Source organism: Gobius niger (genome assembly GCF_951799975.1).
Source record: "Gobius niger genome assembly, chromosome: 1".
Taxonomy (NCBI): domain Eukaryota; kingdom Metazoa; phylum Chordata; class Actinopteri; order Gobiiformes; family Gobiidae; genus Gobius; species Gobius niger.
The window spans coordinates 35,770,323-36,058,680 of NC_136852.1; the positions used below are offsets into that span (position 1 = coordinate 35,770,323).

The 288,358-nt window shown below is 43.5% G+C and overlaps 1 protein-coding gene and 2 long non-coding RNA genes across 3 annotated transcripts; 1 reads left to right on the forward strand and 2 right to left on the reverse strand.

Annotated features, from left to right (window-relative positions):
- The first annotated feature begins 5,981 nt into the window (after positions 1-5,981).
- LOC306967784 lies at positions 5,982-7,261 on the forward strand. The gene is made up of 4 exons (XR_013793208.1): positions 5,982-6,054; positions 6,583-6,802; positions 7,093-7,134; positions 7,231-7,261. It is a non-coding gene; the product is annotated as an uncharacterized lncRNA (long non-coding RNA).
- An 8,934-nt stretch (positions 7,262-16,195) lies between these two features.
- c5 (complement component 5) lies at positions 16,196-215,869 on the reverse strand. The gene is made up of 41 exons (XM_079563481.1): positions 215,730-215,869; positions 214,504-214,693; positions 213,347-213,500; positions 209,530-209,600; positions 209,339-209,436; positions 209,160-209,242; positions 207,327-207,417; positions 175,031-175,139; positions 164,377-164,509; positions 155,520-155,635; positions 153,331-153,522; positions 148,139-148,336; positions 146,291-146,503; positions 137,338-137,487; positions 133,854-133,980; positions 133,719-133,784; positions 130,741-130,935; positions 126,019-126,103; positions 119,621-119,703; positions 119,405-119,544; positions 110,443-110,706; positions 109,410-109,470; positions 109,159-109,248; positions 105,494-105,706; positions 44,638-44,713; positions 44,411-44,570; positions 41,453-41,557; positions 39,810-39,981; positions 38,003-38,127; positions 37,778-37,858; positions 35,177-35,332; positions 33,796-33,858; positions 33,534-33,621; positions 30,251-30,290; positions 28,618-28,795; positions 28,224-28,329; positions 22,474-22,557; positions 22,310-22,402; positions 20,458-20,547; positions 18,700-18,838; positions 16,196-16,438 (listed from the first exon to the last, which is right to left on the reverse strand). Exons 1-41 carry the CDS (start codon positions 215,807-215,809, stop codon positions 16,324-16,326), a joined length of 5,073 nt encoding a protein of 1,690 aa, XP_079419607.1. The 5' UTR covers positions 215,810-215,869; the 3' UTR covers positions 16,196-16,323.
- Positions 215,870-229,943: 14,074 nt separating this feature from the next.
- Positions 229,944-230,498, reverse strand: LOC306974332. Its single transcript, XR_013793625.1, has 3 exons — positions 230,420-230,498; positions 230,176-230,312; positions 229,944-230,131 (listed from the first exon to the last, which is right to left on the reverse strand). It is a non-coding gene; the product is annotated as an uncharacterized lncRNA (long non-coding RNA).
- Positions 230,499-288,358: the final 57,860 nt, after the last annotated feature.

Below are 288,358 nucleotides of genomic sequence, written 5' to 3' on the forward strand. Positions count from 1 at the left end.
AATAGTCCTGAGCGGTGGCTGCTTTATGTGCGCTGATATTTTCACATCCACGATCTACCGCACACCTGAAGTAGATGGAGAAGTAAACAAAAGCAGGCGGTGGAGCGCAGAGCCGGACGTCTGTGGCGTCTCTCGCTGCTACACTCACTTCTATGGGCAGCGGCATCAGCTGCATGGGCCAAAATCGCGTGTCTGTGCGATTTTCGAAAATCGCAAATGCGATTAATCGTTCAGCCCTAAGCAGAGTCCAATAGTGCTGGTGACATTTTCATAGCTGCTGTAGCTTAAGAAATATTGTGGAGGAAAGTCTCTACAATTGCTGCCAAAAGTGAGGACATTTTTTTAAAATGTCACCATCAATATCATAATATATAAGTATTCTTTCTAATTGTGGGATAATGTGAGATATATGTGTATTTTGACCCACAGCTTTTTGAATGAAATTAGAAAAGCTGTCCGCGCCGTCAGAGCTCGAGCTCTAAACTCAGGCGAGTCCACGGTGTAGCTAGCGTTAGCTCTCCCCTCCACGCTAACGGCCCGACTGTGGTCCAGTTCTGTGGCGGTGAACTTTATGGCCCTGGCACATGCATTGGCATGGCGGGAACCAGCGGGGTCCGCAGGGTGCCCACAAACAGACACACTGGGAGGTTTTGAAGAGAGCTTTTCTTGTATATCATGTGCCGCTGCTCCGTGGTGCGCACTCATTTGCCCCAATGCGGAGTTGTTGAACTACAAATTAGCTCTAATACTATCTTATTCAAATGATGTATTGGTTTTGTATAGCGCTTTTCTGGACACTCAAAGACGCTTTGATTGATTGAGCTGTTTATTTGAGCTGTTTACATTCATATTTTTTAAAGTTATTTAAACATTTCATCACAATTGGGCTCAAAAGGAGTAGGCTGAAGCAGAGTTATGAGTGCCCACCCCTCATTCACCATTAATAATCACCCTCGTGCTGTACATATTCAGTGTGACTTTTTATAATTTGTGTATTTTGTTTTGTTTCCACACGCAAGTAGACACATAATAACACGTGTGCACTAGTCTATGAATTACATTCAGTTCATTCTTTCAGTGTTATTACAAGATCATAATCACAGACATCATTTACATTTTACCGTACATTGTATATTACATAATGGAACGCATTGTACAGGTTATCAGTGAGCATCAATCTGGAGCCAATTATCTGTGTGGTGACATGGAGTATTTCCTTACACTGTATAATACCATTCATTACTGGTGAACCACTAGGCTAGATGAATGAGTTATTATAAATATTATTATTTAGAAAGTTATCTATTTCTATGATGGAAATGAACAGAAGGTTCTATTATTATCATTACTAGCTAGTCTCCACACAGATTATGAGTTATTCCAAAGAAATGTCCAGTATAGTCCCTATAACCTGTCACTCAGTACAGCTGTAGACCCGCAGTAAGTAGACCAGTGGTTCCCAATCCCGACGCATTCCAAAAACTATGGCCACTACAAATGTTTAAAATAATGAATGCTAAAAATAATTTCAAACAAACTGCAATTGGAGTGTTTGATGCACCCTTACTCCTTTCTTATATACTACAACGACAATATGTTCGCTAAACTCTGGGAATAGAATTGAAGAAACAGTGGAATATTTATGGATAAATATTAGGGGTTCAGCTCTCACGGTTCGGTTCACGGTGCAGGACCGTGGTTTGGTGCATCACGGTGCAAGTGCAATCTAAAAAATAAATTGTTTTTTATTAGACAGTATTTATATCCTTCATTCATCAGAGCTGGGGAGGGGGAGTCTGTAAATCCTCCATGACTTCCCCCACGACCGTGGTCATTATGGTGGAGGAGTGAGCAGAAGACGTCCAGTATTTTTTACAGTCTATGGTCGTGTATAATAGTGTTATAACTCAAACGGATTCTACTTGAAAACGAACACTGACTTCAGTGCTCACAAGCTATTTACGACATATGTCACTTTATATGACTAGGGCTGTCACAGTATGAAAATTTTACCTCACAGTTATTGTGACCAAAATTATCACAGTTTTCGGTATTATCGCGGTATTTTTTTAAATGTGTGTTAATATGTTCAGAAAGCACTGATAGTCCTACACAAACTGAAATAGTTTCAAAAAGGTTTAACAGTGCTTGTTACATAAAAAAATACAGACAAAGCCTTTTCACATCAAAGTAAAGGAACTATAACGATGTGTTGTTGATCGTTTCGAGGGTTTTACATGAACTATTTATAGCGTCAGAAACGAAGATAAACCGTCTATATCAGGAAAACTGTTGTTGTCCTTCCAGAGAGCTTTCGCTTTGCAGATTTGGGAAAATGCCATCATTATTAAATTCATAAAACTGCAGCGAGAGTGAATCTATTGCAATCTGCCACCGGGAGCCCCGTAACGCATTGTGCCATCGTGCGGAGGTATCCGGACACGGCTTATGTACTGGCGGTGGCGCTGCAGCCGCACTATGGGGCGACTCGTTACATTCTCCTTCAACCCAAAGTCCCACATCAGCATTTCAGCTAAAGCGCTAACGTTAGCTTACTGCTATAGAGCTGTGGGAGACGGTCACGCTAACGTTAGCTTCCTGCTATAGAGCTGTGACGGTCACGCTAACGTTAGCTTACTGCTATAGAGCTGTGACGGTCACGCAGGAGAGTCAATGGTTCGAAGTCTTGCTGCATTTGCTGACACTTTTTCCTGCACGCTCCGCAAACTGAACTCTGAGGCTGATAAATCCTGCGCTGTCGTGTCGGACATGATTCCAGCTTCGAGAAAGTTTTGTTTGGGCAAACAACAAAGTGCGCATGCGCGGAAACTGCAGCAGATGAGACGGTGGCTGGTGAGGCTCACCGTGCCTACACCGCGGGTGCGGTTATTCACCAAGATAATAATAAAAACACAAAACAAGACGGTCATTTTCACCGTCAACATTTTTACCGGGGTTTACCGCTACACCGGTTACCGTGACATCCCTATATATGACTGTTACACATAGTAAATGTTTCAGTTCAAATGCAGCCACACTAATCCCTCTGAGGGGCCAGTCTCACACTTTCGAAAGGATTTTTAAAGCAGACTTGTTCTCACTGCCGCACTTTAGCTGAGATACATTAAAGGGACTATAAAGAGTTTAAAAATGTTAAAATTCAGTATTTTCCTCCCCCTATATGTTACAGCCATGTCCTCAGACCTGTTCACTACAACTGCCTCTAAAATCCTACACTGTCACTCAAAAAGGTGTTACTTTTGGGTCTGAAGTATCGTCATGCATGAGCTTATAGAAGCTGCAGTTACACGTATGACCTGGGGTGGCAGTAGTGAGTATAAAAAGGCTAACTTGCATCATTTATCATCATTTAAGGAGTGACTTTGTCCATAGTTTTATTCTATTCTCTCCTTATTTACTGTCTGATAGGGGCAGACATGATAAGTTTTTACTTCTTTCTGCTCCTTTTCATTCATGTTAAATGATGTTGTTGCATTTGTTTTTAAATGAATTAAATAAATAATAAAATGTAAAAAAGGAAAAATGTCAACTTACTCACATATGAACACAGGAGACAAACAACAAACAATGACTCACAAAGCACATGCTGAAACTGAGACATGTTTCTGGGGCAAAAAGAGCTTTTTTACATTGCTACTTTAATGTAAAAACTAGCAGAGCCACAAATAAATCAAAATTACAATTATGAATGGCTACAATTAATCACATTGTGTTGAATCAGAGCATTTGAAGATTATGTGAGTTACCAGATTAACAACAAATACTTTCACTTTCACAAATGTTTGACAAAAGGGGACATCCGGATTTGAACCGGAGACCTCTTGATCTGCAGTCAAATGCTCTACCACTGAGCTATACCCCCAACAGCTGATGCTAAAGGAAACTCAGCACAGTCGGTGTGAGGCTGAGCGGCTCAGCTGTTAGAGTGTGCCTCAGGGCTTAAAAACAATTGCCTCCCCGTCGGGGAATTGAACCCCGGTCTCCCGCGCGGCGGCCGTGGATTCTTTCGCTAAACAGCCCTAAACAGGCCCCATTCATTTTCAATGGTAGTGCTAAACCACTGCCCTCCCTGCAGTACCACCTTTGGCCTGCGGCGTCGCTGTTTCGGCGGCTCCGTTTTCCTGGTAATTTTCCATTTTCTGGCATTGATGTCCCGTTCTTCGGAGTGACAACAAGGTAAACAACTTTTCTCCCCAGAATTGTTAATCTTTTCAATGTTTTAGGCATTTAAGTTAACAAATCACTCTGATAGATTGGCTTTTAGGACTGACGTTTGAGTAGTTGAGTGGTTAAGTTACTGTCATGCTGTATCAACCTAGCTTTTTTTTGCGTTTTTGTTCGATGCTTTTATTCAGTGTAGCGTGCATTTCTTATCAGTACTATTTCATCATTACTCCTCTGTACTTCTTGAAACGTAAGTTGTGTGTGTTTAATTGTTTACAATTAACGCGGTTGTGATGCATTGATTGCCTCAGACCAGTCACACGTAGTAATTATACGCTAAAGCTAGCACTTTTTACTGGATGATGATTTTGTTTTTTATCTCAAATCAATAAATACGTGCGTAAACAATGTTAGAGTTGTCCCAAAGTCGGAGTTTCATTCATTGTTGTTCACTCGACTGCAACTTGGATAAAAAGTTTTAGTGCTACGTTTATATATTGGTTTATTGCCGTCTTATGTACTGTAAAGTTATGAGTGTGAGCAATAGAATATAAAGCTACTCACAAATCACGTTGATGTGATTGTTTTGATGTGTAATGTTGAAATTGAGGCATATTTTTTGTATATGGTATAATACTTGTAATATTTGGTTGAGTGGTAACATGATTAACAACTGATCTAATGGAATTCTTGTTGATAGCATTATTGGTCCCCAAATATATTACTTGCACTTCCACAGTTAACATAACTATCTTATAATTATGTCATTATCCACATTATATAGTAGTTTGATTGGTGAATTATTTCACACTAGGTTCTTTCAGTAGTTATTTATGTTTTTCCATGGTTTCTGATTACAATTTATTGTGTCATTTCAGAGAATATGAAGAAGACTGTTTTTTATCCTGGCCGAGTCAGTGTGGTCTTCCGCAAGGGCCCACTGGGATTCCTGAGGCAAGACCCTTCTGATGAGGCCAGAAGAATCAAGGACGACCCGTCCATGAGGGACCGGAGTGCCCCTGTGAAGGAGGAGACTGTGAGGCAGAACGCTCTCACTGTGGTGCGAGTGAGAGGAGGAGATGTCACTGACCCCAAAGAGCTGCTGGGAGAGTACATCTTACAGTTCGGGAAGTTTAAGGGGAAGTCGTTTCGGTGGCTCCTTGAGAACGACGTGGGCTACACATTGTACCTCATTCAGAGCCACCAGAGAGAGGAGGCTGCTGGCACTGTGGCGTCTGAGGGGCACAGCAAAGACAGCCTGATGTCTTTCATCCGCTATGCCCTCAGCTTCCAGGAGATCAACTCTCTCCTTCAACATGAGGCACAGAAAAGACCTGTACCCACTCCAGCAGCAGAGGACGACCAGCAGGTGGGGTTCGGTGCCCGGGCCAGCAGCACCTGGAGGGAGGTCTGGGAGAGCAGGGCCGACGGCTATGCGGCCTTCATCCTTAAAAAGAAGTGCGCTCCGGGGACCAAGATGCACAAGCTGCAGCAGTACCTCCAGAAGAGACAGGAGCTCTCCTCCTCCTCTGTCTCCTCCTCACCTGTCCCCTCCACTCCTGCCCTTCCCTCCTCTTCCTCTTCTGCTGAACCCATGGGTGAGTAGCTGCTTCAAATTGCTGAAATGCATTTTGCCTATTCATTGAAATAATTACTGTAGTCAATAAATAGCCTGAAACAGTCCCACTATACATATGTGATAATACTTGCTAGATTTCAAAGTGGCATTAATTTCCAAACTGATGTCACCACAATTTCCCCTAGGGTAGTAATAAGACATGTATTAATTTTTCGCAGAAATGGAAGATGATGAGGAGCTTGAGAGGGCAATGCTCAGCATCTCCACAGCCACAGAGCCTACGGATATTCGTAAGTACTAAGTGTGAGGCCTTAGAGTAGACTTTGGTGTAGGGCTGCAACTAACGATTATTTTGGTAATCGATTAATCGACCGATTATTTTTACGATTAATCGATTAATCGCTTGGCTGTGAAAGGTGCATGGAAATTTTATTTTTTCCATTTTTTGATCACATAGAGCTAAAGTGACGCCACTTGAGGACATGTTGATGGAGTAAACTTAAAGTAAACGTTTGTGGGAGGCTCTTTGTGCTAATTCTGCTTTCTGATTGGACGAGACAAAGACAGATATTTATGAAATTTACAATGTACAAAACACTGCAGAGCCTCACTTTAAAAACAAAGTAGGTTTTCATCCAAAATACACAATTTTCATGTCTTTTTTGCTCTACTTTAGCCTGTGTTTACTAGAAAACGATTAATCGATTACTGAAATAGTTGACAACTATTTTAGTAATCGATTAGTTGTCGATTAATCGATTAGTTGTTTCAGCCCTACTTTGGTGTGTTATGTAACATATTTGTGATTTGTTTTTCAGCTTTGTCTACACCAGCACCAGTTCCAGAGTTGCAGAAGCCCTCAGGTTTAGAGAGATGTTCGCTGGTGTCATGCCCTAGAAGATCGTTTTTGGACACGTTCTGGTCCTTTGCATGAGTTCAATTGTTCTTGACCACGTTCCGGTCACTTTCTGCTTTGTTCCTTTCGTGTGTTCTGCCAAAAGTCCAAGTGACTATGAATTGATACCATCTGCGATGAGGGTAAGTGACATTTTTATTATGCATGGCTGTGAATATGTGTGAAGTGGTGAGTGATGTTTTGTATTTTAACATTTGACGTGAGTGCTTCCCCTGCTCAAATTATTGTTATTCTGGATAATGTGAACTAACACTTGCCTGACACGTTAAATAATCTCATAACATAACATAACAAGTCAGCAAACGAGCAGGAGAAGTAACAGTTGAATGCTGTTTGTTCATTTTACTAACATCTGGTTAAACTGTAAATGATTTAACAAAAATACAAACTAATTGCAGTTTCTTCTCTACAGCTGCTCAGTCCGTGCCCACTGTCCTGGAGGAATCAGGAGATGGTACACCCAAAGCACTTTACAATAACTCAGTGTACTCTATAGAATTAGAACTCAGCCTTTACAGTGGATACTTCAACACCTCTCTCCTCTCTCCAGCTGTTCCCGCAGCCGTGCCTCTGAAGTCCCCTTTGCCTCTTCCACAAGAGCTTAAGTTTCTGCTTCCTGAGGCCAGAAACCCTTCAGCTCCAGGTCTGTTTTTGTAATACATTTATTCTTACATACCACTATGCACCTTATTTATTTTTTGGTTTGTTTTTATTCTCAGAAACTCCTGGTACTCCTCCTGCAGCGCTCATTCAGCCTGACTCAGAGCCTTCAAGTGAGGAGAGACCCCAAAGTGAGTAATGCACCATCCATCCACCCACCCACCCATCCATCCGATCTTATTTCTTAAGTGCTTCACAGCCAAAGCTGTGCTGTGCACAAAGTATCATTGATATAATACAATTAAAAGAACAGTGCATTATCACATTAACAACAACGTGTTTGCTGCCCTAATTAACAAGTTAGTCAGTATAACCTTATCATACAATAATGAGTTATTGACACATTTAATAACAAACCCAAGTTAAACATGAGGTAGAGTGTTGCAGGAGACACATTGCCTTCTGCTGGTGTTCATGTGTGGCCTTTATCCATAAGGTGGAGGTGTGAGAAAATGTTAGACGTTTTCAGACAAGTATAACTTGAATAAAGCTTTTTTTTTTCATCATTTAGCCCATCCAGCCATCCAGCCTCTAGTCCAGCCCACAGCTGCAGTCAATAGGCCACCTCCTCCGCCCCTTCCCACTGACCAGGAGCTCAGCCAGTGGAACTGCTCCCATCAGCAGAAGATGTGGATGAAGGTGGAGCTGGAGTCCATGGGTCTGTGGCCAGGTTCCCGTCCTGTCACCAACCTGATGAAGACCTTCTCCTTGTGGCGCCTACCTCCCCAGCCTGAGCTCATTGACAGTGTCCACGTTTTGCCATCCCCAAAATATTTTCAGCTGCACCCCTTTTTCATTTGGAAGCCGGAGAGCGACTACTTGATGGCGCGGTTGAAAAATAACTACTCCCTGCCCTGCTCTGGAGACTGCGCGCAGCCCAGTGTTGTGTCTGCTGGTGTGGGGAGACCGAGAGTGATAGTGGGCCTCACTGGGCAGTACTACCTGCTGTCCTCCAGGCTGTGCTGTCAGAGGTGCCGGAGGAGGTGGTACGCCGACAACCCTCTCTGGTTGGAAAAACTTCCTCAAAGATTCACCAACCTGTTGCCAGCTGTACTGACTTACAAGAAGGCCATTTGTAAGTCAGTCCTGGATGAACTGAGGAGGACTGGGAAATCTCCCAATGACATGGCCAACCAAATAACAGAGATGCTGAACCTCAAATATGAGCGCGCCAACCTGGCATATCTCCTAAGCTGCCAGAACGTGATGGATGGTGAGGCAGGAGCTTATGGGCAGAAGACCATCACCCAGTTCTTGAGGCAGGAGACCACGCCAGTGCCGGAACCATTTGGGGGCTACAGTGACTCTGACGGCTGGAGGGGGGTGTCTGTGTCCTCTCATTACCTCACGGACTGCCTGCTGCACGAGTTCAAGCACCAGAAGGACATCATCCAGAGGCTGCTGCAGGGGACATTTGGACAGGCTCTGCGCTCAGACCACACCCGCAAAGTGGCCAGGAAAGTCACCTTCTCCTCCGGCGCTATGTCATCCTACGCCGTGATGAATGAGAACTGGATGATCCTGTCCTGGGCCATGGTGCAGTCTGAGACGGACAAAAGCCTGACACCGATGTACCAGGGCCTAGCGAACCGCTACAGCAGGGCTGGCATTGATAAGGCCCAGTATCAGTGGGTGGACAGGTGAGATACCAGTATTGTATTTATTATCTTATGTGCCCAAGTACATGCTGCTCAGTGTTGCATACATTTTAATATGTGCACAATGTATTTATAATGTTGATACAGTATTTCTTCATCTTAGTTGCACAGGAAGGTGTGAACCTGCGTCGTATCTGCATATCTGCACCTATTACATACTGTATACATGTAATGATGGTGTTTTTTACTTTGCCTTTAGGGATTGCTGTGCGGCGTTCAGGGTGGCGGAGTCTGTGGCTGGGGAACATTTGACCTGGGCCGCGTGGGGGACAACAGATGCCATTGTTGCTGAGGCCACTTCAGGGAACCTGTTGAATACATGTGGATCAAGAACACACTACAACAGCGGCATTACCATCAAGCTGGACTTGTTCCACTGCATGAGACGGTTCCTCCGTGAGTGTGTCTCTGAACATCACCCTCTGTACAGCTCCTTCGCCCAGTTCCTGTCCGCTGCCTTCTCTGTGGTTGACCAGGATGACCTGCAGAGGCTCAAAGATGCTTATGCCTTCTGTGGCATCCAGCCTGCAAATCCAACCAAGCAGCACATCCGCGAGCACTGCAGAGTGAAGATTCCTCAGCCCGGGGAGCTGGTCCAGAGAGTGGAGGGGGTGTTCAAGCACTTCCACACGGCCACAGACCCAAATGGTGTCGCTCTCTTCAAGCCCTCGATGCTGAAGACATGGAGGATCCAGCGGGTCCACATCCTCCGCGGGTGCCTCAGTGATCCAGAGGTGGAGGGGGGCACCCTGTACCGCCATGGGGGAACTATTCAGCTCAACCATATGGCGGGTGAGCCTGCTAAAGTCCCTGTCTGGATCCCCATCAGAGGCACCTCTCAGCAGGAGGGATACCACTTCCACCAGGCTCAGTGGGTGACAGGAACACAGGTGTCCCCAGAGTTGTTCCAGGCGCAGGGCCTTACCGGAGTGTGCCGCTGGAACTATCAGCGCCTGGTGGACATGAAGCAGCCCGGTGTATGTCTCCCACCTGTGTTTGATCCCGCTCTGATTCACTCCTTAAACGCAGTGTCCAAACGCGTTGTAGGAGTGGAGAAGTACCCAGCGCTGCATCTCTCTGCTGAAGACACAGGGGAGAGGTTTGGCCTGGAGTACACGGAGCCAGACTGTCGCCCTGTTCCGTTAGACTGGGACAAACACAAGAGCAGGAAGGATGCGGGCCTTACCACAACAACGCCCTCTACCTCTGCTGCAGCATCAGAGCCTGGCCCGTCATCCTCCTCTGCTCCCTCCAGGCTCTTCAGTTTATCATCGCTCAATCCTGTGCCCCGTAGTACTGTGACAGCAACCTCCACCACTGCTGCAGTTACTGCTACTCCTGCTACTGCTCCCACCAGGCTCTTCAGCTTCTCTTCTCTGATTCCTGTGCCATCTACCACTACTGCAACAGCTACCGCAGCCGCTGCTGCTCTGGCTTCCACAGCCAAGTCAGGTAAGTCAGTAGCTATGTTATTACAATGTAGAGCAATAGTTTAATCAAATATAAAATAGATGACACTTGTATTCTATTTTTCTTTCTGCTTAGAGCCCAATCCTCTGCTGCTCCCGCTGCCCATCAAGCCTTCTCCATCCGCAGCCCGTACCGGACCAGTGAAGACAGGAGGGAGGGTCTTTGTGTTGGACCACAAGCGCTGGCCTGCTCCCATGAAGGCAGTTATTGATGGTCTTCTCAATAAACACCACGGACAGAAGGACATGCTGAGACTTGTGGATCAGGAGTATGCCACACTTGTCCACAACTCCAGCTCCGATCCCAACAGCCTGCTGCACCCAACCACCAGACTACATATTTCACAGTACATCAAACACACCTGCAAACAACTAAACACATCCTCGTCACTGAACACCAGTCCTGAAAAACTGGAGGAAACACAAGCACTGTGGCAGTCTCTCACAGCGGGTAGCATGACCACAACTGTGCCTGTAGTCACCATGCCACCTGCCACTGTGAATCCCCCCCCTCCTGCTCTCTCAGTCGCCTCATCTCTCACTCACCACGCCATTGAGACGATTGTTCTGGGCATCATGGAGAAGCAGCAGCAGCAGCAGCAGAAGCAGCAGCAGCCAGCCCCTGAGCTAAAGAAGCCCCACACCAAAAAATGTCTGTCCTGTGGCCAGCCCAAATCAAAATACGAGGGCGATGGGAGCTCCATCCACGAGTTCTACCAAAAAGGTCCTGTGAGGTATTTCTACTGCTCCAAAAAAGTATTTGATGCTTACGGAGCAGAGGGCCTGACAGACCCCAGGATGCCTTTTAGGAACTTTGTGGACACGGAGTTCTTCCAGAGGGAGCTGGAGGCCACAAGGCAGAGAGTGGAGGAAAAGCAGCAGCAGAAGAGGAAGAGAGAGGAGGACCAACAGAAGAGGAAGAGGGAGGAGTCACCTGCACCAGGAAGAAAATGTCGGTTCTGCAAACATGAACTAAAACAAGGTCCAAACAGCCCCCACATCCACACAGGCTTCCCCGGGGTGCCAGGGAAATATGTTTACTGCCCTGCCAAAGTATTCTCCCTCTACCGAGAGCAGGGAATGGAGAGAGAGATGAGCTGGGAGGAGTTTAAGCTGTGTCCTTTCTTTGAGAGGGAGAAGCAAAGATGGATCACAAAATAAAAATTGTTATTGTTTTATATATTTGTATATATATATTTGTTTCTATTATTACACATACCTTTTATTATTATAGTCTTATATAGCCTGAAATGGGTGCTATACTATATTATATATACCTACTTAGAAAAGGTTGTATAATAATTATAACCTTTTATACATACCTCTCTATAATATGTTTCAAAACAAGTCTATTATAACAAATATGTTCATAATATTGTCTGAAATGACACATTATTATTATTGTTCCATATTTTTTCATATGTATATGTGTATATATTAATGTAAATACCTTGTATATAATATCTGTGACAAAATAAAGATCCTTGCATTGATTTCTTATTCTTTTTTTTTTTAACTATCTCAGTTGTGCAACAATATCACTTAATAATATACTAAAACATGTTAATGACAATCGATTGTCAAACAGCATATGTTTTATAGATTAGAGAAAACACCTTTTTGTCAAATCTGTCCAATTCATCCCACTAATAACAGTAGTGTGAAAGGCTGTCCACTGTCAGCTACTGCTGTATTCGAACGCACTCACGAGCTGCATCACGTTATGAATGAGCATTCATCCTTGCTTTCTGATTGGCTGGAGCTCCGTGCCTCCACGTGTGGCTGAGAGGCTCTTTGTGATTGGCTGACGCTCTATGCCAACAATGCGCGACTGGCCCCCGCGTGACAGGCGGGGATACTCACCACTATACTAACGAGGAAGGTGCCTGACCACTCTGCACAATCACTACACAAACAAAGAACAAACCACTTTACAACAACTACAATCCGGATTGACTTTTGAACCGGAGAAGTCGCCAAACCAGTTCTGTTTCCGTAATGTCACAAAAACAGCAGCCATGCGTCCTGGTCATTCACATGCTTTACACTGAGTTATTATAGTCACGCTAAATGATTCGCTTTTAGGTACCGTGATATTACCCAGCTAATACTGAGCTGTAAAGTAGACGTGTGTACAAAACAACTCAAATCAATGAACACGTCTGAGGTATGATTTAATCTGGACTAAACATATCATATGCCCTGGAGCATCTACGGAGGACACCATCTCCCCCAAACCAAACCAAAACATGACCCTAAATCTACTTATCAGGACTAATGGTAAGAACACAACTGCATGTACTCAAATATTTATGACCTTTAATTTTATTTTATTTGAATTTGCATGTCATTTCATCTTTTAAACAAAATGAAACTATTATTTGACACCATCTTGACTTAAACTACAACAACACTTTAATCAAATGGAGTAGTTTTAAAAGTTGTAGATGTTGATAAAGTGTCACGTGTCCTGCGCTCCTGAACACGTGCAGTTCATTAGGAGTGCAACAGTGCCCTCTACTGGCATTAGTCAGTCAGTGCGCCCTGAGTAAACTTCTTTATGTTGTTTCTTTTGTTGTCTTATACTTGCAGTGGTGGTAGAGTGGCTGACTTATTTACTCAAGTAAGAGCAGCTTAACTTACAAAGACCCTAAGGTCAAAGGTCAAAACGCGTCTGCATAAAAACAAACTCTATCCAGTTGTGCCACAGAAACTAGCTTTACTTTGAAACAATTTTACTCAAACATCCCACAAACAGCATATTTAAATTTGCAGACGATACTACGGTCACAGGTTTGATTTCTGACAACAATGAGCTGCACTACACAGAGTGAGCGCCCTGATCACATGGTGCAAACACAACAGACCTCACACGCCTGTCATTTCAGAACAGCCAGCCCCGTGTTGCCAGAACAGCCAGCCCCGTGTTGCCAGAACAGCCAGCCCCGTGTTGCCAGAACAGCCAGCCCCGTGTTGCCAGAACAGCCAGCCCCGTGTTGCCAGAACAGCCAGCCCCGTGTTGACAGAACAGCCAGCCCCGTGTTGCCAGAACAGCCAGCCCCGTGTTGCCAGAACAGCCAGCCCTGTGTTGCCAGAACAGCCAGCCCCGTGTTGCCAGAACAGCCAGCCCTGTGTTGCCAGAACAGCCAGCCCCGTGTTGCCAGAACAGCCAGCCCTGTGTTGCCAGAACAGCCAGCCCCGTGTTGCCAGACACACTAGATGATTTTCACAGATTATCCAGGACTATGTCAAATCAGAAAAAGATTCTGAAAGAATAGACTTTTGTTCTTCCGTCATCACCAGTGGAATATAAGGAAGTTTAACTGTTCAACACCCGCTAAACAAGGACTAAACTAAGACTAAACAAGGACTAAACCCGGACAAAATTAAGAAAAACAAGGACTAAATTAAGACTAAACAAGGACTAAACCCGGACTAAATTAAGACTAAACCTGGACTAAATTAAGAAAAACCTGGACTAAATTAAGACTAAACCTGGACTAAATTAAGTAAAACAAGGACTAAACTAAGACTAAACAAGGACTAAACCTGGACTAAATTAAGACTAAACAAGGACTAAACCTGGACTAAATTAAGACTAAACAAGGACTAAACCTGGACTAAATTAAGACTAAACAAGGACTAAACCTGGACTAAAGTAAGACTAAACCTGGACTAAACCTGGACTAAACAAGGACTAAATTGAGACTAAACCTGGACTAAACCTGGACTAAACAAGGATTAAATTGAGACTAAACCTGGACTAAATTAGAGGACAGGTAAACAGAACCATGACACAGTGAAACCGTAAGAAACTAAGTTAGGTTTTATTGGCTCGTTAACCTCTTAACCCCCACCTTAACTGAGTGCATTTTCTCCAGTTCAGCCTTACCCAAATCTGTAAGGTCACAGCCTATGTGTAACGTCGTCAAGTTTTTGTTGCTCTTGTTGTGTTTTGGTCACACATTTTTATCCCTTTTTCATTACTGTCTTTTTTTTCTCTTGTCACTATTGTGACGCTTTTAGATTTGGGTAAAGCCAAACCGGAGAAAATGTGCTCGGTTCAGGTTGGGGTTAAGAGGTTAATGTCAATGTTAACCATTTAACCAGCTCCACCAGGGGGCGCTCGGGTAAAACATGGTCGAAAAAGATCGAATTTCTCTAAAACAAACCCCTCAAATGCAGTTCAAAACAGCCACATACACACGTTCACACGTGGACAATGTCCCGTATGTGAAACCAGGGACAAACCGCTAGCTCACTCACCGCTAGCTTGTTCTTGTTAGCCGCTCCGGGCTCGTCTCTCCGCCGCCATTTAACAGATCCTTTCCGCGATGATTGAGCAAAGAAGCGTCAAAAACATTCACAATTTGATCCATTTCGTCTTCGGGTGATGAAAAATGACGAATTCCATCGTGAAGGATCTGCCATTATCCAAAAGAACAGGGAAAAGTCGAAGGAAACGCGCTGCTGTGCGGTCACTATCCTGTCCGCCCGCCAGCACCTCGTGGTGGAGTTTTTTTTTTTTTTTGCCCCGCTCGTTGAGGTTTCCAAAGGACCCCTCAAGGTCCTAAAAGCACCTGATTAAATATATACTTTTATATTATTCTTATTTATTATTCATTCATTTATTTTATCCCTACATAACTGGAATATTTACAGAGGCGGGTAGTACTCAGTTACATTTAAGTACCGGAGTAACTTTTTGAAGAAATTGTGTTTCTTAGAGTATTTTATTATTATTTTTTATACGGTAGCCTACTTACCGGTATACATTTTCCGAGTAAATATTTAACCTCTTAACCCCCACTTGAACCGAGCACACTTTCCCCAGTTTGGCTTCACCCAAATCTTAACGCATCAAATTAGCGACAAAAACACGACCAAAAAGCAACAATAAAGTGACAAAAGAGCAACAAAAAAGTGACAAAAAGCAAATATTTTCACTACTCTACCCACCTCTGATTATTTATTAGTTTATTGTGTCACAGCAGTATTACATTGATGTTGTTACTTAACAGTAGATAACCAGTAACGCCTACGTAAAAAAGCACAACTGAAGACTACATCTGCATCAAAATAGATCATTCATAATGCTTTTAGTATTGCATTTTGCTGTATATATTCATATATATATATATATATACATATATATATATATATATATATATATATATATACATATATATATATATATATATATATATATATATATATATATATATATATATATATATATATATACAGTACAATAAGGCTACATACTTGTACTTGAGTAACGTTTTGAAGAAATGAATGAGTAGTTTTTCATGTGGTAGCCTACTTTTTACTTATGAGCACACATTCCCCGGTTTGGCTTTACCCAAATCTAAAATCTAAATAGAGACGAAAACGAGGATGAAAATACAACTAAAATATTACCATACACGACAAAAAAGTGACAAAACACAACAAAAAAGTGACAAAAGAACGACAAAAAAGTGACAAAACACAACAAAAAAGTGACAAAAGAACGACAAAAAAGTGACAAAACACAACAAAAAAGTGACAAAACACAACAAAAAAGTGACAAAAGAATGACAAAAAAGTGACAAAACACGACAAAACCAGTAACAAAAACAGGACAAAAAAATGACAAAAGAGCAACAAAAAAGTGACATAAAAAGAGACAAAAACATGTCAAAAACAGTTCAGAAATGTGACAAAACCACGTTAGCAACACATCAAAAAAGTGTATTTATTTTTCTCTGTTGGAGGTTACATTAACGGGACCATGGTTAATGATCAGGTTAAACATTGGTGGATTTTCCTTTTGGCTCGTTGCAGATTGGGACGAGGACCGAGGCACGGCGGATTTCAGCATTTCTGCAGTTGTGCCAAGAAACTGAAGCTGACCAGCCCGCTGCATTCGGCTCCGCAGTCTGTGGGCCAGACCTGGACCACAGCCTCAGAGTCCAGTGGGAACCGGAACCTGCACACACAACACAATCAGCGATGTCAGTAACTAAGTACATTTACATAAGTACTGTGCTTAAGTCGTTTCTGAGGATCCGTACTTCACTCCAGTAGTATTTTTGTTGAGAAGTTCTTACTCTGACTTACATAGTCCCTGTTGTCGGTGAATTTGGCAGCAAGGTTTATGTTTCTGAAGCCACAAAGTTACTCCTCTCAAAACTTGAAAAGTTAATAACAATAATGTAATTTTCTCTTTGCAAGCATTATAATATTTACAGTAATCGAAACATGACTTGCCATGTAAAGAAATACTTGATCTATAGATCAAGTAAAATTTGATCTATAGATCAATTATAATTATAATTATTAATTGGATATTGTGGCCATTTTCCCAAAAGTTGCTTCCTTTTTTTCTTTTCAGCAAAAACAATTAGATTTTTTACATAGTTTGCATTCAACATCGATTTTAACCAAAGAGAGAAAGGAGAGTTGTTTTAAATAGTTGAATCATCATTATGAGTCACACAGCTGTGATAAAGCACAGCCCAGAACAAGGCTCTGAGGAACAGACCAAATGACGCTTGGTTTATTTCAGCTTCAGTCTGAATGACCTAAACCCACTTCCTCCGCTCAAATATAATAAGGACACTGGATTGACCTGATCAGAAATTGTTGCCAGGTTCGATACCTGGACTGTGGAGTTTGCATGTTCTCCTCGTGTCTGTGTAGGTGTCCCCTACCACTAAAACACGTACAATAGCCCAGGTTGTTTAAGAGAGCGAGTGGGGGATGACGGATGGAAATTAGTCTTCATTAACCTGCACAGTCAAGACAGTGCAATGCACAGTGCAGACCTGCGGAATAATATCTATTAGTAGTTTGTAGGTACATAACTCTAACCCTAACCTTAAGGGTCTTGTGTCCTATTACATTTTGTACTTACAAAATACTAGTTATTCCATTGTGTACGTACTACATAGGTACAGGTTATTACACATTGTTACAGAGCACATTACATTGTACTAAATTTAGTTGAAAAACGGCTAAAATACGAAGACACAAGGCTGATCGTTGGACGGACTGGCAGATTTAACCAAACCAAAGCACAAGGACACTCGTGCGTCGTGTTTTCGGACATTTTCACATGGAGGAGCAGGACTCTTCACAGTCCTTGGCAGGTGGACGTGTTTCCTTTCTTCATCAGTACAAAGGGCCTGACCAGTAAATTAGGTCGGGTAAGGTAAGGAGCTTTAGTTTTGGATGTGCTTACAAAGCGGGTGATGAAGCTGATGTAGCGTGAGTTTGGGGAAACTGCACCGGTCAACACACGTGTTAAACCTGACTGTCTGGACTCTAGCTCAGCCAAATAATATGGAATCTACTGATTTTTGTCTTTCAAATAAGCTTTGAATAAAGTACCTACTAAACATGAATATACAGCGCCCCCTGCTGTCAGAGTTCAACAATAACACCTTTAGAAGCTTCATACACAGACAAGAAAATAATACATATCAGTATCGGCCAATCAAAATCCCCGATAAATGGCATAGTCCTTAGAAAAAACATTGACCTCTAATAGATATATTTCTCGACACGTTTGTTAAGTGGTGACGTCACAGCTCACACATGTTCGAGAAACTACAAAAAACTCTTTAATACCACAATCAATATTCCTGAAACTCAACAGTCACTGAACATACCTAGTTATCAGACCCATTAGCCAAAAAGGCTGTACCTACTGCTATAAAAGTCAAATTGACCAAAATCGGTACATCCGGGTTAGGGGAGATAAATGCTAACGGCACAGCAGCTATGCTAACCCCGGAAGTAGTGACTTTAGTAAATATTACTTTTTTAGCAGTAGGTGTGGCATGTTTGGCTAATGAGTCTGAGAAATAAGTAGGTTGAGTAATTTTTTCCGTTGAGTTTCAGAAATATTGATGGTTGTTTTTAAGAGCTATGTTTTTTTCTCGCATATTTGCCTGTCTGCTCATACCTGGAAGTGGAAGTCGTGACGTCACACTAAACAAACTATATCAATAATTACTATATCAATAAATGTTAAGCTATAGGCTATGTGAGAGATTTAAAAAAAATCAAATTAAATTACTTAAAATATCGGCCTAAATCAACCCCCTTCATATCGGTATCAGTATCAGACCCCAAAAATCCCTACCGGTCAGGCCCCACTGGTCATTATTGGGCATTTAAAATGAACTTAACACAAATGGACTCTTCACTTGGAGTGAAGCTCTGTGCTGAAGTAACGGTCCTCACCTGTAGTCCTCGCCGTGGACCACCTCCAGCCCGGTGGACCCAGAGATGAGGTACTGCTGGTCCTTCTGGACGTCCACAGAGTTACAGGTGGTTTTCTTGATGAAGTCCACCTCGGTGCTTATGTTCACCGCATCGTAGTCTGCACAAGGCCACGCAGAATGTTACCAACGAGGAGAGAATAAACCAACAAAGACAAAACATCATGCTCAGACACAGTTTATGACAGTGAGGAAATCCTGCAGGGTTCAGTCTAAAGAGCCTAAAGCGAAAGCAACATCAAGGCGTTTTGGGCGAGTCCCTATGGAAGAAACCTATTTCATTGAATGGCAGTATCTCTGATATTTCTTGTTCTGGGCATTAAATATTCCAATCCCATGATGGGGTCGACAGGAAAATGTCAAGTCTCACTCACAAACACACCTTTTCACTGGAAATAGACAATCAGAATGTATTTCAAAGGTAAATGAGCGAAAGCTGTTCGATGCTCTCAATGTCAAGGCTCATCAACAGCTCCACCTGGTGGCTGTGTATCATGTCTGCTGGTAATTAGTCAATATATTCAGACTTATTAAACATGCTCAGCATTAGGCTTAACTATCGATTCTCTCAGAGTTAAAACGCACATTAACATTAGCCAAAGCAGCTGTAGGTCAGCTAGTGTAGAATGAACATGGGAGTTGCACCTGGGTTGGCATTATTCTCTCACAATCTAAACAGACACTGTTTAGTTCTTTTTGCTTGATGAAGGTCACTGAACTATCAGTCTTTAAAGGGAGTCGATTTTTATACTCACTACTGCCACCTCAGGTCTTATGCGTAACTGCAGTTTCTATATTAAGCTCGTGCATGACGGCACTTCAGACCTGAATTAACACCTTTCTGAGTGACAGTGCAGGATTTTAGAGGCAGTTGTGGTGAATAAGTCTAGGCTCATTCTACACATGAGGACATCACTGGAGCATATAGGGGGAGGAAAATACATAGTTTTAACATTTTTAAACTCTGTATTCACCTTATTCCGGAGGCTCGCGTGGGCGCCGCCATGAATTGTGCCCGCCCCTTTTCTCCTATGTGTTAACATGGGGCTGGAGAAGTCCACATAAAATCAGTCACTACACGAAAACAAAGCCGTTTTTCGGCCGCGCAGAAAAACGCTGCAGTGTCGACATGTTGGTTCAAATGAACATGTGCATATTTTACACAAATCAATCGAGTAAACATCAGGTTTGAGCAGAGAATATTTTCCCTCGTTCTCCGTTAAAATGAACGGGATTCGTGCTCGACCGGAAGTGTCTGGACAACGGAAGTGCCGAGACAACGCAAAAAGTGGCAATAGTGGGCGGGGCGGAATAAGGTGAATAGTCCCTTTAAATCACGGCTGATTAGACTGGTCTTTTGATAAACTGTTTTCATCAAGCACTTTGTGCTCCATGGTTGTTGAAAGGTACTATACAAATAAATGTTGATTGATTGTTCTACGTTCGGTGTACCTTCTCTTATGCAACAGTTCCAAACAAGAGATGTGCAAAGTAAACCCTTTGTAATTTAATAACTATATAAAACAGAACAGAATCAAATCTAAAGCTGTAATGACATTATAAGTTACATGTATAGGTTACATGAGCAAATGTGGCTGATGTAAATGTGGTGGGAAATACCGCGTAACTTCAGCTTGCTGGTGAGGTACGCTGAGCAGTCTATAACTGTCTAAATTCTGTTTTTATGAAGAGGAGACACTGAACATGAAACGCCACTGACCTGAGCTTCTCTTTATGATGTCAACGATGACGGCAGTGAGCGTGGTGAAGTCTCCCTCCGACGCTGTGCTCTTCACCTTCACTTTAAAGGCTGTGGACACAGCGAGAGGGTCACACACACGTCCAACAACTACTCATCTACATACTTAAATTAAATACATTTGTTTATTTGGGGTCAAAAGATTCAGAAAAAATAACTTAATTAAAAAAACTACTACTACTATTCCACTGGCCCACTCTACACCGTGGCTTTTTAACACACTGCACAACGTAGGTTTTGCAGGTTTTACCAATGAGGCCGCTGCTAATTGTATGATTGATAAAGTATTAACAATAGCATAAAGCTAAATCATAAACAGGTATGTTGTATGTATGTGTGCATGTTGTTTTCCTATGTTCCTTGTAGTGTGTACTTTGTAATATGTAACTTTGTACTATTGTAATATGAACATGTTTAATGTATTGATTTTGGGGGTAGGCCCTCATAAGCTTTTGCTTCAGCCCACTCCTTCTGAGCAGAATGTTAAGTGCTCAAACAAACTAAACTAAACTAAACTAAACTAAACTAAACTAAACTAAACTAAACTAAACTAAACTAAACTAAACTAAACTAAACTAAACTAAACTAAACTAAACTAAACTAAACTAAACTAAACAAATACCATGGAGAGAATTTAATTCACTGAAACTAAATTTGACATTTTCTGTTCCTGAAGAACAGATCTGCGATTTAATGTATGTTATAAAACTTAACATTCAGTTCACATTATAAAGCACATATGGCGTTCATGAGAGAAAACGATATATACTTTACTTTATTTGTTTATTTGAAGAGGACTGTGCACATTAATGAACACTCAGTACAGTAACTTTGTGTAAATGTGCCAGATTTAGCCATAGGCTACTTTCAATATATATTAACTTCTAAACTAAACTAAACTTAACTAAACTTGCAGAGGTAACCCAGGGTACAAAAACATTGAGAAGAACAACAGCCTGCAAACAAACCAGAAGCCTCACAATAAAAATGAACTGATAATGTAGTTAACACTAGGCAAAAACATTTAGAATCTGGTTTGTTTTCCTCAATTGACAGATACTGCATTTCCTCTCGCCGTTAGCATTAGCCTCAGGCATCAATAATTATCAACGATCCAGCTGTTTTCAGCTGCTGTCCACACAAAGGTTAGAAATGAATAAGGAATGTACAGGCCTTTGGAGACTTTACTTACTTAATAATCTGCATATACAAGTGTCCTCTGAGCTAAATGCTGAATTAGGGATTCTTCGAAAGGCAATAGCTTTTTAATGCCATTTTAATGCCTAAAGCAGGGGTCACCAATCTTTTTCAGCCGAGGACTACTTCAAGAGCATCAAGTTGCTCAAGAGCTACCCGTTAAAAACAAATCCTAAAGACTTAAACGTACGCTGTTTTCTTATAGGATATTATATCAAAACAGCTTTATTTTAAACTCGTACTGAGTCACAAGAACAGAAATAACTATGTTAAAGAATCAGATTCAAGAAAATTAAGTGTTTTACACCTCGTCTCAAGGGCTACTGGGCATGCCCCAAATGACACCTGGGTGCCCGTGGGGGCACCACATTGGTGACCCATGGCCTAAAGTCTACATTTTTAATGCCACAAATGCAAAACATCTTGGCACGTTTCATTTTGGAAAATTTGTAAACATTAAATCAAATGCCAGTTTGCTTTTAATCAATGAATTACTTTGGACATAATTCATTGAATGGCTTTTAATGTATATCAGATGTAACATTTGTATGAACAGGCTCAGAGCTAACGGTGTGTTTGTGACTTCATGGTGTGCAGTGTTGTGAAGATGAATGACCGTATTTGACTTCTGGGCGGCAGATCTCCTGCTTGAGTTTCTCCTTAGTGACCTTGGCAGGGTCAACAGTTCCTCTGAAGAGCGAGCACACGGCTGAAAGACAGAGACTTTATATTGAACCAATCACACTGTCTGAGTGTGGCTCTTTGTTCCAGGACACTCACCGGTGATGCACTGGCACTGCTCGTACTGGCACAGCCTGTGGATCTTCTGCTCCTGGTCAGAAACCAGCTTCGAGCATTTAGAACCTTCACAGAAACAGGTTTGGAGCTGGTTAGAAACTGCAGTCATTCATATATATATATATACACACTGCATTCCAAATTACTACTGACATTAATCTCAGAGACCTGTGATGATTCGTTTTCAGGTCAAGCCCAGTTAAGGGAAAAACTACTGAGCGTTCCACATTGTTAAGCAGACCACCATTTTCAAGCAATATAGGAAAGAAAAAGGATCTCTCTGCTGATGAAAAGCGTGACATAGTTGAATGCCTTGGTCTAGGTATGAAAACCTTCGATATTTCGTGAAAGATTAAGCTTAATCTTCTGCACCGCCACAGAGTGAACCATTTCAGACAGTACCGGACTGTCACGTTCACTTCACTTCGGAGCGCTTCCCCCCTTTAGTCAGACAGAAGCTGGTCACTTCCCCGGAGCAGGGCCTGAGCTCAGGGTCTTGCTGAGAGCTTGGTGCGTAAAAGCAGCGATGCGCTAATGCCTCCAGCCATGTGTTTTTTGTTTTTTTCACAGAAACGAACGCTAAGTCGCTCAACTAGACAGGCCCATTTTAATTTTGCACCAGCTTTATTTGTTTTAACGCGCTGATTTATCCGAGTCCGACCTGAGCCCAAAAATAAGTTCTAACTATTTGTCCAAGCCTGACCGTTCGGACGGTCCCGTCGGACTTCGGCCAAGTTGCACCACTCTAGTCCAGTCCGCACCACTGTCCGCAATCAATGTCTGTGGCCCGTGAAACACTCGCTCACCAGCCTCTCCCCAGCCGCTCACCATTCGCTTTCTTCCTTACACCGCTCGCATTTGCATCCAGTCGCAGCCCATACTCTATTGTGACCGTGACTGCGATTTTTTTAAAGCCCACTTTGCGATCTTTGCGGCTGAGGGCAATTTAAATTTTGATGGGGACAAAAATCGCGGCGGTCAATGCGCCAATTGTGACAGGCCCTCAAACCGTCTATCTGGCCTTCCCTTAACTGTTCATTGAATGCTCATGAACAGAAACAGCTGCAGAAATACATAAAGACTCATTTTCAAACAGTCTTGTTCACTGATGAGACCGTGTAACCCTGGATGGTCAGATGGATGGAGTAGTGGATGGTTGGTCAATGGCCACAATGTCCCAACAAGGCTGTGACATCAGTAAGGAGGGGGCGGAGTCATGTTTTGGGCCAGAATCATAGGGAGAGAGCTGGTCAGCCCCTTTTGACTCCCTTAAAGTGTGAAATGACCTCTGAAAAATATGTGGAGTTTCTGACTGACCACTTTCTTCTATGGTACAAAAGGAAGAGCCGTGTTTTCCCGAACAAGATCATCTTCATCATGACAACGCACCATGTCCTGCTGTAAAGAAAACCTGTGCATCACTGGCTGCGATGGGCAGAAAAGGAGAGAAACTCATGATGTGGACCCCCTCCTCCCCTGACCTCAACCCTATTGAGAACCTTTGGAGCCTCAAGCAAAACGTCTCGAAGGGTGGGAGGCAGTTTTCATCCAAACAGCAGCTCTGGGAGGCTATTCTAACATCCTGCAAAGAAATCCAAGCAGAAACTGTCCAAAACACAAGTTTAATGGATTTAAAGGAATAGTTCACCGTTTTTCCATACTGAGATATGTTCTTACCTGAGCTTAGACGAGTTGATGCGTACCTGTCTGGTCTTTGTGCGTGCGCTCAGTCACGCAAAAAGACGAAAGATGTTGTTTGCATTTGGCCTCTCCCAATGTATTCCTATAGCTACAAACGGGGTGAAGTTGGAAGCGACCAAGCTCTTCCACGGGCACGCACAAAGACCAGACAGGTACACATCAACTCGTCTAAGCTCAGGTAAAAACATATCACAGTATGGAAGAACTGTGTGCCCTCAGTCACGCAAAAAGACTAATGATGTTTTTAGCACTGGCCTCTCCCAATGTATTCCTATAGCTCCAAATGGGGTGAAGTTGGAAGCTACCACGCTCTTCTACGGGCACACACAAAGACCAGACAGGTACGTATCAACTCGTCTAAGCTCAGGTAAGAACATATCTCAGTATGGAAAAACGGTGAGCTATTACTTTAAGAATTTTGCAACTGCTATCACACAAGGGCTCCTATGTTAAAATATAACTTGACCTGTTGCATAATAATTTAAATAAACGTGGTGTATTTAATATCCATGACATCATGTCAAAATTACTGTTTGGAAGAAATGGAAATTTACAAAATCGAGTTTCTCTCCTATGTCAAGAAATATGACAAAAAATAGAAAGGAATGAGGAAAAATATATATGGGGGAAAAAAAAAAATATAAAACAAAAAAATAAATAATAATAAAAGATGGTTTGTGTACTTTTGCGTTCAGTATATTTTTGATTTTCAAAGGAAAATGCAAAATTGAGAATTGCGATTTTACATATTCGGCACTGTTGCGATATAGAAAAAACATTTCCCTGTGTCAGACAAGTACTTCATAATCGAGTATGCAAACGAGTGAAACTTGCTTGTTGAGGAAAACAGCACAAATAAAAGTTGATTACATCTAAGTCTTTAAGTTGTGAGATAAACCCCTGACAGGCTGTGGCTCAGGGACCAAACACACTAAGCCAGGGGTCGGCAACCTTTAACACCGAAAGAGCCATTTGATCCGGTTTCCACGGAAAAGAAAACACTGGGAGACGCAACTTTTTGACATCTAATGCTGGGTTTACACATAACGACGACAAGTCACGAATGCCATGAATCCACATTTGTGGCCGAGGATCACGTGAGTGATTCGGGGCAGAGGTTTCACGCGCCACGAACTGTTGCGACCTGTTACTGCGTGTTACGATTAATGCACGAATTATTACGCATGGTCACGAATATGCTCCCGCGCTGCTGCGAGCTGCTGCGAGTTATTGGGAATTGTCGCGTTCTGTCAAAAATCTGTCAAGAATTGGGCGAATGTGGACAAGATTGCCTGTCGCGCACACCGGGTTGGAGGCGGAGCAGGGACGTCTCGCTCCGCCGTGCTCTCCTCTGACTCGTTGGGCTCTCCCCAAATCGGGTTAAACAAAAAGCAAATAGACCAGCTCAGGCCTGTCCATATACTGAAGAATAGCAATAGTTTTTCAGTCTATGGGACATTCACACCAGTTCAACCCCGCTCCTGTCAACGTGTAACACGGGCAAACACAGACTGAATCTATCAAGACACATCAACAAACGCACGCGCTTCATGTCAGATAAGTCAGTGCAACAGCCGCACAATTTGGGCTGACTTTACTCCACAGAATAAACATAAAAACACTACACTCACTGTGCACTCGATCTTCTGAGGATCCATCTTAGAACTTGCTGTGATTGCAATGATTCTCACTCGTCTGGTCAGTCCTCAGCTCCATTTGGAAAACTTTATAATCCACAAACACAGGCCTGTCTTCACCTGCCCCGCGCCCATCGCCACTTGCTTTACATGTCTAAGTTTGTAAATAAGCCTTAACTTATCTGTGGTGTAGCTGCTGGAACCACGCGCTGTTGTTTTGGTGCGAGGCAGCGTGGGAGATGCATTCAGGGACCGCGGGAAAGGCGCACTTCTTACTGTCCTTTTTTTTCCCACTAACGCGGGGACAATTTGGACAAATATATAACAGTGGGGTTCTCCAGCGGGGGGGCAATAGGGGTGGCAGGGACTGGCTCCCAAACATCAGGAGGAACGACCGCAGGAGGAGGAAAAGCTGGCGTTTATTTGACGAAAAATAAAATATATTTATTCTAATATGTCAAGATCACAATAATCTTGCAATTTAGAACTAAAATATTAAAGAACTAACACAAATAAAACACACTTCAATTAAATACTAGTTGTTGTTTTTTTAGTGATTTGTTTTCCCAAGCCACTCAGAGCCGCAGTATAAGGATGAAAGAGCCGCATGCGGCTCTGGAGCCGCGGGTTGCCGACCCCTGCACTAAGCCCTCTGCTAAGGGCTGTCCGTTCCCTGTATGAGCAGCAGGAGCTTGGTTCGCATTGCCGGTAGTAAGTCAGACCTGTTCCCGGTGCGTGTTGGTCTCCGCCAGGGCTGCCCTTTGTCACCGGTTCTGTTCATCACTTTTATGGACAGAATTTCTAGGCGCAGCCAGGGGCCGGAGGGTGTCCCGTTTGGGAGCCTCAGGATCTCGTCTCTGCTGTTTGCGGATGATGTTGTTCTGATGGCTTCAACGAACCAGGACCTTCAGCTGCTCTGGGGCGGTTTGCAGTCGAGTGTGTAGCGGCCGGGATGAGGATCAGCACCTCCAAATCCGAAGCCATGGTTCTCCTTCCCCTCTACAGGTCGGTGGGGAGTCCTTACCTCAAGTGGAGGAGTTCAAGTATCTCGGGGTCTTGTTCACGAGTGAGGGACGGATGGAGCGTGAGATCGACAGACGGATCGGGGCGGCGTCAGCAGTGATGCGGTCGCTGTATCGGTCTGTCGTGGTGAAGAGGGAGCTGAGTCGGGGCAAAGCTCTCGATTTGGTCATGGTCATGAGATTTGGGTAATGACTGAAAGGACAAGATCGCGAATACAAGCGGCCGAAATGAGTTTCCTTCGCAGGGTGACTGGGCGCACCCTTCGAGATCGGGTGAGGAGCTCAGTTACCCGGGAGGAGCTCGGAGTAGAGTCACTGCTCCTTCACGTCGAAAGGAGCAGCTGAGGTGGCTCGGGCATCTGTTCCGGATGCCTCCTGGTCGCCTCCCGCGGGAGGTGTTCCAGGCATGTCCTTGTGGGACAAGGCCTCGTGGAAGACCCAGGACACGCTGGTGGGACTATGTCTCTGAGCTGGCCTGGTGTCGCCTCGGGGTCCCCCCAGAACAGCTTGAGGCATCTCTGCTGAGACTGCTGCCCCCGCGACCCGGCCCCGGATAAAGCGGAAGAAAATGGATGGATGGATGGATGGATGGATGGATGGATGGATGCCCTTTTGTAGTCGGTTCAGGAGAATTATCTTTTTGAGCAACAAACTGGTGTAAATGTCAATGTTTGCTGCACTTTTTACATATTTCTGATGTTTGCAAAAATGTCACTTTATCGACAAATATTGAGATATTTGTTTTTGGCAGTTTTCATGAACAGCCACTTGAACATCTTCAGCCAGATTCAATAAATCTGACTGCATTGTCTGCACTGCATTGAATATGAAAGTAAATGTAGTGAGTGAGTGGTTGGTGGTGGTCAGAGGGGCGCTGGCGCAGACTAGTTGCCGTCAGTCTACCCCAGGACAGCTGTGGCTACAACAGTTGCTTACCACCACTGAGTATGGAGTGAATGAATAATGACTACAGTGTAGCGCTTTGAGAAACTTGATAAAACAGGCTTGTGTGTGAACCATCATTATAATTATTCTCTGAATCACAAGCTGCAATCCGCCTCATATTTATTTCACAAACTGGCAGTAAAGATGTTTCATTTAGACACAGCGGCTTAAGTACGGCGGCGATGAGCTTGACCCGCCCCAACCCATCCCGCGATCAAATGAGAATTTCGGGACCCGACACCGCAGGTTGTCCGTGGAGAAACACACAAGACACTAGTTCTTCCATGAGCTGAAAAGAAGATTTTCCTGCGCAGTTGCCATAGTGTGTGAGAAGAGCTGAATGTGGGCCGAGCTAAAACCTCCCGGACACCGAGATTAAAAGGGTGCCCAGACAAAAATGTAGTTATCAAAGCGTTTTGGATCCGACCTTGGTCCTGTTCCTCGTACACAGTAAAGATGGTGTCGCTGGTTCCTCCCACGACAAACGATGTCCTGATCCTGAAGCCCACACACACGAACCGGTCCGAGGGCACCTGCCGCACAACAGAAAGCTCTGCTCAACTACTTTCATAGAAATGCTCCAAAGTGAAAACCTGCTGCCGCCTTCACAGTATTCTAGAACATCATGTGATAATGTGAGTCGGAGAGGGAGCCGATACAACTAAACTGGAGACACAGTTCTGTAAAGAAACGTCCAAATGTTTTCCCTGATCATTTTTGTTTGCGGTTTACAACAGTAGAAATATTTGACTGTAAGTAATGAGATCAAGCACTTTCTTGCAGGTCTTTTAGATACATAAATATGTCCTCTGTCGACTCACGGCGTAGATGTTTATGAGCACAGTTCTCCCGTTTAGCCTGTAGGAGGCGATGATGGGGAAGTCTCCATCCCTCAGAGGTTGTAGGTCGTCCAGGAAGGGCTCTACACCAGTGGGCAGCTGGATCTCCATCACGGTGAGCAGAGACTCCACCATCGCCTCGTTTGGAGGTGACTTGTACCTGACACAGAGGAACCCACAGTCAGAGCCACTAGGAGCTAGTGTGAAAATAACAAGTGCCACGAGGAGCGAGGGGGAAAGAAACGAAAGCCGCGAGGGGGAAAGAAACGAGAGTCGCGAGGGGAAAAGAAACGAGCGCCGCGAGGGGGAAAGAAACGAGAGCCGCGAGGGGGAAAGAAACAAGTGCCACGAGGACCGAGGGGGAAGGAAACGAGAGCCGCGAGGGGGAAAGAAACGAGAGCCGCGAGGGGGGAAGAAACGAGAGCCGCGAGGGGGAAAGAAACGAGAGCCGCGAGGGGGAAAGAAACGAGAGCCGCGAGGGGGAAAGAAACGAGAGCCGCGAGTGGGAAAGAAACGAGAGCCGCGAGGGGGAAAGAAACGAGAGCCGCGAGGGGGAAAGAAACGAGAGCCGCGAGGGGGAAAGAAACGAGAGTCGTGAGGGGAAAAGAAATGAGAGCCGCGAGGGGGGGAAAGAAACGAGAGCCGCGAGGAGCGAGGGGGAAAGAAACGAGAGCCGCGAGGGGGAAAGAAACGAGAGCCGCGAGGAACACGGGGAAAATGTTTAGTCGCACAGTAACATTTTTAAACACATGTGTGACCAAAATGGTGCACTTTGATCCCTACATGTACCATAGTGGTAGGTTTACACGGAGCATGAATGGGGATGGAATATGATGATTCGGGGGAGAGGCTGCACGCGATGTCACAAACTGTTGCGAACTTTTTCCATGTGTTACAATTAATGGCACGAATTATTACGCACAGCCACGAATATTGCCCTGCTCTGTTACAGGCCGTTGGGAACTGTCGTGTCCTGTCAGGAATCTGTTAAGAATGTCAAGAATCGGGTGAATGCGATATCTATAAGTATAAAAAAATATACATCTAAATAAATCGCTCCCATTCTCGTTTGCAGTATATTGTTGGATGTGGACTTGCAATTTTAGTATTTAAACATTAAGAAACTGTTACTGTTGCATGCCTTTGCTTCTGTTTTGTCCTGTTTAACCTGTGGCAAAAACATCCTCCACCCTAAGAACCGATTAAGATGCATTAAGTAATGTTACGAATGTCACAAATGACAAAAAGTGCCATTTGTAATGACTCGTGCCAGCGAGAACACTCATTTACCTAGTCTAGACCTGTTTTTTAAAATCTTATTTAAGTTCATAATTACTTTATTCAATCAGTTTTATTATATAGGTGGATAATTATTGACTTATCCTTAAGTATATTACAGTTAAAAATAATAAAAAAAATGGCTCACTATTTGCATCTGTACATTTATTTGTGTTTTATATACAAATATGTATATTTATGTATATTTATGTATAATGTATGTATACTAAAGTACTTTTCAAACAAAGCTTTACTGTCACGTTTAAGCTTTAGAGTAAGTTTAATGGCATTAAAAGGTCTTCAATAATATTGTTTATCTGGGCATGGGGGGACTCACTGTGCACAGGCGACGAGGTGAGGGTCGCTCAGGGAGGCGTCTGAAAAACACAACATGAAGAGTCAACAAGAACTGAAGCCTGTCGATGTGGATCCGACCAATCATAGCTTAGTTTTTAGAAGAGGCCGGGTCTATCGTATTGTATGTAACCCTCAGTATCTACAAATGTGACAATTGTTTAATGTTTTTGCAGCTAAAAGTAATGATTGAAAACATAAAACTACAAACTCAAATCCAATGTTATTTCATGATCAGACTGGGAAAAATAGTTGTCCTAACGACAAAAAAAAAAGATAATTCATGCTTCACTCTGGACTGTTTAAAAGATTTTAATTTTTACCATTAAACAGCAGTGAACTAAAAATAACAGATAGACCGACCAAAGAAAAATAATCACTATAATGTAAAGCCACAATACAATGAACCATGTTTTTCAAACACATACATGCAGTAATATATATATATGGTAACTATTTATCAAAACATTTCTTCCATTCTGCAGCATATTTAAAAAAAAAAAAAAAGCCAGTTTCTCCATGTTGTATATTTCGTTTGTAATTTCTATCCACTGCAAAGAAGCCATTGACGTGTAATAGCCTTCTTGCTTGATGCTTGTAAAATTTGGAGCAGGTATCTGTCCTCCTTTCTTATTCCTCTTGGTATATTGCCAAGATAAAACACCAAAAAAGTGTCATCTAATTGTAATCTAATTGTAATTGTATAATTTTAATGTATCCAATAACCTCTGTCCAGTAGGGGGCGATTTTAGAACACTCCCAGAAGATGTGGAAATGTCCTGCAGATTTGTGCAGTTCCTCCAGCAACTACCATGTTCAGAATTTTTCGTCGGTTGTTCTTTGATCTTTGGAGTAATGAAGTACCGTAATGTATTTTTCCATGTAAATTCTCTCCATAAGTCAGAGCTGGAAGTAGTAGTGATAGTTTCACATATATTTAGCCAATCGTCTTCAGATATATTTGTTCCGATCTCCTTTTCCCATCTTTGTTTATTATACAGAGTAGAAAGCCTTTTCCTAGACTGCAAGAGAGAATATACAGTGGAGACGTGTTTTCTGGTGAGTTTCCCTTTACATACATTTATAAAAAGCACAACTACGGAGCTGGTTTCCATGTGTTTGGACCTGATATCTGCATTAAAATGATATCTTTGCGTTAAATGTTGAAAGGTGTGTAGGCCATTCTCTGTAATTATTTTCCAATATGCAGTAATACCTTTACTACACCAGTTTTTGAATCTTGCATCGTTTTTTGCAGGTGTGAAATCCCTGTCAGATGCTGGCCAACGTAAAATGTTTGCACCGCTTTCAACTTTTTTGTATACTTTGGGTAAAAGTGATTGTAGTAGTTGTTTGTTCCCTAAAATGGAGGTGAGAGGAGTTTGGATTTCAGCCTGATCCATTTCTTTCCACTTGCCATCACTTGACGGGATGGCCCTACCACCTTCCTTTTTGGCTAATTGCAATGTCTCACATTTTTTTCTAGGCCTATGTTTACACCAAATAAAATTCTAAATTATTTTGTTCCAATCATTAAATTGCTTAGAGGGCACCTCATTTGGTAATGCTAAAAACAGATAGTTGTCTCGGTAGTATAATCATTTTGACCAGTTCTATTCTATTACACATGCACACTGGGAGTATTAGCCAACGATCCATGTCGTGTTTTATACTACATGTTAAGGGGACATAATTGTGTTTGTATATTTCTGTCAGTTCTCTAGGAATATGGACCCCTAAATATTTAATTATTATTATTCCAGTTACATTTGAACTGTTTTTGTATCTGTCTGTGTGGGTTAAAATTAAATGTTAAAATTTGAGTTCTATGGAGGTTTAATTTATATCCCGAATAAGAACCAAATGTTTTAAGTAGGGATATTAATGTTGTCAAGCTGAGAGTCAACAAAATATCGTCTGCATACAAACAAATGTTATATTCTGTATTGTGATGTTTTCTGATTCTCTGATGCTTGTGCCAATGGTTCAATAAACAATACAAAAAGCGTTGCGCTCATCGCACATGCTTGTCTGCAGCCTCGTCTTAGGGAAACACTATCTGATAAATCTCCATTCATTTTGATTCTTGCTGTAAGTGAATTATATAGGGATCTTAAAGGGGCTAGATGCAAGTTAGTCATTTTCTACTCCCTACTGCCACCTCAGGTCTTTTGTGTAACTGCAGCCTCTATATTAAGCTCGTGCATGACGGCACTTCAGACCCGAATTAACACCTTCCTGAGTGACGGTGCAGGATTTTAGAGGCAGTTGTGGTGAACAGGTCTGAGCTCATTCTACACATTAGGACATGGAGGAACATGTAGGGGAAGGAAAATACTTAATTTTAACATTTTTAACTCCGTATAGTCCCTTTAAGCAATTGATAACCTTGCAATTAAACCCAAATTGTTTTAGGGACAAAAATAAAAGTTCCCATCTCACAGAATCAAATGCCTTTTCTACATCAAGGCTGAGGACCACAGATTCAGTGTGCTTCATATGATTTATGGCTTTAAATGCTCTTTGTATGTTGTCATGCGTTTGTCTATTCTTAACAAATCCTGTCTGATCTGTATCTATCAAATCCTGTCTGATATGTTTTCAAATCGTTTGGCCAGTATTGTGGTAAATATTCTATGTTCTATGTTCTATGTTCAATACTGATACGGGTCTGTAAGAGCTACATTCAGTTGCATCCCTCCCTGGTTTGAGTATTACAGAGATAACTTTTCATAATTGGTATTATCATTTGCTTGAAACATTTGTGCCACTTCGATGGAAACCCATCAGGACCTGGCACTTTATTCTCCTTTAAATTTGATATTGCTTTTCCTCTTTCTTCATCTGTTATTTGCTGTGTAAGTTTTTTATTCTGCAATTTGTGGGCCATTAAACAACACAACACACATGATAAGCGTACATGTGTAATTTGCTGTTCACCACTGTATCCCAGCGCTCAGAACAGCACTGTGTGGGCTGAAAAGGCGTCAGGAGGAGCAGAACTGCAGTCGCTCTTTCAAAAGTGCACAATAATATTTGCTGACTTGACTGTCCAGAGCCAGTGGAGCAGTATCTGACTTGATCACATCAGTCTAACCTCAGCTCATCGATCAAATCTAATGAATGACTACTGAACCCCCTAGTCTCCCCTTATGGCACTGGCCCTGGTTTGATGCCTTCAAAAAGAAACCCACCCAGACACAGGTAGAACACATAAGTTCCTCACTGGGAGCTTCTTCGTAAGACACATGAAAGCTCTGCCTCACCGCTGGAGCCGGACTTCCGCAGCTCCAGATTGATGTCAAAGTTGCAGTTCTTCTGAGAAGGAACCGTCTGGTAGTACACTGTCTTTAGCTGTGGACGCAAACACAGGGGCATCGTGGGAAATGCAGTTCAGTACAATGTTTATATTTGCCATTAATCTGCTGTCTTTTGGCACAGTGACCTTGAGAGTTTTTTTATTTTTATTTTTTTAATAAATGAGGGTTGAAATAATAATGAAATGTTGGGTAATGTCATTTGAATCACCTTCATGTGAGAGACTCCTTTACCAAAGGCTGTGCGCGCCGTCACTGCACTGTTCTTCAAGATCTGAACAAAACACGTGTTACACAATAAAAATGAGAACGTTTAAGTACACAGTAGTGCTTGAAAGTTTACATACCCAGGCACATGCCAACATCTCTGTTGACACGTCTACAATACATAAAACACTGAACAAGAATGGGGTTCATGGGAGAACGCCACTGCTGTCCAAAAAAACAAAGCTGCACGTTTGAAGTTTGTAAAAGAGCACTTGGATGCTCCACAGCACTACTGGTGAAATATTCTGTGGACTGATGAAACCAAAGTTGAATTGTTTGGGTGGAACACACAACGTCATGTGTGGAGGAAAAACAGAACAGCACCAACATCAAACCCCTCCTCACTGCTACGGTAAATCTGGAGCAGGAGACCATGGTGTGGGGCTGTTTTGTTGCTTCAGGGCCTGAACAACGTGATATCATCAATAGCAAAATGAACTCCCAAGTTTATCAAGATATTTTGCAGAAAGACCTGAGACATTCACAACAGTGTGGAATAAGTCAGTGAACCCCTGTATGAAATAGCTGACTGACCCTTCTTTGGCAGCAATAACTGCTTTTCTGCAGTTACAGATTACCGAGATTCCTGGGTTCACTTACTTTTTCCTCCCTGTTCTGTGAATGTTTACATGTTATGGCCATTCAAAAATAGGATAACACAAAAGTGTTTGGGCAGTATTAGTTTAAACAAACACTGTTTATTCATTCTTATGATTTTAATAATAAAGTTCAGACCACATTTTCTAAGCAATTTAGGCAGAAATGTGAGAAATGCCAAAACATTAGCTTACATTAGCTCCCACTGTACTTTAAAAAGTATGTTTGATGAAAATGCCTTGTAGTCGCCCTGTAGATTGATATGCGGTTTTGGTATCAGCATATACTCAAATCAAAGTACTCACACTCATGTCGGCTTTAGAAAATGTGGTATCAGAGCATTACTAGTCAGAAAGAACTTGTTTCAGAAAGACTTTAGCCCTTTATCGCTCTGTTTACTCGTCCCTGTAAAAGCCCTATATTTCAGAGATACACGGACTTGTCGTCCCGGAGCCTCCAGGGAAACTTTAGCTGCGTCTGCTCCACAGCACTTCCTCCATGTGCTTTTGCCATTGCTGTGCTCAGATCACTGTCCTGGTCATCTGTTAGTTATGAACCGCGGCTCTATCTAATGATCCGCAGCTTGAAAGATAAGACAGATTGAAGGATCTTATAATAATAATATTAATAATAAAATGGATACATCTCCTGAAATTGCCGTGATGACATGTTTTGAAAGACTAAATGAAATGAAAGAGACTCTTATCCCCGGTGCTGGCGTACTGTACCTGTACGGGTGAGGCCACGGGCGCCCTCTTACTCAGATGGACTTGTCGGTTGAGGTCAGACTCGCGGCTGAATTTGATCAGGATGTTCTGATCCAGATCTGCCGTTGGCACTCTCTGGCTGTACAGAGTCACTGCCTCCAAGGCCATCAGGGTGTCCTACAAAACAAAGCAAGTTGACTACTTGTTTCTTCCCAATTTTTAATCTATATTTCAACACAGTTGTTCTTAAAGGTTACATACACTGGCAGAATTTTTTACTTTTCTTTTACTTACTTTTACTTGTTTCGGTTATTTTATGTTGTGTGAAGCTATTTATGGTGAAACAACAGCGTTTTCTCTTTTTAAATCATAAGGAAAAAACAACTTCCAAAATGACCCTGATAAAAAGTTTCCATACCCTGGTGATCTTGGCCTGATAAAATGCACACGTCGACACAAAGGGATGTGAATGTTTGTTAAAGGTAAGCATCCTCACCTGAATGATTGTGTGTATATAAAAGGTCAGTGAGTTTTGGAGCTCTGACAGACCCTTGCATCTGTCATCCAGAGCTGCACTGACGTTTCTGGTTTCTGAGTCATGGGGAAAGTAAAAGAATTGTCAGAGGATCTGTGAGGAAAGGTAGTTGAACTGTATAAAACAGGAAAGGGATATAAAATAGATATCCAAGGTACTGATAGTATCAATCAACAGTGAAAACAACTGGCAGGAAAATTGTGGTTAAAAAGACAAACAAAGAGGTAACTTCATCTGAAATACAACACTCTCTGAAAAAAGTTGTGTTCCTGTTTCAAAATGCACAATAAGGAGGCACTTGAGCATGGCCAAGTCGCCAGAAGAAAGACATTACTTTGCAATTGCCACTACGTATCTGCTTACAATATGCCAAACAGCACAGAGAAAAGCCTCAACAATTCTGAAACAATGTCATTTGGAATGACGAAACCAGAATGGAACTTTCTGGCCAAAACATTTGGAGGATCAACAAGGCCTGTGATGAACGGTGCACCTCTCCTACAGTGAAACACGGAGGTGGATCACTGATGTTTTGGGGATGTGTGAGCTTCAGGGAACTTGGTCTAAACTGATTTCAGGATGAATGCAACATGTTATTAAAGAATACTGGAGGCAAAGTGTCACTCATCAGCCTGGAAGGTGCTCATGGGACGCACTTGGACATTCCAACATGACAACGATCCAAAGCACAAGGCCATGTGGACCTCTCATTGGCTACAGCAGAATAATGGAGATGGATAACTGTGTATCATCAGCATAACTGTTAAAGTTGACTCCATGTCTCTTGGTGACATCACCAGGAGAATATACAGGTTAAAAAGCACTGGGCCTAAAATTGAACCCTGGGGCACACCACATGTAATTCCATGGACCTTAGAGGAGCAAGTATCCACACTCACCATGAACGTCCTGACTGTGAGGGAGGAAGTAAACCATTTGTGTTCAGCACCGGAGAGGCCGATGTGTTTTAAACGTGTTAAAAGAATAGTGTGGTCGACTGAATCAAAGGCAACGCTCAGATCCAGAAGAACCAACACTGTGACCTTCTGTGAGTCGTAATTTAATAATTTAAGAGGGCGGTCTCGGTGCTGTGGTTTACCCTAAAGCCAGACTGGAATTTCTCAAGGACATTATGTGCAGTAATAAAATCATTAAATTGGATAAAGACAAGTTTTTCTAAGATTTTGCTTAAAAATGGTAAGTTGGATACTGGTCTGAAATTGCTAAAATCATTACAGTCCAAATTGCTCTGACTGAGGATGCATTAGAGTTTGAAAAGGCTGCAACCAGAGCTTTATACATGACGATGCTACGAGAACTGAGACTGAGGGTGCATTTCAAATTGAGGTTGCAATGCACCTTTTTGCATCCCTGTAGATCCGGACCTGGCTGGTTGTAAACATTTCAGCCTCTTCAAGAATTACCAGACATCAAAAAAAGAATAATAATATATAGCAATGTATAGATATTCAAGCATTCGTGTGGCGCTCTAACATGAGTGGAAGAACTCTAACGTGAGAAAGACACAAACATTAAGTTGTGGAAATGATGGAGAGTTGCAGGTGTCACTCAGATGTACCCCACTCACCTGTACAAAAACTCAGACAGGAGGCAAACCTCTTCGTTGTCCCAGTGTTATAATAATATATTGTTAGAACAACAACAACAATATATTGTTATAACAACACCTTTATTTAATGACGATAACGTAACACTGACAAGCTAAAAATAGCTCTTTGGGGACTAAACGCATAGACATATTATTAAACCATGACAAGACGTTTATGAGTTTACGTTAATGAGACGAGATGAAAATGGGACAAAGTGAGTTGTCAGACCGTTCACAAACAGAGCTTGTGAGCGGAGTGAGAGAACACACCGGGTAAACGTGACACAGAACGGCGCTGTCAGCTCATGTGGACCCACATGCCGCTGAGCCCCTCTCTGCCTCTCCCCTCTCTCCCACTGCACCGCTACAATCAGCGTACGTCCTCCATGGAGCGCGTCTCACAGCGATGTTACAGGGACTTTATCTTTTCTCAAGACAGCTCATGGAAACCCTGATCAGACCTGTGTCCTGGAGTTACCTGCAGACTGAAGTATCCTCCTCCATAGTGCTGGTCCTGGGTCAGCCACGTCACGATGGGGTTAACGTACTGAAATCGTCCCTAGATCACACAGACACACACACACACACACACACACACACACACACACATATCAATGTCTTTGGTCATTGTGAACGCGTGTATCGGGGAGTTCCTGTTATCTGTGATTGTTTAGTAGATTTGAGCATGACGTTTCAGAAAGACCTTGAGCAGGAAGCTGAGGAGCGCATAGGCCGTGGTCTCCACCGTCTGAGCGCTGGTCTCGTCTGGTTTGAGCCACTCCATCTGCAGCTCGGGCTCCTGCCAGTACCTCACATCCGGAGGGTTGCCTGAAACATATATATAATATATAATATGTGAGCAGTTAGAATCCAAAACAGCCCAAATTCAGTTGTCCAGCATTTCATGTCAGGGTTTAAATAGGCAGAAGCAAGTCAAAGTGAAAGTTTTTAAATGCCATTTCAATGACCTGATGAATTTAATACAAACACAGAACAAACCTCATATTTAATTTCTTAAGATTTGCAAACATTTTATGAAACAGAGGAAAGAGAATTGGACAAAACTATATAGTAAAAATAAAAAAAATGTTGTTTCATTTCAGCCAAAACTTTAGTTGAATACCCAAAAGTGGGTCGCGGAGACATTTTGAGGGTACATTTCTTTCAATGTTGATTTTCTTTTAAAGTATAGAAACATCTTCATCTGTAAAATTGACCGTTGTTTTGGTCAGAATTTTACTTTTTATAGGTTTATGTAATGTACTTTCTTGTACCGTGCGGCGTGTCCTGTACCGTGCGCCGTGTCCTGTGTGTCCTGTACTGTGCGGCGTGTCCTGTACCGTGCGCCGTGTCCTGTGTGTCCTGTACTGTGCGGCGTGTCCTGTACCGTGTGCCGTGTCCTGTGTGTCCTGTACCGTGCGCCGTGTCCTGTGTGTCCTGTACCGTGCGCCGTGTCCTGTGTGTCTTGTACCGTGCGCCGTGTCCTGTGTGTCTTGTACCGTGCGCCGTGTCCTGTACCGTGTGCCGTGTCCTGTGTGTCCTGTACCGTGTGCCGTGTCCTGTGTGTCTTGTACCGTGCGCCGTGTCCTGTGTGTCCTGTACCGTGCGTCGTGTCCTGTGTGTCCTGTACCGTGCGGCGTGTCCTGTGTGTCTTGTACCGTGCGCCGTGTCCTGTGTGTCCTGTACCGTGTGCCGTGTCCTGTGTGTCTTGTACCGTGTGCCGTGTCCTGTGTGTCTTGTACCGTGCGCCGTGTCCTGTGTGTCCTGTACCGTGCGCCGTGTCCTGTGTGTCTTGTACCGTGCGCCGTGTCCTGTGTGTCTTGTACCGTGCGCCGTGTCCTGTACCGTGTGCCGTGTCCTGTGTGTCCTGTACCGTGCGCCGTGTCCTGTGTGTCCTGTACCGTGTGCCGTGTCCTGTACCGTGTGCCGTGTCCTGTGTGTCCTGTACCGTGCGCCGTGTCCTGTGTGTCCTGTACCGTGTGCCGTGTCCTGTACCGTGTGCCGTGTCCTGTGTGTCCTGTACCGTGCGCCGTGTCCTGTGTGTCCTGTACCGTGTGCCGTGTCCTGTACCGTGTGCCGTGTCCTGTGTGTCCTGTACCGTGCGCCGTGTCCTGTGTGTCCTGTACCGTGTGCCGTGTCCTGTACCGTGTGCCGTGTCCTGTGTGTCCTGTACCGTGTGCCGTGTCCTGTGTGTCCTGTACCGTGCGCCGTGTCCTGTGTGTCCTGTACCGTGTGCCGTGTCCTGTGTGTCCTGTACCGTGTGCCGTGTCCTGTGTGTCCTGTACCGTGCGCCGTGTCCTGTGTTTCTTGTACCGTGTCTTGTACCGTGTGCCGTGTCCTGTGTGTCTTGTACCGTGCGCCGTGTCCTGTGTGTCTTGTACCGTGTGCCGTGTCCTGTGTGTCCTGTACCGTGTGCCGTGTCCTGTGTGTCCTGTACCGTGCGCCGTGTCGTGTGTCGTGTGTCGTGAGTCGTGTGCTGTGTGCTGGGTGCTGTGTGCCATGTGTCGCACCCCTCTGCCGGGAGAGCCGCTCCAGCCGGTCCAGCAGCTGGCTCGTGGGGAGGCCGTCGGAGTCGTGGAGTGTCAAGGCGTAGGCAGCGACCGAGAGCACGTACACCTTCTTCACAGCGGCCGCGTTTCTGGCCACGAACAGCATGGCGGCGTCGATGCTGTCCCACTGACTCTGGACAGGAGAGGGGCGTGGTCAGAGTCCACATAACATTGCTTTAGTTTAGTCTACTTACGTGGAAGGTGAAGTTGACTAAATTAATTTGACATTTAGTCAACAGAAGAATATTCATCGACTGTAGCGGGGCTCTGTTCAAAAACAGGCAGAAAAAGGATCCAAGGGCTCAAATGTGTGGTATTTATTGAGCTTTCTTTCCAAAGTGCAAACCGCGAGTGCAGAATATATACGTTACAAATATTTCCAGTTTCACATGTCCAGTCCAAACTGAGTTCCGCAATAACTCCAGCAATCGTAAGTTTGCGTAGCTCACAACCTCCGAACATTCTCCAGGACCATGTTACCTCTGTAACCCCTGGAACATTGACTACCCAGCCTGAAGCTGCTCCCCCTTATACCCCACAAGCCCCTCCCACTGGGCATTTCTCCGTATTGGGGCAAACAAGGGTACAGAAAACATGCATAATACTGAAACAATACACACAGCTCAAACAACAAATAATGTTCATATTTTAATGGTACAAAAAGTGGCTACATAATGCGCATCACATGATCAGCACCACGGCGCGAACAGGTCCTATGTGACGCACCATCCAACTCGAGAGGCAGGACGAGTGGACAGGTATGTGTTAGCATGTATGATTGAGAGTAAGCTAACGCGCTCAAGTGTGCACCCTTGGGCGAATTAGGACAGAATGAACGAGGGAAAACAGTGTATGTCAAACTTTAGGCATGAAACAGCGGGGATGGGGAAAATGCGCAAATGGAATGAATGAAGTGGCGTGTGTAGGTGGGCCCGCGGCTACATTACTGAGGAAACAGCGTGGGCCCGATCTTGTGCATCAAAACGGAGACGATAGCGTGACATTTTGCCTCAGTAGGAGCACTTTGTGATCTCACTCCAGACTTAGCGCATTTAAGTGGGTGGAGACACACATTTTCCTCCAACCAGATGGACTCCGCGTCCAGGAGAGTGGTTGTGTGGGAGTGGGGGGTAAACATCTGCTTTTGTTTTGCTTCGTGTTCACGCTAACGCGGGCCGATCCGCGCCACAGCGGACGCTGTAGCTCTTTTTCTCTGGAGACGTGAACATGGTTTAGCTCACGATGGGGTAAATAAAGTTTTTAGTTTGACCTGTGAGAGCCTAAGGCTTAAGAAAGAACGCAAGACAGCGCAATGTAAACCAGGAAGTGAATGTCAGCCGTGTTTCCATCAGTGCAGTCGCCTCCTCTTGTGACGCCCCCTCACAGGTGGCGGAGGCCAATGGCACTTATAGCGCCGCCACTCGGAAAATAATTCGCCAAGAGCCTGCGCCGCCACAAGATCTGGCCCATTCTGTTTTACTCAAAGTATTTAGAGACGGATTGGCTCCGTCACATCAACTAAAACTCAGGAGAACTCTGGACTAACTAAATGACAACTGAGTGAAAACTAAAAGTAAATAAAAACAGAATGAACACTGACTGACCTTCAGCTGCAGGTCTGGCGTCTGGATCTGTGTGGCTTTGTGAAGAGCGATGATCACAAACGACGTTAGGTAAACGGACTTCTCCACATTGCCGTTGGGCAGCATCTAAAGACACAACCATGGAGAAAAAGTTTTATGTATGTTTTTGTCGCGTCCGCCTCCAGGCAATTTGATCTTCTGGAAAGTTTCTATAAAATAAGGGCTGGACAATTGATTGAAATGAAATCTAAATCACAATCTCTACTTTGGTCGATGTCAGTAATCGTGATGGGAATCAGTAGGTTCACAGCCGTTTCTGTGGCAGAAACTGCTCCTAGTTTTGTAGACAATGGAAGATTTTTGTGTGTAAAGGGGAGTTGCTGCAGGTTAATAGGGAAAAAAAATATTTGATCAAAGTGAAACCTTGCTGAGCATTACTGATATAAATATGAGAAAAGAGTTTCACAAGCTGTGAGCCATAATAATCACAATGATAACAAATAAAGGCTACATATCTCACTTTACATGTAATGAGCCTATATCATATATTAGTTTCTCAGTTTAAGTTGAAAAACAGAAGTTAATGCACTTTTTCATGATATTCCAATTATATGACGAGCACCTGTATATTGTTACGCCCAAGCCTGGAAAGTTCAGAGTCTGTAGGAGCAACTCAAGTGGATATGTTGTTGCATGAGTGGAACAAAAGCCTTATTTTCAGAAAATAAGTTTTGTAACAATATTTCTCAACTACCGTGTTTCTCTCAGAAAGAAAAATCCCATATTTGGATTATAGTGTAATCTCAGGGACCCTACGTAGGACACGTGGATATAAAACATTTCAATATTTGTGAATAAATAAGCGTGGGAACCCGGCTTTTTGCGGCGCAATGAAAACTAATGTTAAGGGAGAAAACTATTAAAAAAAACCTCTGTGTAAAAATTAATACTGTCGCCTGCTGTGTCTCACCTTAAATGAAACCGGGAGGAAACATTTGTTTTTGTTTGTATAAAAGATATGTTCTTGAATCAGCTACATGTATTTATTTGTATTATGAAAAAAGTATTATGAAAATAATTTCCCCCCATATCGTCCAGCCCTATATGAAATTATAAACGACAATAAGTTGCAACATGCAAAATATTGTTTCAAAAAAAATAATAATAATATGAAATAAAGTTCGGGGACAGTGCCCCTGGATTGGCAGACCGGGGTGGTGGTCCCTCTCTTTAAAAAGGGGGATCGGAGGGTGTGTTCCAATTACAGAGGAATCACCCTCCTCAGCCTCCCCGGTAAGGTCTACTCCAGGGTGCTGGAGAGGAGGATCCGGCCGATAGTTGAACCTCGGATCCAGGAGGAACAATGCGGTTTTCGTCCTGGTCGTGCACACTGGACCAGCTCTACACCCTTCATCGGGTGCTTGAGGGTTCGTGGGAGTTCGCCCAACCAGTCCACATGTGTTTTGTGGATCTGGAGAAAGCGTTTGACCGCGTCCCTCGTGGTGCCCTGTGGGGGGTGCTCCGGGAGTATGGGGTCCGGGGCCCTCTGTTAAGGGCTGTCCGTTCCCTGTATGACCGCAGCAGGAGCTTGGTTCATTGCCGGCAGTAAGTCAGACCTGTTCCCGGTGCGTGTTGGTCTCCTCAGGGCTGCCCTTTGTCACCGGTTCTGTTCATTACTTTTATGGACAGAATTTCTAGGCGCAGCCAGGGGCCGGAGGGTGTCCGGTTTGGGAGCCTCAGGATCTCATCTCTGCTGTTTGCGGATGATGTTGTTCTGATGGCTTCAACGAACCAGGACCTTCAGCTGCTCTGGGGCGGTTTGCAGCCGAGTGTGTAGCGGCCGGGATGGGGATCAGCACCTCCAAATCTGAGGCCATGGTTCTCCACCGGAAAAAGGTGGCTTCCCCTCTACAGGTCGGTGGGGAGTCCTTACCTCAAGTGGAGGAGTTCAAGTATCTTGTTCACGAGTGAGGGGCGGATGGAGCGTGAGATCGACAGACGGATCGGTGCGGCGTCAGCAGTGATGCGGTCGCTGTATCGGTCTGTCGTGGTGAAGAGGGAGCTGAGTCGGGGCAAAGCTCTCGATTTACCGATCGATCTACGTTCCCACCCTCACCTATGGTCATGAGATTTGGGTAATGACCGAAAGGACAAGATCGCGAATACAAGCGGCCGAAATGAGTTTCCTTCGCAGGGTGGCTGGGCGCACCCTCCGAGATCGGGTGAGGAGCTCAGTTACCCGGGAGGAGCTCGGAGTAGAGTCGCTGCTCCTTCACGTCGAAAGGAGCAGCTGAGGTGGCTCGGGCATCTGTTCCGGATGCCTCCTGGTCGCCTCCCGCGGGAGGTGTTCCAGGCATGTCCTAGTGGGACAAGGCCTCGTGGGAGGCCCAGGACACGGTGGTGGGACTATGTCTCCGAGCTGGCCTGGTGTCGCCTCGGGGTCAGAACAGCTGGAGGAGGTGTGTGTGGATCGGGAAGTTTGGGCATCTCTGCTGAGACTGCTGCCCCCGCGACCCGGCCCCGGATAAAGCGGAAGAAAATGGATGGATGGAATGGATGAAATAAAGTTAAAATAAAGGAAGGAAGTACTGTTGACCAAAGCGCTTTACGTGAGACTATTTCCATTGGCTCCATCTCACTCTCACATACACACCAGCAGCCTGTTGTACCATCATTTCCACACTTTGAACCTTGCAGCGTATACAACGTTGCGCCTATTTATAAATGTTTATGCGGCTCCACACTCCCGAGGAGTCACTGTAGTTTCTTTTATAAATTATGTTGGTGCAGCTTATATTCAGGTGCGCTCATTAATCCGGAAATTACAGTACATGTTTTTAGCGACGGGGTGAACATGCTAACTCCACAGGACCTTCTAGTTGTGAGGAACGCGCGCTAACCCCTGTGCCACGATTTACATGAATAAATAAATAAAATGCTTTTGAATCCCCGCCCTGTCGCCGTGTGTCCGTCACAGACCATGATCTTATTGGGTTTGTAGAGAGACTCGTCTCCAAACGAGCCGTCCATCTTCTGAGCGTTGCGGATCAGCCAGTTCACTGATTTGGCCAGAGAGTCCAGATCCACCGGCATGATCCTGTGCACCATGGCTAAGGTCTGCACGGCCAGCGCAGTCACCCTGAGGAGAGAGGTCGGTCAGCACAGAGGAGCGAGGTCCAAGAGAGTGTGTAGAGGAGGTTTCTCACCAGGTGCTGGACTCTTTGTTCATGAACATGCTGTAGCCGAAGTCCTTCCTTTTGAACATACTCACTCCGGTCACACCTGAGGCACGAGAGGGAACCAGAACAGTGATGAATTTAACGAACATTTCAACTGGTTTGATTCTCCCCCCACTCCATCTGCCCCCCTCCCTGCTCGCACCTCCTCACACGTCTCCAGCCCAGTGGACATTGCCCCCCTCCCCTGACCACCTTCACCTTCACCTGCCTCCAGCCCCCCTGCACCCACGTCTCCAGCCCCCACCATACGGACTTCCTCCAGCACCTGCTCCAACCCGGCCGTCCACCCCAGTCCGCCCTCACTCCCCCCTCTCCATCACACCGGACCAGGTGAGGAGGGAGCTGAGGCGACTGAAGCGGGGAAAGCTGCAGGACCAGATGGCATCAGTTCCAGGCTGCTGAGGACCTGCGCAGACCAGCTCTCCGAGGTCCTCTGCCGCATCTACAACCTGAGCCTCAGCCTGGAGAAGGTCCCCGTCCTGTGGAAGACCTCCTGCCTGATCCCGGTTCCTAAAACAGCGCACGCCAGGGAACCGGCCCACTACAGACCAGTCGCCCTGACCTCCCACCTGATGAAGACGATGGAGCGGCTCATCCTCACCCACCTCCGCTCTGTGGTGAGCCCCACCCTCGACCCGCTGCAGTTTGCCTACAGACCCAACATCGGAGTGGAGGACGCTGTCATCTACCTGTGGGAGCGGGCGCTCACGCACCTGGAGCACGCCGGGAACGCTGTGAGGGTCATGTTCTTTGACTTCTCCAGTGCCTTCAACACCATCAGGCCGGCGCTGCTGCGGGGGAAGCTGGAGGACGCGGGAGTGGATGAACATCTCACCGCATGGACCATCGACTACCTCACGGACCGACCACAGTATGTGCGGCTGCGCAGCTGTGAGTCTGAGGTGGTCGTCTGCAGCACCGGGGCCCCTCAGGGCACCGTCCTCTCACCGTTTCTCTTCACCATCTACACATCGGACTTCACATACAACACGGACAGCTGTCGTCTCCAGAAGTTCTCCGACGACTCCGCCATCGTGGGCTGTGTGTCTAAGGGGAACGACCTGGAGAACCGGTCAGTCATCATAGACTTTGTGGACTGGTGTGAGCGCAACCACCTGTGCTTGAACATCAGTAAGACGAAGGAGATGGTGATCGACTTCACGAGGAAGCCACTACCGCACACACCGCTGAACATCCAGGGGGAGGACATTGAGGAGGTGGACAGTTTCAAGTACCTGGGTGTTCACCTCAACAATAAACTGGACTGGTCCCACAACACCAACTCCCTGTACAAGAAGGGCCAAAGTCGCCTCCACCTTCTGAGGAGACTGAGGTCCTTCGGAGTGAGCAGGCCTCTGCTCAGGACTTTTTATGACTCTGTGGTGGCCTCTGCTCTCCACTACGCTGCCGTGTGCTGGGCCCCGGGCCGCACAGAGCGGGACAAGAACAGACTGAACAAGCTGGTCAGGAGGGCCAGCTCCGTCCTGGGCTGCCCCCTGGACTCTGTGGAGGAGGTGAGGGACAGGAGGGTGTTAGCCAAGCTCACCTCCATCATGGACAACACCTCCCACCCACTGCACGGGACTGTAGAGGAGCTGAGCAGCTCTCTCAGTGGCAGACTGAGACACCCTCAGTGCAGGACGGAGTGCTACCGCAAAACCTTCATCCCCACTGCTGTCAGACTGTATAACAAGACTGTAAAGTAACATGTGCAATAACCTCTGTATTTAAATCACTGACCTGCGTCACTTTATGAACCACTTGCACTATGACGTAAACCTGCTCTGCTGTAACATTCTTGTTTATAGTCTGTTACTTTATTATTTGCAGTTCATACTTTTGTCCCCACAAAGTCCTTGGTAGTCATTGTACATAAGATACCACTATTTTACTATTTAATCATTTTTTGTTTGTTTTCTCACGTTTTCTGCCTATTTGCACACCCTGGGCCAGGTCTTGTGGCGGTGCACGGAGGGACACAGGCTCTTGGCGAATTATTTTCCAAATCACTTGTGAGGGGGCATCACAAGAGGAGGTGACATTCACTTCCTGGTTTACATTGCGCTGCCTTGCGTTCTTTCTTAAGCCTTAGGCTCTCACAGGTCAAACTAAAAACTTTATTTACCCCATCATGAGCTAAACAATGTTGATATCTCCAGAGAGAAAGAGCTACAGCGTCCGCTGTGGCGCGGATCGGCCCGCACTTGGCGTGAACGCAAAACAAAACAAACGCACATGTTCACCCCCCACTCCCCCACAGCCCCTCTCCTTGCCGCGGAGACGATTTGTTTGGAGGAAAATGTGTGTCTCCACCCACTTAAATGCACCAAGTCTGGAGGGACAAGATCACAAAATGTCAAGCTATCGTCTGCGTTTTGAGACACAAGATCCTGCCCCCTGAGTGTTTCTATGAGCTGAATGTGACAAGTAAATTTCTCCATTGTGAGATCAATAAAGGCTATCTTATCTTGTCTTATCTTATCTTATCTTATCTTATCTTATCTTATCTTATGTGGAGTTAAGTTTTATGCACAAGGACACGACACAGACTGATGCTCAGCTCTGTAATAGTGTTCTTCCTCCTGTAATTTAGCACACACTGCACAAGCATTTATCAAGTCTGAAACATTATCGTTCTTCATCATTTCACCATCGAAAAGTTGTCACACCAGCGAGTCAAAAATGATTCTGTTTTTAGAGTGAAATATTGCATAGAAATGCAGAAAGAAAATTGGGGCATTTACTATTCACAAACATTCCCTCGAACTGACAAATTAAAATTCAATATTAAAAAACAATTACATTCACAGGAATTTCAGAGCAAAAAACGTTTCAGGCAAATATTTGCATATTATGACGTTTGCATTAAAAAATAGCAAATAATGTAAATAGAAGAAATTTAGATAAATCGCAATCTCAGAAATTTATGCTTTTAAAAGTGTGAAAGCTCAAAAGTGTTTTCCCTCTTGACTCTTTCTAATGAAAACAGCAAATCCCGAGTCCAAGTCATTCTCACGTGGATGTTCCGGGTCGTTATGAGGATGTTTGGAGTCGTGTGGATATAGGGGAGTCGTGTGGATATAGGGGAGTCGTGTGGATATAGGGGAGTCATGTGGATATAGAGGAGTCATGTGGATATAGGGGAGTCGTGTGGATATAGGGGAGTCGTGTGGATATAGGGGAGTCATGTGGTTATAGGGGAGTCGTGTGGATATAGAGGAGTCATGTGGATATAGGGGAGTCATGTGGATATAGAGGAGTCATGTGCATATAGGGGAGTCATGTGGATATAGGGGAGTCATGTGGATATAGAGGAGTCATGTGGATATAGGGGAGTCGTGTGGATATAGAGGAGTCGTGTGGATACAGGGGAGTCATGTGGATATAGGGGAGTGATGTGGATATAGAGGAGTCATGTGGATATAGGGGAGTCATGTGGATATAGAGGAGTCATGTGCATATAGGGGAGTCATGTGGATATAGGGGAGTCATGTGGAAATAGAGGAGTCATGTGGATATAGGGGAGTCATGTGGATATAGAGGAGTCATGTGCATATAGGGGAGTCATGTGGATATAGGGGAGTAAGGTGGATATAGAGGAGTCATGTGGATATAGGGGAGTCATGTGGATATAGGGGAGTCATGTGGATATAGGGGAGTCAGGTGGATATAGGGGAGTCGTGTGGATATAGGGGAGTCATGTGGATATAGGGGAGTCATGTGGATATAGGGGAGTCATGTGGATATAGAGGAGTCAGGTGGATATAGGGGAGTCAGGTGGATATAGAGGAGTCATGTGGATATAGGGGAGTCGTGTGGATATAGGGGAGTCATGTGGATATAGCGGGGTCATGTGGATATAGGGGAGTCAGGTGGATATAGGGGAGTCATGTGGATATAGGGGAGTCGTGTGGATATAGGGGAGTCATGTGGATATAGGGGAGTCGTGTGGATATAGGGGAGTCATGTGGATATAGGGGAGTCATGTGGATATAGGGGAGTCAGGTGGATATAGGGGAGTCATGTGGATATAGGGGAGTCGTGTGGATATAGGGGAGTCGTGTGGATATAGGGGAGTCGTGTGGATATAGGGGAGTCGTGTGGATATAGGGGAGTCATGTGGATATAGAGGAGTCATGTGGATTTAGGGGAGTCAGGTGGATATAGGGGAGTCATGTGGATATAGGGGAGTCATGTGGATATAGGGGAGTCATGTGGATATAGGGGAGTCATGTGGATATAGGGGAGTCATGTGGATATAGGGGAGTCATGTGGATATAGTGGAGTCATGTGGATATAGGGGAGTCATGTGGATATAGGGGAGTCATGTGGATATAGGGGAGTCATGTGGATATAGGGGAGTCAGGTGGATATAGGGGAGTCATGTGGATATAGGGGAGTCATATGGATATAGGGGAGTCATGTGGATATAGGGGAGTCGTGTGGATATAGGGGAGTCGTGTGGATATAGGGGAGTCAGGTGGATATAGGGGAGTCGTGTGGATATAGGGGAGTCATGTGGATATAGGGGAGTCATGGGGATAGAGGGGAGTCATGTGGATATAGGGGAGTCATGTGGATATAGGGGAGTCATGTGGATATAGGGGAGTCGTGTGGATATAGGGGAGTCATGTGGATATAGGGGAGTCATGTGGATATGTGAGAGTCATGTGGATATAAGGGAGTCATGTGGATATAGGGGAGTCGTGTGGATATAGGGGAGTCATGTGGATATAGGGGAGTCGTGTGGATATAGGGGAGTCATGTGGATATAGGGGAGTCAAGTGGATATGTGAGAGTCATGTGGATATAGGGGAGTCATGTGGATATAGGGGAGTCATGTGGATATAGGGGAGTCAGGTGGATATAGGGGAGTCAGGTGGCTATAGGGGAGTCATGTGGATATAGGGGAGTCATGTGGATATAGGGGAGTCATGTGGATATAGGGGAGTCATGTGGATATAGTGGAGTCATGTGGATATAGGGGAGTCATGTGGATATAGGGGAGTCATGTGGATATAGGGGAGTCATGTGGATATAGGGGAGTCATGTGGATATAGGGGAGTCGTGTGGATATAGGGGAGTCGTGTGGATATAGGGGAGTCATGTGGATATAGGGGAGTCATGTGGATATGTGAGAGTCATGTGGATATAAGGGAGTCATGTGGATATAGGGGAGTCGTGTGGATATAGGGGAGTCAAGTGGATATAGGGGAGTCGTGTGGATATAGGGGAGTCATGTGGATATAGGGGAGTCATGTGGATATGTGAGAGTCATGTGGATATAGGGGAGTCATGTGGATATGTGAGAGTCATGTGGATATAGAGGAGTCATGTGGATATAGGGGAGTCATGTGGATATAGGGGAGTCATGTGGATATGTGAGAGTCATGTGGATATAGGGGAGTCATGTGGATATAGGGGAGTCATGTGGATATAGGGGAGTCGTGTGGATATAGGGGAGTCATGTGGATATAGGGGAGACATGTGGATATAGGGGAGTCAGGTGGATATAGGGGAGTCATGTGGATATAGGGGAGTCGTGTGGATATAGGGGAGTCGTGTGGATATCGGGATATAGGGGAGTCATGTGGATATAGGGGAGTCAGGTGGATATCGGGATATAGGGGAGTCATGTGGATATAGGGGAGTCATGTGGATATAAGGGAGTCAGGTGGATATTGGGATATAGGGGAGTCATGTGGATATAGGGGAGTCATGTGGATATAGAGGAGTCAGGTGGATATAGGGGATTCAGGTGGATATAGGGGAGTCATGTGGATATAGGGGAGTCATGTGGATATAGGGGAGTCATGTGGATATAGGGGAGTCATGTGGATATAGGGGAGTCATGTGGATATAGGGGAGTCGTGTGGATATAGGGGAGTCAGGTGGATATAGGGGAGTCGTGTGGATATAGGGGAGTCAGGTGGATATCGGGATATAGGGGAGTCATGTGGATATAGGGGAGTCAGGTGGATATCGGGATATAGGGGTGTCATGTGGATATAGGGGAGTCATGTGGATATAGGGGAGTCATGTGGATATAGGGGAGTCAAGTGGATATTGGGATATAGGGGAGTCATGTGGATATAGGGGAGTCATGTGGATATAGGGGAGTCAGGTAGATATGTGGAAGTCGTGTGGATGTTTAGAGTCATGTGGATATAGGGGAGTCGTGTGAATATGTGAGAGTCGTGTGGATATGTGAGAGTCGTGTGGATATAGAGGAGTCATGTGGATATGTGAGAGTCGTGTGGATATGTGAGAGTCATGTGGATATGTGAGAGTCGTGTGGATATGTGAGAGTCGTGTGGATATAGAGGAGTCATGTGGATATGTGAGAGTCGTGTGGATATGTGAGAGTCATGTGGATATAGGGGAGTCATGTGGATATGTGAGAGTCGTGTGGATATGTGAGAGTCATGTGGATATAGGGGAGTCATGTGGATATGTGGGAGTCGTGTGGATATGTGAGAGTCGTGTGGATATGTGAGAGTCGTGTGGATATGTGAGAGTCGTGTGGATATAGAGGAGTCATGTGGATATGTGAGAGTCGTGTGGATATGTGAGAGTCATGTGGATATAGGGGAGTCATGTGGATATGTGAGAGTCGTGTGGATATGTGAGAGTCATGTGGATATAGGGGAGTCATGTGGATATAGGGGAGTCATGTGGATATAGGGGAGTCAGGTGGATATAGGGGAGTCATGTGGATATAGGGGAGTCATATGGATATAGGGGAGTCATGTGGATATAGGGGAGTCGTGTGGATATAGGGGAGTCGTGTGGATATAGGGGAGTCAGGTGGATATAGGGGAGTCGTGTGGATATAGGGGAGTCATGTGGATATAGGGGAGTCATGGGGATAGAGGGGAGTCATGTGGATATAGGGGAGTCATGTGGATATAGGGTAGTCGTGTGGATATAGGGGAGTCATGTGGATATAGGGGAGTCATGTGGATATGTGAGAGTCATGTGGATATAAGGGAGTCATGTGGATATAGGGGAGTCGTGTGGATATAGGGGAGTCATGTGGATATAGGGGAGTCGTGTGGATATAGGGGAGTCATGTGGATATAGGGGAGTCAAGTGGATATGTGAGAGTCATGTGGATATAGGGGAGTCATGTGGATATAGGGGAGTCAGGTGGATATAGGGGAGTCAGGTGGCTATAGGGGAGTCATGTGGATATAGGGGAGTCATGTGGATATAGGGGAGTCATGTGGATATAGGGGAGTCATGTGGATATAGTGGAGTCATGTGGATATAGGGGAGTCATGTGGATATAGGGGAGTCATGTGGATATAGGGGAGTCATGTGGATATAGAGGAGTCAGGTGGATATAGGGGATTCAGGTGGATATAGGGGAGTCATGTGGATATAGGGGAGTCATGTGGATATAGGGGAGTCATGTGGATATAGGGGAGTCATGTGGATATAGGGGAGTCATGTGGATATAGGGGAGTCGTGTGGATATAGGGGAGTCAGGTGGATATCGGGATATAGGGGAGTCATGTGGATATAGGGGAGTCAGGTGGATATCGGGATATAGGGGTGTCATGTGGATATAGGGGAGTCATGTGGATATAGGGGAGTCATGTGGATATAGGGGAGTCAAGTGGATATTGGGATATAGGGGAGTCATGTGGATATAGGGGAGTCATGTGGATATAGGGGAGTCAGGTAGATATGTGGAAGTCGTGTGGATGTTTAGAGTCATGTGGATATAGGGGAGTCGTGTGAATATGTGAGAGTCGTGTGGATATGTGAGAGTCGTGTGGATATAGAGGAGTCATGTGGATATGTGAGAGTCGTGTGGATATGTGAGAGTCATGTGGATATGTGAGAGTCGTGTGGATATGTGAGAGTCGTGTGGATATAGAGGAGTCATGTGGATATGTGAGAGTCGTGTGGATATGTGAGAGTCATGTGGATATAGGGGAGTCATGTGGATATGTGAGAGTCGTGTGGATATGTGAGAGTCATGTGGATATAGGGGAGTCATGTGGATATGTGGGAGTCGTGTGGATATGTGAGAGTCGTGTGGATATGTGAGAGTCGTGTGGATATGTGAGAGTCGTGTGGATATAGAGGAGTCATGTGGATATGTGAGAGTCGTGTGGATATGTGAGAGTCATGTGGATATAGGGGAGTCATGTGGATATGTGAGAGTCGTGTGGATATGTGAGAGTCATGTGGATATAGGGGAGTCATGTGGATATAGGGGAGTCATGTGGATATAGGGGAGTCAGGTGGATATAGGGGAGTCATGTGGATATAGGGGAGTCATATGGATATAGGGGAGTCATGTGGATATAGGGGAGTCGTGTGGATATAGGGGAGTCGTGTGGATATAGGGGAGTCAGGTGGATATAGGGGAGTCGTGTGGATATAGGGGAGTCATGTGGATATAGGGGAGTCATGGGGATAGAGGGGAGTCATGTGGATATAGGGGAGTCATGTGGATATAGGGGAGTCGTGTGGATATAGGGGAGTCATGTGGATATAGGGGAGTCATGTGGATATGTGAGAGTCATGTGGATATAAGGGAGTCATGTGGATATAGGGGAGTCGTGTGGATATAGGGGAGTCATGTGGATATAGGGGAGTCGTGTGGATATAGGGGAGTCATGTGGATATAGGGGAGTCAAGTGGATATGTGAGAGTCATGTGGATATAGGGGAGTCATGTGGATATAGGGGAGTCAGGTGGATATAGGGGAGTCAGGTGGCTATAGGGGAGTCATGTGGATATAGGGGAGTCATGTGGATATAGGGGAGTCATGTGGATATAGGGGAGTCATGTGGATATAGTGGAGTCATGTGGATATAGGGGAGTCATGTGGATATAGGGGAGTCATGTGGATATAGGGGAGTCATGTGGATATAGGGGAGTCATGTGGATATAGGGGAGTCATGTGGATATAGGGGAGTCATGTGGATATAGGGGAGTCGTGTGGATATAGGGGAGTCATGTGGATATAGGGGAGTCATGTGGATATGTGAGAGTCATGTGGATATAAGGGAGTCATGTGGATATAGGGGAGTCGTGTGGATATAGGGGAGTCATGTGGATATAGGGGAGTCGTGTGGATATAGGGGAGTCATGTGGATATAGGGGAGTCATGTGGATATGTGAGAGTCATGTGGATATAGGGGAGTCATGTGGATATGTGAGAGTCATGTGGATATAGAGGAGTCATGTGGATATAGGGGAGTCATGTGGATATAGGGGAGTCAAGTGGATATTGGGATATAGGGGAGTCATGTGGATATAGGGGAGTCATGTGGATATAGGGGAGTCAGGTAGATATGTGGAAGTCGTGTGGATGTTTAGAGTCATGTGGATATAGGGGAGTCGTGTGAATATGTGAGAGTCGTGTGGATATGTGAGAGTCGTGTGGATATAGAGGAGTCATGTGGATATGTGAGAGTCGTGTGGATATGTGAGAGTCATGTGGATATGTGAGAGTCGTGTGGATATGTGAGAGTCGTGTGGATATAGAGGAGTCATGTGGATATGTGAGAGTCGTGTGGATATGTGAGAGTCATGTGGATATAGGGGAGTCATGTGGATATGTGAGAGTCGTGTGGATATGTGAGAGTCATGTGGATATAGGGGAGTCATGTGGATATGTGGGAGTCGTGTGGATATGTGAGAGTCGTGTGGATATGTGAGAGTCGTGTGGATATGTGAGAGTCGTGTGGATATAGAGGAGTCATGTGGATATGTGAGAGTCGTGTGGATATGTGAGAGTCATGTGGATATAGGGGAGTCATGTGGATATGTGAGAGTCGTGTGGATATGTGAGAGTCATGTGGATATAGGGGAGTCATGTGGATATAGGGGAGTCATGTGGATATAGGGGAGTCAGGTGGATATAGGGGAGTCATGTGGATATAGGGGAGTCATATGGATATAGGGGAGTCATGTGGATATAGGGGAGTCGTGTGGATATAGGGGAGTCGTGTGGATATAGGGGAGTCAGGTGGATATAGGGGAGTCGTGTGGATATAGGGGAGTCATGTGGATATAGGGGAGTCATGGGGATAGAGGGGAGTCATGTGGATATAGGGGAGTCATGTGGATATAGGGGAGTCATGTGGATATAGGGGAGTCGTGTGGATATAGGGGAGTCATGTGGATATAGGGGAGTCATGTGGATATGTGAGAGTCATGTGGATATAAGGGAGTCATGTGGATATAGGGGAGTCGTGTGGATATAGGGGAGTCATGTGGATATAGGGGAGTCGTGTGGATATAGGGGAGTCATGTGGATATAGGGGAGTCAAGTGGATATGTGAGAGTCATGTGGATATAGGGGAGTCATGTGGATATAGGGGAGTCAGGTGGATATAGGGGAGTCAGGTGGCTATAGGGGAGTCATGTGGATATAGGGGAGTCATGTGGATATAGGGGAGTCATGTGGATATAGGGGAGTCATGTGGATATAGTGGAGTCATGTGGATATAGGGGAGTCATGTGGATATAGGGGAGTCATGTGGATATAGGGGAGTCATGTGGATATAGGGGAGTCAGGTGGATATAGGGGAGTCGTGTGGATATAGGGGAGTCATGTGGATATAGGGGAGTCATGGGGATAGAGGGGAGTCATGTGGATATAGGGGAGTCATGTGGATATAGGGTAGTCGTGTGGATATAGGGGAGTCATGTGGATATAGGGGAGTCATGTGGATATGTGAGAGTCATGTGGATATAAGGGAGTCATGTGGATATAGGGGAGTCGTGTGGATATAGGGGAGTCATGTGGATATAGGGGAGTCGTGTGGATATAGGGGAGTCATGTGGATATAGGGGAGTCAAGTGGATATGTGAGAGTCATGTGGATATAGGGGAGTCATGTGGATATAGGGGAGTCAGGTGGATATAGGGGAGTCAGGTGGCTATAGGGGAGTCATGTGGATATAGGGGAGTCATGTGGATATAGGGGAGTCATGTGGATATAGGGGAGTCATGTGGATATAGTGGAGTCATGTGGATATAGGGGAGTCATGTGGATATAGGGGAGTCATGTGGATATAGGGGAGTCATGTGGATATAGAGGAGTCAGGTGGATATAGGGGATTCAGGTGGATATAGGGGAGTCATGTGGATATAGGGGAGTCATGTGGATATAGGGGAGTCATGTGGATATAGGGGAGTCATGTGGATATAGGGGAGTCATGTGGATATAGGGGAGTCGTGTGGATATAGGGGAGTCAGGTGGATATCGGGATATAGGGGAGTCATGTGGATATAGGGGAGTCAGGTGGATATCGGGATATAGGGGTGTCATGTGGATATAGGGGAGTCATGTGGATATAGGGGAGTCATGTGGATATAGGGGAGTCAAGTGGATATTGGGATATAGGGGAGTCATGTGGATATAGGGGAGTCATGTGGATATAGGGGAGTCAGGTAGATATGTGGAAGTCGTGTGGATGTTTAGAGTCATGTGGATATAGGGGAGTCGTGTGAATATGTGAGAGTCGTGTGGATATGTGAGAGTCGTGTGGATATAGAGGAGTCATGTGGATATGTGAGAGTCGTGTGGATATGTGAGAGTCATGTGGATATGTGAGAGTCGTGTGGATATGTGAGAGTCGTGTGGATATAGAGGAGTCATGTGGATATGTGAGAGTCGTGTGGATATGTGAGAGTCATGTGGATATAGGGGAGTCATGTGGATATGTGAGAGTCGTGTGGATATGTGAGAGTCATGTGGATATAGGGGAGTCATGTGGATATGTGGGAGTCGTGTGGATATGTGAGAGTCGTGTGGATATGTGAGAGTCGTGTGGATATGTGAGAGTCGTGTGGATATAGAGGAGTCATGTGGATATGTGAGAGTCGTGTGGATATGTGAGAGTCATGTGGATATAGGGGAGTCATGTGGATATGTGAGAGTCGTGTGGATATGTGAGAGTCATGTGGATATAGGGGAGTCATGTGGATATAGGGGAGTCATGTGGATATAGGGGAGTCAGGTGGATATAGGGGAGTCATGTGGATATAGGGGAGTCATATGGATATAGGGGAGTCATGTGGATATAGGGGAGTCGTGTGGATATAGGGGAGTCGTGTGGATATAGGGGAGTCAGGTGGATATAGGGGAGTCGTGTGGATATAGGGGAGTCATGTGGATATAGGGGAGTCATGGGGATAGAGGGGAGTCATGTGGATATAGGGGAGTCATGTGGATATAGGGGAGTCGTGTGGATATAGGGGAGTCATGTGGATATAGGGGAGTCATGTGGATATGTGAGAGTCATGTGGATATAAGGGAGTCATGTGGATATAGGGGAGTCGTGTGGATATAGGGGAGTCATGTGGATATAGGGGAGTCGTGTGGATATAGGGGAGTCATGTGGATATAGGGGAGTCAAGTGGATATGTGAGAGTCATGTGGATATAGGGGAGTCATGTGGATATAGGGGAGTCAGGTGGATATAGGGGAGTCAGGTGGCTATAGGGGAGTCATGTGGATATAGGGGAGTCATGTGGATATAGGGGAGTCATGTGGATATAGGGGAGTCATGTGGATATAGTGGAGTCATGTGGATATAGGGGAGTCATGTGGATATAGGGGAGTCATGTGGATATAGGGGAGTCATGTGGATATAGGGGAGTCATGTGGATATAGGGGAGTCATGTGGATATAGGGGAGTCATGTGGATATAGGGGAGTCGTGTGGATATAGGGGAGTCATGTGGATATAGGGGAGTCATGTGGATATGTGAGAGTCATGTGGATATAAGGGAGTCATGTGGATATAGGGGAGTCGTGTGGATATAGGGGAGTCATGTGGATATAGGGGAGTCGTGTGGATATAGGGGAGTCATGTGGATATAGGGGAGTCATGTGGATATGTGAGAGTCATGTGGATATAGGGGAGTCATGTGGATATGTGAGAGTCATGTGGATATAGAGGAGTCATGTGGATATAGGGGAGTCATGTGGATATAGGGGAGTCAAGTGGATATTGGGATATAGGGGAGTCATGTGGATATAGGGGAGTCATGTGGATATAGGGGAGTCAGGTAGATATGTGGAAGTCGTGTGGATGTTTAGAGTCATGTGGATATAGGGGAGTCGTGTGAATATGTGAGAGTCGTGTGGATATGTGAGAGTCGTGTGGATATAGAGGAGTCATGTGGATATGTGAGAGTCGTGTGGATATGTGAGAGTCATGTGGATATGTGAGAGTCGTGTGGATATGTGAGAGTCGTGTGGATATAGAGGAGTCATGTGGATATGTGAGAGTCGTGTGGATATGTGAGAGTCATGTGGATATAGGGGAGTCATGTGGATATGTGAGAGTCGTGTGGATATGTGAGAGTCATGTGGATATAGGGGAGTCATGTGGATATGTGGGAGTCGTGTGGATATGTGAGAGTCGTGTGGATATGTGAGAGTCGTGTGGATATGTGAGAGTCGTGTGGATATAGAGGAGTCATGTGGATATGTGAGAGTCGTGTGGATATGTGAGAGTCATGTGGATATAGGGGAGTCATGTGGATATGTGAGAGTCGTGTGGATATGTGAGAGTCATGTGGATATAGGGGAGTCATGTGGATATAGGGGAGTCATGTGGATATAGGGGAGTCAGGTGGATATAGGGGAGTCATGTGGATATAGGGGAGTCATATGGATATAGGGGAGTCATGTGGATATAGGGGAGTCGTGTGGATATAGGGGAGTCGTGTGGATATAGGGGAGTCAGGTGGATATAGGGGAGTCGTGTGGATATAGGGGAGTCATGTGGATATAGGGGAGTCATGGGGATAGAGGGGAGTCATGTGGATATAGGGGAGTCATGTGGATATAGGGGAGTCATGTGGATATAGGGGAGTCGTGTGGATATAGGGGAGTCATGTGGATATAGGGGAGTCATGTGGATATGTGAGAGTCATGTGGATATAAGGGAGTCATGTGGATATAGGGGAGTCGTGTGGATATAGGGGAGTCATGTGGATATAGGGGAGTCGTGTGGATATAGGGGAGTCATGTGGATATAGGGGAGTCAAGTGGATATGTGAGAGTCATGTGGATATAGGGGAGTCATGTGGATATAGGGGAGTCAGGTGGATATAGGGGAGTCAGGTGGCTATAGGGGAGTCATGTGGATATAGGGGAGTCATGTGGATATAGGGGAGTCATGTGGATATAGGGGAGTCATGTGGATATAGTGGAGTCATGTGGATATAGGGGAGTCATGTGGATATAGGGGAGTCATGTGGATATAGGGGAGTCATGTGGATATAGGGGAGTCATGTGGATATAGGGTAGTCATGTGGATATAGGGGAGTCATGTGGATATAGGGGAGTCGTGTGGATATAGGGGAGTCATGTGGATATAGGGGAGTCATGTGGATATGTGAGAGTCATGTGGATATAAGGGAGTCATGTGGATATAGGGGAGTCGTGTGGATATAGGGGAGTCATGTGGATATAGGGGAGTCGTGTGGATATAGGGGAGTCATGTGGATATAGGGGAGTCATGTGGATATGTGAGAGTCATGTGGATATAGGGGAGTCATGTGGATATGTGAGAGTCATGTGGATATAGAGGAGTCATGTGGATATAGGGGAGTCATGTGGATATAGGGGAGTCATGTGGATATGTGAGAGTCATGTGGATATAGGGGAGTCATGTGGATATAGGGGAGTCATGTGGATATAGGGGAGTCGTGTGGATATAGGGGAGTCATGTGGATATAGGGGAGACATGTGGATATAGGGGAGTCAGGTGGATATAGGGGAGTCATGTGGATATAGGGGAGTCGTGTGGATATAGGGGAGTCGTGTGGATATCGGGATATAGGGGAGTCATGTGGATATAGGGGAGTCAGGTGGATATCGGGATATAGGGGAGTCATGTGGATATAGGGGAGTCATGTGGATATAAGGGAGTCAGGTGGATATTGGGATATAGGGGAGTCATGTGGATATAGGGGAGTCATGTGGATATAGAGGAGTCAGGTGGATATAGGGGATTCAGGTGGATATAGGGGAGTCATGTGGATATAGGGGAGTCATGTGGATATAGGGGAGTCATGTGGATATAGGGGAGTCATGTGGATATAGGGGAGTCATGTGGATATAGGGGAGTCGTGTGGATATAGGGGAGTCAGGTGGATATAGGGGAGTCGTGTGGATATAGGGGAGTCAGGTGGATATCGGGATATAGGGGAGTCATGTGGATATAGGGGAGTCAGGTGGATATCGGGATATAGGGGTGTCATGTGGATATAGGGGAGTCATGTGGATATAGGGGAGTCATGTGGAAATAGGGGAGTCAAGTGGATATTGGGATATAGGGGAGTCATGTGGATATAGGGGAGTCATGTGGATATAGGGGAGTCAGGTAGATATGTGGAAGTCGTGTGGATGTTTAGAGTCATGTGGATATAGGGGAGTCGTGTGAATATGTGAGAGTCGTGTGGATATGTGAGAGTCGTGTGGATATAGAGGAGTCATGTGGATATGTGAGAGTCGTGTGGATATGTGAGAGTCATGTGGATATGTGAGAGTCGTGTGGATATGTTAGAGTCGTGTGGATATAGAGGAGTCATGTGGATATGTGAGAGTCGTGTGGATATGTGAGAGTCATGTGGATATAGGGGAGTCATGTGGATATGTGAGAGTCGTGTGGATATGTGAGAGTCATGTGGATATAGGGGAGTCATGTGGATATGTGGGAGTCGTGTGGATATGTGAGAGTCGTGTGGATATGTGAGAGTCGTGTGGATATGTGAGAGTCGTGTGGATATGTGAGAGTCGTGTGGATATAGAGGAGTCATGTGGATATGTGAGAGTCGTGTGGATATGTGAGAGTCATGTGGATATAGGGGAGTCATGTGGATATGTGAGAGTCGTGTGGATATGTGAGAGTCATGTGGATATAGGGGAGTCATGTGGATATAGGGGAGTCATGTGGATATAGGGGAGTCAGGTGGATATAGGGGAGTCATGTGGATATAGGGGAGTCATATGGATATAGGGGAGTCATGTGGATATAGGGGAGTCGTGTGGATATAGGGGAGTCGTGTGGATATAGGGGAGTCAGGTGGATATAGGGGAGTCGTGTGGATATAGGGGAGTCATGTGGATATAGGGGAGTCATGGGGATAGAGGGGAGTCATGTGGATATAGGGGAGTCATGTGGATATAGGGGAGTCATGTGGATATAGGGGAGTCGTGTGGATATAGGGGAGTCATGTGGATATAGGGGAGTCATGTGGATATGTGAGAGTCATGTGGATATAAGGGAGTCATGTGGATATAGGGGAGTCGTGTGGATATAGGGGAGTCATGTGGATATAGGGGAGTCGTGTGGATATAGGGGAGTCATGTGGATATAGGGGAGTCAAGTGGATATGTGAGAGTCATGTGGATATAGGGGAGTCATGTGGATATAGGGGAGTCAGGTGGATATAGGGGAGTCAGGTGGCTATAGGGGAGTCATGTGGATATAGGGGAGTCATGTGGATATAGGGGAGTCATGTGGATATAGGGGAGTCATGTGGATATAGTGGAGTCATGTGGATATAGGGGAGTCATGTGGATATAGGGGAGTCATGTGGATATAGGGGAGTCATGTGGATATAGGGGAGTCATGTGGATATAGGGGAGTCATGTGGATATAGGGGAGTCATGTGGATATAGGGGAGTCGTGTGGATATAGGGGAGTCATGTGGATATAGGGGAGTCATGTGGATATGTGAGAGTCATGTGGATATAAGGGAGTCGTGTGGATATAGGGGAGTCGTGTGGATATAGGGGAGTCATGTGGATATAGGGGAGTCGTGTGGATATAGGGGAGTCATGTGGATATAGGGGAGTCATGTGGATATGTGAGAGTCATGTGGATATAGGGGAGTCATGTGGATATGTGAGAGTCATGTGGATATAGAGGAGTCATGTGGATATAGGGGAGTCATGTGGATATAGGGGAGTCATGTGGATATGTGAGAGTCATGTGGATATAGGGGAGTCATGTGGATATAGGGGAGTCATGTGGATATAGGGGAGTCGTGTGGATATAGGGGAGTCATGTGGATATAGGGGAGACATGTGGATATAGGGGAGTCAGGTGGATATAGGGGAGTCATGTGGATATAGGGGAGTCGTGTGGATATAGGGGAGTCGTGTGGATATCGGGATATAGGGGAGTCATGTGGATATAGGGGAGTCAGGTGGATATCGGGATATAGGGGAGTCATGTGGATATAGGGGAGTCATGTGGATATAAGGGAGTCAGGTGGATATTGGGATATAGGGGAGTCATGTGGATATAGGGGAGTCATGTGGATATAGAGGAGTCAGGTGGATATAGGGGATTCAGGTGGATATAGGGGAGTCATGTGGATATAGGGGAGTCATGTGGATATAGGGGAGTCATGTGGATATAGGGGAGTCATGTGGATATAGGGGAGTCATGTGGATATAGGGGAGTCAGGTGGATATAGGGGAGTCGTGTGGATATAGGGGAGTCAGGTGGATATCGGGATATAGGGGAGTCATGTGGATATAGGGGAGTCAGGTGGATATAGGGGAGTCATGTGGATATGTGAGAGTCATGTGGATATAAGGGAGTCATGTGGATATAGGGGAGTCGTGTGGATATAGGGGAGTCATGTGGATATAGGGGAGTCGTGTGGATATAGGGGAGTCATGTGGATATAGGGGAGTCATGTGGATATGTGAGAGTCATGTGGATATAGGGGAGTCATGTGGATATGTGAGAGTCATGTGGATATAGAGGAGTCATGTGGATATAGGGGAGTCATGTGGATATAGGGGAGTCATGTGGATATGTGAGAGTCATGTGGATATAGGGGAGTCATGTGGATATAGGGGAGTCATGTGGATATAGGGGAGTCGTGTGGATATAGGGGAGTCATGTGGATATAGGGGAGACATGTGGATATAGGGGAGTCAGGTGGATATAGGGGAGTCATGTGGATATAGGGGAGTCGTGTGGATATAGGGGAGTCGTGTGGATATCGGGATATAGGGGAGTCATGTGGATATAGGGGAGTCAGGTGGATATCGGGATATAGGGGAGTCATGTGGATATAGGGGAGTCATGTGGATATAAGGGAGTCAGGTGGATATTGGGATATAGGGGAGTCATGTGGATATAGGGGAGTCATGTGGATATAGAGGAGTCAGGTGGATATAGGGGATTCAGGTGGATATAGGGGAGTCATGTGGATATAGGGGAGTCATGTGGATATAGGGGAGTCATGTGGATATAGGGGAGTCATGTGGATATAGGGGAGTCATGTGGATATAGGGGAGTCGTGTGGATATAGGGGAGTCAGGTGGATATAGGGGAGTCGTGTGGATATAGGGGAGTCAGGTGGATATCGGGATATAGGGGAGTCATGTGGATAAAGGGGAGTCAGGTGGATATCGGGATATAGGGGTGTCATGTGGATATAGGGGAGTCATGTGGATATAGGGGAGTCATGTGGATATAGGGGAGTCATGTGGATATGTGAGAGTCATGTGGATATAAGGGAGTCATGTGGATATAGGGGAGTCGTGTGGATATAGGGGAGTCATGTGGATATAGGGGAGTCGTGTGGATATAGGGGAGTCATGTGGATATAGGGGAGTCAAGTGGATATGTGAGAGTCATGTGGATATAGGGGAGTCATGTGGATATAGGGGAGTCAGGTGGATATAGGGGAGTCAGGTGGCTATAGGGGAGTCATGTGGATATAGGGGAGTCATGTGGATATAGGGGAGTCATGTGGATATAGGGGAGTCATGTGGATATAGTGGAGTCATGTGGATATAGGGGAGTCATGTGGATATAGGGGAGTCATGTGGATATAGGGGAGTCATGTGGATATAGAGGAGTCAGGTGGATATAGGGGATTCAGGTGGATATAGGGGAGTCATGTGGATATAGGGGAGTCATGTGGATATAGGGGAGTCATGTGGATATAGGGGAGTCATGTGGATATAGGGGAGTCATGTGGATATAGGGGAGTCGTGTGGATATAGGGGAGTCAGGTGGATATCGGGATATAGGGGAGTCATGTGGATATAGGGGAGTCAGGTGGATATCGGGATATAGGGGTGTCATGTGGATATAGGGGAGTCATGTGGATATAGGGGAGTCATGTGGATATAGGGGAGTCAAGTGGATATTGGGATATAGGGGAGTCATGTGGATATAGGGGAGTCATGTGGATATAGGGGAGTCAGGTAGATATGTGGAAGTCGTGTGGATGTTTAGAGTCATGTGGATATAGGGGAGTCGTGTGAATATGTGAGAGTCGTGTGGATATGTGAGAGTCGTGTGGATATAGAGGAGTCATGTGGATATGTGAGAGTCGTGTGGATATGTGAGAGTCATGTGGATATGTGAGAGTCGTGTGGATATGTGAGAGTCGTGTGGATATAGAGGAGTCATGTGGATATGTGAGAGTCGTGTGGATATGTGAGAGTCATGTGGATATAGGGGAGTCATGTGGATATGTGAGAGTCGTGTGGATATGTGAGAGTCATGTGGATATAGGGGAGTCATGTGGATATGTGGGAGTCGTGTGGATATGTGAGAGTCGTGTGGATATGTGAGAGTCGTGTGGATATGTGAGAGTCGTGTGGATATAGAGGAGTCATGTGGATATGTGAGAGTCGTGTGGATATGTGAGAGTCATGTGGATATAGGGGAGTCATGTGGATATGTGAGAGTCGTGTGGATATGTGAGAGTCATGTGGATATAGGGGAGTCATGTGGATATAGGGGAGTCATGTGGATATAGGGGAGTCAGGTGGATATAGGGGAGTCATGTGGATATAGGGGAGTCATATGGATATAGGGGAGTCATGTGGATATAGGGGAGTCGTGTGGATATAGGGGAGTCGTGTGGATATAGGGGAGTCAGGTGGATATAGGGGAGTCGTGTGGATATAGGGGAGTCATGTGGATATAGGGGAGTCATGGGGATAGAGGGGAGTCATGTGGATATAGGGGAGTCATGTGGATATAGGGGAGTCGTGTGGATATAGGGGAGTCATGTGGATATAGGGGAGTCATGTGGATATGTGAGAGTCATGTGGATATAAGGGAGTCATGTGGATATAGGGGAGTCGTGTGGATATAGGGGAGTCATGTGGATATAGGGGAGTCGTGTGGATATAGGGGAGTCATGTGGATATAGGGGAGTCAAGTGGATATGTGAGAGTCATGTGGATATAGGGGAGTCATGTGGATATAGGGGAGTCAGGTGGATATAGGGGAGTCAGGTGGCTATAGGGGAGTCATGTGGATATAGGGGAGTCATGTGGATATAGGGGAGTCATGTGGATATAGGGGAGTCATGTGGATATAGTGGAGTCATGTGGATATAGGGGAGTCATGTGGATATAGGGGAGTCATGTGGATATAGGGGAGTCATGTGGATATAGGGGAGTCATGTGGATATAGGGGAGTCATGTGGATATAGGGGAGTCATGTGGATATAGGGGAGTCGTGTGGATATAGGGGAGTCATGTGGATATAGGGGAGTCATGTGGATATGTGAGAGTCATGTGGATATAAGGGAGTCATGTGGATATAGGGGAGTCGTGTGGATATAGGGGAGTCATGTGGATATAGGGGAGTCGTGTGGATATAGGGGAGTCATGTGGATATAGGGGAGTCATGTGGATATGTGAGAGTCATGTGGATATAGGGGAGTCATGTGGATATGTGAGAGTCATGTGGATATAGAGGAGTCATGTGGATATAGGGGAGTCATGTGGATATAGGGGAGTCAAGTGGATATTGGGATATAGGGGAGTCATGTGGATATAGGGGAGTCATGTGGATATAGGGGAGTCAGGTAGATATGTGGAAGTCGTGTGGATGTTTAGAGTCATGTGGATATAGGGGAGTCGTGTGAATATGTGAGAGTCGTGTGGATATGTGAGAGTCGTGTGGATATAGAGGAGTCATGTGGATATGTGAGAGTCGTGTGGATATGTGAGAGTCATGTGGATATGTGAGAGTCGTGTGGATATGTGAGAGTCGTGTGGATATAGAGGAGTCATGTGGATATGTGAGAGTCGTGTGGATATGTGAGAGTCATGTGGATATAGGGGAGTCATGTGGATATGTGAGAGTCGTGTGGATATGTGAGAGTCATGTGGATATAGGGGAGTCATGTGGATATGTGGGAGTCGTGTGGATATGTGAGAGTCGTGTGGATATGTGAGAGTCGTGTGGATATGTGAGAGTCGTGTGGATATAGAGGAGTCATGTGGATATGTGAGAGTCGTGTGGATATGTGAGAGTCATGTGGATATAGGGGAGTCATGTGGATATGTGAGAGTCGTGTGGATATGTGAGAGTCATGTGGATATAGGGGAGTCATGTGGATATAGGGGAGTCATGTGGATATAGGGGAGTCAGGTGGATATAGGGGAGTCATGTGGATATAGGGGAGTCATATGGATATAGGGGAGTCATGTGGATATAGGGGAGTCGTGTGGATATAGGGGAGTCGTGTGGATATAGGGGAGTCAGGTGGATATAGGGGAGTCGTGTGGATATAGGGGAGTCATGTGGATATAGGGGAGTCATGGGGATAGAGGGGAGTCATGTGGATATAGGGGAGTCATGTGGATATAGGGGAGTCATGTGGATATAGGGGAGTCGTGTGGATATAGGGGAGTCATGTGGATATAGGGGAGTCATGTGGATATGTGAGAGTCATGTGGATATAAGGGAGTCATGTGGATATAGGGGAGTCGTGTGGATATAGGGGAGTCATGTGGATATAGGGGAGTCGTGTGGATATAGGGGAGTCATGTGGATATAGGGGAGTCAAGTGGATATGTGAGAGTCATGTGGATATAGGGGAGTCATGTGGATATAGGGGAGTCAGGTGGATATAGGGGAGTCAGGTGGCTATAGGGGAGTCATGTGGATATAGGGGAGTCATGTGGATATAGGGGAGTCATGTGGATATAGGGGAGTCATGTGGATATAGTGGAGTCATGTGGATATAGGGGAGTCATGTGGATATAGGGGAGTCATGTGGATATAGGGGAGTCATGTGGATATAGGGGAGTCAGGTGGATATAGGGGAGTCGTGTGGATATAGGGGAGTCATGTGGATATAGGGGAGTCATGGGGATAGAGGGGAGTCATGTGGATATAGGGGAGTCATGTGGATATAGGGTAGTCGTGTGGATATAGGGGAGTCATGTGGATATAGGGGAGTCATGTGGATATGTGAGAGTCATGTGGATATAAGGGAGTCATGTGGATATAGGGGAGTCGTGTGGATATAGGGGAGTCATGTGGATATAGGGGAGTCGTGTGGATATAGGGGAGTCATGTGGATATAGGGGAGTCAAGTGGATATGTGAGAGTCATGTGGATATAGGGGAGTCATGTGGATATAGGGGAGTCAGGTGGATATAGGGGAGTCAGGTGGCTATAGGGGAGTCATGTGGATATAGGGGAGTCATGTGGATATAGGGGAGTCATGTGGATATAGGGGAGTCATGTGGATATAGTGGAGTCATGTGGATATAGGGGAGTCATGTGGATATAGGGGAGTCATGTGGATATAGGGGAGTCATGTGGATATAGAGGAGTCAGGTGGATATAGGGGATTCAGGTGGATATAGGGGAGTCATGTGGATATAGGGGAGTCATGTGGATATAGGGGAGTCATGTGGATATAGGGGAGTCATGTGGATATAGGGGAGTCATGTGGATATAGGGGAGTCGTGTGGATATAGGGGAGTCAGGTGGATATCGGGATATAGGGGAGTCATGTGGATATAGGGGAGTCAGGTGGATATCGGGATATAGGGGTGTCATGTGGATATAGGGGAGTCATGTGGATATAGGGGAGTCATGTGGATATAGGGGAGTCAAGTGGATATTGGGATATAGGGGAGTCATGTGGATATAGGGGAGTCATGTGGATATAGGGGAGTCAGGTAGATATGTGGAAGTCGTGTGGATGTTTAGAGTCATGTGGATATAGGGGAGTCGTGTGAATATGTGAGAGTCGTGTGGATATGTGAGAGTCGTGTGGATATAGAGGAGTCATGTGGATATGTGAGAGTCGTGTGGATATGTGAGAGTCATGTGGATATGTGAGAGTCGTGTGGATATGTGAGAGTCGTGTGGATATAGAGGAGTCATGTGGATATGTGAGAGTCGTGTGGATATGTGAGAGTCATGTGGATATAGGGGAGTCATGTGGATATGTGAGAGTCGTGTGGATATGTGAGAGTCATGTGGATATAGGGGAGTCATGTGGATATGTGGGAGTCGTGTGGATATGTGAGAGTCGTGTGGATATGTGAGAGTCGTGTGGATATGTGAGAGTCGTGTGGATATAGAGGAGTCATGTGGATATGTGAGAGTCGTGTGGATATGTGAGAGTCATGTGGATATAGGGGAGTCATGTGGATATGTGAGAGTCGTGTGGATATGTGAGAGTCATGTGGATATAGGGGAGTCATGTGGATATAGGGGAGTCATGTGGATATAGGGGAGTCAGGTGGATATAGGGGAGTCATGTGGATATAGGGGAGTCATATGGATATAGGGGAGTCATGTGGATATAGGGGAGTCGTGTGGATATAGGGGAGTCGTGTGGATATAGGGGAGTCAGGTGGATATAGGGGAGTCGTGTGGATATAGGGGAGTCATGTGGATATAGGGGAGTCATGGGGATAGAGGGGAGTCATGTGGATATAGGGGAGTCATGTGGATATAGGGGAGTCGTGTGGATATAGGGGAGTCATGTGGATATAGGGGAGTCATGTGGATATGTGAGAGTCATGTGGATATAAGGGAGTCATGTGGATATAGGGGAGTCGTGTGGATATAGGGGAGTCATGTGGATATAGGGGAGTCGTGTGGATATAGGGGAGTCATGTGGATATAGGGGAGTCAAGTGGATATGTGAGAGTCATGTGGATATAGGGGAGTCATGTGGATATAGGGGAGTCAGGTGGATATAGGGGAGTCAGGTGGCTATAGGGGAGTCATGTGGATATAGGGGAGTCATGTGGATATAGGGGAGTCATGTGGATATAGGGGAGTCATGTGGATATAGTGGAGTCATGTGGATATAGGGGAGTCATGTGGATATAGGGGAGTCATGTGGATATAGGGGAGTCATGTGGATATAGGGGAGTCATGTGGATATAGGGGAGTCATGTGGATATAGGGGAGTCATGTGGATATAGGGGAGTCGTGTGGATATAGGGGAGTCATGTGGATATAGGGGAGTCATGTGGATATGTGAGAGTCATGTGGATATAAGGGAGTCATGTGGATATAGGGGAGTCGTGTGGATATAGGGGAGTCATGTGGATATAGGGGAGTCGTGTGGATATAGGGGAGTCATGTGGATATAGGGGAGTCATGTGGATATGTGAGAGTCATGTGGATATAGGGGAGTCATGTGGATATGTGAGAGTCATGTGGATATAGAGGAGTCATGTGGATATAGGGGAGTCATGTGGATATAGGGGAGTCAAGTGGATATTGGGATATAGGGGAGTCATGTGGATATAGGGGAGTCATGTGGATATAGGGGAGTCAGGTAGATATGTGGAAGTCGTGTGGATGTTTAGAGTCATGTGGATATAGGGGAGTCGTGTGAATATGTGAGAGTCGTGTGGATATGTGAGAGTCGTGTGGATATAGAGGAGTCATGTGGATATGTGAGAGTCGTGTGGATATGTGAGAGTCATGTGGATATGTGAGAGTCGTGTGGATATGTGAGAGTCGTGTGGATATAGAGGAGTCATGTGGATATGTGAGAGTCGTGTGGATATGTGAGAGTCATGTGGATATAGGGGAGTCATGTGGATATGTGAGAGTCGTGTGGATATGTGAGAGTCATGTGGATATAGGGGAGTCATGTGGATATGTGGGAGTCGTGTGGATATGTGAGAGTCGTGTGGATATGTGAGAGTCGTGTGGATATGTGAGAGTCGTGTGGATATAGAGGAGTCATGTGGATATGTGAGAGTCGTGTGGATATGTGAGAGTCATGTGGATATAGGGGAGTCATGTGGATATGTGAGAGTCGTGTGGATATGTGAGAGTCATGTGGATATAGGGGAGTCATGTGGATATAGGGGAGTCATGTGGATATAGGGGAGTCAGGTGGATATAGGGGAGTCATGTGGATATAGGGGAGTCATATGGATATAGGGGAGTCATGTGGATATAGGGGAGTCGTGTGGATATAGGGGAGTCGTGTGGATATAGGGGAGTCAGGTGGATATAGGGGAGTCGTGTGGATATAGGGGAGTCATGTGGATATAGGGGAGTCATGGGGATAGAGGGGAGTCATGTGGATATAGGGGAGTCATGTGGATATAGGGGAGTCATGTGGATATAGGGGAGTCGTGTGGATATAGGGGAGTCATGTGGATATAGGGGAGTCATGTGGATATGTGAGAGTCATGTGGATATAAGGGAGTCATGTGGATATAGGGGAGTCGTGTGGATATAGGGGAGTCATGTGGATATAGGGGAGTCGTGTGGATATAGGGGAGTCATGTGGATATAGGGGAGTCAAGTGGATATGTGAGAGTCATGTGGATATAGGGGAGTCATGTGGATATAGGGGAGTCAGGTGGATATAGGGGAGTCAGGTGGCTATAGGGGAGTCATGTGGATATAGGGGAGTCATGTGGATATAGGGGAGTCATGTGGATATAGGGGAGTCATGTGGATATAGTGGAGTCATGTGGATATAGGGGAGTCATGTGGATATAGGGGAGTCATGTGGATATAGGGGAGTCATGTGGATATAGGGGAGTCATGTGGATATAGGGTAGTCATGTGGATATAGGGGAGTCATGTGGATATAGGGGAGTCGTGTGGATATAGGGGAGTCATGTGGATATAGGGGAGTCATGTGGATATGTGAGAGTCATGTGGATATAAGGGAGTCATGTGGATATAGGGGAGTCGTGTGGATATAGGGGAGTCATGTGGATATAGGGGAGTCGTGTGGATATAGGGGAGTCATGTGGATATAGGGGAGTCATGTGGATATGTGAGAGTCATGTGGATATAGGGGAGTCATGTGGATATGTGAGAGTCATGTGGATATAGAGGAGTCATGTGGATATAGGGGAGTCATGTGGATATAGGGGAGTCATGTGGATATGTGAGAGTCATGTGGATATAGGGGAGTCATGTGGATATAGGGGAGTCATGTGGATATAGGGGAGTCGTGTGGATATAGGGGAGTCATGTGGATATAGGGGAGACATGTGGATATAGGGGAGTCAGGTGGATATAGGGGAGTCATGTGGATATAGGGGAGTCGTGTGGATATAGGGGAGTCGTGTGGATATCGGGATATAGGGGAGTCATGTGGATATAGGGGAGTCAGGTGGATATCGGGATATAGGGGAGTCATGTGGATATAGGGGAGTCATGTGGATATAAGGGAGTCAGGTGGATATTGGGATATAGGGGAGTCATGTGGATATAGGGGAGTCATGTGGATATAGAGGAGTCAGGTGGATATAGGGGATTCAGGTGGATATAGGGGAGTCATGTGGATATAGGGGAGTCATGTGGATATAGGGGAGTCATGTGGATATAGGGGAGTCATGTGGATATAGGGGAGTCATGTGGATATAGGGGAGTCGTGTGGATATAGGGGAGTCAGGTGGATATAGGGGAGTCGTGTGGATATAGGGGAGTCAGGTGGATATCGGGATATAGGGGAGTCATGTGGATATAGGGGAGTCAGGTGGATATCGGGATATAGGGGTGTCATGTGGATATAGGGGAGTCATGTGGATATAGGGGAGTCATGTGGAAATAGGGGAGTCAAGTGGATATTGGGATATAGGGGAGTCATGTGGATATAGGGGAGTCATGTGGATATAGGGGAGTCAGGTAGATATGTGGAAGTCGTGTGGATGTTTAGAGTCATGTGGATATAGGGGAGTCGTGTGAATATGTGAGAGTCGTGTGGATATGTGAGAGTCGTGTGGATATAGAGGAGTCATGTGGATATGTGAGAGTCGTGTGGATATGTGAGAGTCATGTGGATATGTGAGAGTCGTGTGGATATGTTAGAGTCGTGTGGATATAGAGGAGTCATGTGGATATGTGAGAGTCGTGTGGATATGTGAGAGTCATGTGGATATAGGGGAGTCATGTGGATATGTGAGAGTCGTGTGGATATGTGAGAGTCATGTGGATATAGGGGAGTCATGTGGATATGTGGGAGTCGTGTGGATATGTGAGAGTCGTGTGGATATGTGAGAGTCGTGTGGATATGTGAGAGTCGTGTGGATATGTGAGAGTCGTGTGGATATAGAGGAGTCATGTGGATATGTGAGAGTCGTGTGGATATGTGAGAGTCATGTGGATATAGGGGAGTCATGTGGATATGTGAGAGTCGTGTGGATATGTGAGAGTCATGTGGATATAGGGGAGTCATGTGGATATAGGGGAGTCATGTGGATATAGGGGAGTCAGGTGGATATAGGGGAGTCATGTGGATATAGGGGAGTCATATGGATATAGGGGAGTCATGTGGATATAGGGGAGTCGTGTGGATATAGGGGAGTCGTGTGGATATAGGGGAGTCAGGTGGATATAGGGGAGTCGTGTGGATATAGGGGAGTCATGTGGATATAGGGGAGTCATGGGGATAGAGGGGAGTCATGTGGATATAGGGGAGTCATGTGGATATAGGGGAGTCATGTGGATATAGGGGAGTCGTGTGGATATAGGGGAGTCATGTGGATATAGGGGAGTCATGTGGATATGTGAGAGTCATGTGGATATAAGGGAGTCATGTGGATATAGGGGAGTCGTGTGGATATAGGGGAGTCATGTGGATATAGGGGAGTCGTGTGGATATAGGGGAGTCATGTGGATATAGGGGAGTCAAGTGGATATGTGAGAGTCATGTGGATATAGGGGAGTCATGTGGATATAGGGGAGTCAGGTGGATATAGGGGAGTCAGGTGGCTATAGGGGAGTCATGTGGATATAGGGGAGTCATGTGGATATAGGGGAGTCATGTGGATATAGGGGAGTCATGTGGATATAGTGGAGTCATGTGGATATAGGGGAGTCATGTGGATATAGGGGAGTCATGTGGATATAGGGGAGTCATGTGGATATAGGGGAGTCATGTGGATATAGGGGAGTCATGTGGATATAGGGGAGTCATGTGGATATAGGGGAGTCGTGTGGATATAGGGGAGTCATGTGGATATAGGGGAGTCATGTGGATATGTGAGAGTCATGTGGATATAAGGGAGTCGTGTGGATATAGGGGAGTCGTGTGGATATAGGGGAGTCATGTGGATATAGGGGAGTCGTGTGGATATAGGGGAGTCATGTGGATATAGGGGAGTCATGTGGATATGTGAGAGTCATGTGGATATAGGGGAGTCATGTGGATATGTGAGAGTCATGTGGATATAGAGGAGTCATGTGGATATAGGGGAGTCATGTGGATATAGGGGAGTCATGTGGATATGTGAGAGTCATGTGGATATAGGGGAGTCATGTGGATATAGGGGAGTCATGTGGATATAGGGGAGTCGTGTGGATATAGGGGAGTCATGTGGATATAGGGGAGACATGTGGATATAGGGGAGTCAGGTGGATATAGGGGAGTCATGTGGATATAGGGGAGTCGTGTGGATATAGGGGAGTCGTGTGGATATCGGGATATAGGGGAGTCATGTGGATATAGGGGAGTCAGGTGGATATCGGGATATAGGGGAGTCATGTGGATATAGGGGAGTCATGTGGATATAAGGGAGTCAGGTGGATATTGGGATATAGGGGAGTCATGTGGATATAGGGGAGTCATGTGGATATAGAGGAGTCAGGTGGATATAGGGGATTCAGGTGGATATAGGGGAGTCATGTGGATATAGGGGAGTCATGTGGATATAGGGGAGTCATGTGGATATAGGGGAGTCATGTGGATATAGGGGAGTCATGTGGATATAGGGGAGTCAGGTGGATATAGGGGAGTCGTGTGGATATAGGGGAGTCAGGTGGATATCGGGATATAGGGGAGTCATGTGGATATAGGGGAGTCAGGTGGATATAGGGGAGTCATGTGGATATGTGAGAGTCATGTGGATATAAGGGAGTCATGTGGATATAGGGGAGTCGTGTGGATATAGGGGAGTCATGTGGATATAGGGGAGTCGTGTGGATATAGGGGAGTCATGTGGATATAGGGGAGTCATGTGGATATGTGAGAGTCATGTGGATATAGGGGAGTCATGTGGATATGTGAGAGTCATGTGGATATAGAGGAGTCATGTGGATATAGGGGAGTCATGTGGATATAGGGGAGTCATGTGGATATGTGAGAGTCATGTGGATATAGGGGAGTCATGTGGATATAGGGGAGTCATGTGGATATAGGGGAGTCGTGTGGATATAGGGGAGTCATGTGGATATAGGGGAGACATGTGGATATAGGGGAGTCAGGTGGATATAGGGGAGTCATGTGGATATAGGGGAGTCGTGTGGATATAGGGGAGTCGTGTGGATATCGGGATATAGGGGAGTCATGTGGATATAGGGGAGTCAGGTGGATATCGGGATATAGGGGAGTCATGTGGATATAGGGGAGTCATGTGGATATAAGGGAGTCAGGTGGATATTGGGATATAGGGGAGTCATGTGGATATAGGGGAGTCATGTGGATATAGAGGAGTCAGGTGGATATAGGGGATTCAGGTGGATATAGGGGAGTCATGTGGATATAGGGGAGTCATGTGGATATAGGGGAGTCATGTGGATATAGGGGAGTCATGTGGATATAGGGGAGTCATGTGGATATAGGGGAGTCGTGTGGATATAGGGGAGTCAGGTGGATATAGGGGAGTCGTGTGGATATAGGGGAGTCAGGTGGATATCGGGATATAGGGGAGTCATGTGGATAAAGGGGAGTCAGGTGGATATCGGGATATAGGGGTGTCATGTGGATATAGGGGAGTCATGTGGATATAGGGGAGTCATGTGGATATAGGGGAGTCAAGTGGATATTGGGATATAGGGGAGTCATGTGGATATAGGGGAGTCATGTGGATATAGGGGAGTCAGGTAGATATGTGGAAGTCGTGTGGATGTTTAGAGTCATGTGGATATAGGGGAGTCGTGTGAATATGTGAGAGTCGTGTGGATATGTGAGAGTCGTGTGGATATAGAGGAGTCATGTGGATATGTGAGAGTCGTGTGGATATGTGAGAGTCATGTGGATATGTGAGAGTCGTGTGGATATGTGAGAGTCGTGTGGATATAGAGGAGTCATGTGGATATGTGAGAGTCGTGTGGATATGTGAGAGTCATGTGGATATAGGGGAGTCATGTGGATATGTGAGAGTCGTGTGGATATGTGAGAGTCATGTGGATATAGGGGAGTCATGTGGATATGTGGGAGTCGTGTGGATATGTGAGAGTCGTGTGGATATGTGAGAGTCGTGTGGATATGTGAGAGTCGTGTGGATATAGAGGAGTCATGTGGATATGTGAGAGTCGTGTGGATATGTGAGAGTCATGTGGATATAGGGGAGTCATGTGGATATGTGAGAGTCGTGTGGATATGTGAGAGTCATGTGGATATAGGGGAGTCATGTGGATATAGGGGAGTCATGTGGATATAGGGGAGTCAGGTGGATATAGGGGAGTCATGTGGATATAGGGGAGTCATATGGATATAGGGGAGTCATGTGGATATAGGGGAGTCGTGTGGATATAGGGGAGTCGTGTGGATATAGGGGAGTCAGGTGGATATAGGGGAGTCGTGTGGATATAGGGGAGTCATGTGGATATAGGGGAGTCATGGGGATAGAGGGGAGTCATGTGGATATAGGGGAGTCATGTGGATATAGGGGAGTCATGTGGATATAGGGGAGTCGTGTGGATATAGGGGAGTCATGTGGATATAGGGGAGTCATGTGGATATGTGAGAGTCATGTGGATATAAGGGAGTCATGTGGATATAGGGGAGTCGTGTGGATATAGGGGAGTCATGTGGATATATGGGAGTCGTGTGGATATAGGGGAGTCATGTGGATATAGGGGAGTCAAGTGGATATGTGAGAGTCATGTGGATATAGGGGAGTCATGTGGATATAGGGGAGTCAGGTGGATATAGGGGAGTCAGGTGGCTATAGGGGAGTCATGTGGATATAGGGGAGTCATGTGGATATAGGGGAGTCATGTGGATATAGGGGAGTCATGTGGATATAGTGGAGTCATGTGGATATAGGGGAGTCATGTGGATATAGGGGAGTCATGTGGATATAGGGGAGTCATGTGGATATAGGGGAGTCATGTGGATATAGGGGAGTCATGTGGATATAGGGGAGTCATGTGGATATAGGGGAGTCGTGTGGATATAGGGGAGTCATGTGGATATAGGGGAGTCATGTGGATATGTGAGAGTCATGTGGATATAAGGGAGTCATGTGGATATAGGGGAGTCGTGTGGATATAGGGGAGTCATGTGGATATAGGGGAGTCGTGTGGATATAGGGGAGTCATGTGGATATAGGGGAGTCATGTGGATATGTGAGAGTCATGTGGATATAGGGGAGTCATGTGGATATGTGAGAGTCATGTGGATATAGAGGAGTCATGTGGATATAGGGGAGTCATGTGGATATAGGGGAGTCAAGTGGATATTGGGATATAGGGGAGTCATGTGGATATAGGGGAGTCATGTGGATATAGGGGAGTCAGGTAGATATGTGGAAGTCGTGTGGATGTTTAGAGTCATGTGGATATAGGGGAGTCGTGTGAATATGTGAGAGTCGTGTGGATATGTGAGAGTCGTGTGGATATAGAGGAGTCATGTGGATATGTGAGAGTCGTGTGGATATGTGAGAGTCATGTGGATATGTGAGAGTCGTGTGGATATGTGAGAGTCGTGTGGATATAGAGGAGTCATGTGGATATGTGAGAGTCGTGTGGATATGTGAGAGTCATGTGGATATAGGGGAGTCATGTGGATATGTGAGAGTCGTGTGGATATGTGAGAGTCATGTGGATATAGGGGAGTCATGTGGATATGTGGGAGTCGTGTGGATATGTGAGAGTCGTGTGGATATGTGAGAGTCGTGTGGATATGTGAGAGTCGTGTGGATATAGAGGAGTCATGTGGATATGTGAGAGTCGTGTGGATATGTGAGAGTCATGTGGATATAGGGGAGTCATGTGGATATGTGAGAGTCGTGTGGATATGTGAGAGTCATGTGGATATAGGGGAGTCATGTGGATATAGGGGAGTCATGTGGATATAGGGGAGTCAGGTGGATATAGGGGAGTCATGTGGATATAGGGGAGTCATATGGATATAGGGGAGTCATGTGGATATAGGGGAGTCGTGTGGATATAGGGGAGTCGTGTGGATATAGGGGAGTCAGGTGGATATAGGGGAGTCGTGTGGATATAGGGGAGTCATGTGGATATAGGGGAGTCATGGGGATAGAGGGGAGTCATGTGGATATAGGGGAGTCATGTGGATATAGGGGAGTCATGTGGATATAGGGGAGTCGTGTGGATATAGGGGAGTCATGTGGATATAGGGGAGTCGTGTGGATATAGGGGAGTCATGTGGATATAGGGGAGTCGTGTGGATATAGGGGAGTCATGTGGATATAGGGGAGTCAAGTGGATATGTGAGAGTCATGTGGATATAGGGGAGTCATGTGGATATAGGGGAGTCAGGTGGATATAGGGGAGTCAGGTGGCTATAGGGGAGTCATGTGGATATAGGGGAGTCATGTGGATATAGGGGAGTCATGTGGATATAGGGGAGTCATGTGGATATAGTGGAGTCATGTGGATATAGGGGAGTCATGTGGATATAGGGGAGTCATGTGGATATAGGGGAGTCATGTGGATATAGGGGAGTCATGTGGATATAGGGGAGTCATGTGGATATAGGGGAGTCATGTGGATATAGGGGAGTCGTGTGGATATAGGGGAGTCATGTGGATATAGGGGAGTCATGTGGATATGTGAGAGTCATGTGGATATAAGGGAGTCATGTGGATATAGGGGAGTCGTGTGGATATAGGGGAGTCATGTGGATATAGGGGAGTCGTGTGGATATAGGGGAGTCATGTGGATATAGGGGAGTCATGTGGATATGTGAGAGTCATGTGGATATAGGGGAGTCATGTGGATATGTGAGAGTCATGTGGATATAGAGGAGTCATGTGGATATAGGGGAGTCATGTGGATATAGGGGAGTCATGTGGATATGTGAGAGTCATGTGGATATAGGGGAGTCATGTGGATATAGGGGAGTCATGTGGATATAGGGGAGTCGTGTGGATATAGGGGAGTCATGTGGATATAGGGGAGACATGTGGATATAGGGGAGTCAGGTGGATATAGGGGAGTCATGTGGATATAGGGGAGTCGTGTGGATATAGGGGAGTCGTGTGGATATCGGGATATAGGGGAGTCATGTGGATATAGGGGAGTCAGGTGGATATCGGGATATAGGGGAGTCATGTGGATATAGGGGAGTCATGTGGATATAAGGGAGTCAGGTGGATATTGGGATATAGGGGAGTCATGTGGATATAGGGGAGTCATGTGGATATAGAGGAGTCAGGTGGATATAGGGGATTCAGGTGGATATAGGGGAGTCATGTGGATATAGGGGAGTCATGTGGATATAGGGGAGTCATGTGGATATAGGGGAGTCATGTGGATATAGGGGAGTCATGTGGATATAGGGGAGTCGTGTGGATATAGGGGAGTCAGGTGGATATAGGGGAGTCGTGTGGATATAGGGGAGTCAGGTGGATATCGGGATATAGGGGAGTCATGTGGATATAGGGGAGTCAGGTGGATATCGGGATATAGGGGTGTCATGTGGATATAGGGGAGTCATGTGGATATAGGGGAGTCATGTGGATATAGGGGAGTCAAGTGGATATTGGGATATAGGGGAGTCATGTGGATATAGGGGAGTCATGTGGATATAGGGGAGTCAGGTAGATATGTGGAAGTCGTGTGGATGTTTAGAGTCATGTGGATATAGGGGAGTCGTGTGAATATGTGAGAGTCGTGTGGATATGTGAGAGTCGTGTGGATATAGAGGAGTCATGTGGATATGTGAGAGTCGTGTGGATATGTGAGAGTCATGTGGATATGTGAGAGTCGTGTGGATATGTGAGAGTCGTGTGGATATAGAGGAGTCATGTGGATATGTGAGAGTCGTGTGGATATGTGAGAGTCATGTGGATATAGGGGAGTCATGTGGATATGTGAGAGTCGTGTGGATATGTGAGAGTCATGTGGATATAGGGGAGTCATGTGGATATGTGGGAGTCGTGTGGATATGTGAGAGTCGTGTGGATATGTGAGAGTCGTGTGGATATGTGAGAGTCGTGTGGATATGTGAGAGTCGTGTGGATATAGAGGAGTCATGTGGATATGTGAGAGTCGTGTGGATATGTGAGAGTCATGTGGATATAGGGGAGTCATGTGGATATGTGAGAGTCGTGTGGATATGTGAGAGTCATGTGGATATAGGGGAGTCATGTGGATATAGGGGAGTCATGTGGATATAGGGGAGTCAGGTGGATATAGGGGAGTCATGTGGATATAGGGGAGTCATATGGATATAGGGGAGTCATGTGGATATAGGGGAGTCGTGTGGATATAGGGGAGTCGTGTGGATATAGGGGAGTCAGGTGGATATAGGGGAGTCGTGTGGATATAGGGGAGTCATGTGGATATAGGGGAGTCATGGGGATAGAGGGGAGTCATGTGGATATAGGGGAGTCATGTGGATATAGGGGAGTCATGTGGATATAGGGGAGTCGTGTGGATATAGGGGAGTCATGTGGATATAGGGGAGTCATGTGGATATGTGAGAGTCATGTGGATATAAGGGAGTCATGTGGATATAGGGGAGTCGTGTGGATATAGGGGAGTCATGTGGATATAGGGGAGTCGTGTGGATATAGGGGAGTCATGTGGATATAGGGGAGTCAAGTGGATATGTGAGAGTCATGTGGATATAGGGGAGTCATGTGGATATAGGGGAGTCAGGTGGATATAGGGGAGTCAGGTGGCTATAGGGGAGTCATGTGGATATAGGGGAGTCATGTGGATATAGGGGAGTCATGTGGATATAGGGGAGTCATGTGGATATAGTGGAGTCATGTGGATATAGGGGAGTCATGTGGATATAGGGGAGTCATGTGGATATAGGGGAGTCATGTGGATATAGGGGAGTCATGTGGATATAGGGGAGTCATGTGGATATAGGGGAGTCGTGTGGATATAGGGGAGTCGTGTGGATATAGGGGAGTCATGTGGATATAGGGGAGTCATGTGGATATGTGAGAGTCATGTGGATATAAGGGAGTCATGTGGATATAGGGGAGTCGTGTGGATATAGGGGAGTCATGTGGATATAGGGGAGTCGTGTGGATATAGGGGAGTCATGTGGATATAGGGGAGTCATGTGGATATGTGAGAGTCATGTGGATATAGGGGAGTCATGTGGATATGTGAGAGTCATGTGGATATAGAGGAGTCATGTGGATATAGGGGAGTCATGTGGATATAGGGGAGTCATGTGGATATGTGAGAGTCATGTGGATATAGGGGAGTCATGTGGATATAGGGGAGTCATGTGGATATAGGGGAGTCGTGTGGATATAGGGGAGTCATGTGGATATAGGGGAGACATGTGGATATAGGGGAGTCAGGTGGATATAGGGGAGTCATGTGGATATAGGGGAGTCGTGTGGATATAGGGGAGTCGTGTGGATATCGGGATATAGGGGAGTCATGTGGATATAGGGGAGTCAGGTGGATATCGGGATATAGGGGAGTCATGTGGATATAGGGGAGTCATGTGGATATAAGGGAGTCAGGTGGATATTGGGATATAGGGGAGTCATGTGGATATAGGGGAGTCATGTGGATATAGAGGAGTCAGGTGGATATAGGGGATTCAGGTGGATATAGGGGAGTCATGTGGATATAGGGGAGTCATGTGGATATAGGGGAGTCATGTGGATATAGGGGAGTCATGTGGATATAGGGGAGTCATGTGGATATAGGGGAGTCGTGTGGATATAGGGGAGTCAGGTGGATATAGGGGAGTCGTGTGGATATAGGGGAGTCAGGTGGATATCGGGATATAGGGGAGTCATGTGGATATAGGGGAGTCAGGTGGATATCGGGATATAGGGGTGTCATGTGGATATAGGGGAGTCATGTGGATATAGGGGAGTCATGTGGATATAGGGGAGTCAAGTGGATATTGGGATATAGGGGAGTCATGTGGATATAGGGGAGTCATGTGGATATAGGGGAGTCAGGTAGATATGTGGAAGTCGTGTGGATGTTTAGAGTCATGTGGATATAGGGGAGTCGTGTGAATATGTGAGAGTCGTGTGGATATGTGAGAGTCGTGTGGATATAGAGGAGTCATGTGGATATGTGAGAGTCGTGTGGATATGTGAGAGTCATGTGGATATGTGAGAGTCGTGTGGATATGTGAGAGTCGTGTGGATATAGAGGAGTCATGTGGATATGTGAGAGTCGTGTGGATATGTGAGAGTCATGTGGATATAGGGGAGTCATGTGGATATGTGAGAGTCGTGTGGATATGTGAGAGTCATGTGGATATAGGGGAGTCATGTGGATATGTGGGAGTCGTGTGGATATGTGAGAGTCGTGTGGATATGTGAGAGTCGTGTGGATATGTGAGAGTCGTGTGGATATGTGAGAGTCGTGTGGATATAGAGGAGTCATGTGGATATGTGAGAGTCGTGTGGATATGTGAGAGTCATGTGGATATAGGGGAGTCATGTGGATATGTGAGAGTCGTGTGGATATGTGAGAGTCATGTGGATATAGGGGAGTCATGTGGATATAGGGGAGTCATGTGGATATAGGGGAGTCATGTGGATATAGGGGAGTCATGTGGATATAGGGGAGTCAGGTGGATATGTGGAAGTCGTGTGGATGTTTAGAGTCATGTGGATATAGAGGAGTCATGTGGATATAGGGGAGTCATGTGGATATAGGGGAGTCATGTGGATATAGGGGAGTCAGGTGGATATAGGGGAGTCATGTGGATATAGGGGAGTCATGTGGATATAGGGTAGTCATGTGGATATAGGGGAGTCAGGTGGATATAGGGGAGTCATGTGGATATAGGGGAGTCATATGGATATAGGGGAGTCATGTGGATATAGGGGAGTCGTGTGGATATAGGGGAGTCGTGTGGATATAGGGGAGTCAGGTGGATATAGGGGAGTCGTGTGGATATAGGGGAGTCATGTGGATATAGGGGAGTCATGGGGATAGAGGGGAGTCATGTGCATATAGGGGAGTCATGTGGATATAGGGGAGTCATGTGGATATAGGGGAGTCGTGTGGATATAGGGGAGTCATGTGGATATAGGGGAGTCATGTGGATATGTGAGAGTCATGTGGATATAAGGGAGTCATGTGGATATAGGGGAGTCGTGTGGATATAGGAGAGTCATGTGGATATAGGGGAGTCGTGTGGATATAGGGGAGTCATGTGGATATAGGGGAGTCAAGTGGATATGTGAGAGTCATGTGGATATAGGGGAGTCATGTGGATATAGGGGAGTCAGGTGGATATAGGGGAGTCAGGTGGCTATAGGGGAGTCATGTGGATATAGGGGAGTCATGTGGATATAGGGGAGTCATGTGGATATAGGGGAGTCATGTGGATATAGTGGAGTCATGTGGATATAGGGGAGTCATGTGGATATAGGGGAGTCATGTGGATATAGGGGAGTCATGTGGATATAGGGGAGTCATGTGGATATAGGGGAGTCGTGTGGATATAGGGGAGTCATGTGGATATAGGGGAGTCATGTGGATATGTGAGTCATGTGGATATAAGGGAGTCATGTGGATATAGGGGAGTCGTGTGGATATAGGGGAGTCATGTGGATATAGGGGAGTCGTGTGGATATAGGGGAGTCATGTGGATATAGGGGAGTCATGTGGATATGTGAGAGTCATGTGGATATAGGGGAGTCATGTGGATATGTGAGAGTCATGTGGATATAGAGGAGTCATGTGGATATAGGGGAGTCATGTGGATATAGGGGAGTCATGTGGATATGTGAGAGTCATGTGGATATAGGGGAGTCATGTGGATATAGGGGAGTCATGTGGATATAGGGGAGTCGTGTGGATATAGGGGAGTCATGTGGATATAGGGGAGACATGTGGATATAGGGGAGTCAGGTGGATATAGGGGAGTCATGTGGATATAGGGGAGTCGTGTGGATATAGGGGAGTCGTGTGGATATCGGGATATAGGGGAGTCATGTGGATATAGGGGAGTCAGGTGGATATCGGGATATAGGGGAGTCATGTGGATATAGGGGAGTCATGTGGATATAAGGGAGTCAGGTGGATATTGGGATATAGGGGAGTCATGTGGATATAGGGGAGTCAGGTGGATATAGGGGAGTCAGGTGGATATAGGGGATTCAGGTGGATATAGGGGAGTCATGTGGATATAGGGGAGTCATGTGGATATAGGGGAGTCATGTGGATATAGGGGAGTCATGTGGATATAGAGGAGTCAGGTGGATATAGGGGATTCAGGTGGATATAGGGGAGTCATGTGGATATAGGGGAGTCATGTGGATATAGGGGAGTCATGTGGATATAGGGGAGTCATGTGGATATAGGGGAGTCATGTGGATATAGGGGAGTCGTGTGGATATAGGGGAGTCAGGTGGATATAGGGGAGTCATGTGGATATAGGGGAGTCGTGTGGATATAGGGGAGTCAGGTGGATATCGGGATATAGGGGTGTCATGTGGATATAGGGGAGTCATGTGGATATAGGGGAGTCATGTGGATATAGGGGAGTCAAGTGGATATTGGGATATAGGGGAGTCATGTGGATATAGGGGAGTCATGTGGATATAGGGGAGTCAGGTAGATATGTGGAAGTCGTGTGGATGTTTAGAGTCATGTGGATATAGGGGAGTCGTGTGAATATGTGAGAGTCGTGTGGATATGTGAGAGTCGTGTGGATATAGAGGAGTCATGTGGATATGTGAGAGTCGTGTGGATATGTGAGAGTCATGTGGATATGTGAGAGTCGTGTGGATATGTGAGAGTCGTGTGGATATAGAGGAGTCATGTGGATATGTGAGAGTCGTGTGGATATGTGAGAGTCATGTGGATATAGGGGAGTCATGTGGATATGTGAGAGTCGTGTGGATATGTGAGAGTCATGTGGATATAGGGGAGTCATGTGGATATGTGGGAGTCGTGTGGATATGTGAGAGTCGTGTGGATATGTGAGAGTCGTGTGGATATGTGAGAGTCGTGTGGATATGTGAGAGTCGTGTGGATATAGAGGAGTCATGTGGATATGTGAGAGTCGTGTGGATATGTGAGAGTCATGTGGATATAGGGGAGTCATGTGGATATGTGAGAGTCGTGTGGATATGTGAGAGTCATGTGGATATGGGGAGTCATGTGGATATAGGGGAGTCATGTGGATATAGGGGAGTCATGTGGATATAGGGGAGTCATGTGGATATAGGGGAGTCAGGTGGATATGTGGAAGTCGTGTGGATGTTTAGAGTCATGTGGATATAGAGGAGTCATGTGGATATAGGGGAGTCATGTGGATATAGGGGAGTCGTGTGGATATAGGGGAGTCAGGTGGATATCGGGATATAGGGGAGTCATGTGGATATAGGGGAGTCAGGTGGATATCGGGATATAGGGGAGTCATGTGGATATAGGGGAGTCATGTGGATATAGGGGAGTCAGGTGGATATCGGGATATAGGGGAGTCATGGGGATATAGGGGAGTCATTTGGATATAGGGGAGTCATGTGGATATAGGGGAGTCAGGTGGATATTGGGATATAGGGGAGTCATGTGGATATAGGGGAGTCAGGTGGATATAGGGATATAGGGGAGTCATGTCGATATAGGGGAGTCATGTGGATATAGGGGAGTCAGGTGGATATGTGGAAGTCGTGTGGATGTTTAGAGTCATGTGGATATAGGGGAGTCGTGTGAATATGTGGGAGTCGTGGGGATATGTGAGAGTCGTGTGGATATGTGAGAGTCGTGTGGATATGTGAGAGTCGTGTGGATATAGGGGAGTCATGTGGATATAGGGGAGTCATGTGGATATAGGGGAGTCGTGTGGATATAGGGGAGTCATGTGGATATAGGGGAGACATGTGGATATAGGGGAGTCAGGTGGATATAGGGGAGTCATGTGGATATAGGGGAGTCGTGTGGATATAGGGGAGTCGTGTGGATATCGGGATATAGGGGAGTCATGTGGATATAGGGGAGTCAGGTGGATATCGGGATATAGGGGAGTCATGTGGATATAGGGGAGTCATGTGTATATAAGGGAGTCAGGTGGATATTGGGATATAGGGGAGTCATGTGGATATAGGGGAGTCATGTGGATATAGAGGAGTCAGGTGGATATAGGGGATTCAGGTGGATATAGGGGAGTCATGTGGATATAGGGGAGTCATGTGGATATAGGGGAGTCATGTGGATATAGGGGAGTCATGTGGATATAGGGGAGTCATGTGGATATAGGGGAGTCGTGTGGATATAGGGGAGTCAGGTGGATATAGGGGAGTCATGTGGATATAGGGGAGTCGTGTGGATATAGTGGAGTCAGGTGGATATCGGGATATAGGGGAGTCATGTGGATATAGGGGAGTCAGGTGGATATCGGGATATAGGGGTGTCATGTGGATATAGGGGAGTCATGTGGATATAGGGGAGTCATGTGGATATAGGGGAGTCAAGTGGATATTGGGATATAGGGGAGTCATGTGGATATAGGGGAGTCATGTGGATATAGGGGAGTCAGGTAGATATGTGGAAGTCGTGTGGATGTTTAGAGTCATGTGGATATAGGGGAGTCGTGTGAATATGTGAGAGTCGTGTGGATATGTGAGAGTCGTGTGGATATAGAGGAGTCATGTGGATATGTGAGAGTCGTGTGGATATGTGAGAGTCATGTGGATATGTGAGAGTCGTGTGGATATGTGAGAGTCGTGTGGATATAGAGGAGTCATGTGGATATGTGAGAGTCGTGTGGATATGTGAGAGTCATGTGGATATAGGGGAGTCATGTGGATATGTGAGAGTCGTGTGGATATGTGAGAGTCATGTGGATATAGTGGAGTCATGTGGATATATGGGAGTCGTGTGGATATGTGAGAGTCGTGTGGATATGTGAGAGTCGTGTGGATATGTGAGAGTCGTGTGGATATGTGAGAGTCGTGTGGATATAGAGGAGTCATGTGGATATGTGAGAGTCGTGTGGATATGTGAGAGTCATGTGGATATAGGGGAGTCATGTGGATATGTGAGAGTCGTGTGGATATGTGAGAGTCATGTGGATATAGGGGAGTCATGTGGATATAGGGGAGTCATGTGGATATAGGGGAGTCATGTGGATATAGGGGAGTCATGTGGATATAGGGGAGTCAGGTGGATATGTGGAAGTCGTGTGGATGTTTAGAGTCATGTGGATATAGAGGAGTCATGTGGATATAGGGGAGTCATGTGGATATAGGGGAGTCATGTGGATATAGGGGAGTCGTGTGGATATAGGGGAGTCATGTGGATATAGGGGAGTCAAGTGGATATGTGAGAGTCATGTGGATATAGGGGAGTCATGTGGATATAGGGGAGTCAGGTGGATATAGGGGAGTCAGGTGGCTATAGGGGAGTCATGTGGATATAGGGGAGTCATGTGGATATAGGGGAGTCATGTGGATATAGGGGAGTCATGTGGATATAGTGGAGTCATGTGGATATAGGGGAGTCATGTGGATATAGGGGAGTCATGTGGATATAGGGGAGTCATGTGGATATAGGGGAGTCATGTGGATATAGGGGAGTCATGTGGATATAGGGGAGTCATGTGGATATAGGGGAGTCGTGTGGATATAGGGGAGTCATGTGGATATAGGGGAGTCATGTGGATATGTGAGAGTCATGTGGATATAAGGGAGTCATGTGGATATAGGGGAGTCGTGTGGATATAGGGGAGTCATGTGGATATAGGGGAGTCGTGTGGATATAGGGGAGTCATGTGGATATAGGGGAGTCATGTGGATATGTGAGAGTCATGTGGATATAGGGGAGTCATGTGGATATGTGAGAGTCATGTGGATATAGAGGAGTCATGTGGATATAGGGGAGTCATGTGGATATAGGGGAGTCAAGTGGATATTGGGATATAGGGGAGTCATGTGGATATAGGGGAGTCATGTGGATATAGGGGAGTCAGGTAGATATGTGGAAGTCGTGTGGATGTTTAGAGTCATGTGGATATAGGGGAGTCGTGTGAATATGTGAGAGTCGTGTGGATATGTGAGAGTCGTGTGGATATAGAGGAGTCATGTGGATATGTGAGAGTCGTGTGGATATGTGAGAGTCATGTGGATATGTGAGAGTCGTGTGGATATGTGAGAGTCGTGTGGATATAGAGGAGTCATGTGGATATGTGAGAGTCGTGTGGATATGTGAGAGTCATGTGGATATAGGGGAGTCATGTGGATATGTGAGAGTCGTGTGGATATGTGAGAGTCATGTGGATATAGGGGAGTCATGTGGATATGTGGGAGTCGTGTGGATATGTGAGAGTCGTGTGGATATGTGAGAGTCGTGTGGATATGTGAGAGTCGTGTGGATATAGAGGAGTCATGTGGATATGTGAGAGTCGTGTGGATATGTGAGAGTCATGTGGATATAGGGGAGTCATGTGGATATGTGAGAGTCGTGTGGATATGTGAGAGTCATGTGGATATAGGGGAGTCATGTGGATATAGGGGAGTCATGTGGATATAGGGGAGTCAGGTGGATATAGGGGAGTCATGTGGATATAGGGGAGTCATATGGATATAGGGGAGTCATGTGGATATAGGGGAGTCGTGTGGATATAGGGGAGTCGTGTGGATATAGGGGAGTCAGGTGGATATAGGGGAGTCGTGTGGATATAGGGGAGTCATGTGGATATAGGGGAGTCATGGGGATAGAGGGGAGTCATGTGGATATAGGGGAGTCATGTGGATATAGGGGAGTCATGTGGATATAGGGGAGTCGTGTGGATATAGGGGAGTCATGTGGATATAGGGGAGTCATGTGGATATGTGAGAGTCATGTGGATATAAGGGAGTCATGTGGATATAGGGGAGTCGTGTGGATATAGGGGAGTCATGTGGATATAGGGGAGTCGTGTGGATATAGGGGAGTCATGTGGATATAGGGGAGTCAAGTGGATATGTGAGAGTCATGTGGATATAGGGGAGTCATGTGGATATAGGGGAGTCAGGTGGATATAGGGGAGTCAGGTGGCTATAGGGGAGTCATGTGGATATAGGGGAGTCATGTGGATATAGGGGAGTCATGTGGATATAGGGGAGTCATGTGGATATAGTGGAGTCATGTGGATATAGGGGAGTCATGTGGATATAGGGGAGTCATGTGGATATAGGGGAGTCATGTGGATATAGGGGTGTCATGTGGATATAGGGGAGTCATGTGGATATAGGGGAGTCATGTGGATATAGGGGAGTCGTGTGGATATAGGGGAGTCATGTGGATATAGGGGAGTCATGTGGATATGTGAGAGTCATGTGGATATAAGGGAGTCATGTGGATATAGGGGAGTCGTGTGGATATAGGGGAGTCATGTGGATATAGGGGAGTCGTGTGGATATAGGGGAGTCATGTGGATATAGGGGAGTCATGTGGATATGTGAGAGTCATGTGGATATAGGGGAGTCATGTGGATATGTGAGAGTCATGTGGATATAGAGGAGTCATGTGGATATAGGGGAGTCATGTGGATATAGGGGAGTCATGTGGATATGTGAGAGTCATGTGGATATAGGGGAGTCATGTGGATATAGGGGAGTCATGTGGATATAGGGGAGTCGTGTGGATATAGGGGAGTCATGTGGATATAGGGGAGACATGTGGATATAGGGGAGTCAGGTGGATATAGGGGAGTCATGTGGATATAGGGGAGTCGTGTGGATATAGGGGAGTCGTGTGGATATCGGGATATAGGGGAGTCATGTGGATATAGGGGAGTCAGGTGGATATCGGGATATAGGGGAGTCATGTGGATATAGGGGAGTCATGTGGATATAAGGGAGTCAGGTGGATATTGGGATATAGGGGAGTCATGTGGATATAGGGGAGTCATGTGGATATAGAGGAGTCAGGTGGATATAGGGGATTCAGGTGGATATAGGGGAGTCATGTGGATATAGGGGAGTCATGTGGATATAGGGGAGTCATGTGGATATAGGGGAGTCATGTGGATATAGGGGAGTCGTGTGGATATAGGGGAGTCAGGTGGATATAGGGGAGTCGTGTGGATATAGGGGAGTCAGGTGGATATCGGGATATAGGGGAGTCATGTGGATATAGGGGAGTCAGGTGGATATAGGGGAGTCATGTGGATATGTGAGAGTCATGTGGATATAGGGGAGTCATGTGGATATAGGGGAGTCATGTGGATATAGGGGAGTCATGTGGATATGTGAGAGTCATGTGGATATAGGGGAGTCATGTGGATATAGGGGAGTCATGTGGATATAGGGGAGTCGTGTGGATATAGGGGAGTCATGTGGATATAGGGGAGACATGTGGATATAGGGGAGTCAGGTGGATATAGGGGAGTCATGTGGATATAGGGGAGTCGTGTGGATATAGGGGAGTCGTGTGGATATCGGGATATAGGGGAGTCATGTGGATATAGGGGAGTCAGGTGGATATCGGGATATAGGGGAGTCATGTGGATATAGGGGAGTCATGTGGATATAAGGGAGTCAGGTGGATATTGGGATATAGGGGAGTCATGTGGATATAGGGGAGTCATGTGGATATAGAGGAGTCAGGTGGATATAGGGGATTCAGGTGGATATAGGGGAGTCATGTGGATATAGGGGAGTCATGTGGATATAGGGGAGTCATGTGGATATAGGGGAGTCATGTGGATATAGGGGAGTCGTGTGGATATAGGGGAGTCAGGTGGATATAGGGGAGTCGTGTGGATATAGGGGAGTCAGGTGGATATCGGGATATAGGGGAGTCATGTGGATATAGGGGAGTCAGGTGGATATCGGGATATAGGGGTGTCATGTGGATATAGGGGAGTCATGTGGATATAGGGGAGTCATGTGGATATAGGGGAGTCAAGTGGATATTGGGATATAGGGGAGTCATGTGGATATAGGGGAGTCATGTGGATATAGGGGAGTCAGGTAGATATGTGGAAGTCGTGTGGATGTTTAGAGTCATGTGGATATAGGGGAGTCGTGTGAATATGTGAGAGTCGTGTGGATATGTGAGAGTCGTGTGGATATAGAGGAGTCATGTGGATATGTGAGAGTCGTGTGGATATGTGAGAGTCATGTGGATATGTGAGAGTCGTGTGGATATGTGAGAGTCGTGTGGATATAGAGGAGTCATGTGGATATGTGAGAGTCGTGTGGATATGTGAGAGTCATGTGGATATAGGGGAGTCATGTGGATATGTGAGAGTCGTGTGGATATGTGAGAGTCATGTGGATATAGGGGAGTCATGTGGATATGTGGGAGTCGTGTGGATATGTGAGAGTCGTGTGGATATGTGAGAGTCGTGTGGATATGTGAGAGTCGTGTGGATATGTGAGAGTCGTGTGGATATAGAGGAGTCATGTGGATATGTGAGAGTCGTGTGGATATGTGAGAGTCATGTGGATATAGGGGAGTCATGTGGATATGTGAGAGTCGTGTGGATATGTGAGAGTCATGTGGATATAGGGGAGTCATGTGGATATAGGGGAGTCATGTGGATATAGGGGAGTCAGGTGGATATAGGGGAGTCATGTGGATATAGGGGAGTCATATGGATATAGGGGAGTCATGTGGATATAGGGGAGTCGTGTGGATATAGGGGAGTCGTGTGGATATAGGGGAGTCAGGTGGATATAGGGGAGTCGTGTGGATATAGGGGAGTCATGTGGATATAGGGGAGTCATGGGGATAGAGGGGAGTCATGTGGATATAGGGGAGTCATGTGGATATAGGGGAGTCATGTGGATATAGGGGAGTCGTGTGGATATAGGGGAGTCATGTGGATATAGGGGAGTCATGTGGATATGTGAGAGTCATGTGGATATAAGGGAGTCATGTGGATATAGGGGAGTCGTGTGGATATAGGGGAGTCATGTGGATATAGGGGAGTCGTGTGGATATAGGGGAGTCATGTGGATATAGGGGAGTCAAGTGGATATGTGAGAGTCATGTGGATATAGGGGAGTCATGTGGATATAGGGGAGTCAGGTGGATATAGGGGAGTCAGGTGGCTATAGGGGAGTCATGTGGATATAGGGGAGTCATGTGGATATAGGGGAGTCATGTGGATATAGGGGAGTCATGTGGATATAGTGGAGTCATGTGGATATAGGGGAGTCATGTGGATATAGGGGAGTCATGTGGATATAGGGGAGTCATGTGGATATAGGGGAGTCATGTGGATATAGGGGAGTCATGTGGATATAGGGGAGTCATGTGGATATAGGGGAGTCGTGTGGATATAGGGGAGTCATGTGGATATAGGGGAGTCATGTGGATATGTGAGAGTCATGTGGATATAAGGGAGTCATGTGGATATAGGGGAGTCGTGTGGATATAGGGGAGTCATGTGGATATAGGGGAGTCGTGTGGATATAGGGGAGTCATGTGGATATAGGGGAGTCATGTGGATATGTGAGAGTCATGTGGATATAGGGGAGTCATGTGGATATGTGAGAGTCATGTGGATATAGAGGAGTCATGTGGATATAGGGGAGTCATGTGGATATAGGGGAGTCATGTGGATATGTGAGAGTCATGTGGATATAGGGGAGTCATGTGGATATAGGGGAGTCATGTGGATATAGGGGAGTCGTGTGGATATAGGGGAGTCATGTGGATATAGGGGAGACATGTGGATATAGGGGAGTCAGGTGGATATAGGGGAGTCATGTGGATATAGGGGAGTCGTGTGGATATAGGGGAGTCGTGTGGATATCGGGATATAGGGGAGTCATGTGGATATAGGGGAGTCAGGTGGATATCGGGATATAGGGGAGTCATGTGGATATAGGGGAGTCATGTGGATATAAGGGAGTCAGGTGGATATTGGGATATAGGGGAGTCATGTGGATATAGGGGAGTCATGTGGATATAGAGGAGTCAGGTGGATATAGGGGATTCAGGTGGATATAGGGGAGTCATGTGGATATAGGGGAGTCATGTGGATATAGGGGAGTCATGTGGATATAGGGGAGTCATGTGGATATAGGGGAGTCATGTGGATATAGGGGAGTCGTGTGGATATAGGGGAGTCAGGTGGATATAGGGGAGTCGTGTGGATATAGGGGAGTCAGGTGGATATCGGGATATAGGGGAGTCATGTGGATATAGGGGAGTCAGGTGGATATCGGGATATAGGGGTGTCATGTGGATATAGGGGAGTCATGTGGATATAGGGGAGTCATGTGGATATAGGGGAGTCAAGTGGATATTGGGATATAGGGGAGTCATGTGGATATAGGGGAGTCATGTGGATATAGGGGAGTCAGGTAGATATGTGGAAGTCGTGTGGATGTTTAGAGTCATGTGGATATAGGGGAGTCGTGTGAATATGTGAGAGTCGTGTGGATATGTGAGAGTCGTGTGGATATAGAGGAGTCATGTGGATATGTGAGAGTCGTGTGGATATGTGAGAGTCATGTGGATATGTGAGAGTCGTGTGGATATGTGAGAGTCGTGTGGATATAGAGGAGTCATGTGGATATGTGAGAGTCGTGTGGATATGTGAGAGTCATGTGGATATAGGGGAGTCATGTGGAAATGTGAGAGTCGTGTGGATATGTGAGAGTCATGTGGATATAGGGGAGTCATGTGGATATGTGGGAGTCGTGTGGATATGTGAGAGTCGTGTGGATATGTGAGAGTCGTGTGGATATGTGAGAGTCGTGTGGATATGTGAGAGTCGTGTGGATATAGAGGAGTCATGTGGATATGTGAGAGTCGTGTGGATATGTGAGAGTCATGTGGATATAGGGGAGTCATGTGGATATGTGAGAGTCGTGTGGATATGTGAGAGTCATGTGGATATAGGGGAGTCATGTGGATATAGGGGAGTCATGTGGATATAGGGGAGTCATGTGGATATAGGGGAGTCATGTGGATATAGGGGAGTCAGGTGGATATGTGGAAGTCGTGTGGATGTTTAGAGTCATGTGGATATAGAGGAGTCATGTGGATATAGGGGAGTCATGTGGATATAGGGGAGTCATGTGGATATAGGGGAGTCAGGTGGATATAGGGGAGTCATGTGGATATAGGGGAGTCATGTGGATATAGGGTAGTCATGTGGATATAGGGGAGTCAGGTGGATATAGGGGAGTCATGTGGATATAGGGGAGTCATATGGATATAGGGGAGTCATGTGGATATAGGGGAGTCGTGTGGATATAGGGGAGTCGTGTGGATATAGGGGAGTCAGGTGGATATAGGGGAGTCGTGTGGATATAGGGGAGTCATGTGGATATAGGGGAGTCATGGGGATAGAGGGGAGTCATGTGCATATAGGGGAGTCATGTGGATATAGGGGAGTCATGTGGATATAGGGGAGTCGTGTGGATATAGGGGAGTCATGTGGATATAGGGGAGTCATGTGGATATGTGAGAGTCATGTGGATATAAGGGAGTCATGTGGATATAGGGGAGTCGTGTGGATATAGGGGAGTCATGTGGATATAGGGGAGTCGTGTGGATATAGGGGAGTCATGTGGATATAGGGGAGTCAAGTGGATATGTGAGAGTCATGTGGATATAGGGGAGTCATGTGGATATAGGGGAGTCAGGTGGATATAGGGGAGTTAGGTGGCTATAGGGGAGTCATGTGGATATAGGGGAGTCATGTGGATATAGGGGAGTCATGTGGATATAGGGGAGTCATGTGGATATAGTGGAGTCATGTGGATATAGGGGAGTCATGTGGATATAGGGGAGTCATGTGGATATAGGGGAGTCATGTGGATATAGGGGAGTCATGTGGATATAGGGGAGTCATGTGGATATAGGGGAGTCGTGTGGATATAGGGGAGTCATGTGGATATAGGGGAGTCATGTGGATATGTGAGTCATGTGGATAAAAGGGAGTCATGTGGATATAGGGGAGTCGTGTGGATATAGGGGAGTCATGTGGATATAGGGGAGTCGTGTGGATATAGGGGAGTCATGTGGATATAGGGGAGTCATGTGGATATGTGAGAGCCATGTGGATATAGGGGAGTCATGTGGATATGTGAGAGTCATGTGGATATAGAGGAGTCATGTGGATATAGGGGAGTCATGTGGATATAGGGGAGTCATGTGGATATGTGAGAGTCATGTGGATATAGGGGAGTCATGTGGATATAGGGGAGTCATGTGGATATAGGGGAGTCGTGTGGATATAGGGGAGTCATGTGGATATAGGGGAGACATGTGGATATAGGGGAGTCAGGTGGATATAGGGGAGTCATGTGGATATAGGGGAGTCGTGTGGATATAGGGGAGTCGTGTGGATATCGGGATATAGGGGAGTCATGTGAATATAGGGGAGTCAGGTGGATATCGGGATATAGGGGAGTCATGTGGATATAGGGGAGTCATGTGGATATAAGGGAGTCAGGTGGATATTGGGATATAGGGGAGTCATGTGGATATAGGGGAGTCAGGTGGATATAGGGGAGTCAGGTGGATATAGGGGATTCAGGTGGATATAGGGGAGTCATGTGGATATAGGGGAGTCATGTGGATATAGGGGAGTCATGTGGATATAGGGGAGTCATGTGGATATAGAGGAGTCAGGTGGATATAGGGGATTCAGGTGGATATAGGGGAGTCATGTGGATATAGGGGAGTCATGTGGATATAGGGGAGTCATGTGGATATAGGGGAGTCATGTGGATATAGGGGAGTCATGTGGATATAGGGGAGTCGTGTGGATATAGGGGAGTCAGGTGGATATAGGGGAGTCATGTGGATATAGGGGAGTCGTGTGGATATAGGGGAGTCAGGTGGATATCGGGATATAGGGGTGTCATGTGGATATAGGGGAGTCATGTGGATATAGGGGAGTCATGTGGATATAGGGGAGTCAAGTGGATATTGGGATATAGGGGAGTCATGTGGATATAGGGGAGTCATGTGGATATAGGGGAGTCAGGTAGATATGTGGAAGTCGTGTGGATGTTTAGAGTCATGTGGATATAGGGGAGTCGTGTGAATATGTGACAGTCGTGTGGATATGTGAGAGTCGTGTGGATATAGAGGAGTCATGTGGATATGTGAGAGTCGTGTGGATATGTGAGAGTCATGTGGATATGTGAGAGTCGTGTGGATATGTGAGAGTCGTGTGGATATAGAGGAGTCATGTGGATATGTGAGAGTCGTGTGGATATGTGAGAGTCATGTGGATATAGGGGAGTCATGTGGATATGTGAGAGTCGTGTGGATATGTGAGAGTCATGTGGATATAGGGGAGTCATGTGGATATGTGGGAGTCGTGTGGATATGTGAGAGTCGTGTGGATATGTGAGAGTCGTGTGGATATGTGAGAGTCGTGTGGATATGTGAGAGTCGTGTGGATATAGAGGAGTCATGTGGATATGTGAGAGTCGTGTGGATATGTGAGAGTCATGTGGATATAGGGGAGTCATGTGGATATGTGAGAGTCGTGTGGATATGTGAGAGTCATGTGGATATGGGGAGTCATGTGGATATAGGGGAGTCATGTGGATATAGGGGAGTCATGTGGATATAGGGGAGTCATGTGGATATAGGGGAGTCAGGTGGATATGTGGAAGTCGTGTGGATGTTTAGAGTCATGTGGATATAGAGGAGTCATGTGGATATAGGGGAGTCATGTGGATATAGGGGAGTCGTGTGGATATAGGGGAGTCAGGTGGATATCGGGATATAGGGGAGTCATGTGGATATAGGGGAGTCAGGTGGATATCGGGATATAGGGGAGTCATGTGGATATAGGGGAGTCATGTGGATATAGGGGAGTCAGGTGGATATCGGGATATAGGGGAGTCATGGGGATATAGGGGAGTCATTTGGATATAGGGGAGTCATGTGGATATAGGGGAGTCAGGTGGATATTGGGATATAGGGGAGTCATGTGGATATAGGGGAGTCAGGTGGATATAGGGATATAGGGGAGTCATGTCGATATAGGGGAGTCATGTGGATATAGGGGAGTCAGGTGGATATGTGGAAGTCGTGTGGATGTTTAGAGTCATGTGGATATAGGGGAGTCGTGTGAATATGTGGGAGTCGTGGGGATATGTGAGAGTCGTGTGGATATGTGAGAGTCGTGTGGATATGTGAGAGTCGTGTGGATATAGGGGAGTCATGTGGATATAGGGGAGTCATGTGGATATAGGGGAGTCGTGTGGATATAGGGGAGTCATGTGGATATAGGGGAGACATGTGGATATAGGGGAGTCAGGTGGATATAGGGGAGTCATGTGGATATAGGGGAGTCGTGTGGATATAGGGGAGTCGTGTGGATATCGGGATATAGGGGAGTCATGTGGATATAGGGGAGTCAGGTGGATATCGGGATATAGGGGAGTCATGTGGATATAGGGGAGTCATGTGTATATAAGGGAGTCAGGTGGATATTGGGATATAGGGGAGTCATGTGGATATAGGGGAGTCATGTGGATATAGAGGAGTCAGGTGGATATAGGGGATTCAGGTGGATATAGGGGAGTCATGTGGATATAGGGGAGTCATGTGGATATAGGGGAGTCATGTGGATATAGGGGAGTCATGTGGATATAGGGGAGTCATGTGGATATAGGGGAGTCGTGTGGATATAGGGGAGTCAGGTGGATATAGGGGAGTCATGTGGATATAGGGGAGTCGTGTGGATATAGTGGAGTCAGGTGGATATAGTGGAGTCAGGTGGATATCGGGATATAGGGGAGTCATGTGGATATAGGGGAGTCAGGTGGATATCGGGATATAGGGGTGTCATGTGGATATAGGGGAGTCATGTGGATATAGGGGAGTCATGTGGATATAGGGGAGTCAAGTGGATATTGGGATATAGGGGAGTCATGTGGATATAGGGGAGTCATGTGGATATAGGGGAGTCAGGTAGATATGTGGAAGTCGTGTGGATGTTTAGAGTCATGTGGATATAGGGGAGTCGTGTGAATATCGGGATATAGGGGAGTCATGTGGATATAGGGGAGTCAGGTGGATATCGGGATATAGGGGAGTCATGTGGATATAGGGGAGTCGTGTGGATATAGGGGAGTCGTGTGGATATCGGGATATAGGGGAGTCATGTGGATATAGGGGAGTCAGGTGGATATCGGGATATAGGGGAGTCATGTGGATATAGGGGAGTCATGTGTATATAAGGGAGTCAGGTGGATATTGGGATATAGGGGAGTCATGTGGATATAGGGGAGTCATGTGGATATAGAGGAGTCAGGTGGATATAGGGGATTCAGGTGGATATAGGGGAGTCATGTGGATATAGGGGAGTCATGTGGATATAGGGGAGTCATGTGGATATAGGGGAGTCATGTGGATATAGGGGAGTCATGTGGATATAGGGGAGTCGTGTGGATATAGGGGAGTCAGGTGGATATAGGGGAGTCATGTGGATATAGGGGAGTCGTGTGGATATAGTGGAGTCAGGTGGATATCGGGATATAGGGGAGTCATGTGGATATAGGGGAGTCAGGTGAATATCGGGATATAGGGGTGTCATGTGGATATAGGGGAGTCATGTGGATATAGGGGAGTCATGTGGATATAGGGGAGTCAAGTGGATATTGGGATATAGGGGAGTCATGTGGATATAGGGGAGTCATGTGGATATAGGGGAGTCAGGTAGATATGTGGAAGTCGTGTGGATGTTTAGAGTCATGTGGATATAGGGGAGTCGTGTGAATATGTGAGAGTCGTGTGGATATGTGAGAGTCGTGTGGATATAGAGGAGTCATGTGGATATGTGAGAGTCGTGTGGATATGTGAGAGTCATGTGGATATGTGAGAGTCGTGTGGATATGTGAGAGTCGTGTGGATATAGAGGAGTCATGTGGATATGTGAGAGTCGTGTGGATATGTGAGAGTCATGTGGATATAGGGGAGTCATGTGGATATGTGAGAGTCGTGTGGATATGTGAGAGTCATGTGGATATAGTGGAGTCATGTGGATATATGGGAGTCGTGTGGATATGTGAGAGTCGTGTGGATATGTGAGAGTCGTGTGGATATGTGAGAGTCGTGTGGATATGTGAGAGTCGTGTGGATATAGAGGAGTCATGTGGATATGTGAGAGTCGTGTGGATATGTGAGAGTCATGTGGATATGTGAGAGTCGTGTGGATATGTGAGAGTCGTGTGGATATAGAGGAGTCATGTGGATATGTGAGAGTCGTGTGGATATGTGAGAGTCATGTGGATATAGGGGAGTCATGTGGATATGTGAGAGTCGTGTGGATATGTGAGAGTCATGTGGATATAGGGGAGTCATGTGGATATGTGGGAGTCGTGTGGATATGTGAGAGTCGTGTGGATATGTGAGAGTTGTGTGGATATGTGAGAGTCGTGTGGATATGTGAGAGTCGTGTGGATATGTGAGAGTCGTGTGGATATAGAGGAGTCATGTGGATATGTGAGAGTCGTGTGGATATGTGAGAGTCATGTGGATATAGGGGAGTCATGTGGATATGTGAGAGTCGTGTGGATATGTGAGAGTCATGTGGATATAGGGGAGTCATGTGGATATAGGGGAGTCATGTGGATATAGGGGAGTCATGTGGATATAGGGGAGTCAGGTGGATATGTGGAAGTCGTGTGGATGTTTAGAGTCATGTGGATATAGAGGAGTCATGTGGATATAGGGGAGTCATGTGGATATAGGGGAGTCGTGTGGATATAGGGGAGTCAGGTGGATATCGGGATATAGGGGAGTCATGTGGATATAGGGGAGTCAGGTGGATATCGGGATATAGGGGAGTCATGTGGATATAGGGGAGTCATGTGGATATAGGGGAGTCAGGTGGATATCGGGATATAGGGGAGTCATGGGGATATAGGGGAGTCATTTGGATATAGGGGAGTCATGTGGATATAGGGGAGTCAGGTGGATATTGGGATATAGGGGAGTCATGTGGATATAGGGGAGTCAGGTGGATATAGGGATATAGGGGAGTCATGTCGATATAGGGGAGTCATGTGGATATAGGGGAGTCAGGTGGATATAGGGGAGTTGTGTGGATATAGGGGAGTCATGTGGATATAGGGGAGTCATGTGGATATGTGAGAGTCATGTGGATATAAGGGAGTCATGTGGATATAGGGGAGTCGTGTGGATATAGGGGAGTCATGTGGATATAGGGGAGTCATGGGGATAGAGGGGAGTCATGTGGATATGTGAGAGTCATGTGGATATAGGGGAGTCATGTGGATATGTGAGAGTCATGTGGATATAGAGGAGTCATGTGGATATAGGGGAGTCATGTGGATATAGGGGAGTCATGTGGATATGTGAGAGTCATGTGGATATAGGGGAGTCATGTGGATATAGGGGAGTCATGTGGATATAGGGGAGTCGTGTGGATATAGGGGAGTCATGTGGATATAGGGGAGACATGTGGATATAGGGGAGTCAGGTGGATATAGGGGAGTCATGTGGATATAGGGGAGTCGTGTGGATATAGGGGAGTCGTGTGGATATCGGAATATAGGGGAGTCATGTGGATATAGGGGAGTCAGGTGGATATCGGGATATAGGGGAGTCATGTGGATATAGGGGAGTCATGTGGATATAAGGGAGTCAGGTGGATATTGGGATATAGGGGAGTCATGTGGATATAGGGGAGTCAGGTGGATATAGGGGAGTCAGGTGGATATAGGGGATTCAGGTGGATATAGGGGAGTCATGTGGATATAGGGGAGTCATGTGGATATAGGGGAGTCATGTGGATATAGGGGAGTCATGTGGATATAGAGGAGTCAGGTGGATATAGGGGATTCAAGTGGATATAGGGGAGTCATGTGGATATAGGGGAGTCATGTGGATATAGGGGAGTCATGTGGATATAGGGGAGTCATGTGGATATAGGGGAGTCATGTGGATATAGGGGAGTCGTGTGGATATAGGGGAGTCAGGTGGATATAGGGGAGTCATGTGGATATAGGGGAGTCGTGTGGATATAGGGGAGTCAGGTGGATATCGGGATATAGGGGTGTCATGTGGATATAGGGGAGTCATGTGGATATAGGGGAGTCATGTGGATATAGGGGAGTCAAGTGGATATTGGGATATAGGGGAGTCATGTGGATATAGGGGAGTCATGTGGATATAGGGGAGTCAGGTAGATATGTGGAAGTCGTGTGGATGTTTAGAGTCATGTGGATATAGGGGAGTCGTGTGAATATGTGAGAGTCGTGTGGATATGTGAGAGTCATGTGGATATAGGGGAGTCATGTGGATATGTGGGAGTCGTGTGGATATGTGAGAGTCGTGTGGATATGTGAGAGTTGTGTGGATATGTGAGAGTCGTGTGGATATGTGAGAGTCGTGTGGATATGTGAGAGTCGTGTGGATATAGAGGAGTCATGTGGATATGTGAGAGTCGTGTGGATATGTGAGAGTCATGTGGATATAGGGGAGTCATGTGGATATGTGAGAGTCGTGTGGATATGTGAGAGTCATGTGGATATAGGGGAGTCATGTGGATATAGGGGAGTCATGTGGATATAGGGGAGTCATGTGGATATAGGGGAGTCAGGTGGATATGTGGAAGTCGTGTGGATGTTTAGAGTCATGTGGATATAGAGGAGTCATGTGGATATAGGGGAGTCATGTGGATATAGGGGAGTCGTGTGGATATAGGGGAGTCAGGTGGATATCGGGATATAGGGGAGTCATGTGGATATAGGGGAGTCAGGTGGATATCGGGATATAGGGGAGTCATGTGGATATAGGGGAGTCATGTGGATATAGGGGAGTCAGGTGGATATCGGGATATAGGGGAGTCATGGGGATATAGGGGAGTCATTTGGATATAGGGGAGTCATGTGGATATAGGGGAGTCAGGTGGATATTGGGATATAGGGGAGTCATGTGGATATAGGGGAGTCAGGTGGATATAGGGATATAGGGAAGTCATGTCGATATAGGGGAGTCATGTGGATATAGGGGAGTCAGGTGGATATAGGGGAGTTGTGTGGATATAGGGGAGTCATGTGGATATAGGGGAGTCATGTGGATATGTGAGAGTCATGTGGATATAAGGGAGTCATGTGGATATAGGGGAGTCGTGTGGATATAGGGGAGTCATGTGGATATAGGGGAGTCATGGGGATAGAGGGGAGTCATGTGGATATAGGGGAGTCATGTGGATATAGGGGAGTCATGTGGATATAGGGGAGTTGTGTGGATATAGGGGAGTCATGTGGATATAGGGGAGTCATGTGGATATGTGAGAGTCATGTGGATTTAAGGGAGTCATGTGGATATAGGGGAGTCGTGTGGATATAGGGGAGTCATGTGGATATAGGGGAGTCGTGTGGATATAGGGGAGTCATGTGGATATAGGGGAGTCAAGTGGATATGTGAGAGTCATGTGGATATAGGGGAGTCATGTGGATATAGGGGAGTCAGGTGGATATAGGGGAGTCAGGTGGCTATAGGGGAGTCATGTGGATATAGGGGAGTCATGTGGATATAGGGGAGTCATGTGGATATAGGGGAGTCATGTGGATATAGTGGAGTCATGTGGATATAGGGGAGTCAAGTGGATATAGGGGAGTCATGTGGATATAGGGGAGTCATGTGGATATAGGGGAGTCATGTGGATATAGGGGAGTCATGTGGATATAGGGGAGTCGTGTGGATATAGGGGAGTCATGTGGATATAGGGGAGTCATGTGGATATGTGAGAGTCATGTGGATATAAGGGAGTCATGTGGATATAGGGGAGTCGTGTGGATATAGGGGAGTCATGTGGATATAGGGGAGTCGTGTGGATATAGGGGAGTCATGTGGATATAGGGGAGTCATGTGGATATGTGAGAGTCATGTGGATATAGGGGAGTCATGTGGATATGTGAGAGTCATGTGGATATAGAGGAGTCATGTGGATATAGGGGAGTCATGTGGATATAGGGGAGTCATGTGGATATGTGAGAGTCATGTGGATATAGGGGAGTCATGTGGATATAGGGGAGTCATGTGGATATAGGGGAGTCGTGTGGATATAGGGGAGTCATGTGGATATAGGGGAGACATGTGGATATAGGGGAGTCAGGTGGATATAGGGGAGTCATGTGGATATAGGGGAGTCGTGTGGATATAGGGGAGTCGTGTGGATATCGGAATATAGGGGAGTCATGTGGATATAGGGGAGTCAGGTGGATATCGGGATATAGGGGAGTCATGTGGATATAGGGGAGTCATGTGGATATAAGGGAGTCAGGTGGATATTGGGATATAGGGGAGTCATGTGGATATAGGGGAGTCAGGTGGATATAGGGGAGTCAGGTGGATATAGGGGATTCAGGTGGATATAGGGGAGTCATGTGGATATAGGGGAGTCATGTGGATATAGGGGAGTCATGTGGATATAGGGGAGTCATGTGGATATAGAGGAGTCAGGTGGATATAGGGGATTCAAGTGGATATAGGGGAGTCATGTGGATATAGGGGAGTCATGTGGATATAGGGGAGTCATGTGGATATAGGGGAGTCATGTGGATATAGGGGAGTCGTGTGGATATAGGGGAGTCAGGTGGATATAGGGGAGTCATGTGGATATAGGGGAGTCGTGTGGATATAGGGGAGTCAGGTGGATATCGGGATATAGGGGTGTCATGTGGATATAGGGGAGTCATGTGGATATAGGGGAGTCATGTGGATATAGGGGAGTCAAGTGGATATTGGGATATAGGGGAGTCATGTGGATATAGGGGAGTCATGTGGATATAGGGGAGTCAGGTAGATATGTGGAAGTCGTGTGGATGTTTAGAGTCATGTGGATATAGGGGAGTCGTGTGAATATGTGAGAGTCGTGTGGATATGTGAGAGTCGTGTGGATATAGAGGAGTCATGTGGATATGTGAGAGTCGTGTGGATATGTGAGAGTCATGTGGATATGTGAGAGTCGTGTGGATATGTGAGAGTCGTGTGGATATAGAGGAGTCATGTGGATATGTGAGAGTCGTGTGGATATGTGAGAGTCATGTGGATATAGGGGAGTCATGTGGATATGTGAGAGTCGTGTGGATATGTGAGAGTCATGTGGATATAGGGGAGTCATGTGGATATGTGGGAGTCGTGTGGATATGTGAGAGTCGTGTGGATATGTGAGAGTTGTGTGGATATGTGAGAGTCGTGTGGATATGTGAGAGTCGTGTGGATATGTGAGAGTCGTGTGGATATAGAGGAGTCATGTGGATATGTGAGAGTCGTGTGGATATGTGAGAGTCATGTGGATATAGGGGAGTCATGTGGATATGTGAGAGTCGTGTGGATATGTGAGAGTCATGTGGATATAGGGGAGTCATGTGGATATAGGGGAGTCATGTGGATATAGGGGAGTCAGGTGGATATGTGGAAGTCGTGTGGATGTTTAGAGTCATGTGGATATAGAGGAGTCATGTGGATATAGGGGAGTCATGTGGATATAGGGGAGTCGTGTGGATATAGGGGAGTCAGGTGGATATCGGGATATAGGGGAGTCATGTGGATATAGGGGAGTCAGGTGGATATCGGGATATAGGGGAGTCATGTGGATATAGGGGAGTCATGTGGATATAGGGGAGTCAGGTGGATATCGGGATATAGGGGAGTCATGGGGATATAGGGGAGTCATTTGGATATAGGGGAGTCATGTGGATATAGGGGAGTCAGGTGGATATTGGGATATAGGGGAGTCATGTGGATATAGGGGAGTCAGGTGGATATAGGGATATAGGGGAGTCATGTCGATATAGGGGAGTCATGTGGATATAGGGGAGTCAGGTGGATATGTGGAAGTCGTGTGGATGTTTAGAGTCATGTGGATATAGGGGAGTCGTGTGAATATGTGGGAGTCGTGGGGATATGTGAGAGTCGTGTGGATATGTGAGAGTCGTGTGGATATGTGAGAGTCGTGTGGATATGTGAGAGTCGTGTGGATATAGAGGAGTCATGTGGATATGTGAGAGTCGTGTGGATATGTGAGAGTCATTTGGATATAGGGGAGTCATGTGGATATAGGGGAGTCATGTGGATATAGGGGAGTCATGTGGATATAGGGGAGTCAGGTGGATATGTGGAAGTCGTGTGGATGTTTAGAGTCATGTGGATATAGAGGAGTCATGTGGATATAGGGGAGTCATGTGGATATAGGGGAGTCGCGTGGATATAGGGGAGTCAGGTGGATATCGGGATATAGGGGAGTCATGTGGATATAGGGGAGTCAGGTGGATATCGGGATATAGGGGAGTCATGTGGATATAGGGGAGTCATGTGGATATAGGGGAGTCAGGTGGATATCGGGATATAGGGGAGTCATGTGGATATAGGGGAGTCAGGTGGATATGTGGAAGTCGTGTGGATGTTTAGAGTCATGTGGATATAGGGGAGTCGTGTGAATATGTGGGAGTCGTGTGGATATGTGAGAGTCGTGTGGATATGTGAGAGTCGTGTGGATATAGAGGAGTCATGTGGATATGTGAGAGTCGTGTGGATATAGGGGAGTCATGTGGATATAGGGGAGTCATGTGGATATAGGGGAGTCATGTGGATATAGGGGAGTCAGGTGGATATAGGGGAGTCGCGTGGATATAGGGGAGTCAGGTGGATATCGGGATATAGGGGAGTCATGTGGATATAGGGGAGTCATGTGGATATAGGGGAGTCATGTGGATATAGGGGAGTCAGGTGGATATAGGGGAGTCGCGTGGATATAGGGGAGTCGCGTGGATATAGGGGAGTCAGGTGGATATCGGGATATAGGGGAGTCATGTGGATATAGGGGAGTCAGGTGGATATCGGGATATAGGGGAGTCATGTGGATATAGGGGAGTCATGTGGATATAGGGGAGTCAGGTGGATATCGGGATATAGGGGAGTCATGTGGATATAGGGGAGTCATGTGGATATAGGGGAGTCAGGTGGATATAGGGATATAGGGGAGTCATGTCGATATAGGGGAGTCATGTGGATATAGGGGAGTCAGGTGGATATGTGGAAGTCGTGTGGATGTTTAGAGTCATGTGGATATAGGGGAGTCGTGTGAATATGTGGGAGTCGTGTGGATATGTGAGAGTCGTGTGGATATGTGAGAGTCGTGTGGATATGTGAGAGTCGTGTGGATATAGAGGAGTCATGTGGATATGTGAGAGTCGTGTGGATATGTGAGAGTCATGTGGATATAGGGGAGTCATGTGGATATAGGGGAGTCTTGTGGATATGTGAGAGTCGTGTGGATATAGGGGAGTCAGGTGGATATGTGGAAGTCGTGTGGATGTTTAGAGTCATGTGGATATAGGGGAGTCGTGTGAATATGTGGGAGTCGTGTAGATATAGGGGAGTCATGTGGATATAGGGGAGTCATGTGGATATAGGGGAGTCATGTGGATATAGGGGAGTCAGGTGGATATGTGTAAGTCGTGTGGATGTTTAGAGTCATGTGGATATATTTCGGAGTCATACCCTGTCGGATGCGTTGTTTGAGCTGAGAGGAGCTCTTCTGGTCGTCCGTGCCCATGACATGCCAGCGTCCCGTGGTCTCCAGATACTGGTACACATGGAGAATGGGCAGCACCCCGCCCAGCTCCGCTGCCGCGGTGCCGTCCTGAAGAGACAGCAGCTTCCTCAGGCCTTCGGGGTTGTCCACCACAGACACCCACTCGTCCAGGATCTCACCTGCAGCAGAATGTGACAAACAAACAACAACAAAAAAAGTTTTTCAATGAAACTCATGGATGGTATTGTGTCTCAGGGCTCTTTGAATCACTGACATATGGGAACAAAAAAGGATCTCTCTGCTGATGAAAAGCCTGAAATAGTTGAATGCCTTGGACTAGGTATGATATTATACTAGGTGATATTTCACAAAAGATTAAGTGTAATCATCGTACAGTTAAGAGATTTGTGGCTGATTCAGAGCACACACGGGTTTGTGCAGGTAAAGGCACAATGAGAACGGTTTCTGCCAGACAAATACATCAGATAAGAGAACAGCTGCTTCAAAGCAGAATACAGGTATTTGAAGCTGCTGGTGCCTCTGGAGTCTCCCGAACATCAAGGTGTCGGACCCTCCAGAGGCTGCAGTTGTGCATAAACCTTCTATCCGGGCCTCCCCTAAACTGTTCATTGAAGCTGAAGCAGAAACGGCTGCAGTGGCTCAGAAATACATGAGGACTCATTTTCAAACAGTCTTGTTCACTGATGAGGCCGTGTAACCCTGGATGGTCAGATGGATGGAGTAGTGGATGGTTGGTGAATGGCCACAATGTCCCAACAAGGCTGTGACGTCAGTAAGGAGGGGGCGGAGTCATGTTTTGGGCCAGAATAATGGGGAGAGAGCTGGTTGGTCCCTTTAGGCTCCCTGAAGTGGAGTTTCTGACTGACCACTTTCCATGTCATGCTGTAAAGAATACCTCTGCATCATTGGCTGCTATGCGCATAAAAGGGGAGAAACTCATGATGTGGACCCCATCCTTCCCTGACCTCAACCCTATTGAGAACCTTTGGAGTTTTCATCCAAACAGCAGCTCTGGGAGGTTATTCTGACATCCTGCAGAGAAATCCAACCAGAAAATATCCCAAAACTCAATTTCGAAGCTGCTATAAAATAAGTTATGTGTTGTATATGTTAAAATATAACTTGACCTGTTAAGAAGTTTTTGATTGAAATTGCTTTTGATTTCAGTACCGTAATTTCCAGCCTATAAGCCGCTACTTTTTTCCCACGCTTTGAACCCTGCGGCCAATATGACGGTGTGGCCAATATATAGCCGCCAGCAGGCACTAGAGGCATCTCTAGCAGTAAACGCAAAAGTGAGACGGGCTTGGCGAAACATTATGGCTTAACTTCTAATCAACGCTGCTCTTGGCTGAGGAATGGTAGATGAGTAACTTTTAAAATGATGAAGGCTCACTTTAGCCTAAATGTGGAAGGGCTTTGCTTGCCTGGGGAGCGGTCTGAGCTGGACATGTGGCCACAACACAGACGGGTTACACGTCACATCCCTACACTTCCACACTGAGGTTGGCTACACTGGCCACTTCTGCGTGCCTTTTTTATGCGTTTATCACTGCCGTCCCTGCCGCCCTCCCTCTGCCCACAACTGCACCTTTCTCCGGGATGAGGTGCCTCTTCCTCCTCATCCGCACCATGGGCCGCTCTGAGCGGTTGCACAGCACTATGAAAAACCTGCGACTTATATTCGAGTGCGGCCTGTATGTATACAATGCCGAAGATTTAGCTGGTACGGCTTATAGTAAGGTGTGCTTAATTGGCCGAAATTTACAGTAAATATGACCTCCTAATGCTGCCAATTCAACAAATTACCATTTTCAATTCTTTACAACCTATAAAATGCATTGAAACTATGAGTTGCATAATAATTTGGAACAGTAGATGTTGAGTTGTTTATTATATTTATTTTTGAATAAAATTATCATTGGGAGTTTTTTTCAGTCACATTCATATAATCCTCTAAAAGTTAAAGGCTTGAAAATTATGCTAACTGTCATTTGAGTTGACAATTTAGAAAATCTTTGAACGCGGTGTCGACCTGACCAACTGGACAGTTACATGTAAAGGACTCTTTTGTTTGGTCAGGCAGGATTAAATGAAGTTGTAATTGGCCCCCAGAGTTCTGCCTCAGCCCCTCATGTAGTGGCACATGCAGTGGGTAATCAGATGCCATGTGGCCTGTGCCTTCTCCAGCCACCCTGAGACAATCATACGAGCATTCGCGATGTGGTCATGTCCAACCTGAATGTATTAGATAATCATAGGTCCATGATGGCAAAAGACAATACTCTGGGATAGAGATAATTTGTGAACATGCCAGACTTAATTTGAAAGCCCAGCATCTCCAGAATGCAGTCACTGAGCTTCAGCTTAACCCAAAGCGTGAGGCTAATTCTTTTCTCTGATTAGGCTCGATGGGACGTCAGTGTGTTCAGAGTCTGCATCTTCTCCCCATGTCCTGACCTCACATGTAACTCAAGATCAGGTCCTTAGACGCTGCCCTGCAGTCGCACATTGCCAGGAAAAAGTTCTCCACGTGGACAATTGTGTGTAAAAATACAAACAAAAACCACTATCATTTAACACAGTGTTTCAGCTTAGACTGTAGAGTAGCGATGGCTCAAGTGTGCTTTGAAACACTGTGTCAGAGCCGGTTTCAGTAACAGCTGATCACATGACTAAAGTGTCTATTGTCTCAAAAACTGCTTCATTCTTGTTCGTTCGAGTTGTCTCAAAGCAGGCCATTGGCTCAGAGCGTTTCACTGCTGACTTGAGCAACAAGGCGCTAAACCACGATTGTTTTCTGGTCCATACAGCGATGTAAATCATTAGTGATAAATACATGTGCTGTACTTCCCCCATTGACCATTTAACCACATTCATGTGGTGAAAGTGTCTGCCAGAATAAACCCTTTTCCTAATCTTTACAAAGTCCTGCTTTTGAAGAGATAAACACATGTGGATGACTGACCAGGCGAGGGAAACGTAAGTGACATCTACAGCAAACAGTGGCTTAATTAACTCTGACTGAATGAAATTAAAACATTGCACACTGATGTCCTGCCTTTATATGATTGATTTGATCATTCAAACATCTATATCAGGCTGCAAATATTAAAACCACCAAACCTCTCTTCCACATGATTGTGTTTCAGTCGTGTTTATGAGAAGTCGCAATAATAAAGTTTGTCCACAAGAGGTCAGTGTTCAAACAGAATGAAAGTTCTGAGACTTTAAAACTGACCAGACTTTTTGCCAAGAAAGGCTTCACTTGCCCATCACTGATATTCACCCTCAAATAGTATGAAAACACCATCTGTGTCTGATAAAAAAGACTGGTGTTGAGTTTTAATCATGATTTTTAAATGTATTCATTGCTAACAATAAACTGTGTATTATGTACAGTATTTTACATAATATGTAGCTATGAAGCTGCAAACTGTTTTATGGGTCAGAATAATCTCATTTGAGTCGCGGTTTGTCTTATCTGTGAAAACCACTGATTTAAAATGTTTCTGAAACTGTGAATGAACCAACATTCTTGTTATCAGCAAAATTAAAATCTGATCATGTCAAAAGTCCCGATGAAAGGTTTTATGACTGTAGCATGTACCGTTTATGGTGAGCAACCTCTGGACCTCGGTGTTGGGGACGATGTTCTGAGGCACAGCGGTCTTTAGTACCACCTCCATCTTTCTCGAACCTAAAACACATTAAAAAAAAACACAAGGTAAAGATAAAATAATAACGGAAAAAAAATGAACCTCAACAATAATTGGCCTGGTTGACGTTAACATAATATGTGCAGAGGCTCATGTTTAGGCACAGGCCTCTCTAAACCATTTTCTGGACGATACTTTATACCGTAGAGGCCTTGGGGGTCCAGGCGTCCGCCCACCATCTCCTCGTGCAGCTTCCCCTCGGGCTGAAACAGGAAACATACAACACACGCTTCAGTTAGGGACGATTTTACACTTTGCATGTACGGTGTGTAGACTAAACAACAGTCCAGCCCATCAAACAAGCACGTGGTTCCTTCAGTGGAATTCCCGTTCGACTTCAGGCTAAAATTGTAGAAACAAAAAATAAATTCTCTTTTGTCATAACTCATAACCAAAAAAACACTCACTTTTAATTTGAATATGTATCTTAAACTTTATATTAGATTAATTTTCATCATCTCAAAAAGTCTGTGGGAAAATGAATGTAAAAAAGTAGGGATGTGCGATACCACCAATTTCAGTTGTGATCTTAAGTCATTCTAAAAGAACTGTGTAACCGGTGTGGTCTGAGTAGTAGTACTCTGCCCGCCGGCCGGGGGGGCTGTATAAAAGGCACAGCCCACCTTTGTTCCTCTGGCTGTTTGTCTACCTGGTGTTGCGATGGTGGTTTAGCCTCAGGGGCTCTCGTGAGAAGGTAAACATTTGAGAAATCTGCAATGTACCTATTCATCGAAATTGTTAGCCCTAATCTGGGCCCTGTGTTGCACAGCTGCACATCTGCACATCTGCACATCTGCACGGTGCCACCTGTTGTTCCCGTTGCATTTTAAGGGTGTTACTAACACAAAAGAGAATCTACTTTTTACTTTGGAGCCTATGTATAGGTATATATTCGGCTTTGAAATGTAGGGCAGTGAAAATAAGTTCTTAACAAAAAATACTAGTAAATCTATATTTATCATGAGCATGACTGATACTTTTGGTTTTTTGATGACTTTTCCCATTTGGAAAGGTTTAGACATAGATGGAATACTTTGTATTTAATTCTTGATTCCAATGGTGACGCCCCTCATTTTGCATCATAGTGAAACTTATCTGTTGGCTTTTGGAAACACTAATAATTAGATATTGTCCATCGTGCCTGGGCTGGCCTGTTGAGCTCCGTATAGTCGTACCACCACAGTGAGGGTTTTGACCAGCGTGTCCTGGAGGCTCAGAGAAGCCTTGGTCCGTCTGGTGTTCTGGGAGGCGAACAGCCTGAACCTGAGCTCATGCTGGCCTGGCTCCAATGCCATCAGCGTAAAGTGCACCTCCCCCACCCCGCCACCAGAGAGTGTCCGAGTGTTGGCGCAGCTGGTGATGCGGTGATTGGAGCCGTCGGCGGCGTCCACAGAGTCCACCAGACACAGCTCCGGACCCACAGACAGAGTGACGCAGATCTGTGAGAAAGGGAGGGGGGGGATATATATAAGATTTATATAGCTGTGTTCTTATCAGGCTAAATACAGATCCAGGCAAGGTCACAGTTCTAGTTCTGCTGGACCTGAGCGCTGCGTTTGACACAGTGGACCATGGGATCCTATTAGAGAGGTTAAAACAAAAAACATTATTGTGTCTAAACAAGACTTGGAGAGACTAATTCATGTATTTGTCTCCAGTCCGTTAGACTATTGTAACAGCCTGCCTTTCCAAACAGGCTGTTAGACAACTGCAGTTTATCCAAAATGCTGCTGCTCGAGTCCTGACCAGAACCAGGAAATACCACCATATTAGTCCAGTGCTCCGGTCTCTACACTGGCTTCCTGTCACTCAGAAAATAGACTTTAAAATAGCTCTGCTTGTGTATAAGTCTCTTTATGGTCAAGCACCAAAGGCCCTGAGATCCTCAGGGAGGGGTCTCCTGGTGGTTCCCAGAGTCACCACCAAACACGGTGAGGCTGCGTTTCAGTTTCACGCAGCAAAAGTCTGGAACAGTCTCCGTGAGGACGTGAGACAGGTCAAGGTCAAGTTTATTTATAAAGCACATTTACAAAGACAGTCATCACTGCCCCAAAGTGCTGTACAGGTACACAGTGCAATAATGTAAAACTACAAAACACCACAATATAACACGATAAGAAAAGTAAAAAATTAAACAGTTCAAATCACAGTATGAAAAATGCTTTTGAAGCTCTTAACTGAAGTAGCCTGCCTAATGTTCAGAGGGAGGGAGCCTGCAAAGACAACCATTCAGATAAATAAGGCGGTTCCAGTCCATGGATGGATTTAAAAACAAGCAATACAATTTTGAAGTCGATTCTAAAAGCAACAGGTAACCAGGGAAGAGAAGACAGAACAGGAGTGATGTGTTCATGTGGTTTGGCTCCTGAGAGCAGGCGTGCAGCCGCGTTTTGGACCATTTGGAGTCTGTGAATCGATGACTGCTTTAGACCAAAACACAAAGAATTACAATAATCCAAACAAGTCGTGATCAATGCGTGGACAACCTGTTCAAATTGGTTTAAAGGCAAGTAGCGCTTTACCTTACTTAGGAGCCTAAGTTGGAAAAAAACAGTTTTTACTACTGCATTGATCTGTTTTTCAAACTGAAATGAACTGTCAGTATGAAATCCAAAACTTTTGGCGGATGAACAGCAGTGGGACGCAAGTGGACCAAGAGCACTGCCAGTGAGGTCAGGCTCACCAAAAAAACACTATTTCAGTGTTTTTCTCATTCAAATTGAGAAAATTCAGCGACATCCAGTCTTTGACCTCTTTAAGACATGTCATTAAAGTGGCAGATGAGTTACATTTAAGGTCCAAAGGCAAGTAGATCTGTACATCTGCAAAGCAGTGAAACTGAACGTTTTATTTCTTAAAAACTGAGCCCAGTGGCAGCATGTACAATGAAAACAAAATTGCCCCTAAAATTGAGCCTTGGGGTACCCCGCAGGTTAGGGGAGCTTTCTGCGAGGTAAAACAACCAAGGTTTACAGAAAAACACCTGTCAGTCAGATATGACTTAAACCACTTAAGCACTGTGCTCTCATCCCAACACATGATTCAAGGCGGGATATTAAAATATTATGGTCAACAGTGTCAAAGGCTGCCGTTAGATCTAAAAGTACAAGGACAGCTGAACGGCCAGAGTCTGTAATTAAAAAAACTTTTAAAAGAGGCGTTTCAGTGCTGTGCAAAGATTTAAAACGCGATTGGAATTTTTCACAGATATCAGAAGATTTAAAGTGCGACTGTAGTTGAGTAAAGACCACTTTTTTGAGAATTTTGGACAAAAATGTCAGCTTTGACATTGGCCAATAATTAGATAAACAGGCCAACTCTGACTATGTTTAAGTCCAGGCTGAAAGGACACCTTTTTACTGCTGCCTATGGCAATTGATTGTATTTAACAAATTTTAATTTATAGATATACATATTCTTTTGATGTAATTTTTAATGTAATTTTATTAAAGTAATTTGATTGCATTTGCAATCAAATGATGCATTTTGTTTTATTTTGGTGTCTGGTGTTGCAGTGAGGCACATTGTGTGGTACATGAACATAATGTGAGCTTTAGTGTGAGTGCCTTGCCTCTCTTTAAACCTGATTTTAATATCATTTTGCTGGGATCGGGAGATATTGTCCAGCTGAATACTTGACAGCACGCAGGTATTTTTTATTTATATTCATTAACAAGAAGAAGATCTTTTTTTTTAGGAATTTTTCACATATCGGCTGATTTTTCTTTTTCTTTGAATTATTTACTGCACCATAATGTTGTAGCACCTGAATGCAGCAGCAGTGTAGACGGGCTGCACTGACCTGACTGGGGCAACAGTTTATTAACAATATTAAATTAAATAAACAGTGGCTCCTAAAAATAAAGAACCTCCAGCATAAATTCACACGTCTCCAAAAGTGGAGCGGACACTTGGACACCACAGAGATACTGACACACAAGTTACTGCTGTAACAAACTGGACTAAACTGTCTCCATGGACATTATTCTGAGTCAGGATTAACAGGAATCATTTTCTGATGGATTATTTGTCGCTACATCTGAGGTGAGCGTTGCAAAAGTTTCTCCGTCCTGACGCCAGATTTATAACTTTGTTTGTTAGCGCTAGCATAGCTGCTAACAGGCTAAAGGCTACAACACGTAAACATGACCTTTCTGTCATCATGTAGGTCTCACTACAGTGATGATCATGTAGGTCTCACTACAGTGATGATCATGTAGGTGTAACTACAGTGATGATCATGTAGGTGTAACTACAGTGATGATCATGTAGGTCTCACTACAGTGATGATCATGTAGGTGTAACTACAGTGATGATCATGTAGGTGTAACTACAGTGATGATCATGTAGGTCTCACTACAGTGATGATCATGTAGGTGTAACTACAGTGATGATCATGTAGGTCTCACTACAGTGATGATCATGTAGGTCTAACTACAGTGATGATCATGTAGGTCTCACTACAGTGATGATCATGTAGGTGTAACTACAGTGATGATCATGTAGGTCTAACTACAGTGATGATCATGTAGGTGTAACTACAGTGATGATCATGTAGGTGTAACTACAGTGATGATCATGTAGGTCTCACTACAGTGATGATCATGTAGGTGTAACTACAGTGATGATCATGTAGGTCTAACTACAGTGATGATCATGTAGGTGTAACTACAGTGATGATCATGTAGGTGTAACTACAGTGATGATCATGTAGGTCTCACTACAGTGATGATCATGTAGGTGTAACTACAGTGATGATCATGTAGGTCTCACTACAGTGATGATCATGTAGGTCTAACTACAGTGATGATCATGTAGGTGTAACTACAATGATGATCATGTAGGTGTAACTACAGTGATGATCATGTAGGTCTAACTACAGTGATGATCATGTAGGTGTAACTACAGTGATGATCATGTAGGTGTAACTACAGTGATGATCATGTAGGTGTAACTACAGTGATGATCATGTAGGTGTAACTACAGTGATGATCATGTCTATATTCATCTATACTCCGCCCACTTCTGTTATTTTAATGACCCGTGAAAACCAGGTGTTATGTCGCATTTTCGCGCATATTTAATTCGACGCATTAGCATCGTTAGCACATTTTTCATTGAAAACAAAGCAGTTCAAAGCTCATGCTAATCTTGTAAATCTACTGTTTGCTTTTGCCTGCTCTAAATCTTCAGTCTGGCCTCATTAGTTCATATAAGGTGCTGTTAAAGTGACATTATGATATTTTTTGCAATTCCAAAGCTTCATACAGAGCTGTGTGTCCTCAGAGAAGTTTATCAGATTTGTTTAAAGTTAAAACATGTAGCTTAAACAACATGGTAGGCTACATGTTTAAGTAAAAAATACAATAAATAGTAGCCTAGCATATTCCCAGTGTCACTTTCCCATTAATAGAAGACATGGGTGAAAGTATAATAATAGGTAGGTCTGAGTAAATATTTAGCCAAAAACAAAATGACATTTCACTCCAACATTGCATTTGGTCTTTTTAATATTTTTCTAATCAAAAGGATTGTTTGTTTCATCCTGGTGTGTGAAACGAGTCCCAGGCAGAAGCATAAGACATTCCAATAATGGAACAATTTGCAAACTTTACCACATTTGAGCCTTTCTATTGATTTTTAACGTCAAAATAAATATTGGCAAATATCGGATATCGATATCGGCAGAAAATGTTCATATCGGACCATCCCTACTTTTTTTATATAGCGCCTTTCACAGAGCGTTTTACATGAGACAATTGTACATTCACTCCGTACTCGGTGGTAGTAAGCTGCGTTTGTAGCGTTGGGGAGAAAGTAACGTACTCCGTTACTTTGTCCAATCGGAGTACTGTATTCTCAATACGTAGAATACTTTCACAATAATTTGCATTATAGTTATGTATAAATACAGTATATGATTGAAATATCATGTAGCTATGCCTGTTGGAGCCTGTTTTGAACAAGCACTTTGCCGCCTGGAGCCCATGTGCACTGTTGGATGAAGCGTCATTTGATCTTTGGAAACTGTATTCTAAAGACTCTCAAAGGAAAGAATAATACAGTTGCTCAAACTGAGTATTCTGTTGCTACCCAACACTGCCTACAATATATTCATTCCATTTTTTGCTCATTCATTGAATTGTTTTAATTTGTTTTTGATTCACTTTTAAAAACATATTTCTGTTTTTACCTCTGCGTGCATATCGTACTTAAACTAGGGATGCGCCGATACGGACACCAGTATCGGGTATTAGGCCGATACCACATGCTTGCACTCATACTCCCGATACCAGAAACCAATACTACTTGACGTGCGACTAGTGCTCCTACAGGACACAGCTCTCCACTGAGGAGAGAAAATAGCAACAAACTGGAGAATTGTTTCAGTGTGGAGTCTGCTGTTTTTACAAGATACAGGCTAATGTTGCTAACTCGCGGCTAATAGTTTGGGCGATTCTTGGGCCGTTTTATGCCCAGGGGCTTATTCATCTGAATAGCTAACCCAGCGACTAAATAGTCCTCAGAAAATCTATGAAAACGAGATACTGCATGTTATTGAGCCAAAATGAGCTGCAGCAAAACAATCTAAACGCAGTAGGCGACGGGCTAAGTTACTATAAACACATGAAAAAATCTACACAGAGCTGAAGTAAAGGCGGAAAGAGACTATTTTGCTGCAGTAATAAGTAACCATCTCAATACTATTGTAAAATAAAAATACATAAATGAATAAAGCACAGGCATTGAGGAGCTTTTGGACATGGGCTGTTCTGTCTATGATGGACAGTGCAATAAAAATTTAAATTATGCAAGTCTCTCCGGTCATTCATCAGGCAAAACGGAAAACAATCATTAGCAAATATAAGGTTAAATGCCCTAACAGGAAGTTAACAGTGTTCTCTGGAGCGGAGAGAGAGGAAGAAGAAAGGCGCAGAGAGAGAGTGCGGGAAAGACACCGATTCTGCGTCTTTGGGTTAAAAATAAGTTGCAACACTACGTACTTATCAATGATCACTAACTCGATTCTCTTTCGCGGCCGCACCGCTCACAAACAGTGCGGTGGGAATGACATGTCGCTGATCAGGGACAAACGTAGTTTCGGAGCAGAGAGCACGATGCAACACTCTGCACAGAAACAGTCTGTGCAGAGTGTTGTGCGCGTACAAAGGTACAGGCCGCGCAGTTGCCCCTGAATGATGTGAACATCTGCTGGATCCCTCTGTCAATGGTGTCTTCAACTTCCACTTCCGGAAGAGCTTCACCCAGATTCTGAGGGAGGCTGGGGACATGGAGTCCGAGTGGACTCTGTTCTCCTCCTCCATTGTCGATGCGGCTGCTCGTAGTTGTGGCCGTAAGGTCTCTGGTGCCTGTCGCGACGGCAATCCCCGAACCCGGTGGTGGCGCCCGGAAGTAAGGGATGCCGTCAAGCTGAAGAAGGAGTCCTACCTGGCCTTGTTGGCTTGTGGGACTCCTGAGGCAGCTGAGAGGTACCGACAGGCCAAGCGTGCTGCAGCTCGTGCGCTCGCAGAGGCAAAAACTGGGGTCTGGGAGGAGTTCGGGGAGGCCATGGAGGAAGACTATCGGTCGGAGATTCTGGCAAACCATCCGGCGCCTCAGGAGGGGGAAGCAGTGCTTCACCAGCACTGTTTACAGTGCGGGTGGGGGGCTGCTGACCTCAACTGGGGATGTCGTCAGGCGGTGGAAGGAGTACTTCGAGGACCTCCTTTATCCCATCGTCAAGTCTTCCGATGAGGAAGCAGAGGCTGGGGACTCGGAGGGGGGCTCGACCATCACCCAAGCTGAAGTCACCGAGGTTGTTAGAAAGCTCCTCGGTGGCTCCGGGGGTGGATGAGATTCGTCCTGAGTACCTTAAGTCTCTTGCCTGGCCTGCCAAACTACATGCTTTTTCATAGATATTTCAAAGACATATAGTCTGGGAGCAGCATGATCTCAATGATTTCCCGGTGGGTGTGATTGGCAGACGGCAACAAGTGGCAGGAAGCCTTTCCAAAAACATCCTTATTTACGAGGAACTCTTTTTCGATACTAATATATCTTCAAATGTAAAGTAAAAAAACATAAATGAAAACAGTTCTGGAGATAGCGGGCACCACTGTCACACTCATAGACCGTTAAAAAGAATAGACGTCTCCTGCTCACTCCTCCCCGTTTGCCACAATGACTATGCTCAAGGGGGAAGTCATGGTGGATTTACAGACTCCCCCGCCCCAGCTCTGACGAAGCATTTTCCTAAAAAGGGCGGGATCTTCACTGTAGACTCCGCCCTTGTGTGACGTGTATTTCGCGCTGCTCCAATGCTAACAGTCCGACCCTCATTAGTACGAGATTTGAATTTTTTTTTTAAACAAAAAACAGCCTGGTTTCTTTAATTGTAACTAACCCGTGTTATCACAGGAGGAATATCTAGCTGTAGAAAGTGTTTAAAAATGAAACGCCTAAACCAGGCGTTAAAAGTTGTTTTTAAGGTGTCTAAAGTCAATTACAATGTCAACTTAATTTATATAGCACGTTTACAACAACACTAGGTGCCCAAAGTGCTTCACATACAGGTACACAATATAAAATGAGTACCTGTACAAAGAAACAAGAGAAGCACACACACTAGAGTTACAATACAGCTCAACTTGAATTGAACGCCAATGCAAACGGATATGTTTTAAGGGCAGTCTTAAAGGTTTCTATGGTTGGAGCAGCTCTGAGGTTTAGGGGGAGACTGTTCCAGAGTTTGGGAGCTCGATCTCCTCGCGTCTTTAAACGGGATCTGGGCACGTTCAGAGACAGCTGGTTCGCAGACCTTACTGATCTGACTGGGGCATAAACAGACAAAAGCTCACAGAGATACTCAGGAGCAGATCCATGAAGACATTTAAACACAAGCATCAAGATCTTAAAGTCAATTCTATAGCTGACGGGCAGCCAATGGGAGGCCAGCACAGGGTGATATGCTCCGCCTCCTTGTCCCTGTCAGTAAGCGTGCAGCAGCGTTCTGGACTTGTTGGAGGCGGTTGAGTGAGGATTTGTCCCGCCCACAATAGAGCGAGCTACAATAGTCAAGACGCGACGATATAAACATATGAATAACTCGCTCAAAATCGCTGTGCGGAAGATAAACTTTCTAAAGAACTTTTTAAAGAAGCTTTTATCACAGAATTGATGAGTTTGTCAAATTTGAAGGTGTTGTCAAAAACTACCCCAAGGTTTCTGGCAGAGGCTCGAAGGTGAGGAGCCAGAGAGCCAAGAACCTCATGCGGGTCATTTGCAGAATTGCTGTTCACTTCTGTCTTTTTCTCGTTAAGACTTGGGAAGTCCAATGCTTTTCAATGGGAGACTAGCAGCGATATGACGTACCACAGCAATGGCAGAGCAATGGCGGCCCCTGGCCAAAAAGCAGAGCAGCTAGCGGCCATTGGTCGCACTCCTCTATTATGAATTGACCTTTCGCCAAGCCCCGTCCCCCTTAGTTACTGTTGCTATGCCCGACAAACAAATGGTGAAACACATCAGCGCAACAGATTGCCATGACGAGCAGAGGTATACCCCTGCGTGTCAGTGACCTTTTTTGGAGCAATACCTCCATGATATTCCTCCAGATCGAGGCAAAAGGAGTCACAGTATGTAGTGGAGGGAAGGATAGAGGACTATTGACACTACAGCAAACAAACAGGTCTGCAGCAAAATCTAAGAAACCTTATACCAGGTTGTGTTTTCGGCTTTAGGAGGGAAAATAACTCCAGACACACTCCTGTGGTACTTAGCAGTAAAAAAAGTGCATCTGCTCCGTGCTCATTGCTGGTATGTCCCATTGTTTTGCATTGGGGTCCTGAGGCATGACGGTCCTAGCTTCATAGTAGCGGTTGCTAGGAAGTCTGATTGGACAATTACCATTTTGGGCCGTGGTTTTGCGAAAGGTCAATTATGAATTGTGCCAAAGTTGAGCAGCTTCAAGGTTAAGCTAGTTTTTAAGTGTACTTATTGTGGTATTGTATAATTTGAAGTAGCAGTTGCAGTAAAACTGAGCAGTTACTAAGCATAGCAGTAATAGCCTGTGGTCATAGTAGAAGTAGTAATAACAGTTAGTAATAGTAGTAGTAGTAGTAGTAGTAGCAGATGTACCTTGATGGGGTCTGGGTCCTGGTTGTACACAGACCCTTTCAGTTCGATCTGCTCTCCTCTGACAATCTGATATGGCAGTGGCACGTTCACTGACAGAGGCAGGTTCACGGAGACTTCGGCCGTTTTAGCCACACAAATACCTGCACAAGTACATAGATACGGTAATACTTTCCAGGTAGCAGGTTCACAGCGGAGTACTTTGTTTTAATAACTTACCGTTGTCGAACATTCCCACGGTTTTAATGTGCCACGTCGTCAAGGAATCAGGCAACTCCTCGGACAGAGAGGTCGAGCCACGACTGCCGAGAGCAGACAGTTAAAACCAGGACTCAAGACTAACCCATGTCTACAACAGGACCAAACCAGGACTAAATCAGACCCACGTCAAGTCTGCCCAGAACTCACTAGTGTTCATTTTGACAACATATTTTAATGAGGCCCAAACAGTGGACTCGCAATGTCCCGTGAGGATCTGGAGCTCGAAATCACAAGAATTCACATGGCAAACATGCTCCGACACGCAAGTAACAGGGATCAGAAGCTAGTACAGTGTACAGTTAGTGCTCTATTGGGGGGTCCACGAGGAAAAATAAAAGACGACTCTGTAGTGCCCCCTCAAACAGGCAGTTTTTGGGCGGCACGGTAGCGCAGCGGTTAGTGCTCTCGCTTCACAGCTAGAAGGTCCGGGTTCGATTCCCACCTGGACCGGGCCTTTCTGTGTGGAGTCTGCGGAGTCTCCCCGTGTCTGCGTAGGTTTCCTCCGGGTACTCTGATTTCCCCTCCCACTAAAAACATGCACAATAGGCCAAGATGAAAGATGTGTGTGAGTGAATGTAAGGTGGTGGTCAAAGGGACTGTTGGTGCAGACGTGTGCAGTCATGAAAGCGCCTCCGAGTGTAGAGTGAATGTACAATTGTCTCATGTAAAGCGCTGTGTGACTATGTCTGTGAAAGGCGCTATTAAATAAAGATCTTCTTCTCCTTCAGTTTCATTGGGAGTCACGCACTAATTTTAGGAGCTTGTATAGCACAATATTGGCAGATAAATGTAGACACATAGAAAGAAACATAAAAAGTAGAAAACAGCACAGCTGCTCATTTCCGTGTGTGATAAAAGCTGTGTGCAAATACGAGGACAGGGCCTCTTAAAGGAATAGGCCACCGTTTTTACATACTGAGATATGTTCTTACCTCACTTTAGCCGAGTTAATATATCCCCGTCTGGTCTTTGTCCGTGCGCTCTGCCAGGCAAACGGAGCACATACGCAGCCTCTCCCACATGTCATATAGCTCCAAAAAAGCTCACGATAGAAGCTACCAAGCTCTTCCACGTGTTCCCTATTTAAATAAAGTTACGTCAAGTGTTTTCATGCGAAGTATATTTACACAGAAATGTAACATGTCGATTTTATAAGCAGATAAAAAGGGGAACTATATTGTGAGGCGTAATGATACGAGGAGTAAAACGTCCGCGCAGTAACTCCTAAAGGCTTCCCCCGCTCACTTCCGTCAATAACCTTTAGGCTGCGTATGTGCTCCGTTTGCATGACAGAGCGCACGGACAAAGACCAGACGGGGATATATTAACTCGACTAAAGTGAGGTAAGAACATATCTCAGTATGTAAAAACGGTGGCCTATTCCTTTAAAGGGGAGGTGTCATGTCCAACTGCCCGTGTGAAATAAAACTGAAACTGACTGAACGAACATTTAAATAGTGACTGGTTAGACAGGCCCAATCTCAATTCTCCCCCTAGGCCAGGCGGTCCGGGGGCCAAATGCTCCCTGCGAGGTAATTTTTTGCGGCCCGCAAGATAATTACTTATTTATATTATATGCGGCCCGCTGGTAAATTGCATTAAACATGTTGGAACTACATTTCCCATGAGGCACCGCGTGGTAGCGCCAACGCTGCTGCGGACGCGAGAACGTCAACATCAGACAGGGAAGGAGATGCGGCGCTTCTGCAGACAAACTAAAAGCAGCGACTTTGAGAGAGGAGCTTCCTCACAGCCCATAATGTGGCAAAAATCACAAGTTCAACTGATCATACTTTTAAATAAATAAAAGGTTCTCTTATGAGTTTACAAAGTAATTCAGATTTGAATATGTCGTATTTACATTATATAATTTAACTTCTTCAAACTCACAAGTGAGAACTTTTCCTCTCCCAATAAAATCATATTAAGTCTCACTGTCACTTTCTTTTTCATTAAAGAGGGGGTGTTCTGCTTTTTTCAATCACATAGCACCAGTCTATATCACACTACAATGATGACAAACCTTCTGTTGGTCTGTAAATGCAGTAAATTAGAATAACTGCCTTGTATAAAATGTCTCTCTCAAAATGGCTGTAGTGAATGTCTTGAAATAGGCCTCTGTCTCTTTAAGAACCTCTGACCCTTTCCGACACGCCCCCTCCACGCGCTGTCTGTGGCATCAGTGGGGAGGGGGTTCTGCTGAGGAGCAGTGGTTGGTTACTCGGCTGGTGACGAAAGCTTGGAGGCGTCTCCAGGAGGTGGGGGCGTTCCTAGGAGGACTCAGGCAAACCTATCCCTAAAATGGCCGCCATCAGAGTTTTTACAGATTACTCAAAAATACGTGAATGTGCCAAGGCAACACTTCAGGCATGTTTTTAATGAGGGAGTGACAGAATAACATGATGGAAAGCTTGAAAAAGTCGATTTTGCATAACACCCCCCTTAATACATGTCTATATGACGATAAAGTTGTTGAAATGAACACTTAGGTCCTAAGTAAACGCGGAACTGAAGTTGTTTGGTGTGTTGCTCGTGGGACTGCTCTCCGGTGTAACACACACCTGTTAAGTGTGGTGTCGATGCAGACTCGCTGAGAAGGAGCTTTCCTCCCACTCCCCCTCACTGAGGGGTCCATTTCGGACAGAACTCCACTCCGGGGGCACGAGCAGACTGAGTGTTAGGGGGTAGGGTGAGGGAGGAGGGAGCGGTTTCGGAAAGGCCCTGTCTGTCCGCGGTCTGAGCGCACCTCAGCAGCTCCGCTCAGGCCCCGGGCTCAGAGACGTTATGACAAGTTTACTAAAACTGAACCTGTTTTTTAAACTTGCAACTATTCAATAATGCCAAACCATTTGTAAGCCTTTAGTCGCCCACTGAAGCCTGAAAAAAACTGATACCATTTTATTTAGCATGGTATAGGGTGGCATATTCTGCAGTTTTATGCTATATTTCTATAAATAGTCAATAAAAGTTTAAAATCAATATTTAAAAAATGGAAAATGCAACAATATTTTATCCTTTTTTAATATAATTCAAATAGAAGTATCTTCTGATGAACAGAACCTGATTTGGAATTCTGAATTATGTACAAATCCTTTACTCTCTCTTGCCCACTCTGTGAGGAAACTACCATTAGTAGAACTACAGTTCTAAAACAAGATGAAAGTTTAGTGTTGAATTACTAGTTGTCCATCATGTGCACTACAAAAAAATGGATTGTTTGAGTTCATTAATCATAGAATCTACATGTTCTGTTAAAAAATGCCCGCAAACCGCGCGTTCCGCCGCGGCCCCGTGAACTGTCACCTTTTTCACTATATACTATTGTTTATTGTTTATTGTTTATTGAAAGGATCCCCATTAGCGCAGTCATGCTGTCGCTATTCTTCCTGGGGTCCCACTAAATCCATTCACAAAAAGTATAAACAGTATTTAAATCATACAAAAATGTGTATCAGTACATTTGTATATCCTACTAAAATCCTATAAAAGCTGTACATAAAAGTAGCACATATTTGCATTCAGAAAGGAATATCACATGACACGTTCATTCGCCAAATTCAATCCACATTTGTTTGTAAGAGTTTTCTCAGTAACAATTTAAATCTCTTCTTGTCCTCCACTAACGTTAGACTATCTGGAAGTCCATTCCCGCCTGCATAGCTCTGTATGTGAAGGTCCTCGTGATGCTATTCGATCTTACTGTTGGCAAGAGAAATTTTCTGGCCGTTGCATGTCTGGTTTTATATTTGTGTTTCTCGTGGCTGAACAGGAGATTTTCATAAGTGATCTTTGGACACATACTTTTTACTGAGGATAACAGAGAGTACAAGAGTCTGTTTTTCACTGACAACCATTTTAGTTTACTCAGCATTTCTTTTGTGCTGGTCATGTAGTCACAGCACCATTCGAGCTGCTCGGTTCTGGACTACTTGTAAGGTTTTTATTCCTTCAGATGTTGCATTTGACCAGACTGTTGGACAATAGTCCAAGTAGGACAGTACCAGCGCTTGTGTGATTAGTTTAGTAGATTGCTGTGTAAGACAGTGCTTGTATCTTTTTATCATTGAGATCGCATTGAGATCTCAATGATTTTTACCCCTATCATTACCCCTATTACCCCTATCATTTCTATATGTTTGGTCCAGTTTAATTTACAGTCCACTAAAACTCCCAGCACACTATGTGTTTGCATGTCTGTCTGTGGGTGTCTGGATGGAGGTGTGGTGTTGTCCGGGCCCCTTGTGTTGGTCCCTGTGTTGGCTGCAGCCGAGGTGCCGCTACCGATGCAGACGCCTCCTTGGATGGTGTTGCCTTACCTGGTTTATCTGTACCCAGCGAGAGTGAGCAGGGGCGAGAGTGAGCAGGGGCGAGAGTGAGCAGGGGCGAGAGTGAGCAGGGGCGAGAGTGAGCAGGGGCGAGAGTGAACAGGGGCGAGACTGAGCAGGGGCGAGTGTGAGCAGGGGCGAGTGTGAGCAGGGGCGAGAGTGAGCAGGGGCGAGAGTGAGCAGGGGCGAGAGTGAGCAGGGGCGAGAGTGAGCAGGGGCGAGAGTGAGCAGGGGCGAGAGTGAGCAGGGGCGAGAGTGAACAGGGGCGAGACTGAGCAGGGGCGAGTGTGAGCCGGGGCGAGTGTGAGCAGGGGCGAGTGTGAGCAGAGTGTGAGCAGGGGCGAGAGTGAGCAGGGGCGAGAGTGAGCAGAGTGTGAGCAGGGGCGAGTGTGAGCAGGGGCGAGTGTGAGCAGAGTGTGAGCAGGGGCGAGAGTGAGCAGAGTGTGAGCAGGGGCGAGAGTGAGCAGAGTGTGAGCAGGGGCGAGAGTGAGCAGGGGCAAGAGTGAGCAGGGGCGAGTGTGAGCAGAGTGTGAGCAGGGGCGAGAGTGAGCAGGGGCAAGAGTGAGCAGGGGCAAGAGTGAGCAGGGGCGAGAGTGAGCAGGGGCGAGAGTGAGCAGGGGCGAGAGTGAGCAGGGGCGAGAGTGAGCAGGGGCGAGAGTGAGCAGGGGCGAGAGTGAACAGGGGCGAGACTGAGCAGGGGCGAGTGTGAGCAGGGGCGAGTGTGAGCAGGGGCGAGAGTGAGCAGGGGCGAGAGTGAGCAGGGGCGAGAGTGAGCAGGGGCGAGAGTGAGCAGGGGCGAGAGTGAACAGGGGCGAGACTGAGCAGGGGCGAGTGTGAGCAGAGTGTGAGCAGGGGCGAGAGTGAGCAGGGGCGAGAGTGAGCAGAGTGTGAGCAGGGGCGAGTGTGAGCAGAGTGTGAGCAGGGGCGAGAGTGAGCAGAGTGTGAGCAGGGGCGAGAGTGAGCAGAGTGTGAGCAGGGGCGAGAGTGAGCAGGGGCAAGAGTGAGCAGGGGCGAGTGTGAGCAGAGTGTGAGCAGGGGCGAGAGTGAGCAGGGGCGAGAGTGAGCAGAGTGTGAGCAGGGGCGAGAGTGAGCAGAGTGTGAGCAGGGGCGAGTGTGAGCAGAGTGTGAGCAGGGGCGAGTGTGAGCAGAGTGTGAGCAGGGGCGAGAGTGAGCAGAGTGTGAGCAGGGGCGAGAGTGAGCAGAGTGTGAGCAGGGGCGAGAGTGAGCAGAGTGTGAGCAGGGGCGAGTGTGAGCAGAGAGTGAGCAGGGGGCGAGAGTGAGCGGGGGTGAGAGTGAGCAGGGGCGAGAGTGAGCAGGGGCGGTCGCAAGGTGTGGACTTTAGACTTTTGGCGCAAATGTAATTTAATGTAATCAAGAGTTTGTCAAAATTGTATGTAAAATTGTAAATTCTTAATTTACATTAATACTATTTAGACGAGATCATGTTCATAATAATCAAAGTCAAACATACTCTTGTTCATCCTGGCCTGTTGTACATGTTTTTAGTGGTACGGGAAACCAGAATATCCAGAAGAAACCTACACAGACACGGGGAGAACATGCAAACTCTACAGAAAGCCCCCGTCCAGGTGGGAATCGAACCTAGACCTTCTCGCTGTGAAGCATGAGCGCCAATCACTGTACTACAGAGCTTTCCTTTTTATTTAGTCTTCTTTTAGTTGACAAGAATATCTGGGCATTAGTCATAGTATTAGTCTCAGAATTTAGTTTGAGTGTAATTTTTGTTAAAAAATGACTGAAATTATGACAAAATGTTGATGAAATGACAGTGCTTAATTTGTAAATGAGTATTTTCAGGAACACTTTTGGTCTGATGTGATGGATTGGGGGAACAAGCCAAAACATTTGCCGGAACACTCTCATTAGACACCATAACATCAGATACATTTTTTGCCGGATCCTCCAAAATATTTCCCGGATCCTTAACCCTGAAAAAAATTGAATTGGGGGAATGCGTTCCCCCAAACGGGGGATCAAATCAAGCACTGTGAAATGACCTCAGGAACTCACCTGATCTTCTTGACTTGCCAGAGCCAGCTCTCCGGGAAGGAGCTCCTCACCCGAGTCGGAACATTGCCAAAGTTTCCTCCCAATTCTGTCCAAATAAAAACAATGTCATTTCTGTAAATTATTTTGATGATCATATTTCTGTGTTGACTTGATTGAATGCATATGTTATTTTATTAAAATGCGCTTCCTGAATGGCGATTATCGTGTGACCGAAAAATGTGTCTGTGCTGTTTTTTTTATTATTGTTTTCACTACAGTGATCAAAAATAAACACAACTTTATTAGTAAAATAAAGTAGAAAAGTAGAAGATCAAATAAACTTCACCAAAAAAACTGGAACATGTTGCCAGATGGAAAAAAAAAACATATAGTATATATATATATATAAAAAATTGCTATTTAAAAATTATTATTATCCGGCCAAATGTATGATCAAATACATTTTTTTCTTGGTTTGTGTTGTTAAAATCAGTCCAAACAACAATCCAAAAAGACTTATTTATCAAATACTCACATACTGTATAAGTGCCCATCATATAATTACAATATCATGAAAAAGTTCATTTACTTCTGTTATTCAACTTAAAATGTGAAACTAATATATGATAGACACTCATACGATGCAAAGTGACATATGTCAAGTAGAGCTCTGTGTGGGACAGATTTCTCAGTCCTGCGCCCGCCCGCCCCCGCATGGTGCAGTACCGCTCCCGCCTGTATCCCGCAAAGGACTGTAATTTTCATTCCCGCTCCCCCATCTGTGATGTTTTGCCCCGCTTCTGCCCGCAATTCCCGCAAGATGGGGACGTTTGCACTGCAGGAGTCCTGACCAGGCCTGCAGGAAGACGTGTGGACAAGACCGCCTGCCGCGCGCCGCACACCGGGTTGGAGGCGGAGCAGAGACGTCTCGCTCTCCCGACACATTGCCAAATTTATTATTATTACACAAAAAGCAAGTAGACCAGCTCAGCGTCGGGTCTGTCCATATAGCCGACTGTAGAATAGTAAAGGTTGTTCACAGTCTATGGGACAGTCACACCAGTTCAACCCCAAACTAAGTTATGCTCCTGTCACTGTGTATCACCAAACGCAGACTGAATCTATCAAGACAAACACAGGAGCAACAAACGCACGCGCTTCATGTCTACTACACTCACTGTGCACTCAATCTGCTGAGGATCCGTCGTAGAACTTGCTGCTCTTTAACCTCTTTATCCATGATTCTCACTCGTCTGGTGGATCATTCTCCATTTGTACAGTAATCCATAACAACAGGCCCGTCTTCACCTGCCCCGCGCCCATCGCCTCTTGTTTCACATGTCTAAAGTTGTAAATAAGCCTTAACGCATCCATGGTGTAGCTTGTGTAACCACGTGCTGTTGTTTTGGTCAGTGGAGCTGTTGAGGATCAACGTGGGCGGGGTTACTTTGGGTTTGTTTATGGGCGTGTCTCAGATAGTTCTGTAAGGATGTATCCTTATATGTCCATTAGATGGAGTTATGAACCTCAAGGCTCACCTCAAACAGATATACCTCCACGTAGGCTATCATGAAAGACATTTAAATACCAGAGGGCTTTAATTACAATAAACCGGGGATATGGCCTTGGGCTCATGTGCAAACTGTCAATAATAAATCCAATTGTGAGACATACAGGCAGAAGCATCAACCATTATTTCTGTTCCCAGAGATATAGATCATCTTGTAATGTTGGATAAATTCTGAAAATAAATTATAGAAAATTAAAACTCAAATTATAGTATATATAAATTACGTGTCCAGGAAAATATAATGAATAGCAAATTAATATAGCCAAGAAAGCAAAGTGAGCAAAAACACACAGGGGATTCAAACCACCAACCTTCTGCACATGAGGCAACCCACTTTACCATCTGTGCCACCACTCGTTAAAGATATTTACTCTCGTCCCACATAAAATGCCTTCAAACTAAACACAAGCCTTTGTTCATTGAAGTTACCAGGGGAAAATGCCCTTTCAGTGGCAGGATCTACCGAGCCTGAGTTTCAACCTGTGCCATTAAAATATTGTATGCGTGTGCCTTCTTTGGTCATACATCACATTCCATCAATTACTGGCTTATCTTGCAGGAAAAGTTACACCGCAGTCAGCAAACCTTTTAATACTTTCCATTTGGCAACAATAAAAATCACAGGATAACAGACGCAAATGAGAGTAAAAATAATGTGCATGTGTCCATGCTTGACAACAATGCACCTTTCGGACGTCCAGTGAACAATAAAGAACAAAATCACTGTCTTTTCCTCGTCTTATCCACTTAATCGGGAAAGCATTAGTTGTAAAGTAGTATTAATATGAGTATATAATCGCGCTGTATGATGGCAGACATATAAGCCTGTTTTGATGCCTGATGAATTTGAAACATGATCTGAAACAATATTGTGGACAGGCATAGAGCCAGCCACCTACACCCCTGCTCTAGCTCTACCCCACCTGTACCCCCCTGGAGAGCGAGAGAGTTTGTTCTTTCTTGTTCTTTATTGCTCACTGGGCGTCCGAAAGGTGCATTGTTGTGAGGCATGGACACAGCCAAACGTGCTGGAAATCTGGACAAATATAACAGTGGGGTTCTCCAGCGGGGGGGCAATAAGGGGTGGCAGGAACTGGCTCCCAAACATCTGGAGGAACGACCGCAGGAGGAAGAAAATCCGGCGAAACTTCAGCACCTGAGTGCGCTTTTTCCGCACTTCTCACTGTCCCTGAATGCATCGCACCCAAACAAGTAGCTTACAGTAGCTGCACTATGGATGCGTTAAGGCTTATTTCCAACTTTAGACATGTAAAACAAGCGGCGATGGGCGCGGGGCAGGTGAAGACAGGCCTGTTGTTTAGACTGCATGACCAGACGGGTGAGAATCATTGATGGAGAGGAGTTCTACGACGGATCCCCAGAAGATTGAGTGCACAGTGAGTGTTCTGTTTTTTATACTTTTTCTGTGGAGTAAAGTGTGGCTGAATGTGCCATGTTGCACTGACCCATTTGCCATGAAGCGCATGCGTGTGTTGCTATGTGTTTGTCTTCAGAGATTCAGTCTGTTTATCAATTTTGAGGTGAACACAGTAATTCTGCAGTACGAATGTGCTCATTCTCAAAAGAGAATGAATAAATGAAATGAAAATGAAAAATTACTTGTACTGTTTGCTTCCCCCTTAGTCCCGCCCCCCTCCCGCGCCCGCAATGAGCTTTAAAAATGTGTCCTGCGCTACACTGTTTTGCGTTTGGTCCCGCCCACGGTTGCCAGGTCTGTTCAGCCAAACCCGCCCAAAATATCTGAAAACTGCGGAAAACCCGCGGACATACGGCACAGCTGGAATTTTCAATATTGTTTCTAGTTAACATAGCCCATGTGCTCCTGCGATGATGAGAAACCGCCCCTACCTCGCTCCCTTATTGAAAAAGCAGCTTACAGAGCCGCAGATTTGCCTTTGAAGTAGTGATTTTGATCAAAAATAAGCTAGAAATAGACAATTTGACATTGATTACAGCAAGGCAAAAAAACAGTTTTTTTCACCTGCGAAATGGCTTTAAAAAAAAACCAAGGTTTAACCGCGGACCTGGCAACCTTGGTCCCACGAGTCCCACGAGTCCCACGTGGTCCCGCGAGTCCCACGTGGTCCCGCGAGTCCCACGGGAGTGCATGGCTCTGATGTCAAGCCTTTATTATTTGTTTTAATTTAAAATATTCTAATTTACTGAGAATTTTAATTTGTTTTTTTTTACAAGTTGTGAACCATAATAATGGAAATGATAACAAATAAAGGCTACATATCTCACTTTGCACGTAATGAGTCCATCATACATTAGTTTCACAGTTTAAGTTGAATAACATAAGTAAATGCACTTTTTATGATATTCCAATTATATGACGAGCACCTGTAATCATCTCCACATAGTACAGACCTCCATAAATTAAATCTCAATATCTGAGCTTTCAAATGAGGAATGGCATGTCCAAAACCTGTGTCTCCAAAATGCAGCATAAAGAGACAATAGAGAGTGTGTAGAATGAGCCCAGACCTGTTCACCACAACTGCCTCTAAAATCCTGCACTGTCCCTTAAAAAGCTGTTGATCCGGGTCCGAAGTGTCGTCATGCACAAGCTTAATATAGAACCTGCAGTTGCGCGTAAGACCTGAGGTGGCAGTAGTGAGTATAAAATGACCAACTTGCATCTAGTGTCTTTGAGGCGAGACGCTGCAGGTGAAAGCATTGAGTTTTCACGCTAGGTTTTTTGCAGGTTCCTACTTAAGATCTTAGCGTAAAAAACAGCCCAAACTCTCACTCTACAATGATTATTGTTTTCTCGCTTTGAACTCCCTGGTCTTGCCCACACTTATTCATTCACAAATACTGTGACCGAAATGACGCTGTAATCCAAATATAGTCATTTCATTTCTGGGAGAAACCCACTGCGAAAGTAGAGGTTTTCATTCCACTCTTGCAACAACATCTCCACTTTACTAGCTCCTACAGACTCCACATTTACATCTAATTCCTGACTGATTTATTGAGCTTTGAACCCAAAAAACAAAACACAACTCATATTTATGTCAGTAATGTTACTAATAACTAACTGTAATTGATATCTAAATGTAAAAGTTTTCCCCATTCCCCTGTGCAGCATCTCACCGAATGACAGGTTACGGACTTTTATCGTTTTTGAATGACAGGACTGTGCTGACCTGCCCGGCCGTTGATGAATTGCTGGTTAATGGTCTTCTGGATGTAGAGGCAGCAGTCCCTGAAAGCGTGGCGGCAGGGCTCGGGATATTTCTGCAGTCTGTTCTCAGCGTACTCTGCGCAGGTTTGGAAGGTGGGAGAATACTCCATGCCGCGTAAACAGCACTTCTTAAGACCTTCATTTGGGTATTTGGACACTACAGACAGACAGACAGACAGACAGAAGGACAGAAAGACAGACAGGTGGATGAGTTTGTTGACACACACGGAGCACACACTGAGACAAGGACTCAGTTAATCAGACGGAATGTAAGTTGAAACAGGTTTCTTACTGCTCATCTATTACTAACACATGTGTATGTTCTTAAAGGTTTTGCTACAGTAGACCTGAAGATCCTGGGATCTCCTGCACTGACATTAGAAGCTCTGTGTTAATTAGGAACTTTTTCCATGTGAGGATGAGAAGCACGCCCCGAAAGAAAGCTCTTCACTTTAAAGGAATAGGCCACAGTTTTTCCATACTGAGATATGTTCTTACTTTAGCTTTGACGAGTTCTTTAGGTCCTGTCTGGTCTTCCCCCGTGCCTTCAGTCACGTAAACACAGCGCAGACGGCGTTAGCAGTTAGCCTCTCCCTCTATAGCTCCAAAATTGGTCAAGATAGAAGCTACCAAGCTCTTCCACGTTTTCCCTATTTAAATATGGTTACGTGAAGTCTTACACTACAAAGTATAATTACACACAATTAAACAATGTGGATTTTCTAAGCGGATATAATATTGTAAGCCGTAATAATACCAGGAGTAATTTGGCATCCGCACAGTAAAGTGAAGATTACTGCGCGGATTTCGAACTACTCCTGGTATTATTACGCCTTACAATATAGTTTCCCCTTTTATCCGCTTAGAAAATCCACATTGTTTAATTTTGTGTAAATATACTTTGTAGTGGAACACTTCACGTAACCATATTTAAATAGGGAAAACGTGGAAGAGCTTGGTAGCTTCTATCTTGACCAATTTTGGAGCTATAGAGGGAGAGGCTAACTGCTAACGCCGTCTGCGCTGTGTTTACGTGACTGAAGGCACGGGGGAAGACCAGACAGGTCCTAAAGAACTCGTCAAAGCTAAGGTAAGAACATATCTCAGTATGTAAAAACGGTGGCCTATTCCTTTAAAGTGAGTAAATATAATGCACTTGCTCGTCTCAGTACTCGGGACTGCGAAGCTGCTGAGGGAGCCACATTGCGCTGTGGCCAACGATGCGGAGCCAGTAGGGCAGAGGATTTGGTGATGGGCTCCAAACAATCAACCAGGACCGAAAAGCGAGGAGGTGGAAAGCGGCAGGCTCAAGGGACGACGTTTCCCTGAGCATCGATCTGCGGCTGGCAGACGGTAACATTTATAGGGACATCCTAATACTGCCCCCAACGCCACAGACCTCAGCCAAGTCCTCCACGTGCACGGACCATACGCGAAGCACTGTGTTCTTTAAAGACAGCCATTCTGATTTTCAAATCATAGATAGAGGTGTACCTCAGGGGTCATCACTTGGCCCTCTTTTATTCTCACTGTTCATTAATGATCTCTCCCTTACCTGCACAGACTGAAATATTCAAACATATACAGATGATACCATTATTAACCGCTCAAAATCCAATAGCACTGATATTCAGCATCCTTTGCAATATGACTTTGATAGAGTACAACATTGGCTTCAAGCTAATACCCCCTTCTCAAACAAACTCTCACTCAATGCTATTTTGTCAGCCAATGAATCCAAAACACCTGCAAAGGGTCCCTGAGACCTTAAATGGTCTCTCAGTCTGGTTCAGGAGAATTCACCATCAGGGGGAAGACTGCTGACCTGACAGTTGTGCAGAAAACCATCATGGACACCGTCCATAAGGAGGGGAAGACTCAAAAGGTGTGTGTGTGTGTGTGTGCGTGTGTGCGTGTGTGTGTGCGTGCGTGTGTGTGTATGTCTAAGTGGCTGCTTTAGTGTGTGTGTGTGTGTGTGTGTGCTACAGTGCACATGGTGTGACAGTGTGCATGCGTGTGTGTGTATGTCTAAGTGGCTGCTTGAGTGTGTGTGTGTGTGTGTGTGTGTGTGTGTGTGTGTGTGTGTGTGTGTGTGTGTGTGTGTGTGCTACAGTGCACATGGTGTGACAGTGTGCATGGGTGTTGTGTATGGTGGGGGATTTAATTGTATGTTTATGCTTGTTATGTCCTGTATTTTTTGTTCTATCCATGTCTGTACTGCTGCATCTGTTCCTTATTGAACAATGACAGGAAGTGACATAGATAGAGGTAAACATAGCTATCATAGACACACTGCGACACACCGCGAACATGTGAATACGATGCACAAAAAGTAGAAACTTTGCTGAACATGAGTTAGTATTTAGCTCAGAGGACACTTTCACGCTTGTATCTAAAGTCAAATCTCCAAAGGTCTGTACATTCATTAATTATTTCCAATGAGGCTTTGACAGAAACCTGTGAAAACATCTGGATCGTTCATAATTTGCGATGTTTGAAGCTAATGCTACCGGCTATAGGAAAAATACATTGAACAGGCTAACGTACTGGTAGAAGGTTTGTCCTAGTTATGTTGCTGTAAAGGCGGTGAATTTGGGCGCAAGCTTTATGTCTTTAAAGCTTAGTCATTATTGATTTAAACTGATTTGTAGTTTCTACCTTGAATACTTATGTACTTTCTGCAGCAAATACTTCAGTACTTTCACTTGAGTAATAATTGCCTGAGCAACCTTTACTGGACAACCTCTATTGGAGTAATATTTGAGCTGTACTTTGGCTCAAATAGTGAAATCAAGTACTTTGACCAGCGATTAATCGTGATTAATCCAATTTAAAAAAATTGACCAATTTGGTTTTTTTTAAATGTAATTGATCAATAGCACTATTATTTAAGAGAGAGAGCAGAACATGCAGAGAGTCATGTGGACAGGGGTTTCTTACATATCTTTTCCTTCTGCTCCTCACTTATGGCTCGCTTGGGTCGGACCAGGGCAGTGCAGGGTTCAGCTGTGGGCGACAGATCACGTGCACTCTCATTGGCTGATAATGTTTTGTTTTTATTTATATATCACTTACAGGAAGCCGATTGTCCAGAGTTGGCGTTGGTCATGAAGCTCAGCCCAGCCAGCCTGAAGACGTCTGCGGCGTTCCTCCCCCCGCCGCCTCCACAGCCCATGTCTGCGCTCTCCAGGTGACGGAGAACCTGAGAGAAAACTGTCTCTAAAGAGCCTTGTACACTTCTATCATGACACGTACGTAGGGCATGAACACACTAGTCGTGTGTTTATCTCTTTCTCCCTCCCTCCCTCGCTCTGCCTAATTTCAACATTAATATCAAGGCGGAAACCCCTTTTCCGTTCTGGAAACAGTGTTACACCATAGCAGACCAGTGGCTAGTTGTTTATACCGGTTAGCATTCACTTTTTAGTGCTCTACACCAGCGTAATAACTTGCGCTCAGCTGAAATCGAGACAGTCTCCACCGTCAGCACCCACCGCGGCCCATCGCGCACACGCAAACTTCTCACGGACTTATTCACGTGGAATCAACTACGATCTAGCACTCCGGGACCGAAAGCTTGTTTACTCCAGACCTTGGATTTACAAGGAAGATGAGAGGCCAGTTGAGGCCAGGAGGAGATCGAGACGAACGGAGGAGTAGTGAGGACGCCGATCTACGCAATGTTTCTGGAGGCGCAGGTTAAAGTTTAGAATAATTGTAACCATTTTGCATTTAAAAGAACTTATGTTTGAGCAGCATCAGCTTCGTGGTTGTAAGCTATGCAGCAGCGGAGTGATCTGCTAGAAAATAGTCCCTCTAAATACGATCATTCATGTGATGCAATGTCAGTAATATTCCAAAAATTATTTGATCGACACAGACATTTATATGGTTAGTCTGGTGAAGTGATTTGCCTCAGGTGCTCTGTGGAGCGGGTCACGCTGTTTTTAATGCAGGCTAGCTGATACCATAGAAATGCGCTAGCCTTGCACTAGCCTAGCACCACGAAACGTTTGAAATATAAGAACTGCATGAATTACAAAAAAAAAAAAATCTCCAGAAATCAGCAACACTTGGGAAAACTAGGAAATGAGGCCCTATGTCAAAAAATCCTGAAATATCCCTTTAACACTGATCATTGCCTAATAATGGTTAAAACCTAGGAAATGGTAATAAGCCACTATATTGCATATTAACTACAAACAACATGTGAGCCTACATTATTACATGACGGATTTGGACGTGAACATATTGCGCTTGTTGTTAATTAGGCGTTACTCCTCCGCTGTAAATATGACGTCATCACACGACTAGTCGACTCTACGTCGACTTTCTTGACTATAAAGTTGACTTGTAAAAATCAGTTGTCATTCATGCCCTAGTACACAGCAGTTTTGCATTCTTTTATTGTTGCTTTTCACTAATCTAATTCCCTCTGTCCTCATCCTGTCGACCACGTCCTTGTAGTTAAAGTTTCCCCTTTGTCGTCACCCTGTCGACTGGGTCCTTGTAGTTAAAGTTTCCCCTTTGTCCTCACCCTGTCGACCGGGTCCTTGTAGTTAAAGTTTCCCCTTTGTCCTCACCCTGTCGATCGAGTCCTTGTAGTTAAAGTCTCCCCTTTGTCCTCACCCTGTCGACCGGGTCCTTGTAGTTAAAGTTTCCCCTTTGTCCTCACCCTGTCGACCGGGTCCTTGTAGTTAATGTTTCCCCTTTGTCCTCACCCTGTCGACCGGGTCCTTGTAGTTAAAGTTTTCCCTTTGTCCTCACCCTGTCGATCGAGTCCTTGTAGTTAAAGTTTCCCCTTTGTCCTCACCCTGTCGACCGGGTCCTTGTAGTTAAAGTTTTCCCTTTGTCCTCACCCTGTCGACCGGGTCCTTGTAGTTAAAGTTTCCCCTTTGTCCTCACTCTGTCGACCTGGTACTTGTAGTTAATGTTTCCCCTTTGTCCTCACCCTGTCGACCGGGTCCTTGTAGTCAAAGTTTCCCCTTTGTCCTCACCCTGTCGATCGAGTCCTTGTAGTTAAAGTTTCTCCTTTGTCCTCACCCTGTCGACCGGGTCCTTGTAGTTAAAGTTTTCCCTTTGTCCTCACCCTGTCGACCGGGTCCTTGTAGTTAAAGTTTCCCCTTTGTCCTCACCCTGTCGACCTGGTACTTGTAGTCAAAGTTTCCCCTTTGTCCTCACCCTGTCGATCGGGTCCTTGTAGTTAAAGTTTCCCCTTTGTCCTCACCCTGTCGACCGGGTACTTGTAGTTAAAGTTTCCCCTTTGTCCTCACCCTGTCGATCGGGTCCTTGTAGTTAAAGTTTCCCCTTTGTCCTCACCCTGTCGACCTGGTACTTGTAGTCAAAGTTTCCCCTTTGTCCTCACCCTGTCGATCGGGTCCTTGTAGTTAAAGTTTCCCCTTTGTCCTCACCCTGTCGATCGGGTCCTTGTAGTTAATGTTTCCCCTTTGTCCTCACCCTGTCGACCGGGTACTTGTAGTTAATGTTTCCCCTTTGTCCTCACGCTGTCGACCGGGTCCTTGTAGTTAAAGTTTCCCCTTTGTCCTCACCCTGTCGACCGGGTACTTGTAGTTAATGTTTCCCCTTTGTCCTCACGCTGTCGACCGGGTCCTTGTAGTTAAAGTTTCCCCTTTGTCCTCACGCTGTCGACCGGGTCCTTGTAGTTAAAGTTTCCCCTTTGTCCTCACGCTGTCGACCGGGTCCTTGTAGTCAAAGTTTCCCCTTTGTCCTCACCCTGTCGACCGGGTCCTTGTAGTCAAAGTTTCCCCTTTGTCCTCACCCTGTCGATCGGGTCCTTGTAGTTAAAGTTTCCCCTTTGTCCTCACGCTGTCGACCGGGTCCTTGTAGTTAAAGTTTCCCCTTTGTCCTCACCCTGTCGACCGGGTCCTTGTAGTTAAAGTTTCCCCTTTGTCCTCACCCTGTCGACCGGGTCCTTGTAGTTAAAGTTTCCCCTTTGTCCTCACCCTGTCGATCGGGTCCTTGTAGTTAAAGTTTCCCCTTTGTCCTCCCCTGTCGACCGGGTCCTTGTAGTTAAAGTTTCCCCTTTGTCCTCACCCTGTCGACCGGGTCCTTGTAGTTAAAGTTTCCCCTTTGTCCTCCCCTGTCGACCGGGTCCTTGTAGTTAAAGTTTCCCCTTTGTCCTCACCCTGTCGATCGGGTCCTTGTAGTTAAAGTTTCCCCTTTGTCCTCACGCTGTCGACCGGGTCCTTGTAGTTAAAGTTTCCCCTTTGTCCTCACCCTGTCGATCGGGTCCTTGTAGTTAAAGTTTCCCCTTTGTCCTCACGCTGTCGACCGGGTCCTTGTAGTCAAAGTTTCCCCTTTGTCCTCACCCTGTCGACCGGGTCCTTGTAGTCAAAGTTTCCCCTTTGTCCTCACCCTGTCGATCGGGTCCTTGTAGTTAAAGTTTCCCCTTTGTCCTCACGCTGTCGACCGGGTCCTTGTAGTTAAAGTTTCCCCTTTGTCCTCACCCTGTCGACCGGGTCCTTGTAGTTAATGTTTCCCCTTTGTCCTCACCCTGTCGACCGGGTCCTTGTAGTTAAAGTTTCCCCTTTGTCCTCACCCTGTCGATCGGGTCCTTGTAGTTGGGGCGCAGGCTGTAGATGCCTGTGTCCACGGCTGCCATGGCGATATATCCGTCCTGATTGACTCTGATGTTCATCTGCAGCTGCTGCTGTGGTTTGAAATGTGTCCCTGGCGTCTTCAGCTCCGTCTGAAAATATCACAGCCATAGGGTCAATATTCTCCTTCTCCCGAGACACTTCCTGTGTCTCCCCTGTGTCGCTGAACCCTCAGAGAGGCAGAGTCCTTACTCAGACCTGAAGCTTAACTCAGGCCTTTGTTTTACTTAAACTTTTTTATATACGTATATATATATATATATATATATTAGAGGTGGGCATAGATTATTTTTTTTAATCTAGATTAATCTAGATTAATTCTGAAATTAATCTAGATTAATCTAGATTAAAGTGTCTCGCTTGAATTCTGCCGAAGCCATTCAGAATATGTGTGCTGCCCAAAGTAAGTCTTTGAGAACGAGTTTCTCAAGTCAGGTGGTGCGATAGACCAGGGGCTCATCTCCTGTTTCCAAAATGCATCACAAACTGCTTGAGAACGTTCCACTATGATAATTGGTGATGAAAATAATTCATGTTCAAGAAGATGCACTTGTGTTTACTAACTGTTTATTCAGTTAAACATTCATTTTGAACTGTAGGCCGACATTAGAGGTCCTGATGAACGGTTTACAGTCAGTAGCTTTGTGCCAATCAATTTTCTGGTGACAAACTAAATCTCTTCTGCACACTGTGACCTGCTACAGAAAAAAGATCCGGGACTTTAATGGTGCTCTTATCGGTGCTTTAAAAGAAAAAAGAAAAACGTTAGATAGAGGCTACTGTATATAGGCAATGTAGCCTAGGCCTATATTTTTTATTAAACTTTTTTATTACACATTTACTCTGCACTTGGACCTAATGTATTCCCAATTTGTGCAAACACTTAATATATGGGAGGTAAAATACAAGTATAGACCAAAATGTAAAGTGTAATATTTTTCAAAGTAATCTAGTAAGTAAAGGATTAAGTGTCATACATGTTTGTTAATCAGGCTGTTGGTTAGATTTGGCTGGAGCTATTGGGAAAATAATGACCTGGAGCCACTTTCAGCTTGTGTCCAGTGGGTCAACACCGGCCCACACTGACACGTGTGCGCGTTCACGCCACTGTGTGCGCGTTTGCGGAACATAGACTCCACTCGAATCGGGTATTTGTGACAGTGCGAGGCTCTGTTCAGTATGAAGGCGTTACGTTTCCCTTTTAACTGCGGGTCAGCGGCAGCAGCTCTGGGGGGTTTACGCAGCGTGTCGTTCCCGTGCACACCTGTCTCACCGTGCACACCTGTCTCACCGCGCACACCTGTCTCACCGCGCACACCTGTCTCACCTTGCACACCTGTCTCACCTTGCACACCTGTCTCACCGCGCGCACCTGTCTCACCGCGCACACCTGTCTCACCGTGCACACCTGTCTCACCGCGTGCACGGCTGCAGAAGGAGGCGCGGAGCGGGGCAGGTCCGACACCGCGCTCTCGCGCGGAGCTTTTAGTGCTTATTTTATTATTTTAGCGCGGGTGATGCGACCCCGTTAGCCCGACTGTTCTCACAGAAACAGTAAATAAAGTCACTGTGGATCAGTCGTAGAACCTGCCGCTCTCGCCTCTTTATCCGATTCTCACTCGTCTGGTCATAGCGTCCATTTGGCAAAACTTAATCCATAACAAAAGTAGCTCCAGCATCCGCGTGGCAGTTGTTTTGGTTTCAGACGAATCACGTAACAGCGAGGCTGCGCGTGAGATGCATTCATGGACCGTAAGAAATGCAGGAAAGGCGACTTTTTCACAAATGCGCGGAAAAAACGGACAAATTATTTGCAGTCTGATACACTTTGCTTGCGCCAGAGGCCTCAAGCCGGAATACTTTAAGCCCTGCATAAAATATCACGGTGAAAGTCATCATCATATATATATATATATATATATATATATATATATATATATATATATATATATATCATGCTATTTTAGCCATTCCAAAGTTAAGTATAGGCATTTATATGATATATTGTACCTCTACCATTATGGAGCACTCATTTTTGTGATAAATATGTGTTTTCTGGAGGTATTATTCAGTTAACTCCGCCCCCTCTCTCCGCACATATAACTTTACCGTAATATAAATAAACAGCAATAAGTGAAATTGCTTCACGATGCAGTTATACGGAGTTGACATCTGCAACACAGCTTCATAAATGGCTAACACACAAGCTAATATGCTAACACACAAGCTAACACGCGTTTGGACTGACTCACCGCTCTGGTCCATCGCTGTTTACATTATGGGACTTGCGTTGGTTATAAAAGTTAATCCACTTTGATTCTGGCGAAGGTTCACCAAACATCCATCAGTGACAGTCACAGAAAAACAATATTTTGGTGATAGTCGCTGAATCCCGGAGAAAAAAAACAGCTAGACGAGTGGCCTCTCCTTGAAAAAGGTTGAATAAAGTCCTCGTAGCCAAACGCGCTTCTTTTTCTCCGTGACATTATCGTTAGGTGAGAATAAAGAACAGGTGTGTCCAGTTATAACGAGCTCCATCTTCACAGCTGCAGCGCAAACATGACTGATCTGTTCAGACGCTCAGGGGTGTTTGTTTTGGCCACAGCTGACCTGGAAGCACCTCGGGCACATCCTTTTTATTAATTTTTTTCATTTTTTTTTTTTCTTTTTTTTTCTCTTTGTTTCTCTCTTACGACAGAAATAATGAAAAAGCTGTTTTACAAATTAAAATCAGGCTGTAAGACATTACATTACAGACGCCTAGCACTTCCGTTCCGCTGTTACGACACAACTGAACACTCAGTCGTTCACCAGGAGAGGGCGGAGCCTCAGAGAGCAGGATTCAGGAGGATTACTGAGAGCTGCGTGAATGAAGCCACAAACCACTCTGGGGGTGTTTTTGATAAGGAAATAGCATAACAACATGGCTAAAAGCTCCAAAAAGTCGATTTTTGCATGATATAGGACCTTTAAAATATAACATGACCCGTTAATATTTTTTTGATTGAAATAGCTTTTGATTAATATGACCTCCTAATGCTACAAATTCAACAAATGACCATTTTCAGTTAATTACAAGCTTTAAAATGTATTGAAACGATGAGTTGCAGAATAATTTGGAACAGTAGATTTTGAGGTTTTTACTACAATCATTTTTGAAAAAAATGCTGTTATCACTAGGAGATTTTTTCAACCACATTTAAATGATCCTCTACCAGTTAACGACTTGAAAATTATGCTGACTCTCATTTGAGTTGACAATTTAGAAAATCTTAGACAAATGTAATTTGCATAATAATTTGGAATGCAGTGTAAAGACGTTGGGTGGAGGGAGCCCTTGAGGACTATAATGTCTCAACCACAGACCCACTCAGGCCAAGAGTGAGCCAAAGCAGCCGTTCAAGCACCATACATGTAGTCTCAGGGCCTCGTGGTGTGGATGCCATGTACTGCCTAGTCCCTGGGAAAGTATGTCTGGTCTGTTGGTGCGCATACGTCTTTTGGATACAGGTACATCAAGCTCCTGTATGAACACATTTAAAACATTTCTACGTGGAGAAACAACGGGCATCACTGGTTTGTTAGCAGCACTTGATCTACACCGAAGACAATAATAATGACTCCAGCGCTGTGAGGGCTGTTAATAAGCCTCTAGCATTACCAGCTATTCTCAGGTCGGGTTTTATTTTGTGCACAGACACCGGAGCAATTGCACACGTGCGCAGCTGAGAGGGAACAGTCTAGAGACAGAAAGAGAGGGATGATCCTGTCCCCTCTCTCATTTTCATGGGAGAAAATAAGTCTGTGCTGGTCTCTAAACGGACACAAAGTGCAAAAATACCACTGTGCAAATGAAAGATACGTATTTTTGCCTAATTTGTAGTGGATATACTGTAATCCGGCCTCCTGAGGTTCAGGTCACCTTAGTGCGCCGACGAAGCCTTTTGGATGAGAGGGGAAACGTTCGACACTTCAACTACTGTTCAGAGTACAGAAGGTGACACAAGAACCTTCTTTGAAGATGGACAACTCCTGTACGACTGAGAGCCTACACAGACATCTGGACATGTTGTTCAGAAAAAGCGTGCTTCTCTGTTGTCTGAATGTCAACAGCCTTGTCTGTTTGAGTAACTGGCTCAAAGAAAAGAAGTAGTGGCATATTTTTTAGGTAAGCATTTATGTTCTTTTTGGAGAGACATAAGAGGCTGGGTTGATAAGCCTCTGGTGAATAAATAGAAGAATAGTCTGACTACTAGTATGTTCAAAGGAAACTAAAGAAAGGAAAGTTTAAGCCATTGTTTAACTGCACTATAGGCTGAGTCCCAGTTTACAATGATGTGCCCGTTGTAACTTTATTTTCTGTCACCCTGTTTTGATCCCTTGAAGGGGCTTTTTTGTAAGTATTTTTTTTGTCATCCGTTTATTGACCGTGTTAAATTGTCATCATCAAATGTTAGTGTGATATATAACACTACATATTGTTTTCAATTAAATAAAAAAATGCACAAAGCAAGCCTATCCACTTTTCCATGTTGTTAAGAGTATTAAAATGATAATTCAAGGGACATATAGAATAGATTAAAATTTGTGATTAATTTGTAATTAATTGCAAGTTAACTATGACATTCAAGAGATTTAATTATTTGACAGCACGAGATAAAATATGATAAATTAAGATGCTTTTAGGTTGCTCTACAGTTTTGGCTCATTTACTGATGTTTTACTAGTGTTTGTCCCAACATCCAATCTGTAATTTTGACAAAAATCCCCAATTGCGATTCTTCGGACAAATATTGGGTTTTGATGCATACACTGCTGGAATTGCTCCACATTAGAACAATACACTATTAAATCCACTCACGGCGATAAAGCCCCTCGCCCCTGGGGCAGGCCCTCCTTGCGACCGCCCCTAACCCAAACCTGCTCTCGCCTCTCGTTTGCTATGAACTTTACATTCTTGTGGCGGGAAGATACCATTTAATGTTGAAATAAGGGGTGTTTAAGTGGTGCTTAAGTTAAAGTTGGTGCAGTCCAATCCAGCGGAGAATGGTGTCCGCAATGGTCCGCACAAGAAAAGAGGAAATATACAGTGAAAGGTAGAAAAGTGGACACATAAATAATTGTGTCTGGCAAACGCTGTGTGAGAAAGCATTAGAAAAGTGTCAAAGCCGTGTTTGTACTGGCAACCTCCTGCACCAAAGACCAGCGCACTATCACTAAGCTATAACTCCATACTAATGTGAACCTAATGTGCGCAGCTGTTCTCTAAATTAGCGGGCCGGTGAGGGTGCTCCAGCCTCCTCAATGGGTGAAACAATATTTTGGTCAGACCCATGTAGTAGGAGTTACACAGAGAGACGGACAGGAAACAGCCAATCACAACTTAATGTGACGGTACAGTCCAAAAAGGCGGAATTTGGAGGCAAAAACCTACAAATTTAAGCTTCTTTCTGTGACAGAGGGGTAGTATAAAGGCGAAGGAGTCTAAATATGTGACTTTTGCGAATAAAGTCGAACATTAATGAATTTAAGGTGAAACTCTGACAGAGACCAGCATGCTGCCAGGGTAAAAACTCTGGCGATTGTCATGGAGGATGGGCGGGCCACTTACAAGCCACTTGAAGGGCATTTTTGGCGAGAGTGGCTGCATTTGCACATCTTTAGGTCCAGCTTGGGAATGTGCCTGTGCCTCTGATTGGGTCTGTTCCAATCTGACAAAGTCTGTGAAAGATATGAGGCTTTGAATTTTGTTGAAAATGGCCTCTGACTGGCTTGTCACTCAGAAGCTTGGCTTGTCATGACCACAACCAATAATATTTCAAACATCTAAATGATGACTTTTAAAGCCACATGGGTCTGGGACATGTTGGCCAAAAGGGCTTTCAATTGAACATTCAGGGATCAGTGGTCAGAACTTCAAGAGGTACAATTTTAAAGGTTTGAGGTTCGGGCCAAGATGGCCGACTTCCTGTAGCATTTAGGGTGGGGTCATAATATAATTTTTTACATGTCCTGACGTGGTCTATGTCCCTGGCCAGTGTCACCTTTGTACGATAACATTTTTTGCGACTGGTCTTCCATTGACTCAATGTAAACTGCCTGCTTGAGGGGGTGCCACTGAGCCATTTTTTATTATTTTCTCTCGCAGACCCCACCCAAAATTAGAGCTCCCGAAGCACTAAGTTCTGATCCCTGTTACTTGCACTTCGGTGCACGTTTGCTATGTGATCAGCGTTTTCGGTCTCCAGCATTGATCTTAATTAGTCCCTCGCGGGACAGAGCTACTCTGGTGTTGTCCACCAGAGTAGCCAACAATGGGACTAAAATAAGTCCAAGATGGAATCACATAGTGCTGCAGCTATAGAATATTTTTGTAATTGAGTATTCAATTTTTTAATCACTTTTGTGTTTGTAAACACAAAAAATCAATAGTGTGATGTGTATGAAAGATCCCTTAAAATGAGCAAGCAATTGTTAGTTATTCCTCAAAATTTTATTCAAATCGATTTAAAAAAAAATAAACTTAACAATAAACAAATGGCAGTGCAAACCTAAATTAAATATACAGCCTATTTCCTAATAAAAAAAAGTAAAATGTGCGTAACCACTGCTACAACCCATCTGAGAATAGAGAATAAATAAGTATAGAAGAAAGTAAGAAAATATATTCAAGTATTACTAATAATTTAATTCAAACAGTACCAGTATCCAGATGAGGTAGTAGAATCATGTTTGACTGCTCAGACTTGTATCATGTAAAAAACAGGACTCCTCCCCTCTGCTCAGCTGTGGACTGTCAGTGGGAGGAGCAAAGGTACCTTTCTGCCGATGTGAACGCAGGCTCTGATTCACAAAACCCTGATATAAGAGAGCTCTGGAAACATGATTATTGAACAGCCCAAAGGCCGAATGTCTGTTAATTTCACACATTGACATTGAGATTCGGCTCCTGTGATTACGAAAGTTTGCACAGCAAAGAGAGCACAAGCTCCTCACTAGGGATGGGTACCGTTAAACCGTGCCTACTTGGAACCGACCGGAAAGCTCCGGTCAGGAGTGGTATATAAAATTAAAATTCTTTTCGGTGCCAACCTTCGGTTCTTTTTCTCTCCAGATATATGACCCGTAGCAAATCTTATAAAAGCAACATGACCATGTGCGCAGATACTGAGCCGCTTCAGCGCAAATGGAGCAAAGCAAAGCTATAACTTATAGCTATAACTTATCATAGCGAAACAAAGCTATAACTTGCTAAACTTTTGTAATAGAGATGGCAGAGCCGCGGTCTGCAACAGGACTGAGCAGGACATGGACTACACCAGTTGTAAAACTCAGAGCTAAACTAAACCAGTTATAAACCAGGATTAAGCCAGGACTGAATAAGAAACTTGAGCTTTTAGGCAAATTGAAAGAAAACGGTGTCTGATGTGGATCTGTCCTGTCTCTGCAGCTCAAGACGTAATAACGTCCTTTCTGTCTTTTTATCACCACTTAAGTGGAAATTGTTCTCAAAACCCAAAGTTACAGGTGACACTGCTGCTCCTGTGTAGCTTCTGCTGTGCTGTTTTAGGACTTTTTCCTAAACTACTTTTTTATACACGTTATTTTTTATTAAATTAAAATAACATTGGTATCGAAAAAAGTACCGTTAAGGCACCGGTACCAAAAAGCAGGTATCGTTAAAGTAGTGGTATAAAAAAAAACGAACGGTACCCAGCCCTACTTCTCACACAAACGCCACCGCATCACGGGGGAAAGAAGCGTTGCGCATTTAGTCAGATAAAGTCTATATCGCCAAATAAAGATCCAGGAGCAGAGAAACAAAAGTCGGACAGAGCACAGTAGAATCACACAGCGGCTCAGGCTGTAAATCAGACCCAGGTGAGTGAGAAGAGGGCAGGGAGCAGAAGTAGCAGCTCTCGCTATCACTCCAGTCTGAATGACACCCGCGGATACGCTGGACATTTCCTACGCGTAAACATAACAAGTACAATGGATTTCACTGATCAGAAACTTACTTTGGTTGCGCAGAATGTGCGGAGTTTAAGAAATAGTTGCAAAGGAAAAAGCATATTATTGGAATACTTGAAGAAGTTCTGGGCTTTAAGAAAAATTGCAAAGCTGCACTGATTTCATGGAGTTTGCTTGACTTTTGCGTTAATAGTGCGAATGCAACATCGTGAAAACCTGGAGGGACTGGCTATTTATGCCTCATCACTATTAACTCATAATTCAGGCTAAATGCATTACCTTGTAGAGGCTCCGAGTCCACTTGCAGAACTTTTTTTTCATTCACGTGTGGATGCTCAGTCCAATTGAAATGGACTTTGTTGACATGAATTAAACGAAGCCTCGAGGTAGAGAATTTGCCAAAGCTTTTTTGTATCAAATTATTCGAGTTACTAGAGGAATCGTTTCAGCCCTAGAATCACAGGGCTTCTGTCTAGACGCTTAAAAAATTACTTTATGGAAGCTCAGCTAACTTTTATCTGTTGCAGCTGAATCTGAGATTGCAAGGATCGTCAATTCTGATCGGTGACATCTATCACAGAAGGATAGATGTTGAGACTCGGTTATTGCAGTGGTCCAAACCTCGATTGCGATTCAGTATGGATAAATCTAGGATGAATTGTAGCCTCTTTTCATTAATAATTAATGAAGTTTTGAATCAAGTTTTGTGCAACAATTATTGTTGCACAAAACTTGATTCATAAGCACATTTTTCAAAGGGTCCCCTTGCATAAACCAAAAGGTGTAACTCTAAGCCTTGAATGAAGCTGTCATGAAGATTGACATATAAATGAGTCAGTCTTGTGACCGGCTTCCGTCACAGAGCCATTAATCCCCTCACTACTTTTGTCCCACTCTTGCCCTGGTCGAGTCCTGGTTCAGTACCTCCAGTCCGCTGACGCACTCGCCGGGTATGTTCAGCCACACGGCATCGGCCACCAGCTCCGCCGTGCTCTCTCCATATGGCATGTAGTACACCAGCAGCCGGATAGAGGGCACCATCTCCGCCGTCACCTGGAAACTCAGCGTGTGCCTGTTCCCCAGCTCCTTGTTGAACGCCATCCAACCGAACTTCACCACTTTCCCCTTGGACATGATCTGCACACGGCCGCAGGAGGAGCATGGAGTTATTTCACTGTTTTTATCAGAAAAGTTCTTGTTTTGTACTGACTTTATGGGACATCGAAATGATAGGAAATACAACTTGTAGAGTAGAAATGATAGTCAATTCCACGTGTTAAGTAAAACATTGCACTGGAACGTGCCCTCATCTTATATTTTCATCCGGAGAATTTTCATCCCCACTTTTGACTTTTTACACTCTTTTATTTATTTTTAGATGTTTGAATGGCTTGGCCCTCTCCTACCTGTCTGAGCTGATCTGCCCCATGCACCGTCTCGTGCTCTAAGGTCAGCAGATAAGCTGCAGCTTGTGGTCTGAAAGAAAGCTTCATGGGGACCGCGCCCCAAAGCTGTGGAACATGTTGCCTACAGAGACAAGCTCAGTCTCTACCAGTGTTTAAATCCCTCTTGAAAATGGACCTTTTCTCACAGGCTTTCAATAACTGAGTGAGATGTGTTTCAGATTTCCTACAGTATGTTGTTTGCATTACTTGGATTTGTTTTCTATTTATGGCTGTATTTTGTTGTATTTATCAGACTTTGCATCATATGTTAAGACTGTTTATTAATTCTTGTTTTATGATGTGTGTACGACACTTAACAGACCTCTGAGACCATCACAGATCAGCTGTATTTGAAGTGACATTAGATTAGACACAGGTAGGCTCTATTTAGTCATTGGGTCAACATGTGATCATTCAGAAATCTTCATTCAACTTCTGAAGGCACTTGGTTGCACTAAATGGAAAGTGGTATAGATACTTTTGCACATCCCACTTTTCAGAATGTATTCATAAAAAAAGGTTTGTAAATTTCATTTCACTTCACGATTGTGTGTCACTTAGTGTGTGTCTTTCACGTAAAATGTCTTGCTTGTAGTTTATTTACGGATTTTAAAAAAAGTAGTTTATTTACGGATTTAAAAAAAAAAGTTTATTTATGGATCAAACATGACAGCAGCAGACGCGATGCTATTTTTCGATCAAGCTTTAGGCCGTGTTCTAAATAGTTTAGCTCAAAAGTTTACAGCAGGTACGTCATACGTCATCGGATACGGTGATACGATTGGCTGTGCCTACGAGCACACGCATGATAGACATTCGTAGCGCCCAATAAACGGCTATGGCCGATCGTAAACCACACCTCTCCTACGAGAAAATTAATTGGTGGTCCCCAGACTAAATATCACTTGGGATGGCGTTAGCCAGGCTACCATAGCATGGCAAAATGTCTAAAAGTGAAAGTACTTAAAAAACTTAAATAACTTAAAAAAAGTGAAAGGGGAAGGGACACTTTTTCAACCCACTGTATCTCCGTATGGAATAATGGTGACCTGTTCCTTTAAGTGGAGAAAATGACTTGTTTTTTGTCTATGCACTTCACTTTATTTACCTAAATGTTTGCAGATTCTGTTCAATAAGTTAAGAGCAATAAGAACATCTTGGAGATCAGTAGATCTCCAACCAGCAGATGTTGGAGTTTTACTGATCTCCAAGGACCGGCTAAGGTCTAGAGGACCATAAGGTTCTAGAGGACCTTATGGTCCTTGTAGAGATCCGTGCGCTAGAAGGACCTTATGGCAGTGAGTGTGTGGCTCAGGGGTGCCCTCACCAGGTAGTTGAGGGACTTGACGGACAGGTAGGGCGGGGCCACAGAGTACACAGTGACCTGGGTGTAGCCCCCCACAGCAGTCTCGATGGGTGATGGGTCAATGTACAGGTAGCGGCCGTTTGGAGAGTCGTAGGATTCGGCCCTCAGGAGGAGAGACGCCTGGCTCTGCGCCGGGAGCGAGCGGTCCGCCGTGACAATCTGAACACACGATTAAAGAGAAGGAACACACGATTAAAGAGCGTGAACACGTGATTAAAGAGCGGAAACACACGATTAAAGAGCGGAAACACACGATTAAAGAGCGGGAACACATGATCAAAGAGCAGGAACACACGATTAAAGAGCGGAAACACACGATTAAAGAGCGGGAACACACGATTAAAGAGCGGGAACACGCGATTAAAGAGCGGAAACACACGATTAAAGAGCGGGAACACACGATTAAAGAGCGGGAACATGCGATTAAAGAGCGGAAACACACGATTAAAGAGCAGAAACACACGGTTAAAGAGCGGAAACACATGTTTAAAGAGCGGGAACACACGATTAAAGAGCGGAAACACATGTTTAAAGAGCGGGAACACACGATTAAAGAGCGGAAACACACGGTTAAAGAGCGGAAACACATGTTTAAAGAGCGGAAACACACGATTAAAGAGCGGGAACACATGACTAAAGAGCGGAAACACACGGTTAAAGAGCGGAAACACACGATTAAAGAGCGGAAACACACGGTTAAAGAGCGGAAACACATGTTTAAAGAGCGGAAACACACGATTAAAGAGCGGAAACATACGATTAAAGAGCGGGAACACACGATTAAAGAGCGGAAACACACGGTTAAAGAGCGGGAACACGCGATTAAAGAGCGGGAAAACATGATTAAAGAGCGGGAACACATGATTAAAGAGCGGAAACACACGATTAAAGAGCGGGAACACATGATTAAAGAGCGGGAACACACGATTAAAGAGCGGGAACACGCGATTAAAGAGCGGGAACACATGATTAAAGAGCGGGAACACACGATTAAAGAGCGGGAACACACGATTAAAGAGCGGAAACACACGATTAAAGAGCGGAAACATACGATTAAAGAGCGGGAACACACGATTAAAGAGCGGAAACACACGATTAAAGAGCGGAAACACATGATTAAAGAGCGGGAACACACGATTAAAGAGCGGGAACACACGATTAAAGAGCGGAAACACACGATTAAAGAGCGGAAACACACGATTAAAGAGCGGGAACACGCGATTAAAGAGCGGGAACACGCGATTAAAGAGCGGGAACACACGATTAAAGAGCGGAAACACACGATTAAAGAGCGGGAACACACGATTAAAGAGCGGAAACACGCGATTAAAGAGCGGGAACACGCGATTAAAGAGCGGAAACACGCGATTAAAGAGCGGAAACACGCGATTAAAGAGCGGAAACACACGATTAAAGAGCGGAAACACGCGATTAAAGAGCGGGAACACGCGATTAAAGAGCGGGAACACGCGATTAAAGAGCGGAAACACACGATTAAAGAGCGGAAACACACGATTAAAGAGCGGAAACACACGATTAAAGAGCGGAAACACACGATTAAAGAGCGGGAACACACGATTAAAGAGCGGAAACACACGATTAAAGAGCGGAAACACACGATTAAAGAGCGGAAACACACGATTAAAGAGCGGGAACACACAACTAAAGAGCGGAAACACACGATTAAAGAGCGGAAACACACGATTAAAGAGCGGAAACACACGATTAAAGAGCGGGAACACCCGATTAAAGAGCGGGAACACACGATTAAAGAGCGGGAACACATGGTTAAAGAGCGGAAACACACGGTTAAAGAGCGGAAACACATGTTTAAAGAGCGGAAACACACGATTAAAGAGCGGAAACACATGATTAAAGAGCGGGAACACACGATTAAAGAGCGAAAACACAAGATTAAAGAGCGGAAACACACGATTAAAGAGCGGAAACACACGATTAAAGAGCGGGAACACACGATTAAAGAGCGGGAACACACGATTAAAGAGCGGAAACACACGATTAAAGAGCGGGAACACACGATTAAAGAGCGGAAACACAAGATTAAAGAGCGGAAACACATGATTAAAGAGCGGAAACACACGATTAAAGAGCGGAAACACACGATTAAAGAGCGGGAACACCCGATTAAAGAGCGGGAACACACGATTAAAGAGCGGGAACACATGGTTAAAGAGCGGAAACACACGGTTAAAGAGCGGAAACACATGCTTAAAGAGCGGAAACACACGATTAAAGAGCGGAAACACATGATTAAAGAGCGGGAACACACGATTAAAGAGCGAAAACACAAGATTAAAGAGCGGAAACACATGATTAAAGAGCGGAAACACACGATTAAAGAGCGGAAACACACGATTAAAGAGCGGGAACACACGATTAAAGAGCGGGAACACATGATTAAAGAGCGGAAACACACGATTAAAGAGCGGAAACACACGATTAAAGAGCGGGAACACACGATTAAAGAGCGGGAACACACGATTAAAGAGCGGAAACACATGATTAAAGAGCGGGAACACACGATTAAAGAGCGGGAACACATGATTAAAGAGCGGGAACACACGATTAAAGAGCGGAAACACACGATTAAAGAGCGGAAACACATGATTGAAGAGCGGGAACACACGATTAAAGAGCGAAAACACAAGATTAAAGAGCGGAAACACATGATTAAAGAGCGGAAACACACGATTAAAGAGCGGAAACACACGATTAAAGAGCGGGAACACACGATTAAAGAGTTGAAACACGCGATTAAAGAGCGGGAACACACGATTTAAGAGCGGAAACACATGATTAAAGAGCGGGAACACATGATTAAAGAGCGGAAACACATGATTAAAGAGCGGGAACACACGATTAAAGAGCGGGAACACATGATTAAAGAGCGGAAACACACGATTAAAGAGCGGGAACACACGATTAAAGAGCGGGAACACACGATTAAAGAGCGGAAACACATGATTAAAGAGCGGGAACACACGATTAAAGAGCGGGAACACATGATTAAAGAGCGGGAACACACGATTAAAGAGCGGAAACACACGATTAAAGAGCGGAAACACATGATTGAAGAGCGGGAACACACGATTAAAGAGCGAAAACACAAGATTAAAGAGCGGAAACACATGATTAAAGAGCGGAAACACACGATTAAAGAGCGGAAACACACGATTAAAGAGCGGGAACACACGATTAAAGAGCGGAAACACGCGATTAAAGAGCGGGAACACACGATTTAAGAGCGGAAACACATGATTAAAGAGCGGGAACACATGATTAAAGAGCGGAAACACATGATTAAAGAGCGGGAACACACGATTAAAGAGCGGAAACACACGATTAAAGAGCGGAAACACATGATTAAAGAGCGGGAACACATGATTAAAGAGCGGGAACACAGGATTAAAGAGCGGAAACACACGATTAAAGAGCGGAAACACACGATTAAAGAGCGGAAACACATGATTAAAGAGCGGGAACACACGATTAAAGAGCGGAAACACATGATTAAAGAGCGAAAACACACGATTAAAGAGCGGGGACACACGATTAAAGAGCGGAAACACATGATTAAAGAGCGGGAACACATGATTAAAGAGCAGGAACACATGATTAAAGAGCGGGAACACATGATTAAAGAGCGGGAACACACGATTAAAGAGCGGGAACACATGATTAAAGAGCGGAAACACACGATTAAAGAGCGGGAACACGCGATTAAAGAGCGGGAACACATGATTAAAGAGCGGGAACACACGATTAAAGAGCGGGAACACATGATTAAAGAGCGGGAACACACGATTAAAGAGCGGAAACACACGATTAAAGAGCGGAAACACACGATTAAAGAGCGGAAACACATGATGAAAGAGCGGGAACACGCGATTAAAGAGCGGGAACACACGATTAAAGAGCGGGAACACACGATTAAAGAGCGGAAACACATGATTAAAGAGCGGGAACACACGATTAAAGAGCGGGAACACACGATTAAAGAGCGGAAACACACGATTAAAGAGCGGAAACACATGATGAAAGAGCGGGAACACGCGATTAAAGAGCGGGAACACACGATTAAAGAGCGGGAACACGTGATTAAAGAGCGAAAACACACGATTAAAGAGCAGGAACACACGATCTGTAATGGGAACACACAATTAAGTTAAATGTATTTGACAGCTGAACCGATCATGTCGGTTCAGCTAGTTACTGATCAGTTAAACGGGATCATGTCGGTTCAGGACGTGCTCCTCGTGTTTCCGTTAAATGGTATCATGTCGGTTCAGGACGTGCTCCTCGTGTTCTCCGTTAAATGGGATCATGTCGGTTCAGGACGTGCTCCTCGTGTTCTCCGTTAAACGGGATCATGTCGGTTCAGGACGTGCTCCTCGTGTTTCCGTTAAACGGGATCATGTCGGTTCAGGACGTGCTCCTCGTGTTCTCCGTTAAACGGGATCATGTCGGTTCAGGATGTGCTCCTCGTGTTCTCCGTTAAACGGGATCATGTCGGTTCAGGATGTGCTCCTCGTGTTCTCCGTTAAACCGGATCATGTCGGTTCAGGACGTGCTCCTCGTGTTCTCCGTTAAATGGGATCATGTCGGTTCAGGACGTGCTCCTCGTGTTCTCCGTTAAACGGGATCATGTCGGTTCAGGATGTGCTCCTCGTGTTCTCCGTTAAACGGGATCATGTCGGTTCAGGATGTGCTCCTCGTGTTCTCCGTTAAACCGGATCATGTCGGTTCAGGACGTGCTCCTCGTGTTCTCCGATAAACGGGATCATGTCGGTTCAGGACGTGCTCCTCGTGTTCTCCGTTAAACGGGATCATGTCGGTTCAGGACGTGCTCCTCGTGTTCTCCGTTAAACGGGATCATGTCGGTTCAGGACGTGCTCCTCGTGTTCTCCGTTAAACGGGATCATGTCGGTTCAGGACGTGCTCCTCGTGTTCTCCGTTAAACGGGATCATGTCGGTTCAGGACGTGCTCCTCGTGTTCTCCGTTAAACGGGATCATGTCGGTTCAGGACGTGCTCCTCGTGTTCTCCGTTAAACGGGATCATGACGGTTCAGGACGTGCTCCTCGTGTTCTCTGTTAAACGGGCTCATGACGGTTCAGGACGTGCTCCTCTTACCTGCAGGTTGATGGTGAGTGTGTCGATCTTGATGTTGCAGCTGAAGGAGGCGATGCCGTTTCTGTGGCTGGTGGAAGCGTCCGGAGAACAGTACAGCTCCTCCGCATCTCTACCACTTCTACTCAGACGTCGGTCCTGGAGACTCACTGGTACTCCGCTCACCGGCTCCCCCAGGTGGTCCTTTACCAGCACCTGCAACACACACCAGATGCACACAGCTTCATACCACCTTCAGAACTCAGAGTCGTTTTTATTGTCCCTGAAAGAGTTTGCAAACTTGGAACTTTCTCTTTTGGCATGCAAATAAGGAAAAAAAAACATAAAGGGTGCCCAATAGCACTCACGTTTTCTGGTTATTATCAGGAGTTTTAATATTCTGGTTTTATTTCTGATCATATGAACACAGTTTCCTGATTATATAAACTTGAAAATAGCAGTATGTTGTAGTTATCTGTATGTTGTAGGAGTTACCTGTATGTTTGCGTTCACCTGTATGTGGTAGCTTCCTGTACAGTGCCTCTCGAAAGTACTAATACACCTTGAAGTTTTGCACATTTTGTCATGTTTACAACAAACATTCCAATTTTATTTTTATTTTTTTACTGAAAGTTCACACACAAGTAACAGACAACTGTGAAGTGAAAGCAAAATGATATATGATTCTGTTATTTTTCAAAAAATAGAAAAGTGAAATGTGCATAATTATTCATACAACATTTTTCTGAGTGCATTAAATTGCCTTTATAACATTCCTAATGACTGCAGAATGTTCACACCTTGGCCTAACGGTTAAACAGAGGCCACCTGTGCGTAATCTACCCTCAGTATAATTACAGCTGTTGTGTGAGGGCCTCAGAGCTGTGGTCGGAGTGTGTTGGTCACTAAACAACATCATGAAGGTCAAGGAGCACCAGAGAGGTCAGGGATAAAGCTGTGGAGAAGTTTAAAGTAGTGTTAAGTTATATAAAGATTTCCCAAGATTTAAACATCTCCCGGAGCAACTGTTCAATCCATCATTCAGAAATGGAAAGAGTAAAGCACCACTGTGAACCTACCGAGACACAGCCGTCCACCTAAACTAACAAACTGAACAAGGAGAGCACTGGTCAGAAATACAACCAAGTGCCCCATGATAACTCTGGAGGAGCTGTGAAGTCCTGCCGCTGAGCTGGGGGAATCTGCACATGGGACAACTATAAGTCGTATCTACACAAATCTGGCCTTCATGGACGAGTGGAAGAAGAAAGCCATTATTGAAAGGAGGCCATAAGAAATCCCGTTTGAAGTTTGCTAGAAGTCATATGGAGGACACAGCTCCATGTGGAAGAAGGAGCTTTGGTCAGATGAGACAAAAATGTAACTTTTTGGCCCAAATGCAAAACGTTATGTATGGAGCAAACCTAACACTGCTCATCGTCCTGAGTGCATCATCCCCAGTGTCAAATATACGGGGGGAGCATCATGCTGTGGGGCTGCTTTTCCTCAGCGGGGACTGAGGAGAGTGTAAGAATAGTTGGGAAGATGGATGGAGCCAAATACAGGGACATTTTGGAGGAAAACCTGCTGGAGTCGCAAGAAAACTGAGGCTGGGGCGGAGATTCACCTTCAGCAGGACAATGACCCGAAACACAAAGATAAATCTACAATGGAATGGTTTAAAAAACATATTCATGTGTTAGAATGGCCCAGTCAAAGTCCTGACCTAAATCCTATTGAAAATCTGTGGAAAGACCTGAAAACTGCTGTTCACAAACGCTCTCCTTCTAATGTGACGGAGCTTGAGTTGTTTTGTAAAGAGGAATGGGCTAAAATGTCAGTCTCTACATGTGCAAATCTTGTAGAGTCAAACCCCAAAAGACTTGTGCTGTTATTGCAGCAAAAGGGGGTTCCACAAAGTATTCATTCATGCTGTATGAATACTTATGCAAGCCCCATTTTTCACTTTTCTATTTTTTGAAAAATAACAGAATCATGTATCATTTTGCTTTCACTTCACAGTTGTCGGTTACTTGTGTGTGAACGTTCAGTAAAAAAATCTAAATCAAATCTTTTTGTTTATGGTTGTGAACATGACACAATATGCAAAAGCTCAAGGTGTATGAATACTTTCGAGAGGCACTGTATGTTGTGGTTACCTGTATGTTGTAGGAGTTACCTGTATGTTGTGGTTACCTGTATGTTGTAGTTACCTGTATGTTGTAGGGCAGTCCCGGTTTGATGAATGGTGGAGTGGACACCAGGCCCAGGGTGTACGGGCTCTGAACAAACTTGGCCGACCGGAGCTCCGCCTCTTCACTGATGCCGCCTGTCACACAGACACACCAATAAAAGTACTGTTACTGCACAAATATGAGTCAAGTTCCACTGAATCTACTTTAAGCCTTGTGTTCCGTTCAAGTGGGTGCGATGCGTTTTCTAGGGCAGTGGTTCTCAACTGGTTTAGCGTCAGGACCCACATTTCCCATGGGTTGGCAAGCCTCGACCCAAATATGACTTGTAAAATATAATGATGGATCTTCCTTAAATACGTTGTTTTTCTGGATACCTTTGTACGTCTTTACCGTGTTTTTGTGGAGGTTTGGTGGATTTGTTTACTTTGAGACTCCAAAATGGTCCTGAAGAAAGCAGCTTTTTGAAGGTAAACAAACTGCTAGCTTATCAGCTAAACCCATTTGAGATCTACAAACATCTTCTTCTGAGACACTGAACAGTGAAGAGGCACCAAGAGCCCCCACACCTGCAGCACGGAGGAGGCGTCACAAGAGGAGCTACAGGAATCAACAAAAGGGACCAACGAGGAGATGGTGAGAGACTGTGGAGGGAGCTGTGCAGGAGGAAGAGGAAGGACGAGGTGGAGCTGACCAGTGCAGGACACCACGCTCTGAGACGGGGACAAGCCCAGGAGGCGGAGCACCGTTTCAGATGATCAGAGGAGACAGAGGGCAGCTACAGTTCCTCCATGCGGGTGGAGTGGCTGAAGGACAACGAGATCATGGACCCGGCCGAGGACAGGAACTTCTACATCACCGTGGACCACGACCTGATCATCAAGCAGGCGCGTCTGTCCCACACGGCCAACTACACCTGTGTGGCCAAGAACATCGTGGCCAAGAGCTCCACCGCCGTGGTCATCGTCTACGGATTTCCCATCAACCAGTGCTCCTCCTGTGACCAAAACAGTGAAGATGGCGGACGCGACACAACCGTCTTTCACCAAAGAAAAAAAAAAGAGTGGTGCCACTGAATGGTGCTGCTGCCGGATGCTCTCTCATCGAATGCAATTTCTCCATCTGTGAGATCAATAAAGTATCATCTTATCTTATCTTATTTATGGTTTATTTGATAGGGACAGTGCAAGTTAATGAACAAGCCACACCGGATTGTAGCCTTAGGCTAATTTTCATCCGTCGTCCCCCATGCGCACTCTCAAACATCCTGGCCTATTGTACATGTTTTTAGTGGTAGGGGAAACCCGAGTACCTGGAGGAAACCTACGCAGACACGGGGAGAACATGCAAACTCCACACAGAAAGGCCCCGTCCTTGGTGGGAATCGAACCCGGACCTTCTAGCTGTGAAGCACAAGCACTAACCGCTGTGCTACCGTGCCGCCCGCCCCTTAAATACATGTTGATGAATACGCTTTAAATAAGCCATGAAATCTTAAATTATAATCATAAAAAACAGCAACCCGAACAGCAAATGTGGTCCTTAATCCCATGTAAATTTTCAATGTATAATTTTTTAAGCTCCAACTCCTGAATTTTGTTCGAATAGTCAGAAAAACTCTCCTGATATATATATTTTTTTCAAATTCCAACATTTACCCTTGCCTCATTGACCTTAAGTTAAATGGGTCTCGAAACCTGTGGATTCTTGAAGGTGCAGAATTGTGTTCTAAAGACTAAAAAGACTCCAACTGTGTTCCATGTTGTGTTAAAATATATAAATTGTATGTACAATGAATTTACATTTGCTTACAACAACTACAAAATAGGTATTGGAAGTAAAAGACATTTTGGCGAGACATTGCAGGTGAATAAAGTCAATTTTCAAATTCAAAGATATCAATTTTAAACGTTTGCTGACGATTAATGACATGAATATGGAAAAAAAAATTAACTGCAAGTGTTTTGCCATTTTATGGTTTCATAAAAAATAAGGTTTTTTTTAAGCCTAAAAATGCCCAAAATTCCCTTATTTTCAGTGACGAAATCTAAATAATGGATCAAGCCACGTTTAAAAAAAAACAAAAAAAACAACATACATTTAGAGGGGATTCTTTCTTTTCAATATTTCTTTTCATTTCAAATCATATTTGCTTCATTCACTCCCAAATACAAAGCATCTCTAAGGGTTCCCTAGGGTAAAACTTCAAGGTCGATGTTTTCTCTACTATTGCAATGAATTCCAAGGGTTTGAGCTTAAATTTTCTAAATGTCTATTTTAGGGACGACCCTACTGAACAGTAATTTGAACAGACTCATGTATCAATTCTATACTTTTTTTTTTTTTACATAAATATTAAAATAAATGTTTTCTGGGAAAGGCTTGCAACCCACTGAAAACCGTTCCGCAACCCATCAGCTGAGAACCACTGATCAAGGGTATTTTGTATCTTCAGCCTCACACGGGAAGATTTCAAAATTGTCGGCAGATTTTTCAAACCTGAGAGATCCCACACACAGCGATAAAAAATCACAGGCATGACAGTCGTACAGCGTGTGGTGAAATCATCACGTCACACACAAACCGATTTGACTCACCAACATTCCCAGGTCAGACGAGAAGTCTCGCAAAACCTCTCGAGATCAAACGTGACTTCAGAGTAAACAAACATGGCGGACGAATAAGAGGCAGTGGCTTGACGGCTGTTTTGATTTTGAATTCCCCTCCGTGCTTCCCGGTGCTTCCTCGTCACCTCGTCACCTTGCTTTCTCATTGGCTACACATCACAGTCAACAGGCAGCTGCTGATTGGTCCTCGGGGCTCACCACACACCGGGGCCGTTTCTCCATCTGTGTACTTGTGTGGACTTGTGGTTCGTGGACTTGTGAAACGGCAAGTCCTGTTCCAATTCAAAGTTCTCTTCTCAACAAGTTCGCTGGAAATACCTGGATGAGAACTTGCTCCGCCCATTTTGCCGAGCTTGCATCAGAGAAGACTCGTCTGTTCTTCGCCAGCTGTATTTCCCACAATCCGTTTTGCTTTTGTTGAGCGCAGTCTTAACACTCCATACCCAGCAGGAATATCTGATCAGATTATGTAGAGCCGTTACGATCATCGGAGCATCCTTAAGATAGTCGTAAGGGGAGAATCTGGGCTAAAATGAGGCTAATTATCCTGCCGTGTGAACCAGGCTTTATCTACACTTGTTTATGTACACTTGTCTTAAATCTTCCTTTACATTCTTGTTTCGTGAAGTAATTTAAAAATACTTGTATCTGAAGATCCACCCCAGCCCCTTACCCCTCATTAACTACATCGACACGCACAAGACTAATGCACTGATTCTGTTGCCGATATAGACTAGGGCTGCACAATATATCTCAAAAAACATTGTATCACGATCGCGATTGTCTTCATCGGACTGAGATCGACACATTTTTTGCAAACTCAGCCAAAAACAAACAATGCATTGAACTTATAAACGTCTAAAGAGGTGTCATAATGTACGTACACACCGAACTGGACGAATCGTGCTATCGCTGGGGGAACAGCGAAATGAGTAACTTCAAAATACACCCCATAGCTCCCACGCGGTTACAATACTATTGGATGGCATAAAATCAGCAGTTTGCATTGTACATGTTTATACTTCTGGTCCTACCTGAACTGTATCAAAGGTATTTTTTGCAAGACATTATGTAGGAAATTGGCGTAAGGGGGTGAGACTAGCAGGTGTGGTATAGGCCGCTGTTGTAGCAGCAGCGGGTGCCCTGTTTTCCAAGCTTCAACGCAGCGTACTGTTGATGTCGCTGATATCTCCAGGTTGGGGGTTTGGTTTAGAGTAGATGGTCGTACGTCGGAACCAAGGCGTTCTTTTTAATTAGCCTTCGGGGCAACTCACACGCCAGGAAAGGTGGGATCGTGAGGACTTGGCCGGTCTGAAATGCGACTCTGGTCCGCTGAGTGTTTTTAAATGTTTTTATATTGTGAACGCCGTGCCAGAATGGTTGCCTTTTTAAGCGGATGGCTCAAACCCATTCAGGTAGCGGTAGGTAGGGTGAGATGAAGGAGCTGCTGTAGCTGCAGTTCCTCATCTGCCAATAGCAATCATATGCTGTAGTACATATTGACCAAGTCAGTATATTATAAAGTGAGCAGTGCATATTTTAAGCAGCAAAATGTCTTGAAATGATATTGATGAAATAATGTGTTTTAGACATAGTTAATTAAAAGTCAGTAACTGACTACATTTTAATCATTGTTTGTTGAAGAGTATGGAATTTTGGCGTGTCAGTTCAATAGTTCAACTCCCTGCCTTAACAATGCTCCATTAAATATGTTAACTGTGGGCCTTGTATGTGATCTGTATGAAGCACAGTATATGTATACATAAGGAACATAGAATGTGTTAAAAATAGACCATGACCGATAATTGATTGGAGAAGAGCATGCAATATGATGGGTTTTCCCCTCATGTGACTTGACCTGTATAGACGACAATTGAACTTGTGTTTCACGCCAAACTCATGACTATGACTTGGGAATAAGGAGGAGGGGATAATGTAAACGTATATAAGGAGATGTTTTTCGTTGAACGAAAGGTCTTTTGGGAACCCTCGAGAGAAGGTTGTACTTGCTGCCTGTTCTACTGCATTTTAATTTCTTTATTAAAAATCCGCAAAACGCAGTACCTGTCCTCGAGTTTCAATTTTTAGTTCGTGTCCACTTCTGGCTTAGTATCTTAGGGGTATTGACTTTGTATGCTTTCCCCCCACACGGGGACGCATGGTAAAGCCAATATTCGTTAATAAGTTCTATTTTCTTCAAACCTTGAGGTCTACGCGGGGAACAGAGTGAGTATCGGGCCACATGGTATATCTCGTGGGTGTAGAGAATAACCTTAGCTTGTACTGAGGAGAAAATTTTGTTTTATCCGAGTCGTAAGTTCGATTTTCACATTTATAGAGGCGAAGCAACAGTTAAAATGCGCTAGAAAAACGAGAATTGCAAAGTCTGTATAAGTTATAAGGAAGCCCTTAGTTGTGGTAGATTTGTTGATTGATGAAAGCTTGAAGGAAATCAAGGTGGCTGTAGTATAAAATTAAGAAAACTTTGAACTCTCTCAATAGATACGGGATGTATAAGCAGAGGGTGCGTGTTAGGCTTCTGCCATCAGCGGGTGAGGTGAGACGCCCCCGTTGACGTCGGGCCGCCTTAAAGAGCCTGAGATTGTGGTTTCTTTAATACGATAGTATTTGTGTTAGCATAGGTAATCCCAGGTGCAGAATAATGCAGCCGTTATTACTATGCATTAGTAGTCCAAGGAACCATGATGGTACAGCTGGTGAGGTTGATGTATGAGTTCATTCGCATGTAGTAGTCTTCAGCCTTAAGGGCCCCTCGTCGGCATAGAGAATTATGTTTGGATGAGGCATCTGCACATGCTATGATCGTAAACGGGTTGGGTTTAAAGGACCCTGGAAGAGCAGTGTATCACTGCCCCTTTCTGCTCAGTGTGGATGTTGCGTAGATGATTTGGAAAAAAAATTATGGTCGGGACGCCGATACCTTTTGGGAATGTGACAGTGTGAATTTTGTGTGCGCCCCGCGGACTATAAAAGGGTTCAGTTTCCTTACTCCGCCCCACCCACCTGACCCCTGACGTCACGCGCTATCGGAGCCGGTGTCATGGCGGCACTACAGCTGTCCACTCTACTACGACGAGGCGCACTGTCGCTGTTTGTAAAAGCGTCAGGCTCAGCGATGTCATAGTGTAGCGAGCATCGGGTGAGTAGGGCTAGTATCCTGTGAACATTCACTGACTTGCGTGTGGCTAATGCGGGTTTATTTGTAGCTTCCGGGTGGCTCGGTGTGAGGGCTTGTGTTGGTGCGGGGAACACAAGGGGCGCGCCATGACCTCAGTATGTCGCTAAAACTACCTGGTTACGATTACTATCCTTAAAATGTACACACCGCAGTTGTTTACATGTAGTCTGTTTCTTTAGGCTCCTGCTGGCAGTGCTCTTTGTTTTGTGTCGTCCTCCACTCTCCATGTGTGTACCTGTGACTCTACTTTCCTGTGTCTTTGGCGTGTGGCTCAGGATGTAAAGCAACACTGCTCACATGGCTGGAGTAAATAAATGTCCGAGAAAAAGACTGTTCTGCTTCGAAGGTAAAATCTATGGAGCTTCACTTCTGGGAGCATGGACAAACTAGGCGGAAATGGATGAACCGTGTGCCTACACGCGATTCGTCGTGTGCAGCATTTGTTATTTTTGGAAAACCTGAAATTAACTCAAAAACAAGTTGAACTTGAATGAACGGACATATTATTTGTCTCTGTTGTTTCAGTCTACGGATCTGTGAGCCTTATGGGGTGTATGTGCTTAACCTAAACACGGGGAACAGCTAAATGAGTAACTTCAAAATAATAATGTAACACCCCATAGCTCCCACGCGGTTACATGTATATATTACATCTGTGTAACTCTGGAAATGTCCCTTGTGTTTTGGTTCAAAGCTCTATAAATCAGGTTAGAAATTAGGTTGAAAAACCCTTCAGACAAATCTTTCATAACCTGACGAAGGCCTTTGAGGCTGAAATGTGTTTCGGTTATATGGTGAATGGTCACCACTTAAATAGCGCTTTTCCACCTACAGTAGGCACTCAAAGCACTTTACAGCAAGGAACCACTCACCCTCATTTATTCCAGTGTACACAGATACTGGTGGCAAGTAGGGTGAAGTGTCTTGCCCAAGGACACAACGACAGTGTGCACCTTCAGGGGGCGGGGTTCCAACCTCCGACCTACTGGTCACGGGACGACCCTCTCTACCAACTGTGCCACTGTGGCAGATGAATGTGTGAATCTGGTCCATTTGGAGAAAACAAAACCAAGAACCAAAAGAGATGACTGTATGAAAAAAAGCTTTTCACCAGCTGTGTCTCATCTCAGTGCGTTATTATCCACAAGTCGACTCATCTGCCAGTAGTAACAGAGCAGGTGAAATTAAAATGCATAGAAAAGATGATAAATCACAAAGCAATAAAGGTTACGTCAGGCAACATTGAGTAAGTAAAGTCCGATTAGGCAAATGAACAGGTCCCGCACTATTCTTTGTTGTTGTTAATTCAATATTGTTACATGTTTGAACTGTCATATATCATACTTAATGATGACACAAGCAACATATTCGGTATATATTGTCATTGCAGTGTAATAAGTAATAAAAGTCCCAACAGTCTGTCACAAATGTCAAATGTCCCTAAAGTTAGTGAAACTTGTTAAATGCATCAAGGCTTGATTTTAACCCTACCCCCCTTTGAAATCCCCTGAATCTCAGAAATTAAATGAGGTATGCAGCTCAAATTTTGTTCACAGAATATTTAGTAAATCAACATCAACTATTCAAAAGTTTGAAGCAAATCCAAAAAGGTTTAGTTGAATTGTAGTCCTAGAAGCTTTATGGAATGGTCTCACAGGCCTAACCATTAATTGTTTATTCCTCTCATCATGTCACATATGCTTTATGGACATTTGACCATTACATACAGTGACCTATATTCAGTGAGCATTACCTCATTTACTAAAGTTCAGGTGCATGTTTGTGTATGAGTTGGTGCGATAAGGCGGAGGATTTCTGTCCTCACTCACTCGTGTTCTCACATCCAGCTTATCTCTCACTCATGGTCATTGGCAATTGTTTACCTGTCCATGGCGCCTTATGTATCTCAACAATGTAAGACAACTTTGACCATTACATCATTGGGTCCGCTTGACCGAGGTCAGGGCATCTAATCTACAATTTAAGATATGGTGTTTGCGTCCTCGCTTTGGCGATGTTTGTCTTATACATTTCGTCAGTGTCTCTGAATGTCTTAGGTCAATCTGACCTGTTACACCATTGGGGCATTCCAGAATGAGTGACTACAGCTAGAAGTCGTTAAACTCTGGAAATCTCTCTATTTCTGCAATAAAATTCAGAGAGACAGTGGAATATTTATAATAAATATGAGTCAGATCAGTTTGAATTATCATGGATTTGACATGAATGAAGGAAAGCTTGGCTTGATTGCCTTTTTGCCTGAGGGGGTTGCTATCCATCATTGAACGGCTCAAGCTAACATTAGCGACTAGTTTATTCATGAAAAATATGCAACACATGAATAAAACAGCTGTTTTCATCCAATCGTGTTGCGTTTATTTCAAAGATCTGTCTCTATCTGACTCCGCCCACTCTCCCAGTGCATTGTAATAATAATAATAATAATAATACATCGGTTTTATATAGCGCTTTTCTGGACACTCAAAGACGCTTTACATTGCATCATTCATTCCATACTTGGTGGTGGTAAGCTACTATTGTAGCCACAGCTGCCCTGGGTTAGACTGACAGAAGCGAGGCAACCAGTCTGCGCCATCGGCCCTTCCAACCACCACCAACCACTCACTCACTCACTACATTCGCTAGGCTTCCTGGTGTTACCAAACGGTCTCCCATCCAAGAACCGACCAGGCCCTTCCTGCTTAGCTTCCAAGGTCTGACGGGATTGGGCAGAGCAAAGGCGGTATGACCACATTGTGGTCTATATCGACTCATTTGTGACCGTCGCTGCTCACTACTTTTCAGAATGCATTGCGGGACACTTTTGACTACTTTTTTTTCTCTGGACATTCGGACACAGGACGACATAGCGTGACCTCGATATTGTTGCTTTAGGGAATAGTGTGCACAGACACAGAGGCTCTGTGTACAAATTGTTGACTACAAATACTGTAAACGTGCTTTAAAACACAACTCTTGAGCATTATACAAGCCTTTTTAAAGCAGCAGAGGTTTTAGTCAATGTCTGAGTGAGTGAATGTTGAGTCGTCACCTGTCGCCTCCCGCATCAGCACAGCGATGTACAGAAACTTGTCTTTGAGGTCAGACAGAGTCTTGAGGCTGTCATGTTCGGAAAAGGTTTGCTCCAGGTTCACGTTGACCTCCAGCTCCCCTCTGTCCGAGAGCTGAAACACAGCACGCACACATTTGTTCTTAAGGCCTTCTTAGGAAGATTTTTGGCATTCACAAAACTTGAAAACTGAAAACGTTCCTCTCTAAGAACAAACCCTAAGAACAGTCTGGAGGACTCTTACGCACAAAAAAATCTCTAGTTCTGTTCCCGATCTGCTCCTGACGGGATCATTCACTCCAAAATGTAAATATAATTATATTAAATTAATGATGCATTTATTCAGAAATAAGTTGGTAACATCACTTGTAGTCTAATACTACTTATTAATGGTAAGTAAAGTACAAATGTATTACTGCATGCCACTGTTCCCAAATAATGCAGCATTAAATGCGTTGCCTTAATGTTATTTAATAAAGACGAAAAGACTTGTAACAAGCAGAGCTGTTTTAAATTCTATTCTCTGAGTGACAGGAAGCCAGTGCAGAGACAGAGCACTGGACTAATATGGTTGTATTTCCTGGTTCTTGTCAGGACTCGAGCAGCAGCGTTCTGGATGTACTGTAGCTCTGACAGCTCGTTTAGAGAGGCCAGTGAGCAGCCGTTACAGTCGTCTAACCTGCTGGAGACAAATGCATGGATAAGTCTCTCTAAGTCTGGTTTTGACACTATTCCTCTGATCTTAGCAATGTTTTTCAGATGGTAAAAAGCTGCTGATGTTATTGCTTTGATGTGGCTGTTTAAGTTCAGGTCTGAGTCCATGATTACTCCTAGATTTCTAACCTGATTTTTTGGTTTTAGAGAAAGAGACTCAAGGTGACTGACAACACTTTGTCTTTGTGCCTGTGGGACAAAAACAATGATCTCAGTTTTGTCTGAGTTTAGTTGGAGAAAGTTGTTTTGCATCCACAAACTGATCTGTTGGATGCAGTGACAGAGAGTATCTACAGGCCCATGTTCACCTGTATCAGTGACAGAGAGTATCTACAGGCCCATGTTCACCTGTATCAGTGACAGAGAGCATCTACAGGCCCATGTTCACCTGTATCAGTGACAGAGAGTATCTACAGGCCCATGTTCACCTGTATCAATGACAGAGTGTATCTACAGGCCCATGTTCTCCTGTATCAGTGACAGAGTGTATCTACAGGCCCATGTTCTCCTGTATCAGTGACAGAGAGTATCTACAGGCCCATGTTCTCCTGTATCAGTGACTGAGAGTATCTACAGGCCCATGTTCTCCTGTATCAGTGACAGAGTGTATCTACAGGCCCATGTTCACCTGTATCAGTGACAGAGAGTATCTACAGGCCCATGTTCACCTGTATCAGTGACAGAGAGCATCTACAGGCCCATGTTCACCTGTATCAGTGACAGAGTGTATCTACAGGCCCATGTTCACCTGTATCAGTGACAGAGTGTATCTACAGGCCCATGTTCACCTGTATCAGTGACAGAGAGTATCTATAGACCCATGTTCACCTGTATCAGTGACAGAGAGTATCTACAGACCCATGTTCACCAGCCGTCAGTGACACGTAGATTTGAGTGTCATCTGCATAGTTGTGGTACGACACATTGCTGCTGTTTATTAGCTGACCCAATGGAAGCATGTACAAGTTGAATAAGAGGGGTCCCAAGATTGACCCCTGGGGGACTCGAGGTAGGATTTGAACCAGTTTAGAGCAGTACCAGAGATTCCCACACAGTTTTCTAAACTGTGAAGTAAGATCTTGTGGTCCACTGTGTCAAAGGCAGCGCTCAGGTCCAGCAGAACTAAAACTAAAAATGTTTTTTTGTTCAGGAGAAAATCAATGATAAGGAGTTGACATGTGCAACACAGCTTCATAAATGGCTAACAAGCGGCCGCTCTGGCCTCTCCATCGTCGCCGGTTATTCACCTTATTCTGGTTGCTCGCATAGGCGCCGCCATGAATTGTGCCCGCCCCTTTTCTCCTATCTGTTAACATGGGACTGGAGAAGTCCACATAAAATCAGTCACTACACGAAAACAAAGCTGTTTTTCGGCCGCGCAGAGAAACGGTGCAGTGTTGACTTGTTGGTGCAAATGAACATTGGCCATTTTACACAAATCAATCGACTAAACATCAGATTTAAGCGGTTTAAATGAACGGGCTTCGCGCTCGACCAGAAGTGTTTGTACAACGGAAGTGCCGAGACAACGCAAAAAGTGGCAAAAGTGGGCGGGGTGGAATAAGGTGAATAAGAGTAAGGTTAACCAAGTATCCATCAGTGAAGTGACGGTCACAGAAAAACACTATTTTGGTTGATAGTCGCTGATTCCGGAAAGAAATTCCAATTTCATCCGAGTAGGGATGGGTACCGTTCGTTTTTTTCCGATACCAAGTACTTTAACAATACCTGCTTTTCGGTTCCGGTGCCTTAACGGTACTTTTTTCGATACCTATGTTATTTTAATTCAATAAAAATAATGTGTATTAAAAGTATCATTCAGGAAAAAGACCGAAAACAGCACAACAGAGGCGACCCAGGAGCAGCAGCGTCGCCTGTAACTTCGTGTTTTGAGCAGAATTTCCACTTAATCAGAGATGAAAAGAGAGAAAGGACATTATTCCCTCCTGAGCTGCAGAGTCAGATCCACATCCGGACACGATTTCTTTCAGCTAAACTCACTGCACTTTGACGAAGCGAAAGCGCTGCACACGTCAAAGATCCTCACATGGTGTGAGCGCTCACTCTGCCACTAATCATTTACCAAAACTGTACCAACAATGTCAAATACAGAGTGAGCGCTGACTTTTCTATAAACCAGCTTGGATATTCCCCTCTCTGCAGCTGCTGTAAAGTTGTAAACAACAGCACGTATAAGCTCCGCCTCTGGGCCTGTCGCTGAAGGTAACGACGTCTTTCTTGTTGTCACGGCTTGGTTTTGCTTTTCAATTTGCCTAAAAACTAAAGTTTCTCATTCAGTCCTGGTTTAGTCCTGGTTCATAACTGGTTTAGTTTAGCTCTGGGTTTTACGACCAGAGTAAGTCTTGGTTTAGACCTGGCTCAGTCCTGACGCCATCTGCCATCTCTATTACAAAAGTTTAGTAGGCCTACGTTGTAGCTTTGCTTTGCTTTAAGGCCAATTCTTACTCCAGTTCTGGCGTCTTGTGAAGTATGAAGAGGCCTGTAAGTTATAGCTATAAGGTGGAGCTTTTCTCCGCTCCATTTTGCGGCTCATATCTGCGCATACGTGCATTTTTTAGATTCAATGCGGGTCTGGAGAGAAAAAGAACTGAAAACTGGCACCGAAAGAATTTTATTTTTTCGATACCACCCCCGACCGGAGCTTTTGGTCGGTTCCAAGAAGGTACCGTTTAGCGGTGCCCATCCCTACTTCCGAGTGGCCTCTTCTTTAGGAAGGTTGAATAAAGTCCTGTCCTCGCAGCCAAACATGTCTTTTTGTTACATTATTGTTAGGTAAGAAAAAAGAACAGGTGTCCAGAGTAGGTTAGAAAGAGCTCCTTCTTCACAGGTGCAAACATGACATCTCAGGGGTGTCATGTTTGCACCTGTCTATTTATTTCTATTTCTTTCTTTCTTTCTTTCTTACAACCATTGACAGTATAACAGAAATAATGAAAAAGCTGTTTTACAAATTAAAACCAGGCCGTATTGCATTACATTACAGACGTCGAGAACTTCTGTTCATTTCTGACGTCAGAGTGTCACAAGTCAGTGGTTTTCCAGGAGAGGGAGCAGCTGCTCAGAGAGCAGGATAGAGGATTGCGGAGAACTGCTTGAATGAGGTCAAAAAACACACACCACAACATGTGGTGAATCTGGCGCAGTTTCCTGACACTGCCTTCGTAAGTATGGATTAAAAGGTTTCTTTGGAAGATGTTCATGAATGAGGCCCAGTAGCTGCTCAAGACCTTCGTTTAGAAAAGAGTTTGAGCTCTCAAATGATCAGGTGTAAAGTCTGAGGACTTGAAAACAGAACAGGCACAACTTCATAATGTAAACAGGGAAAGACAGTCTGGTACTTTTAACGGAGCATTTGCTGCTTATTAATATGGTTAAGATTAAGGTTAAGTTGAACCTTTTTGGAATTCGCGTGCCACATGCGCTACCTCTCCCCCCCCCCACACACCCTTCCCGCCGCGCCACACAAGGCCCCTCTCGCACATCTCAGCTGGGGCAAAACAATTCTAGTCGGGACATCAGGGACTGGACAGTGGTTAAGTTCCAATCTGGTTTTAAACCCTGTCATAGCACAGAGACTGCCCTTTTAAGAGTTTTTAATGATTTGTTTTTAACTGCTGACAGTGGAGTCCACTCTGTCCTTGTGCTCTTGGACTTAACTGCTGCATTTGATACAGTGGATCATAGCATTCTTTTATCACGCCTTGAGCTGTCTGTGGGACTCAAAGGCACTGTTCTGAAATGGTTTGATTCATATTTGAAAGATAGAAGTTTTTCAGTTAATGTTGGCTCATGCTTCTCATCTGTGTCACCTATTCATTGTGGAGTGCCTCAAGGGTCCATTTTAGGCCCTCTGTTATTCTCTCTGTATCTTCTACCCCTTGGTCTGATTTTAGAGAAACACAAAGTTAATTATCATTTTTATGCTGACGATCTGCAGATCTACATGCCACTTAAGTCTAGCTCTAAGGGATCATTGAATCCTTTGTTGGATTGTATTCAAGAAGTTAAAATATGGATGGAGGCCAACTTTTTAAGTCTAAACAAAGATAAGACAGAAATTGTAATATTTGGAAATTCTAATGTTCTTGACAACTGTGACAGCGCCATTGGCCCACTCGCTTCCTTCTGTCACCCTTTTGCAAGGAATCTCGGTGTGTTTGTAGACAATGAATTTAAATTTGAGAAACATATAAATCATGTTGTCAAATCAAGCTTTTTCCATCTTAAAACCCTGAGCAAGGTAAAAAACTATCTACCTGCCTGTGACTTTGAGAAAGCCATTCATGCTTTTATAACGTCGCGACTTGATTATTGTAATTCTGTGTACACTGGTCTTGGTCAGCGTTCAATTTGTCGCCTCCAGGGGGTACAAAATGCAGCCGCTCGTCTCCTTACAGGGACCAGAAAGAGACAGCACATCACCCCTGTGTTAGCTGCTCTACACTGTGTATTATAGGATAAGGTTTAAGCTTTTACTTGTTGTCTTTAAATGTCTCCATGGTGCTGCACCTCTGTATTTGTCTGAGCTTCTGGTACGTCACGCCCCTGCTCGGGCTCTGAGATCTGCTGATCTGCTGCTTTTAGAGGTTCCCCGCTCCAAATATGTGACTAAAGGGGACAGGGCTTTCTCTGTTGCAGCTCCAAAACTGTGGAATGACCTGCCTCTCCACATCAGAGCTGCACAGACACTTGACCAATTTAAATCTTTGCTTAAGACACACTTTTATGCAAAAGCTTTTAACACTGTCTAGCACATATCTGGCCAAATCTAAGCTGTTAGTGCTTTGCTGTTTTGTATATTGTGTTTTGTTTTTTATTATTATATTTGTTTCTGTACTGTAGGCCTTTTGTGAAGCACTTTGGTCAACAGCAGTTGTTTTAAATGTGCTATATAAATAAATTTGATTGATTTGATTTGATTAAGTTGCAGGGTGCGCTCAGGACAGCGGGCGTTTCTTCATTACGACAATAAATCCAAGCTTTTTAGGCTCTAGTTGTCGTCCCATCCTGCATCAGGGTCTTCTCACGGCGGCTCTGCTTTGCTACGGGGGTCTCCAGCTCGGCGGGGCCTGGCCGAATATGGCGTTGAATCTTCGGCTCCCCCGCAAGGGATCCAGGTAGCCCCAGCCCCCGTACACGGGCCCTCAGTGTCAGACCTTGTCTCCTCGCTCTTCTCATTTCTGCCAATTCAGGGTGCTCCTGCTCCCCGCGCCAACGTCCCTCCTCCGTCGCCCCCTCCCCCACCCTTGTCCCCTTTAGCCATGGGCGACCCGGCGGCCAATTTTGCTAGGCTAGCCGCGGCCGTCGCTCCCGCATCCACACAGTTAGTCCCCGCCCTCCCCAGTCAGGCCCCACCCTCCCTGTCCTCCGGCCCTCTACCTCTTCGCTGCTCACGACTCTCTCTCATGCGACCTTTGTGGCGCTCCCTCGCATCCTGCGTCCCTCTGCTCTGTCGTGGCGCCCCTTCGTACACGATCTGGCTCATCTAAGAATCCCGTGTTCAGTCGCCTGTCCGCGGCCGCTCCTCCACCGTCCCTCATCCCTCGGGCGTCCTTTGTTCCCAATCAAATGGCGTTCCCGATGTCAAAGGATCCGATAAGCGAGGTAGACCACTGCTGTATCTGGGGGGTAGGATGATTTGTAACAACTTCAATGACTCCGGCTGCGCTGCCTCCATGTGTCGGCTTCTCCACATCTGCTCCTTCTGCGGAGGCGCTCATTCCAGGCCCACCTGCCCTCATAATCCGGTCTCCACACCCAACGACGGAGTCGCCTTGTCCGCTTCTACTCCAGTTAAGGTAAATTCCCTGATTTCGGCCCTGACACATCACCCAGATAGGCAGTTTGTGCACTTCCTGGTTCAAGGTTTTTCCTACGGCTTTCATCCTGGGATCGCCGTGCTGCCTAAGACGTCGTATCTTGGCAAAAATTTGCTATCTGCCATGGCGGATCCGGCCACGGTCGACACTCTTTTGGCCAAGGAGGTGAAAGGTTTCATGATCGGCCCTTTCGACCGTCCCCGATTCGATACCTTTCGTGTCAACCCGGTTGGTGTCGCATGTTCCTCTTGGCTTTTTTCGGGTTCCTGCAATGCTCCGAGTTTGCCCCTACATCCAGCGTGTATGACCAGTCGATACACCCCAGGTTATCCGACCTTTCAATCTCTGACTCGCTCATCTTCTCTCTTCGCAGGAGTAAAACTGACCAGCCAGGCGCTTCCTTTCCTATCTATCTGTTCCGCCTTAACTCTTCTATCAGCCCATATGAGCCTCTGCTAAAGTACATCACTCTTCGCTTTGCTTCCAGCGCTTCTTCGCATGATCCCCTGTTCATTACCGAAGCAGGGCAGATGGCTTCTAGATTCTGGTTCAGCAAGCATTTCCGCAAGATCCTCCACCTATCTGGCATATCCTCTTCGCATTACTCCATTCATTCATTCCGTATCAGGGCTGCGTCCTCAGCAGCCAGGGCAGGCCTTTCTGACCATAAAATCCAGACCCTCGGTCGTTGGTCCTCCAGGGCTTATCTCTCTTACGTTCGGCAAAACCACGACGACCTACGTCAAGCTCATTCAATTTTGTGTTCTTAAATTCTTCATTTTGGGGGTCCTGAAGAGCTGGGTTCAATCGAGACGGAGCCCCCACCCACAGTCTCACCCAGCTTCATTCTGCACATTTAAAACATCAATAAATTCTTCAACTGCAATTTGTTGTGGCGTGGTCCTTGCTAGTGAAATGGAGTCAATATTTATTGACTAGGTTCGGGAGCAGGACCTCGCCTCAGCCATTCACCTTCTGCATACCAACCACTCCTGCTTTCACCTTGCCACGCCTCTAATTACCCACAAGCCTTATATATACACCAGGCCAAGCCTCTTCATTCATGTTTGCTCGAAACTGTCGACCCCTCCCTCCCTCCCTCTACGTCTGTTTTATCTTTCAGCCCTGATTCTTCTGCCGGGAGGGGGGTCCTGAAGAGCTGGGTTCAATCGAGACGGAGCCCCCACCCACAGTCTCACCCAGCTTCATTCTGCACATTTAGAACATCAATAAATTCTTCAACTGCAATTTGTTGTGGCGTGGTCCTTGCTAGTGAATAATTGTTATTTTTAAAAATACTGTATAATTGTAATAAATTGTGATTTTATTGTAATATGATGCTATTTTAGACTGTGTACCTAGATTAAGTAATATTTGATGTAATCCATGATTTTGGGATTCTGCCTGTCCACTCTGCTTTATTTACACTTTAGCGCGAGGCTAGCTTAGGCGGGAGTTAGCAGTTGAGTCATTTGATTCATACGTATCAGTGCCTTTGTTTGACGTGAACCACAGAATGATTCGTTCTCCCGGTTAATACGAGTCACTCACTCACACTGAGCCGCATAGGACTTCTGAGTGCACTAACTCTCGTCTTGTACAGAAATATTCAACCTCATTTACCATAAATAATGTTCGAGAGGGTGTACATGTAGATGTTTTTTTTTTTTTTTGTCAGATGGGGCAGAAGAAACGTCTTTCTTCAACCAAGTTAGCAGCTCCGTGGGAGAAGGACAGTTACGAGACGAGTCAGTATCATAAACGGTGCTGAATGAGATGAACGGTTCTTTCAGAGCTGACCGACTTGAAGAGGAGCGGGAGGGTCGGAGCCAGAACCACAGTGAGTCGTTCACTGCTCGTACGGCTTGTACGAACAGGCACGGGCAGGCTGGAGGGAGGACGTTAGAGGGAAGTAGTTGCTAGTTGTAAACAATAACTTTTGGTTTCTGTGCTCAAACCAGCTCGATTTTATAAGCAGATAAAAAGGGTACTATATTGTGAGGCGTAATGATACGAGGAGCAAAACGTCCGCGTAGTAACTCCTAAAGACTTCCCCCACTCACTTCCGTCAATAGAAGCTGCGTGACTTGTAGAGAGCTAGCAGAGAACAGTTAAAGAAGCGTCGATAACTTGTGAACAATGCCTTTTACGTGCATCGTGCGGGTGCTAGTCGGAATGCCCCACTGCCTGAATGCCCCAGTCCAAATGACCCACACCCATTGGTCTGAATGCCCCGGCTGAGTGGTCTGAATGACCCACCCATTATTGTGTGAATGATTTACGAATTCAATTTGTTACCTCTTTTGCTAGCAACAGCTCCATGTGAATACAACAGCTCATCCATTTGTCAGAGAATTTACATTTTACGGTAAGTACAAAGATAACATTGGACTGGATTTTATTTATTTTGTAATTTTTTAATCGTGCCGGGCTGTGATAACAAGCAGAAAGTATATAGTGTAGTAATGTTTCACAGATTTCCAACTCACCCCGGACGACGACACAGGACTCAGGACCTCGACCATGAGGTAGGAATGCGCAAGCACTTTCCCAAAATATATTTTCTGCTTGTTGTAAAAGGCTCTGTTCAAGTCACGCAGCTTCTATTGACGGAAGTGAGCGGGGGAAGTCTTTAGGAGTTACTGCGCGGACGTTGTGCTCCTGTATCATTACGCCTCACAATATAGTCCCCCTTTTTATCTGCTTATAAAATCGACATGCTACATTTCTGTGTAAATATACTTCGCATGAAAACACTTCACGTAACTTTATTTAAATAGGGAACACGTGGAAGAGCTTGGTAGCTTCTATCGTGAGCTTTTTTGGAGCTATGTGACATGTGGGAGAGGCTGCGTATGTGCTCCGTTTGCCTGACAGAGCGCACGGACAAAGACCAGACGGGGATATATTAACTCGACTAAGGTTAGGTAAGAACATATCTCAGTATGTAAAAACGGTGGCCTATTCCTTTAAACGCAGCACCTCAGTCGTGTGGACTAGTCCTGCTCTGGCTCTGCCGGGTCAGTTCTTCTGATGTGGGGTTCGGGCCGATCAAATCTGAGCGTTATTTTGAAGTTAGCCGCTACAGACTGCAGTGGCTCTGTCTCCCATGGTGGTGAGGCTTAAGTCGTCGACTGGCCTGGGTTTGTAAGTAAGTAAAGTTAGTAAGTAAAGTTTATTTATAAAGCGCTTTTCACTGATATAAAGTTCTGTACAAAAGATTAGGTAAATAAAAACAATAAAAAATGAATATACAGTACATGTATAAAATTATAGTGACACTATAACCCATCAACCAAAAGCTTTCTTAAATAAATATGTCTTCAGATCCTTTTAACCCTCTTAACCCCCACATGAACCAAGCACATTTTCTTTGGCATTACCCAAAAAACTAAAACCAAAAACACAACAATAAACTAAAAATCAACAAGAAAGCCACGAAACAGTGACAAAAAAACAACAACCAAAACTTAACGCTTAAAAATGCAACAAAAAAGGTTCTTATCAGTTTTGTAGGTCTTAGCTTTCAAATGAGGCATTACAATGGTCTGTAGGCTGTAACTCCAGTTAAGAAACTTTTAGATTTGGGTAAAGCTGCACCAAGAAAATGCGCTCGGCAAAGGCGGGGGTTAAGAGGTTAAAGAGTTGAGTTTTGGTTGAGTTGAGGACGTTTCGCTTTTATGAAATATCAAGGCTCTGCTCAGAACTAAACGCTTCTGTAGCACTTAGAAAGTAAACATGCAGATATTCCAGAAACAGCTTTTCCAGCAACGACTCGGAGCTCATGGAACTCTCAACAGACGGGCAGTAAACCAGGAGACCTTGGAGTACAAGTGAGCAGGTGCTGTTTTCAGCTTTATTTTGGCTTTGAAAGAGAAACAACACGCTGCACTCCACTACCTTCTATGGAAGAAGATCCGGAGAAAGTCTGTAGCAACGGTTGCTATGAAGTGTAGTTGGACAATGACCGTTTTGGGGCGGGGTTTGCGATACGTCAAACGCGTGAACTGCATTATGGTAACCTTTTATTTCTGCTCTAAAAGGTTCCCTAAAGCAGTAAGTGTGTAAGAAGGGGTTCTTACTCGTTCCCGTGTGATGGAGCTGGGGATGACTACGGGAGGCGATGTCCCGCTCACGTAGCCGTAACGAAGGAACGTCTCTCCCTGGGCCACTGGAGCACCGTGAAGATACCTGAAACAAGACCGAGGAAGAGCCAGAGCAGAAGATGCAGATATAGTGCCACAGATTAAACTAGTTGCAATGGCAGTAGAAATCGACATAGTAAATTTACTTAAGCCCTGAAGTACAAGTAGTATTTTGATACTTTTACTCCACAACATTTCAAAGATAATGTAACACATTCTGCTCCAGGACATTTCTATAAGGCTGTAAATTTGGCCATATGTTTTGTTAATTTTTAAAGCCTTAAAATGCACACTCCAGAACAGTAGGTGGCGCTGTGCAGATGTGCTGACAATGCCTTCGGCTCACGACATGGTAATAATAATAATAATAATAATAATAGTAGTAAATAAATACTTTAATAGTAATAGTAAATAAAAGTTCCATAACTGTCCCTTTCACTGAGAACAGATTTTACCCAGAGCAGTTCCTCTGCAGTTACCACTGACTCCAGGTGGTAGGTGGTGGCAAGGTGGCTTATGGCTGATGGCATATAGCTCCAAAATGCTGGTGAGGAACCTTTTATATAGCGCTTTTCTGGACACTCAAAGACAATTTACATTGCATTATTCATCCACTACATGTTTGGTGGTGGTAAGCTACTATTGTAGCCACAGCAGCCCTGGGGTAGACTGACAGAAGCGAGGCAACCAGTCTGCGCCATCAGCCCCTCACTCACACTCGACATTCGCCAGACTTTCTAGTGTTAACGAATAGTAGAAGGTTTGTCCATGTTGTGTTGCCACACGGACAGTGATTTGGGCACTTATTTACTGCAGTGACTGTAGTTGGTCCTGGGTGTGGTGATGTGCCTGTGGTGTAGCGAGGTTCTTTAACTGTTGCCAGAGTGATGTAGAATATTGTTTAACTGTTGCCAGAGTGATATAGAATGTTGTTTAACTGTTGTCAGAGTGATATAGAATGTTCTTTAAGTGTTGCCAGAGTGATATAGAATGTTGTTTAACTGTTGTCAGAGTGATATAGAATGTTCTTTAACTGTTGCCAGAGTGATAGAGAATGATGTTTAACTGTTGCTAGAGTGATATAGAATGATGTTTAACTGTTGCCAGGGTGATATAGAATGTTGTTTAACTGTTGCCAGAGTGATATAGAATGTTCTTTAAGTGTTGCCAGAGTGATATAAATGTTGTTTAAGTGTTGTCAGAGTGATATAGAATGTTGTTTAACTGTTGCCAGAGTGATATAGAATGTTGTTTAACTGTTGCCAGAGTGATATAAATGTTGTTTAAGTGTTGCCAGAGTGATATAGAATGTTGTTTAACTGTTGCCAGAGTGATATAGAATGTTCTTTAACTGTTGCCAGAGTGATATAGAATGTTCTTTAACTGTTGTCAGAGGGATAGAGAATGTTCTTTAAGTGTTGCCAGAGTGATACAGAATGTTCTTTAACTGTTGTCAGAGGGATAGAGAATGTTCTTTAAGTGTTGCCAGAGTGATACAGAATGTTCTTTAACTGTTGTCAGAGGGATATAGAATGTTCTTTAAGTGTTGCCAGAGTGATATAGAATGTTGTTTAACTGTTGTCAGAGGGATAGAGAATGATGTTTAACTGTTGCTAGAGTGATATAGAATGATGTTTAACTGTTGCCAGGGTGATATAGAATGTTGTTTAACTGTTGCCAGAGTGATATAAATGTTGTTTCAGTGTTGTCAGAGTGATATAGAATGTTGTTTAACTGTTGCCAGAGTGATATAGAATGTTGTTTAACTGTTGCCAGAGTGATATAGAATGTTGTTTAACTGTTGCCAGAGTGATATAGAATGTTGTTTAACTGTTGCCAGAGTGATATAGAATGTTCTTTAACTGTTGTCAGAGGGATAGAGAATGTTCTTTAAGTGTTGCCAGAGTGATATAGAATGTTGTTCAACTGTTGCCAGAGTGATATAGAATGTTCTTTAAGTGTTGTCAGAATGATATAGAATGTTCTTTAACTGTTGCTAGAGTGATATAGAATTTTCTTTAACTGTTGCCAGAGTGATATAGAATGTTGTTTAACTGTTGCCAGAGTGATAGAGAATGATGTTTAACTGTTGCTAGAGTGATATAGAATGATGTTTAACTGTTGCCAGGGTGATATAGAATGTTGTTTAACTGTTGCCAGAGTGATATAGAATGTTCTTTAAGTGTTGTCAGAGTGATATAGAATGATGTTTAACTGTTGCCAGAGTGATATAAATGTTGTTTAAGTGTTGTCAGAGTGATATAGAATGTTGTTTAACTGTTGCCAGAGTGATATAGAATGTTCTTTAAGTGTTGCCAGAGTGATATAGAATGTTGTTTAAGTGTTGCCAGAGTGATATGGAATGTTGTTTAACTGTTGCCAGAGTGATATAGAATGTTGTTTAACTGTTGCCAGAGTGATATAGAATGTTGTTTAACTGTTGCCAGAGTGATATATAATGTTGTTTAACTGTTGCCAGAGTGATAGAGAATGTTGTTTAACTGTTGTCAGAGTGATATAGAATGTTGTTTAACTGTTGCCAGAGTGATATAGAATGTTCTTTAACTGTTGTCAGAGTGATATAGAATGTTCTTTAACTGTTGCCAGAGTGATATAGAATGTTCTTTTAGTGTTGCCAGAGTGATATAGAATGTTCTTTAACTGTTGCCAGAGTGATATAGAATGTTGTTTAACTGTTGTCAGAGTGATAGAGAATGTTCTTTAAGTGTTGTCAGAATGATATAGAATGTTCTTTAACTGTTGCTAGAGTGATATAGAATGATGTTTAACTGTTGCCAGGGTGATATAGAATGTTGTTTAACTGTTGCCAGAGTGATATAGAATGTTCTTTAAGTGTTGCCAGAGTGATATAAATGTTGTTTAAGTGTTGCCAGAGTGATATAGAATGTTGTTTAACTGTTGCCAGAGTGATATAGAATGTTGTTTAACTGTTGCCAGAGTGATATAGAATGTTGTTTAACTGTTGCCAGAGTGATACAGAATGTTGTTTAAGTGTTGCCAGAGTGATATAGAATGTTGTTTAACTGTCGCCAGAGTGATAGGGAATGATGTTTAACTGTTGCTAGAGTGATATAGAATGATGTTTAACTGTTGCCAGGGTGATATAGAATGTTGTTTAACTGTTGCCAGAGTGATATAGAATGTTCTTTAAGTGTTGCCAGAGTGATATAGAATTTTCTTTAACTGTTGCCAGAGTGATATAGAATGTTGTTTAACTGTTGCCAGAGTGATAGAGAATGATGTTTAACTGTTGCTAGAGTGATATAGAATGATGTTTAACTGTTGCCAGGGTGATATAGAATGTTGTTTAACTGTTGCCAGAGTGATATAGAATGTTCTTTAAGTGTTGTCAGAGTGATATAGAATGATGTTTAACTGTTGCCAGAGTGATATAAATGTTGTTTAAGTGTTGTCAGAGTGATATAGAATGTTGTTTAACTGTTGCCAGAGTGATATAGAATGTTCTTTAAGTGTTGCCAGAGTGATATAGAATGTTGTTTAAGTGTTGCCAGAGTGATATAGAATGTTGTTTAACTGTTGCCAGAGTGATATAGAATGTTGTTTAACTGTTGCCAGAGTGATATAGAATGTTCTTTAAGTGTTGCCAGAGTGATATAGAATGTTGTTTAACTGTTGCCAGAGTGATATAGAATGTTGTTTAACTGTTGCCAGAGTGATATAGAATGTTCTTTAACTGTTGTCAGAGTGATATAGAATGTTCTTTAACTGTTGCCAGAGTGATATAGAATGTTCTTTTAGTGTTGCCAGAGTGATATAGAATGTTCTTTAACTGTTGCCAGAGTGATATAGAATGTTGTTTAACTGTTGCCAGAGTGATATAGAATGTTCTTTAACTGTTGTCAGAGGGATAGAGAATGTTCTTTAAGTGTTGCCAAAGTGATATAGAATGTTCTTTAACTGTTGCCAGAGTGATATAGAATTTTCTTTAACTGTTGCCAGAGTGATATAGAATGTTGTTTAACTGTTGCCAGAGTGATAGAGAATGATGTTTAACTGTTGCTAGAGTGATATAGAATGATGTTTAACTGTTGCCAGGGTGATATAGAATGTTGTTTAACTGTTGCCAGAGTGATATAGAATGTTCTTTAAGTGTTGTCAGAGTGATATAGAATGATGTTTAACTGTTGCCAGAGTGATATAAATGTTGTTTAAGTGTTGTCAGAGTGATATAGAATGTTGTTTAACTGTTGCCAGAGTGATATAGAATGTTCTTTAAGTGTTGCCAGAGTGATATAGAATGTTGTTTAAGTGTTGCCAGAGTGATATAGAATGTTGTTTAACTGTTGCCAGAGTGATATAGAATGTTGTTTAACTGTTGCCAGAGTGATATAGAATGTTCTTTAAGTGTTGCCAGAGTGATATAGAATGTTGTTTAACTGTTGCCAGAGTGATATAGAATGTTGTTTAACTGTTGCCAGAGTGATATAGAATGTTCTTTAACTGTTGTCAGAGTGATATAGAATGTTCTTTAACTGTTGCCAGAGTGATATAGAATGTTCTTTTAGTGTTGCCAGAGTGATATAGAATGTTCTTTAACTGTTGCCAGAGTGATATAGAATGTTGTTTAACTGTTGCCAGAGTGATATAGAATGTTCTTTAACTGTTGTCAGAGGGATAGAGAATGTTCTTTAAGTGTTGCCAAAGTGATATAGAATGTTCTTTAACTGTTGCCAGAGTGATATAGAATGTTCTTTAACTGTTGTCAGAGGGATAGAGAATGTTCTTTAAGTGTTGCCAGAGTGATATAGAATGTTGTTTAACTGTTGTCAGAGTGATATAGAATTTTGTTTAACTGTTGCCAGAGTGATATAGAATGTTCTTTAACTGTTGCCAGAGTGATATAGAATGTTGTTTAACTGTTGTCAGAGTGATATAGAATGATGTTTAACTGTTGCCAGAGTGATATAGAATGTTGTTTAACTGTTGCCAGAGTGATATAGAATGTTCTTTAAGTGTTGCCAGAGTGATATAGAATGTTGTTTAACTGTTGCCAGAGTGATATAGAATGTTGTTTAACTGTTGCCAGAGTGATATAGAATGTTCTTTAACTGTTGTCAGAGTGATATAGAATGTTCTTTAACTGTTGCCAGAGTGATATAGAATGTTCTTTTAGTGTTGCCAGAGTGATATAGAATGTTCTTTAACTGTTGCCAGAGTGATATAGAATGTTGTTTAACTGTTGCCAGAGTGATATAGAATGTTCTTTAACTGTTGTCAGAGGGATAGAGAATGTTCTTTAAGTGTTGCCAAAGTGATATAGAATGTTCTTTAACTGTTGCCAGAGTGATATAGAATGTTCTTTAACTGTTGTCAGAGGGATAGAGAATGTTCTTTAAGTGTTGCCAGAGTGATATAGAATGTTCTTTAACTGTTGCCAGAGTGATATAGAATGTTGTTTAACTGTTGTCAGAGTGATATAGAATTTTGTTTAACTGTTGCCAGAGTGATATAGAATGTTCTTTAACTGTTGCCAGAGTGATATAGAATGTTGTTTAACTGTTGTCAGAGTGATATAGAATTTTGTTTAACTGTTGCCAGAGTGATATAGAATGTTCTTTAAGTGTTGCCAGAGTGATATAGAATGTTCTTTAACTGTTGCCAGAGTGATATAGAATGTTCTTTAACTGTTGTCAGAGTGATATAGAATTTTGTTTAACTGTTGTCAGAGTGATATAGAATGTTGTTTAACTGTTGCCAGAGTGATAGAGAATGTTGTTTAACTGTTGCCAGAGTGATATAGAATGTTGTTTAACTGTTGCCAGAGTGATATAGAATGTTCTTTAAGTGTTGCCAGAGTGATATAGAATGTTCATTAAGTGTTGCCAGAGTGATAGAGAATGTTGTTTAACTGTTGCCAGAGTGATATAGAATGTTCTTTAACTGTTGCCAGAGTGATATAGAATGTTGTTTAACTGTTGCCAGAGTGATATAGAATTTTGTTTGACTGTTGTCAGAGTGATATAGAATGTTGTTTAACTGTTGCCAGAGTGATATAGAATGTTCTTTAAGTGTTGCCAGAGTGATATAGAATGTTCTTTAAGTGTTGCCAGAGTGATATAGAATTTTGTTTAAGTGTTGCCAGAGTGATATAGAATGTTGTTTAACTGTTGCCAGAGTGATATAGAATGTTGTTTAACTGTTGCCAGAGTGATATAGAATGTTCTTTAACTGTTGCCAGAGTGATATAGAATGTTGTTTAACTGTTGTCAGAGAGATATAGAATGTTCTTTAACTGTTGCCAGAGTGATAAAGAATGTTCTTTAACTGTTGCCAGAGTGATATAGAATGTTGTTTAACTGTTGCCAGAGTGATATAGAATGTTGTTTAACTGTTGCCAGAGTGATATAGAATGTTGTTTAACTGTTGCCAGAGTGATATAGAATGTTGTTTAACTGTTGCCAGAGTGATATAGAATGTTCTTTAAGTGTTGTCAGAGTGATATAGAATGTTCTTTAACTGTTGCCAGAGTGATAGAGAATGTTCTTTAAGTGTTTCCAGAGTGATATAGAATGTTCTTTTAGTGTTGCCAGAGTGATATAGAATGTTCTTTAAGTGTTGCCAGAGTGATATAGAATGTTCTTTAAGTGTTGCCAGAGTGATATAGAACGTTCATTAACTGTTGCCAGAGTGATAGAGAATGATGTTTAACTGTTGCCAGGGTGATATAGAATGTTCTTTAAGTGTTGCCAGAGTGATATAAATGTTGTTTAAGTGTTGTCAGAGTGATATAGAATGTTGTTTAACTGTTGCCAGAGTGATATAGAATGTTGTTTAACTGTTGCCAGAGTGATATAGAATGTTGATTAACTGTTGCCAGAGTGATATAGAATGTTCTTTAACTGTTGCCAGAGTGATATAGAATGTTGTTTAACTGTTGTCAGAGTGATATAGAATGTTGTTCAACTGTTGCCAGAGTGATATAGAATGTTCTTTAAGTGTTGTCAGAGTGATACAGAATGTTCTTTAACTGTTGCCAGAGTGATATAGAATGTTCTTTAACTGTTGCCAGAGTGATATAGAATGTTGTTTAACTGTTGCGAGAGTGATATAGAATGTTCTTTAACTGTTGCCAGAGTGATAGAGAATGTTCTTTAAGTGTTGCCAGAGTGATATAGAATGTTGTTTAACTGTTGCCAGAGTGATATAGAATGTTGTTTACGTGTTGCCAGAGTGATATAGAATGTTCTTTAACTGTTGTCAGAGGGATAGAGAATGTTCTTTAAGTGTTGCAAGAGTGATATAGAATGTTCTTTAACTGTTGCCAGAGTGATATAGAATGTTGTTTAAGTGTTGCCAGAGTGATATAGAATGTTGTTTAACTGTTGCCAGAGTGATATAGAATGTTGTTTAAGTGTTGCCAGAGTGATATAGAATGTTGTTTAACTGTTGCCAGAGTGATATAGAATGTTGTTTAACTGTTGTCAGAGTGATATAGAATTTTGTTTAACTGTTGCCAGAGTGATATAGAATGTTCTTTAAGTGTTGCCAGAGTGATATAGAATGTTGTTTAACTGTTGCCAGAGTGATATAGAATGTTCTTTAACTGTTGTCAGAGTGATATAGAATTTTGTTTAACTGTTGTCAGAGTGATATAGAATGTTGTTTAACTGTTGCCAGAGTGATAGAGAATGTTGTTTAACTGTTGCCAGAGTGATATAGAATGTTGTTTAACTGTTGCCAGAGTGATATAGAATGTTCTTTAAGTGTTGCCAGAGTGATATAGAATGTTCATTAAGTGTTGCCAGAGTGATAGAGAATGTTGTTTAACTGTTGCCAGAGTGATATAGAATGTTCTTTAACTGTTGCCAGAGTGATATAGAATGTTGTTTAACTGTTGCCAGAGTGATATAGAATTTTGTTTAACTGTTGTCAGAGTGATATAGAATGTTGTTTAACTGTTGCCAGAGTGATATAGAATGTTCTTTAAGTGTTGCCAGAGTGATATAGAATGTTGTTTAACTGTTGCCAGAGTGATATAGAATGTTGTTTAACTGTTGCCAGAGTGATATAGAATGTTCTTTAACTGTTGCCAGAGTGATATAGAATGTTGTTTAACTGTTGTCAGAGAGATATAGAATGTTCTTTAACTGTTGCCAGAGTGATAAAGAATGTTCTTTAACTGTTGCCAGAGTGATATAGAATGTTGTTTAACTGTTGCCAGAGTGATATAGAATGTTGTTTAACTGTTGCCAGAGTGATATAGAATGTTGTTTAACTGTTGCCAGAGTGATATAGAATGTTGTTTAACTGTTGCCAGAGTGATATAGAATGTTCTTTAAGTGTTGTCAGAGTGATATAGAATGTTCTTTAACTGTTGCCAGAGTGATAGAGAATGTTCTTTAAGTGTTGCCAGAGTGATATAGAATGTTGTTTAACTGTTGTCAGAGTGATATAGAATGTACTTTAAGTGTTGCCAGAGTGATATAGAATGTTCTTTTAGTGTTGCCAGAGTGATATAGAATGTTCTTTAAGTGTTGCCAGAGTGATATAGAATGTTCTTTAAGTGTTGCCAGAGTGATATAGAACGTTCATTAACTGTTGCCAGAGTGATAGAGAATGATGTTTAACTGTTGCCAGGGTGATATAGAATGTTCTTTAAGTGTTGCCAGAGTGATATAAATGTTGTTTAAGTGTTGTCAGAGTGATATAGAATGTTGTTTAACTGTTGCCAGAGTGATATAGAATGTTGATTAACTGTTGCCAGAGTGATATAGAATGTTCTTTAACTGTTGCCAGAGTGATATAGAATGTTGTTTAACTGTTGTCAGAGTGATATAGAATGTTGTTCAACTGTTGCCAGAGTGATATAGAATGTTCTTTAAGTGTTGTCAGAGTGATACAGAATGTTCTTTAACTGTTGCCAGAGTGATATAGAATGTTCTTTAACTGTTGCCAGAGTGATATAGAATGTTGTTTAACTGTTGCCAGAGTGATATAGAATGTTCTTTAACTGTTGCCAGAGTGATGTAGAATATTGTTTAACTGTTGCCAGAGTGATATAGAATGTTGTTTAACTGTTGTCAGAGTGATATAGAATGTTCTTTAAGTGTTGCCAGAGTGATATAGAATGTTGTTTAACTGTTGTCAGAGTGATATAGAATGTTCTTTAACTGTTGCCAGAGTGATAGAGAATGATGTTTAACTGTTGCTAGAGTGATATAGAATGATGTTTAACTGTTGCCAGGGTGATATAGAATGTTGTTTAACTGTTGCCAGAGTGATATAGAATGTTCTTTAAGTGTTGCCAGAGTGATATAAATGTTGTTTAAGTGTTGTCAGAGTGATATAGAATGTTGTTTAACTGTTGCCAGAGTGATATAGAATGTTGTTTAACTGTTGCCAGAGTGATATAAATGTTGTTTAAGTGTTGCCAGAGTGATATAGAATGTTGTTTAACTGTTGCCAGAGTGATATAGAATGTTCTTTAACTGTTGCCAGAGTGATATAGAATGTTCTTTAACTGTTGTCAGAGGGATAGAGAATGTTCTTTAAGTGTTGCCAGAGTGATACAGAATGTTCTTTAACTGTTGTCAGAGGGATAGAGAATGTTCTTTAAGTGTTGCCAGAGTGATACAGAATGTTCTTTAACTGTTGTCAGAGGGATATAGAATGTTCTTTAAGTGTTGCCAGAGTGATATAGAATGTTGTTTAACTGTTGTCAGAGGGATAGAGAATGATGTTTAACTGTTGCTAGAGTGATATAGAATGATGTTTAACTGTTGCCAGGGTGATATAGAATGTTGTTTAACTGTTGCCAGAGTGATATAAATGTTGTTTCAGTGTTGTCAGAGTGATATAGAATGTTGTTTAACTGTTGCCAGAGTGATATAGAATGTTGTTTAACTGTTGCCAGAGTGATATAGAATGTTGTTTAACTGTTGCCAGAGTGATATAGAATGTTGTTTAACTGTTGCCAGAGTGATATAGAATGTTCTTTAACTGTTGTCAGAGGGATAGAGAATGTTCTTTAAGTGTTGCCAGAGTGATATAGAATGTTGTTCAACTGTTGCCAGAGTGATATAGAATGTTCTTTAAGTGTTGTCAGAATGATATAGAATGTTCTTTAACTGTTGCTAGAGTGATATAGAATTTTCTTTAACTGTTGCCAGAGTGATATAGAATGTTGTTTAACTGTTGCCAGAGTGATAGAGAATGATGTTTAACTGTTGCCAGAGTGATATAAATGTTGTTTAAGTGTTGTCAGAGTGATATAGAATGTTGTTTAACTGTTGCCAGAGTGATATAGAATGTTCTTTAAGTGTTGCCAGAGTGATATAGAATGTTGTTTAAGTGTTGCCAGAGTGATATGGAATGTTGTTTAACTGTTGCCAGAGTGATATAGAATGTTGTTTAACTGTTGCCAGAGTGATATAGAATGTTGTTTAACTGTTGCCAGAGTGATATATAATGTTGTTTAACTGTTGCCAGAGTGATAGAGAATGTTGTTTAACTGTTGTCAGAGTGATATAGAATGTTGTTTAACTGTTGCCAGAGTGATATAGAATGTTCTTTAACTGTTGTCAGAGTGATATAGAATGTTCTTTAACTGTTGCCAGAGTGATATAGAATGTTCTTTTAGTGTTGCCAGAGTGATATAGAATGTTCTTTAACTGTTGCCAGAGTGATATAGAATGTTGTTTAACTGTTGTCAGAGTGATAGAGAATGTTCTTTAAGTGTTGTCAGAATGATATAGAATGTTCTTTAACTGTTGCTAGAGTGATATAGAATGATGTTTAACTGTTGCCAGGGTGATATAGAATGTTGTTTAACTGTTGCCAGAGTGATATAGAATGTTCTTTAAGTGTTGCCAGAGTGATATAAATGTTGTTTAAGTGTTGCCAGAGTGATATAGAATGTTGTTTAACTGTTGCCAGAGTGATATAGAATGTTGTTTAACTGTTGCCAGAGTGATATAGAATGTTGTTTAACTGTTGCCAGAGTGATACAGAATGTTGTTTAAGTGTTGCCAGAGTGATATAGAATGTTGTTTAACTGTCGCCAGAGTGATAGGGAATGATGTTTAACTGTTGCTAGAGTGATATAGAATGATGTTTAACTGTTGCCAGGGTGATATAGAATGTTGTTTAACTGTTGCCAGAGTGATATAGAATGTTCTTTAAGTGTTGCCAGAGTGATATAGAATTTTCTTTAACTGTTGCCAGAGTGATATAGAATGTTGTTTAACTGTTGCCAGAGTGATAGAGAATGATGTTTAACTGTTGCTAGAGTGATATAGAATGATGTTTAACTGTTGCCAGGGTGATATAGAATGTTGTTTAACTGTTGCCAGAGTGATATAGAATGTTCTTTAAGTGTTGTCAGAGTGATATAGAATGATGTTTAACTGTTGCCAGAGTGATATAAATGTTGTTTAAGTGTTGTCAGAGTGATATAGAATGTTGTTTAACTGTTGCCAGAGTGATATAGAATGTTCTTTAAGTGTTGCCAGAGTGATATAGAATGTTGTTTAAGTGTTGCCAGAGTGATATAGAATGTTGTTTAACTGTTGCCAGAGTGATATAGAATGTTGTTTAACTGTTGCCAGAGTGATATAGAATGTTCTTTAAGTGTTGCCAGAGTGATATAGAATGTTGTTTAACTGTTGCCAGAGTGATATAGAATGTTGTTTAACTGTTGCCAGAGTGATATAGAATGTTCTTTAACTGTTGTCAGAGTGATATAGAATGTTCTTTAACTGTTGCCAGAGTGATATAGAATGTTCTTTTAGTGTTGCCAGAGTGATATAGAATGTTCTTTAACTGTTGCCAGAGTGATATAGAATGTTGTTTAACTGTTGCCAGAGTGATATAGAATGTTCTTTAACTGTTGTCAGAGGGATAGAGAATGTTCTTTAAGTGTTGCCAAAGTGATATAGAATGTTCTTTAACTGTTGCCAGAGTGATATAGAATGTTCTTTAACTGTTGTCAGAGGGATAGAGAATGTTCTTTAAGTGTTGCCAGAGTGATATAGAATGTTCTTTAACTGTTGCCAGAGTGATATAGAATGTTGTTTAACTGTTGTCAGAGTGATATAGAATTTTGTTTAACTGTTGCCAGAGTGATATAGAATGTTCTTTAACTGTTGCCAGAGTGATATAGAATGTTGTTTAACTGTTGTCAGAGTGATATAGAATGTTGTTTAACTGTTGCCAGAGTGATATAGAATGTTGTTTAACTGTTGCCAGAGTGATATAGAATGTTCTTTAAGTGTTGCCAGAGTGATATAGAATGTTGTTTAACTGTTGCCAGAGTGATATAGAATGTTGTTTAACTGTTGCCAGAGTGATATAGAATGTTCTTTAACTGTTGTCAGAGTGATATAGAATGTTCTTTAACTGTTGCCAGAGTGATATAGAATGTTCTTTTAGTGTTGCCAGAGTGATATAGAATGTTCTTTAACTGTTGCCAGAGTGATATAGAATGTTGTTTAACTGTTGCCAGAGTGATATAGAATGTTCTTTAACTGTTGTCAGAGGGATAGAGAATGTTCTTTAAGTGTTGCCAAAGTGATATAGAATGTTCTTTAACTGTTGCCAGAGTGATATAGAATGTTCTTTAACTGTTGTCAGAGGGATAGAGAATGTTCTTTAAGTGTTGCCAGAGTGATATAGAATGTTCTTTAACTGTTGCCAGAGTGATATAGAATGTTGTTTAACTGTTGTCAGAGTGATATAGAATTTTGTTTAACTGTTGCCAGAGTGATATAGAATGTTCTTTAACTGTTGCCAGAGTGATATAGAATGTTCTTTAAGTGTTGTCAGAGTGATATAGAATGTTCTTTAACTGTTGCCAGAGTGATAGAGAATGTTCTTTAAGTGTTGCCAGAGTGATATAGAATGTTGTTTAACTGTTGTCAGAGTGATATAGAATGTACTTTAAGTGTTGCCAGAGTGATATAGAATGTTCTTTTAGTGTTGCCAGAGTGATATAGAATGTTCTTTAAGTGTTGCCAGAGTGATATAGAATGTTCTTTAAGTGTTGCCAGAGTGATATAGAACGTTCATTAACTGTTGCCAGAGTGATAGAGAATGATGTTTAACTGTTGCCAGGGTGATATAGAATGTTCTTTAAGTGTTGCCAGAGTGATATAAATGTTGTTTAAGTGTTGTCAGAGTGATATAGAATGTTGTTTAACTGTTGCCAGAGTGATATAGAATGTTGATTAACTGTTGCCAGAGTGATATAGAATGTTCTTTAACTGTTGCCAGAGTGATATAGAATGTTGTTTAACTGTTGCCAGAGTGATATAGAATGTTGTTCAACTGTTGCCAGAGTGATATAGAATGTTCTTTAAGTGTTGTCAGAGTGATACAGAATGTTCTTTAACTGTTGCCAGAGTGATATAGAATGTTCTTTAACTGTTGCCAGAGTGATATAGAATGTTGTTTAACTGTTGCCAGAGTGATATAGAATGTTCTTTAACTGTTGCCAGAGTGATAAAGAATGTTCTTTAAGTGTTGCCAGAGTGATATAGAATGTTGTTTAACTGTTGCCAGAGTGATATAGAATGTTGTTTACGTGTTGCCAGAGTGATATAGAATGTTCTTTAACTGTTGTCAGAGGGATAGAGAATGTTCTTTAAGTGTTGCCAGAGTGATATAGAATGTTCTTTAACTGTTGCCAGAGTGATATAGAATGTTCTTTAACTGTTGTCAGAGGGATAGAGAATGTTCTTTAAGTGTTGCCAGAGTGATATAGAATGTTCTTTAACTGTTGCCAGAGTGATATAGAATGTTGTTTAACTGTTGTCAGAGTGATATAGAATTTTGTTTAACTGTTGCCAGAGTGATATAGAATGTTCTTTAACTGTTGCCAGAGTGATATAGAATGTTGTTTAACTGTTGTCAGAGTGATATAGAATTTTGTTTAACTGTTGCCAGAGTGATATAGAATGTTCTTTAAGTGTTGCCAGAGTGATATAGAATGTTCTTTAACTGTTGCCAGAGTGATATAGAATGTTCTTTAACTGTTGTCAGAGTGATATAGAATTTTGTTTAACTGTTGTCAGAGTGATATAGAATGTTGTTTAACTGTTGCCAGAGTGATAGAGAATGTTGTTTAACTGTTGCCAGAGTGATATAGAATGTTGTTTAACTGTTGCCAGAGTGATATAGAATGTTCTTTAAGTGTTGCCAGAGTGATATAGAATGTTCATTAAGTGTTGCCAGAGTGATAGAGAATGTTGTTTAACTGTTGCCAGAGTGATATAGAATGTTCTTTAACTGTTGCCAGAGTGATATAGAATGTTGTTTAACTGTTGCCAGAGTGATATAGAATGTTGTTTAACTGTTGCCAGAGTGATATAGAATGTTCTTTAACTGTTGCCAGAGTGATATAGAATGTTGTTTAACTGTTGTCAGAGAGATATAGAATGTTCTTTAACTGTTGCCAGAGTGATACAGAATGTTCTTTAACTGTTGCCAGAGTGATATAGAATGTTGTTTAACTGTTGCCAGAGTGATATAGAATGTTGTTTAACTGTTGCCAGAGTGATATAGAATGTTGTTTAACTGTTGCCAGAGTGATATAGAATGTTGTTTAACTGTTGCCAGAGTGATATAGAATGTTCTTTAAGTGTTGTCAGAGTGATAGAGAATGTTCTTTAACTGTTGCCAGAGTGATAGAGAATGTTCTTTAAGTGTTGCCAGAGTGATATAGAATGTTCTTTAAGTGTTGCCAGAGTGATATAGAACGTTCATTAACTGTTGCCAGAGTGATAGAGAATGATGTTTAACTGTTGCCAGGGTGATATAGAATGTTCTTTAAGTGTTGCCAGAGTGATATAAATGTTGTTTAAGTGTTGTCAGAGTGATATAGAATGTTGTTTAACTGTTGCCAGAGTGATATAGAATGTTGTTTAACTGTTGCCAGAGTGATATAGAATGTTGATTAACTGTTGCCAGAGTGATATAGAATGTTCTTTAACTGTTGCCAGAGTGATATAGAATGTTGTTTAACTGTTGTCAGAGTGATATAGAATGTTGTTCAACTGTTGCCAGAGTGATATAGAATGTTCTTTAAGTGTTGTCAGAGTGATACAGAATGTTCTTTAACTGTTGCCAGAGTGATATAGAATGTTCTTTAACTGTTGCCAGAGTGATATAGAATGTTGTTTAACTGTTGCGAGAGTGATATAGAATGTTCTTTAACTGTTGCCAGAGTGATAGAGAATGTTCTTTAAGTGTTGCCAGAGTGATATAGAATGTTGTTTAACTGTTGCCAGAGTGATATAGAATGTTGTTTACGTGTTGCCAGAGTGATATAGAATGTTCTTTAACTGTTGTCAGAGGGATAGAGAATGTTCTTTAAGTGTTGCAAGAGTGATATAGAATGTTCTTTAACTGTTGCCAGAGTGATATAGAATGTTGTTTAACTGTTGCCAGAGTGATATAGAATGTTGTTTAACTGTTGCCAGAGTGATATAGAATGTTGTTTAAGTGTTGCCAGAGTGATATAGAATGTTCTTTAACTGTTGCCAGAGTGATATAGAATGTTGTTTAACTGTTGTCAGAGTGATATAGAATGTTGTTCAACTGTTGCCAGAGTGATATAGAATGTTCTTTAAGTGTTGTCAGAGTGATACAGAATGTTCTTTAACTGTTGCCAGAGTGATATAGAATGTTCTTTAACTGTTGCCAGAGTGATATAGAATGTTGTTTAACTGTTGCGAGAGTGATATAGAATGTTCTTTAACTGTTGCCAGAGTGATAGAGAATGTTCTTTAAGTGTTGCCAGAGTGATATAGAATGTTGTTTAACTGTTGCCAGAGTGATATAGAATGTTGTTTACGTGTTGCCAGAGTGATATAGAATGTTCTTTAACTGTTGTCAGAGGGATAGAGAATGTTCTTTAAGTGTTGCAAGAGTGATATAGAATGTTCTTTAACTGTTGCCAGAGTGATATAGAATGTTGTTTAAGTGTTGCCAGAGTGATATAGAATGTTGTTTAACTGTTGCCAGAGTGATATAGAATGTTGTTTAAGTGTTGCCAGAGTGATATAGAATGTTGTTTAACTGTTGCCAGAGTGATATAGAATGTTGTTTAACTGTTGTCAGAGTGATATAGAATTTTGTTTAACTGTTGCCAGAGTGATATAGAATGTTCTTTAAGTGTTGCCAGAGTGATATAGAATGTTCTTTAACTGTTGCCAGAGTGATATAGAATGTTCTTTAACTGTTGTCAGAGTGATATAGAATTTTGTTTAACTGTTGTCAGAGTGATATAGAATGTTGTTTAACTGTTGCCAGAGTGATAGAGAATGTTGTTTAACTGTTGCCAGAGTGATATAGAATGTTGTTTAACTGTTGCCAGAGTGATATAGAATGTTCTTTAAGTGTTGCCAGAGTGATATAGAATGTTCATTAAGTGTTGCCAGAGTGATAGAGAATGTTGTTTAACTGTTGCCAGAGTGATATAGAATGTTCTTTAACTGTTGCCAGAGTGATATAGAATGTTGTTTAACTGTTGCCAGAGTGATATAGAATTTTGTTTAACTGTTGTCAGAGTGATATAGAATGTTGTTTAACTGTTGCCAGAGTGATATAGAATGTTCTTTAAGTGTTGCCAGAGTGATATAGAATGTTCTTTAAGTGTTGCCAGAGTGATATAGAATTTTGTTTAAGTGTTGCCAGAGTGATATAGAATGTTGTTTAACTGTTGCCAGAGTGATATAGAATGTTGTTTAACTGTTGCCAGAGTGATATAGAATGTTCTTTAACTGTTGCCAGAGTGATATAGAATGTTGTTTAACTGTTGTCAGAGAGATATAGAATGTTCTTTAACTGTTGCCAGAGTGATAAAGAATGTTCTTTAACTGTTGCCAGAGTGATATAGAATGTTGTTTAACTGTTGCCAGAGTGATATAGAATGTTGTTTAACTGTTGCCAGAGTGATATAGAATGTTGTTTAACTGTTGCCAGAGTGATATAGAATGTTGTTTAACTGTTGCCAGAGTGATATAGAATGTTCTTTAAGTGTTGTCAGAGTGATATAGAATGTTCTTTAACTGTTGCCAGAGTGATAGAGAATGTTCTTTAAGTGTTGCCAGAGTGATATAGAATGTTGTTTAACTGTTGTCAGAGTGATATAGAATGTACTTTAAGTGTTGCCAGAGTGATATAGAATGTTCTTTTAGTGTTGCCAGAGTGATATAGAATGTTCTTTAAGTGTTGCCAGAGTGATATAGAATGTTCTTTAAGTGTTGCCAGAGTGATATAGAACGTTCATTAACTGTTGCCAGAGTGATAGAGAATGATGTTTAACTGTTGCCAGGGTGATATAGAATGTTCTTTAAGTGTTGCCAGAGTGATAAAGAATGTTCTTTAACTGTTGCCAGAGTGATATAGAATGTTGTTTAACTGTTGCCAGAGTGATATAGAATGTTGTTTAACTGTTGCCAGAGTGATATAGAATGTTGTTTAACTGTTGCCAGAGTGATATAGAATGTTGTTTAACTGTTGCCAGAGTGATATAGAATGTTCTTTAAGTGTTGTCAGAGTGATATAGAATGTTCTTTAACTGTTGCCAGAGTGATAGAGAATGTTCTTTAAGTGTTGCCAGAGTGATATAGAATGTTGTTTAACTGTTGTCAGAGTGATATAGAATGTACTTTAAGTGTTGCCAGAGTGATATAGAATGTTCTTTTAGTGTTGCCAGAGTGATATAGAATGTTCTTTAAGTGTTGCCAGAGTGATATAGAATGTTCTTTAAGTGTTGCCAGAGTGATATAGAACGTTCATTAACTGTTGCCAGAGTGATAGAGAATGATGTTTAACTGTTGCCAGGGTGATATAGAATGTTCTTTAAGTGTTGCCAGAGTGATATAAATGTTGTTTAAGTGTTGTCAGAGTGATATAGAATGTTGTTTAACTGTTGCCAGAGTGATATAGAATGTTGATTAACTGTTGCCAGAGTGATATAGAATGTTCTTTAACTGTTGCCAGAGTGATATAGAATGTTGTTTAACTGTTGTCAGAGTGATATAGAATGTTGTTCAACTGTTGCCAGAGTGATATAGAATGTTCTTTAAGTGTTGTCAGAGTGATACAGAATGTTCTTTAACTGTTGCCAGAGTGATATAGAATGTTCTTTAACTGTTGCCAGAGTGATATAGAATGTTGTTTAACTGTTGCCAGAGTGATATAGAATGTTCTTTAACTGTTGCCAGAGTGATAGAGAATGTTCTTTAAGTGTTGCCAGAGTGATATAGAATGTTGTTTAACTGTTGCCAGAGTGATATAGAATGTTGTTTACGTGTTGCCAGAGTGATATAGAATGTTCTTTAACTGTTGTCAGAGGGATAGAGAATGTTCTTTAACTGTTGTCAGAGGGATAGAGAATGTTCTTTAAGTGTTGCAAGAGTGATATAGAATGTTCTTTAACTGTTGCCAGAGTGATATAGAATGTTGTTTAACTGTTGCCAGAGTGATATAGAATGTTGTTTAACTGTTGCCAGAGTGATATAGAATGTTGTTTACGTGTTGCCAGAGTGATATAGAATGTTCTTTAACTGTTGTCAGAGGGATATAGAATGTTCTTTAACTGTTGTCAGAGGGATAGAGAATGTTCTTTAAGTGTTGCAAGAGTGATATAGAATGTTCTTTAACTGTTGCCAGAGTGATATAGAATGTTGTTTAACTGTTGCCAGAGTGATATAGAATGTTGTTTAACTGTTGCCAGAGTGATATAGAATGTTGTTTAAGTGTTGCCAGAGTGATATAGAATGTTCTTTAACTGTTGCCAGAGTGATATAGAATGTTGTTTAACTGTTGTCAGAGTGATATAGAATGTTGTTCAACTGTTGCCAGAGTGATATAGAATGTTCTTTAAGTGTTGTCAGAGTGATACAGAATGTTCTTTAACTGTTGCCAGAGTGATATAGAATGTTCTTTAACTGTTGCCAGAGTGATATAGAATGTTGTTTAACTGTTGCGAGAGTGATATAGAATGTTCTTTAACTGTTGCCAGAGTGATAGAGAATGTTCTTTAAGTGTTGCCAGAGTGATATAGAATGTTGTTTAACTGTTGCCAGAGTGATATAGAATGTTGTTTACGTGTTGCCAGAGTGATATAGAATGTTCTTTAACTGTTGTCAGAGGGATAGAGAATGTTCTTTAAGTGTTGCAAGAGTGATATAGAATGTTCTTTAACTGTTGCCAGAGTGATATAGAATGTTGTTTAAGTGTTGCCAGAGTGATATAGAATGTTGTTTAACTGTTGCCAGAGTGATATAGAATGTTGTTTAAGTGTTGCCAGAGTGATATAGAATGTTGTTTAACTGTTGCCAGAGTGATATAGAATGTTGTTTAACTGTTGTCAGAGTGATATAGAATTTTGTTTAACTGTTGCCAGAGTGATATAGAATGTTCTTTAAGTGTTGCCAGAGTGATATAGAATGTTCTTTAACTGTTGCCAGAGTGATATAGAATGTTCTTTAACTGTTGTCAGAGTGATATAGAATTTTGTTTAACTGTTGTCAGAGTGATATAGAATGTTGTTTAACTGTTGCCAGAGTGATAGAGAATGTTGTTTAACTGTTGCCAGAGTGATATAGAATGTTGTTTAACTGTTGCCAGAGTGATATAGAATGTTCTTTAAGTGTTGCCAGAGTGATATAGAATGTTCATTAAGTGTTGCCAGAGTGATAGAGAATGTTGTTTAACTGTTGCCAGAGTGATATAGAATGTTCTTTAACTGTTGCCAGAGTGATATAGAATGTTGTTTAACTGTTGCCAGAGTGATATAGAATTTTGTTTAACTGTTGTCAGAGTGATATAGAATGTTGTTTAACTGTTGCCAGAGTGATATAGAATGTTCTTTAAGTGTTGCCAGAGTGATATAGAATGTTCTTTAAGTGTTGCCAGAGTGATATAGAATTTTGTTTAAGTGTTGCCAGAGTGATATAGAATGTTGTTTAACTGTTGCCAGAGTGATATAGAATGTTGTTTAACTGTTGCCAGAGTGATATAGAATGTTCTTTAACTGTTGCCAGAGTGATATAGAATGTTGTTTAACTGTTGTCAGAGAGATATAGAATGTTCTTTAACTGTTGCCAGAGTGATAAAGAATGTTCTTTAACTGTTGCCAGAGTGATATAGAATGTTGTTTAACTGTTGCCAGAGTGATATAGAATGTTGTTTAACTGTTGCCAGAGTGATATAGAATGTTGTTTAACTGTTGCCAGAGTGATATAGAATGTTGTTTAACTGTTGCCAGAGTGATATAGAATGTTCTTTAAGTGTTGTCAGAGTGATATAGAATGTTCTTTAACTGTTGCCAGAGTGATAGAGAATGTTCTTTAAGTGTTGCCAGAGTGATATAGAATGTTGTTTAACTGTTGTCAGAGTGATATAGAATGTACTTTAAGTGTTGCCAGAGTGATATAGAATGTTCTTTTAGTGTTGCCAGAGTGATATAGAATGTTCTTTAAGTGTTGCCAGAGTGATATAGAATGTTCTTTAAGTGTTGCCAGAGTGATATAGAACGTTCATTAACTGTTGCCAGAGTGATAGAGAATGATGTTTAACTGTTGCCAGGGTGATATAGAATGTTCTTTAAGTGTTGCCAGAGTGATAAAGAATGTTCTTTAACTGTTGCCAGAGTGATATAGAATGTTGTTTAACTGTTGCCAGAGTGATATAGAATGTTGTTTAACTGTTGCCAGAGTGATATAGAATGTTGTTTAACTGTTGCCAGAGTGATATAGAATGTTGTTTAACTGTTGCCAGAGTGATATAGAATGTTCTTTAAGTGTTGTCAGAGTGATATAGAATGTTCTTTAACTGTTGCCAGAGTGATAGAGAATGTTCTTTAAGTGTTGCCAGAGTGATATAGAATGTTGTTTAACTGTTGTCAGAGTGATATAGAATGTACTTTAAGTGTTGCCAGAGTGATATAGAATGTTCTTTTAGTGTTGCCAGAGTGATATAAAATGTTCTTTAAGTGTTGCCAGAGTGATATAGAATGTTCTTTAAGTGTTGCCAGAGTGATATAGAACGTTCATTAACTGTTGCCAGAGTGATAGAGAATGATGTTTAACTGTTGCCAGGGTGATATAGAATGTTCTTTAAGTGTTGCCAGAGTGATATAAATGTTGTTTAAGTGTTGTCAGAGTGATATAGAATGTTGTTTAACTGTTGCCAGAGTGATATAGAATGTTGATTAACTGTTGCCAGAGTGATATAGAATGTTCTTTAACTGTTGCCAGAGTGATATAGAATGTTGTTTAACTGTTGTCAGAGTGATATAGAATGTTGTTCAACTGTTGCCAGAGTGATATAGAATGTTCTTTAAGTGTTGTCAGAGTGATACAGAATGTTCTTTAACTGTTGCCAGAGTGATATAGAATGTTCTTTAACTGTTGCCAGAGTGATATAGAATGTTGTTTAACTGTTGCCAGAGTGATATAGAATGTTCTTTAACTGTTGCCAGAGTGATAGAGAATGTTCTTTAAGTGTTGCCAGAGTGATATAGAATGTTGTTTAACTGTTGCCAGAGTGATATAGAATGTTGTTTACGTGTTGCCAGAGTGATATAGAATGTTCTTTAACTGTTGTCAGAGGGATAGAGAATGTTCTTTAAGTGTTGCCAGAGTGATATAGAATGTTCTTTAACTGTTGCCAGAGTGATATAGAATGTTCTTTAACTGTTGTCAGAGGGATAGAGAATGTTCTTTAAGTGTTGCCAGAGTGATATAGAATGTTCTTTAACTGTTGCCAGAGTGATATAGAATGTTGTTTAACTGTTGTCAGAGTGATATAGAATTTTGTTTAACTGTTGCCAGAGTGATATAGAATGTTGTTTAACTGTTGCCAGAGTGATATAGAATGTTGTTTAACTGTTGTCAGAGTGATATAGAATTTTGTTTAACTGTTGCCAGAGTGATATAGAATGTTCTTTAAGTGTTGCCAGAGTGATATAGAATGTTCTTTAACTGTTGCCAGAGTGATATAGAATGTTCTTTAACTGTTGTCAGAGTGATATAGAATTTTGTTTAACTGTTGTCAGAGTGATATAGAATGTTGTTTAACTGTTGCCAGAGTGATAGAGAATGTTGTTTAACTGTTGCCAGAGTGATATAGAATGTTGTTTAACTGTTGCCAGAGTGATATAGAATGTTCTTTAAGTGTTGCCAGAGTGATATAGAATGTTCATTAAGTGTTGCCAGAGTGATAGAGAATGTTGTTTAACTGTTGCCAGAGTGATATAGAATGTTCTTTAACTGTTGCCAGAGTGATATAGAATGTTGTTTAACTGTTGCCAGAGTGATATAGAATTTTGTTTAACTGTTGTCAGAGTGATATAGAATGTTGTTTAACTGTTGCCAGAGTGATATAGAATGTTCTTTAAGTGTTGCCAGAGTGATATAGAATGTTCTTTAAGTGTTGCCAGAGTGATATAGAATTTTGTTTAAGTGTTGCCAGAGTGATATAGAATGTTGTTTAACTGTTGCCAGAGTGATATAGAATGTTGTTTAACTGTTGCCAGAGTGATATAGAATGTTCTTTAACTGTTGCCAGAGTGATATAGAATGTTGTTTAACTGTTGTCAGAGAGATATAGAATGTTCTTTAACTGTTGCCAGAGTGATAAAGAATGTTCTTTAACTGTTGCCAGAGTGATATAGAATGTTGTTTAACTGTTGCCAGAGTGATATAGAATGTTGTTTAACTGTTGCCAGAGTGATATAGAATGTTGTTTAACTGTTGCCAGAGTGATATAGAATGTTGTTTAACTGTTGCCAGAGTGATATAGAATGTTCTTTAAGTGTTGTCAGAGTGATAGAGAATGTTCTTTAACTGTTGCCAGAGTGATAGATAATGTTCTTTAAGTGTTGCCAGAGTGATATAGAATGTTCTTTAAGTGTTGCCAGAGTGATATAGAACGTTCATTAACTGTTGCCAGAGTGATAGAGAATGATGTTTAACTGTTGCCAGGGTGATATAGAATGTTCTTTAAGTGTTGCCAGAGTGATATAAATGTTGTTTAAGTGTTGTCAGAGTGATATAGAATGTTGTTTAACTGTTGCCAGAGTGATATAGAATGTTGTTTAACTGTTGCCAGAGTGATATAGAATGTTGATTAACTGTTGCCAGAGTGATATAGAATGTTCTTTAACTGTTGCCAGAGTGATATAGAATGTTGTTTAACTGTTGTCAGAGTGATATAGAATGTTGTTCAACTGTTGCCAGAGTGATATAGAATGTTCTTTAAGTGTTGTCAGAGTGATACAGAATGTTCTTTAACTGTTGCCAGAGTGATATAGAATGTTCTTTAACTGTTGCCAGAGTGATATAGAATGTTGTTTAACTGTTGCGAGAGTGATATAGAATGTTCTTTAACTGTTGCCAGAGTGATAGAGAATGTTCTTTAAGTGTTGCCAGAGTGATATAGAATGTTGTTTAACTGTTGCCAGAGTGATATAGAATGTTGTTTACGTGTTGCCAGAGTGATATAGAATGTTCTTTAACTGTTGTCAGAGGGATAGAGAATGTTCTTTAAGTGTTGCAAGAGTGATATAGAATGTTCTTTAACTGTTGCCAGAGTGATATAGAATGTTGTTTAAGTGTTGCCAGAGTGATATAGAATGTTGTTTAACTGTTGCCAGAGTGATATAGAATGTTGTTTAAGTGTTGCCAGAGTGATATAGAATGTTGTTTAACTGTTGCCAGAGTGATATAGAATGTTGTTTAACTGTTGTCAGAGTGATATAGAATTTTGTTTAACTGTTGCCAGAGTGATATAGAATGTTCTTTAAGTGTTGCCAGAGTGATATAGAATGTTCTTTAACTGTTGCCAGAGTGATATAGAATGTTCTTTAACTGTTGTCAGAGTGATATAGAATTTTGTTTAACTGTTGTCAGAGTGATATATAATGTTGTTTAACTGTTGCCAGAGTGATAGAGAATGTTGTTTAACTGTTGCCAGAGTGATATAGAATGTTGTTTAACTGTTGCCAGAGTGATATAGAATGTTCTTTAAGTGTTGCCAGAGTGATATAGAATGTTCATTAAGTGTTGCCAGAGTGATAGAGAATGTTGTTTAACTGTTGCCAGAGTGATATAGAATGTTCTTTAAGTGTTGCCAGAGTGATATAGAATGTTCATTAAGTGTTGCCAGAGTGATAGAGAATGTTGTTTAACTGTTGTCAGAGTGATATAGAATGTTGTTTAACTGTTGCCAGAAGGATATAGAATGTTGTTTAATTGTTGCCAGAGTGATATAGAATGTTGTTTAACTGTTGCCACAGTGAAATAGAATGTTGTTTAACTGTTGCCAGAGTGATATAGAATGTTCTTTAACTGTTGCCAGAGTGATATAGAATGTTCTTTAACTGTTGCCACAGTGATACAGAATGTTCTTTAACTGTTGTCAGAGTGATATAGAATGTTGTTTAACTGTTGCCAGAGTGATATAGAATGTTGTTTAACTGTTGTCAGAGTGATATAGAATGTTGTTTAACTGTTGCCAGAGTGATATAGAATGTTGTTTAACTGTTGCCAGAGTGATATAGAATGTTCTTTAACTGTTGCCAGAGTGATATAGAATGTTCTTTAACTGTTGCCAGAGTGATATAGAATGTTCTTTAAGTGTTGCCAGAGTGATATAGAATGTTCTTTAAGTGTTGCCAGAGTGATATAGAATGTTGTTTAATTGTTGTCAGAGTGATATAGAATGTTGTTTAACTGTTGTCAGAGTGATATAGAATGTTCTTTAACTGTTGTCAGAGTGATATAGAATGTTGTTTAACTGTTGCCAGAGTGATATAGAATGTTGTTTAATTGTTGCCAGAGTGATATAGAATGTTCTTTAACTGTTGCCAGAGTGATATAGAATGTTGTTCAACTGTTGTCAGAGTGATATAGAATGTTCTTTAACTGTTGCCAGAGTGATATAGAATGTTGTTTAACTGTTGTCAGAGTGATATAGAATGTTCTTTAAGTGTTGCCAGAGTGATATAGAATGTTCTTTAACTGTTGCCAGAGTGATATAGAATGTTGTTTAACTGTTGTCAGAGTGATATAGAATGTTCTTTAACTGTTTCCAGAGTGATATAGAATGTTGTTTAACTGTTGTCAGAGTGATATAGAATGTTCTTTAACTGTTGCCAGAGTGATATAGAATGGTGTTTAACTTTTGCCAGAGTGATATAGAATGTTCTTTAAGTGTTGCCAGAGTGATATAGAATGTTGTTTAACTTTTGCCAGAGTGATATAGAATGTTGTTTAATTGTTGTCAGAGTGATATAGAATGTTCTTTAACTGTTGTCAGAGTGATATACAATGTTGTTTAACTGTTGCCAGAGTGATATAGAATGTTCTTTAACTGTTGTCAGAGTGATATAGAATGTTCTTTAACTGTTGTCAGAGTGATATAGAATGTTGTTTAACTGTTGCCAGAGTGATATAGAATGTTCTTTAACTGTTGTCAGAGTGATATAGAATGTTGTTTAACTGTTGCCAGAGTGATATAGAATGTTGTTTAACTGTTGCCAGAGTGATATAGAATGTTGTTTAACTGTTGCCTGAGTGATATAGAATGTTGTTTAATTGTTGCCAGAGTGATATAGAATGTTCTTTAAGTGTTGCCAGAGTGATATAGAATGTTGTTTAACTGTTGCCAGAGTGATATAGAATGTTCTTTAAGTGTTACCAGAGTGATATAGAATGTTCTTTAAGTGTTGCCAGAGTGATATAGAATGTTCTTTAACTGTTGCCAGAGTGATATAGAATGTTGTTTAACTGTTGCCAGAGTGATATAGAATGTTGTTTAATTGTTGTCAGAGTGATATAGAATGTTGTTTAACTGTTGCCAGAGTGATATAGAATGTTGTTTAACTGTTGCCAGAGTGATATAGAATGTTGTTTAACTGTTGTCAGAGTGATATAGAATGTTGTTTAACTGTTGCCAGAAGGATATAGAATGTTGTTTAATTGTTGCCAGAGTGATATAGAATGTTGTTTAACTGTTGCCACAGTGATATAGAATGTTGTTTAACTGTTGCCAGAGTGATATAGAATGTTCTTTAACTGTTGCCAGAGTGATATAGAATGTTCTTTAACTGTTGTCAGAGTGATATAGAATGTTGTTTAACTGTTGCCAGAGTGATATAGAATGTTGTTTAACTGTTGTCAGAGTGATATAGAATGTTGTTTAACTGTTGCCAGAGTGATATAGAATGTTCTTTAACTGTTGCCAGAGTGATATAGAATGTTCTTTAACTGTTGTCAGAGTGATATAGAATGTTCTTTAACTGTTGCCAGAGTGATATAGAATGTTCTTTAAGTGTTGCCAGAGTGATATAGAATGTTGTTTAATTGTTGTCAGAGTGATATAGAATGTTGTTTAACTGTTGTCAGAGTGATATAGAATGTTCTTTAACTGTTGTCAGAGTGATATAGAATGTTGTTTAACTGTTGCCAGAGTGATATAGAATGTTGTTTAATTGTTGCCAGAGTGATATAGAATGTTGTTTAACTGTTGCCACAGTGATATAGAATGTTGTTTAACTGTTGCCAGAGTGATATAGAATGTTCTTTAAGTGTTGCCAGAGTGATATAGAATGTTCTTTAACTGTTGCCAGAGTGATATAGAATGTTGTTTAACTGTTGTCAGAGTGATATAGAATGTTCTTTAAGTGTTGCCAGAGTGATATAGAATGTTCTTTAACTGTTGCCAGAGTGATATAGAATGTTGTTTAACTGTTGTCAGAGTGATATAGAATGTTCTTTAACTGTTTCCAGAGTGATATAGAATGTTGTTTAACTGTTGTCAGAGTGATATAGAATGTTCTTTAACTGTTGCCAGAGTGATATAGAATGGTGTTTAACTTTTGCCAGAGTGATATAGAATGTTCTTTAAGTGTTGCCAGAGTGATATAGAATGTTGTTTAACTTTTGCCAGAGTGATATAGAATGTTGTTTAATTGTTGTCAGAGTGATATAGAATGTTCTTTAACTGTTGTCAGAGTGATATACAATGTTGTTTAACTGTTGCCAGAGTGATATAGAATGTTCTTTAACTGTTGTCAGAGTGATATAGAATGTTCTTTAACTGTTGTCAGAGTGATATAGAATGTTGTTTAACTGTTGCCAGAGTGATATAGAATGTTCTTTAACTGTTGTCAGAGTGATATAGAATGTTGTTTAACTGTTGCCAGAGTGATATAGAATGTTGTTTAACTGTTGCCAGAGTGATATAGAATGTTGTTTAACTGTTGCCTGAGTGATATAGAATGTTGTTTAATTGTTGCCAGAGTGATATAGAATGTTCTTTAAGTGTTGCCAGAGTGATATAGAATGTTGTTTAACTGTTGCCAGAGTGATATAGAATGTTCTTTAAGTGTTACCAGAGTGATATAGAATGTTCTTTAAGTGTTGCCAGAGTGATATAGAATGTTCTTTAACTGTTGCCAGAGTGATATAGAATGTTGTTTAACTGTTGCCAGAGTGATATAGAATGTTGTTTAATTGTTGTCAGAGTGATATAGAATGTTGTTTAACTGTTGCCAGAGTGATATAGAATGTTGTTTAACTGTTGCCAGAGTGATATAGAATGTTGTTTAACTGTTGTCAGAGTGATATAGAATGTTGTTTAACTGTTGCCAGAAGGATATAGAATGTTGTTTAATTGTTGCCAGAGTGATATAGAATGTTGTTTAACTGTTGCCACAGTGATATAGAATGTTGTTTAACTGTTGCCAGAGTGATATAGAATGTTCTTTAACTGTTGCCAGAGTGATATAGAATGTTCTTTAACTGTTGTCAGAGTGATATAGAATGTTGTTTAACTGTTGCCAGAGTGATATAGAATGTTGTTTAACTGTTGTCAGAGTGATATAGAATGTTGTTTAACTGTTGCCAGAGTGATATAGAATGTTCTTTAACTGTTGCCAGAGTGATATAGAATGTTCTTTAACTGTTGTCAGAGTGATATAGAATGTTCTTTAACTGTTGCCAGAGTGATATAGAATGTTCTTTAAGTGTTGCCAGAGTGATATAGAATGTTGTTTAATTGTTGTCAGAGTGATATAGAATGTTGTTTAACTGTTGTCAGAGTGATATAGAATGTTCTTTAACTGTTGTCAGAGTGATATAGAATGTTGTTTAACTGTTGCCAGAGTGATATAGAATGTTGTTTAATTGTTGCCAGAGTGATATAGAATGTTGTTTAACTGTTGCCACAGTGATATAGAATGTTGTTTAACTGTTGCCAGAGTGATATAGAATGTTCTTTAAGTGTTGCCAGAGTGATATAGAATGTTCTTTAACTGTTGCCAGAGTGATATAGAATGTTGTTTAACTGTTGTCAGAGTGATATAGAATGTTCTTTAAGTGTTGCCAGAGTGATATAGAATGTTCTTTAACTGTTGCCAGAGTGATATAGAATGTTGTTTAACTGTTGTCAGAGTGATATAGAATGTTCTTTAACTGTTTCCAGAGTGATATAGAATGTTGTTTAACTGTTGTCAGAGTGATATAGAATGTTCTTTAACTGTTGCCAGAGTGATATAGAATGTTGTTTAACTTTTGCCAGAGTGATATAGAATGTTCTTTAAGTGTTGCCAGAGTGATATAGAATGTTGTTTAACTGTTGCCAGAGTGATATAGAATGTTGTTTAATTGTTGTCAGAGTGATATAGAATGTTCTTTAACTGTTGTCAGAGTGATATACAATGTTGTTTAACTGTTGCCAGAGTGATATAGAATGTTGTTTAATTGTTGCCAGAGTGATATAGAATGTTCTTTAACTGTTGTCAGAGTGATATAGAATGTTCTTTAACTGTTGCCAGAGTGATATAGAATGTTGTTTAACTTTTGCCAGAGTGATATAGAATGTTGTTTAACTGTTGCCAGAGTGATATAGAATGTTCTTTAAGTGTTGCCAGAGTGATATAGAATGTTCCTTAAGTGTTGCCAGAGTGATATAGAATGTTGTTTAACTGTTGCCAGAGTGATATAGAATGTTCCTTAAGTGTTGCCAGAGTGATATAGAATGTTGTTTAACTGTTGCCAGAGTGATCTAGAATGTTCTTTAAGTGTTGCCAGAGTGATATAGAATGTTATTTAACTGTTGTCAGAGTGATATAGGATGTTCTTTAAGTGTTGCCAGAGTGATATAGAATGTTCTTTAAGTGTTGCCAGAGTCATATAGAATGTTCTTTAAGTGTTGCCAGAGTGATATAGAATGTTCTTTTAGTGTTGCCAGAGTGATATAGAATGTTCTTTAAGTGTTGCCAGAGTGATATAGACTGTTCTTTAACTGTTGCCAGAGTGATATAGAATGTTGTTTAACTGTTGTCAGAGTGATATAGAATGTTCTTTAACTGTTACCAGAGTGATATAGACTGTTCTTTAACTGTTGCCAGAGTGATATAGAATGTTGTTTAACTGTTGTCAGAGTGATATAGAATGTTGTTTAACTGTTGCCAGAGTGATATAGAATGTTCTTTAACTGTTGCCAGAGTGATATAGACTGTTCTTTAACTGTTGCCAGAGTGATATAGAATGTTGTTTAACTGTTGTCAGAGTGATATAGAATGTTCTTTAACTGTTGCCAGAGTGATATAGACTGTTCTTTAACTGTTGCCAGAGTGATATAGAATGTTGTTTAACTGTTGTCAGAGTGATATAGAATTTTCTTTAACTGTTGCCAGAGTGATATAGAATGTTGTTTAACTGTTGTCAGAGTGATATAGAATTTTCTTTAACTGTTGCCAGAGTGATATAGAATGTTGTTTAACTTTTGCCAGAGTGATATAGAATGTTCTTTAAGTGTTGCCAGAGTGATATAGAATGTTCTTTAACTGTTGTCAGAGTGATATAGAATGTTGTTTAACTGTTGCCAGAGTGATATAGAATGTTCTTTAACTGTTGCCAGAGTGATATAGAATGTTCTTTAACTGTTGCCACAGTGATACAGAATGTTCTTTAACTGTTGTCAGAGTGATATAGAATGTTGTTTAACTGTTGCCAGAGTGATATAGAATGTTGTTTAACTGTTGTCAGAGTGATATAGAATGTTGTTTAACTGTTGCCAGAGTGATATAGAATGTTGTTTAACTGTTGCCAGAGTGATATAGAATGTTGTTTAACTGTTGCCAGAGTGATATAGAATGTTGTTTAACTGTTGTCAGAGTGATATAGAATGTTGTTTAACTGTTGCCAGAAGGATATAGAATGTTGTTTAATTGTTGCCAGAGTGATATAGAATGTTGTTTAACTGTTGCCACAGTGATATAGAATGTTGTTTAACTGTTGCCAGAGTGATATAGAATGTTCTTTAACTGTTGCCAGAGTGATATAGAATGTTCTTTAACTGTTGTCAGAGTGATATAGAATGTTGTTTAACTGTTGCCAGAGTGATATAGAATGTTGTTTAACTGTTGTCAGAGTGATATAGAATGTTGTTTAACTGTTGCCAGAGTGATATAGAATGTTCTTTAACTGTTGCCAGAGTGATATAGAATGTTCTTTAACTGTTGTCAGAGTGATATAGAATGTTCTTTAACTGTTGCCAGAGTGATATAGAATGTTCTTTAAGTGTTGCCAGAGTGATATAGAATGTTGTTTAATTGTTGTCAGAGTGATATAGAATGTTGTTTAACTGTTGTCAGAGTGATATAGAATGTTCTTTAACTGTTGTCAGAGTGATATAGAATGTTGTTTAACTGTTGCCAGAGTGATATAGAATGTTGTTTAATTGTTGCCAGAGTGATATAGAATGTTGTTTAACTGTTGCCACAGTGATATAGAATGTTGTTTAACTGTTGCCAGAGTGATATAGAATGTTCTTTAAGTGTTGCCAGAGTGATATAGAATGTTCTTTAACTGTTGCCAGAGTGATATAGAATGTTGTTTAACTGTTGTCAGAGTGATATAGAATGTTCTTTAAGTGTTGCCAGAGTGATATAGAATGTTCTTTAACTGTTGCCAGAGTGATATAGAATGTTGTTTAACTGTTGTCAGAGTGATATAGAATGTTCTTTAACTGTTTCCAGAGTGATATAGAATGTTGTTTAACTGTTGTCAGAGTGATATAGAATGTTCTTTAACTGTTGCCAGAGTGATATAGAATGTTGTTTAACTTTTGCCAGAGTGATATAGAATGTTCTTTAAGTGTTGCCAGAGTGATATAGAATGTTGTTTAACTGTTGCCAGAGTGATATAGAATGTTGTTTAATTGTTGTCAGAGTGATATAGAATGTTCTTTAACTGTTGTCAGAGTGATATACAATGTTGTTTAACTGTTGCCAGAGTGATATAGAATGTTGTTTAATTGTTGCCAGAGTGATATAGAATGTTCTTTAACTGTTGTCAGAGTGATATAGAATGTTGTTTAACTGTTGCCAGAGTGATATAGAATGTTCTTTAACTGTTGCCAGAGTGATATAGACTGTTCTTTAACTGTTGCCAGAGTGATATAGAATGTTGTTTAACTGTTGTCAGAGTGATATAGAATGTTCTTTAACTGTTGCCAGAGTGATATAGACTGTTCTTTAACTGTTGCCAGAGTGATATAGAATGTTGTTTAACTGTTGTCAGAGTGATATAGAATTTTCTTTAACTGTTGCCAGAGTGATATAGAATGTTGTTTAACTGTTGTCAGAGTGATATAGAATTTTCTTTAACTGTTGCCAGAGTGATATAGAATGTTGTTTAACTTTTGCCAGAGTGATATAGAATGTTCTTTAAGTGTTGCCAGAGTGATATAGAATGTTCTTTAACTGTTGTCAGAGTGATATAGAATGTTGTTTAACTGTTGCCAGAGTGATATAGAATGTTCTTTAACTGTTGTCAGAGTGATATAGAATGTTCTTTAAGTGTTGCCAGAGTGATATAGAATGTTCTTTAACTGTTGCCAGAGTGATATAGAATGTTGTTTAACTTTTGCCAGAGTGATATAGAATGTTCTTTAAGTGTTGCCAGAGTGATATAGAATGTTGTTTAACTGTTCCCAGAGTGATATAGAATGTTCTTTTAGTTTTGCCAGAGTGATGTAGAATGTTCTTTAACGGTTGCCAGACTGATGTGTTAACCCCTGCCTACCGTGCTAGGATTGGTTCTTGTCTGTTTTGCCGGAGTCAGCAAGATTCAAATAGCTTAACTCCAGACTGTATGCACACATTCATCTCTTAAAACGGAGGATCAGCCTGGCTAGTGCTTTTGTAATGTAGCAGTGCATTGTTACTCACTTGGCCGACACTTTGAAGCCGAAGCGTTGGAAGTTGTTGTGACTGACGTAGTTGTACGTGGGCTCGATCAGTATGGTGAAACTCGGCAGCACTGAGGAGAGGGAGAGTTCAGTTCACTGCCACATTAGGGTGGGGACTAGTATTGATCGTCTGGTATCAGTGGCATCAAAGAAATCACAGAAACTGTTCCTACAAATGCTACTTCCTTTAGCACCGTCTTCTTCCACTTTTGATTGAGCTTTCTCTCCTCATACTAGTGAATGGGGCCCTTTAATAAAGTACGCCAAGGCCTGACATGTCCTTTTCATGGCATTGATATCATTTCTTCTCTTACTTCTTTGCCATAAACATGTTATAAGAGGTTTAGTGGCCACTGGATGTGTCACAAAAAGCGTAAATTGAACTGAATACTGCTTTTAGCTCAGAGACACTTTATATGCTAATTTGTATTAAAGTATAATCATTAAAGCTCTGCACATGCATTAATGATTTCTAACAAGGCTTTCAATGAAACCTACATATGATATAACAGCTGAGAACATCTGGATCTTTCATCATTTGCGATGTTTGAGGCTAATGCTAATCACTATAGGAAAAATACATTAAGCAGACTCACAAATGCTAAAAAGTTTCATTTCTCCTTTCTATTTCGATGAGTGACGTTACTTTATTTAAATTTAAAATGAAGAAGAAAGTCCTGTTTACAAAAAGAATAAACTGACCTCAAGTCTTAAACACTATCATTAAAAGTAATGTAAGTGGTGCCCTCTACTAGGGCTGGGTACCGCTAAACGGTACCTACTTGGTACCGACCGAAAAGCGGTATCGAAAACCTTTTTTTTTTCGGTGCTAATTTTCGGTACTTTTTCTCTCCAAACGTAAATAAATGATCCACAGTGAGTCTAAAAAAAGCCTGAACTCATGAGCAGCTTCAGCGAAAATGCAGAAGCAAAGCAAAGCTATAACTCTAACACTTCAGTCATTATCAGAGATGGCAGAGCCGCTTACTGAGCCAGGACTAAACCAGGACTAAACCAGGACTTAAAGTAAACTGGTTTAAAACCAGGACTGAATAAGAAACTAGAGCTCTTAGACAAAGAGAAAAGCAGTGACAACACGGCAGTGACAACATGACAACGAGAAACACAACGCAGAGCCTGAAGTTACTGCTGTTGTTTACAACTCCAGCTGCACCGGAGCGTTTGGGATCAAAGATTGTCTCTGGAAAAGGTGAGCGCTCACTCTGCATTAGCCATGTTTGGAACAGTTGTGGTGCATTTTTAGTGACAGAGTGAGCGCTCTCACTATGTAACAGATTTGTGACGTGTGAGGAGCTTTCACTGTCGAACAGCTCAGTGAGTTTAGAAAAGTTTATCTGAAAGAAAACGGTCCTGATGTGGATCTGGTCTGTTCCTGCAGCTCAGAAGGTAATAATGTCCTTTCTCTCTTTTTATCATGGCTTTAGTGGGAATGAAGCTCCAGGTGACGCTGCTGCTCCTGTTTTCTGATGTACCGTGTTTGTGCCGCTGTGCTGTTTGTTCTCCTGAACGATACTTTTTATACACATTATTTTGACTCAATTAAAATAACATAGGTATCGAAAAAAGTACCGTTAAGGCACCGGTACCGAAAAGCAGGTATCGTTAAAGTAGTGGTATCGGAAAAAAAACGAACGGTACCCAGCCCTACCCTCTACCGGTCAGTATCGGCATGAAATGTGTCAGTATCGTATCGTAAAAGATCAGAATACATCGGAAAATCAGACCCTACTGCCAAAGGGCGAAGAAACGCACAGAAAGGCTCTCTTCTCTTCTGTGTGTATTTGGTTCTTACCATATTTGCGAACTTCAAACGTGGTTCTAGCCTGAGTGTCAAAATGCTCCATGTAAGACGCCTCCAGGGTCCAGATCCCCAGCCTGCACACAAGGACCGTTTCATAAATACCACAAAATGTATATATACACTATTTGTGGTATTTGTAGTAGTAGTTGTAATATTTGTGGTAGTGGTACTTTGGGTTGAGGGGGATCTTGAAGGGGTTCCGCAGCGACGGCATCCCGTTACTGATGTCCTTCACCTCCACCACATCCACCTTTTCGTAGTCCGGGTCCTGGGATAACCACATTGTCATTAGGCTGCACTGCCTGTCATGTGCTCATGGGCCGTGGTGGCGCCCCCTGCAGGAGCATAGAGGCAGACTCACCCTGAATGTAAGAAAGACATTGCGGTCGGCCGGTCTCAGCTCCTGGTTCAGAGAGAAAGCCCTCACCTTCACTGTGGACAAATCAAACTAAATGAATTGAAGACACTGGGGGAAAATGCACTTGATGAAACTTACTCCTTCATTTGATCCCTGCCCTTAAGATGATTTGAACCCATATTATTACACAATTCAAAGCTCAAATGCCTGGTAAAGTGTTCTAAAAATGTAGAAAATACTGTCAAATCCTTAAACGTTTCTTGACATAACACCCCATTTAGTCATTTATGATGTTCAGCACTGGCATGTGTGGAAAGTGGTGGTTTACTTTGGGCTACAAAGAAGAAAATCAAACCTCCACCAAGCAAACTTACCTACCCCAGGACTACAAGATAATATTGAAATTGCTGTTTGGAAGATGTATAAATCGTTAGCCACATAATCCGTGTACCTTTCGATCATTAGTTATTCCGTTTCAAAATAAAATCAGAAAAACAACATTTCCATTTGTTTTTTTGTTTTTTTCCCTTTCTAACCTTGAATTAATTAAAGAAATCTTGTATACGTCAATGTCAAGGTGTTTGTTTTGGTTCTAGTTGTTTTAAATTCCCCCCAAAATTACGACGTTACTATTATTTCGTTTTATTATTGTTTGCGACATCGGAAGTGAGGAGAGACCTCAGCTCAGAGCCGCTCCTACACTTGTTTGGAAAGTTTTATGCATATACTTTTTAAAAATTGGGCAACACATGCAGAGATCAGAGATGCTTTATATTACCACGGAGGGAATGGTTGCTCAGAAATATCCGTGAGGAGATTCTGCTTGGAAAACGACCTTAAAAAGCTGGGCAGACACTGTGCGTCTCTGTCGTGCAGTGGACAGGGGGCTACGACCCACGAGCTGCTCACGACAAACGTACGAGTGAAAATCGCACGGTCACAAGGTTTTCAAACATGTTTGATATTGTTTGCGAGTTGTGCGGTCCTGGCCCTGTGGCAGCGACACTGAAGCCGGCGGAAAGCAGCGCGAACACGGGAAATGCAGCTGCAGGCGCCGGGAGGAGAGGACACATGCGTTATCAGTCCCGTCGCCAGACGTCAGTCTTAAGGGGGGCATATGAAATCCACGGGGGGCACATTTACTATTAAATACATATTTTTCACATGGTATTCATGTAGCCCTGGCGCACACTGATCATTACATTAAACATAATCAACAGCAGATATGACCAGACCAACTGCAGCTGTAACATGAGTCCTCGTGGAGGAAACGTCAGTACAGTTGCAGGTGGCGTTTCTCCGAGTTGAACCTCCTCATCAACACATCCTTCCACTCAGACTTGAACTTATGAGAGTGAGGTCCTTTTCAAAAGCAGCTGAATGAGCTGGGCCTTGCGTCTGTGCAGAATACTGCGCCGATGCAACGGAAACACGTTTCTGAGTGTGGAAAACGACCGGACTCTGGGGCTGTAGAACGAGCGCCTGCACCCCCACACCCCCACACCCCCACCCCCCTCACTACCGTTTTTGGACCATGAATATGGCTCGGTCAGTGCTGTGGCGGCGTCCACTTTTCAGTCTCTCTCAGCTTCACTAAAGCTCCAGTGTCTGAGAACGCAGGCTTTTTTCAGCGGTCTTCAGCGCTTTGTAGTAAAACACACACGAGCACCTGTCACTGCCTTTGCCTCTCACGAGCCGGGACGGGAAATGAGCATAAAGAGGCGACATCGTGGACTCTCAGAGCGGAGGATGATCGTTAATGCTCCTCTATCATATCAGCTATATTTTATTTTGTGCCCAGACAACACGGGAGCCGTGCGCAATTGCGCACGAGCGCAGCTTAGAGGGAACCGTGCCAGAGAAAGAGAGAGAGGGATGAAATGCCGCTGGTCCCCTCTCTCGGTGTCAGGGGAGGAAATTTAGGCTACTTGTTGTGGAGTTTGAGTGGGTCTCTACTCGGGCAGAAAGCGCAAAAGTAACACTGCGCAAATGAGTGATACATCGCCTATCTTTGCCCAATTTGTAGTGGCTTCTCGTGGTTATACGGCGTATACCTGCGTATCACGTAGACGACACCACATCTGTGTCTGGGAGGCACAAGCATCTTGGGGGACGGGCACGGCCCCCTATGGCCCGCCCATAGCGACGGGTATGCGCGTTATTATATTTTTTTATTCCTCTTCGTCACTTTAGTTGTGCATGATTACTTTGCAAAACAAAAGTCACTGCTGAAGTGGGGTAGACGGAGAGAGGAGTGGCAGAGGGACAGTTTGGGAATGCACGACGGGAAAGAGTTTTAGAGCGCGGCTCTGGGGAAACAGAGAGAGAGAGAGCTCCCGAACGCCCCCAGCACCAGCTCTCCCGGGCCATGGGAGAGAAAAAGGCGTGTGGAGTCCGTGAGTGACGAGGCGGCTACAGGAGCCCCGACACTCACATCCTCCACCTGTGACGAGGCGGCTACAGGAGCCCCGACACTCACATCTTCCACCTGTGACGAGGCGGCTACAGGAGCCCCGACACTCACATCCTCCACCTGTGACGAGGCGGCTACAGGAGCCCCGACACTCACATCCTCCACCTGTGACGAGGCGGCTACAGGAGCCCCGACACTCACATCCTCCACCTGTGACGAGGCGGCTACACGAGCCCCGACACTCATCTTCCACCTGTTCACTCAGCTCCGCCGCCTCCGAAGCGACATCACCGCCCACTGCCTCCTCCTCCGCCCCGGTCACCTCGGCTGCTGCTGCTCCACGAGGAGCTCAAAGTGAGCAGCAACGAGTTTGAGAAATAAAAGTCCTAATGAAATAATAAACAACGGTTACAGAGGAGATCGCGTTGAAGCTCGACCTCTTTTGCTTAAGTTTGTTTTTGTTTCCCTCTTGCGCGAGGGAGAGAGAGGCAGAGAAAAAGTTACTCATCATTTCCAGTAGCAAATCAAACCGAAGCAGTAGTGAACAAAATAAGGGAAGTTGTTTTAGCAGTGTTTGTTTCCACTGCATAGCAAAGAAATGGGTCAATATTTTATTTAGAATTTTTTTCCTTTCCAATTTAATTTAGAAAATGGAAATACAATAAAACAACCACATAATTAGTTTTTCTGATTTTATTTTGAAACGGAATAACTAATGATCGAAAGGTACACGGATTCATAATTGCCAAACTCATTTTTGTTTTGTTTTTGAAAAACATGTAAAAAGACGTTTTATAGGAAACACATTGTTTTTCTCTTATTGCCATTTTAACAATACAAAATGACTTAGGCAATTCTGCTATGTGGCTAACGAAATTTTCAATATTGAATTTATCTCCAATGACAAGAAACCAACAGAAACAAATTCCAAAAACTGCTTCTAAAAAGTACATATAAAATATACATGACGTGTAGTCTCTTCAACAAATATTCACTTTTGTTGTTTGTTCAAGACAAATATTTTTCAGACAAAACAATAATCTAAATGTAGATGTTTGCCAGGACATTGTTGCATATTTTTGACACTTGGCAAAAATATCGCATCACAATCGATATCGAGAAAGACCCCAAAAATATTCAGATATTCTTTTGTCAATATCTATTTTATTCATTACTCATCATGGTTTATGTTTGTGGTTTTACATGTTTTATAACAATTGTATGTGCAAAATATATATATGTTATACCGATAAGAGTCTGTTATACTCCAGGATCGATAAGGAGCATTGATAAGAGTAATAGTAGTACATGCAATCAATAAATGGTGACAGGTGAAACATTTTGAAGGAGTCCTGACTGGGCAGGGGCTGTGCAGTTAGCTGACTGGGCATAGGCATGTAACGGTACCTGACTGGCGCGGCGTGTACAGCGGTTTGTCGGTCTGCACCACCAGGAAGCCATTAGTGCGGCTCAGGGGGACAGGAATGTGGTGCTGAAAGGCCTGTGATTGGACGTGCAGGATCACATGGGTCATACTGTCGTCCACATCACCCGGGAACAGCTGCAGGGACACAGGAGAATGAGAGAACAATACCACCACTACTGCTACTACTAAAACTGTTATTTTATTTTTTAAGATCCTAACCCAGAGAGAGAGAAAAAATGCTTTGTCTGATGCTTCGAGCTTTACCTTGCTATTTTCCTTCATGGTCCATTTTTCGAAATCATACAAGAGTTCACTCGGAACAAGGGAGTTGTCAAATCGCCGAACGCTGTGATTGGCCTAGTGTTATCGGCTGGTAAGTGAATCTGCCAGATATAAGAAGGAGAGATATTCTACGGTGTTTTTGAGATATTAAACTCTCTAAATTTGGCTCCCTGACGCTAATTTTGCCATATGTGCTGCGTACTGTTTCATATAGTCGGAAAAATATACAAACTTCTATGTGAATTAAAGCAGTGCTAAGTAACTTGTTTACCTAAAAGAGGGGGTATTATGCTTTTTTCAATCACATAGCACCAGTCTATATCACACTACAATGATGACGCAACCTTCTGTTGGTCTGTAAATGCAGTAAATTAATCTAAATCTAAAATGAATTTACTCAATTTTACATTTATATTATTTATCGAATCATATTTAATTATATTCTGTGCCTCATGTTCTTCATGTGCTGAAATCCGCGCAGTGATCTTCACTTTACTGCGCAGTAATCTTCACTTTACTGTGCGGATGCCAAACTACTCCTGGTATTACTACGCCTTACATTATAGTTCCCCCTTTTATTCGCTTAGAAAATCCACATTGTTTAATTTTGTGTAATTATACTTTGTAGTGGAACACTTCACGTAACCATATTTAAATAGGGAAAACGTGGAAGAGCTTGGTAGCTTCTATCTTCACCTGTTTTGGCGCTATAGAGGAGAGAGGGAGAGGCTAAATGCTAATGCCGTCTGTGCTGTGTTTACGTGACTGAAGATCAGACAGGTCCTAAAGAACTCGTCAAAGCTAAGGTAAGAACATATCTCAGTATGGAAAAACGGTGGCCTGTTCTGGTGCTCACCCGCAGCTGCACTTCCCCCATGTGCTGGTTGTTGGCGCTGAGGGTCACGTGCTGCTGAGTTATGGGATTGTTGGCCATGGTTTTCCTCAGGGAAACATGCACCGTCACCGGGTCCGAGAAACCGAAGACCTGCAACACCACCTTCTCCAGAGCATCCAGCTTGAAGGACAGAGGAGCCACCACCAGATACCTGCAACAGAGAAGGTCCTCATGAGGCAGGAGACAGAGGAGTCACCACCAGATACCTGCAACAGAGAAGATCCTCATGAGGAGACAGAGGAGCCACCACCAGATACCTGCAACAGAGAAGGTCCTCATGAGGCAGGAGACAGAGGAGTCACCACCAGATACCTGCAACAGAGAAGGTCCTCATGAGGCAGGAGACAGAGGAGCCACCACCAGACACCTGCAACAGAGAAGATCCTCATGAGGCAGGAGACAGAGGAGTCACCACCAGATACCTACAACAGAGAAGGTCCTCATGAGGAGACAGAGGAGTCACCACCAGATACCTGCAACAGAGAAGATCCTCATGAGGCAGGAGACAGAGGAGCCACCACCAGATACCTGCAACAGAGAAGGTCCTCATGAGGCAGGAGACAGAGGAGTCACCACCAGATACCTGCAACAGAGAAGGTCCTCATGAAGTAGGAGACAGAGGAGTCACCATCAGATCTACCGTGCCAACCGGTAGATCTGGGCCTGTGCTCTCACCAGTGAGGCCCGGCCCCCAGGTTGGGAACCACTGCTCTCCGTCACTGTCGCCCTCTTGGCAAGAAGAACTCTTTTATCATGATTCATCATGTTTACACTGGCACCAACATCTATGGTCTGTACCAATAATAATGATTATACTGAAAACACAAAGATTATTTAAAGATGCGTGAGTGGGTCGATACACAGCTCCAGGTCTGTTTTTGATGAGAGAACATTATGACATTAGAAAAGCTCTAAAAATAACAGTTTGCATATGTGTTTATTTATTTATTTGAGCACACATTTTGCTCAAAAGGAGTGGGCCAAAGTAACAAGCTTATGAGCGCCTACCCCAAAACATAAAACCCTCTTTAAGTGAAGTCTCTCTCTCATCTGTACTTTTGTGACGCTTTGGCCTTATTTTGTGGTATTATTTTGAAGGTTTTGAAAGTTCCTGGATTTATAATGTTTACTCGAGTAAACTACTTGAGTCCTTCCACGAAAGGATGATAATGAAATGTGCGACTCACGTTTGCTCCTGGGCCTCAGTTCCGGAGCAAATCCATCCGACGAGGAGCAGCACGAGGAGCTTCATCTTCATCCTGGACATTCTGCGAAACCGTCTGTGGACTTCAGAACCTGCTGCAGTTCTGGGTCTAGTCCTGACACAGACCTGGTCTACAGTCTGTGGTGTTTGAATGTTTGAGTTTTTGTAAAGTTACCGTAAGTCTCCAGCGAACGGGAAACTCCGGTTCAAAGGTCTGTGTGCTCTCTATTGATGGCTCAGTGTTTGCGGACAGTCTGAAGGGTGTCTATTGCAAAAGTCGGTGCTGAACTTTTCACAGAAAATTAAAAACCTACATACTGATCAAAACTCTCAGCTTGAAGTAAATTAGCGACTTTTTGGAAAGAGTTTAGAGGATAATTTTATACTTGTACACCTGATTTGTTATTACAAGCAATGAAAGAGGAAGCCACTAAATTAAAAATGTTAGTTGTGATCCAAACACATTTGTGACTTCCCTTAAACATTTGTAACATCCCATTCTTCACAGGGATGAGTTTATAGGCACATTTCACATCTTGCAGGGTTACTTTTCAGGGTCACTTTCACAAACATGCTAGTAAACTCGTCTTCAAGTTCATAGAATTGATGCAGATGATGATGATGATGATGATGACCATGATGACCACTTCAAAACATTATTTTGTTATCCTTAAGCCACTTTGTAACCAGTCTGGCAGTTTGCCTTTGGTCATTGTCCCTTTGGAAGACCCATCTGTGCCCAAGCTTTAACTTCCTGGCTGATGTCTTGAGATGTTGCTCCACATCCACATAGTGTTCTTTCTTCAGTGCACCAGTACCTCCTGCAGCAAAACAACCCCACAGCATGATGCTGCCCCCCCGCACCAGTATTTCAAAGTTGGGATGGTGTTCTAAGGCTACAAGATTCCCCCTTTTTCCTCCAAACGTGACAATGGTCATTATGGCAAAAAACATATTATTTTCTTTCCTCAGACCACAGGATATGTTAAAATTCATAAATTGTTTTAGGATATGTTTGACAAAAAATTGTATTTGCAAACTCCAATTGGTCTTTTTGATGTTTCTTTTGGAGTAAGAGCTTCTTCCTGGCAGAGTTCCCGCTCAGCCCATGTCAGTACAGGACTTGTTTCATTCTGAATAATGGTTCTTAGGGTCACATTTCAGACACAGCATGTTCATCTCTGGGACACAGAACCCGCCTTCTTTCTGATCCGTGTGATGACTGAACATTTCCATCATTGTTTGAACAAATGAACCTGAACCTTCATGTGTCTTGAAATTACACCCAAGGATGAACCAGACTTGTCATGACATCGTCATCTTGGCTTTTCTAAATTGTTTTAAAGGTATGTAAACTTTTGGTTTTGTAATAATAATAATAATAATAATGCATTGGTTTTATATAGCGCTTTTCTGGACACTCAAAGACGCTTTACATTGCACTATTCGTTCACTCCATGCTTGGTGGTGGTAAGCTACTATTGTAGCCACAGCTGCCCTGGGGTAGACTGACGGAAGCGAGGCAACCAGTCTGCGCCATCGGCCCCTCCGACCCCCACCAACGACTCACTCACTCACTACATTCACTAGGCTTCCTGGTGTTACTAAACGGTCTCCCATCCAAGTACCGACCAGGCCCTTCCAGCTGAGCTTCCAAGGTCTGACGGGATTGGGCAGAGCAAAGGCGGTATGACCACAAAAAAGTAATACAAAATTGTGTAGAAAATTCTATCTCTCATTCTTCTGGAATTTGAAATATATTTTTAAATTCTAACTGAGATAAGAAAAATAAATGTTACTTCTGGTTTCATGTCAGTCCGTGTACTTTGGTGTTCATTATATTTTCGATTTTGAAATGAAAATGCAAAATCAAGAATTGCGTTTTTTACATATACTGCACTATTGCAATATAAAAAAAACACTATCTTGTTATTTACATTTCCCTGTATCAGACAAGTACTTCATAATCGAGTAGGCAAAAAAGAAAAATACAATAATTAAGCTTTTATTGATTACGTTGAATCCAGCTGAAATATTCAGAAGTGAAACTTGTTCGTTGAGGAAAATAAATAAGGCTGTTGTTCAGGGACCAAACACACTGGCAACGTATCGCACAACGCTTAACGCACGCAAAATAGGATTGGTTCTGTATTTTGAGGAATGCGTCATATGTGTTGCCCACAGCGCAGTTGGATGCTCCAATTCACATTCAATGAAATCTATGTCAAAACGCTTCAAAAAGGAAGTATGTTTACGCAGAGCAGGTTCATCAACGCGCAGACATCATGGCTAGTGTGTCTGGGGTCTGAGAGCCTTAAAAGTTGCGCTGTGTGGTTCCAGACAGGCAGACACAGATGCGTAAAGTGTGTTAAAGTATGTGCTGCTGGTGTTTGTGCATAACAGAAGTATTCCAATGCTACTGTAGCAGAGCGAGGTTTTCACCCTTAGCTTTAGGACACACAGGTAAGTTCCACTGAAAAAGGGCACAAGTGTTCCATTAGTTAAATAAAATTTATTTGCTACAAATGTTTTTCTTTCATTTCATTTCATGAATATCCATAATTTAAAACCTTTAACAAAAGATGCATGTTTTCGTCCATGAGATACAGATTTCATATTTGGTCAGAGTCCTCCAACAAGTCCCCGCCGACCGCTGGACAGACCCAAATCACACACAGACATGAGTTTTAACATCAAGACAAGACAGCGATGGGCAGCGCTGGTGCTACTGCCGTGCGCCTGTAAAAAAAGGAATAGTTACAGTTACAGATATGCTTAAGTGACCTAAACTACCCGCCGTCACAGCTGGAAAAGCGGCACCTCTCATGCGCTGTACTAGGGAAGACACCACAGGACCATCAGGGGACCGCAAACCCAATCTACTGCGATGCTACAGCGTTGTGCCATGACGCGCTCCCGTGAAGGACCCACAGCAACACTAACACGAGGGAACACTAATCAGGGCAAAGATAAAGGATGAATTTAAAATAAATGTTGCAAAGATATCTACCTGTCGGACAGAGCACACCTGCGCCAGCACCGGGTACAGCAGGCAGCGGGAGATACACAAGGTCAGAGGGCAAGCAACACTAAACCAGGGCCTTTTATAGTGGGAACAACACGGGAAACACAAATTACTCACATCACCACACTACCATGATCAAAAAAATATGTATATTTATGCTGTGTGTTTTATAAATTGTAGATTGTCTCTCTGCTGGAGGGGGGAGAGGGTATCTTTCTGGCCGTCCAGTCTGTGACATCATGGGCACAACTTATACTGTAAGCACATCAAACTGGCCAAACAGCCAATATGCCACTGGGTCATGAGGCAGATATGGCATCAGCAGGCTGGACACTGCAGGTACTTAAATGAACAACAGGTAACCTAAATACAGAACGAACACTCCACCAGCCACTGCTGGCTTTGGAAGCAATAGGTCACTTGTACCTTGGCCATCTTTACGCATCTGTTTATGTCTGGTATTGTCCTCGCACCGCGGAGTCTGAGTGCACATGGGTGGTAACTGACATGGACCAACAACAATGTAACACTGCAATTGCACAATAAACAAATACATAATCAGAGGTGGCTAGAGTAGCCCAAAATATTTACTCAAGTAAGAGTTATGGAGTTACTTTGAAATACATTTACTCAATTAGAAGTGTCCATGTACTTTTGCGTTCATTGTATTTTGATTTTAAAAGCAATATGCAGAATCAAAAAATTCGTTTTTACATATTGTGTACTGTTGCAATATGAAAAATACTGACGATTTTGTTTTTTCATTAGTTTATATGAGACATTCACTTGAAAATAGACACTGCCAACAAGGAAAATACAACAATTAACCTTTATTGATTATGTTGAATCCTTTTCTGCGTCAACTGGAATACCCGAAACCGTCTTGATTTGGAGAACAGCGCTAATAGAACATTAGTAGATCTGAGTCTCTTGATCAACGTCTGGCTTTTGCTCTGCTCACGTTCACAAACACTTTGTGCACTCTGGCCATGTGACGTGCCGTTTACGCAATGTTATTCCAGGATATGATCTGTATGTGTGCGCTCCTGCCAAATGTGCTCAGTGCCTTGTGTGGACAGAGCGCAGCTCATGTAAGATAAGATAAGATAAGATAATCCTTTATTGATCTCACAATGGAGAAATTCACTAGGTACAATCCATGCGCACTCAGACTCCCCAGTGTGAGGACAAAACCAGACTGGCATAAACAGATGTGTAAAGATAGCCACGGTACAAGTGCCTGCACTGACCTATTGCTTCCAAAGCCAGCAGTGGCTGGTGGAGTGTTCGTTCTGTATGTAGGTGTTACCCCTTCATTTAAGCCTAACTGCAGTGTCCAGCCTGCTGATTTCTGCCTCATGACCCAGTGATATATGTACACTGTTCGCCAGTTTGCTGAACTTACAGTAAGTTTTGCCCATAGTGAGGATGATGTCACAGACTGGACAGCCAAAATGACACCCTCTCCAGCAAAGAGAGAATCTACAATTTGTAAAACATGCAGCATAAATATATTTTAAAAAAAAATTGGTATCATCATGGTAGCATTGGAATCTTTCTGTTGTGCAAAAACACCACCAGCCCATGCTTTGACACGCTTTATGCATCTGTGTCTGCCAGTCTTGAACCACCCTGTCTGAGAGCCACATTTAAAGCTCTCAGACCTTAGACACACTGGCCACGTTTTCTGCGCATTTATGAACCTGCTCTGCATAAACGCATTTCCTTTGTGACACATTTTAGATTTAATTGAAGGTGAATTGGAGCGGCCACATTGAGCTGTGCATAACCAATGCGTTGGACCGATACACATGGACCCTTAGTCTGGAATAATAAACACAGACATTACCAAAGCAAACTGTGGTTTATGGAGGTTTAATGGTCAAAATCAATTAACAGACGGCATTATATATTAAAATGCAAAAGAGGATAACTTAGCTGGTTTACAGAATGGATAATCAACTAAAATGTTCCAAAATTGTATCTGAAAGTCAGTAGGTGAAGTTAAGGTGGTTTGTGTAGAAGTGATGTGGGTCTTATTGAGCCAGGTCTGTGAGATGCACTTACGACCGTGAGAGAAAGGTTTTCCACGCCAACTGTGGTCCGGTGTCCAAAGTCCTGTTGTCTGACGGCCTTTGGTCTCTCGGGTGTTGGTCTCGAGTTGATGCAGACCCAAGCAGGGCCCTCAGCAGCTAGCACAGGAGGCGTCACCGTTGGTGGTTGTAGGCTCAGGGTCGACACGCATGGTTGCGCTGAAAGCTCAGTGATCAAAAAGGTTGTCGTCTTGTGGGAAAAATGCAAATGATCTTAAAAGAGGTAACTGATTAGTTACAAATCACGTCAAATGACGGGCTCAGACTTAAAGATTCTTGTGGTCCATCTGAGACAAAGAGAGGTCAGAGTTCAGCGGGGGATGTCGCCATGTACTGTCCCTTCCTGCCATCTCTCTTTCTCTGTCTCTTTTCTCATGTCTGTCTGGATGAACAGGGTGAAAACAACTGAAAAAACGGAACATTTGCTTCCAGTACCTGTTCTTTATACCAGGGGCGGTCCCTTTGTCTCCGCGGGACTCGACCAATCGATTCAGTTTCTAATTCAATATGATCAGGACACAGGCACAAGTCACAGTGGGGGTGGCAGGAAGTCTTATGGTTATGTAATTCAAGAAATACATTTCTATTGAAATAAATACATTAACAAACTTCACAAACTTTACAAATGCAGTATTGGCATTTGGCATTCTTTGTTGACCTTCGGAAGGAATTCATCATTAGAACAGCTCACATTTGTTGAGTTCATTCTCAAAGTCTATGAATTAAGAAACTGGCTTATTACTCAAATCGGTTGTTTGAGATTCAGTGTTTGGCATAGATTGTATATAAATGGACGTCTTCTGCTCACTCCTCCCTGTTTACCATGATGACTACGGTCGTGGGGGAATTCATGGCGGATTTACAGACTCCTCCTCCCCAGCTCTGACGAAACATGTTCCTAAAAAGGGCGTAAGGGCGGGATCTTCACTGTAGACTCGGCCATTGCGTGACGTGTAGCTCACGCAGCTCCAATGCTAACAGTCCGACCCTCGTTAAGTACGAGATTTCTAAAATTCTTCTTACGAAAACCAGCCTGGTTTCTTAAATTGTGACTAACCCAGCGTTATCTCAGGAGGAAGATCAGCCTAGTCTAGTGTTGAAAAAAATCAAACCAGGCGTTAAAGTAGTTTTTAACGTGTCTAAACTCCAATGCTTTTCAATGGGGGACTAGCGGCGATATGGAGGTACTACAGCAATGGCGGAGCAATGGCGGCCCCCAGTGTCGTGGCCATAAAGCAGAGCAGCCAGCAGCCATTGGTCTTTAGTCCAATTCGGTGGTCAATAAAGAGTCCCCCTCTGGTGGTGAGCTATAAAGATAGGATCATCACAGACTGTGTTAGTTCTGACTGATCAGTCATTCACAGGACAGGAAGTTAAAAAGCTTTCGGCACCACCAAATGGTGTGTGTCTTGGAGTGGGGGTTTTGCTCAAATCTTGGTATGTGGTAACCATGGCAATACCCTCACACGCTACACAATTATGAAGTACTTGTCTGATACAGGGAAATGTGAATAACAAAAGAGTGTTTTTTAATACATACACCAAGATAATTATTCCTTTAAACAATTTGGAAAAGCCAAGATGACGATGACATGACCTTGGAAGCACAAGTCTGATTCATCCTTGGGTGTAATTTCAAGACACATGAAGGTTCAGGTTCATTTGTTCAAACAATGATGGAAATATCCAGTCATCATACAGATCAGAAAGAAGGCGGGTTCTGTGCCCCAGAGTCTGAAATGTGAATATCAACCCAAGACCAAATGCAAAAGACCTGGGGTCTCATTTATAAAACTGTGCGTGAAACTCTGCCGATAAGAGTCCGTACGAGCAAAGCCCAAACTTCACGGACGGAGAAAAAAAAAGGGATTTATGAAACCCTCCGTAGGTGCAGCACCCCGTAATCTCCCCTTCACTGATTCCACCTGGAGCAGAAATGTGCGCATATGACCCCTCCACAGGACACGCCCCCTGCACGCCTCCATTACACCATATAAGGACATGCAAAGTAACAAATGAATGAGATTTACCTAAACATGAGACGATAATGAGAGGGTTTAACTGAGACACTGGGGCAGAGAGGGAGGGGCCTCACACCGCAGCAGTGACAGCAGAGACCGGGCTTTACTGACATGTTACTGCTGTTTCTCTGAAAGTATTTGCAGAGAGCAGTGTCGTCAATAAAACCTTTGAATAAACACTTTAAGAACGTAAAGAAGAGCCTTTAGACGCTGATTGTGATATTTGCCAGTGCCATTCACGGAGCTCAAACATCCTGAAACTACAGAGTAAGCTTTTAATCAGATATTGTTTCTTGAGCTCGCTGTACGTGTAGTCAGGGTTGGGGGGCGAGGCAGCGGTTCTCTTTGGGCGTGAATGAGGAGCAGAGGTGATGAGAGAGAGAGGGAGGTTTGGAGCTGCAGCGCGTAATTACGCAGCGTCTCTGAATGGACTTGTGCCTTGGACCAGCCCTCAGCGCAGCCTCTGCAGAAGTTCAGACAATGGTTAAAACGGTTCTGTTCGGATCCTTCCTGCTTCCCGCTCTGAGGAGGCGGCAGCGGCTCCGGTGTCCGAGCATGAGCGTACATGAGCGTGCACGTCTTTGACAAATCTTGTCATAATCTATGACGCTCTAAGTATAAGAACAAAATATTTAAACACTTTACCCAAAGCCTATGGTTTAATTGTTATATTTTATATTTTTATTACCAATCAGTTCTGATGAATAAGGTGATGATTAAATAAAGAAGAAAGCTCAGCGGTTTAAAATGTGCACAAAACTTCATTTCCTCAATGTGACGTCCCCTCGCTGCTCTCCCTCGCCTCTCCTCGCGTCTGTGCAGCGGTTCTGAAAGGTGTGGACTGCGTACGACAGGTACAAACCTAGTGTGGCGGTGCGTAATGTTTCACGTTCAGTTTGATTTCTATAAATACCACCTTTGGCGCAGAACAGTTCGTACGGAAGGTTTTGGCCTCCTTTTGTCCGTACATGAGCTTTATAAATGAGGCCCCTGGTGAAGATGCTAAACCTGGTAAGAGTTTGTCATGATCCAGTGAAACAAGTCCTGTACCGACATGGGCTGAGAGGGAACTCTGCCAGGAAGAAGCTCTTACTCCAAAAGAAACATCAAAAAGACAGATTGGAGTTTGCAAATAAAACAATTTATGAATTTTAACATATCCTGTGGTCTGATGGAAAAATACAATGATTTTTTAGCCATAATGACCATAGTAACTGGGGGAAAAAGGGGGAATCTTGCAAGCCTGAGAACACCATCCCAACTGTGAAATACGGGGGGCAGCGTCATGCTGGGGGGTTGTTTTGCTGTGGGAGGGACTGGTGCACTTCAGAGAATAGATGACATCATGAAGAAAGAACTCTGTGTGGAAATATTGGAGCAACATCTCAAGACATCAGCCAAGCATATGGCCAATAGGGATTTGGAACGTGACGCCACGAAAGCTTCCGGCGCCATCTTGAAAGGCGCCACTCGCCCCAGCGCTAACCAGGGCTAACATGGGGCCTACAGGGCCAACAGCCACGGGTAAACAGTCACAGTTAGGCGGACAGGCTGTGAGAATGGGCTCTCATATTATATACATTTTCAACCTGGAAACAACGTAAGAGGCGCCGTGTTGGACTGACCAAAGGGCACAACTAGCCTGAACTGCAGCAATGAGATGGGCTGATATAATTGCTCAACATACCCACAGACGTCTTCAAATAATGGCTCACACAGTTTTGTACCGGCAAGTTTTAGTTCAGATGTGTATTTGATTTTTAGGTCTTGTTTTAGCACTTGTTTTGCTTGTGCCAACCGCTGCTAATACATATTTATTTCCTCAATCTGTCGCTTCTAATTCTTTGTCTCACTCTGGCTCACGTAATGTATAAAGAGAGACATGAGTATTAGAAAAAAACGCTAAGTTGCAGACCACATGGCTATAATTATGCATCATAATGTGAAATTAGATTTGTGTTGTGTGTAATTCATTTGCATATTATATTTTTGGGGTATTTAAATTGTGCTTTGTTTTATATTATTTCTTCTGATTCTATTTTGTTTATTACGTTTTTTTCTTCTTACCCTACTGTGACCTAGTGTTGGTTCCACATTGTTGTGGTTCAGCCTCGATTGAGAGAGAGAGAGAGAGAGAGAGAGAGAGAGAGAGACTTGTGCTAATAACAGCACAAGTCTTTTGGGTCTGACTCTACAAGATTAGCACATGTAGAGACTGACATTTTAGCCCATTCATCTTTACAAAACAACTCAAGCTCTGTCACATTAGAAAGAGAGCGTTTGTGAACAGCAGTTTCACAGCAGTTTTCCATTCATCTTCCCAACTATTCTTACAATCTCCCCAGTCCCCGCTGAGGAAAAGCAGCCCCACAGCATGATGCTCCCCCCCGTATATCTGACACTGGGGATGGTGCACTCAGGACGATGAGCAGTGTCAGGTTTGCTCCATACATAACGTTTTGCATTTGGGCCAAAAAGTTCAATTTTTGTCTCATCTGACCAAAGCTCCTTCTTCCACATGGAGCTGTGTCCTCCACATGACTTCTAGCAAACTTCAAACGGGATTTCTTATGGCCTCCTTTCAATAATGGCTTTCTTCTTCCACTCGTCCATGAAGGCCAGATTTGTGTAGATACGACTTATAGTTGTCCCATGTACAGATTCCCCCAGCTCAGCAGCAGCACTTCACAGCTCCTCCAGAGTTATCTTGGGGCACTTGTTTGCATTTCTCACCAGTGTCTCCTTGTTCAGTTTGTTAGTTTACGTGAACAGCCGTGTCTTGGTAAGTCTGCAGTGGTGCTTTACTCTTTCCATTTCTGAATGATGGATTGAACAGTTGCTCCGGGAGATGTTTAAATCTTGGGAAATCTTTGTATAACTTAATACTGCTTTAAACTTTTCCACAGCTTTATCCCTGACCTCTCTGGTGCTCCTTGACCTTCATGATGTTGTTTAGTGACCAATACACTCCGACCACAGCTCTGAGGGCCTAAAAGAACAGCTGAAATTATTCTGAGAGTAGATTACACACAGGTGCCTCTATTTAACCGTTAGGGTGAGGTGTGAACATTCTGGAGTCATGAGGAATGTTATAAAGGCAATTTAATGCACTCAGAAAATGCTGTATGATACTTATGCACGCCCCACTTTTCACTTTTCTATTTTTTGAAAAATAACAGAATCATGTATCATTTTGCTTTCACTTCACAGTTGTCTGTAACTTGTGTGTGAACGTTCAGTAAAAAAATCAAAATAAAATCTTTATGTTTAGGGTTGTAAACATGACAAAATGTGCAAAAGTTCAAGGCGTATGAATACTTACGAGAGGCACTGTAACATTAAATCGCTATTTATCACACTGGGTCAGGCTGTACAGTCGTACTATCTCTGTCATAGCCTTGACTGTGGTGCTCAGGCGCCCAATCTCAGCCACTGAATGCTTGTGTATCAGTATGACACTCTGAGAGGGTATTTATCCCTCTTCTGTGGAAACATAGACAGACTTGAATGGTAGGACTAGCGCAATGTCACGAGTTCATGTCTCCAGGTCCCGCACCGATGGTAAATAAACTTCTCCTGCATAAGACATCCAGACTGCTGCCTGTTTTTCATCTATCCTCTCGAACACCATTGTTATTTCTCTAACACTCACGGTGGGACCAAGTAGGAAGCGTGCATTGTGAAGGGCGCTCTGAAAAGCGGCGGAGCAGCCAAAGGATTAAAACAGATGTGCAAATGAACGTACCGGCCCACTTAAAGCACTGCTATGACGTAAAAAAACTTCAGAGTGTTTCAGTGGTTTTCCAGCAGAGGACAGAGGACCTGCTCAGAGAGCAGGATTCAGGAGGATTGCTGAGAACTGCGTGAATGAAGCCAAAAACCACTCTGGGGTTTTTTTTGATTAGGAAATAACAAAACAACATGGCTAAAAGCTCCAAAAAGTCGATTTGCATGATATAGGACCTTTAAAATCGAAAATACAATGAAAGCAAAAGGTCACAGACCAGTCTTGTCGGGTCTACTTATAAATAAATATAATGTTATTTTTTGAAAAGAGCATAAAAATTGAAAATGGAAAATAGAACATAAAAAAAAACAAATACATAATAAAATGACTCCATCTGAAATAAATTTGTATTGTGTCACTGAAAAACATTAACACTGTGTTTTCAGTCAATTTGACTGGCTAAAACATGTTAGAAATGAGTTTGGCCCATGGGCTGTATATTTTTGACAGAAAAGAAGACTTTCAAAACAGGCGGAAGTCGGTGTCACTACCCTGGCCGTCCCGGAAGCACGATCCGTCCGGACGTTCTACACAGTAAATTTTACAGTGTTAATTTAACACTTAAAGAGTAACATTTGACACTATTTCCGATTGTATATGGTCTCAATCTGTACAGAGTAAAATTTACTCTTTCTTCAGTGTTTAAAAATTAAGTGTAAATTTCACACTAATAGAGTAAAATATTTACACTGAGCAGAGTAAGTAGGATGTTACTCTGGATGAATATTTACTCTATACAGGGTAATAATTACTTGAATTAGTGTTAAGTGATTTACTGTGCTTCAGTGCTAATATTGACTCTGATCTCAGGAATGTGCACAACACTATAGAGTAAAAAAAAAAAAACTCTTATTAGAGTTGATTTTGTATATAGTGCAGAGTAAATCGTTACTCTCCCAAGAGTTACTTTATATTTAGCAGTGTGAAACATAACTACACTATTACAAATAAATACAAAACAAATTAGAAATACAAATTCTTTGTTTATTTTTACAGAAAACCTTTATGTAAACAATTAAAATACAAAAAGGCAATATACTGCGATGGATCAAATGTTCCACACATCATTTGAACATCAAATGGCTCGTAGTAGCAAAACTCATTAACTGTAAATGCTTTTAAAACTTAGTCTAAATGCTGTCGGATCTTAAAGGCAAAAAAAATGCTTATTTTGCCACAAAAAACAGTGTAATTTATCATAGCAATAGTCTCATATCATACAAAACCCAGGCAATTCTGAAGCTACCTCAGTACAATTGGCATTTAACCCACTTTGTAGAGAGCACATCTGATGACAATTCACATTCCAATTTAGAAGCAATGACTGGACCTTCACTGAGCGCACTGATTTTTCCTGGACCTAAAGTCAATCTGTCCTCGGTGAATGACTCATGATAAAATGTCATACAACTTTGGTGCTTTCTGGCTAAAGTCAATGTGATGTTTTTAAAAGCTTTTCAACTGTCTTAAAGAAGTTGTGTTTGGCTTCATAGCGCATGCACCGTAAGTGGAGAAGTGAACCAACCTTTCTTTGAAATAGATTCTCTATAGGAAACCCATAGAACATTCTGATATGCTTGATAAGAATGTTTGAACTCATGAACACAGCTTGGTACACATAGCACTTCATGGTATCACTAATGAAGTAACCTTCCTCTTATTTCTGCAATATGAGGCCTCTCCCTCACTTTGCCAACAGCAATGTTGTAAATGGTAGTCTGGAACGTGAACACATTGTACAACATGATGTGATGGGCTGTACCAAAAACAAAATGAGCCTTGAACAGCTCATCAAAAGCACTTAAGGATGAGTTGGACATACAGGGGATGGCAGTCTTGTCCAGGATGATGAAGTACTGACTGATCCGGTTCTTCTGTGTGCCAACTGCCAGGAGGTAAGGCTGAGTGCTTGTGCTGATGGAGTCTAGATGCTTCAATGCTTGTTCCACTCTACAGAGAACATAAAGATAATGTTGGGAGGTAGATCTTTACATTCAAAATTGTTAAATGACATGCCAATGCACTCAAGTTTATCTAATTAAGCACTAGCATAATTAAATAAAAGTACATAACATTCATGTGCATCAGCCAGGGCACTGGCTAAATAATGAAAAAATGTATTTATTTAATTAATTATGAATTAATGAAAAAAAGAAAAAGAAAAAAAAAGGCTCACCTTCTTAAAGACCACAAGGTGTTTTTCTGCTTGGGACGCTGACATTTTTCCAGGTCTCCTACGGCCTTGAGAAGTGGGTGGAATAAGATGCAGGAGTAACAAAATGGAGGCAAAGTCACTATCCCAGCCTGTAAACAAGATTGAAAAATATGCAAGTTGTTGCAGAATGACATTGCCCTTCATTGTAGTGCATTGCATTTTTCTCTAAACCACAAATTTCCTCACACGAGGGACATGTGACTTGTCCTTTCTTTCGCTTTTCACTCATAAGTCACTTGAGTCCATGTAGCTCATTTAACAACTTACCAAATTCAGCAACACCATCATCATCATCATCATCATCATCATCATCATCATCATCATCATCATCCCCCTCTTGAGGATCTGCTGCCAGTAAGAGGTCTTCAAGCTCTTTGGTGGATGGAAGCTTTCCGCACTGCTATATTATCTTCTTCTTGAGTGTTGTTGGCCATTGTTCCAGAAGCCTGCCTGTTGTGTCCTCCCCAAACATGAGAGCAAAATCTTGTTCAATCTGCATTGACAGAGCGGAGAAGAGATCGAACAAAAAAACATAAAAACACTGCATATTATACAAGTGTGAATTTGGCCATGCGCCAAATTTCAATCTATTTTCTAATCATCATTTGAAATCGGTATTAAGTTGAAATATTTACCAAGCCTTTGATGTCTTTGAATCGTGGAAAATGTACCAATATGCTGCTTGACTCCTGGGGTTCCAGAACCATGCTGCGACGATGAGCAAAGGTCTGTTTCATTTTCTTCTTTACAGTGTTTTCGTCAGCTGAGTGTCTCATCAGTGACATGGCCTCTAGGCATTCTTCTTCACTCAGGTGCGCTTCTGGAGGACACGTCTGGCTGTAGGTCCTCCTGACAGTTCATCTCCAGCCTTCTCTTCTGTAGAGGCTATCACATACCATTAAAAGATGGGGTCAAGACCACAGTGGCAACAATCAAAAATGTCAATCTCACAATATTTTAATACCGCTATATGGAGTTACCTTCAATTGATGTCCGTTCCTGGACAATGTTTTTTTGTATGTATTTAATCCTCCAAGCCAGGTAGCCAGTGTCAGATTTACCAATATAATAATGCTCCTGGATGTTAAAGTGTGATGTTAAGCAAATCAAGTACCTTTATATAGGTCTATCTATCAAATGTGCAACTTACATAGCCCTTCTCTTTAAAGGGTTCCCTGAGATATGGAAACAAGGTCACAATCCCGTTGGCATATTTTTCTTTCATTAGTCTGGGTGGAGATGTTCTACAAAACAGAAGACATTTTTCATTTAAAAAAACAAACAAAACACTGTTCTTCCCGTCAAGTCAGCTGCTAGCATGTTCACCAGTTTCTTTCTGGAGTCATCAGCCAAAGACTTGGTACGATTGTACTCCATCATTATCCTCTCGCCTCCGGGCTTCTGGAAAAGAATCTTTTCCACCAACTACAAAAAAAGAAAAGAAGGGGCAGTAAAATAAAGACTAAAACTAAAATTAATAGCATATTCTTGCAAACATACAAGTATCCAAAAATGATGTTTTAAAATCTTACCTGCTTAGCTTCATCATCCAATCTCTGGCGCTTCCGAGAGGGACTAACAGGCAGGATGATTGTGTCCGGAGAATCACCACTGCTGGGCGACGAGGTGGACAGTCCTGGAGAGGCTGCAGTACCAACATCCACTATGCAAAAAAAGAAGAAAAAAAAGTAGTATTTGTTTTTACTCTCTGACAAGGAAACTAATTAACTAATTAGCTTTATGTGTAAATTCAAACATGCTTAATTGATTACCAGAGCTTTATGATAACAAAAGTGAGTTATTAGTTTGAAAAAAACATCCCAGGAAAACGTATTGCTTAGCACAACCAAACGTGACGTTTAGCAATGACGCGAAGCAAGTAATTTTTCCTGGGTTTCTTTCCATTTTCAGTTAATTCGCCTTAGATCTAGCACGCCTATTTACTTTAAGGATGTAGACTTTTTATTATTATTTATTATTACAGTTCAAATCTGAAAAAACAAACCAGTATCATATGTGATGGTCAGAACACCAGTAGTAGGATCCTTCACTACACCTCAAACACCTCATCATCCAGCTCAGTCCCAGAACTGTGGAGGACACGCACGCAAGTGACAACAGTACATTTTGGGGGATTTTCCATTGTGTTTGTCATTTTACTGAAATACCATACTTACCAGCATTCAGAAAATCTTTCAGGTTCAGTTCAGCTACTACAACAAATTTTTGGGCATTGCCCATTTTAACTTTCAGTCGTATCTTCCCTGTTAAAATACAGTGGAATAACAGATGACAGTTTAACAAATGCCATTTATATTTCAATCAATTGATATTTACAGCATAGATGAAAACTTAGGCTCAGGTGATCATCAGCTACATCCTGCTCCAATCCCTGTCACAGAGGAAAAAATAAATAAAAATCAAACTTCAGAATGACAATATGTTACAAATCGAATGATGACTTTAAGATTTTAATCACACAAGTTTGGCTGTCAGTCTATTCAAGGTTCAGCCCAGTCCCAGATCTGAAGCATTACCTGGATGCATAAGCTCAAACCTAAATGATTTTACTTTTTTACGTTTGATCGGGCGTTTTCCCACAGCAATCGGGGCTACTGCTCCCGCTTCTCTTTCTCCCCAAGCCACCGTGCTCCAGTGTCAATTGAATTTTATTTAGCTGCACATCACATATCAAACTACTTTACTAAACCATTGTGAGTTAACAACCCTTAGAGGAAACGGATATCCCAATAAGCCTCCTCCGTGCTGCGGCCACACCAGTACAGGAGCACCGCAGCCCCTGAACATGAACCCGCCGGCCCACGGACACGACGGGGAAATGTAGTACTAAACCACGGGCCAACCTAAACAACTGCCTTTCCCATTAACAATGTTTAAATATGTAATCTACGTGTGCAGTCTATGAAAAAATTAGGCTGAAAAAAAAAGGCGCAGGGATATAAGCGCTACCGTACACTGTCCCCTCTCTGCGCGGGCTGATGTACCATGCAGACAACAAACATGTAGAAGCTAATGTTTCACCGTTTTCCACACGCAAAAAAACCCAAGTTTGAAAAACCTTCCTTTTCTAAGAAGATATAAAAGTCGGCGATGTAGTATACTTGGCGGGCTGGTTAAGCTAGCATGGCAAGTAATCTTCCCCTTGGCAGTCTGGACTAAAGCAAATCATTTGTTTTAAGTAATGCTTGGTACACACAAAAATATACCAGTCCGCGTTTTTGCACATTTATAGTTGAAATGTTGATAAAACATGCAAAACTGGCACATGTGCAAGACGTGTAAAACACATTTGCCGAACGAAGAACTTGTGAAGGGACGAGAAAAATGGCGGACTGAAATTTTTTTCGAACAGTTTGAAGAGGTGGAGTCATGGGCGGGGCTTCTCAGAGTAACCAGCCACCTGCCTTTCACTCCAATGCATTTGCTCTGTGTTTTAACAAGGACGCTAGAAGGAGTTTTACTCACACTTTTGTACTTTATACTCTTAACGAGTGAATATACTTTTACTATGGGATTTTTACTCTGGGAAATTACTGTGTATCTGGAAATGCGATACTTATTGTTTTAAACATTATTTTTTATTATAAGTTTGATTACAGTGATTTTAATTGATATTTATGTATTTATATGCCAAAATTAGGCAAAAAGAAAATGTATATTTATATTGCCTGTTTAAGGCAATCTGAGGCATTCAAGTGACTACACTGTAAACCCAAATTAGTAATCATTACTAAAGCCGCGCATGGTAAGTGATTGTACTGGGATGTCTAGTTTTTACAAAATCAAAAACCCAAAAAATCAAGCTCTGTTTACATAAAGTCTTGTGTCCACGATAATCCATTACTAAAGAACTCGAGGTTTTAAAACTAATGCTTTCGAGTAATTGCCTAAACCATTACTCGTATATATCTGTAATCATTACTCATGTTCATCAGAGTTTATTTATCATGTTTATCAGTATTTATTTCTCATGCAATATAGTTAGAATTATGAAATATATATTGTAATCATTTTTTAAAATTACACAATAATTGACAATTAGTTTTTTCAAAAATGTATTGCAAAAATTGTGCAATAATAACCTTTTAACATTCGAATCTGAGTAAAATGCAGTCATCTGCCTGTAACCAATCAGAACAGCGCTTGCCTTTTTTTTTTCACATTTCACTATGTTAAACTTTTAGACATATAAGCTAGATCTGAGAAAAGTGCTATGTCAAAACAATTCTGCATTTAACCCTTGAAAAACATTTCTCTTGGAAATTTTAAAACCTTGTGCAAAGAGGGAACATGCTTGCATAACATCTTATGAAATAACTGAGGTAGCATTTGTCATTTACATCATTAATCTGGTATCAAAGGAACAGGCCACCGTTCTTCCATACTGAAATATGTTCTTAACTGAGCTTAGACGAGTTGATACGTACCTGTTTGGTCTTTGTACGTGCCCCGAGTCATGCAAAAATACCAGATGTTAACGTTTTGCCTCTCCCAGTATATTCCTATAGCTCCAAACGGGGTGAAGTTAGAATGGGCACAAAGACCAGACAGGTACTGTTCATCTCCTCGTCTAAGCTCAGGTAAGAACAGATCTCAGTATGTAAAAACAGTGGCCTGTTTCTTTAAGACTTACTTGGAACCGTGGTATGGCTTTGATGGGTAAATTGCCTAAATGAGCGTCGCTACCTTTAATTTTTGGAAGCCTTCATTTTTAGAGACAAAAAAACTAGCATGGTGGCACATAGGAATTGTTTGAAAAATAATGAACAGGAAAGTTGCTGTGTAACAGTTTTAAGTTTTTCAGCCTGTAAACTTCACCGGCCTCTAGGCCTATATAACAACACTTGCTCACATTTTTATGAATTATGTTTGTATTTAAATGTGGCATGTGAACTTCAGCAGTACAAACAATGAACTTCTAACTGCTAGATAAGTTTGAAAAACAAAACCTTTTCTGTCCAACCATAAATAGAGCACCTGCAACATTTTACACCAGTAGTTGATTCTTCAGTGTTTGAATTCTCAGCTTCAACTCGGTGCTTCCCAAAGAAAAAAATACCTGTTGAATGAACAGGAGGGTATTTCTGATTGTCTTCGGGTAGTTTAGGTGGAGTCCATACGTAAGTCCAAAAAGGAGACACACAGCTTCTGGCAGGGTTGTCAGCTTTTGGACAACAACTTCACCCTCAATGACGATTTTTAGGCTTGCTGGGTGAAGATCTGATGTTGGGGTAGAAACACCTTCAGGATTCACCAGCAAGATTCCAACATCCATTTGGCCAAAGGACTCATCACCATCCTAAAGATAAACAAAAAATGTTTGCCAGAAATATAACTATTAGTGAATAAAATTACTGAACTACAACAGACAGCCATTAATGGGCAGCAATTTTTTCTACCATTTGGCCAAGCATTATAAAATTTTGGTGTAATGACTATTTGAGGGAACGTCTTGGTCTATTCTGTCAATGGTGTATTCTGACGTTTATACAGAATTATTATTAATTTAATATGGGACGGTCGCAGTCATCACTGCACATAAACACAGCATGGGTCAGGGGTACTTGAGATTGTGTATTTTATTCATCGGAGAGTGGGCAAACTGCTCACCCATCCTGCTGCACAGTATGGTGTTTTTGAGAGAAATAGTTATTGGTATTAGAATTTCAGATAAATTGAGTGACTACAAAGTTATACAAATATCGCATAGGATCATGTTATTTCAATAAAGCTCTAAAAGGGCTCCTGTCCTGTGCAAATAACTCCTAACCTCTAACAAGTACGGTATTATGAGGGGTCCAAAATATAACACACAATGCAAAAAAAGGATATGTTGCTCCAGAAAAATGTTACGATAATATCTAAACCACATTATGACACTGATGATAAATAAAAAAAAATAAATAAAATAAAATAAAAATAAATAAATAATAATAATAATAATAAAAATAAATCAGTACAAAATCTAGCTGTCTTGCAGCTGTCTACGGAAACAAACTTCTATCTTTGACCTGCAGATACCGCACTTTGGTAAAAATCAAAGATAATTAATATTCTAATAATAAAATGTTTGTATTAGATCTTGTTTGAGTAAGCATGGTGGATGCAGAAACGTTTATAATAGAAGATTATAAGTGAGGTGTACATGGGTGCGGTTTCATATGCGGTTTCCTCGGGGAACTCCTAACATAGGCTACTTGTCGATTTTGGCTTGTTCAAATTATACAATAAGTGTCAAATTATAATAGTTGCACATTACAAACAATGTATTCTTACAGAGCTTGATTTGAAGAACTCAGTGGGATTGTCTCCGAGTAGGTGTGGAAGCCCTCTTAGCGCGACAGTCCTTTTTTCTGTGGGATCCAGTGACTGAAAGAACGATAATGCATTAAAAGAAAAAGTCTGTCATTCACAGAGACACACGCACAGACAATTTGTGCTTTTTTGTTGTGTCCCGGTTACAAAATATTACCTGCATTTGCTGCAAAAGCTGTGCCAAATGTTCGCCCACGTTGCCCCTCTTCGCTTTAAAGATTTCCATAAGACGGGTAGTGTGATCATCAAGGGCAGAATAAAACTCCTGCTGCAGGTCTTTTCCCACAATCCTTTTGAATTCCAGGCAAATCTAAAAAAAAATTAAAAAAAAGAGAAATTAGTGGGTGCTGTAAAACTGGAAAAGCAAATAACCATAAAGAAAAGTTACGCATACCTGCTCATTAGTAAAGAGTGCAGGCCAACGTTGAATCAGAGATCTTATTGGTGGTGCTGTCTCCACAACTCCATTCCTCCTTAAGGCAAATGTTAGGTCCATATTTTGTTTTATTAGTCTTCCATTTGGCGTTTTCTTTTTCATTTCGTCCTCCATTTCGGTACGTGCTTCTTCAAGCCTTGTCTCATTAAACCCCTCTGGAAAATTGGGCAAAAAGTTGAGTTCTCCCTTTTTTGGTTTCTTTATTTTCTTATTGACAGAGTCACCTTGGGTGTGGCGTCCCCGTTTGCCAGCATTTACAGAAACATCTCGACATCCAGATCTGCTTCTCTTTCTTCTATAATTGGCCATTTTGCAAGTTATGCTGTTCTTCCATCCACTGCAACCACTTACTGAACCACTCTCCCTCAGACAAGGATGTTTGCTGATTAGGGACTTGGCTACGCTGTCATATTGTTGATTGGTCGGGTAAGCGGTATAGCTATACATGTGTTCAGCTATCTTTTCCAGCATTTCATGCTTCATGTCTTTTGGGACTTTTTTTAAGACAGAACCATCCTGAAGATGTTTCAGATCAGCTTGTCGAAGGCGATACTCCACATCTACTGAAAAATTTGGGATGTCAAATATCAAAGGCCATGGTTCTTGCCGTTCCATTGAAGATACTGAAAGAATCTCTGTATCTGCAGAACTGTATCGGTCCTGTTGGTCCTCACTCGAAGCACTACCCTCTATTATGGAAAGGTCTAACAGGGGGATTATTTTTAATGTGGGTTTGTCTGGAAGGTCGTGGACATCAGTTAGATTGCAAAGTTCACAATTGAACTCGGGATCTTGAAACTGAAGATCAAATGAGTACTGCAATCCAAGGGAGACTTGCAACATGCTCTTTAAATCTTCCATAGTTGTGGGTCTTGTTTCCAGTGTCAGTTTTCGTATATCTGCTTCAGTAAAGATGACCCTCAGGGTCATTTTCTCAGGTGTGGTCATCTGGAAGAAAAAGTCACATCAGTTTTGTGTCGTTATCATTGTAAGAAGCACTCTTTAGTTGTATGTTTCAAGATAATGTAACGTCTGAGTGTAATGCTGCGTTTACACATAGACACGATGCGTTACGAATGGCATTTTTTCGTCATTCGTGACGTTCGTAACATGACTTAACGCGTCTTAATGGGATTCTTAACAGAGCGCATCAGTTCGTGACATTCGTGATGTTCGTGGAGAAAGTTTTTGTCTGTCAAAAAATCTTCCACGAATGTCACGAATCACCCTCTGTTCGTGGAGTTCGCAGCGGAGCGTGTCCTTTCGTGATGAGTCGTGGCGCTTCGTAATTCAGCGTGAGGGCATTCGTAGAGCATTGGTAGAGCAGAATCACTGTTTTCACGCACAAAATTGATGGAAACACACGCTACGCCGAAAAGTACATGTTCGTACCTGCAGCAGCTAAAGGAAAGTCACACACACTCGGCCAGTCCGCGCTCCAGGCCCGGGACAGCACCTGCCGCCGCCGCTCCTCAGGTGCTTTTCCTCCTCCTGCGGTCGTTCCTCCTGATGTTTGGGAGCCAGTCCCTGCCACCCCTATTGCCACACCGCTGGAGAACCCCACTGTTGTATATTTGTCACGATTTTCCCCGCGTTTGTGGGGAAAAAAGGACAGTAAGAAGTGCCTTTCCCGTGGTCCCTGAATGCATCTCCCACGCTGCCTCCACTGACCAAAACAACAGCGCGTGGTTCCAGCAGCTACACCACAGATAAGTTAAGGCTTATTTACAACCTTAGACACGTAAAACAAGCGGCGGTGGGCGCGGGGCAGGTGAAGACAGGCCTGTGTTTGTGGATTATAAAGTTTTTTCAACTGGAGCTGAGACTGACCAGACGAGTGAGAATCATTGGATAAAGAGGTTTAAGAGCAGCAAGTTCTACGACGGATCCTCAGAAGATCGAGTGCACAGTGAGTGTAGTGTTTTTATGTTTATTCTGTGGAGTAAAGTCAGCCCTTAATGTGCGGCTGTTGCACGGACTTATCTGACATGAAGCGCGTGCGTTTGTTGATGCGTTTGCCCGTGTTACGCATTGACAGGAGCGGGGTTGAACTGGTGTGACTGTCCCATAGACTGAAAAACTATTGCTATTCTCCAGTAGGCTATATGGACAGGCCCGACGCTGGTGTATTTGCTTTTTGTTTAACCCGATTTGGCGCGAGCCCAACGAGTCAGGGGCGCACGCCGGAGCGAGACGTCCCTGCTCCGCCTCCAACCCGGTGTGCGCGGCAGGCGATCTTCTCCACATTCGCCCAATTCTTGACAGATTTTTGACAGAACGCGACAATTCCCAATAACTCGCAGCAGAACGCAACAGAACGCAACAGCGCGCAACAGTGCGGGACGCATATTCGTGACCGTGCGTAATAATTCATGCCATTAATCGTAACACGCAGTAACAGGTCGCAACAGTTCGTGGCGGCGCGTGAAACCTCTGCCCCGAATCACTCACATTCGTGATCCTCGGCCACGAATGTGGATTCGTGGCATTCGTGACTTGTCGTCGTTATGTGTAAACGCAGCATTACGATTTGACTGTCTCCATATTTGTATGATGAAAGGGGAAAAGCATCGTTCAAATGTTTTCGTTCCACTACACTAAAATGATTTTCTTCACAAAGCTCAAAACATCGTAGGTGCTCATGATACCATGACGTCATGTTGCTGCAAAGAAACATTAGCTCTGACTTTACGACTATAATCTCTTTTATTTGTTTAAATGCAGGCAGTGCTGAACATGAACCTGCAGATACAATCATGCCGGCAGTATATTGAATTCCATCTGCAAAAGCAGTGGATACAGCAAGGACAGTGGTTAGTCCTGGGACCTTTCGACCAAGAATGGTCTGTACATTCTCTGGATAAGACGTTATCATGGATGTGGTAACCTTGCTCATCTCACCTGCCGGTTTGAAAAATGAACATCCATTTAAATAGTAAGCCATTAACTTTTGATGTTTAAGTGACATAGTCAGAGCTACGTTTTTGAAGTTTTGGGCAGTGCGGTTAACTTTCTTGAAGAATTTGTGTTTCCCTTCAAAGCGCATTGTCCAGACATGAGAAAGAGGACCAAAAGCCACAATGAGGTCAGGGTAATGTTCAATGAAGTGATGCTTTGGACGCAACCTGTATTGTGGGAACGTGTTTTGTAAAAGTTGCCGGTGTTCTGACAATTTATATCGGAGAATGTCGACAGATTCTACCGTGTGATTTGTGGCTAAAGCAAGTTCAACTATGTCTTTGAGAAGTAGGAGTATTTCCCAGGCATCCTCGCCCTCTGGCACCATGTGACCTATGAGTAAGGGTAGCAACCTTATCAGGGCCCAGTTTTCATGGGCATTTCCTCCTATGGTCCCTTTTGTCTGAAACCCTGATGTAATGGGTTGGGGCTGGTCAGTCTTATCATAAGAACTGTATGGAAAGGTCTTAATTGCATTATTAAGGGCCTCCAATGTAAAAAACTTCTTGGAAATCAAGTGTGACAAGCAAAGAGACAATTCTACAGGCACAACGCCTTCAAGTAGGTCATGCAATGCATCAGGAGGGTAGCCTTGAACAGTGTGAAAATGAGACAGGGACGCAGTCAGCACACACATTTTTTTTACTCCATAAGCTTTTGCTAAAGTGGGGTCTTGCTGAACTTCCTGTACTTGCTGGTTGTACATTTGTGCATTTCGTGGTGTAAATGAGCCTGGACACACCTCTTTTTCCTGGATCTCGTGTCTGGATGCCATGCAAAATCGGCAGAATCGCTCAACCACAAAGCTCTCCAAAAATCCTGCAAGTGAATGAGAAGCCAAGTTATCTGCAGCCACATATTGGACAGTGCCTTTAACAAATGACCCCAGCTTGTCAACATAGACACCTTGTTGCTCCAAAGATTTTAGGTCTTTCAATAGCGGTTCAAGAACTTTTCCATAACCATGTTCTTTGACATCTGTAGCTTTGCACAAAAGCGCTAGCTGGATGGAGTGCAATGTGGATCGGTACTTAGAAGGGAGATTGGCAATAATCCAGTAAACTGCAGTCATTTTGTGTTTTTTCTTGGATGTGCCCAAAGGATTTGAAACTTCAAAATCGTCAATATATAATCAAGTGAAATTTTTAAGCCATCTCCTTGAAACATCTTGTTTTCAGTGTAGTATGAGCCATCTCTGTATGTTAAGTACTCATGAGGCAGTGACTGTGGTACTTCTAAAGCCTTGTTAATGATATCAGTCTTGCTCAACATTGCCTGTAGCATTGCATTTAGAGGCACATATACAGCACTGTCTTTCTTTAATTTGTCAATAATGAACTCCACCGGCTGCACAACAGGAAATGTTCTCTTCTGGTATGTTTCTCTCCACTTAATTGTTGATAGAGAACCTCCTTTCCCACAAAATTTTACTATGGCATTAGTGTTTGTAACGGCAGTTACCAACTGGCCTACCATGACACTGTTGTCTACCATGTGTCGCTTTAAAATGTCATTTACAGACTTGTGTAACAGTGGTTCTGACAATGCATTTATCTGTACAAGTTGTTCAATGACTTCTTGTATTGATTGCTGGGGGATATGTAGTATAGCTTCCATTTTTAAAAAGAGCAGGGCCAAATTCTCTTCAAGCTGTATCTCTAGATCATTATGGTCATCATTGGGATCCCCATCATCATCCTCAAAATCCTTAACAGTTGCATCTTTCAATATACTGTTAGCTATGTCTTCATCATTGTTATTACTGGAGACAATTTCAGCCTTGAACATCCTCCAGTTATGCCCTTGGTGTTCTCTGCTCTTGCGGGCATTGAATGTGGAGTACACATTGCTCTCAAAATCACATCCATTAAATGGACAAATAACTTTGTGATGAACTTTTAGATGTGCACTTCGAAGGTGTTTGAAAAACTCATCATCTGTGCAGGTTGCCACAAAATCACACAGCTGACATGAAAATTGTATACGCTCTTGGGGTTGGGAAGCACATTCTTTATGGATTCTTGACAAGTGAGTGTTTAGTGAATTGATTGAATTAAATGTACAGAGACAATCTTTGTACAAACATGGAAATGGAACTGTTCTGGTATAGCTGCCATGCTTCAGCCTGTAGTGTCTGAGCAAATAACCCCTTTTATCACAATTAAACTCACAATATTTACAGCTCCATAGCATCTTGGATAGCCACCTGTAAAACAGAAAATATGGTTTAGCGTTAAATTCCAACCTAAGGCAAATAAGAGAGAGAAAAAAAGCATCATTTTAGTACAGTAACAACAAAATAATCCAGTATAGGTGATAGACTATTTTGGCATCAGTGCTTACAAAAATAGAATGAATCAAGAAGCGTTTAACCTCTTAATCCCCACCTGAACCGTGCACATCTTCTCCGGTTTTACCCAAATGTAAAAGGTTCTTGGCTGGAGTTTACAGCCTCTAAGCCACAGTGTAATGCCTCATTTGAAAGCCAAGACCTACAAAACTCATCTAAGTTTCTTTCTTGTTTTTGCTCACGGTTAAGTCATTTTTGGCACACTTTTTTTTTTATCCCTTATTTGCATTTCAGTCACGTTTTCATAGCTTTTGTAGCGTGTTGGCTGCATTTAATTTTTTTGTGTGTGTAACGTATCTGTGATCAAGCCACAAAAATGTGACCAAAACATGTCAAAAAAGCAACAAAAACGTGACCGAAATATAATCAAAAAGGACGAAACAATGACTAACGAGGACGAAGCTTAGGTTACTTTTGTAGGTCATGGGGCATTACACTGTTTTACCCAGCTGGAGAAAATGCACTCGGCGGGGGTTAGAAGGTTAACATGAGAGACCAAGTGCCAAGACCAGTGCCAAAGCCCTGGTCCATTAATTATGACACATGTTTCAACCGTAATTATAACCACAACCTAATTGTAGAAAAAAATACCGTACACCTCAAAAATATATACATTTACTGAAGTAGCGACCAGATCAAATGCGGCGGTTAGGGGAAAAAAAACGACATGAAAAAAAAAAAACGAGCTAACACAGCTAGCTAACTTACCAAGCAAAATTTGCGGCTATAGAGCCAGGGATCAGTGTAACGCTACAGAACCAACAGCCCTTGGTTTGCATGTTCACTGTCGAAGTTGCAAAAATATTAACGCATGCGGCAAATTAGTTTGAAGGCAACAGAAAGCTAACATTTCCCATTGCTAGCGCTTAGCATTAGCCGTTAGCGGCTAGCTGCAGTAACCTACGTTCGCAAACGCGTTAAACTGCTAATACAGTCCCAAAATAAAACACAAAAGACTCCCATATACGACCAACCCAATATATTGTAGGGCTAAATGACGCAGTTGACATTTCGGTGAAATATAATAGCTAACGTGAGCACGAGGAAAATATTATTTTACCCAGAACTACTACAACGAAGTAACCTGGCTAACTCCATGCTGCTGTGTGCGCTCGAATCATTTCGAACTGCACAGCAGCCTGGGGACCATGGCCGAAATTTTCGCATGGATTTGGGAACCAATCACAGAACGAGGAGGGACGGCAAGACGATGACGAGCTATTCGATATACGGAAGCTTGTAGTTTATTTACGGATAAAAAAACAACTTTATTTGCGGATCCGACTGCAGCAGACACAATGGTATTTTTCGATCAAGCTTTAGACCTTGTTCTAAATAGTTTAGTTCAAAAGTTTACAGCGGGTACGTCATACGTCATCAGATGCGATGATATGATTGGCTATGGCTACGTGCAGACGCATGATAGACTTTTTTTTTTTTTTTTGTATCGCCCAATAAACGACTATGGACGATCGTAAACCACGCCTCTCCTACGAGAAAATGAATTGGTGGTCCCCAGACTAAATATCACTTGTGATTTTAGTCTGGTGTTAGCCAGGCTAACAACGAAGAGAAATGTATGCACTTACCATAGTTTAATAAACTGCTACATCAACCAGACTGGCGCTGATTTCCCCAATTCCAGACAACTGTGACATGCGATCGGTGGCCAACAGACAGAAGAGCCATGCTGTTATGGTTTGAACTCATCGGGGTTCACTGCCTCAAGCCCCTCCCAAAACCAGTAAAACATGTAAATGTGAGGTGTCTCCGCTCAGAGTCATTAGTGGAGCAAATACTTGTTTTAATTAGTTTACAATTCACATTTTGTTTAATAATGGTCCCGCCTTTTGCAAAATGATGAAAAGATTAGTAGCAATAGCTTGACTTGTTATGTAAAAGAAAATTTGGGTTTACAGTAGGTGAAAAGCGAACATTTAAGGTGGTACTTTGTGATACAGTATATCTATGCTCGTGAATTACACAGATTCTGGTACTGCATACCTCTTTATTTATTACTCTAGAATATATCTAGAATATATATATTCGTATATACTGACTGATAAAATGGATCACTTTGCAGTGTTTCACAAATTATTTGCGTATCTTCAAAATGGTACGTGTTCAGATTATGCAACAAGGAAAAAACTGAAAAGGATGGCTCCACAATTTGTAATAAAAGGTTTGACTATGCTAGCTCTCAGTCGTTCAGCATATCTCCAGTTTTCTAATCTGTAGTTGAGATAACTTGTTTTAGGAAGGATCTGTAGATAATGTAGGCATTGTAATTTCATATGTTGTACAAAATTTGAGTTGGATGCATCCAAAACAATCTTTTTACTTTTAAATTGTATCAATTATGTACAATATATCTACAGCGCTACAAGTAATTTGCTATAAACAACATAAAACCAGGTTTCAATTTCTCCCCATCATTTCTTGGCCAAAAGCATCTGCCCCCACGGCGAGGTGATGTCTGACCACGAGAACCCTGGCACAGGCAACCATTCTGGTATGCAGACTACCAGAAACAGGGTTGTAGTTGCCTATTACTGTCCGACTATCAAAACTGATGTGGAGAATTGGGTAATGTATAATCCAATATGCTCACGTGTGTTTAATACAGCGCAGATGCTGATGTGTATCACATGATTTAGATATAATTCATGTGAATTATATGTAAATCATAAACCTAGAAGGGAAATTAGTTTGTATACCTCATGTGTATAAACCACCAGGAGAAAAATATTAACAATATATATATAATATGTAATATTGTAAATACTGTAAATATTGTATATATGAATGTTTGAGGTGATCCTTTTGCCGGTGCCTTATATGTATTATATATTGTGAACGAACTCTAAAGTCAGATGCTCATTGGTCACTGTTTAAACCTGCTGTCACTCTGCCTCTGCCCAGGGACGACAGATGAAAATTAGCTTGTAGCATCTCTGGTCTGTGCAACACATTTGTGGTGCAATGTCCCTGTCAAATAAATAAATAAATAAATAAACAAAATATTAAAAAAAACAAGATCCAGCAACACAAAGCTGCTATCTCTGGAGTATAATAGCCCATGGCAGCTGCCAGCTGGAATGAAGAGTTACATACATTTGCTTTCTTGACAGTAGCAATAGCGCCAAAGGGCATTAATAGGACAACTTATGGTTCAATATGCGGTCAGAGTGGTCTTTTAAGAACACACATAACTGGTAAAATAATGCTACCACAAATAAATCACAAAAACATTAGACACACCTTTTTGTCAGTCTGCTCTAAAACCTAGTTACTTTCACCCACAATTATAATGTAACCATTCAGTTTCACCTAATATTGCTGTCTTTCAGGTCAAATGTTGCCATGCGTGTCAACTGAATGACCCAATAAAAACAGTGGCACCTGTCCTCCACTCAATACAGGTTAGGACAATAAGTCAGAAAGAATGAGAGTGTGTTTGCAGTCCTAAGTTTGGGACAACAGATAGAAATGAGCCCATGGCTACACTCCGGAGTGCTGTGATTACATGCACGGTTCTCATGTGTCATGCACTATCCCAATCAAATAAACAAATGAATAACAGATAAATAAAGATTCATTTCATTTCATGTCAAATATAGACATGCACAATGGTATATAATGATGTTGTTTTTTTTTTTTTTCAGGGACCATGGGAGGTTCTTGGGATGGACCCATTGCAGGAGACTGAGCAGGTGCACAAATATATCCTCACCTTGACCGACTTATTCACTAAGTGGGTGGTCGCAGAGCCCCTGCTCAGCAAAAATGCTGTGGAGGTCTCTTTGAAATTGCAAAAAGTGATGCACACATATGGCCATCCCAGGAGAAAACGAGGTGAGATGCCCTTGTTGTATATCCTGTAATTCTGTGGCCCCATGCATGAACCTGATATACCACAAATACTTCAATATTTGGATATATTTCATTAAAGAACACAGCGTTACTTTTAATATCAATTTTGTCTGATTAACATTCATGTGGTATATCAGGTTCATACTGGTTAAATACTGCCAAACTCCCTGTCAGGGAATCGAACCCCGGTCTTCCGCGTGACAGGCGGAGATACTGACCACTATACTAACGAGGATATTTAACCGGTATATTTGCTGTTTGAAAAAAAAGAAAAATCCTCAGTGTTTACAATAGGATGAAGAATTTTCCGATGTCCGTCTTTCGGGTCTTTGACTCTTCAGGAGACAAAAGCCTTTCGTCCAATCACACTTTGTTGCTTCCATATTGAAGATTCAGACAGCCAATCGTTGGGAACCCACATTTGCAACAGTATCTTTATGTGCTGCACATTGGAGATAAAGCTGCATGTTTCTGCCCGGTTTCAATGAACAAGTCCATTGAGGCTCTCTCCTTCTGCATCCCAGTTGCGTACAGTAGATGCATCCAAGCGCTTCCCCTTCAGTTGAGCTCAGGCGTAGACGTACTAGATGAAGTGTGGCACTCATTGAAATACTTTTCAATTAATAATTTCAACTCAAGAGTGTTGTTGGGGGACATAACACAAGTCTAGCTCTGTTGTAACATTTTTCACAATGTTTCAATATCACGCAGAAAATCAATGTGAGCTAAGTTGCCATATTTGGTTCCTTGCCCTTCAGTGGTAAAACAAAATGACTGTAAACAAAGTTACCGTATTTACTTGATTGAAATGTACCATGAATTTAGCCAGACTTCGTTTTTTGTCAGACTTCAGAGAAAACAGTAAGTTGAGAGAGCGATAGGTCTGTGTTCATTGGTCAAATGCCACGGAGGTGGGATCTGTGCTGTCGGGTGATCTCCTCTGATTGGCTGAGTGAGGACCGCGCGCTTCTTTACATTACTGATGTGCAGCAGAGGCCATATGTAAAGTGTGCAGAGATGACCAAAAGTAGTCACTTACCCTATAAAGGGTTAATGACGCTTGCCCGGCTAGCTCAGTCGGTAGAGCATGAGACTCTTAATCTCAGGGTCGTGGGTTCGAGCCCCACGTTGGGCGCTTGTAGTTTTGGAAGGTGTGGAGTTCATATCCCAACAAGTCGTAATAAATGTAAAACATTGCACGATCTTTCAACCAAACTGTTTGTTCAAAGGATGCCTCCATTTGGCTTTTGAGTGCTACAGACTTGTCCTCTGTTTGAAAACTGTACCTTAAATTGACTATGCAGAAACCATATTTTCTAGTCAAAAGGATGTTTGTAACGGCCTTCTGAGATGCACAGCTGCTGCTTGTGCTGTTAATTGGCTTCAATCCTAGTACTTCACAAAATATGCAAATTCCAATGCCAAAAGCAGTGTAAGCTGTCAGGATGGCCGAGCGGTCTAAGGCGCCAGACTCAAGGTGAAGGCTTTCCCAAGCAAGGGGACTTCTGGTCTCCGAATGGAGGCGTGGGTTCAAATCCCACTCCTGACACAGAGATCTTGTTGCTCACAGTAGAGCATTATGCCAGAGCCTTTCATGTGCGTTGGCTATTGGATCAGTGTTGCTCGGAAGGACATGTATTTCATGAGGCGTTAAGCTTGCTTGGAATCTCCCCATCGGTTTTTGGTGACAAGTAATCACATAGACAGACGCCCAAATCTTTGAATGTTCTGATGATCCTTGTCCAGTTTGTTAGGAATCTCCCTGCTATTTTTCTATTGCATTGGATTGCCTGTGATGATCAGAGACAGAGCAAGCTTGGGGCCCATCAAAGTCTTTGCAGAATATCCTTTCCCTCACTGCATCAAGGCCTCTCAGATTACCAGCGCCAAGTCGCAGCCAAATGCCTACGAAAATGTTTCTGCCCAGTTTCGAACTGGGGACCTTTCGCGTGTGAGGCGAACGTGATAACCACTACACTACAGAAACTGTGGATGACAGTCATGTGATAAATTCAGCATAATGCTCACTTTGCATCATCACTATTTGAAAGAGCAGATGCATATGTCACTTTAAATGCTGGTTAAGTACTGCCAACCTCCCCGTCGGGGAATCGAACCTCGGTCTTCCGCGTGACAGGCGGAGATACTGACCACTATACTAACGAGGATCGATAACCAAGATATTTGCTGTTTAAAAAAAAAGAAAAATCCTCAGTGTTTACAATAGGATGAAGAATTTACCGATGTCCGTCTTTCGGGTCTTTGACTCTTCAGGAGACAAAAGCCTTTCATCCAATCCCACTTTGTTGCTTCCATACTGAAGATTCAGACAGCCAATCGTTGGGAACCCACATTTGCAACAGTCTTTTCATGTGCTGCACATTGGAGATAAAGCTGCATGTTTCTGCCCGGTTTCGAACCGGGGACCTTTCGCGTGTTAGGCGAATGTGATTACCACTACACTACAGAAACTGTGAATTCTTATCAGAGGAACTATACCAAAAGAAACTCAAGGGCGGGAAAAAAAAAAGAGTCTTCTTTATGCTTAGAAGGGCCTACCAATTCAAGGCGCAAGAATGAAAGTTAACTTCCTGAATGCAGTCTGGCCTTCAAGCGGGGTAAAGGTACAAATCCCGATATGAATGTTTCACTTTTGGTTTCTGAAATGCACAACTCTTGGCATGTTCACAATCACCATTTCATTAGCATAGACTCAATGAACAAGTCCATTGAGGCTCTCTCCTTCTGCATCCCAGTTGCGTACAGTAGATGCATCCAAGCGCTTCCCCTTCAGTTGAGCTCAGGCGTAGACGTACTAGATGAAGTGTGGCACTCATTGAAATACTTTTCAATTAATAATTTCAACTCAAGAGTGTTGTTGGGGGACATAACACAAGTCTAGCTCTGTTGTAACATTTTTCACAATGTTTCAATATCACGCAGAAAATCAATGTGAGCTAAGTTGCCATATTTGGTTCCTTTCCCTTCAGTGGTAAAACAAAATGACTGTAAACAAAGTTACCGTATTTACTTGATTGAAATGTACCATGAATTTAGCCAGACTTCGTTTTTTGTCAGACTTCAGAGAAAACAGTAAGTTGAGAGAGCGATAGGTCTGTGTTCATTGGTCAAATGCCACGGAGGTGGGATCTGTGCTGTCGGGTGATCTCCTCTGATTGGCTGAGTGAGGACCGCGCGCTTCTTTACATTACTGATGTGCAGCAGAGGCCATATGTAAAGTGTGCAGAGATGACCAAAAGTAGTCACTTACCCTATAAAGGGTTAATGACGCTTACCCGGCTAGCTCAGTCGGTAGAGCATGAGACTCTTAATCTCAGGGTCGTGGGTTCGAGCCCCACGTTGGGCGCTTGTAGTTTTGGAAGGTGTGGAGTTCATATCCCAACAAGTCGTAATAAATGTAAAACATTGCACGATCTTTCAACCAAACTGTTTGTTCAAAGGATGCCTCCATTTGGCTTTTGAGTGCTACAGACTTGTCCTCTGTTTGAAAACTCTACCTTAAATTGACTATGCAGAAACCATATTTTCTAGTCAAAAGGATGTTTGTAACGGCCTTCTGAGATGCACAGCTGCTGCTTGTGCTGTTAATTGGCTTCAATCCTAGTACTTCACAAAATATGCAAATTCCAATGCCAAAAGCAGTGTAAGCTGTCAGGATGGCCGAGCGGTCTAAGGCGCCAGACTCAAGGTGAAGGCTTTCCCAAGCAAGGGGACTTCTGGTCTCCGAATGGAGGCGTGGGTTCAAATCCCACTCCTCACACAGAGATCTTGTTGCTCACAGTAGAGCATTACGCTAGAGCCTTTCATGTGCGTTGGCTATTGGATCAGTGTTGCTCGGAAGGACATGTATTTCATGAGGCGTTAAGCTTGCTTGGAATCTCCCCATCGGTTTTTGGTGACAAGTAATCACATAGACAGACGCCCAAATCTTTGAATGTTCTGATGATCCTTGTCCAGTTTGTTAGGAATCTCCCTGCTATTTTTCTATTGCATTGGATTGCTTGTGATGATCAGAGACAGAGCAAGCTTGGGGCCCATGAAAGTCTTTGCAGAATATCCTTTCCCTCACTGCATCAAGGCCTCTCAGATTACCAGCGCCAAGTCGCAGCCAAATGCCTACGAAAATGTTTCTGCCCAGTTTCGAACTGGGGACCTTTCGCGTGTGAGGCGAACGTGATAACCACTACACTACAGAAACTGTGGATGACAGTCATGTGATAAATTCACCATAATGCTCACTTTGCATCATCACTATTTGAAAGAGCAGATGCATATGTCACTTTAAATGCTGGTTAAGTACTGCCAACCTCCCCGTCGGGGAATCGAACCCCGGTCTTCCGCGTGACAGGCGGAGATACTGACCACTATACTAACGAGGATCGATAACCAAGATATTTGCTGTTAAAAAAAAAGAAAAATCCTCAGTGTTTACAATAGGATGAAGAATTTACCGATGTCCGTCTTTCGGGTCTTTGACTCCTCAGGAGACAAAAGCCTTTTGTCCAATCTCACTTTGTTGCTTCCATACTGAAGATTCAGACAGCCAATCGTTGGGAACCCACATTTGCAACAGTCTTTTCATGTGCTGCACATTGGAGATAAAGCTGCATGTTTCTGCCCGGTTTCGAACCGGGGACCTTTCGCGTGTTAGGTGAATGTGATTACCACTACACTACAGAAACTGTGAATTCTTATCAGAGGAACTATACCAAAAGAAACTCAAGGGCGGGAAAAAAAAAGAGTCTTCTTTATGCTTAGAATGGCCTAGCAATTCAAGGCGCAAGAATGAAAGTTAACTTCCTGAATGCAGTCTGGCCTTCAAGCGGGGTAAAGGTACAAATCCCGATCTGAATGTTTCACTTTTGGTTTCTGAAATGCACAACTCTTGGCATGTTCACAATCACCATTTCATTAGCATAGACTCAATGAACAAGTCCATTGAGGCTCTCTCCTTCTGCATCCCAGTTGCGTACAGTAGATGCATCCAAGCGCTTCCCCTTCAGTTGAGCTCAGGCGTAGACGTACTAGATGAAGTGTGGCACTCATTGAAATACTTTTCAATTAATAATTTCAACTCAAGAGTGTTGTTGGGGGACATAACACAAGTCTAGCTCTGTTGTAACATTTTTCACAATGTTTCAATATCACGCAGAAAATCAATGTGAGCTAAGTTGCCATATTTGGTTCCTTGCCCTTCAGTGGTAAAACAAAATGACTGTAAACAAAGTTACCGTATTTACTTGATTGAAATGTACCATGAATTTAGCCAGACTTCGTTTTTTGTCAGACTTCAGAGAAAACAGTAAGTTGAGAGAGCGATAGGTCTGTGTTCATTGGTCAAATGCCACGGAGGTGGGATCTGTGCTGTCGGGTGATCTCCTCTGATTGGCTGAGTGAGGACCGCGCGCTTCTTTACATTACTGATGTGCAGCAGAGGCCATATGTAAAGTGTGCAGAGATGACCAAAAGTAGTCACTTACCCTATAAAGGGTTAATGACGCTTGCCCGGCTAGCTCAGTCGGTAGAGCATGAGACTCTTAATCTCAGGGTCGTGGGTTCGAGCCCCACGTTGGGCGCTTGTAGTTTTGGAAGGTGTGGAGTTCATATCCCAACAAGTCGTAATAAATGTAAAACATTGCACGATCTTTCAACCAAACTGTTTGTTCAAAGGATGCCTCCATTTGGCTTTTGAGTGCTACAGACTTGTCCTCTGTTTGAAAACTGTACCTTAAATTGACTATGCAGAAACCATATTTTCTAGTCAAAAGGATGTTTGTAACGGCCTTCTGAGATGCACAGCTGCTGCTTGTGCTGTTAATTGGCTTCAATCCTAGTACTTCACAAAATATGCAAATTCCAATGCCAAAAGCAGTGTAAGCTGTCAGGATGGCCGAGCGGTCTAAGGCGCCAGACTCAAGGTGAAGGCTTTCCCAAGCAAGGGGACTTCTGGTCTCCGAATGGAGGCGTGGGTTCAAATCCCACTCCTGACACAGAGATCTTGTTGCTCACAGTAGAGCATTATGCCAGAGCCTTTCATGTGCGTTGGCTATTGGATCAGTGTTGCTCGGAAGGACATGTATTTCATGAGGCGTTAAGCTTGCTTGGAATCTCCCCATCGGTTTTTGGTGACAAGTAATCACATAGACAGACGCCCAAATCTTTGAATGTTCTGATGATCCTTGTCCAGTTTGTTAGGAATCTCCCTGCTATTTTTCTATTGCATTGGATTGCCTGTGATGATCAGAGACAGAGCAAGCTTGGGGCCCATCAAAGTCTTTGCAGAATATCCTTTCCCTCACTGCATCAAGGCCTCTCAGATTACCAGCGCCAAGTCGCAGCCAAATGCCTACGAAAATGTTTCTGCCCAGTTTCGAACTGGGGACCTTTCGCGTGTGAGGCGAACGTGATAACCACTACACTACAGAAACTGTGGATGACAGTCATGTGATAAATTCAGCATAATGCTCACTTTGCATCATCACTATTTGAAAGAGCAGATGCATATGTCACTTTAAATGCTGGTTAAGTACTGCCAACCTCCCCGTCGGGGAATCGAACCTCGGTCTTCCGCGTGACAGGCGGAGATACTGACCACTATACTAACGAGGATCGATAACCAAGATATTTGCTGTTTAAAAAAAAAGAAAAATCCTCAGTGTTTACAATAGGATGAAGAATTTACCGATGTCCGTCTTTCGGGTCTTTGACTCTTCAGGAGACAAAAGCCTTTCATCCAATCCCACTTTGTTGCTTCCATACTGAAGATTCAGACAGCCAATCGTTGGGAACCCACATTTGCAACAGTCTTTTCATGTGCTGCACATTGGAGATAAAGCTGCATGTTTCTGCCCGGTTTCGAACCGGGGACCTTTCGCGTGTTAGGCGAATGTGATTACCACTACACTACAGAAACTGTGAATTCTTATCAGAGGAACTATACCAAAAGAAACTCAAGGGCGGGAAAAAAAAAAGAGTCTTCTTTATGCTTAGAAGGGCCTACCAATTCAAGGCGCAAGAATGAAAGTTAACTTCCTGAATGCAGTCTGGCCTTCAAGCGGGGTAAAGGTACAAATCCCGATCTGAATGTTTCACTTTTGGTTTCTGAAATGCACAACTCTTGGCATGTTCACAATCACCATTTCATTAGCATAGACTCAATGAACAAGTCCATTGAGGCTCTCTCCTTCTGCATCCCAGTTGCGTACAGTAGATGCATCCAAGCGCTTCCCCTTCAGTTGAGCTCAGGCGTAGACGTACTAGATGAAGTGTGGCACTCATTGAAATACTTTTCAATTAATAATTTCAACTCAAGAGTGTTGTTGGGGGACATAACACAAGTCTAGCTCTGTTGTAACATTTTTCACAATGTTTCAATATCACGCAGAAAATCAATGTGAGCTAAGTTGCCATATTTGGTTCCTTGCCCTTCAGTGGTAAAACAAAATGACTGTAAACAAAGTTACCGTATTTACTTGATTGAAATGTACCATGAATTTAGCCAGACTTCGTTTTTTGTCAGACTTCAGAGAAAACAGTAAGTTGAGAGAGCGATAGGTCTGTGTTCATTGGTCAAATGCCACGGAGGTGGGATCTGTGCTGTCGGGTGATCTCCTCTGATTGGCTGAGTGAGGACCGCGCGCTTCTTTACATTACTGATGTGCAGCAGAGGCCATATGTAAAGTGTGCAGAGATGACCAAAAGTAGTCACTTACCCTATAAAGGTTTAATGATGCTTGCCCTGCTAGCTCAGTCGGTAGAGCATGACACTCTTAATCTCAGGGTCGTGGGTTCGAGCCCCACGTTGGGCGCTTGTAGTTTTGGAGGGTGTGGAGTTCATATCCCAACAAGTCGTAATAAATGTAAAACATTGCACGATCTTTCAACCAAACTGTTTGTTCAAAGGATGCCTCCATTTGGCTTTTGAGTGCTACAGACTTGTCCTCTGTTTGAAAACTGTACCTTAAATTGACTATGCAGAAACCATATTTTTTAGTCAAAAGGATGTTTGTAACGGCCTTCTGAGATGCACAGCTGCTGCTTGTGCTGTTAATTGGCTTCAATCCTAGTACTTCACAAAATATGCAAATTCCAATGCCAAAAGCAGTGTAAGCTGTCAGGATGGCCGAGCGGTCTAAGGCGCCAGACTCAAGGTGAAGGCTTTCCCAAGCAAGGGGACTTCTGGTCTCCGAATGGAGGCGTGGGTTCAAATCCCACTCCTGACACAGAGATCTTGTTGCTCACAGTAGAGCATTATGCCAGAGCCTTTCATGTGCGTTGGCTATTGGATCAGTGTTGCTCGGAAGGACATGTATTTCATGAGGCGTTAAGCTTGCTTGGAATCTCCCCATCGGTTTTTGGTGACAAGTAATCACATAGACAGACGCCCAAATCTTTGAATGTCCTGATGATCCTTGTCCAGTTTGTTAGGAATCTCCCTGCTATTTTTCTATTGCCTGTGATGATCAGAGACAGAGCAAGCTTGGGGCCCATGAAAGTCTTTGCAGAATATCCTTTCCCTCACTGCATCAAGGCCTCTCAGATTACCAGCGCCAAGTCGCAGCCAAATGCCTACGAAAATGTTTCTGCCCAGTTTCGAACTGGGGACCTTTCGCGTGTGAGGCGAACGTGATAACCACTACACTACAGAAACTGTGGATGACAGTCATGTGATAAATTCACCATAATGCTCACTTTGCATCATCACTATTTGAAAGAGCAGATGCATGCTGGTTAAGTACTGCCAACCTCCCCGTCGGGGAATCGAACCCCGGTCTTCCGCGTGACAGGCGGAGATACTGACCACTATACTAACGAGGATCGATAACCAAGATATTTGCTGTTTAAAAAAAAAAGAAAAATCCTCAGTGTTTACAATAGGATGAAGAATTTACCGATGTCCGTCTTTCGGGTCTTTGACTCTTCAGGAGACAAAAGCCTTTCATCCAATCCCACTTTGTTGCTTCCATACTGAAGATTCAGACAGCCAATCGTTGGGAACCCACTTTTGCAACAGTCTTTTCATGTGCTGCACATTGGAGATAAAGCTGCATGTTTCTGCCCGGTTTCGAACCGGGGACCTTTCGCGTGTTAGGCGAATGTGATTACCACTACACTACAGAAACTGTGAATTCTTATCAGAGGAACTATACCAAAAGAAACTCAAGGGCGGGAAAAAAAAAAGAGTCTTCTTTATGCTTAGAATGGCCTAGCAATTCAAGGCGCAAGAATGAAAGTTAACTTCCTGAATGCAGTCTGGCCTTCAAGCGGGGTAAAGGTACAAATCCCGATCTGAATGTTTCACTTTTGGTTTCTGAAATGCACAACTCTTGGCATGTTCACAATCACCATTTCATTAGCATAGACTCAATGAACAAGTCCATTGAGGCTCTCTCCTTCTGCATCCCAGTTGCGTACAGTAGATGCATCCAAGCGCTTCCCCTTCAGTTGAGCTCAGGCGTAGACGTACTAGATGAAGTGTGGCACTCATTGAAATACTTTTCAATTAATAATTTCAACTCAAGAGTGTTGTTGGGGGACATAACACAAGTCTAGCTCTGTTGTAACATTTTTCACAATGTTTCAATATCACGCAGAAAATCAATGTGAGCTAAGTTGCCATATTTGGTTCCTTGCCCTTCAGTGGTAAAACAAAATGACTGTAAACAAAGTTACCGTATTTACTTGATTGAAATGTACCATGAATTTAGCCAGACTTCGTTTTTTGTCAGACTTCAGAGAAAACAGTAAGTTGAGAGAGCGATAGGTCTGTGTTCATTGGTCAAATGCCACGGAGGTGGGATCTGTGCTGTCGGGTGATCTCCTCTGATTGGCTGAGTGAGGACCGCGCGCTTCTTTACATTACTGATGTGCAGCAGAGGCCATATGTAAAGTGTGCAGAGATGACCAAAAGTAGTCACTTACCCTATAAAGGGTTAATGACGCTTGCCCGGCTAGCTCAGTCGGTAGAGCATGAGACTCTTAATCTCAGGGTCGTGGGTTCGAGCCCCACGTTGGGCGCTTGTAGTTTTGGAAGGTGTGGAGTTCATATCCCAACAAGTCGTAATAAATGTAAAACATTGCACGATCTTTCAACCAAACTGTTTGTTCAAAGGATGCCTCCATTTGGCTTTTGAGTGCTACAGACTTGTCCTCTGTTTGAAAACTGTACCTTAAATTGACTATGCAGAAACCATATTTTCTAGTCAAAAGGATGTTTGTAACGGCCTTCTGAGATGCACAGCTGCTGCTTGTGCTGTTAATTGGCTTCAATCCTAGTACTTCACAAAATATGCAAATTCCAATGCCAAAAGCAGTGTAAGCTGTCAGGATGGCCGAGCGGTCTAAGGCGCCAGACTCAAGGTGAAGGCTTTCCCAAGCAAGGGGACTTCTGGTCTCCGAATGGAGGCGTGGGTTCAAATCCCTCTCCTGACACAGAGATCTTGTTGCTCACAGTAGAGCATTATGCCAGAGCCTTTCATGTGCGTTGGCTATTGGATCAGTGTTGCTCGGAAGGACATGTATTTCATGAGGCGTTAAGCTTGCTTGGAATCTCCCCATCGGTTTTTGGTGACAAGTAATCACATAGACAGACGCCCAAATCTTTGAATGTCCTGATGATCCTTGTCCAGTTTGTTAGGAATCTCCCTGCTATTTTTCTATTGCCTGTGATGATCAGAGACAGAGCAAGCTTGGGGCCCATGAAAGTCTTTGCAGAATATCCTTTCCCTCACTGCATCAAGGCCTCTCAGATTACCAGCGCCAAGTCGCAGCCAAATGCCTACGAAAATGTTTCTGCCCAGTTTCGAACTGGGGACCTTTCGCGTGTGAGGCGAACGTGATAACCACTACACTACAGAAACTGTGGATGACAGTCATGTGATAAATTCACCATAATGCTCACTTTGCATCATCACTATTTGAAAGAGCAGATGCATGCTGGTTAAGTACTGCCAACCTCCCCGTCGGGGAATCGAACCCCGGTCTTCCGCGTGACAGGCGGAGATACTGACCACTATACTAACGAGGATCGATAACCAAGATATTTGCTGTTTAAAAAAAAAGAAAAATCCTCAGTGTTTACAATAGGATGAAGAATTTACCGATGTCCGTCTTTCGGGTCTTTGACTCTTCAGGAGACAAAAGCCTTTCGTCCAATCCCACTTTGTTGCTTCCATACTGAAGATTCAGACAGCCAATCGTTGGGAACCCACATTTGCAACAGTCTTTTCATGTGCTGCACATTGGAGATAAAGCTGCATGTTTCTGCCCGGTTTCGAACCGGGGACCTTTCGCGTGTTAGGCGAATGTGATTACCACTACACTACAGAAACTGTGAATTCTTATCAGAGGAACTATACCAAAAGAAACTCAAGGGCGGGAAAAAAAAAAGAGTCTTCTTTATGCTTAGAATGGCCTAGCAATTCAAGGCGCAAGAATGAAAGTTAACTTCCTGAATGCAGTCTGGCCTTCAAGCGGGGTAAAGGTACAAATCCCGATCTGAATGTTTCACTTTTGGTTTCTGAAATGCACAACTCTTGGCATGTTCACAATCACCATTTCATTAGCATAGACTCAATGAACAAGTCCATTGAGGCTCTCTCCTTCTGCATCCCAGTTGCGTACAGTAGATGCATCCAAGCGCTTCCCCTTCAGTTGAGCTCAGGCGTAGACGTACTAGATGAAGTGTGGCACTCATTGAAATACTTTTCAATTAATAATTTCAACTCAAGAGTGTTGTTGGGGGACATAACACAAGTCTAGCTCTGTTGTAACATTTTTCACAATGTTTCAATATCACGCAGAAAATCAATGTGAGCTAAGTTGCCATATTTGGTTCCTTGCCCTTCAGTGGTAAAACAAAATGACTGTAAACAAAGTTACCGTATTTACTTGATTGAAATGTACCATGAATTTAGCCAGACTTCGTTTTTTGTCAGACTTCAGAGAAAACAGTAAGTTGAGAGAGCGATAGGTCTGTGTTCATTGGTCAAATGCCACGGAGGTGGGATCTGTGCTGTCGGGTGATCTCCTCTGATTGGCTGAGTGAGGACCGCGCGCTTCTTTACATTACTGATGTGCAGCAGAGGCCATATGTAAAGTGTGCAGAGATGACCAAAAGTAGTCACTTACCCTATAAAGGGTTAATGACGCTTGCCCGGCTAGCTCAGTCGGTAGAGCATGAGACTCTTAATCTCAGGGTCGTGGGTTCGAGCCCCACGTTGGGCGCTTGTAGTTTTGGAAGGTGTGGAGTTCATATCCCAACAAGTCGTAATAAATGTAAAACATTGCACGATCTTTCAACCAAACTGTTTGTTCAAAGGATGCCTCCATTTGGCTTTTGAGTGCTACAGACTTGTCCTCTGTTTGAAAACTGTACCTTAAATTGACTATGCAGAAACCATATTTTCTAGTCAAAAGGATGTTTGTAACGGCCTTCTGAGATGCACAGCTGCTGCTTGTGCTGTTAATTGGCTTCAATCCTAGTACTTCACAAAATATGCAAATTCCAATGCCAAAAGCAGTGTAAGCTGTCAGGATGGCCGAGCGGTCTAAGGCGCCAGACTCAAGGTGAAGGCTTTCCCAAGCAAGGGGACTTCTGGTCTCCGAATGGAGGCGTGGGTTCAAATCCCTCTCCTGACACAGAGATCTTGTTGCTCACAGTAGAGCATTATGCCAGAGCCTTTCATGTGCGTTGGCTATTGGATCAGTGTTGCTCGGAAGGACATGTATTTCATGAGGCGTTAAGCTTGCTTGGAATCTCCCCATCGGTTTTTGGTGACAAGTAATCACATAGACAGACGCCCAAATCTTTGAATGTCCTGATGATCCTTGTCCAGTTTGTTAGGAATCTCCCTGCTATTTTTCTATTGCCTGTGATGATCAGAGACAGAGCAAGCTTGGGGCCCATGAAAGTCTTTGCAGAATATCCTTTCCCTCACTGCATCAAGGCCTCTCAGATTACCAGCGCCAAGTCGCAGCCAAATGCCTACGAAAATGTTTCTGCCCAGTTTCGAACTGGGGACCTTTCGCGTGTGAGGCGAACGTGATAACCACTACACTACAGAAACTGTGGATGACAGTCATGTGATAAATTCACCATAATGCTCACTTTGCATCATCACTATTTGAAAGAGCAGATGCATGCTGGTTAAGTACTGCCAACCTCCCCGTCGGGGAATCGAACCCCGGTCTTCCGCGTGACAGGCGGAGATACTGACCACTATACTAACGAGGATCGATAACCAAGATATTTGCTGTTTAAAAAAAAAGAAAAATCCTCAGTGTTTACAATAGGATGAAGAATTTACCGATGTCCGTCTTTCGGGTCTTTGACTCTTCAGGAGACAAAAGCCTTTCGTCCAATCCCACTTTGTTGCTTCCATACTGAAGATTCAGACAGCCAATCGTTGGGAACCCACATTTGCAACAGTCTTTTCATGTGCTGCACATTGGAGATAAAGCTGCATGTTTCTGCCCGGTTTCGAACCGGGGACCTTTCGCGTGTTAGGCGAATGTGATTACCACTACACTACAGAAACTGTGAATTCTTATCAGAGGAACTATACCAAAAGAAACTCAAGGGCGGGAAAAAAAAAAGAGTCTTCTTTATGCTTAGAATGGCCTAGCAATTCAAGGCGCAAGAATGAAAGTTAACTTCCTGAATGCAGTCTGGCCTTCAAGCGGGGTAAAGGTACAAATCCCGATCTGAATGTTTCACTTTTGGTTTCTGAAATGCACAACTCTTGGCATGTTCACAATCACCATTTCATTAGCATAGACTCAATGAACAAGTCCATTGAGGCTCTCTCCTTCTGCATCCCAGTTGCGTACAGTAGATGCATCCAAGCGCTTCCCCTTCAGTTGAGCTCAGGCGTAGACGTACTAGATGAAGTGTGGCACTCATTGAAATACTTTTCAATTAATAATTTCAACTCAAGAGTGTTGTTGGGGGACATAACACAAGTCTAGCTCTGTTGTAACATTTTTCACAATGTTTCAATATCACGCAGAAAATCAATGTGAGCTAAGTTGCCATATTTGGTTCCTTGCCCTTCAGTGGTAAAACAAAATGACTGTAAACAAAGTTACCGTATTTACTTGATTGAAATGTACCATGAATTTAGCCAGACTTCGTTTTTTGTCAGACTTCAGAGAAAACAGTAAGTTGAGAGAGCGATAGGTCTGTGTTCATTGGTCAAATGCCACGGAGGTGGGATCTGTGCTGTCGGGTGATCTCCTCTGATTGGCTGAGTGAGGACCGCGCGCTTCTTTACATTACTGATGTGCAGCAGAGGCCATATGTAAAGTGTGCAGAGATGACCAAAAGTAGTTACTTACCCTATAAAGGGTTAATGACGCTTGCCCGGCTAGCTCAGTCGGTAGAGCATGAGACTCTTAATCTCAGGGTCGTGGGTTCGAGCCCCACGTTGGGCGCTTGTAGTTTTGGAAGGTGTGGAGTTCATATCCCAACAAGTCGTAATAAATGTAAAACATTGCACGATCTTTCAACCAAACTGTTTGTTCAAAGGATGCCTCCATTTGGCTTTTGAGTGCTACAGACTTGTCCTCTGTTTGAAAACTGTACCTTAAATTGACTATGCAGAAACCATATTTTCTAGTCAAAAGGATGTTTGTAACGGCCTTCTGAGATGCACAGCTGCTGCTTGTGCTGTTAATTGGCTTCAATCCTAGTACTTCACAAAATATGCAAATTCCAATGCCAAAAGCAGTGTAAGCTGTCAGGATGGCCGAGCGGTCTAAGGCGCCAGACTCAAGGTGAAGGCTTTCCCAAGCAAGGGGACTTCTGGTCTCCGAATGGAGGCGTGGGTTCAAATCCCACTCCTGACACAGAGATCTTGTTGCTCACAGTAGAGCATTATGCCAGAGCCTTTCATGTGCGTTGGCTATTGGATCAGTGTTGCTCGGAAGGACATGTATTTCATGAGGCGTTAAGCTTGCTTGGAATCTCCCCATCGGTTTTTGGTGACAAGTAATCACATAGACAGACGCCCAAATCTTTGAATGTTCTGATGATCCTTGTCCAGTTTGTTAGGAATCTCCCTGCTATTTTTCTATTGCATTGGATTGCCTGTGATGATCAGAGACAGAGCAAGCTTGGGGCCCATCAAAGTCTTTGCAGAATATCCTTTCCCTCACTGCATCAAGGCCTCTCAGATTACCAGCGCCAAGTCGCAGCCAAATGCCTACGAAAATGTTTCTGCCCAGTTTCGAACTGGGGACCTTTCGCGTGTGAGGCGAACGTGATAACCACTACACTACAGAAACTGTGGATGACAGTCATGTGATAAATTCACCATAATGCTCACTTTGCATCATCACTATTTGAAAGAGCAGATGCATATGTCACTTTAAATGCTGGTTAAGTACTGCCAACCTCCCCGTCGGGGAATCGAACCCCGGTCTTCCGCGTGACAGGCGGAGATACTGACCACTATACTAACGAGGATCGATAACCAAGATATTTGCTGTTTAAAAAAAAAGAAAAATCCTCAGTGTTTACAATAGGATGAAGAATTTACCGATGTCCGTCTTTCGGGTCTTTGACTCTCCAGGAGACAAAAGCCTTTCGTCCAATCCCACTTTGTTGCTTCCATACTGAAGATTCAGACAGCCAATCGTTGGGAACCCACATTTGCAACAGTCTTTTCATGTGCTGCACATTGGAGATAAAGCTGCATGTTTCTGCCCGGTTTCGAACCGGGGACCTTTCGCGTGTTAGGCGAATGTGATTACCACTACACTACAGAAACTGTGAGTTCTTATCAGAGGAACTATACCAAAAGAAACTCAAGGGCGGGAAAAAAAAAAGAGTCTTCTTTATGCTTAGAATGGCCTAGCAATTCAAGGCGCAAGAATGAAAGTTAACTTCCTGAATGCAGTCTGGCCTTCAAGCGGGGTAAAGGTACAAATCCCGATCTGAATGTTTCACTTTTGGTTTCTGAAATGCACAACTCTTGGCATGTTCACAATCACCATTTCATTAGCATAGACTCAATGAACAAGTCCATTGAGGCTCTCTCCTTCTGCATCCCAGTTGCGTACAGTAGATGCATCCAAGCGCTTCCCCTTCAGTTGAGCTCAGGCGTAGACGTACTAGATGAAGTGTGGCACTCATTGAAATACTTTTCAATTAATAATTTCAACTCAAGAGTGTTGTTGGGGGACATAACACAAGTCTAGCTCTGTTGTAACATTTTTCACAATGTTTCAATATCACGCAGAAAATCAATGTGAGCTAAGTTGCCATATTTGGTTCCTTGCCCTTCAGTGGTAAAACAAAATGACTGTAAACAAAGTTACCGTATTTACTTGATTGAAATGTACCATGAATTTAGCCAGACTTCGTTTTTTGTCAGACTTCAGAGAAAACAGTAAGTTGAGAGAGCGATAGGTCTGTGTTCATTGGTCAAATGCCACGGAGGTGGGATCTGTGCTGTCGGGTGATCTCCTCTGATTGGCTGAGTGAGGACCGCGCGCTTCTTTACATTACTGATGTGCAGCAGAGGCCATATGTAAAGTGTGCAGAGATGACCAAAAGTAGTCACTTACCCTATAAAGGGTTAATGACGCTTGCCCGGCTAGCTCAGTCGGTAGAGCATGAGACTCTTAATCTCAGGGTCGTGGGTTCGAGCCCCACGTTGGGCGCTTGTAGTTTTGGAGGGTGTGGAGTTCATATCCCAACAAGTCGTAATAAATGTAAAACATTGCACGATCTTTCAACCAAACTGTTTGTTCAAAGGATGCCTCCATTTGGCTTTTGAGTGCTACAGACTTGTCCTCTGTTTGAAAACTGTACCTTAAATTGACTATGCAGAAACCATATTTTCTAGTCAAAAGGATGTTTGTAACGGCCTTCTGAGATGCACAGCTGCTGCTTGTGCTGTTAATTGGCTTCAATCCTAGTACTTCACAAAATATGCAAATTCCAATGCCAAAAGCAGTGTAAGCTGTCAGGATGGCCGAGCGGTCTAAGGCGCCAGACTCAAGGTGAAGGCTTTCCCAAGCAAGGGGACTTCTGGTCTCCGAATGGAGGCGTGGGTTCAAATCCCACTCCTGACACAGAGATCTTGTTGCTCACAGTAGAGCATTATGCCAGAGCCTTTCATGTGCGTTGGCTATTGGATCAGTGTTGCTCGGAAGGACATGTATTTCATGAGGCGTTAAGCTTGCTTGGAATCTCCCCATCGGTTTTTGGTGACAAGTAATCACATAGACAGACGCCCAAATCTTTGAATGTTCTGATGATCCTTGTCCAGTTTGTTAGGAATCTCCCTGCTATTTTTCTATTGCATTGGATTGCCTGTGATGATCAGAGACAGAGCAAGCTTGGGGCCCATCAAAGTCTTTGCAGAATATCCTTTCCCTCACTGCATCAAGGCCTCTCAGATTACCAGCGCCAAGTCGCAGCCAAATGCCTACGAAAATGTTTCTGCCCAGTTTCGAACTTGGGACCTTTCGCGTGTGAGGCGAACGTGATAACCACTACACTACAGAAACTGTGGATGACAGTCATGTGATAAATTCACCATAATGCTCACTTTGCATCATCACTATTTGAAAGAGCAGATGCATATGTCACTTTAAATGCTGGTTAAGTACTGCCAACCTCCCCGTCGGGGAATCGAACCCCGGTCTTCCGCGTGACAGGCGGAGATACTGACCACTTTGCTTACGAGGATCGATAACCAAGATATTTGCTGTTTAAAAAAAAGAAAAATCCTCAGTGTTTACAATGGGATGAAGAATTTACCGATGTCCGTCTTTCGGGTCTTTGACTCTTCAGGAGACAAAAGCCTTTCGTCCAATCCCACTTTGTCGCTTCCATACTGAAGATTCAGACAGCCAATCGTTGGGAACCCACATTTGCAACAGTCTTTTCATGTGCTGCACATTGGAGATAAAGCTGCATGTTTCTGCCCGGTTTCGAACCGGGGACCTTTCGCGTGTTAGGCGAATGTGATTACCACTACACTACAGAAACTGTGAATTCTTATCAGAGGAACTATACCAAAAGAAACTCAAGGGCGGGAAAAAAAAAGAGTCTTCTTTATGCTTAGAATGGCCTAGCAATTCAAGGCGCAAGAATGAAAGTTAACTTCCTGAATGCAGTCTGGCCTTCAAGCGGGGTAAAGGTACAAATCCCGATCTGAATGTTTCACTTTTGGTTTCTGAAATGCACAACTCTTGGCATGTTCACAATCACCATTTCATTAGCATAGACTCAATGAACAAGTCCATTGAGGCTCTCTCCTTCTGCATCCCAGTTGCGTACAGTAGATGCATCCAAGCGCTTCCCCTTCAGTTGAGCTCAGGCGTAGACGTACTAGATGAAGTGTGCCACTCATTGAAATACTTTTCAATTAATAATTTCAACTCAAGAGTGTTGTTGGGGGACATAACACAAGTCTAGCTCTGTTGTAACATTTTTCACAATGTTTCAATATCACGCAGAAAATCAATGTGAGCTAAGTTGCCATATTTGGTTCCTTGCCCTTCAGTGGTAAAACAAAATGACTGTAAACAAAGTTACCGTATTTACTTGATTGAAATGTACCATGAATTTAGCCAGACTTCGTTTTTTGTCAGACTTCAGAGAAAACAGTAAGTTGAGAGAGCGATAGGTCTGTGTTCATTGGTCAAATGCCACGGAGGTGGGATCTGTGCTGTCGGGTGATCTCCTCTGATTGGCTGAGTGAGGACCGCGCGCTTCTTTACATTACTGATGTGCAGCAGAGGCCATATGTAAAGTGTGCAGAGATGACCAAAAGTAGTCACTTACCCTATAAAGGGTTAATGACGCTTGCCCGGCTAGCTCAGTCGGTAGAGCATGAGACTCTTAATCTCAGGGTCGTGGGTTCGAGCCCCACGTTGGGCGCTTATAGTTTTGGAAGGTGTGGAGTTCATATCCCAACAAGTCGTAATAAATGTAAAACATTGCACGATCTTTCAACCAAACTGTTTGTTCAAAGGATGCCTCCATTTGGCTTTTGAGTGCTACAGACTTGTCCTCTGTTTGAAAACTGTACCTTAAATTGACTATGCAGAAACCATATTTTCTAGTCAAAAGGATGTTTGTAACGGCCTTCTGAGATGCACAGCTGCTGCTTGTGCTGTTAATTGGCTTCAATCCTAGTACTTCACAAAATATGCAAATTCCAATGCCAAAAGCAGTGTAAGCTGTCAGGATGGCCGAGCGGTCTAAGGCGCCAGACTCAAGGTGAAGGCTTTCCCAAGCAAGGGGACTTCTGGTCTCCGAATGGAGGCGTGGGTTCAAATCCCACTCCTGACACAGAGATCTTGTTGCTCACTGTAGAGCATTATGCCAGAGCCTTTCATGTGCGTTGGCTATTGGATCAGTGTTGCTCGGAAGGACATGTATTTCATGAGGCGTTAAGCTTGCTTGGAATCTCCCCATCGGTTTTTGGTGACAAGTAATCACATAGACAGACGCCCAAATCTTTGAATGTTCTGATGATCCTTGTCCAGTTTGTTAGGAATCTCCCTGCTATTTTTCTATTGCATTGGATTGCCTGTGATGATCAGAGACAGAGCAAGCTTGGGGCCCATCAAAGTCTTTGCAGAATATCCTTTCCCTCAATGCATCAAGGCCTCTCAGATTACCAGCGCCAAGTCGCAGCCAAATGCCTACGAAAATGTTTCTGCCCAGTTTCGAACTGGGGACCTTTCGCTTGTGAGGCGAACGTGATAACCACTACACTACAGAAACTGTGGATGACAGTCATGTGATAAATTCACCATAATGCTCACTTTGCATCATCACTATTTGAAAGAGCAGATGCATATGTCACTTTAAATGCTGGTTAAGTACTGCCAACCTCCCCGTCGGGGAATCGAACCCCGGTCTTCTGCGTGACAGGCGGAGATACTGACCACTTTGCTTACGAGGATCGATAACCAAGATATTTGCTGTTTAAAAAAAAGAAAAATCCTCAGTGTTTACAATGGGATGAAGAATTTACCGATGTCCGTCTTTCGGGTCTTTGACTCTTCAGGAGACAAAAGCCTTTCGTCCAATCCCACTTTGTCGCTTCCATACTGAAGATTCAGACAGCCAATCGTTGGGAACCCACATTTGCAACAGTCTTTTCATGTGCTGCACATTGGAGATAAAGCTGCATGTTTCTGCCCGGTTTCGAACCGGGGACCTTTCGCGTGTTAGGCGAACGTGATTACCACTACACTACAGAAACTGTGAATTCTTATCAGAGGAACTATACCAAAAGAAACTCAAGGGCGGGAAAAAAAAAAGAGTCTTCTTTATGCTTAGAAGGGCCTAGCAATTCAAGGCGCAAGAATGAAAGTTAACTTCCTGAATGCAGTCTGGCCTTCAAGCGGGGTAAAGGTACAAATCCCGATCTGAATGTTTCACTTTTGGTTTCTGAAATGCACAACTCTTGGCATGTTCACAATCACCATTTCATCAGCATAGACTCAATGAACAAGTCCATTGAGGCTCTCTCCTTCTGCATCCCAGTTGCGTACAGTAGATACATCCAAGCGCTTCCCCTTCAGTTGAGCTCAGGCGTAGACGTACTAGATGAAGTGTGGCACTCATTGAAATACTTTTCAATTAATAATTTCAACTCAAGAGTGTTGTTGGGGGACATAACACAAGTCTAGCTCTGTTGTAACATTTTTCACAATGTTTCAATATCACGCAGAAAATCAATGTGAGCTAAGTTGCCATATTTGGTTCCTTGCCCTTCAGTGGTAAAACAAAATGACTGTAAACAAAGTTACCGTATTTACTTGATTGAAATGTACCATGAATTTAGCCAGACTTCGTTTTTTGTCAGATTTCAGAGAAAACAGTAAGTTGAGAGAGCGATAGGTCTGTGTTCATTGGTCAAATGCCACGGAGGTGGGATCTGTGCTGTCGGGTGATCTCCTCTGATTGGCTGAGTGAGGACCGCGCGCTTCTTTACATTACTGATGTGCAGCAGAGGCCATATGTAAAGTGTGCAGAGATGACCAAAAGTAGTCACTTACCCTATAAAGGGTTAATGACGCTTGCCCGGCTAGCTCAGTCGGTAGAGCATGAGACTCTTAATCTCAGGGTTGTGGGTTCGAGCCCCACGTTGGGCGCTTTTAGTTTTGGAGGGTGTGGAGTTCATATCCCAACAAGTCGTAATAAATGTAAAACATTGCACGATCTTTCAACCAAACTGTTTGTTCAAAGGATGCCTCCATTTGGCTTTTGAGTGCTACAGACTTGTCCTCTGTTTGAAAACTGTACCTTAAATTGACTATGCAGAAACCATATTTTCTAGTCAAAAGGATGTTTGTAACGGCCTTCTGAGATGCACAGCTGCTGCTTGTGCTGTTAATTGGCTTCAATCCTAGTACTTCACAAAATATGCAAATTCCAATGCCAAAAGCAGTGTAAGCTGTCAGGATGGCCGAGCGGTCTAAGGCGCCAGACTCAAGGTGAAGGCTTTCCCAAGCAAGGGGACTTCTGGTCTCCGAATGGAGGCGTGGGTTCAAATCCCACTCCTGACACAGAGATCTTGTTGCTCACAGTAGAGCATTATGCCAGAGCCTTTCATGTGCGTTGGCTATTGGATCAGTGTTGCTCGGAAGGACATGTATTTCATGAGGCGTTAAGCTTGCTTGGAATCTCCCCATCGGTTTTTGGTGACAAGTAATCACATAGACAGACGCCCAAATCTTTGAATGTTCTGATGATCCTTGTCCAGTTTGTTAGGAATCTCCCTGCTATTTTTCTATTGCATTGGATTGCCTGTGATGATCAGAGACAGAGCAAGCTTGGGGCCCATCAAAGTCTTTGCAGAATATCCTTTCCCTCACTGCATCAAGGCCTCTCAGATTACCAGCGCCAAGTCGCAGCCAAATGCCTACGAAAATGTTTCTGCCCAGTTTCGAACTGGGGACCGTTCGCGTGTGAGGCGAACGTGATAACCACTACACTACAGAAACTGTGGATGACAGTCATGTGATAAATTCACCATAATGCTCACTTTGCATCATCACTATTTGAAAGAGCAGATGCATATGTCACTTTAAATGCTGGTTAAGTACTGCCAACCTCCCCGTCGGGGAATCGAACCCCGGTCTTCCGCGTGACAGGCGGAGATACTGACCACTATACTAACGATGATCTATAACCAAGATATTTGCTGTTTAAAAAAAAGAAAAATCCTCAGTGTTTACAATGGGATGAAGAATTTACCGATGTCCGTCTTTCGGGTCTTTGACTCTTCAGGAGACAAAAGCCTTTCGTCCAATCCCACTTTGTCGCTTCCATACTGAAGATTCAGACAGCCAATCGTTGGGAACCCACATTTGCAACAGTCTTTTCATGTGCTGCACATTGGAGATAAAGCTGCATGTTTCTGCCCGGTTTCGAACCGGGGACCTTTCGTGTGTTAGGCGAATGTGATTACCACTACACTACAGAAACTGTGAATTCTTATCAGAGGAACTATACCAAAAGAAACTCAAGGGCGGGAAAAAAAAAGAGTCTTCTTTATGCTTAGAATGGCCTAGCAATTCAAGGCGCAAGAATGAAAGTTAACTTCCTGAATGCAGTCTGGCCTTCAAGCGGGGTAAAGGTACAAATCCCGATCTGAATGTTTCACTTTTGGTTTCTGAAATGCACAACTCTTGGCATGTTCACAATCACCATTTCATTAGCATAGACTCAATGAACAAGTCCATTGAGGCTCTCTCCTTCTGCATCCCAGTTGCGTACAGTAGATGCATCCAAGCGCTTCCCCTTCAGTTGAGCTCAGGCGTAGACGTACTAGATGAAGTGTGCCACTCATTGAAATACTTTTCAATTAATAATTTCAACTCAAGAGTGTTGTTGGGGGACATAACACAAGTCTAGCTCTGTTGTAACATTTTTCACAATGTTTCAATATCACGCAGAAAATCAATGTGAGCTAAGTTGCCATATTTGGTTCCTTGCCCTTCAGTGGTAAAACAAAATGACTGTAAACAAAGTTACCGTATTTACTTGATTGAAATGTACCATGAATTTAGCCAGACTTCGTTTTTTGTCAGACTTCAGAGAAAACAGTAAGTTGAGAGAGCGATAGGTCTGTGTTCATTGGTCAAATGCCACGGAGGTGGGATCTGTGCTGTCGGGTGATCTCCTCTGATTGGCTGAGTGAGGACCGCGCGCTTCTTTACATTACTGATGTGCAGCAGAGGCCATATGTAAAGTGTGCAGAGATGACCAAAAGTAGTCACTTACCCTATAAAGGGTTAATGACGCTTGCCCGGCTAGCTCAGTCGGTAGAGCATGAGACTCTTAATCTCAGGGTCGTGGGTTCGAGCCCCACGTTGGGCGCTTGTAGTTTTGGAAGGTGTGGAGTTCATATCCCAACAAGTCGTAATAAATGTAAAACATTGCACGATCTTTCAACCAAACTGTTTGTTCAAAGGATGCCTCCATTTGGCTTTTGAGTGCTACAGACTTGTCCTCTGTTTGAAAACTGTACCTTAAATTGACTATGCAGAAACCATATTTTCTAGTCAAAAGGATGTTTGTAACGGCCTTCTGAGATGCACAGCTGCTGCTTGTGCTGTTAATTGGCTTCAATCCTAGTACTTCACAAAATATGCAAATTCCAATGCCAAAAGCAGTGTAAGCTGTCAGGATGGCCGAGCGGTCTAAGGCGCCAGACTCAAGGTGAAGGCTTTCCCAAGCAAGGGGACTTCTGGTCTCCGAATGGAGGCGTGGGTTCAAATCCCACTCCTGACACAGAGATCTTGTTGCTCACTGTAGAGCATTATGCCAGAGCCTTTCATGTGCGTTGGCTATTGGATCAGTGTTGCTCGGAAGGACATGTATTTCATGAGGCGTTAAGCTTGCTTGGAATCTCCCCATCGGTTTTTGGTGACAAGTAATCACATAGACAGACGCCCAAATCTTTGAATGTTCTGATGATCCTTGTCCAGTTTGTTAGGAATCTCCCTGCTATTTTTCTATTGCATTGGATTGCCTGTGATGATCAGAGACAGAGCAAGCTTGGGGCCCATCAAAGTCTTTGCAGAATATCCTTTCCCTCAATGCATCAAGGCCTCTCAGATTACCAGCGCCAAGTCGCAGCCAAATGCCTACGAAAATGTTTCTGCCCAGTTTCGAACTGGGGACCTTTCGCTTGTGAGGCGAACGTGATAACCACTACACTACAGAAACTGTGGATGACAGTCATGTGATAAATTCACCATAATGCTCACTTTGCATCATCACTATTTGAAAGAGCAGATGCATATGTCACTTTAAATGCTGGTTAAGTACTGCCAACCTCCCCGTCGGGGAATCGAACCCCGGTCTTCTGCGTGACAGGCGGAGATACTGACCACTTTGCTTACGAGGATCGATAACCAAGATATTTGCTGTTTAAAAAAAAGAAAAATCCTCAGTGTTTACAATGGGATGAAGAATTTACCGATGTCCGTCTTTCGGGTCTTTGACTCTTCAGGAGACAAAAGCCTTTCGTCCAATCCCACTTTGTCGCTTCCATACTGAAGATTCAGACAGCCAATCGTTGGGAACCCACATTTGCAACAGTCTTTTCATGTGCTGCACATTGGAGATAAAGCTGCATGTTTCTGCCCGGTTTCGAACCGGGGACCTTTCGCGTGTTAGGCGAACGTGATTACCACTACACTACAGAAACTGTGAATTCTTATCAGAGGAACTATACCAAAAGAAACTCAAGGGCGGGAAAAAAAAAAGAGTCTTCTTTATGCTTAGAAGGGCCTAGCAATTCAAGGCGCAAGAATGAAAGTTAACTTCCTGAATGCAGTCTGGCCTTCAAGCGGGGTAAAGGTACAAATCCCGATCTGAATGTTTCACTTTTGGTTTCTGAAATGCACAACTCTTGGCATGTTCACAATCACCATTTCATCAGCATAGACTCAATGAACAAGTCCATTGAGGCTCTCTCCTTCTGCATCCCAGTTGCGTACAGTAGATACATCCAAGCGCTTCCCCTTCAGTTGAGCTCAGGCGTAGACGTACTAGATGAAGTGTGGCACTCATTGAAATACTTTTCAATTAATAATTTCAACTCAAGAGTGTTGTTGGGGGACATAACACAAGTCTAGCTCTGTTGTAACATTTTTCACAATGTTTCAATATCACGCAGAAAATCAATGTGAGCTAAGTTGCCATATTTGGTTCCTTGCCCTTCAGTGGTAAAACAAAATGACTGTAAACAAAGTTACCGTATTTACTTGATTGAAATGTACCATGAATTTAGCCAGACTTCGTTTTTTGTCAGATTTCAGAGAAAACAGTAAGTTGAGAGAGCGATAGGTCTGTGTTCATTGGTCAAATGCCACGGAGGTGGGATCTGTGCTGTCGGGTGATCTCCTCTGATTGGCTGAGTGAGGACCGCGCGCTTCTTTACATTACTGATGTGCAGCAGAGGCCATATGTAAAGTGTGCAGAGATGACCAAAAGTAGTCACTTACCCTATAAAGGGTTAATGACGCTTGCCCGGCTAGCTCAGTCGGTAGAGCATGAGACTCTTAATCTCAGGGTTGTGGGTTCGAGCCCCACGTTGGGCGCTTTTAGTTTTGGAGGGTGTGGAGTTCATATCCCAACAAGTCGTAATAAATGTAAAACATTGCACGATCTTTCAACCAAACTGTTTGTTCAAAGGATGCCTCCATTTGGCTTTTGAGTGCTACAGACTTGTCCTCTGTTTGAAAACTGTACCTTAAATTGACTATGCAGAAACCATATTTTCTAGTCAAAAGGATGTTTGTAACGGCCTTCTGAGATGCACAGCTGCTGCTTGTGCTGTTAATTGGCTTCAATCCTAGTACTTCACAAAATATGCAAATTCCAATGCCAAAAGCAGTGTAAGCTGTCAGGATGGCCGAGCGGTCTAAGGCGCCAGACTCAAGGTGAAGGCTTTCCCAAGCAAGGGGACTTCTGGTCTCCGAATGGAGGCGTGGGTTCAAATCCCACTCCTGACACAGAGATCTTGTTGCTCACAGTAGAGCATTATGCCAGAGCCTTTCATGTGCGTTGGCTATTGGATCAGTGTTGCTCGGAAGGACATGTATTTCATGAGGCGTTAAGCTTGCTTGGAATCTCCCCATCGGTTTTTGGTGACAAGTAATCACATAGACAGACGCCCAAATCTTTGAATGTTCTGATGATCCTTGTCCAGTTTGTTAGGAATCTCCCTGCTATTTTTCTATTGCATTGGATTGCCTGTGATGATCAGAGACAGAGCAAGCTTGGGGCCCATCAAAGTCTTTGCAGAATATCCTTTCCCTCACTGCATCAAGGCCTCTCAGATTACCAGCGCCAAGTCGCAGCCAAATGCCTACGAAAATGTTTCTGCCCAGTTTCGAACTGGGGACCGTTCGCGTGTGAGGCGAACGTGATAACCACTACACTACAGAAACTGTGGATGACAGTCATGTGATAAATTCACCATAATGCTCACTTTGCATCATCACTATTTGAAAGAGCAGATGCATATGTCACTTTAAATGCTGGTTAAGTACTGCCAACCTCCCCGTCGGGGAATCGAACCCCGGTCTTCCGCGTGACAGGCGGAGATACTGACCACTATACTAACGATGATCTATAACCAAGATATTTGCTGTTTAAAAAAAAGAAAAATCCTCAGTGTTTACAATGGGATGAAGAATTTACCGATGTCCGTCTTTCGGGTCTTTGACTCTTCAGGAGACAAAAGCCTTTCGTCCAATCCCACTTTGTCGCTTCCATACTGAAGATTCAGACAGCCAATCGTTGGGAACCCACATTTGCAACAGTCTTTTCATGTGCTGCACATTGGAGATAAAGCTGCATGTTTCTGCCCGGTTTCGAACCGGGGACCTTTCGCGTGTTAGGCGAACGTGATTACCACTACACTACAGAAACTGTGAATTCTTATCAGAGGAACTATACCAAAAGAAACTCAAGGGCGGGAAAAAAAAAAGAGTCTTCTTTATGCTTAGAAGGGCCTAGCAATTCAAGGCGCAAGAATGAAAGTTAACTTCCTGAATGCAGTCTGGCCTTCAAGCGGGGTAAAGGTACAAATCCCGATCTGAATGTTTCACTTTTGGTTTCTGAAATGCACAACTCTTGGCATGTTCACAATCACCATTTCATCAGCATAGACTCAATGAACAAGTCCATTGAGGCTCTCTCCTTCTGCATCCCAGTTGCGTACAGTAGATACATCCAAGCGCTTCCCCTTCAGTTGAGCTCAGGCGTAGACGTACTAGATGAAGTGTGGCACTCATTGAAATACTTTTCAATTAATAATTTCAACTCAAGAGTGTTGTTGGGGGACATAACACAAGTCTAGCTCTGTTGTAACATTTTTCACAATGTTTCAATATCACGCAGAAAATCAATGTGAGCTAAGTTGCCATATTTGGTTCCTTGCCCTTCAGTGGTAAAACAAAATGACTGTAAACAAAGTTACCGTATTTACTTGATTGAAATGTACCATGAATTTAGCCAGACTTCGTTTTTTGTCAGATTTCAGAGAAAACAGTAAGTTGAGAGAGCGATAGGTCTGTGTTCATTGGTCAAATGCCACGGAGGTGGGATCTGTGCTGTCGGGTGATCTCCTCTGATTGGCTGAGTGAGGACCGCGCGCTTCTTTACATTACTGATGTGCAGCAGAGGCCATATGTAAAGTGTGCAGAGATGACCAAAAGTAGTCACTTACCCTATAAAGGGTTAATGACGCTTGCCCGGCTAGCTCAGTCGGTAGAGCATGAGACTCTTAATCTCAGGGTTGTGGGTTCGAGCCCCACGTTGGGCGCTTTTAGTTTTGGAGGGTGTGGAGTTCATATCCCAACAAGTCGTAATAAATGTAAAACATTGCACGATCTTTCAACCAAACTGTTTGTTCAAAGGATGCCTCCATTTGGCTTTTGAGTGCTACAGACTTGTCCTCTGTTTGAAAACTGTACCTTAAATTGACTATGCAGAAACCATATTTTCTAGTCAAAAGGATGTTTGTAACGGCCTTCTGAGATGCACAGCTGCTGCTTGTGCTGTTAATTGGCTTCAATCCTAGTACTTCACAAAATATGCAAATTCCAATGCCAAAAGCAGTGTAAGCTGTCAGGATGGCCGAGCGGTCTAAGGCGCCAGACTCAAGGTGAAGGCTTTCCCAAGCAAGGGGACTTCTGGTCTCCGAATGGAGGCGTGGGTTCAAATCCCACTCCTGACACAGAGATCTTGTTGCTCACAGTAGAGCATTATGCCAGAGCCTTTCATGTGCGTTGGCTATTGGATCAGTGTTGCTCGGAAGGACATGTATTTCATGAGGCGTTAAGCTTGCTTGGAATCTCCCCATCGGTTTTTGGTGACAAGTAATCACATAGACAGACGCCCAAATCTTTGAATGTTCTGATGATCCTTGTCCAGTTTGTTAGGAATCTCCCTGCTATTTTTCTATTGCATTGGATTGCCTGTGATGATCAGAGACAGAGCAAGCTTGGGGCCCATCAAAGTCTTTGCAGAATATCCTTTCCCTCACTGCATCAAGGCCTCTCAGATTACCAGCGCCAAGTCGCAGCCAAATGCCTACGAAAATGTTTCTGCCCAGTTTCGAACTGGGGACCGTTCGCGTGTGAGGCGAACGTGATAACCACTACACTACAGAAACTGTGGATGACAGTCATGTGATAAATTCACCATAATGCTCACTTTGCATCATCACTATTTGAAAGAGCAGATGCATATGTCACTTTAAATGCTGGTTAAGTACTGCCAACCTCCCCGTCGGGGAATCGAACCCCGGTCTTCCGCGTGACAGGCGGAGATACTGACCACTATACTAACGATGATCTATAACCAAGATATTTGCTGTTTAAAAAAAAGAAAAATCCTCAGTGTTTACAATGGGATGAAGAATTTACCGATGTCCGTCTTTCGGGTCTTTGACTCTTCAGGAGACAAAAGCCTTTCGTCCAATCCCACTTTGTCGCTTCCATACTGAAGATTCAGACAGCCAATCGTTGGGAACCCACATTTGCAACAGTCTTTTCATGTGCTGCACATTGGAGATAAAGCTGCATGTTTCTGCCCGGTTTCGAACCGGGGACCTTTCGCGTGTTAGGCGAATGTGATTACCACTACACTACAGAAACTGTGAATTCTTATCAGAGGAACTATACCAAAAGAAACTCAAGGGCGGGAAAAAAAAAGAGTCTTCTTTATGCTTAGAATGGCCTAGCAATTCAAGGCGCAAGAATGAAAGTTAACTTCCTGAATGCAGTCTGGCCTTCAAGCGGGGTAAAGGTACAAATCCCGATCTGAATGTTTCACTTTTGGTTTCTGAAATGCACAACTCTTGGCATGTTCACAATCACCATTTCATTAGCATAGACTCAATGAACAAGTCCATTGAGGCTCTCTCCTTCTGCATCCCAGTTGCGTACAGTAGATGCATCCAAGCGCTTCCCCTTCAGTTGAGCTCAGGCGTAGACGTACTAGATGAAGTGTGGCACTCATTGAAATACTTTTCAATTAATAATTTCAACTTAAGAGTGTTGTTGGGGGACATAACACAAGTCTAGCTCTGTTGTAACATTTTTCACAATGTTTCAATATCACGCAGAAAATCAATGTGAGCTAAGTTGCCATATTTGGTTCCTTGCCCTTCAGTGGTAAAACAAAATGACTGTAAACAAAGTTACCGTATTTACTTGATTGAAATGTACCATGAATTTAGCCAGACTTCGTTTTTTGTCAGACTTCAGAGAAAACAGTAAGTTGAGAGAGCGATAGGTCTGTGTTCATTGGTCAAATGCCACGGAGGTGGGATCTGTGCTGTCGGGTGATCTCCTCTGATTGGCTGAGTGAGGACCGCGCGCTTCTTTACATTACTGATGTGCAGCAGAGGCCATATGTAAAGTGTGCAGAGATGACCAAAAGTAGTCACTTACCCTATAAAGGGTTAATGACGCTTGCCCGGCTAGCTCAGTCGGTAGAGCATGAGACTCTTAATCTCAGGGTCGTGGGTTCGAGCCCCACGTTGGGCGCTTGTAGTTTTGGAAGGTGTGGAGTTCATATCCCAACAAGTCGTAATAAATGTAAAACATTGCACGATCTTTCAACCAAACTGTTTGTTCAAAGGATGCCTCCGTTTGGCTTTTGAGTGCTACAGACTTGTCCTCTGTTTGAAAACTGTACCTTAAATTGACTATGCAGAAACCATATTTTCTAGTCAAAAGGATGTTTGTAACGGCCTTCTGAGATGCACAGCTGCTGCTTGTGCTGTTAATTGGCTTCAATCCTAGTACTTCACAAAATATGCAAATTCCAATGCCAAAAGCAGTGTAAGCTGTCAGGATGGCCGAGCGGTCTAAGGCGCCAGACTCAAGGTGAAGGCTTTCCCAAGCAAGGGGACTTCTGGTCTCCGAATGGAGGCGTGGGTTCAAATCCCTCTCCTGACACAGAGATCTTGTTGCTCACAGTAGAGCATTATGCCAGAGCCTTTCATGTGCGTTGGCTATTGGATCAGTGTTGCTCGGAAGGACATGTATTTCATGAGGCGTTAAGCTTGCTTGGAATCTCCCCATCGGTTTTTGGTGACAAGTAATCACATAGACAGACGCCCAAATCTTTGAATGTCCTGATGATCCTTGTCCAGTTTGTTAGGAATCTCCCTGCTATTTTTCTATTGCCTGTGATGATCAGAGACAGAGCAAGCTTGGGGCCCATCAAAGTCTTTGCAGAATATCCTTTCCCTCACTGCATCAAGGCCTCTCAGATTACCAGCGCCAAGTCGCAGCCAAATGCCTACGAAAATGTTTCTGCCCAGTTTCGAACTGGGGACCTTTCGCGTGTGAGGCGAACGTGATAACCACTACACTACAGAAACTGTGGATGACAGTCATGTGATAAATTCACCATAATGCTCACTTTGCATCATCACTATTTGAAAGAGCAGATGCATGCTGGTTAAGTACTGCCAACCTCCCCGTCGGGGAATCGAACCCCGGTCTTCCGCGTGACAGGCGGAGATACTGACCACTATACTAACGAGGATCGATAACCAAGATATTTGCTGTTTAAAAAAAAAGAAAAATCCTCAGTGTTTACAATAGGATGAAGAATTTACCGATGTCCGTCTTTCGGGTCTTTGACTCTTCAGGAGACAAAAGCCTTTCGTCCAATCCCACTTTGTTGCTTCCATACTGAAGATTCAGACAGCCAATCGTTGGGAACCCACATTTGCAACAGTCTTTTCATGTGCTGCACATTGGAGATAAAGCTGCATGTTTCTGCCCGGTTTCGAACCGGGGACCTTTCGCGTGTTAGGCGAATGTGATTACCACTACACTACAGAAACTGTGAATTCTTATCAGAGGAACTATACCAAAAGAAACTCAAGGGCGGGAAAAAAAAAAGAGTCTTCTTTATGCTTAGAATGGCCTAGCAATTCAAGGCGCAAGAATGAAAGTTAACTTCCTGAATGCAGTCTGGCCTTCAAGCGGGGTAAAGGTACAAATCCCGATCTGAATGTTTCACTTTTGGTTTCTGAAATGCACAACTCTTGGCATGTTCACAATCACCATTTCATTAGCATAGACTCAATGAACAAGTCCATTGAGGCTCTCTCCTTCTGCATCCCAGTTGCGTACAGTAGATGCATCCAAGCGCTTCCCCTTCAGTTGAGCTCAGGCGTAGACGTACTAGATGAAGTGTGCCACTCATTGAAATACTTTTCAATTAATAATTTCAACTCAAGAGTGTTGTTGGGGGACATAACACAAGTCTAGCTCTGTTGTAACATTTTTCACAATGTTTCAATATCACGCAGAAAATCAATGTGAGCTAAGTTGCCATATTTGGTTCCTTGCCCTTCAGTGGTAAAACAAAATGACTGTAAACAAAGTTACCGTATTTACTTGATTGAAATGTACCATGAATTTAGCCAGACTTCGTTTTTTGTCAGACTTCAGAGAAAACAGTAAGTTGAGAGAGCGATAGGTCTGTGTTCATTGGTCAAATGCCACGGAGGTGGGATCTGTGCTGTCGGGTGATCTCCTCTGATTGGCTGAGTGAGGACCGCGCGCTTCTTTACATTACTGATGTGCAGCAGAGGCCATATGTAAAGTGTGCAGAGATGACCAAAAGTAGTCACTTACCCTATAAAGGGTTAATGACGCTTGCCCGGCTAGCTCAGTCGGTAGAGCATGAGACTCTTAATCTCAGGGTCGTGGGTTCGAGCCCCACGTTGGGCGCTTGTAGTTTTGGAAGGTGTGGAGTTCATATCCCAACAAGTCGTAATAAATGTAAAACATTGCACGATCTTTCAACCAAACTGTTTGTTCAAAGGATGCCTCCATTTGGCTTTTGAGTGCTACAGACTTGTCCTCTGTTTGAAAACTGTACCTTAAATTGACTATGCAGAAACCATATTTTCTAGTCAAAAGGATGTTTGTAACGGCCTTCTGAGATGCACAGCTGCTGCTTGTGCTGTTAATTGGCTTCAATCCTAGTACTTCACAAAATATGCAAATTCCAATGCCAAAAGCAGTGTAAGCTGTCAGGATGGCCGAGCGGTCTAAGGCGCCAGACTCAAGGTGAAGGCTTTCCCAAGCAAGGGGACTTCTGGTCTCCGAATGGAGGCGTGGGTTCAAATCCCACTCCTGACACAGAGATCTTGTTGCTCACAGTAGAGCATTATGCCAGAGCCTTTCATGTGCGTTGGCTATTGGATCAGTGTTGCTCGGAAGGACATGTATTTCATGAGGCGTTAAGCTTGCTTGGAATCTCCCCATCGGTTTTTGGTGACAAGTAATCACATAGACAGACGCCCAAATCTTTGAATGTTCTGATGATCCTTGTCCAGTTTGTTAGGAATCTCCCTGCTATTTTTCTATTGCATTGGATTGCCTGTGATGATCAGAGACAGAGCAAGCTTGGGGCCCATCAAAGTCTTTGCAGAATATCCTTTCCCTCACTGCATCAAGGCCTCTCAGATTACCAGCGCCAAGTCGCAGCCAAATGCCTACGAAAATGTTTCTGCCCAGTTTCGAACTGGGGACCTTTCGCGTGTGAGGCGAACGTGATAACCACTACACTACAGAAACTGTGGATGACAGTCATGTGATAAATTCACCATAATGCTCACTTTGCATCATCACTATTTGAAAGAGCAGATGCGTGCTGGTTAAGTACTGCCAACCTCCCCGTCGGGGAATCGAACCCCTGTCTTCCGCGTGACAGGCGGAGATACTGACCACTATACTAACGAGGATCGATAACCAAGATATTTGCTGTTTAAAAAAAAAGAAAAATCCTCAGTGTTTACAATAGGATGAAGAATTTACCGATGTCCGTCTTTCGGGTCTTTGACTCTTCAGGAGACAAAAGCCTTTCGTCCAATCCCACTTTGTCCCTTCCATACTGAAGATTCAGACAGCCAATCGTTGGGAACCCACATTTGCAACAGTCTTTTCATGTGCTGCACATTGGAGATAAAGCTGCATGTTTCTGCCCGGTTTCGAACCAGGGACCTTTCGCTTGTTAGGCGAATGTGATTACCACTACACTACAGAAACTGTGAATTCTTATCAGAGGAACTATACCAAAAGAAACTCAAGGGCGGGAAAAAAAAAGAGTCTTCTTTATGCTTAGAATGGCCTAGCAATTCAAGGCGCAAGAATGAAAGTTAACTTCCTGAATGCAGTCTGGCCTTCAAGCGGGGTAAAGGTACAAATCCCGATCTGAATGTTTCACTTTTGGTTTCTGAAATGCACAACTCTTGGCATGTTCACAATCACCATTTCATTAGCATAGACTCAATGAACAAGTCCATTGAGGCTCTCTCCTTCTGCATCCCAGTTGCGTACAGTAGATGCATCCAAGCGCTTCCCCTTCAGTTGAGCTCAGGCGTAGACGTACTAGATGAAGTGTGGCACTCATTGAAATACTTTTCAATTAATAATTTCAACTCAAGAGTGTTGTTGGGGGACATAACACAAGTCTAGCTCTGTTGTAACATTTTTCACAATGTTTCAATATCACGCAGAAAATCAATGTGAGCTAAGTTGCCATATTTGGTTCCTTGCCCTTCTTTGGTAAAACAAAATGACTGTAAACAAAGTTACCGTATTTACTTGATTGAAATGTACCATGAATTTAGCCAGACTTCGTTTTTTGTCAGACTTCAGAGAAAACAGTAAGTTGAGAGAGCGATAGGTCTGTGTTCATTGGTCAAATGCCACGGAGGTGGGATCTGTGCTGTCGGGTGATCTCCTCTGATTGGCTGAGTGAGGACCGCGCGCTTCTTTACATTACTGATGTGCAGCAGAGGCCATATGTAAAGTGTGCAGAGATGACCAAAAGTAGTCACTTACCCTATAAAGGGTTAATGACGCTTGCCTGGCTAGCTCAGTCGGTAGAGCATGAGACTCTTAATCTCAGGGTCGTGGGTTCGAGCCCCACGTTGGGCGCTTGTAGTTTTGGAGGGTGTGGAGTTCATATCCCAACAAGTCGTAATAAATGTAAAACATTGCACGATCTTTCAACCAAACTGTTTGTTCGAAGGATGCCTCCATTTGGCTTTTGAGTGCTACAGACTTGTCCTCTGTTTGAAAACTGTACCTTAAATTGACTATGCAGAAACCATATTTTCTAGTCAAAAGGATGTTTGTAACGGCCTTCTGAGATGCACAGCTGCTGCTTGTGCTGTTAATTGGCTTCAATCCTAGTACTTCACAAAATTTGCAAATTCCAATGCCAAAAGCAGTGTAAGCTGTCAGGATGGCCGAGCGGTCTAAGGCGCCAGACTCAAGGTGAAGGCTTTCCCAAGCAAGGGGACTTCTGGTCTCCGAATGGAGGCGTGGGTTCAAATCCCACTCTTGACACAGAGATCTTGTTGCTCACAGTAGAGCATTATGCCAGAGCCTTTCATGTGCGTTGGCTATTGGATCAGTGTTGCTCGGAAGGACATGTATTTCATGAGGCGTTAAGCTTGCTTGGAATCTCCCCATCGGTTTTTGGTGACAAGTAATCACATAGACAGACGCCCAAATCTTTGAATGTCCTGATGATCCTTGTCCAGTTTGTTAGGAATCTCCCTGCTATTTTTCTATTGCCTGTGATGATCAGAGACAGAGCAAGCTTGGGGCCCATCAAAGTCTTTGCAGAATATCCTTTCCCTCACTGCATCAAGGCCTCTCAGATTACCAGCGCCAAGTCGCAGCCAAATGCCTACGAAAATGTTTCTGCCCAGTTTCGAACTGGGGACCTTTCGCGTGTGAGGCGAACGTGATAACCACTACACTACAGAAACTGTGGATGACAGTCATGTGATAAATTCACCATAATGCTCACTTTGCATCATCACTATTTGAAAGAGCAGAGGCGTGCTGGTTAAGTACTGCCAACCTCCCCGTCGGGGAATCGAACCCCGGTCTTCCGCGTGACAGGCGGAGATACTGACCACTATACTAACGAGGATCGATAACCAAGATATTTGCTGTTTAAAAAAAAAGAAAAATCCTCAGTGTTTACAATAGGATGAAGAATTTACCGATGTCCGTCTTTCGGGTCTTTGACTCTCCAGGAGACAAAAGCCTTTCGTCCAATCCCACTTTGTTGCTTCCATACTGAAGATTCAGACAGCCAATCGTTGGGAACCCACATTTGCAACAGTCTTTTCATGTGCTGCACATTGGAGATAAAGCTGCATGTTTCTGCCCGGTTTCGAACCGGGGACCTTTCGCGTGTTAGGCGAACGTGATTACCACTACACTACAGAAACTGTGAGTTCTTATCAGAGGAACTATACCAAAAGAAACTCAAGGGCGGGAAAAAAAAAAGAGTCTTCTTTATGCTTAGAATGGCCTAGCAATTCAAGGCGCAAGAATGAAAGTTAACTTCCTGAATGCAGTCTGGCCTTCAAGCGGGGTAAAGGTACAAATCCCGATCTGAATGTTTCACTTTTGGTTTCTGAAATGCACAACTCTTGGCATGTTCACAATCACCATTTCATTAGCATAGACTCAATGAACAAGTCCATTGAGGCTCTCTCCTTCTGCATCCCAGTTGCGTACAGTAGATGCATCCAAGCGCTTCCCCTTCAGTTGAGCTCAGGCGTAGACGTACTAGATGAAGTGTGGCACTCATTGAAATACTTTTCAATTAATAATTTCAACTCAAGAGTGTTGTTGGGGGACATAACACAAGTCTAGCTCTGTTGTAACATTTTTCACAATGTTTCAATATCACGCAGAAAATCAATGTGAGCTAAGTTGCCATATTTGGTTCCTTGCCCTTCAGTGGTAAAACAAAATGACTGTAAACAAAGTTACCGTATTTACTTGATTGAAATGTACCATGAATTTAGCCAGACTTCGTTTTTTGTCAGACTTCAGAGAAAACAGTAAGTTGAGAGAGCGATAGGTCTGTGTTCATTGGTCAAATGCCACGGAGGTGGGATCTGTGCTGTCGGGTGATCTCCTCTGATTGGCTGAGTGAGGACCGCGCGCTTCTTTACATTACTGATGTGCAGCAGAGGCCATATGTAAAGTGTGCAGAGATGACCAAAAGTAGTCACTTACCCTATAAAGGGTTAATGACGCTTGCCCGGCTAGCTCAGTCAGTAGAGCATGAGACTCTTAATCTCAGGGTCGTGGGTTCGAGCCCCACGTTGGGCGCTTGTAGTTTTGGAGGGTGTGGAGTTCATATCCCAACAAGTCGTAATAAATGTAAAACATTGCACGATCTTTCAACCAAACTGTTTGTTCAAAGGATGCCTCCATTTGGCTTTTGAGTGCTACAGACTTGTCCTCTGTTTGAAAACTGTACCTTAAATTGACTATGCAGAAACCATATTTTCTAGTCAAAAGGATGTTTGTAACGGCCTTCTGAGATGCACAGCTGCTGCTTGTGCTGTTAATTGGCTTCAATCCTAGTACTTCACAAAATATGCAAATTCCAATGCCAAAAGCAGTGTAAGCTGTCAGGATGGCCGAGCGGTCTAAGGCGCCAGACTCAAGGTGAAGGCTTTCCCAAGCAAGGGGACTTCTGGTCTCCGAATGGAGGCGTGGGTTCAAATCCCACTCCTGACACAGAGATCTTGTTGCTCACAGTAGAGCATTATGCCAGAGCCTTTCATGTGCGTTGGCTATTGGATCAGTGTTGCTCGGAAGGACATGTATTTCATGAGGCGTTAAGCTTGCTTGGAATCTCCCCATCGGTTTTTGGTGACAAGTAATCACATAGACAGACGCCCAAATCTTTGAATGTTCTGATGATCCTTGTCCAGTTTGTTAGGAATCTCCCTGCTATTTTTCTATTGCATTGGATTGCCTGTGATGATCAGAGACAGAGCAAGCTTGGGGCCCATCAAAGTCTTTGCAGAATATCCTTTCCCTCACTGCATCAAGGCCTCTCAGATTACCAGCGCCAAGTCGCAGCCAAATGCCTACGAAAATGTTTCTGCCCAGTTTCGAACTGGGGACCTTTCGCGTGTGAGGCGAACGTGATAACCACTACACTACAGAAACTGTGGATGACAGTCATGTGATAAATTCACCATAATGCTCACTTTGCATCATCACTATTTGAAAGAGCAGATGCGTGCTGGTTAAGTACTGCCAACCTCCCCGTCGGGGAATCGAACCCCGGTCTTCCGCGTGACAGGCGGAGATACTGACCACTATACTAACGAGGATCGATAACCAAGATATTTGCTGTTTAAAAAAAAAGAAAAATCCTCAGTGTTTACAATAGGATGAAGAATTTACCGATGTCCGTCTTTCGGGTCTTTGACTCTTCAGGAGACAAAAGCCTTTCGTCCAATCCCACTTTGTCCCTTCCATACTGAAGATTCAGACAGCCAATCGTTGGGAACCCACATTTGCAACAGTCTTTTCATGTGCTGCACATTGGAGATAAAGCTGCATGTTTCTGCCCGGTTTCGAACCGGGGACCTTTCGCGTGTTAGGCGAATGTGATTACCATTACACTACAGAAACTGTGAATTCTTATCAGAGGAACTATACCAAAAGAAACTCAAGGGCGGGAAAAAAAAAGAGTCTTCTTTATGCTTAGAATAGCCTAGCAATTCAAGGCGCAAGAATGAAAGTTAACTTCCTGAATGCAGTCTGGCCTTCAAGCGGGGTAAAGGTACAAATCCCGATCTGAATGTTTCACTTTTGGTTTCTGAAATGCACAACTCTTGGCATGTTCACAATCACCATTTCATTAGCATAGACTCAATGAACAAGTCCATTGAGGCTCTCTCCTTCTGCATCCCAGTTGCGTACAGTAGATGCATCCAAGCGCTTCCCCTTCAGTTGAGCTCAGGCGTAGACGTACTAGATGAAGTGTGGCACTCATTGAAATACTTTTCAATTAATAATTTCAACTCAAGAGTGTTGTTGGGGGACATAACACAAGTCTAGCTCTGTTGTAACATTTTTCACAATGTTTCAATATCACGCAGAAAATCAATGTGAGCTAAGTTGCCATATTTGGTTCCTTGCCCTTCTTTGGTAAAACAAAATGACTGTAAACAAAGTTACCGTATTTACTTGATTGAAATGTACCATGAATTTAGCCAGACTTCGTTTTTTGTCAGACTTCAGAGAAAACAGTAAGTTGAGAGAGCGATAGGTCTGTGTTCATTGGTCAAATGCCACGGAGGTGGGATCTGTGCTGTCGGGTGATCTCCTCTGATTGGCTGAGTGAGGACCGCGCGCTTCTTTACATTACTGATGTGCAGCAGAGGCCATATGTAAAGTGTGCAGAGATGACCAAAAGTAGTCACTTACCCTATAAAGGGTTAATGACGCTTGCCCGGCTAGCTCAGTCGGTAGAGCATGAGACTCTTAATCTCAGGGTCGTGGGTTCGAGCCCCACGTTGGGCGCTTGTAGTTTTGGAAGGTGTGGAGTTCATATCCCAACAAGTCGTAATAAATGTAAAACATTGCACGATCTTTCAACCAAACTGTTTGTTCAAAGGATGCCTCCATTTGGCTTTTGAGTGCTACAGACTTGTCCTCTGTTTGAAAACTGTACCTTAAATTGACTATGCAGAAACCATATTTTCTAGTCAAAAGGATGTTTGTAACGGCCTTCTGAGATGCACAGCTGCTGCTTGTGCTGTTAATTGGCTTCAATCCTAGTACTTCACAAAATATGCAAATTCCAATGCCAAAAGCAGTGTAAGCTGTCAGGATGGCCGAGCGGTCTAAGGCGCCAGACTCAAGGTGAAGGCTTTCCCAAGCAAGGGGACTTCTGGTCTCCGAATGGAGGCGTGGGTTCAAATCCCACTCCTTTCACAGAGATCTTGTTGCTCACAGTAGAGCATTATGCCAGAGCCTTTCATGTGCGTTGGCTATTGGATCAGTGTTGCTCGGAAGGACATGTATTTCATGAGGCGTTAAGCTTGCTTGGAATCTCCCCATCGGTTTTTGGTGACAAGTAATCACATAGACAGACGCCCAAATCTTTGAATGTTCTGATGATCCTTGTCCAGTTTGTTAGGAATCTCCCTGCTATTTTTCTATTGCATTGGATTGCCTGTGATGATCAGAGACAGAGCAAGCTTGGGGCCCATCAAAGTCTTTGCAGAATATCCTTTCCCTCACTGCATCAAGGCCTCTCAGATTACCAGCGCCAAGTCGCAGCCAAATGCCTACGAAAATGTTTCTGCACAGTTTCGAACTGGGGACCTTTCGCGTGTGAGGCGAACGTGATAACCACTACACTACAGAAACTGTGGATGACAGTCATGTGATAAATTCACCATAATGCTCACTTTGCATCATCACTATTTGAAAGAGCAGATGCATATGTCACTTTAAATGCTGGTTAAGTACTGCCAACCTCCCCGTCGGGGAATCGAACCCCGGTCTTCCGCGTGACAGGCGGAGATACTGACCAGTATACTAACGAGGATCGATAACTAAGATATTTGCTGTTTAAAAAAAAAGAAAAATCCTCAGTGTTTACAATAGGATGAAGAATTTACCGATGTCCGTCTTTCGGGTCTTTGACTCTCCAGGAGACAAAAGCCTTTCGTCCAATCCCACTTTGTTGCTTCCATACTGAAGATTTAGACAGCCAATCGTTGGGAACCCACATTTGCAACAGTGTTTTCATGTGCTGCACATTGGAGATAAAGCTGCATGTTTCTGCCCGGTTTCGAACCGGGGACCTTTCGCGTGTTAGGCGAATGTGATTACCACTACACTACAGAAACTGTGAATTCTTATCAGAGGAACTATACCAAAAGAAACTCAAGGGCGGGAAAAAAAAAAGAGTCTTCTTTATGCTTAGAAGGGCCTACCAATTCGAGGCGCAAGAATGAAAGTTAACTTCCTGAATGCAGTCTGGCCTTCAAGCGGGGTAAAGGTACAAATCCCGATCTGAATGTTTCACTTTTGGTTTCTGAAATGCACAACTCTTGGCATGTTCACAATCACCATTTCATTAGCATAGACTCAATGAACAACCCCATGAACTGCTACCTTAACGTGGTGGGGTTGTTTGAGTGCCCGAATGATCCGAGGAGCTATGTTGTCTGGGGCTTTATGCCCCTGGTAGGGTCTCCCATGGCAAACAGGTCCGAGGTGACGGGTCAGACGAAGAGCAGTTCAAAAGACCCATATGGACGTACAATATTCAAGGACCGTGACGTCACCCGGCATGGCGTAGCCGGGGCCCCACCCTGGAGCCAGACCTGGGGTTGGGGCCCGAACGCGAGCGTCTGGTGGCCGGGTCTCTGCCCACGGGGCCCGGCCGGGCCCAGCCCGAAGGGACGACGTGGGCCCGCCCTCCTGTGGACCCACCACCCGCAGAGGGATCCGTAGGGGTCGGGTGCGGAGAGGACTGGGTGGCAGTCAGAGGCAGGTGCCTCGACGACCTGGTCCGCATGCACAGCTTCTGGCGTTCGGGACATGGAACGTCACCTCACTGGGGGGGAAGGAGCCTGAGCTTGTGCGGGAGGTTGAGAGATACCGACTAGATATAGTCGGGCTCACCTCCACGCACAGCTTGGGTTCCGGATCCCAACTCCTGGAGAGAGGCTGGACTCTCCATTTTTCTGGAGTTGCCCGCGGGGAGAGGCGGCGGGCTGGGGTGGGTTTGCTCATATCCCCCCAGCTCAGCCGCCACGTGTTGGAGTTCACCCCGGTGGACGAGAGGGTCGCGTCCCTACGCCTTCGGGTCGGGGACAGGTCTCTCACCGTTGTTTCGGCCTACGGGCCCAACATCGGTGCAGAGTACCCGGCCTTCTTGGAGTCCCTGGGAGGGGTACTAGATGGTGCTCCGACTGGGGACTCCATTGTTCTGCTGGGGGACTTCAACGCCCACGTGGGTAACGACAGTGAGACCTGGGAGGGGGTGATTGGGAAGAACGGCCTCCCCGATCTGAACCCGAGTGGTGTTCTGTTATTGGACTTCTGTGCTAGTCACAGTTTGTCCATAACGAACACCATGTTCGAGCACAAGGGTGTCCATAAGTGCACGTGGCACCAGGACACCCTAGGCAGGAGGTCAATGATCGACTTTGTAGTTGTGTCGTCTGACCTCCGGCCGCGTGTCTCGGACACTCGGGTGAAGAGAGGGGCGGAGCTGTCAACTGATCACCACCTGGTGGTGAGCTGGATCCGCTGGCAGGGGAGGAAGCCGGTCAGACCTGGCAGGCCCAAGCGTGTTGTGAGGGTCTGCTGGGAACGTCTGGTGGATCCCTCTGTCAGTGGGGTCTTCAACTCCCACCTCCGGAAGAGCTTCACCCAGATTCCGGGGGAGGCGGGGGACATGGAGTCAGAGTGGACTCTGTTCTCCTCCTCCATTGTCGATGCGGCTGCTCGTAGTTGTGGCCGTAAGGTCTCTGGTGCCTGTCGCGGCGGCAATCCCCGAACCCGGTGGTGGCGCCCGGAAGTAAGGGATGCCGTCAAGCTGAAGAGGGAGTCCTACCTGGCCTTGTTGGCTTGTGGGACTCCTGAGGCAGCTGAGAGGTACCGGCAGGCCAAGCGTGCTGCAGCTCGTGCGGTCACGGAGGCTAAAACTCGGGTCTGGGAGGAGTTCGGTGAGGCCATGGAGGAAGACTATCGGTCGGCCTCGAAGATATTCTGGCAAACCATCCGGCGCCTCAGGAGGGGGAAGCAGTGCTTCACCAACACTGTTTACAGTGCGGGTGGGGGGCTGCTGACCTCGACTGGGGATGTCGTCGGGCGGTGGAAGGAGTACTTCGAGGACCTCCTCAATCCCGTCGTCACGTCTTCCAATGAGGAAGCAGAGGCTGAGGACTCGGAGGTGGGCTCGCCCATCACCGGGGCTGAAGTCACCAAGGTGGTGAGAAAGCTCCTTGGTGGCAAGGCTCCGGGGGTGGATGAGATTCGCCCTGAGTACCTTAAGTCTCTGGATGTTGTAGGACTGTCTTGGCTGACACGTCTCTGCAACATCGCGTGGCGGTCGGGGACAGTGCCCCTGGATTGGCAGACCGGGGTGGTGGTCCCTCTCTTTAAAAAGGGGGATCGGAGGGTGTGTTCCAATTACAGAGGAATCACCCTCCTTAGCCTCCCCGGTAAGGTCTATTCCGGGGTGCTGGAGAGGAGTATCCGTCCGATAGTTGAACCTCGGATCCAGGAGGAACAATGCGGTTTTCGTCCTGGTCGTGGCACACTGGACCAACTCTATACCCTTCATCGGGTACTCGAGGGTTCGTGGGAGTTCGCCCAACCAGTCCACATGTGTTTTGTGGATCTGGAGAAAGCGTTCGACCGCGTCCCTCGTGGTGCCCTGTGGGGGGTGCTCCGGGAGTATGGGGTCCGGGGCCCTCTGCTAAGGGCTGTCCGTTCCCTGTATGACCGCAGCAGGAGCTTGGTTCGCATTGCCGGCAGTAAGTCAGACCTGTTCCCGGTGCGTGTTGGTCTCCGCCAGGGCTGCCCTTTGTCACCGGTTCTGTTCATTACTTTTATGGACAGAATTTCTAGGCGCAGCCAGGGGCCGGAGGGTGTCCGGTTTGGGAGCCTCAGAGTCTCATCTCTGCTGTTTGCGGACGATGTTGTTCTGATGGCTTCAACGAACCAGGACCTTCAGCACGCACTGGGGCGGTTTGCAGCCGAGTGTGTAGCGGCCGGGATGAGGATCAGCACCTCCAAATCCGAGGCCATGGTTCTCCACCGGAAAAAGGTGGCTTCCCCTCTTCAGGTCGGTGGGGAGTCCTTGCCTCAAGTGGAGGAGTTCAAGTATCTCGGGGTCTTGTTCACGAGTGGGGGACGGATGGAGCGTGAGATCGATAGACGGATCGGTGCGGCGTCAGCAGTGATGCGGTCGCTGTATCGGTCTGTCGTGGTGAAGAGGGAGCTGAGTCGGAGGGCAAAGCTCTCGATTTACCGATCGATCTACGTTCCCACCCTCACCTATGGTCATGAGATTTGGGTCATGACCGAAAGGACAAGATCGCGAATACAAGCGGCCGAAATGAGTTTCCTTCGCAGGGTGGCTGGGCGCACCCT

Coding starts and splice junctions, on each gene's coding strand:
- c5 (XM_079563481.1), bottom strand. CDS start 215,809: ATGTCCAGGATGAAGATGAAGCTCCTCGTGCTGCTCCTCGTCGGATGG. Junction 209,437..209,529: donor ATGTCTTTCTTACATTCAGG/GTGAGTCTGCCT, acceptor TGGTTATCCCAG/GACCCGGACTACGAAAAGGT. Junction 137,488..146,290: donor AGTGCGTCAGCGGACTGGAG/GTACTGAACCAG, acceptor TGATATTTTCAG/ACGGAGCTGAAGACGCCAGG.